Source organism: Rattus norvegicus, chromosome 5 (genome assembly GCF_036323735.1).
Source record: "Rattus norvegicus strain BN/NHsdMcwi chromosome 5, GRCr8, whole genome shotgun sequence".
Lineage (NCBI taxonomy): Eukaryota > Metazoa > Chordata > Mammalia > Rodentia > Muridae > Rattus > Rattus norvegicus.
The window spans coordinates 133662941-133935219 of NC_086023.1; the positions used below are offsets into that span (position 1 = coordinate 133662941).

The 272279-nt window shown below is 44.8% G+C and overlaps 7 protein-coding genes, 2 long non-coding RNA genes and 1 other non-coding gene across 32 annotated transcripts; 4 read left to right on the plus strand and 6 right to left on the minus strand.

Annotated features, from left to right (window-relative positions):
- Positions 1–1819: 1819 nt before the first annotated feature.
- Positions 1820–4543, minus strand: Foxd2 (forkhead box D2). Its single transcript, NM_001399203.1, has one exon. It carries the CDS (start codon positions 4336–4338, stop codon positions 2854–2856), a length of 1485 nt encoding a protein of 494 aa, NP_001386132.1. The 5' UTR covers positions 4339–4543; the 3' UTR covers positions 1820–2853.
- A 132-nt stretch (positions 4544–4675) lies between these two features.
- LOC108351105 (uncharacterized) lies at positions 4676–16009 on the plus strand. Of its 5 annotated transcripts, XR_005504939.2 has the most exons (4): positions 4728–5152; positions 5667–6160; positions 6763–6900; positions 7000–11470. It is a non-coding gene; the product is annotated as an uncharacterized LOC108351105 (long non-coding RNA). The 5 variants fall into 5 exon arrangements; XR_010051969.1 differs by having other exon boundaries at positions 5667–6900; XR_005504937.2 differs by lacking the exon at positions 5667–6160 and having other exon boundaries at positions 4748–5152.
- A 2734-nt stretch (positions 16010–18743) lies between these two features.
- On the minus strand, positions 18744–20326 carry Foxe3 (forkhead box E3). The gene has a single exon (NM_134339.2). It carries the CDS (start codon positions 20284–20286, stop codon positions 19426–19428), a length of 861 nt encoding a protein of 286 aa, NP_599166.1. The 5' UTR covers positions 20287–20326; the 3' UTR covers positions 18744–19425.
- Positions 20327–54132: 33806 nt separating this feature from the next.
- Cmpk1 (cytidine/uridine monophosphate kinase 1) lies at positions 54133–81683 on the minus strand. Of its 2 annotated transcripts, NM_001025655.1 has the most exons (6): positions 81393–81656; positions 60654–60800; positions 57926–58078; positions 56641–56717; positions 56207–56303; positions 54133–55242 (listed from the first exon to the last, which is right to left on the minus strand). In NM_001025655.1, the coding sequence occupies exons 1-6, from the start codon at positions 81558–81560 to the stop codon at positions 55201–55203; spliced, it is 684 nt and encodes a 227-aa protein (NP_001020826.1). In that variant the 5' UTR covers positions 81561–81656; the 3' UTR covers positions 54133–55200. The 2 variants fall into 2 exon arrangements, with proteins under 2 accessions (NP_001020826.1, XP_063143469.1); XM_063287399.1 differs by having other exon boundaries at positions 54133–56303; positions 81393–81683.
- A 12974-nt stretch (positions 81684–94657) lies between these two features.
- Positions 94658–147553, plus strand: Stil (STIL, centriolar assembly protein). Of its 5 annotated transcripts, none has more exons than NM_001399206.1 (17): positions 94691–94918; positions 97477–97561; positions 99561–99668; positions 114782–114894; positions 115167–115354; positions 117290–117537; positions 118086–118169; positions 118876–118962; positions 121270–121420; positions 123239–123354; positions 128084–128198; positions 130738–131676; positions 135233–135401; positions 138077–138305; positions 142697–142883; positions 143418–143668; positions 145580–147553. In NM_001399206.1, exons 2-17 carry the CDS (start codon positions 97551–97553, stop codon positions 146373–146375), a joined length of 3792 nt encoding a protein of 1263 aa, NP_001386135.1. In that variant the 5' UTR covers positions 94691–94918; positions 97477–97550; the 3' UTR covers positions 146376–147553. The 5 variants fall into 5 exon arrangements, with proteins under 5 accessions (XP_063143801.1, NP_001386135.1, XP_038967108.1 ...); XM_039111180.2 differs by lacking the exon at positions 94691–94918 and adding an exon at positions 94942–95137 and having other exon boundaries at positions 145580–147551; XM_039111182.2 differs by lacking the exons at positions 94691–94918; positions 97477–97561 and adding exons at positions 98848–99322; positions 112503–112561 and having other exon boundaries at positions 145580–147551.
- Positions 147554–160152: 12599 nt separating this feature from the next.
- On the plus strand, positions 160153–174797 carry Tal1 (TAL bHLH transcription factor 1, erythroid differentiation factor). Of its 9 annotated transcripts, XM_039109984.2 has the most exons (6): positions 160748–161454; positions 163373–163521; positions 165556–165588; positions 166717–167163; positions 168273–168367; positions 171535–174797. In XM_039109984.2, the coding sequence occupies exons 4-6, from the start codon at positions 166718–166720 to the stop codon at positions 171981–171983; spliced, it is 990 nt and encodes a 329-aa protein (XP_038965912.1). In that variant the 5' UTR covers positions 160748–161454; positions 163373–163521; positions 165556–165588; position 166717; the 3' UTR covers positions 171984–174797. The 9 variants fall into 9 exon arrangements, with proteins under 9 accessions (XP_006238680.1, XP_006238677.1, XP_038965912.1 ...); XM_006238615.5 differs by lacking the exons at positions 160748–161454; positions 165556–165588 and adding an exon at positions 160155–160733; XM_008763967.3 differs by lacking the exon at positions 165556–165588 and having other exon boundaries at positions 160750–161454.
- A 3848-nt stretch (positions 174798–178645) lies between these two features.
- Pdzk1ip1 (PDZK1 interacting protein 1) lies at positions 178646–196954 on the plus strand. Of its 3 annotated transcripts, none has more exons than XM_039110842.2 (5): positions 178646–178804; positions 192374–192534; positions 194203–194311; positions 195950–196045; positions 196561–196954. In XM_039110842.2, the coding sequence occupies exons 1-5, from the start codon at positions 178758–178760 to the stop codon at positions 196631–196633; spliced, it is 486 nt and encodes a 161-aa protein (XP_038966770.2). In that variant the 5' UTR covers positions 178646–178757; the 3' UTR covers positions 196634–196954. The 3 variants fall into 3 exon arrangements, with proteins under 3 accessions (XP_038966770.2, NP_569085.1, XP_038966772.1); NM_130401.1 differs by lacking the exon at positions 178646–178804 and adding an exon at positions 192132–192141; XM_039110844.1 differs by lacking the exons at positions 178646–178804; positions 192374–192534 and adding an exon at positions 193197–193291.
- Positions 185979–193217, minus strand: LOC120102952 (uncharacterized). Of its 2 annotated transcripts, none has more exons than XR_010051970.1 (4): positions 192951–193217; positions 191550–192523; positions 189093–189198; positions 185979–186373 (listed from the first exon to the last, which is right to left on the minus strand). It is a non-coding gene; the product is annotated as an uncharacterized LOC120102952 (long non-coding RNA). The 2 variants fall into 2 exon arrangements; XR_010051971.1 differs by lacking the exon at positions 192951–193217 and having other exon boundaries at positions 191550–191668; positions 192350–192487.
- A 12154-nt stretch (positions 196955–209108) lies between the features above and the next one.
- On the minus strand, positions 209109–209189 carry Trnap-agg66 (transfer RNA proline (anticodon AGG) 66). Its single transcript has one exon. It is a non-coding gene; the product is annotated as a tRNA-Pro (tRNA).
- A 16309-nt stretch (positions 209190–225498) lies between these two features.
- Positions 225499–260314, minus strand: Cyp4x1 (cytochrome P450, family 4, subfamily x, polypeptide 1). 3 transcript variants are annotated; one of them, NM_145675.2, is made up of 12 exons: positions 256417–256702; positions 244030–244171; positions 243140–243184; positions 241150–241277; positions 239467–239594; positions 239235–239389; positions 238075–238175; positions 237409–237599; positions 230765–230898; positions 229591–229655; positions 228020–228102; positions 225499–226836 (listed from the first exon to the last, which is right to left on the minus strand). In NM_145675.2, the coding sequence occupies exons 1-12, from the start codon at positions 256591–256593 to the stop codon at positions 226662–226664; spliced, it is 1524 nt and encodes a 507-aa protein (NP_663708.1). In that variant the 5' UTR covers positions 256594–256702; the 3' UTR covers positions 225499–226661. The 3 variants fall into 3 exon arrangements, 2 of the variants coding, with proteins under 2 accessions (NP_663708.1, XP_063143232.1); XM_063287162.1 differs by lacking the exons at positions 225499–226836; positions 230765–230898 and having other exon boundaries at positions 228019–228102; positions 256417–260314; XR_005504366.2 differs by lacking the exons at positions 225499–226836; positions 228020–228102; positions 229591–229655; positions 230765–230898; positions 237409–237599 and adding an exon at positions 238559–238805 and having other exon boundaries at positions 238074–238175; positions 256417–260314.
- Positions 260315–272279: the final 11965 nt, after the last annotated feature.

The following is a 272279-nucleotide window of genomic DNA, read 5'->3' on the forward strand; positions in this document are numbered from 1 at the left end:
TCTTCGAGACAGGGAAAATTTCAACTTTTATTCAAAACTCCAAGCTAATATGTAGAATCTAATATTCCAAACTAATGTCTATAGTTAATATTCATGGCAGAAAGGTCTTTTTTTGACCCAGACCAAACAGATTCCCCAGCATGTGTACGAACACACAAACATGTCCACTGACTTGTGCCAGTCACATACACCCCTCCTCAACTAAAAACAAACAAAACCATACTCATCAAAATCTTTTTAAGTCAGTGAAGCAGCAGGTCAGAGACCATGATTCCAGTACTGGCCAATATTCCTCACTCTAGACTTCTGAACCTGATCTAACTTCTGATCTATTTGACAAGATGGTGGGGAGGCAGCCCACTGCATTCTTATCTCCCTGACTTCCCGGTCTTTCAGAGAAGAGAGAGGGAGACTCTTGGCGTCCTGACAGGAGAACTAGTTCACCATTCACACCTGAGTGAGCCTTGTCTCCCTGGAGACCTTGAGTGAGGAGGAACTCTGACTCTTCAGTCCTTTCCCAGCTCCAGTATTTTCCCCTCTGGCTCCTGCCGCACACCTCTTCCTTAAGCCTTCCTTCTCTGCCAGCTAAGGGATACTAATGAGTTTTGGTCATTTCTTTTGTCCACACCCCCCAAGTTCTTTGCATCTGCGTCTCTGACACATAACTTTCTCCATTATTTGTTTTCAGCCTTTGCCCCGACTGTCAGTTTTCTGCGAAGGCTGAAAGCATTGTTTCGTCCTGCACGTCCACATGCCTCTCCTACAACCTCAGTGGAATATACAGAACAAGGAATAACCATCTTCGCTTCAGCCAAAGTATTACCCTCACCCCCCACCCCTGCCCCATGTTTGCAGATCTGGCTGTTGGGAATCCCAAGCACAAGGCTGAGAGCACAGGGGTCCAGGGTAGTCTTAATCCGACCAGAAGGTGTGTCCTTAGGCAGGAGTTTCTGGCTACGAGCATGGCCCCAGGAAGCCAGCCCTTTGCCCTAGCAGAGGGAACCCCCACTCACTGTTTAGTTGATCATATCCTCTAACCCACTCAAGCTGGGTGAGGGTGAGATTTCTAATTCAGTTTGGAGAGTCCCTAAATAAAGCCTTGCACTGTCAGACATGTGTGGGAGTGGGGGTTCTAAAGGCCCTCCAGGGACAAAAAGAAATGCCCTCTTATTAAAGATGGACAGTGACCGACAGTCATAGCACATATGCATGGACAGACACACATAGAAACAAAAGTTCAAACATGCTTGGAATACACTTCTTACACACACACACACACACACACACACACACACACACACACACACAGCGAACAAACAAAAAACCCAGAGTGGCCAAGACAAATACAAAACCGAACTACCAAAATCTCCATTGAAAGGCCCCTGCACACACAGAAACAGAGAGTCAGATAAAATATGATTCAAGAGACACGGACTTGTACTCAGTAGGCACAGTGCTCCCTCCAGTACTTAGCACTAAAAACTGCCCAGACTACACTAAAATCTATACTAGAAGAAGGTGAGACTTCTAGGGTGTAGTTGAAACAGAATCCCTCTGTCCAGCCCCAGGCTTTTGCCTTTCCTTGTACTAGAATGAAAATGAAAGTGGTCACAGGCTTCCAGAGACCTGGCCCAGTTTGAAGCAAAAGGCCACCCGGCAGTGTATAGAGCCTCCCTCCACCATCTGACTTGCTCAAAGCTTCCTTCACCTATCTAGCTCTTTCTCCCTCTCCCTCTGCTGGGGAGCTTGAAGTCTTCCTGGAGAGCCCCCGACAAGGACAAGGGAGTTCAGGCAAGCAGATTGAGCTGGTCACTGCCGCTAAGTTCACATACATTTATTCAATAGACACCAATGAAGAGGAAGAGGGAGACAGTTTTTTTTTCTTCCACACAGACCATCAGACGATTTCACAGAGTCTCCGCTAAGTGGAGAAGTCTAAATCAATGCACACCAGTGGACAGAGAATGCGGGGGAAGGGGTCAGCCCGCTGTACAGATATTTACACATAACTATAGGACCCGCTGCCAGAGCTCTGTGCCCTTGCCCACCCAATTCCCACCTCTCCAGACCCTCTTCTCCCACCCAATCTCATTGCCTTTAACTACAATAAATATCACAGGGCCTGGGACAGAGAAGAAGGCCCAGAGGACCGCTAGCCCTGGATTGCTGGGCCTATGGACCACGGGAAAAGCCAAAGAGGGCTCCTTAAAAAACAGCCAAACACCAAAGAGAAAACATTTTCCTCGGGGGAATTGGCTTTGCGATTTCTTCAAAGATTGTGGAGACCCCCCGTTTCACTTCTCTTAGCTTCCCGACTGTATAAACCCTGCCTTAGGCTTGGAGGGAACCAGCTTCCTTTAAGAATAGCAAAAGGAACCAAAAAATATGAAATTTTCTCTTAAGCACAAAGCAGATAACAGATGTCTTTAAATTATAATATTGGATAAGCGAGTCTCAAAGTTGAGGAAGGAATGGGGCGGTGGATTTTTCAAGCCATAGGTGATTCTGGCGAGATCCAACAACCGACAGGCGTATCTCTGCCAAAGCCTTCTTCTCCGACTGTGAGAGGCGCAGAGGCAAGAAACAGAGAAGGTTCCTGCTCTCCTTTTTGCTGCTCAAACAGAAAAGGAATCTCCACTTTAAACCTATTGCGTAGGCGAGGGGAGCCCGGAGCCCGCTTCGTCCCAACTGCCGGTGACATTCTGAGCTTGCAGCTGAAGTGCCTGATCACGCGTGACGGCCTAGGTCTGGAGACTCTTCATAAATAGACTCCCTGAATTCCGCTGGGACCGGCCGAGCTCCCCAGAGAGGTTAAGGAGTGAGGGCCTAACTGACCCCGAGCCCCCAGTGCGGTCAAAAGTGGCAGCCACTGAGGCCGGCGACTTTGCTGGCAAACGAGGGCCCTGATGATAGGAGTGAGTCCCCTGGGTGTGAGAGGCGGATATGGCCAGCCACCGGAGTCAGAGCCGGGGCAGTCAGCATAGCCAAGACTTGGGCTTGACCCCCAGGACCTGCGGCTGCCGCGAAAGGAGATCCTGGAGAACCGTCGCCGCTGCCCGGTGGTGCGGCCCCGCCACCACCATGGCCCATGATGTGGTCTATAGAGAAGGAGGGCCTCTGGCCTGCCCCTGCGCCCCCGCCACCCGCACCACCGCCGGCGTCCGTCTTGAGGCCCTGACGCAGGAGCGCAGAGGACAGGGTGGCCGCTGTGCCAGCTGCGGGAGGACTCAGGGACGCGGGGTAGAAAGCCTTGGCGCAACCCAGCTCTGCGCCTAGAAAAGCAGGGAGCCCTGCGGGGCTCGGGCCAGATCCCGGGGCAGGCGCAGGGGCGGGCGCCGAGGTCGCGCTGGCGAATACCGACGCCGTCGGAGGTCCCGGTGGAGGCGCAGCGGCGCGGCCCGGGGGAACTGACAGCTGGCAAGGCGCGGTGGCAGCAAAGGCGAAGGCGTGCGGGTGTGGATGCGGGTGAGGGGCCGGGCCCGGTGGAGGTGCGCCGTAGGCCGGGAGCGCCAGCCCGTAGCCGTAGCCGTAGGCGCCGTAAGCGGCGAAGCCCGAGAGGAAGGCGCCAGGGTCCCCGGCCGCGGCAGCCCCGCCACGCAGTAGCAGCTCCGGGTGAGGATGCGGGTGTGGATGCGGCGGCGGCAGAGGCTGCCGCTTGAAGCGCTTGCGGCGCCGCAGGAAGCTGCCGTTGTCGAACATATCGGCCGACTCCGGGTCGAGCGTCCAGTAGTTGCCCTTGCCCGGGTTGCCCGGCTCGCGGGGGATCTTAACGAAGCAGTCGTTGAGGGAGAGGTTGTGGCGGATGCTGTTCTGCCAGGCGGGGAACTTCTCCCGGTAGTAGGGGAAGCGGCCGCTGATGAACTCGCAGATCTCGCTCAGCGTCAGGCGCTTCTTGGGGCTCTGCAGGATGGCCATGGTGATGAGCGCAATGTACGAATAAGGTGGTTTTACCAGAGGGCTCCGTGTCGCCGCGCCCCCCGACGGCGGCCCGGGTCCCGGCCCCGGCCCCGGCCCCGTTGCGCCTCGGGCTGCCTGCACGCCCGGCCCGGGGCTTCCCGCTGCGGCCGCCGCCCCCCGGGGCCCTAGAGCGCGGGGCTCGCAGTCCGAGCAGCCTCCCGACTCTTCCTCGTCCTCAGCCACGTCCGCCTCGGCTTCCTCCGGGGGAAGCTCGTGGCCGTGCGGGAGCACGTCCCGAGGGGCGCGGGGCCCGGAGCGGGCTGTGAGCTCCCCCCCACCGCTGCCGCCGCCCACCACGTCTATATCTGCGTCGGGCTCGGACAGCGCGGCCGGGGAGCTCTCGGAGGACATGATCTCGCAACAGCAGCTGCCCAGGGTCATGGTGCCGCCGCCGCCTCCGCCGCTCTCCGGCTCCGCTCGGCCCGCGGCTCCGGCTCCACCGTGCTGCCTCTCCGACCAGTGTTTTGCGCGCGGGCGGGGAGGGGGCGGAGGACAGGGAGGGGATGTCCCCTAGCTCCTCAGCGCCCCCTGGTGTTGAGACTCCTGGACTTTCACTGTGCAGGGCGCACCCAACCAGTGCTGCCCCGGGACTAGAAAACCGGGCACCGGAGGAGAGCAGTGAAGCTGCCCGTTACTCGGTCGAATCTGGGCTTCTGGGCCCCTAGAGACATAATTGGGGCTTCGGGTGATTAGTCCCTCCCGCCTGGTGGCAGCCTAAGGCGGAAGAACTGTGGGCCCGGGGCGGAGCTCCCCGGGAAGGGTGGGGCGGGGAAGGAAGGGGGCGGGCAGAGGTCCTCTGCTCCCGGGCCCGGCGGGAACAAACTGCCGCGGTGGCGGGAGCTAAGCTCGCTTGGCTGGAGGCGGGTCATCCTTCTTCTCGCAGCTCCCGCAACCCGGTGGCTCCCTGGACCCACCACCTTCAGTGCGCTCAGTTGCTGGGACTCAAGGCTTATGCCAGTGCAGCTGCAGCTGGTGGTGGCAGTGGCTAGAAACCTTCTCTCCTCCTCTCCCCAAGGCGGCGCCCGGGCCACCCGGGCCGAAGCGCGGATGGATCGCGAGTGAACCGAGCCGCCCAGACCGACGCCACGGACAAGAACCTACTGGAGGCCAAGCGGGTTCCGGCCGGCTAGAGGAGAGTGTGATCCGGAGGAACAAACTGGAACAAACTTGGCTCCCGCAGATGCTACTCAGAGAGGTGAGAAACGTCTGCGGTGGTTCTCTCCTTTCCCTCCAAGGCTCCAGCCCTGCCACTGTCCCCGGGAACACGTCTGCTCCTACTCCCCTTAGTGATTTGTCTCCGCAGATGCCGCATTCTCCGTGCGCCTACAGGTCCTTAGCTTAGGTTTGCAGGGTCGATTTTTATTTATTTATTTATTTATTTATTTATTTATTTATTTATTTATTTATTTATTTATTTTTGTCTCAGCATCTCAATCTCTGTAATTGTCTCTTGACACCCCCCCCAGTGCATTTCCTGCGGAAATTGCGTTTTCCTGGATGTTTGTTCCTAAATCTAACAACCCTGCTCTTAATTTCTGGATTTAGAGAACTTACAACAGAACTCCCCTGAAGAAACTTAACCTCAGTCCTGGACCAGTGTTGCCTTTTTATCTGGGGACCTTCTCCACAGAAAGTTGGTCCAATATGCTATTTCTACTAACCGGATTCCTGCCCATCTTCTTAGTCCTTCTTCCCTTCTTTCCCTCTAGGACCCAGAAACAAGTCGCTCCATTTCATACTGAACCCATTTCAGCCTCTTGAGTCTGGAAGGGACAGGCTAAGGAACTGGACAGACGGCTGACTGTTGCCTCAACAGCGCCGCACAGTGGCCAAGGCTCCAGCATAGGAGGTCTCAGTACCTGCTGTGTCCCATAGTCCCAAACCTCTGTCACCCTTTGTTAGGTAACTTCCTTTCAGAGCCCTACTTTCCTGGTAGGCGCGATTAAGAGCAGGGCCAGAGGACTTAAACTGCTGGGATCCAAACTTTGGTTTCACCAGTTACCAGCTGTCTCACCTGGCTAATTTTAACCTTTTTGCCTGTCTCTTCCTCTAAAATAAAATTTAAAACACCTACCTCAAGGCTGACATGATTGTAAGCCCTTCCATAAGTAAGTAACTTCAGCATTCAGAATGCTGCGGCAAGAGGTTTGCTTCAAGTTCCAGGCCAGTCTGAGCTACAGATGAAACTCTGACTCAGAATTAAGTAAGTAAATAAAATAAGATGAATTTACCTTGTGACCAATTAAAGGCAGCCATTAATAGGCCACTGATTAGGTAGACTCTAGGTGCCCTATTCTCGGGGAGAGAAGGTGGCTCCCACCTGGTAGCACCACAGTAACATCTCTAGACAGTGTGCTGGAATGTGTGCATGCTTGTACACTCACACACAAACACCCAGAGGATGAGGGAAGAGAGGGAGGGAGGGAGGGAGGGAGGGAGAGAGAGAGAGAGAGAGAGAGAGAGAGAGAGAGAGAGAGAGAGAGCTCTGAGTAAGGTTATGAGAAGGAAATTTGCTTAATGTAAGCAAAATATGTATAAGGGTGGGTGAACCCCTTTATCTAACAGCAGCCTTCACGATGAAGGCAGGGATTTACCAAACCCCCTCTGGGACCTCTGACCAAGGGGACCCACTTAGTGTGCTGGGTCTGCATAAACCAAGTATCCCTGGGAAAGAGAATAGGTCCAGCACTCAAAACAGGGACAGTAAATTGGATAGTCTAGTGGCCCTGGAGGTGGAATGTTCTGGCCACCACAGCCATACTTCAAGTTTGCTTTGCTTAATGGAGTAACCCTCTCTCCCACAAGATTCCACTCAGATACTCCACACCACCAACCACATCCTTACCCCTACCCAGCTCTCTGCTAGTGTCCCGGGAAGTAAAGAGGAGAACAGCATTGGCATCTTCAGATCTGTTTCACCTTCACTTCAAAACCGGCAAACCTGTGAGTAATCTCCTGCTTTCCCGGTGCCCTCCTGATATTGCAGGCTCCAGCTCCGTGTTCAGCCTCTGGGGAGGACTGACTAAAGCGTTTGTCTCTCAGATCTCCTTTAAGGCTCCACGAAAAACAGGGCCAGCCCTTGCTGCCCTTCGCTGCATCCTACAGCCCATTCGCTGAGACTGAAGCTCCGCTGGAAAAAGCAGTCAAGAAGCCCCGGCTTCTATTCTTTGGGGCCATTAGTGAGGCATGTCCTTCAGGGATCATCCAAACTTAACACCAACAAGAATGGAAAGAAAGGGCCAGGGCAGGATATCGCTTGCCAGGTTTTTGAGGTGTTCTACGTTATACCCCACCCGTCCCAGAACTCTTCTCTTTACCCAAATAACTGCTCTCCGGGACCCTCCCCTCGCCTAGGGGGAGCTGGTCTTTGCTTAAGGCCCAGCAGCCTCCGTCTGTCTCACTGCTTAGCCACCCAGCTTGAGCAGCCTGGAACAATTGAGAAGATGCTCCAAGGAGACGGTGTGTCTATGCAGGGTCTTACATCCCAAAATGTTTTTATAACTGGCCAGGAGTTGTGTCTATTGTGAAGTATGTGTGGTTCCTACTTGCTTCCAAGCCATCTACCTCTCCAGCTTCTCTTAAGAAAGAGCCCCACAGAGAAGCCATTTTTATGGATCTGGGAAAGAAAAGCTCTCCCGGGATCATATGGCTATGTTTAAGTCAGCGGCAAAACTGCTAAGGTACTGAGCTGCTGACGCAGAAGTTTGTCCCTTGACTCAGAAGAACATAGCCTGAAGTCTTAGAATCTGGAGCTCAAAGAGCAGCCTGGCAGGCCCCAGGCACTTCTAGGCCGTGGAAAGAGGGAGGAGCTAAGCAGAGCATACCGTGTTCATGCACTTTTACAAATTCGTTTACCAACAGGCTAACCTTGGAGAAAGCTGCAGAGCCAATGCCAGCCCCCTCCCCTGCTCCAAGAGGCCACAGCCCCGTTTTGAGATTAAAAACAAAAAAACAACAAACAACAACAACAACAACAACAAACAAAACAAAACAAAACAAAACAAAACCACGGCTGCAGCTGCTACAACTCCCATCTCTAAACCTGCTTTGGAATCTAAGCTTCCCTTGGCTGGATTTGAAGGTAGAGACTTGATTTTGTGCCCACAAAGGTGGGCGTAAGGTGACTGGGATTCCAGTGTGTGCACCATCATTTCAGCAGCCCAAGCCCAGCAGCCTCTGCTCTATCCCACAGCTAGGATGACACCCTTTTCCTCTGGTTTCATCAATGTTGGCCAAGGACCTCTCTATTCTCAAAGTAGTGGGAGTCTTGCTTAAGCACCTACAACCTACTTGGCGGCGGCGGCGGCGGCGGCGGCAGCGGCGGTTAGGACCAGAATAAGCTATGGATCCCGTTCGTGGGAAGAGGGTTGCAAGCTCAAGAGAGGATAAAAGCATCACCACCCCCAAACCGCGGAGCGGAAGCGCCTGCTTAACATACCCGAAAGGCCAGGCTTCGCAAGCGCATGCAGGAGAGCTGAAGTTCGGCAGAGTAAGTGAGGACAATTCCAGCGCTGAAGCGAGCGCTCCAATTCTACACTTTCCCTTGTGGATTCTATGGACCCTAGGTCCAAGGGTCTGTTTGTCTGTCTGAGTGTGTATTTTTTCCTTCGCTTAACTTGCTCAGTGTGATCAAGAATGCCCCAGAGCGGCAGTCTTTTTACGCATTTCCCCTACCGACCTCACTTGGTGTTCACTGGGTCCGGGTGACCTGAGACTTCCCTGGAATGCTGTCTGTTCAAACTTAAAGTTTTCCTCTAGAACCTGCGGGAGCAGAGACCTGGTCTGGGACTGGCCGACTGACCCCAGAGGGAACGGCTGTGTGTTAGTGTGCAGATCTAGGGCGGAGCGATAAGAGTCTGGGAGACAGAGGAGTGTGGAAAGCTACGAAGCTGCCATAGAACCTGGTGGGCACGGGCCACGACCTCCTTCGTACCGATCTCACACTGATTCTAGAAGAGCTTCGCTCTGAGAATAGACCGCTCTTCTAAGTGTCCTAAATTGGGGTAGGGTTAAGGGGACTGTGCCTAGCCTTAGGGACTCAGTTACCCTATGCATCGTCACATTTCACTTTTCCCAATGATTGGTGAAGTTGTAGGTCCTCGGATGGGCAGAGAAATGCTGCAGAATTCTCAGGCTCGTGGGGTACATGCGGAGACTCTTAAACCTAGAGGAAGCTGAATAAGGAACCAGCCAGAGCCGGGGCCAAGCTGCTCAGTTGCTGTGAGTGGATTCCTGGAGAACAGCGACCTCTGGAGGACCGTCGCATCCACGAAAAGCCAGGAACAACACACTTGGCTGAGTCCAAATCGCCATCTTTCCACCCCACTCCTACACACTTCTTTGGCACTCATCCAGAAACTTAGGACTCCACTCTTCGCTCATCTTGGCTGCCTTTCCCTCTGAAGCCTCCTCGGAGAAGCCTTCCCAAAGTCAAGTCCGTCCTCCCTCTCTGCAATGAGCTTCTCAAAACCTAACATCTGGACCCTCAACTCGTGCTCTGCTCACTACTGAGAAATCCACCTGCTTTCTGCCCCACCCATTTTCAAAGAGACCGTTAATTCACTCCACACCCGCCCTTTGTGAGCCATGCTAGGTGTGTGTGTGTGTGTGTGTGTGTGTGTGTGTGTGTGTGTGTGTGTGTGTGTTGTTGTTGTTGTTGTTTGGTTTCCCTTTCTTTCTCTCTCCCCCTCTCTCCCTCCCTCTTACCCTTCCTCTTTCCCTCCTGTCTTGGTAAAGGAACACTGAGGTCTAAAACTGGACAATGAATTTTTCTTTTTTTTTGAATAGATAATATGTTTATTACTGTGAGGTAACGTGTACTTATTAGAATGCTAAAAAATAATTCCATATGCTCCCAAAGTGATGTGTTTTTTCAGAGGTGAAGAGAGCATCTAACTTTATTTCTCTGTGGGTGAAAAAAACCCCATAACCAGACTTTTTTAAAGCAGTGATCTCTCTGGAGTCTATGGACCTGCGTCCACAGCGCATTTAGAGGCAGGTTCTTTGAACGTTTCCCTGTGGGCCTGTGAGTTGTGTTAATTTCAGCATCCTCAGCAATTTTTGATAGGTCCTGCTCCAGCGGTCTGTCACAGACTGCATTGTGTTTTGAGTTTCCCTGTGGACTGTGGGTTTTTCAAAACTCATTTCTCACGTGGGGAAGTGGAAACACAGAGGTGAATGCATTTCCTGAGAGTCGCACAGCAGATAGGCAGTAGAAGTGGGGACTGGAGGTTTAATACCACACTTCCCAGGGCAGTGTTCTCTTTGTCTCTCCTGAAGGAGAAGCATGTAATGTGTGGAAGGGGTCATTCTGGTGGGGGCTCAGAGAGGGGGTTGGGGCGAAGAAAATAGGAAATGAAGAGGGAACTGGGGAGGGGCTCACTGCTCCAGGATGGTACCATAAAGAAAGCAGACAAGGAGGCTGTGCTGTGTCTCAGACAGAAGTAACTGTGGTGGGTGTGAGCTCCCATTACTGAAGTAGAGACTAGACGACCCCTGAACTAGTGTCTTAGTGACCTAAGGTAAAGCAGGAAGGGCTCGCTCAGGTCATCACCTTATCCTCCTCCTGTAACTCTCAGAAGACGATCTCGAAGGTCTCCACTGTCTTGCTTGTAAAATCAGAAATTTGGGCTTTGGACTAGGACCAAAGAAATTTCTAGCTAATCATCTCAGGGGCTCCTGAGAAGTTTGAAAAACTCTGTACAGAGTCAAGTTGTCTCTGGGAAATAAAAAGAAGTGGCTATCCAAAGATCCAGTACGTAGGAGTGTGGTCTCCTACCAAGAGATGAGTGGAATTTACTTCTATTTCCTGCTTAAGTGCCTGCACGTGGCTGTGAGGTATGTTCAAGTTCTCCTTGTGGCACTGACTGTAAGGGCTAGAAACAATATAAATGCCCAGCAGTGAGAAGATGGGGGAGAGTAAGTAATAGTAACAGGCCCTAGAACAGAAGAGCATGTAGTGTGAAACAGAATAAAGACGTCCACGCAGTAGTCTAAAAGGTGCTCCAGGGTACACTGTTAAGTGAAAAGGATTGTGGAGCAGTAATAACATTTGTGTCTCCAACTGTCGTAGGTTTTGTTCATTTGTTTGTTTCTTTTTTTTTTTTTCCGGAGCTGGGGACCGAACCCAGGGCCTTGCGCTTGCTAGGCAAGCGCTCTACCACTGAGCTAAATCCCCAACCCCTGTTTGTTTCATTTTTAAGACAGGGTCTTGCTATGTGGCCTTAACTGTCTTACAGCTTGCTATGTAGATCAGGCTAGCCTCACAAAGATCCACCTGCTTCTGCATTTGGTGTGCTGAGATTAAAGGTGTATGCCACCAACCCTAACTGTGGTGTTTTTTTCCTTTGAGGATAATATATGTGCATTGGTTTGTGTATACAACCGAAATACCTGTCAAGCACTCCCCAGCTGAGCGTCTTCCTAGCCCCAAGGAGGACTTTCCATGAAATGCCTTTTAAAGACAAATGGATATATTACACATCCAGCAACAAAATAAAACAGTTTAAAGGGATAATTGGATCATGCTAATCAATGAGGCGTGTGTGCAGAACATGAGAATGATAAAGCCATGAGTGAGTGTTGGGTATTTCCCATGGGACTCCAACCTGAAAATATAGTTGGTCAGCTGTGTGTCTTGATAGCTAGGTCTAGTGGGTGACAGTGACTGTCCAGTGACATCAGGCAGGGACACAGGCAGGTCTAACTCGACTGGGAATCTGTGCTTCCCTTCTTTAGCTCTTTCTTCTCTTGGTCTCAACAGCATTGAAAGTTGTCTCTCTTTTTTTCCATCCAATTTTCTAGGCTACAGATTCCAGTGGATGGCTTCATAGGAACCAGAGCAACTGTTCTCCCTCTCTCTCTCTCCCTCTCCCTCTCCCTCTCCCTCTCCCTGTCTCTCTGTCTCCCCCTTCCCTCGCTCCTTCCCTCCCTCCCCCTTTCCCCCATTCCCAAGCCTCAACCCAGAGCCAAGATCCTCCTCTATAGCCAAGCTCCTCCAGGAAGTCTTAGTCATCCTGAGTCTCTCCCAGCTCAGAAACGATGACTGCCTGTGGTGAGGGCTGTGTTTTCCTCAAGTAAGGCCCGGGCCTTTTTCCTCAAGTCTCCTCGACCCTTGAGGAGGAGAGGTAGCCCAAGCTAAAGCCTTAACATGTCCACCTCAGGCTGCCTCATGAGGAAGGCAGTAGAGCAGAAAAGACAGGAGTCATGTTTTTTAGGAGTTGGTTCTCTCTTTCTACCACAGGGTCCCAGGGATGCAGCTCAGGTCATCACACTTGGTGGCACGTGCTTTTAGCCAGTGAGCCCTATCATCAGCCCCCCTTTTGTTTGACATAGGTCAGAAAGCACTCACCCGCCAGTTACAGAGGTCATCATACCATAACATAAAGAACTAGGCATGTTCTTCCTGTTGTCACGGGAGGCTCGGCTAAGGCCAAGACGAGTGAGCGACCAGGTTTCCTCGCAGCTCCCTCACGGCGTAAAACAACTGACACACTGTATGGCTGTCGGCCAGAGTCTGTAAGTTGAGACAGAATTTGATTTGTCTCTGAGCTCTCATTGCCCGATCTAAGAGGTTAGGGGAATTAAGAATGGCTATGAAACTATAGAAGGGGAAAGGCTCTGGGCTGGGCGTGTGGCCTGTGAAGTCTCATGTTTTCTGCCTCAGCCTCATATCTCTTTTTAGATTCCCTCTTACAGTGTAAGGTGTTTCTCTGCGCCTAGAACTACACCTCCCGATCCCATTCCTAGTTCCCTTGCAGTGGAACAGCTACCAAGCACTGCCAAGAAGAAGTGGAGAGGAGATTGGAGATCTGGGAGGGATTCTCAGAGAATGTGGGAACTATAGCCAGTTTCCTATTCCACACCAAACAAGTGGGTTTCTGACTGGAACAAGGACTTGGTCCCCACCAGGCTGCCATGTCATTCAAGGGAACCCTGGCTTCAGTCCAGGGAGTTCCTTCATTTGCTTCAAATAAGTACATACAACATGGCCAACAGGTGGCACTGTTGTCCCCACAGACTTGATGAGGAAGAGGAAAGAGACCAGCAGAGGAGGCAGTCTAGATAGAGGGGGAGGAAATTGAAAATGAGTCAAGAAAAGAGAAATATAAAACCTATCACTTGGCTTGAAATGACACCTGGGACCAGGTTGCAGGGTTGGGACTTAGGGTGAACCAAGGAATGCTACTTGTAGCTGGGACCTTCCATCTAAACTTTCATCTACTCAGTTCTTCCTCAGGCAGGAGATTGGCTTCCCTCCCTCCTCCCTACCTCCCTTCTTCCCTCTCTCACTGAGACGGGATGGGATTTCTCTGTATAGTTTTGGCTGGCCTAGGACTCACTATGTAAACCAAGCTAGCCTTGAACTCGGGGATCTACTGCCTTTGCTGGGATTAAAGGCATGAGCCACCACACCCAATGTTATTGGGCTTTCATAACCTCATAAAGTAGATTGAGTTGGGATACCTTCTCTAGAAAATAGTTTTTAAAGATGTATTTATTTATGTATATGAGTTCTGTGTCTTTCTGTACGTCCCATGTCAGAAGATGACAGCAATCCCATAACAGATGGTTGTGAGCTACCATGTGGTTGCTGGGAATTGAACTCAGGACCTCTGGAAGAGCAGTCTGTGCTCTTAACCACTGAGTCATCTCTACAGCCCTGAAAATGGCTTTCTTAATGGTTTGACAGCATTTACAGGTAAACCAGCCTCAGGGTCCTCTGTGGGAGCAGTTGAGGAACTGACTCGGAAGGGTTTTTTTCTTCTGTGCTCATAGATGTGCTCAGAGCCTAGCACCCCCTAATTCAGTCACTCTAGACCTTGGTCAATGGTTGGTTCTTTCTGTAGCTTTGTACATCTGCTCTCCTCCTCCTTCGAGAAGCACTGTTTTCTGCAATATCCCTTTGAGTGGTTTCCCTGACTCACCTCAGGTCTCCTCTAATACCATTCACGTAGTTTGAGACTACAGAGATTCTTCTGAGCATAAGTTTGGTTACACTCACAGATTTAAAAGTCCATATTTTTAAATGTATGGTTTTCAATTTGTATATTTATAAGTAGTCTGTGATATTAACTCTCTTTTAGCCTAAGAGTTATTTATTTAAATGTGCTTTCTATTGCATTGTAAGTCATAGGGTTCTCTTCCCTTAAAAGTTAAAGTATTAACCCATATATCTTGCAAAGTCTTCCCTGTCCCTATTATCATCTCCCAAAGAGGTTCTTCACATGATCTTATATAAACCAGGCACACTAGATAAAGGCTGTCCATTTTGTTCATTATTCTTTCTTAGGTAAATCCCAGTTACATAATGTTGACTTCTTTCTTGACCTGGATCTATAGGCCCTCAAACTAACTTAGCACCATCCTAAGTCCAAAGCCCCCCTTCCCCACATCCTAAGTCCTCCTACATCAGGAAGCAGATCTACCTGAATACCTTTCCTCCAAGCTCTTTCTCAAATGAACAACATGGGTCAGTGTGTAAAGGGCTTGCCATACAAACCAGATAATCTGTTTGATCCCCAAAACCTATGAGGGAAGGAAAAATTGGCTTCCAAAAAAAGTCTTCATTTGATGTCCACATGCATGCCAAGGCTTATGAACACATCATGATACACACATGAGAGCACACATATCACACAATAATAATAAAGAATCTCTGGCTAGAAAGCTGGCACAGCAGTTAGGAGCATTGACTGCTTTTCCAAGGTCTTCAGGTCAATTCCCAACAACCACATGGTGGCTCACAACCATCTGTAATGGGATCCAATGCCCTCTCTTAGTGTGTCTGAAGACAGTGACAGAGTACTCAAATGTGTGAAATAAATAAATTTTTTAAAAAAATAATTCTCAATAGTTCATCTTCTTAGCCAAACACTTACCCGCATGCTGTGATACTGTCCCGGCTTCCCAGGAGGTAGCATATACTAAACTGAGAATGCTCCTCCCATTCTCTCTTTCCCTACACCCTCCCCCAGTGAAAGTCTACAGAAACACAGCTTTGACTCAACTCTTTCACTGTCAAAGTGCATATTTATCTTCTCATGTTAAAATAATCATCTTAATTTCAGATGTGTAGTTTCCAAAACAATTTACCTCTACTGGAGCAAGGAAATAAACAAAGAAAAAGGAAGATATAGAATCCAGGAAGCAGAAGACGTAACGCAGGACAGAGATGAAGGGATGGTGAAAGAAATTCCAGAGTGACATCTGTACAGCAGACATGGAGAACCACCAGACCAGACTAGAGCCAGAGGACAGAGAAAGCTGCGAGAGTTGCCCCCAGGAGAGCAGACATGGAGCAAAAACAGTGCTGAATTTTCTTAGACAGTCGGTCTTATGAAAAATTGTCCTGTTGGAAAGGGAGGGAAATTTTAGCAGTACATAGAGGCTGAACAAATGAAAACAAAAAGACGTAGTTAGGTAAAGGAAAAAAATTAAAAATTGAACACACAAAAGTCAAGAGCATTGTACACTTGTGATTTATCAGATAACAAACTGCGTACAGTAAACAAAGTAGCAATGTAAACGTTATTATAAAAGTGAATTTAACCTAAAGTTAGTGATTTTTGATAATCAGGTGTCATATCAGAAAGCTAATCATTAGAGCTGAGGGTGCATTTTTTAGTGATAGAGCGCTTGATTGACATGTTCAAGGCATGGGTTTGATCCCCAGGCATTGCAAAAACAAAAGGAAAGAAAGAGGAAGAAAAACACCTCACTCGTTACTGTTTCAAGAAAGAATATAAACATGGGAATGTATTCCAAAATAAGCAAATGAGAACTGTGTTTGCAGAACCGCACAGGAGTTGGGGCTTGCAGGGCTAGATGCAGAACTTTGAGAAACAGTGCAAGGCCTCAGTCACGAGCTTTGGATTGCTGTCTGGCTAGTGTGTGTACTTATTCCAATTGAACAAAAATTTCAAGACCTTAAGATGTAGCTCAGAGGTACGGTACTTGACTGGGATGTACAAGGCTGTGGTTTCAATCCCTAGTACCAATAAAATGAACATTAAAATGTGCCTTCAGAATAAAATTACTTCTGATTTTCTTTTTCTTTTTTTAATATATATATATTTATTTATATATATATTTAGGGCTGGAGAAATGGTTCAGCAGTTGAGAGTGCTGACTGCTCTTCCAGAGGTCCTGAGTTCAATTCCCAGCAACCACATGGTGGCTCACAACCATGTATAATGGGATCTGATGCCCTCTTCTGGTGTGTTTGAAGACAGTGACAGTGTACTCACATACATTAAATAAATAAATAAATAAATAAATAAATAAATAAATAATTTTTAAAAATGTACATGTATGAGTGCTTTGCCTGCGTGCATGTATGTAAGCAGGCCACATGCATTTTTTGTGCTAAAAAGGTTAGAATAGGGCATCAGATCCTTGGAACTAGAGTATCAATGATTGTGCACCACATGGGTGCTGGAAGTGGAATCCAGGTCCTGTTCAAGAGCATGAAGTGTACTTGATTGGTGAGCTATCACTCTAGCTCCAATTTCTGATATTTTTCTTTTAATTTCCCTGTATGAGTGTTTTGCCTGCATGCATGTCTGTGCACCGTGTACATGCCTGGTGCCCAAGGAAGCCAGAAGAGGGCATCAGATGCCCTTTGAACTGGGGTTACAGACAGTTGTGTGCCACCACCACGTTGGTGCTTAGAATTGAACCTGAGTTCTCTGGAAGAGCAGACAGTGCTCTTAGTCACTAAGCCATCATCTCTCCAGGCCCATTTACATCGTTGAGACAGGGTTTCCCAGTGAAAATGGAGCTCCAGTCTCAGCTAGGCTGACTGACCAGTGAAGCCCCAGGATCTACCTGTCAGCTTCGTAGTGCTGGGGTGACACACAAAAGCTAACAAACGATGCTAGTGATTCCAGCTCAGGTCACATGCTTGCACAGCGAGCCCCTTGGCTGACGAGCCATCTCTCCAGCCCATCCCCAGGGCGTTTTAACAGGAGAGCCAGGTTACCTTCTGGTTTTTCAACATCTGCCAAAATGTCAAAAGATTTAGGGCACTATTTGACCTATTGCTTTTCAGACTCTAAAGTCTCTGGAGACATACACAACTTTTCTTGTTTGTATCTCTATTGGGCACAGAATGTGCTTGATGCCATTGAATAAAGGCCCTGTCTCAAACAAACAAACAAACAAAAAGTAGAAAAAGGAAAAAGAAACTGAAAATAAGTTTGGGTTCCCAGTCTTACACTGCTCTGGCTAGCTTTTCCCAGAGTGTCCTCTAATCCTGACTGAGATGTCTGGCTCTGACGAGAATGGAATTGAGAGCTGAAGATCCGCTTTGGTCTTCAGGGTGGCAAGTGGGTTCTTCCCTTCCCTGGGAATGTCCTAAATTGAGAAGACATTTGTGTACAGATGCTTGGAGGCAGGAAGCTGGGCAGCCGAACCATTTGAAGCAGAAGAAAATTTGCATTTTGGTCTTTGTGGCTCCCTTCCCAGAGAACAGAGGCGGGATTTCCTGCTGCCTGCTGGGTCCAGGTGGGCCAGTTTTCTCAAATGGGAAGCAGAAAAACTGCCTCCGTCTCCACCTCGTTCTCTTTCTTATGCCCCCACAAGTCACCTTGAGAACGGCAAAGAACAACGGACAAGAAAGTATTGGCAATTTATTCATTATTCACTGAAGCAGACACTGTATTAGGCATTGAGCAATTCGGTTGTTCAGCCAGCCAGTCCACAGATGCTAAGGGCTGCTACGCACCAGGCAAAGTGAAGCTGACCCTGTTCAAAGCAGCTAATAGGAGAAGGCATTTGTTATATCACCATCCTACCTCCAAAGAGGACTTTCTGCCTTCTCAGATTCCCCCACCTTTCTTCTCTGAGAAGCTCCTTGTCCACCCTCACCTTCCATTGCCTCCCTGATGATTCAAACACTGATATCTAGGAGAGGAACATCGGGCACATCCATGAGACCGTCAATCACTTGGGCTTCCAACATGACTGTTACCCTCTCCCCTGCTCTTCCCTACCCCGAGTTAAGATCAACTAGATTGGGAGCCCTGGAGCTGGAGCAGGAATCTTGGGAAAGCTCAGCTTTTGGGTTAGCACCAAAGACTGGGATAAGGTCACAGACCAAGTCTGGGGGCAGCGACGTTGGTGCCCTGTCCTTGGTGCTGGGCACATCAAGAATCAATTCAGTCAATGCGGCTGGCCCTCTCATAATCCAGCAGGGGACACAAAATGAAGCTCAGACTGGGAAAGTGGCCTATGACTTAGCCTCACCCCTTAGAGCAGAGAGTTTTATCTTTTAGGCTGAGCCCCCAGTTGGAGCCCATTGTTTCTTCTCCATCCTGGTATGCCCTTATCGTTCGAGGATTCTGTCTGATGATTCGGTAAGTCCGGCAGTGGGGGCTGAAATCCTGCATTTCCAGCAAGAATCCAAGTGATAAGGCTCTGTGGACCTCATTTTGAGGAACGGACATTTCTCTTTGCTGAGACATGATGATTGGATCAATGCTAATTAATGCCAATTATACTGTGGTACCGGAAATGGTCTCAAAGGTCAGGCAACCTGCCTTCTAAGTGCACTCAACCCACCCCATTTCATCTCTGCATCTATGAGATGCAGGTGGCAGATTTTGACCAGGCCGACTATGTGCACAGCTATGTGGAATCACTCCTTGATGCTACTTCAGCAGAATTTGCCTAATGACTCAGAAGGAGATTCATCCCACATGGAATCCCGTGAGGCAAACGTCACCCACCATCCTTCCCAGCAACTCCCCAAGTTCCCAGCCAACACAACAAACCCAGAGAAAGGTTTCTTCGTTTTTCTTTTTAATTAAACTAGCTTTGATTGAAAAATAACAATAACCAGATAAGTTCTGTGCTTTCCATGGGATGGGACAGCCACAGACGCCCGTTAATTTCCCCTTCAGTCAGAAGATCCTGGTACTGTGTAACCTAGTCTGAAGAACTGTCCTCAGAACCAGGAGCAGAGCCTCAAATGAGTCTGTGGAGGGGCGGGGCTCGGAAAGAAAACAAGTGCAGACAGGTAAAGCTGGGGCAGGAGACAAATTTGTCATAATTATCAGAAAATGGAGAAAGAGGTGTAAGAAGTAGTGAACCCAGAAGTCTGACCTCTGACATACTGGCAAACATCAGAGATGGAGGAGGTGCCCTGGGTGGAAAGCTTCCACTGACTGGAACTCACCGGGACACATTTGGGGCTGAAGTCCCCATTTTGATCGTCCAGTTCCAGAGCACGGGACATGGCAGTGCGAGACTGCATAGGTGGGTACACAAGTAGAGGGAGGAATGAAGGCCTCAAATTAGAGAGGGCGCTTCAGACTAGTGGTGAGACGGTCAGAGTCTCTCCAGGCATGGAGAAGGGTAGGGAAGGTTTAGCCTCCTGTAAGGCTCAGGGACCCAGCGGATCACACCACGCTGCGGGCGGGCAGCACCACAGACAAGCTCCGCCAGGGTCTCCCTCAGAAGAGAGGCTCACAGGTAGCGCTCCAGCCCGGGCGGGAAGCCCGGCTGTCTCAGGTAGGCTTCTCCGGCGCCGAGTGGCCCCAGCGCGCCAGCCGATCCTGCCAAGGCCAGGAGAGGCTCCGCCGGCAACGGCGCGGGCAGCCCCAGGCGCTCGGGCGCGGGCGAGTAGAGCGGCGGCGAGGCTGCGGCGGCGCAGGGCGGGAAGGAGGCGTCGGGCGCGGCGCAGCAAGGCGGCTCGGGCGCCAAGGGTCCTGGCGGCTCGGTTTGCAAGCCCAGCAGGCTGTCCAGGCGGAAGAGGCGCGCGGGCGGTGCGGGCGCAGGTGCAGGTGCGGGCGGGAAGGGCGCGTAGGGAAAGGGCGGTGGCGGCGGCGCGGGCAGCTCGGTGCGCTTAAAGCGCTTGCGGCGCCGCAGGAAGCTGCCGTTGTCGAACATGTCGGCGGCCGCGGGATCGAGCGTCCAGTAGTTGCCCTTGCCCGGATTGCCCGGCTCGCGCGGCACCTTGACGAAGCAGTCGTTGAGGGTGAGGTTGTGGCGGATGCTGTTCTGCCACTTGCGCGGGCTGTCGCGGTAGAAGGCGAAGCGCTCGGTGATGAAGCGGTAGATGGCTGCCAGCGTGAGACGACGGCCCGGAGCGTGCGCCAGGGCCATAGCGATAAGAGCGATGTACGAGTAAGGCGGCTTCCCACGCTGTAGCGGCCGCCGACGTCGCCTCCCAGGGCCCGGCGCGGCCGGGGGCTCGGAGTCCCCACCGCCCACCACCTCCTCTGGTTCGCGCCCGGGCTCGTCTCCGGCCAGCGATGGAGGCTGCGGCCCCGACGGCGAGACCGAGGGCAGGGTCGGAAAGCCGGAGAAAGCGACGTGCGCATCCATGTGCTAGGATCTAGGGATGCGGAGCCCCTGCCCGCGCCCCGGAGAGCAGGGGTCGCAGGTTCGCCTTATATGGACACACACACCCCCACCTCCCAAGGAGAGGGCTCAGACCTGCCCTCTAATTTGTTTTCCCAGCCCCCTTCCTGAGCTGGCAGCCCACCTCTGTTTCTCCCCCTCACTTGGTCTGGTCCCTCTGGGTCAATTTTTTTCAGACCCTCCCTCATCCCTGAGTTAGTCTCGGGCCCCATCCCCATCCCGTGGTATTTTGTTGCTCAGCTCCCATTACTCCCGCCTCTTTGGGTCAACCCCAATCACAAATCCACCCATTCAGCACAGTCTACTGCCCTCTCCCCATTTTGTGCCTTCTAGAGGTCAGATCCCCTTTAACCTCCCCTACCTTCTAGTCCCTTTCCAACAGTCTTTGCTAGCCCTCAGCGTCCTATGTAGCTGCTCAGGGAAGCATTAAGCTCCTTTGGACAGTAGAGAATCATAGACCAGGTGATACAGGATAGCGCAGAACCAGGCTGCCTTTGTTGCAGGGAAAGATTTTTGGAAGCCCTAACTCCTTTCCCTGCTGCACACCCTTCGTCCTTATCCATCCCTGACTCCAAGCCTTGTGAACTTGTTTTGAACGTATATGATGGCAAAACGTACTCCAATTGCTTTAAAAAGAAGAGCCCCCAAAAAGGTGCATACCCCCAAACGCTTCTACTGAAGGAAGGGCTAAACAAGCTGCTTTCTGATGTAGACACTGTTTCTGGGTGGAGAGATGGGAGAGTTTTGGTTAAAATGTCATCCTCTGCCACCACACAGAGGGAGCCAAGGGGTGAGAAGCCTTGTCTTGAAGCTGGCAGAGTGGCAAGATGAAGGGAGGCAGAGGCAGAGGCAGAGGCAGAGGCAGAGGCAGAGGCAGAGGCAGAGGCAGAGGCAGAGGGAGAACACAGAGCACAGAGACAAGAGAAGGAAGGGCTTACTATGCCAAGTTCCAGAGGCACTTACTGCCAAGGTCTTGTGAGTACAGTCAGCCCTTGAGAAAATGCGCCCCCCCCCCCCCGTTAGACTCCATCTCTGATGAAGTATACCGTATCCCCCTGCAAATGTCCAAAGCTAGATTCGTGTGGCCTGTAGTCTTGGATGCAGAATTCAAACTCAAACACGGAGCTTGTACTGGCTGGTCTTGTGTGTCAACTTGACACAAGCTGAAGTTATCACAGAGAAAGGAGCCTCAGTTGAGGAAATGCCTCATGAGACCCAGCTGTAAGGTATTTTCTCAATTGGTGAACAAGGGGGAGGACCCAGCCCATTGTGGGCAGTGCTGTCCCTGGGCTGGTGGTCTTGGGTTCTATAAGAGAGCAAGCTGAGCAAGCCAGGGGAAGCAAGTCAGTAAGTAACATCCCTCCATAGCCTCTGCACCAGCTCCTGCTTCCTGCCCTGTGTGAGTTCCAGCTTTGACTTCCTTTGGTGATGAACAGCAATGTGGAAGTGTAAGCTGAATAAACCCTTTCCTCCCCAACTTGTTTCTTGGTCATGATGTTTTGTGCAGGAATAGAAACCCCGACAAAGACGGAACTCAAGGATTCCCCTCTTGTACTCTCAACTGACAATACACCACAGTTTAGCATTTTGGTAAATACTTTCTGGTATTTCACTGGCATTTAAGTTCCACTGGGAGGTATTATTATCCCTGTTTCTTGACTGGAGAAACCGGTGCTCCGAGAGGCTAAATAGTATACCTCCTTGCCTCACACAAGGTACACTAATAGTGGCACAGTGAAACCCTGTGGTCAGAGCGCTGCCCATCACCACTCTTGTAATGCCTTTCCTTGTAATGGAAGCTTTAGTCCAGCATGGTGGCACGAATGTGTGACTGAGGCCGCTTAAGGGCTAGGCTAGGCTATGTAGTGGTACTCCCTATCAAAAGGCTTGATGATGTGCAGTCTAAGTCCTTGGCATGCAAGTGTGAAGTCCTGAGTTCATAACTTCAGAACCCACATGAAACTGAACTTGGTGGTGCTTCAGTAGTCCTAGTACCTGTATGACAAGACAGGAGGCAGAGACCAAGAACCCTCAGAAGCTTGTGAGGAGCTAGCCTACTGTAGGCAGTTTGAACAAGAGAACCTGTGTCAAACTAGGTAGGTGAGGACTGACCCATGCAATTTTCCTCAGACCTCACACGTGGGCACTCCCAATGCATGTATGCCCCTACGAATCACACACACACAAAACATGCACACAAAAGAGAGAGGACTTCAGAAATGAATACAGTAGAATTCCTCTAGTCTGCCCCACTTTAGCTGCCCAAGTCATTTCCCAGTCTCTCTCCTGAACTCCTGGTCAACAGATCCAGGCGCCCATTGGACATCACCTCATAATGTCTCCACGCACCTCAGTCCCTCATTCTAAATGACTCCCTCCCCAGTCCCAGCCTGCTCTTCTATCAGCATTCCCAATCTCAGTAAGTAGACACCCCTTCTTGGAATAAGTCCCTATACCCAGGCCACTGCCACATCCTGTCAAGACCCCACAGATCCCAAACCCATTTCTCCTTCAATTCTGGACCCAGTTCAGCTGCCTCATTCACCAAGAGCTTCTGAGCCAGGCCTTTTGCCAGTGCTCAGGACCAGATAGAAATGAGATGGTCTAGCGGAAAAATGGACAGTTACACACGGAGTAAGGGAGGGAGGAGACTGAGGAAGCAGACTGGAAGGTGATGGCCCTTGCAGGTCTAGAGACAATGCCCCAAACAGAACAAGGAAGGCTGTGTTAGAACAGACCCTGCTGCTCGACCCACTCCCCATTCATCCTGTGTCAGCACAGACTACCTGGAGCACAGGACAGTGAAATCCCACCACACAGCTCACCACAGACGAGGACAAGACAAGCCACTGTGGCAGCAGAGCCACATGAGCAAGGCCACCTGTTGTTCAAGCCTGTTTCCTCACCTGCCATGTGGATGCAATGACATCTCCATATTAAGGAGGGAGGGTCTGGCCCACTGTGGATCTTGATAAGAAGCTCCCCCCATCCGGGTGTTAACCAGGGGAGCAGAAGACAGCCAACCATGCTATCTTTCCAGCCAGGTACAGTGTTATCCTGCAGGTGGACTCACATGCAGAACCAGTATTGACGGAACCTTAGCCTCTCTCACCTTCCCCTAGGGATGAAACTCCTATCGTAGCTCACGTAATACCTCCAAGGAGGAAATTGAAGGTATCTAAAAAAACAATACAACACCCTGTAGTCAACCATAGGGTGTAATAACAGCCAATGTCCTAGGCCATGTGTATAGTCTGGGACATAATATATGCTCAATAAATGATCCTGAATGTGTGGCTGGCTATGCTAATTCTGAGAAGGGTGGGGGAGCCAAAGGGGTGAGAACCCAGACTTTGCCAGTTCTTTGTGCCTACCTACCCCCTCCCTCCATTGGGCCTGCTTCCCAGAGTGGAGCAAGCTGGTGTCAGGGGGCGGCCCAAAGGGCTAATCCGTGTTTTCAGCGTGGCTGGGCCCTCTTTTCACAGGCCCTGGGCCGGACGTGATGCGGCTGAGCATCCGGGCATAAGACGGCCAGTGAAGGTGGCCCCTTTCTCATGGGCCTGGATTCCAGGCGGCCCAGCGTCTGAGTGGAGCCCCTGGGGCGGGAGGAACACAGTAGCTAGGCAGGGCAGTCCTTTGTCTGACCACACTGGGTGGATATTCAGGCTGGCAGGAGGGATTAATGGCCAGGGATTGGCCCTGGGGCCGGCCTTCCCACTGCCCTTTGGAGGCCAAAGGCCCAGGTCAGGGCACTCAACGTTGATGGCTCTCCAGATAGGAGTGGAAATTCCCACCCTTGTCCAAAGCTATTTGCACTAGGCTCCAAGACCCTCTGCCCCAGCCCTGGCTTGAGAAGCACCATTAGCTCAGACAGACTTGGAGGCAAGGAATGGAAGGGCAGCTAGAACTTACCAAGTACTCTGCGTGTGTGTGTGTGTGTATGTGTGTGTGTGTGTGTGTGTGTGTGTGTGTGTGTGTGTGTGTGTGCGTGCACTCGTGCGCTGTGACTGAGAGTCAATTCAGGTCCTTGGCTAAGATTCTCACTCCATAATTACCTACACAGAGCTCTGGAAATAGCTACATTAACCCAAAGAGGTCCTAAGAGGCCAGTGTGAGCTGCTCCCAGACCCTTCCACCCCCAAGGCTTTCCAAAGATCTCCTGTTTGAGATCTAATATTTATTTCAAAGCTCTCTCTCAAAGCCTGGAGACATCCCTAGCTCATGGGGGTGGGGCAGTAAATCCAAGGCAATCTCAAACCATCTCTGGCTATTCATGTGCCTGAGGGCTCCATATGAGAGCTATGCAGGATATGTCTCATTCCTCAGGCATCGGGAGGCAGCTGGGGGCCATCTGGAACCACACTGAGGGATGCCCTATCTGACCAGGCTCCTCCTACACAGACAGGACTGAGAGCAGTAAGCCAGGTGTCGCCTCAGGGCCTGTCCGGGAGCACACAGGGAGAGGTGAGGAGGAGATGTTCTTTATGGTTCTTCCTTCCTCAGGCTGTCACTCCAGATATATCCAAAGGATGTGTGCCCTGGCTACCTGGATGCTGGGTCCCAGTGACAGTCTTTCATCTGCTTTCACTAGGCTAAGAAGGGGGCAGGCAGATGTTCTCTGTACTTGGTAGCAAGTTTATGAGTCTGGCAGAGTAAGGGCAGCAGGAACACAAAAGAAGAACCTCACCCAGCCTGGCTGAGTCAGGCTTCCTGGAAGGGGTGAAGCTCTAGGTGACCAGGTGAGGAAGAATGGAAGGTGGACCAGGAGATCACTGTAACACCCCATAACAGCTCTGTCACAGTGCTTATGTACTGTGTCTGTCTCCTTACTGGGCATTGTATGCACGGAGGGTACGTCGTCCCACACCTCATAGGAGGGCCCTGGCAACTAGCCAGGTGCCTTGAAGGAGTAGCTGATCCGTAGATGTCTGTTGGGTGGTGAGACCAGGCTGAGTACTAAGGTCTGGAAGCAAGAGTATCTGACCCATCCTGGAAAGTGGAAAGACTTGCTGCTTTCCGGAGCATCACGAGAGTCGCCAGCATACTCTAGGACTGCGTGTCTATCTCCACTTACGGTTATTCCCCATGATGGCTGATATCCAGGCTCATGAGACTAAGGCAAAGGAGACAGGCAGGTCAGGCTGTAGCTGTTTTTTGTTTTTGTTTTTGTTTTTGTTTTCTGTTTGTTTTTTTTTTGTCATGTTAAGAGGACTTTTGAAAAGGTCCCAGCAAGATAGTGACCAGAACTTACTTGGTTCCCTTAGACTGTGGAGGGAAGAGCGTGGAAGGAAGGCCTGCCCTGTGGTGAGGTGTGTACCTAGAGAGAAGCAGTGGGGAACCGAAGACACTTTGTTGCCATTAGCCGACTAGAGGGAGAGCCTGGGCTCACCCACACCTGGGCACACAGTCCAGAAGCCATTGCATCCTCCACTCCTTACCTCTCCCTGACACCCTTTTCTACTGGCGGAGGTCCGTCACTTCTCAGACATCCTTCTGTCCCCATGCTCATTTCAGCATTTCCTCTAACTGCCTCTGAGCAGCCTCTCTGGTCTCCCTGCCTTCCCTCTTTCCTGAAAGAGAGCCATACCTCAGCTGTGGTTGCAGAAACACTAGCAATCCCTGCCTCTCTCAGAGTCTCATCAGGCCAGGGTTCCCCTGGCAGGCACCACGGGATAGGCCTGTGCACCATGCCAGCTACACCTGTCCCACCTCCTTTCCCTGCTTCCTCACAAGACACACAGAGCCACAGAGCCAAATGGAGTCAAGTCCCTCTCTACTCTGAGCTTTTGCTAGACAACATCACAAGTGGCAGCTAAGATACAAGCCCGGCCCTGCCTATTGTTCCCGAGAGCCCATAATATCGTACGTTCTTTTTTTTTTTTTTTTTTTTTGGTTCTTACGTTCTTTAACACAGCAAGTTCCATTTTCTTTCTCTGAAAAACTCATGGTGTCAGGTCACCAACAAATAGGCACACAAGAAACCTCAGGGGCTTCTTGCCCAAGGGCAGAGGGGAAAGGAATCACCTTTCTTTCCCTCTGCCCTCCAGCCAAGAGAGGCCCTTCTTCCCTAACCTGCTAGCGCCTTCCTTTTTGTCCCATGAGAGCTACTATCAGAAGATAACCATTTTGTCTTCTAGAAACCGTTTCTCAGGTCCTTTCTCCTTTCCCAGACAACAGGCCTGACATCTCTGGCTTGGTGGTATTCAAAGAGATCTCTGCACTTGTTCTCAAGGTAGAAGAATGTGGGTCTGAAGTAGGACTGGGTCGTTTAGGCTCCAAGCTGTGCTGCACAGCTCCTCAGGAAGCACTTGATGAGCCCCTTACTGAATAAATAAGAAATGACCACCCATGTCCAGACAGTCATTCAGGACTGTCAGCATTCTGACATCTCCCTCGCCTCTGCAACCTCACAGTCTCAGTGGGTTCAGGCCTCCCTGGTTTCTCAGGCTTTCCCTAAATTTCTGGGGGAGTCTACCAGGCTGGCTGAACCAGGAGAAAGATAAACTGGAGCCCAGATTCCCCACCCACCTACCCACTCATCTACTCTGTGTTCCATTCAAGTCACCCACCACTGCGGCCAATGTCATCTGTAGGCTCCTAGCACCTGGTGGTTCCTGAAATGATCTAGGCCAGTGATTACCAACCTCCAGGCCCCTTAGCTTGAGGCATCTGGAAGCCACGTGCTCCCCAGGATGGCCTGTAAGCTGGATAGACAGTGTGCCCCACACACCAGTACGACTGTTTCCTAAATGCATGTAGATGCTGCTGTGATGGATAAATATAACCACATTTAAAAGCTTTGCAGTTGTTTTTATTTTTGTCATAATTTTAAACCCATCGGTAGACGTTGAAAGCACAACTACTTTCATATGGGGAGGCAAGGAGGTTGCTTTTCAGTTCCCATTCTTAAACTCCCACTGGACTGCAATGTGCCTTCTTTATAATTTCTGGACAGTGATGTCCAAAATGGGGAAAGACTTGGCTGAAATCTCAGAGCAAGTTAATGCAAAATCAAAAATAAAGCCTAGGCATCTGACACCCAAAACCTTCTTCCTGCATGCACTCGGCAGTCTTTATGCAGCATCTGACTAGTGTAGGCTTTGCTAGGCATCAAAGCCAAAGGTAAGGCCAAAGGTCCTTCCTTCAGGGGCTGATAGTGGATGGGGGGGGTGTCTATGAATGGAGAGAAAGGCTGACCGGAGACTTCATCCTAATTACTAAAAGAAGCCGTTGAAGGACCTGCGTGGGAAATGTAAGGGTCCTGTTGTACAACAAGCCCTCAGTTGCCATGTGGGGCACCGTCTGGAAGTGCTTATCACTTAGAATGATTTGGCAGCATCCACGGAAAACACAAAGCAATGAAAGCTGTAAGGGAATATAGCTCCAACTTAATAAGGGGTCAGAGGTAAGATCGGTAGCATTCGAGCTCTGTCTCAACTTTCCCTTGGTGCTCTTTGCTGCCAATCAAGAGTGGAGTTCGTCTTCTGGCTGACACAAGACAACAGCACCCAGATCTGCAGCTCTTACATTCCAAAACAGAGTTAACACTTCCATGACTATTTTTTCAGGAGAGGAAAGTTCCCATTTACTACCCCCAAATATTTCAACTCCCATTGGCAGATACGGATCACGCTCCCCTTCTTCAACAAATCACAATGAGGAGGAATGAATGACTTGTTAACTTAGAACCTTCATACATCTGGGACTGGGGATTGGTCATTTACAAATAAATCAGGTTTCTGTGTAGAAGAGTAAATAGTAACAAGTGAAAATACACACACACACACACACACACACACACACACATCAGGAAAGAGGAAGAGAAACCCTCAGCGATCTCTACTACTGAGGGAGAAGAGAGGAAGCCAAAGGGGCCACACTGGAGTTGACTCAACAGGGAGGTGACCATTGTGCACTCATATCTGCCATTCATGATTGTACTTGCTGCTCTGGTTCACCGACTTGGCCCTCAGCTCCTGGGGCAGGGCCAAGGACAACTATTTGTGAGCCTGTAATGGACCATGTAAGAGGAAAAGACAGTACATGTCCTCAATAAAAAGCACCAGCTTCCGTTTGAGAAGAATTCCAAATAGGGACCAGTGATAATAGCCCTGAGAGGCTGGCTGAACAATCAGACAGGAACAATCACCCTGACCACCATGAGCCCCAGTTCTTCTTTAGAGAGTTAGGAGAGGATGTTTGTTTTCTTTAGCCACATTGACCTCTCCCCAAAGAATCAAGTCTTTATCATCTTGAAGAGTGGGAAGGAAGGGATTAGGACAGGGAGAACTGGCTGACTGGGGCTGTAGAAAGCTAAGAGCCAGTGTGTGAGCCAGCCCCAACTAGCCTTTGAGAGTGTGTACATCTCATCCAGGCTCTGCTTTTGGTAACGTCATGTTGGTAGTTTGAAATGAACCACATGGGAGTATTTACACCACGAACATTGGCAGATGCTACAAATCAGGATCCCCCTGACAAAGACCTTGGCAGTTAAATATTCCCCAGTTCACACATTGGCAATAGACCAACCACTAAAATAATCAACATCAGCCCATAAGGTCACTTTTCCCCATGCAGCTCAGTGGGACTCTAGGAGGGGAAAGGCTAAAGAAGAGTATTTGGGGACATGGAGGAGTAGACAACTGTTTTCTCTTTGGCTCTGCAGGCTCACACTCACAGTTAGAGCATTTGCCCTAGCTAGGATTACTAGGTCAGAACTATAAGTAATGTCTTGAATCCTTTCAGCGGTTCCATTAGCCAGGTCTGCCACTCTTATACTATGTACTTTTATACTAAAGGAGACGCATGACTCCACTGGTTATGAAATGCCCCCCATACTATCTTGGCATGTGCTTAGTAATACAAGTACAAGGATAGTTATTACTGCTGTTTATCATAACGTCAAACCCAGCAATCTATAGTCAGGATGGATCTATCCCCTAGAATGTTAGGTAAACATTAGGAAAAATCAAACAAAAATGTTTTTGTCCTGCATAGTAGCACATTCCTTTAATAACAGCATTCATGAGGCAGAAGCTGGCAGATCTCTATGAGTTTGGGGCCAGCCTGGTCTATAGAGCAAGTTTTGGGCTACATAGTGAGACTGTAACTCAAAAACAAACAAGCAAAACAAAACAACTATTTTTATTAGTTCTACCCCAATGTTGTATACTTTAAAAAAATCCTTCAAGAATAATTCTTGCTGCCTAAATATTCCTGGATGGGTAGCCTTTCATTGGCCAGTAGTCTATTTATTAGGGCTTATACTCTTAGAGAAAACTGTCTTTCCCTCTCCCAGTAGCTAGCGGTTGCCAAAGTGTCATACCCTAGGGTGGGGTAGTATGTTAAACGCCCCTCTCCATGCTGGAGATTTAGTCTGTCTTAGGCTTGCACAGGTCTTATGCATGATGGCACAGCAAATATGAATTCGCATGTACAGTTTTCCTGATGTGTCCTGAAGACTCTGTTTCCCTGTAGTAATCAGTTGCCTCTGGCTCTTAGGCTCTTTCCATCCTCTCAATGATCCCCGAGCCTGGAGGAGGCAGAGGTGGTACAGATGTTTCCTTTAGTGATGAGCATCCTGCAGTCTCTTGGTCTCTGCACAGTGGCTAGTTGTAGATCATCATGTTAATTTTAAGGAACATTTAAGGATGTGATGAAATGTGTCATGATAGAATGGTATGTATTACAAGTGAGCTATACAAATTATGCACATGGTTGAAAAAAGAATGGGGCTATGGTCAGGAGGCTAGATATGTAGCTCAATAATACAGTGCTTGCCCAGAAATCATGAGGTCCTAGGATTAATGTCCAGCATTTGAAAAAAGAATCTGCTCTCAAACAATGGACATAATTCATCAAACTGTGCTCTTGTAATATACAACTTCACTGTGAATATGTGAATAGAGCTACAAAAAGTTTCAAAAATTACATGCACTGTAGCAGATAGAAAGAAAATAGAGTGGTTATTTCACAGTCTACTGGGTGTGGTGGCACATTCCTGCTGTCCCAGTTACTCCAGTGACTGGGGCAGGGGAATCCCCTAAGCCTATGAGTTATGAGCAGCATGAGCATCACAGTGAGATCTTGTGTGCCAAAATCAAAAGACAGAGAAGAGAGGGAGGATGAGGAGAAGGAGGAGAAAAAGAGGAAGGAGGAAGAGAAAGAAGAAGAGGAAAAAGGAGGGGGAAGACAAAAGGAGGAAGAGGAGGAGATCCTGTGTGCCAAAATGAAAAGGAGAAAGGGAGGAAGAGAAGAAGAGGAAGAAGGAGGAGGAAGAGAAGGAGAAGCAATTGACTGAGGGTACTTAGCTCTGTGCTGCCCTATCAACCTGGAGTCACATTTAGTGTATACCCATTCAAAAATGGCTTAATTCAGGCATGGATAGCTGGCCAGCAGTTAGGAGCACATACTGCTCTTGGAGAGGACCTTACTTCAGACCCAGGACCCTACTCAGACAAGTCACAGCTACCTGAAACTCCAGCTCCAAGAGCTCTGACACCCTCTTCTGTCCTTGCGAGTACCTGCATTCTGATATGTATATAGCCGTACACAGACATGCAGGTACACATGATTTTTTAAAGAATCTTATTTAAGTGGTTTGTTTCCATTTTTAAAACATAAACATTAAACATACATGAATTAATTAACTAGAAAAATGTTCATTTCAAAAACTTTCTCCAGGGCTGGAGAGATGGCTCAGCAGTTAAGAGCACTGGCTGCTCTTCCAGAGGTCCTGAGTTCAATTCCCAGAAACCACATGGTGGCTCACAACCATCTATAGTGGGATCCGATGCCCTCTTTTGGTGTGTCTGAAGACAGCTACAATGTGCTCATATGCATAAAATAAATATATAATCCTTTGAAAAACTACTATGTCCAATTTACAGATGAGAATGGAGGTTCGTGGAGCTGTAAGGAGAAGCCCAGAACTCCTTCAGCTGAAAATGGTTCTGACTCCGGGCCTATCCAGGGTAAACCACTAAGTGCATTTAGAGCTTTCACTTGGCAAATTACTGCTTGCCTGGAGAGTTCCCATTTGACCAACAAAGAAAGAGAGAATGTTCAAGTTTTGAACCCATATCTTCTGGCCCCCTGGGGACCCAGAGCCCCGGCTCCTGGCTTGCCATTCAAGCATCTCTTCTACCACCACCCAACAAGTACTGTCCCCACAGTAGCCCCATAAGGCGGGGATGGCCTACACTGCTCCACAGGGACGAGACAAGGCAATGTTTGCTCCAAGGCCTAGAGTCAATTGTACGTCTCCCAGAAGACTGGAAGCGCAGGAAGCATACAGAAGCTTGGATGGGGAAGAGGGCTCTGTCAGAGGCTGGAGGCAGCATCTGGAACAGCTATGCCTCTGAAGGAGGCATGCAGTCATTAGCAGGGCTTTGACATGTTTTGGAGCCAATAATTGCATGTTGACTCCACATCCCGCTGTGAGCGGCCACTGCTCAGGATGTAATGAGTATCTTTCCTGTAGGGGCGGGGCATGTTCACGCCCCTCCCTGCCCTCCTGCTGGCCTGCACTGCTCTTACGCTGGCTGCTTGTCTGGTTGGCATTAGTCATGCCTGCTTTCCTATTTTTAGACTTATCCCATAGTCCTAGAACCAGCTGTTCCATGCCGCTGTGGGTGAGGACTCTCTGAATGGGCCAAGGACCGGCCTGGTAGGAGAAAGGAGCATCCAGTGCAGTGCTCTGCTGTGGCAAAACTCATTTTCTTTTCTCTTTCCAAGACTCCACCAAAGGATTTTTCTGTCTCTTCCCATCCCCCCTCCAAGGAGCTAGGAAGAAAGAAAAGGAGGAATTAAAAAGATAAGAAAAGAGAAAGCTCTGATAGAATACAGATGAACTTGTAGCTCCCACCTTATTTGGGGGGGAGGGGTGGCTTGCTTTTTTTTTTTTTTTTTTTTTTTTTTTTGCTTTTGGTTTTTTGTTTGTTTTGTTTCGTTATTGAGATGAGGTTTCAAAACCTGTGCAGCCTTGGCTGTCCTGGAACTCACTGTGTAGACCAGGCTGGCCTCAAACTCAGAGATCTGCCCTCCTTTGCCTCCTGAGAGCTGGGATTAAAGGCATGCACCACCACACCTGGCCAGTTTTATCTGTCTTGCTCATTCTTCCCATTCCGCCTTCCTCGGGAAGCTTTCCTGACAGGGATAAGTCTCCTGACCTCTCCACAGTGCCCTCTCCAGCAGTTCCCTCGGTCACAGCTGTTGTCACATGAGGTATGGAGTGCCTGCTCAGCTCCCTCTCCTACATCCTGAGAATGGAGGGTGTGACTTCCTCCTCTAGCAAGATGCCTGGTGTCCAACATTGGACCAGGGACAGAAAAATATGAGATAAATGCAGATTAAATGGTCAGCTGAAGGAAGAAAGTGATGGATGCTTTAATAGAGTATGAGGGATTAAAAGGGACAGGGCAGGACCTTGTTATCCATATACAAGGAACCTGAGACATACAGACCAGGGAAGGTATTGTAGGGATGACAGTTCACAAGGGACAAAACACCAGCTCAAAGGAATGATGTTGAAAAGTAAGATAGGGACAGATATGGGCCAGGATGGAAATGGCCTTAAGGGTGCACGGGACGGAGCGCTCTCCTGAGTCCTCTTCACGCCTCTTTCACTCTCACAAACCGCCTTGTTTTAGCGGGGTGTGGGGGCTGGCCATGCGGGCCTCCCTGTTCCCATCCCATTTCTGCAGCGAGAGGAGATGAAAAAGCTTTGCTTCAGAGAAAGGATCTGAGAGGTTCCTAGAGGAACCCACACTCTCTATCAAGTAGGCACCAAAGACGGTGGCAGCTTCCAGCCAGCTGAGAAGCAATTCTCCAAAACACATGGGGACAGCACGGACACAACCCTAGAGTAAGACCCGTGGGGACTGTGAAGCCGCTAGGGTTCCTCACATTCTTGGTGCATTCTGTACTCATCAGCTACTTCTAGCCACACTGCATGTCGTAAGTCTGTGAGGTGAGTGTCAGTCTTACCATTTTACAGATGGGAAAACCTCAAGTTTAGAGGATAAGTAAAAGTCCCAGAGAATTATGATCTCCAACAGAACACTTAGTCCCATCTTCTTTGGATGTAAGTTAAGAAGCTACAGCTACGAGAGGGTGCGGGCATGCCTGGAGTCACAGAGTCGCTCAGCAGGATGGTCCAGGATTGGAAAGAGAATTCAGTGATATCTGATTAGAGGTGTGCAATAAATGTCTTCAGAGATCTACCCTGATCTTGATAGTGTTGCTTCTCTTGAACCCACCAACACATCTGTCCTACAACTGTGGGAATAGCTGTGTGTGTGTGTGTCTGTGTGTGTGTGTGTGTGTGTGTGTGTGTGTACATGATGGTATATAAATAGTCCAGACTGTAAGTCAATGAGAAACTTCCCAGAGCCAAGAGACAGGGAACCAGAATCAGAGTCTTGTGTCTGCCACTCCCGACCCTAACTAAGTCATTCTAGCCCCAAGTCTCATGGTCATCAGAAACCTGGAGACTTTGAAGCCAATGGTGTTGGGCCACAACAAGAATCAGTCTAATTTTCTGTCAAACAGTGTCCTCAGATGACCCTGATAATCTCTGCAGACTTGTAGTTTTACACTTAGGGTGGTTAGATGCGCTCCTCCTACTGTTCCCATACTGTTTCGGGTGAAGGGAGGCAGGATAGTGAAAGATTTCAGAAGAGAAAGGCACCACTAACAAGCTAGTTCACACATTACTGGCAGTTGCCAGCCCCATCAACTGCTTCATTTGCTCCTCCCAACAGCAGGATACACTGGCTCTCCAGGCTTCCTCCTCCAGAAAAAGGAGTAAGTGCTCTGGACGCAAGGTAGCTACCTTGGGGGTGCAGGTCCTGGAGGTGGCAGAGAGGGCAGCATACCCATTTTGTAGATGCACCTTTGGCACTGAGTCCTGCTGCTCCCTAAAAGGCCGAAGGGCAACCTGAGCTTCTCCAACACAGTTCTTCTCAAAGCCTCAGAGTCTTTAGCCCTAAGCACCCTCAGCTCCAAGCCTCTCACATAGAGCTTTCCAGAGCAACTTACAGGATGTCCCTGACCACAGTCAGACCCCTCTCACCGCACCTCTTACCCTCTTACCACGGTTCAGTGTTGGTTGCAAATGCAGTTATCTTATCTTGTGGGTCACTGTCCTGTGATCTCTAAATCCCTGCTAAGGACCCCATTGTTCTATAGCCAAGGTTTCCTTGCAACCTGTTCCCAAGAACCCCTATCATTGGTGTCCCCTACAGAGGCAGGCCAGATGAGTCCTGAAGTTCAGAGGAGACACCATTCTGAGCTGAAGGATGGGAAAAGAAGTAAGGGGTATATGAATTGTCCCTACCTGTGTCATTCTTGAGCTCTGTGCATTCCAGTGTGTGTGTGCATGCGTGTGTGTGTGTGTGTGTGTGTGTGTGTGTGTGAAATCTGTCTGTCTGTGATGCTCAAGATTGAACCCAGGAGTGTGTGTGCTCCTAAGGAAATACTCCATCACTGAACTATATCCCCAGCCCAACTATCCATTCTTTAAAAAAATAAACACTTTATTTTTTTTTTTTATTTTTGATTATGTGTATACACGTGTGTGGTTCTATGCACATTGGTGAGGTATGCACAGAGGCTAAGGGAGGGCATTAGATCTTCTCCAACTGTAGCTACAGGTGGTTGCGAGCCACTCCACCTGGGTCCTGGGAGTCAAACTCAGATCCTCTGTGAGAGCAGGATGAGCTCCTAACCACTGAGCCATCTCTGCAGCCTCCCAACTATCAAATCCCAACACGGTGATCAGATACAATAAGTACCTTAATGCTTTTGGACTGCAATCATGTGGTGTCATTCTGTGTCAGTCTCCAGTGACTTCCTAGACTGGGACAAGGCAAATCCTCCAGTGCCCCTCGTAGCTCTCCTTGCTCCCCCTGCACTGGCCTCCTGGGCTGCTCTAGGAAGACAGTAAGGCTCATGCCCTTTTCCACTTCCTCCCTCTGAAGTAGATCCTCCCACCAACTGGAATACTTTCCCTCATATATCCATGTGGGCCCTGCCTTGACCCTTAGTGACCACCCCAAACAAACTTAGGCTGCCCTTTGTGACCCTTCACTACTCTATTTCTGTTTGTAGTGCCCTTCTGAGACCCATCTGATATGGTCAACATTTAAACTATCTCCAAGAAGCCCTTGTGTTTGAATACTTGGTCCCCAGATGGTGGCTATGCTTAAGGAGGTTGTGAGGCCTCTCTGTCGTGGTCTGCGTGGATTCCCTCTCTGCTTCCTGGGCCACTGAGACGCAGGGAAACCATGTTGTAAGCTTCTTATGCCACACATCTCCACTACGCCTGTCATGAGGAACTGTATGCCCTGGACCAGGAGCCAAGTTAAACCTCTCCTCTTAAGTGGCTTCTTGTCAGGGATTTGACCACAGAACAAGAACAGGAACTAATATAACAGCATTACCATAAGACTCCCTTTGTTATCTCTGCCTCCTGTCTGGGTGCCCCCACTGGGAGGTAAGCTAAGCTCTAGGGGACAGGAACTTTTAAGACCCTCCCCCCATTTTCATGAGTCCTAACCCCACCTCTCTGTTGTATTCCAAACATCTAGCCCAGTACAGAGCAAGTGCCCAGGAGTAACATTTGCAACTAACTCGGCTCATGATGGCATTTATGTATGGGGGCCCATCTGTTCTTCCTGCCTTTTAGCTCAGATGTTACAAGAGGCCTCAGAGTTGGGTGTCTGTCCTGATGCCAAGGTTTCTTGGGGCCTTTGATTCACCTTCGTTTGGGCACACCAGTCGTAAAGGGGAGGAGCAAGTCTGGGGGAGGGGGGAACCCTGCCTGCAGTTTGGAACAATGTTTGGCTGGGGTCAGGAACTCTGTGGGAAGAGACCTGGGTTCCAAGGAGCCAAGGACAAAACAGGCCAAGAACTCTTTGCCTTAATTTGTTGCCTCTAAATTCCTCCCAGAAATGAGGCGTGTCAGTCTTCAAACTCTGGGTTTTATGAGGTAATTATAGCGATTACTATAAATCTCCTGTGTGTCGTTTTCAAAGGGGCAATTTAGCGGAGGGACCAGGCACCATTTTCGTTCCTCATTAAGTGATTAGGTTTGTTTGGCAAGTCCCGACACCAATGGCTGGAGGCAAAATCCGCTGGACTTGGTGAGGGCAATTCTGAGCCTGCTCACAGCTCAGCATCCAGCCCTTACTGCCCCAGCCTCTCAGCCCGAAGGAACTGGGAAGTCCTTTCATTGAGCAAAGGAGGAGGAAACTAACTGCCCACATTACACTCCAGTAGAGCCAGACTGCCTCTCAGAGCTCTTCAGAGCCAAAGTAAACCTTGCCTCCTTTTAACTGTTTCTCGTTTACATTTGACCCTCAACAAAAAGTTGGACTAACACAGTGAGGTAAAATGAAAGAGCTGCAGTCCTTGTCCCTCAGCTACTACACAGGGCCTAGACATGGCTTCTGGACTTCATGGTAAGAAAACAGGAATAATGTCCCAGAAGATCAAACCAATGTGGATTTGGTTTTCTGGAAAAGTTTAGAACAGGAGGCAAACAGGATTAGAGGAGGCTTCCTGGAAGGCATGAGACTTCAAGCAGACCTTACAAGTCCACTTCAAATTGTCAGCCTTTCCCATCAGGCACTCTTTGGGTTTGTCCCATTTCAGCTGCTACTGTCATTGGTGAACCGTTAAATGAGTTAACCCCACAAAACTCTGCCTCCCTCCTGTGTGAAGAACACAACAGCTGCCTGTGGCTTCATAGAGGTGGAGGCTCACAGTAAGAGTTCATCCTGAGGAGGAAATGATGAGTAACTTGTAAATCTATTGTCTTTTTTTAAAAACCCTGTTGTTCAATGCCAAGCAACCTGAGCTTCCAGGGACTAAGCCACTACCCAAAGACTATACATGGACTGACCCTGGACTCTGACCTCATAGGTAGCAATGAATATCCTAGTAAGAGCACCAGTGTAAGGGGAAGCCCTTGGTCCTGCTAAGACTGAACCCCCAGTGAACGTGACTGTTGGGGGGAGGGGGGCAATAGGGGGAGGGTGGGGAGGGGAATACCCATATAGAAGGGGAGGGGGAGGGGCTAGTGGGATGTTGGCCCGGAAACCGGGAAAGGGAGTAACAATCGAAATGTAAATAAGAAATACTCAAGTTAATAAAAGAAAGAAAGAAAGAAAGAAAGAAAGGAAGAAAGGAAGAAAGAAAGAAAGAAAGAAAGAAAGGAAGAAATACTCAAGTTAATAAAGATTAAAAAAACAAACAAACAAACAAACAAAAAATCCTATTGTTGATCGAGATGAGGGAGAGGAAGCTGACCTACTCTATGGTTCCTGAGATTATGCTGGAATCCCTGGTGGGGGGGAAAGCATCCAGAAAATACTTTGTGAGAGACCCAACTGCATCTACATACCAAGTTCCCATCCCTTAGGGGTTCAAGCAGGACTGGGGGAGTCGGGGTGGGGGGTTGAGGAAGAGGAGTAGTTGAGCTGTCCATCACAGCTCAGAGATGAGGAAGACCTGTGCACCTGTGTTTGAGGCTGGATAGGATTCTAAAACATTAGCTTAGAGTGAGGAGCACCAGAGTTTGCGGATACCAAAACTTCTGTTGTGGGCTAGTACAAGAAAACTACATAATGGACGTCTCCATAAAAACAGTGTTGACACACGCCTTTAATCCCAGCACTTGGGAAGCAGAGGCAGGCAGATATACAAGTTTGAGGTCAGCCTGGTCTACAGAGTGAATTCCAGGATAGCCAGGGCTACACAAAGAAACCCTGTCTGAGAAAGAAAGAGAGAAAGAGAGAGAGAGAGAGAGAGAGAGAGAGAGAGAGAGAGAGAGAGAGAGAGAGAGAGAAGGGAGGGAGGGAGGGAGGGAGGGAGGGAGGGAGGGAGGGAGGGAGGGAGGGGAGGAAGCTAGCTAAGCATTAACATGTGAGCAAGTAGAGGGCCAGGCAGCAGACAGTATTCCTCTGTGGTTCCTACTTCAAGCTCCAGCTTGAGTTTCCGCCCTGGCATCCCTCATAATGGACTGTCACCAGAACTGTAGACCAAATAAATCTTTTCTCTCTCCAAGTTGATTTTGGGCAGAATGTCTTAGGACAGCAACAGAAAAGAAGCTAGAACAGACAGCTACAAACTCACAGTGACCAAGGCAGCGGATGAGGGAGCATTGGTAGACAAATCATTGTAAGAGATTTCAGGGCCACAGCAGCAGAAGGAACACAAGACTCCAGCAGGAACGCTGGGGTGCACATGCCTGCTGGGGACGCAGAGACAGACAGAGGCAAGACAGGGTTGTTTACCTCCCCTCCGCTGAGCCAGAATGCCACCTGAGTCTGCCCTGGGAAGATCTGCATGGGCTCTCCAGAGGGAGAGGCTGTGGGCTCCTGAGGAACACGAATGTCCATAGGAGACCGTCCATGGGTGAGGAGAGTAGAAGGAAGTTATCTAGTGGCGGACAGGAAGTGCGGTATCAGCTCATACACTTTACACTTGAGTGTGAACTAGCAAAAGTTATTGGAGGAAACCCAGAGTAAGACAAACACCTCCAATGACCTCAGGAAACAATACAAGAAGCAGAGAAGAGCTAAAAATGGATTTTAAAAATTCTGTTAATATCCTCACAGAGGTTCAGTAAGAAACTGGACCCATCAAATAAGAACTATATGGCATGAAAGAAAAAAAAGAAGAAATAGCCAAGAATACTCAAAAATAGACACATTTTAAAATTTAATACAATGTTTTAAAGGCTAAGTAACCTTCCCATGAAACTTACTTTTAAACAGACTGAAGTAAAAGTGGGAGAAAAATAGCTGTATATGGTAATCAGAGATTGTCATACCCTGCCTGGTGTAATAGTTTTCTATTGTTGCACAACAAATTTACCAGCTAGAAGCTCGAACAGCACTGTTTCGTTCCTCACAGCTCTGCCTGTCAGCATTTGGGCAAGATCAGCTGGATTCTGCTCACTGGAACCCAGAGGCAGGCTCTTATCTGGAAGCTCTGGGGAAGAGTCCACCACCAGGGTCATGCAACTACTAGCAGAACTCAATTCCTTGGAGGTATGACCCTGCCACCCCTGAGTCCTCCCCGTCAACAGCAGGCCACTTTCTCCCTCCTTGGCACAAGGCCCTCTCCATCCTCAAAGCAAGCAACTGCAGATCAAGTGCTTCCCATGCCTGGGCCTCCTTGGATTTCTTCTCTCCTGCCAGCCAGAGACCTTTTTTTTTTTAAACGGACTCTTACAGACTCTTACAGCTTGATTGACCACAGTCTGATAATTGACCTTTTGCCATAAAGCAGAATCACATGTTCAAAGGGGACGGGGCTGCATGAGGGTAAGAGCTCCCTGGGCAGAGTTCTGACTGCCACCCTAAGATAACCCCCTCCTTCGAGAACTACGAGGTAAAGGAGATTTAACAGCTGCAGCTGAGGAACGGACCAGACGACATGGGATGTGGAGATACTCAGTCAAACCCAATGTTGTCTCCTGAGCCATTTAAGTCAAAGCTGAGAACTTTGCCCAGTTGACAATAGAGATGACAGATGCAAACCATGAGGAAGGTTCTGCCTCCTCTGCTGTGTTGAAGATGGAAGGGCAGGTGGGAAAGGCCCGAGGGTAGCCTCCAGCGCCACAGACACCTGATGAACAGCAGTCCGCAAGGAAATGAGGTCCTCTGCCTTTCTGTCATAAAGAAGAAGCTTGGAGGTGAATTTTTCCAGAGCCTCCAGGAAGAGCCTGAACCAGATGACATCTTGATTTTAGGCTTTGGACACTGTGAAGGGGACCCAGCTGACTCTTCCCAGACTTCTGGCCTGCAGAACGCCAGACAATAAGCAGGTGTTTTAAGTCAATTGTGGTGGCTTATTGTGAAGTCATAGAAACCAAACCCCCCAGGGATTTAGCCTTTGGCCTGTGAGTCTCAAGTTTGTCCTCTGCCTATGTCAATAAAAACCATCCTGGACTGGTGGTTAAGCTCTCAGACCACAGACAGGCAGACCTAGGTCTATGAGGATTGACCAAACAAATACGAGGTTCAATCTTCAACTCTTCTTTCTTCCCACTTCTCCAGAAAGTTCCTCACAGCCACCCTCTGCCCTGGGTCTGCTGCTGCCTGCCCTGTGGTGCACTGATCCCATGAGCACAGCAGGCATCTTTGGAAGGGCATCAGTCTTTTGTTTCTGGAGTTGTGTAGGGCTCTGTCATAATGGACTGTGGGAATGTCTCTTAGAGAAGTCTGAGCTACTTAGTGGGGAGGAAGAAGTACTCCTGCCCAAGAATCTGAAAAGCAGAGGTGTCATGGCTTCTTGCCTTCCTGACCCCACCTTGTGTGGGAGTTTTTAAAACTCTTTTGTATGTGTCTATGATATGCGTGAGTGCTGATGTATGTGCCTCGGTGCACGTGTGGAGGTCAAGCAGCCTCACATGTCCTTACCTTCTGCGTTGGTTTGAATATGCTTGGCCCAGGGAGTGTCACTATTTGGAGGTGTGGCCTTGTTGGAGTTGGTGTGGCCTTGTCAGAGAAAGTGTGTATCACTGTGAGTGTTGGCTTTAAGACCCTCGTCCTAGCACCAGTGGAGGGGGAAGCCCTGGGTCCTGCTAAGACTGAACCCCCAGTGAACTAGATTGTTGGGGGGAGGGCGGCAATGGGGGGAAGATGGGGAGGGGAACACCCATTAAGAAGGGGAGGGGGAGGGGTTAGGGGGATGTTTGCCCGGAAACCGGGAAAGGGAATAACACTCGAAATGTAAATAAGAAGTACTCAAGTTAATAAAAAAAAAATAGGGGCTGGGGATTTAGCTCAGTGGTAGAGCGCTTACCTAGGAAGCGCAAGGCCCTGGGTTCGGTCCCCAGCTCCGAAAAAAAAAAAAAAAGAACCAAAAAAAAATAAAATAAAATAAATAAATAAATAAATAAAAGACCCTTGTCCTAGCTATCTGCAAGTCAGGCTTCTCCTGTTTGCCTTTGGAACAAGATGTAGAACTCTCAGATCGTCCTGCACCATGCCTGCCTGGAAACTGTCATGCTCCCACCTTGATGATAATGGACTGAATCTCTGAACTTGTCAGGCAGCCCCAAATAAATGTTGTCATTTATAAGAGTTGCCTTGGTCATAGAGTCTTTTTACAGCAATGGAAACTCTAAGACACCTCTGTTTTGTTTCACACAGGCTGTCTTTGTCGTTCATTGCTGTATATGCTGTGGGCCTTGTGCTTTGGGGGGGTTCTCCTGTCTTGATCTCCTTTCTCCCCACGGAGAGCTGGAATCGCGGGTGTGCGTGCTGTCTCGCTAGGCTTCTGTGTGGATTCTGAAGACTCGGATCCTCGGTCTTGCACAGTGAGTGGTTTACTTACTGAGCCATTCCCCCAGCCTCTACCGTGTGTTTAGAAACTGACATTTGTAACCCCGAATCACAGAAAGCCAGGAGGAGAATGTTGAAGGCCAGAGACCTCTTCAGCTTGATCAGTTGGGGTGTAGCCTGTATTTTAGCTTGGCATGAGTTTGTTTACTTCATTTCGTTAATGTGTATTAGTGATTCTGGCAGCTCTGCCCTGGAGGAGTCTGGGATAGCTGTTCCCAGAGAAGGGTTAGGTAGGAGTCATGTGCTTATCAGGACCTGGTAAATGCATTCATGTAAGGTGCATTGTTCTGCTAGAGGAGACCTTGCTTCCGTGGCCTGTTACAGGAAGAAGATAAAAATACAGGGGACACTGGGAAAAAGTCAGGGTTGGGCGTACAGAGGTCTGTGCAAAAAAAAAAAAAAAAAAAAAAAAAAAGAAGAGGAAGGTACAGGCTTGTGTATGCACAGAAACCGATCAGTTTCTCGGAAAGCGGAAGGTAGACAGACGCAGAATGGACCCTGGGCGCCCCCTCGTGACTACGTTGATAATTACAGCTACCGCAACCTAGACAGCCAGTGCCCAGCTAGCTGACAAAGTGCTTTGCGTATTTCCTATTGTGAGGACCATTCCCTTATCCAGGAAGAGCACCCATGTGATTGGGGCGGGGAAGATTTGTGTAAGTGCATTTGTGTTTGGTGTTGTGTCTGTGTGCTTTTGTCTGGTGTCTTGAGGGTGTTTTCAAATACGTGAATGTATGTATGTACCATTTACATATGTACCTTGAGAGTCTATGTATAGGGGTGGTGTGTGAGCTGGGTGTGCAAATACACCCTAACTGCTAGTATGCAAACATGGATGTGTGCGTGCTGGTGCCAAACCCTGCGTGTGTATGTTGTATCCGTGGGTCTGATTGCTCGTGGGCTTATGTCTGAGTGCATGTGTTAATGTAACTTCTTGGGGCTTGGCTTTCTTTTCTGTTACACATTGAAACGGTTAAGCTCCATAATCTTATTGTTTGTTTAAAGTTTGGTCTTGGATGCAGGCCTGTTCTAGAATAACTAGCAGATGCAAAAAGCATCCATTATGTATTTTTGCAATTAGCCAAAAACCCAGAAACTTTTCTTAAATAACAGACACAATTCTGTGGGTTGCTTATTGCTGGGGACCCACCTCCTAGCCAGCTTGCCCTGGGCCCAGCCCCAACCTAGGCCAAGCCAGAGAGGGTTTTCAAAATGTCCCAAGTGAGATGGAAAAACCCATTAAGGGTTTCAGAATAGAACTCAGGGGAGCTTACAGGGAGGAGGAAGAGAGGGGAGGAGGTGGTGGGAGGGGGGCAGAGCGGGGAGGAGGTGGTGGGAGGAGGAGAAGGAGATAAACAGGAGGACAGGCTCAGAAATCCAAAGGGCTTTGTAGAATGGGCTCATATAGCTTAATGGTCACGCAGCTCTCGAGACTGGGCTCTGTCACTTAATCACAGGACACCATCTGTGCTCCTTAACCTCTCACTGAAGACTTTCTGCCGCACCTCCCCACTTACCTTGTGTGCTCCCTTTTCACACAGGGACCTTCCCTCTTGCTATCAGAAGGCTTTGCCATATCCTTCACTTCTCTCTTTTTTTGGGGGGGTGCTGTTTCTCCATGGAAGCATACAGTTCCTCTTCTCCATTACAGAGTTACCTCCCAAACACTAGTGGCAGTGCTCCCAGAAGCCTTTGCTGGGCAGTTGCCCCTGGGAAGCAGAAAGAGAAGCCAAGGGAACGTTTTAGCATTAGGGTTCTTATGAGAAGGCACAAATTCATGTGGTACCCTGACCCTTTCCCTCCACTTCTTTGGCAAGAGAACTCCTGCATCCTGGGTCTCAAGAAAGCCTGAGAATATATCTGGGGTTCTGGGGTGGACCTCAGACTCCACTCCAACTCAAACACGATGGCCACTGAACCACAGAGCCTCCAGGCTGGAAGATGGTTTGCTTGTGTCCAGGGTAGAGGAGCAAGTCCTTAAGAAGGACCTGAAGAAGCTCAACTGACTGTTGGGAAATCTTACCTTACGTCTTCCTTACACAGCTCATCTGCCCTCAAGCCATGCTCAACATATCCACTCCACCTCTCTTCAGAGTTTGGGGGTCCTCTGTGCTCTCCCAGCCTTTGGGGATCCTAGAAACTGCTGAGTAAGATAAAGAGAGCAACCCGCCATCCCTTTGGCAACTCCTCTAGCGAGAGACCATCGGGGGCCTTTCCCCCAGTCCTGGAGCTTCTACAATGCAGACGAGACAACGGTTTCGTTTGTGAGCTTTTATTAACTGCCTGCTGACGGCCAAGCCACTCATTAAGGACCTGATATGCACCCGGCACTGTGCGTGGACTTGGTCCCTTGCCCACGAAGCTGCATGACTGTAGGTTTCTAGCATTTATCCCAATCGCCTTTAATATAAAGGTTCTCAGAGTACCAGTGTCACCTAAATGTTTGTAAAAGATGGTAATGCTAATGTGCTAGTAATTCCAGTGCAGGAAGGTGGAGACCAGTGGAGCTTTGGGCTCACGGGTAGCCAGTCTAGCCTTGGTGAGTAATAGGCCAATGGGATCCTTCTCAAAAAGCAAGGTAGACAGCACCTGAGGAAGGATGCCTGTCCTTTGTCCTTCACACATGTGAATCTGCATCGCACTCATATATACACTCACACACACAGACACAGACACATACACAAGAACAGACAGACAGACAGAGCCACTGAGAGAAATATTTTTGACCATACACTAGATTGACGGTTCAGAAACCCACAGGGTGGGCCGCATTCTGGGTCTGACCATCCCTCACAAAGATTCCATTTGAGAACCACTGGTTGGATTCATCCAAGTAGCCTTAAAATTAAATTAGATTTTCTGGAGGTGGAGCCCAAGGCATTGGCTTTTGTTTTAAACGTGGTTTAAAATACATAAATTCAATAAATGTTCATGAAGTCCTGTTGCACAGTAACAGCGGTTCTGGAGCATCATGGGAAGACTGCTTCGCCTTTGCAAGTCCTTGACTGGAAGGTGGTAGACAAAGCACGCTGGTGCTGGAGGAAAAACCAGGAAAGCAGGGTTCTCAGCCTAGCTCTGCTTCCAACAGTCTGGAGAACCTCGAGGACACTTCTCTTTTCCATTACCCAAAGCTTAGCAGGAATCTGTACTGACCCCCGCCCATCAGTAAGAGAATATGGAAAAAATATAACAAGTCTTTTAAAGCATCTTTCCACACTCAATAACTGATCAAGATCTAGCATTTTAGACTGACTAAACGGCTCGGCTGGTAAATGAACTTGGTATCAACCTGACAACCCAAATTCAGTCCTGAGGAGGCCCCACACAACAGAAAGAGGACAGCCATTCCCACAAGCTGTTCTCTGACTGCCAGTGTAGTTGTAGTGCTCACCCCCACCCAATAACGTAATTAATTAATTAATTAATAATTACAAATTAAAAAAATCACAATGCTGAGTGCTGGGGAGATGGCTTGGTTCTGAAAAGCACTCCTTGCTCTTTCAGTGGACCTGAGTTCAGTTCCTAGCACCTACTTCAAGTGGCTCACAATCCTGTAAGTCCAGCCCCATGGGCTCTAACCCCTTCTCTGCCTTCCTTGGACCCCTGCACACATGTAGCATACATGCAAACACATACCCATAAATTTTTTTAAAAAAATTAAAAGAAGTGCCACCTGAGCATGGTGGTGCATGCCTTGTTAATCCCAATACTCAGGATATGGAGGCAGGAGGATCACTGTGAGTTTGAAGCTATCGTGTTTGTGGTAACATATGAGCTCCAGACCAGACAGAACTTCATAGCAAAATACTGTCTCAAAACAAAACAACAAAAAGCAAAACAAAACATCACAAAGGACTAGAGAGAGAGCTCAGTAGGTGAAGGTACTTGCCACTATGTCTGATGACCTGAGTCGGTCAGCAGGACCCACATAGTGAGCTGACTCCATGTTGTGCTCTGACTTCCACACACGTAGCATGGCATGAGCATGCCTCCCTCCATATATTTAGTGCGATCAAAAACAACAGAAACACCACAATGGCCGGCTGCGGAGGGAGATCAGGCTGCCTAGTTTCAATAAATATAGTCATTGTTAAAGCCCTGAGGGTATACTATAATTTTATAAGGTTTCAAGCAGACATTCACACTAAGTGGTTTCAAATCAAAAACATAAACCAGAAACTTGCCTTTTTATAGCAGAGATTTTCCAAGTCCTAACACAATAATGGTGAAATAGAGGGATGATGGGTCAAACCAAAGCTAGGGCCAGTGAGAAGGCGGGTCAAGCACTTGCCAGGAAAACCTGATGACCAGAGTTCAATCATTGGAACCCACATAAAGGTGGCAGGAGAGAACTGACTCCACAAAGCTATCTTTTGACCTCCACAATAATAATAATAATAATAATAATAATAATAATAATAATAACAATAATAATAATTTTAAAAAATTAAGATCGATGAGATGTCTGCCAGAATGGAGTTTCCTGGTCATAGTCCCCTTTTCTTTTAACCACTGAGAGTCACATTTTAAGTCTTCCTGAATTGTATGCTAAAAGCAGAATGGAGCTGATGATGTACAAAGTCTGCCTCCCTTCCTATCCCTATATGTTCAACCACTCCCAACCTTCAGGGTCTTCTTTCCAACAAGTGTTTATGGAGGGCTTACTCTGCACTTGGGCCCTGGGAAACAGGGACCTCTAAACTGATGTGGGTTTGTGAAGTTGTTGTTATTGTTACTACTATTACTATTATTGTTGTTGTTGTTGTTGTTGTTATTATCATCATCATTATTGTTATTATCATTATCATTATCATTATTATTTTGAAGACAAGGTCTCACCATGTTGGCTGGCATGGAATGCACTGTGTAGACCAGACTGTCCTACAACTCACAGAAACTCACCTGCCTCTGCCTCCCAAGGGCTGGAACTAAGGCACGCGCCACCATGACTGGCCATAAAACTGATGGTTTTGACTGTTATATAAACACATTGAACTTTCAAAGAATAAAAAGAACGAAATAAAAAATAAAGGACTAATAATTTTACTCTCCTGGCTCTTAAATCTAGCCAGAAGTTAAACACACACACACACACACGATCACATCTCACAATAACACAAGATCTTTCTTTTCAACGAAATGGCTCAGCAGGCAAAGGCAGCTGCTTCCAAGAATGACCTGAGTTGTTTAATCCCCAGGACGTACCTGAAGGAAGGATACACAGAACTTCTGCAAGTTATCTGATGCCCTATGCTATGGCAGTGTGTGTGTGTGTGTGTGTGTGTGTGTGTGTGTGTGTGCGTGTGTGTGTGTGTGTGTCTGTGTACACAGCACAACACATAAAAATGTAATAGCTTTTTTTTTTTGAGAGACAAGGTTTCACTATGTAGCCTTGGCTAGCCTCAAACTCATAGAGATCTGTCTACCTCTGCCCCTTTCCCTTAAGTGCTGGTATCAAAGTCATGCAGTGTAATATTTTTCAAACTTTTTATTCATTCTTTGTGAGTTTCACATCATGCACTCCAGTCCCACTCATCTCCCCATTCCCTTGTATCAACCCTCTGCCCTCGCCACCTCACCCCAGAAATAAAAGCCTGCAAGCAAAACAAATGAACAAAACGAAGCATAGGAAATGTGTCATCATCGAAGGTGCATGTCGCAGTGTGTCCCACAGTGTACCTTCCGTCCACACATCTTCACTTGTGAATGTTCATTGCAATGAGTCATTGGTCTGGTTCGAGGTCTCTGACTTCTATGACACAATTAATACTGGACCCTCAGCAGACTCCACCCAGTTATCCTGTTGTTGCCCTGTATCATGGAGGTCCTGCAGTTTGAGATCAGCAGCAGGACCAGCCATTTCCCATGCTCCAACAGTTCACAGATGCTGTAGATTTCAGAGTGGGACAACTCCAAGCCCTGGATCTGGGCCTGGGTGTAGCAGAGCTGGTCAGCCCACTTGCTCTCCCTTATCCACACCACCAGGGTGAGCACTCCAGCACTGCTCTGGCTAGGCCACCCAATGCCACCATTGGCAATAGGGAGGGCCAGCTCTCCTGCTCTCCTGCTCTGGGGCCAGCTCACCCACACCTCCAGAGTCAGCTCCACTGGGCTGTCCAGTAGAGGTGCAGAGAGTGGGGACACTCTCCCAAGTGCTTCAACAAGTGAGGGACTGGACCAGCTTTCTTGTGCTCATGCCTCTGGGCTGGCTCACTTGCATCGCCCCCACCATGGCTAGCTCTACTGTGCTGAGGTGCAAAGCCTGCTCTCTCACCAGGGGCAGGGACTTCATGACCTCTGGGCCAGCTATCCTGACTACTGCAGGTGGCCGGGGAGGAAAGGTTGCATCACCACTGCGCCCACACCACCCCCTGGCAGACAAGTGGCAAGGCCAGCTCTCCAGCACCCACACCCACGGGGCTGGTTCACCTGTGTCCCCTTCACCAGGGACCACCTTCCTGAGTCCTGCAGCCAGTGAGGGGCAGGACTGCTCACCTGCTCTCATAACCCTGAAGTCAGCTCTCTCAACTGCCCCAGGTGAGGGGTGAGGGGGCAAAGGGTGCACCTGTGCCACCACACAGCAGACAAGTGGCAGAGTCAGCTCTCCCCCACTCATGTCCTTGGGGCAGCTCAACCACACCACTAGGGCCAGCCCCACTGTGCAGCCCAGGCAAGGTGCAGGGCCTGCTGTCCTGAGTGGTGCCACAGATGAGAGGTGGGCCCAGCTGCTGCATGGCCACCAATCCAGATGTGGCCCTCAGTGGCAACACAGGCAGGTTACTCAGCAGTCTATTCCTCTCCTCTCTCATGTCTGCAGTTCCATCTCCGTCAAAACGCTTAGACTTTCTCCACCATACACTTGCACATTGTAGTGGCTCCTGCTGCAGGCGGGCCACGCTGACCTCTGCCCACACAACATGGAGTTGTGGCAAGAATATCTGCAGTGTAATATTAAAGAAAGGGAGGGAGAGAGGGAGGGAGGGAGGGAGGGAGGGAGGGAGGGAGGGAGGGAGGGAGGGAGGAGGCAGGCAAGCAAGGAGCCAGGCATGGTAGCACAGGTCTATAATCCCAGCACTCAGAAAGTAGATGGCAGCATCAAGATCAGAATTTTAAGGCCATCCTTAATGCTACAAAGGAGTTTGAGGCTGGCATAGGCTACATAAGACCCTGATTGTCAGTCAGTCAGTCAGTCAATCAGTCAATCTATGGGAAAGGTGGAAGAATAGCAGAGGTATGTGTGGACACAATGGTTATAAGTAGGCAGCAGGTAGTAAGATTGGAAGCAGACTAGATGTCTTAGTTAGGGTTTTATTGCTGTGAAGAGACACCATGATCATAGTAACTCTTATACAGAAAAAAATTATATTGGGGCTGGCTTACAGTTTCAGAGGTTTAGTCGATTATCATCATAGTGGAAAACATGGTGGCACGCAGGCAGACATGGTGCTGGAAAACGAGCTGAGAGTTCCACATCTTGATGAGCAAGTAGCAAGGAGACAGTGTGTCACACTGAGCATAGCTTGAACATATAAGACCTTAAAGACTCCCGCCCCCCCACAGTAACAGGCTTTCTCTAACAAGGTCACACCTCCTGATAGTGCCATTCACAGTGGGCCAAGCATTTAAATACATGAATCTATGGGGGAGGGGGATTCCTATTCAAACCACCACACTGGATGAGGCTCAAGGTGAATGCATCAAGTCTATCAGTTCCAAACCCCAACTACTGCTTATAAAGCTCGTTAGGCAATTGGCTTAGACTCTTTGGGCCTCACTTAAATCATCATGCAAAAGGAAAACAATTCCAAAGTGCCTCAGAATTGCTAGGAAAACAAAATGAGACCACAGAAGTAAAAGCCAGCCAGCATTAAAGGCATATATTGCTGACTGTGGTAGCTCACACTTGTAAATCCAGCACTCAAGAGGGTGAGACAGGAAGGAGGACTGCAGCACAGGGCGTGCAGGTCAATGCAGTTAGTTCCAGGCCAGCCTGGGCTACAGAGTGAGAGCTTAGTTAAAAAACAAAAACACCAAAAACAAAAACAAAAAACTAAAGGAAAATGGCTAGTGGCTCATTGGATAAAGTGCTTCACATGAGCATGGGTTCAGAGTCCCCAACCCTATGGAAAGCCAGGCATAGTGACTGCCTATGATTCAGCACTCCGGAGACCAAAACAGATGAGACCCCTGGGCAAGCTCTGAGTTCAGTAAATAGACTGAAAAATCAGATCAACTTCCAACGTTTACATGCATGTACACACACACATGTACAAGCATCCTCATACACATGAACCCCTCTCACATGGACATGTATAAAATATCCATACATATGGAGAAAAAAGGCATTTCACTCCAAGTGTGGTTAAGAAACCTCTAGACCTTAGTTTGGTAAACTTGTAACGACTGCATACATTTGACAGTTCTATCTTTGTCCCAACAGCCATTTTGAATGACCAATTTTTATAAGATTTTGGTGTTATCATCCTCTGGAACCAAGCCTCAGGATTGACACCCCTGAAAATTGGCTTGTGAGCTAAAGCTAAGAGGGTACACCCTGAGTGAATGTCATTAGCCTGAGATAATAAATCGAATCCTATGTGTATATAGCTATTACTTTACCAATTATTTATATATATGTGGTCACATAAGGCAGTGACTTTCCTCTAACTACTTTGAATCAAACTTGGAAATACCCATAAAACGACTCAAAACGCAAAGAGGAATGAAGATAGATGGTGTTAAGATGAGGTATATTCCTCATCCCATTTTTGTTTGGGATAGAACAAGAATGGTGTTTGATGAGTGACAGCAGAACAAGCCAGCCCCAGCAAGGACCATAATGTACATAGAGTGGAACGAAATCTCTCTTGCCCCATGCCATTCCACTCCCCCAGATTTTGTATTTTTCCATTAGCACACAGCAGTTAAGTCTCAAGCCCAAGCCCAGTATTTACCTTCCTTTCTGAAACAGCGCTTATCCACCCTAAGGCTCTAAACAGTGGACAAGGGAAATACTCTGCTCAGCCATCTTGGATACAGCATGCAACACACCCCGGCTAGGTGAGATCGGGAGTTTGGAGGAAGCTGGTTTTATTGTTCAGATTGTCCTCCTGGGCGCATATGATCTTTTCCTCTTGCCTCAGCATCCTTAGTAGTCAGGATGATAGGCACCCGTCAAGGCACCAAGCAGAGATTGCTCTTTTAACTTGGTCAGTTTATTATTTTAGTTCTTGTGGTGCTGGAAACTGAACCAGGGCGTAGAACAAATGCTCTACCATGGAGCTGTGTCCTGAGGTCAACCACTCGGTCACTCTAAAGTGGAAATACTCTCTCCCAATCTAAAAGCTAGCCAGTTAAATCTTATTTTTCCCCTTCTAAATAATGAAAAGAATCTGTTCATTTAACCCACCATCCCAAATAAGGACAAGGCAACGACAGTCTATGTACTGGTAGTGAGAAAACAGCCCACCATCTTGGGGACACTTTGATGCTGTCCTACCAGATCAGACACACAGCATGCCAACTTCTGACAGCTTGTAAAAACTGCCTATAAACAACTCAGGGTGCGCGGGGCACAGAACTTTATGCTTTCTGTAATTCTGTGCTTTTTAAGTACTGATTGCTGAACCCAGCCAATAGCTTTGCCCTCCGGCCCGGGATGTCTTGAGAATCAGGCAGTTGGCAGGCGGCCAATTCTGCTGCATGCTTAGAGACAAAAGGGTTTAGAGCGCCCAACACTACTTACTGAATTAAGGCATTTTCTTGGAAATTCATCTTAAACTAAGATGTCAGGTGTGATGGTGCATACCTTTTATCCCAGCATTTACTTGGGAGGCCGAGGAAGGCAGGTCTCTTGAAACTGAGGCCAGCTAAGGCTACAATGGAGAGACACTGTCTAAAAAAATACCGTAAGAATAAATATTTCCAAAGCTCACAAACAAGTTTTTGTTTGTTTGTTTAAGTTAACTCTTTGCTGGGCATTGACAGTGCATGCCTTTAATCCCAGCACTCAGGAGGCAGAGCTAGGCAGATCTGAGTTCAAGGCCAGCCTGGTCTACAGATTGAATTCCAGGACAAACAAGATGATTCCTATCTATATATCTCTGCATATGCAGGGTGGTGTGTGTGTGTGTGTGTGTGTATGTGTGTGTGTTAATGTGTATCTATTCACACATGGAAGCCAAAGAGGGCACCAGATCCCTCAAGAGCTGGAATTGGTCATATAGACAGGCACTGTGCTGGGATTCAAACTATTATTCATGAAGTGCTCTTAATTAGTACTGTTCATGAACACACTACAGGCTAGAATGTGGTAATATATTTGGTAACCTAATCAAGAAAGGCCTCTTTGAAGACAGACTCAATAGAGGGTTTTGCTCTAATGGGCCAGCAGGCAGGGATCCGTAAAAGCTGGAGCCCAGCAGCCTGGAGCTAGTATGGTTAACCTTAGCTTAAAATTCAGTTTGAGTTTCCCTATCTCCCGACAAGAGACAAGCTGGTGAAACACAGGCTTGGAAAGTACCCAGATCATTACATCATCATCAACAATTACATCTACACCTAACACACCAGCTCCAAGAATGAGAAAGGAAAGGGACAGGTGGTTAGGACCATTGTTTTCCTCTCTCTCTGGCACATAAGCTCCCCTTTTACTGAAAAATTATTAGAATTAGGGGATATTCGATTTGGATGGAGACACAAAGGTGTTAGCGATCACTGAAGTAGGGATAACTGAACCAGTCTGGGGTACACACCAAGGATCGCAGCATGGGACAGGAGGGTGAACCAGTCTGGGGCACACACCTAGGATCACAGCACCAAACAGGAGGGTGAGCTTGAACTACACAGTTAAAACCTGTCTCACAGGACAGGAAAAATAAATGAAATTAACTAACAGAAGATATCTGAATTTCCCTATGAGTGACTCAGAGAGAAAACCAGAAGGCAAAGAATGTGCTGGTGGCACAATTGCGTGTGTCAGTGGGTACCCTTTGAAGATGAATGCCCCAGTCTCCAAGGAAAGAATGCTAACTTCCCATGGCCTAATCTTTCAATCAATTGCCATTGTCTCCAGGTACCTCTTGACTGCAAAGTCTAAAATGGCAAGGACATGGCCAGTCCACAAAAAGCCCACATTTGAAGACATTCCCTGCTGTTAATTTCCTTCCAAGAGACAAGCAAAGAATGCTTCCTACAGGTGGTGAAACAGGTTACATGTGCTCTGCCCAGACCAACTCTTGAAGAAATGAGATATTACACAGTTTAAGTCTAGACAGCCAAACACATGGCAGGGCAGAAGTTCTCCTCTGTCTGCACTCTGTTTTTGCTGAGCACTCGTGTGTTAAATATACTCTTTCATGTCTAATACACTTAAAGAGAACAGAAATCAGAACCAGCAAGGACAGCAAAGGCATCGATCGGCACAGCCTTTATTGGAATTATTTACTCAATAATCGTATACACCCAAGACTAGACATGGATATAGCAAGATATAGCAAGGCTCAAGAGTAAAGTCCTTCAAGAATTGCAAAAGCTTCTTAATACTGCATCTTTGATAAATAGAACGACTAAACTAGCTAAGTCAGAAGCATCTCATCAACTCCAAAACTCAATACTGCTAACACATTATCCTTCTTAAAAGGCAGAGTCACTTGTAGGTTAGAAGTTACTGCGGATTGTTTGTCTGCAAATGCCAGAGAGGTGTTTGAGGACACCTAGTCCCCTAAAAACCTGAAGGGTGTTTTTGCAGTCATCAGCAAGAATATCTACATTTCCAGCTGGTGTATTTCTTCACTTTGCATGAACAGGAAGTCTGTAACCTCACTTCATTTCATAGCTGTGTTGATTAACCACAAACAAAACCTCTGCTCCACTGAATTGAAATACCAGACAAAGATTCACTATAATCTTCCAAGAACCAAGACAGACTGAATATAAGTGTGTGCTCAGTACACTACAGTAGAAGGGATACTTTGTTTTTTAATGACAAGTAGTGTTTTGAAAGACACATAGAAATGTATTATTTTTAAAAGTCCATTAACTTGTTACTACTCTCAATAAATTTAAATATAAAATTTAATTATATAAAGTCTGTGTTCTATTTAACACTATGTACTAAACAGTGTAAGTGCTGAAATGAGGAACATTTAAAGAAATCTACTAAGAACCTTAGACACAGGCTGAACAGACAGCTCACTCAAGGGTGAGAAGCATTTGCAGCTCTTGCAGAGGACCTGGGTTGTTCCAAGCACCCACAAGGCAACTCACAATTTTCTGTAACTCTAGAAGCAGGAGCTCTGACACCTTCTGACTCTTGTGGGCACTAGGCATGCACATGGTATGCAAACATACATGCAGACAAGACATTCATAAACATTGTTTAATAAAGAACCTTAGTTACCACTCAGTTTTAGGGATAGGAAAAAAAGACCAAAGAAAAAAAGAAAACAAATTTTTAATTTTTTAGAGAAAGAAAATCACTTGGACTTTCAAACTTTATTGAAAAAGCAAGCAGGAAGGGAATCAAACATTTATAAGATATATTTATTATCTTTCTGACCAAAGTGCAATGATTTTTTAAAATCTTTTAAAACAAGTAACCATGAAAAACATATTCCAGAAAATAAAATACAAATGGGATTTTAACCACTAGATTGCTTTATCTAATTTATTCCAACTCTGTATTTAGTCTAAGAAACAAAACAAACAAAAAAAAACTTGAACAAATTATTATTAAAACAAGAACAAATTAGCATAAACTAGTGAATGCGTGTCAAGAGTCTACTTCTAGGAACTATGCTAACATTGGCTGAATGATGACTAGCTCTGTGTCCCAGAGCACAGGAACACAAGTCACTCCTTGTGACCCTTGCCCCACAGATGATGTCAGAAGACAGCTGACAATCCTGCCAGGCTCTGAAGCTCCTGTCCCGACTCAAACCTTGGAACAAAGACTTTGCACAAGCTGTAGTAAATCAATCTCTACGTTTTAACTTTCGACAGGAAATGGTCAGTCATCTGATAAATAGAACATTGCTAGGAATCCATTTTCTGAGTTTGTTTACTAAACACCTTGAGCAAGAACCAGCTACACATAAAGTTCCTTTAAATTTGGTCCACAAATTCACTTAGCAGGTTGGAAATTTTAAATGTGCAGTAAGAGGAAGTGGAAATCCCAAATCCCAACACACTGCAATTACAAAAGGGATACACATGCATACTAAAAAGAAATTGTCTCCCAGAAGGCACAGACATAAAAGGGATTAAGGGGATAGTCTTTTAACACAGACAAGAATTAGCTGATACCCTTCTTCATTTTGTGAGCACCATAATACCTAAAATGATTTAAACCTGAATTCACTGTGCACTGTGACCACAAATTAAAAAACACATAATTTGTCTTACTATATATTTCTAGACATTAATTGAGATGTAATCTTAAAACTGCCTTAAAAGGGGGCTGTGATAGCAGCTATCAAAGCAATATTCAAGCATGATTTCAAAGATGTCCCAGGGTTAGTTAGCCTTCTTTGTCAAAAATCTTCATAACGTCACCAAAAACCTGTCGGGGAGAAAGACAATTTTAAAAGCAGATATTGTTAAAACACAGTGTAGCATGTTTGAGGTCCTGGGTTCAAGTCCCAACTCCAAAATTAAAAATAAACGAAATACAGATAAAAGATTGTACAGCTAAGTTCCTGTTCAAAAACATCAATTTTGTACTGATTTTAAACATCATAATTTCTTCCATTCCTTTCACTCTATCAGTAAGTTAAACAAAGCACATAAAACTGTGAGCTTCTGCCTTCCATTTTATTAAAATGCTTTTGGACTAAATGTGCTTCTTGATGGGCTGCTAGCAGTCTGCTAAAATACAAACTCCAACAACAGAGTCATCCTGATTCTAAATGGCCAAGCGCTCTCTATCATGTACCAAACGACTCCCTGCTACAGGCAGAAAACAAGAAATCTGCGGGTGACAGATTTGCTCAGTGAGTCCTCCTCAGAGCCTTGCTTTGGCCAGTGATTTCAAGAGAAACAAGACTGAGGATTGGGGAAAGGGAGAGTAGATGAACTCAGAAAGCAGTAGGAGCATCTGCAGGCAGGGACTGACAGACACTGAGCTCTGAGCAAGACAGAGAGAGAGAGAGAGCTGCATCCTGGGAAACCTGTACCTCAGGAGTTCTGTGTTCTGTAAGAGAGACCAGCTGGGGCCCTTGGCTATGACGTGCCAGTTGTGCTACAGATTTTAACAATGAACAAGATCCAAATCATTGTACTGAAAATACCAATCTTTCCCTGTTTGAGAAAAGAGGTTTGGAATTAATAAACTACCCACTTCTTGTGAAAAACAGGTCTGATGTTATAAAACCCATTTCAGTCTTACTAAAAAAAAAAAGCACATTTCACAGTTAGCCTCAAACGTCTTGAAAAGCTAAGTCCTATCGTTTAGAGTATCTTTTCTTTATACCTACCCCAGTGGTCACGTTTTTTATTTGCTGCAAGGACAAGGCAGATACACTTACTTCATCAACAGACTTAGAAGCGTCTATTTTCTTGACTTTGCCCATTTCTTCATATAGGTCAATAATTGGTTTTGTTGATTCAAGATAAGTCTGAATTCTGCAAAAGAAACAATTATGGGGCTGGGGATTTAGCTCAGTGGTAGAGCGCTTGCCTAGGACGCGCAAGGCCCTGGGTTCGGTCCCCAGCTCTGAAAAAAAAGAACCAAAAAAAAAAAAAAAAAAAAAAAAAAACAATTATTTCACAGTTGTAGATTAACTGTCCTCCCTCTTGCACACTATAGAAAGGTTGACAAGAGAGTCTGATGCTTTCTCTTTTTACCCAAGACACTGTGCCTATGTGAGAATGACATGTTCTTTTTCTCAACAAAATAGAACAGAACAGAACAACCCGTTCGCACGTGCAGACCAGGAATGAGGTGGTAAGGCTGAGGTACCTCTTTTCCAAGCTCTCTCTGTTGTCATCACTCCTACCACTACTTTTTCCCCTTTCAAGACATCGGTCAATACAGATCTAAAGAGACAGAAGTAAAAAGTTATGCTTAAAAAAAAGCAGAAAAGAAAATATTTTGAAGAGACTGAAACAGAAAAAAACCACAAAACATTCTGCATTAAACTGAACGTGTCTAAGTCATTAATCAACATGCAAAATCTTTTTAAATTTAAACATGTGGTACAATTTATATAAACTAGGTTAAATAAGTACAGATCATAGTAAGAATTCATTCATGACTCAGTTTTTCCTGCTGTGTTTTTTTCAAACGGCAATAAAAAGAAGATCTGTGTGGGTATGGCTTCGTCTCTGACATATTATTAACTCATTAGGGATGAATTATGTGCCTCAAACTTTGTACCATTTTTGCTTACTTTACAATAATTCCATAAATATCCAAATATTTGAGTCAACATATTTGAATAAAGCATCTCTTGTTAATCGTGAATACACATTCCTTAGTTATAAAGCTGTGGTAACATTCTAAAGTTAACTTTGAAGAATAAGTGAAAACATATTTTTAAGAGTTGGGAGGAGAGAGCTCCATTTTAAAACAACTCAAAAGCCGTGGCAAGCCTTTAGGAGAGGCACATTTATAATTCAACCTAAGAACAGCCTACTTCCTTAAGGCACTACTTCAGATTCAGGCTGCTGGCGTCAATTGAATACAATTTATAGCATGGTGGTTGTCCAACACAGTCAGGCTTTTTAATTAATGATTCTGAGAAATTTGTTTACTTATTCAAAGGTATGTCTGGGTTTGCTATTAAAATTGTTGGGGGTAGGAATGGAGAATTTATTCTTGCTATTTTCCAAATCATTTTATTCTTGGACAACAAATTCCTCACAATAGTAGTCTTCTCCACTTATCCAGATCTGTACCTTCTAGTAAACAACATACCATTCCAAGCAGCACACACTTAAGCAGCACTCCAGCTTCATAACCTAACATTACTATATATGATGTTTATCAAAACAAACAAAAAACCAACTTGACTTTTCCTCTATATAGAAAATAAAGCAAGCCTTAGGGTCACAAAGCTACCAATACTGATAGCCCTCAACATTCTATTAACAAGGTAATGCTGTTCTGCCCACCCAATCTAGTCACTCACTGGATATATATGCTGCTGCCAACAGAATATATAAATGAAAAAATCCTTATTTTTCTCTAACAGCTGACCACCTATAGCTGGAAGCCCATGAGGACAGATGAGTATGTGCATTACCTCATTATTACAGTCAAAAAACAGAACAAAAGATACATCTGCTTTCCCATCCATGGTCTTGTTCCAACCCTGAAGGTTGTCTTGATTTCTTGGAAAGCCATCAATCAAGAATTTATTCTTCTGAGCATTGGCAGCCATTGTTTGGTCCATTTCCTAAAAGCAGAAAGACTTAGGCTCAATACTGCATCACCAAAGGGCAATTTCTTTCCCTTTATTTTTCTCTCTATGTAGTCCTAGCAGTCCTGGAACTCACTCTGTACACCATGCTTCTGCGTATCAAAGGCACACACCACCACGCCCAGCTAAAAGACAATTTCTTAGGCAGAAGAGCAGGCAGGTGGCTATTTGCTACTTTCCCCTAAGCCACAGGCATGGACGGTACACAGGGAAACAGCCTAGGCAGAAATGACCAACTTCTTGACATGGCTGCTTCCTGGAGAGACTGTAGATATGTGTTCCCCTATTCTTCTTGTTCCCCCACTTCTGCAGTTTCCATATCTTATGAAACATATCCTGTAGTGTGCATACTGAATATCCTCTGAAGATTCATGTGTTTGTTAAAAGCTTGGTCTCTGGGTGGGCCTACCTTCAAGAGAGTGGCCTCATTGCTCACTGAAATACACTTCTAAAGACGACTAGGGATCAACATGTCTAAACAGAAGCAGTGTCAGTGCCTCCCCCCCCTGTCTTCTGTGCCTTAGCTTAAGTGCAAGGCCATGTGCACCACTTATCTCAGAAGAGCATATTGCCTAATGGCATTGTAGTCATTTTAGTTTTTATAGATAGGCTTTATGGTGTTAACTCTGTAATGTTTCTGTTCTGTCCTTGTCCTTATAGCAAGTGTCACTTTATGATGGAGATAGGCAGTTTTTTTTTTTGTTTGTTTGTTTTTTGTTTTTTCCGGAGCTGGGGACAGAACCCAGGGCCTTGCACTTGCTAGGCAAGCGCTCTACCACTGAGCCAAATCCCCAACCCGAGATAGGCAGTTTTGTTCAAACACCATAAGAGTGCACTTGCACAAAATCCTGGCCCTTTTATCTTTTTGCTTCCTGGCCAAGAGGTAGTCTTCTTTACTGTGAGTATCACTGCCACCTAGCATCCCTACCAGTGGGCCACAACCATGTCTACTGAAATAAGATGATAGGACAGTGACAGCTCATCAGCACAGCGCATACGCCTTCTCATACAAGCTAACCTCAGAGCTTTGCTGTAACATCTGTGCCGCTCACATCTCTCCCTCTCTAATCACTGTGCTATTGGAGGAAGCAGTTCTGGTTTTTTGTTTTTCAGACAGGGACTCACTATGTAACATGGTCTGGTTTCCAACTTGAAGAACTAGGGCTATGTGTGTGCACGACTGCTCACTGCTGAAAACACGCTCCTTCTATCGGGGCTCAAATTTACCATAATTCAAACCTAATAGCTGCAAGCTGGGGAAGCACTCTATTACTGTGCAACATCCCAGTCTTTTTACTTTTTGTTTGTTTATTTATTTATTGAGCAGGATCCCACTGAATTCTCCAGGTTAGCCTTGAACTCAGCCATAGCTCAGGTCAGTCTTGACTAAGATTCCTCTGACCTTAGCTTCCCAAGCCTGTATTACCAGACCTGCCAACTTGTTAGCACTATTAGGACTCAATACCAAAATAAAAAACTAGGAGACAGAGATAGACAAATCTCTAAGTCTGAGACTGGCCTGGTCTACACAGAGAGCTACAGGACAGCCAGAGCTATATAAAGCTTGTCTCAAAAGCAAAATAAGATAAAATTATAAAAATCTCAAGTTAATCATACCTAAATGGCACTGGCTACCTCCGAACACAGACAGCACAAGTGCGACACATTCAGAAATATTGCGAAAACATATCTCATCATCTTTTTCCAAAGCTAGAACTTATACAGAATATGGGAGTAATATGAACAGTAGATGTAATCTTTAATCTGTCTAAATCCTTGGCAGACTGTGTAAGAGTCATTCTACAACCCACGTGTCTCCAGTTACACCCAAGATTCAATATTGAGATCCATTTACTGCTTCCTTTTCCTAACAATGCAATTCTGTTTCACTAGTTTTGTTATGTCAAAATACCTGTTACTGATTAGTCCTAGGGACCTGCAGGAAAGCACTACCTACCAAGGTAGGGTGTGTGTGAGTGAGTGAGTGTGTGTGTGTGTGTGTGTGTGTGTGTGTGTTAGTGTGTGTATTTTCAATCTCACATTGAAAATAGCAATGCATTCATGAGGAAAATAAAGAGACTTTAAAACAGAAACAATGAGAACAACCGTGAATGGGAATCACAGCAGGAGAGAACACATTCAAGAGAAGGGAGGACAGAGCAGTGGAAGGGAGAATAACCACAACGGGAGAGAACTGTTGCATGCTGGAAAGGATGGGTCCTGGAATCCTAAGAGGCAGATGCAGGAAGATCCCTGACTAGGTAACTTCCAGGCCAGCCTGGGATACATGAGGCTGTTTCAGAAACAAAACAACATATACCTATGTGTACGTTATGCTGGGCTATAGCTGGCCTTAGACCAAGGCAGAGCATCCTGGCTACTGTCAATTTCTTCACAGTGAAAGCACTTTCCTACACTGCCATTTTCAAAGACCACACTACCTTCCATAATCAAGAAATTTAATAGTCTGGTTTCTCATTATTCAAATGAAGTTGAATTTAGCTTCTTATGTCCCTGGTAGTTTGAACAAGTTGGTATTTATGCTTCTTACCCTCTTTAATAAACTGATGGTTATCTCAACTGGTACAATCTTTCCTTCTTTAATGTACTTTTCAATAAGTTCACCATACTGTGAATCTGGATTCTTCCTTTCATCACGAAGAAGCTCTCCTGCAGAAAGGTGTGTGTAGCCATATTTCTGGAACAAAAAACATATAGAAATATCAGCATTCATTCAATCCAGTGACAGGGATATACATAACTTTATGTTAATTTCTATTATAATTTTCTACAATAAAGTAGTTTTGCTTATGGGGTAAATAAATACTAAAAGAAAATTTAAGAGATTTTATAAATTCCAGTTTGCTTATTAGTAAACAGACTTATCCTTTTATAACTACGTTTGCACAATGAAAGTACCTCAACATTCATCCAACTAGTCAAAACACTGACATCTCACTGTACTTTTTCACAAACACAATCCAAGTTTAAATGTAAGAATGAAAATATCTACCAAAAATCCGAAACTCAAAACAAAAAAGTCAGTATGTCTAAACTGACCTATATATCATTTGGGTTTGTGCAAGCGCACTCTTACGGTGTTTGAACAAAACTGCCTATCTCCATCATAAAGTGGCACTTGCTATAAGGACAAGGACAGAACAGAAACATTACAGAGTTAACACCATAAACCTATCCATAAAAACTAAAATGACTACAATGCCATTGGCTGATCCGCTCTTTTGAGATAAGTGGTGCACATGGCCTTGCACTTAAGCTAAGGCACAGAAGACAGGGAGGGAGGCACTGACACTGCTTCAGTGCAATAAGGAGACCACAGTCTCAAGGAAAGCCTGAATTATGAAAAGCTTCCCCATATGAATTTACATGTCTACTTCTACTAATGAAAAGAACGACACAACCCACTCTCAAATATTAGGATATTCATATTTAATACACATTCATACAACATACATCACTCAATTCTTAAGAGTCCTTCAATGCATTTTTATCTTGTGTATATACTTTATAACTTGAAGGTTAAGGTGTGAGGTAGACCACACCATTACCCAACTCTTAAAACTGTTTCCTGGGGGGCTAGAGCGATGGCTCAGCGGTTAAGAGCACTGACTGCTCTTCCAGAGGTCCTGAGTTCAAATCCCAGCAACCACATGGTGGCTCACAACCATCTGTAATGGGATCTGATGCCCTCTTCTGATGTGTCTGAAGACAGCTACAGTGTACTCATACACATAAAATAAATAAATCTTAAAAAAACAAAAAACAGGGGTTGGGGATTTAGCTCAGCGGTAGAGCACTTGCCTAGCGAGCGCAAGGCCCTGGGTTCGGTCCCCAGCTCAAAAAAAAAAAAAAAAAAAAAAAAAAAAAAAAAGAAGAAGAAAAAAACAAAAAACAAGTGTTTCTCACCCAGTGTGGTAGTATGTATCGAGGGGCTGGGGCAGGAGAACTCTGAATTTTAAGGCCATTAAAAACAAACAAACCAACCAACCAACCCCAGGTACTTCAATTGAGTTTTTTTTTTTTTTTTTTTTTTTTTGGTTCTTTTTTTCGGAGCTGGGGACCGAACCCAGGGCCTTGCGCTTCCTAGGTAAGCGCTCTACCACTGAGCTAAATCCCCAGCCCCTCAATTGAGTTTTTTAGAAAGCTCCAAATGATCAAAACTATCCTGAGCTTTCTGCTGCATCTTCATCCTCATTCTATCTCCTGAAAGGACTGGTTATATTTGTTCTTGCTCATGAAATAGTAACGTAGCAATAATGCTATCAGCAGAGGAAATAAACTCTGAAAAGGATATTTGGTGCCTGAACTTAGATATAAATTTGGATGAAAATAAAGAAACCGGGTTGGGGACTTATAGCTCAGTGGTAGAGTGCTTGCCTAGCAAGCGCAAGGCCCTGGGTTCGGTCCCCAGCTCCGAAAAAAAAGAAAAGAAAAAAGAAAATAAAATAAAGAAACCATAGCATAGCATCATCATGTTTCTGTCTCATCCCTATAAGTGCTTATAGTAAGAGAATTTATCAGAAATGTTAAAATTGCCATCTGTTTAAAGAACTCCTGCTATTTATTTACAGAAAATAGAAATGTAAAATTGTTCAATCACTTCCACACTGGTTGCTAAATTGCCTGCTTCATCACTGAGCATAGGCAGATGTCTGAAAGTTGAGTACTAAAGGGCTTTATGAAAAATGAGTGTGACCTACTCTCCCACTTACTATGTACACTTTTCAAAAGCATTTGCCACCAGTGTCCACAAATGATGGCAGCTTCCTGTCACACCTTTTCTGCTGGCTCTTGCTTGGAAGCTCTGCTTGCTGCATGCTCGTCTCTGGCCAAGTACTTACAGCATATAGTTAATACTGGACAATGCAGAGACAAACAGCTCTACTGACAGCACATGCGATAGAGAGTGCTCTGTGGTCCTGCAATGTGAACCATACAGTCAGAAACCTGGCAGGTAATTTACATTACGGTACTCACCATTTCCTGACATCAGAGGACTCAAACTAGCAAGATTATGAATTAGAAAATGGGATTAGATCACTTTCGGAAAAAAAAGAAAACTAGTTATAAATTGGACCTATAGACATATAATATACACATAAACGGTACTGTAAAAGCAACTTTTTAGAGTTTATTTTTGAATTTTATGTATATATATACATATATGTATACATATATATATGTATATATGTGTGTGTGTGTGTATGAATGACAGTGTAGATCTGTGTTTGTGAGTATTGTGCCTGCAAAGGTCACAAGAGTGTTGGTTCTTCTGTAGCTGAAGTTATAGGTGGCTACGAGACTGACAACATGAGTGCTGGGAGCCAACTTCTAGGAAAGCTTAAGCACTGCAGCCACCACCAATGTAAGACAACTTTACAGTCTGTCTGAAAAGCAAGTGGCATTGCCGACAACATCAAAGGAGTACATCTCAGCATAGCCATGTCAACACCCTGGGTCTATGTCCCACTTTCTCGTTGACATTCCATTTTTACAGTCTCTTAACCTGGTTCATTTTTCTACTACATTCTTCATAAGGATTTTACTGAAGCCATGCTCTAAGAGAATTTCAACAGCAAAAAAGTAACCATCATTTGCAAACTAGTTACCATGGAACTGGGCTGTTATTAAGTGATCAGTGATGGCAAATCTGAAGAAAGCAAAAATAGATATTTCTGGCCTTAGCCAATTTTTTCTCACATTATTTTTTAGCAAGTAAAGCCTAGTGATTCTCATATTCATAAGCACAGCAGCTTATAAGTCCTATAAACTACAAGGACAATAGCAATTATTAGGTATTATTCAACTAAGATAGTTTTCTAGTGACTAATATCCAAGCCCAATGTAGTGAGGGTATCTATCTAAGCTTTAAGATTTCATCTTTGTTCTTCTAGAGGTTGAAAAGAGCTGAAGAGATGTCTTGGTTGTTAAAAGCACTTGCTTCTCTCGTAAAGGACCTGGATTCAATCCCTGGCCCAACATGGAGACTCGCAACTGTCTGACTCCAGCTCTAGGAGATCGGATCCCTCTTCTGGCTCCACAGGCACTGCATGAATGCGGTCCACAGACATAACATGCAGGTAAAACATCCATATACACAACTTTTTAAAAAAATATTTACTTACTTACTTACTTATTTATTTATTTATTTATTTATTTATTTATTTATTATGTAAGTACACTGCAACTGTCCTCAGACACACCAGAAGAGGGCATCAGATCTCATCACAGATGGTTGTGAGCCACCATGTGGTTGTTGGGAATTGAACTCAGGACCTCTGAAAGAGCAGTCAGTGCTCTTAACCACTGAGCCATCTCTCCAGCCCACACAACTGGGTTTTTTAATCAATTAAATTTTATTTTTAAAAAGCAAAAAAGCCAGGTATTACATTAGGGTATAATAGCTAAGTTGGCAGAGTGTTTTCTACCATGTGTGAAGTCCATACATCTAACATACAACACGCCATTAAAAAGGCATACTAAAGCATGTGGTGGTGTACACCTTTGATCCCAGCACTGGGGAGGCAGAGACAAGTGGATCTCTGTGAGTTTGAGACCAGCCTGGTCTACAGAGTAAGTTCCAGGGCAGCTAGGATGGCACAGAGAACTCTGTCTTAGGGGTGAAAAAGGTATAGTGATACAGGCTTCTAATCTCAGTGCTTAGAGGTGAAGGCAGGAGGATCAGAAGTTCAAGGTCATTCTCAGCTTCTAACAAGTTTGAGGTCAGCCTAAGATATATGGAACTCTGTCTCAAAAAACAAAACAAAACAAAACAAAACAAACACAAGGTCAGCTCATGACATGGCTCAGTGGGTAAAGATATTTGTCACCAATCTTGAAGACCTGAGTTTGATCACAGGATCCACAAAGTGGAAGAAGAGAACCAACTACCACAAGCTGTGCTCTGACCTCCACGTGTGGATCACTGCACAAGCAGGAGTATGTGCAGATACACACGTAAGAAAAAATACATAATTGGGTATAGTGGCACTTATAGTCTCAGCACTCAGGAGGCAGTGGCAGGAGAACCACTCCATGTTTGAGGCTGGCAAGGGCACACAGCAAGACCCTGTCTCAAAAAGAATGACGACAGCCAGGTGCACGCCTTTAATCGAGACAGAGGCAAAAACAAGGATCTCCCAGTTTGAACCAGACTGGTCTACAGAGTGAATTCCAGGATAGCCAGGGATACACAGAGAAACCCTGTCTGCGGGGGAAAAAAAAAGGGGGGGGGGGAGAAAGGGAGGAAAGAGTTTTGAAAAAGAAGTCAGAGAGAAGGAAGAAGAAGAGAAGAAACCAAAGAAAATGAGTTGTAAAGCAACACTTATGAACCAAGCATGACGGTTCAATTTGGAGGATGACAAGTTACCATGGTCTCAGTAAGAACAAAGCAGTACTCTTTAGCACAAGCAGGCAGATGTCAATTTAATCTACTCCAACCACTGAGGCTTAGTCACTGTTTTACTGCTTCGAAGAGACACCATGACTAAGGCAATTCTTATAGAGAAAGCATTTAATTGGGGGTTGTTTTCAAGTTTCAGACGGTCGGTACATAATCAAGACAGGAAGCAGAGAGGCATGGCACTGGAACAGTAGCTGAGGGCTTTATGTCCTGAACCACAGTGAAACCTCAAACTCCTCTCCGCCCCAGTGATACACCTCCTCCAGCAAGACCATACCTCCCAATCCTTCTCTCACAGTCTACCAAGGAACAAGACATTCAAATATATGAGATTATGGATGACACAGTCATTTAAACTTCCACATTTTAAAAACATTCACTTTTTAAGCAACTGCCTTTTCTTCCTTTCAAAATTTAGATAATGCTGGGATCTGGGACATTCCTCAGTGGTACAATACTTCACCTGGCAGGTGAAAGGCTGTGGGCTCAACCCTTAATACTAAAACTACACACAAAACTTTAAAAATTAGATATGGTCCTATATAAAAAAAATCAAAATTAAAAAAAAATTAGGAGAGTTGGTATAGACCTGTAATCTCAGAACCCAGGAACCAGAAGCAGGAGGGATCAGGAGTTTGAAACAAACCTTGGCTAAGTAAAACCCTCTCTAAAAGGGAAAAGAAGAAGAAAAAGCAGAGTTCAAGACACAAATGTTATACCAATACAAGGACTGTGAAAGCAGGAGTATTCAAATGCCTAGTGCCTCCTCTTTCTATTACTGTAGAGTTTAGAAAGTGACATTAGACTGCTGTGTGAAATGAAGAGGCCTCTCCTTAATCTCACAGAAAGAAGACAGCAGGAATATATGCTACACATACAGCTTTAAAGCAGTTGAGCAAATAAAATTACTCAGCATCTAAAAACAAAACCAACACTTCTTGCTGGATATGGTAGCACTTCCCTTTACTTGAAAGGCAGAAGTGTGCTAACTAACCTCTGTGAGTTCAAGGCCAATATGGGCTACAAAGGGAGAGAGACCCTGTCTCAAAAAACTCCTTCATTATTCCTGTGTATATGTATGTGGGCGCTTGTGGAGGTCAGAGGACAACTTGTGAGAGTTGGTTCTCTTCTCTTCTACCATGTACATTCTAAGGCTCCAACTCTGGCTAGTCTTGCTAGCAAGCACTTTACCTACTAAGCCCTCTCTGGCCCTCAAAGTCCTTATTATTTGGGGGTCTGGAGAGATGGCTCAGTGAGTAAGTGCTTGCCTACAAGCAAGAGGACCTGAGTTTGGATCCAAGTACTTAAATAAAAGTGGGGCATAACCATACACAATCTACAATCCTAGCATGGGGACCAGAAAGCAGTCACAGTCTAGCCAAAATGGCAAGCCCCAGGTTCAATAAGAAATCACCTGGAAAACAGGCTTGCACAGGGCATGGTGGCACACATCTTTAATTCAGCACTTGGGGGGCAAACGCAAGAGGATTCTCTGAATTCCAGACAGCTTGGGCTACACATTGAGACCCTGCCCAAAACCGAAACCAAAGCTAAGTCTACCAAAGTCTGCAAAAAGCTTTAAATACTGAGGTTCCAAAAAACTGGCAATACAAATATTTCTGTGCATAACAACAAAAACAAACAAAAACCCAAAAAACATGAGCCACAATAAGAATTTATTTCTCTTGTTTGTTCATATTTTCTGCTTACTCTTTTTTAAATCAACCAGCAGTGACTAGTCAGGAAATACTCATTTGGGAGGGGGGCAGTAAGTAGGTCTAAAGCATTTGCTGCACAACCGGATTCAATCCCCAAAGCCCATGGTGCAAGGAGACAACTGATCCCAAAGGTTATCCTTTGATCGCCACAATCAGTCTATGATACATACGTGGATACTTGTCTTTCTACCCAACACACACACACACACACACACACACACACACACACACACACACACACACACACATAAAGACAGGTGACAGGTGAGATGGTCCAAAGAGTAAAGGTGTTTGCTGCTAAGCCTCAGGACCTAAGTTCAATCCCTAGAACCTATTTAGTGGAAGAAGAAAATCAACTCCAGCAAGTGGTCCTCTGATTTCTGCACACAAGTATATACAAACACATGTAAATTTTAAAATGTAATAAAAATAGTGATAAAACAAATTTAGGAATAAACTTAAAATACACTATGTAAGAATTATATGAAGAAACGAAAAGAGAGGGGGCATAAAGCTGGGAAAAAGATATACCCAGGGAATACCTCAGGAAGCTGAAAGGAGGGGGTTGGGGATTTAGCTCAGCGGTAGAGCATTTGCCTAGCGAGCGCAAGGCCCTGGGTTCGGTCCCCAGCTCCGGAAAAAAAAGAAAAGAAAAAAAAAAATTTTTTTTGGGACTGGGGATTTAGCTCAGTGGTAGAGCGCTTGCCTAGGAAGCGCAAGGCCCTGGGTTCGGTCCCCAGCTCCGAAAAAAAAAAAAAAAAAGAACAAAAGGAAGCTGAAAGGAAGGAGTCAGATACATTGTATACATGTATGAAATTTTCAAAGAATAGGTTGGGGATTTAGCTCAGTGGTAGAGGGCTTCCCTAGCAAATGCAAGGCCCTGGGTTAGGTCCCCAGCTCCGAAAAAAAAAAAGAAAAAGGAAATTTTCAAAGAATAATAAAAAAGTATTGAAACCTATGAAAGATTCCTACTGAAACATTTGTGTTTTTATATATTAGTCTAAAAATGTACCTCCTACTGGGTGGAGGCAAAGGGGATGGATCAATGTGAGTTCCAGGCCAGTGAGAGCTACATTTAGACCGATAGATAGATAGATAGATAGATAGATAGATAGATAGATAGATAGATAGATAGATAGATAGATAGATAGACAGACAGACATTGAAAATGACTGGAATTTGTCTGTTTATTTTGTAGTGTTGGGGATCAAACCCAAAGCTTCTGAAAATGGTAGGCAAGGGGCTCTGCCACTGAACTACCCACACACCAAACATGTTTGTTTGCTTAAAAAACAAACAAAAAAAAAACTTGATGAATTTATTGACAAGTTTCTAAGAAATAAGCATAAATAGTCAAAACTGGAAATAATATTTACAAGTACAAATGAGGACTTGCCTAACTATATACGAAGCATTTTAAAACAGGCACTAACAAAGCAGTTCTGAAACAGAATATATAAACAGTCCAAATGGGAATTCAATGATAGTAACATTAAAACTCAGTGAAGACGGACTGGAGAGATGGCTCAGAGGTTAAAAGCACTGACTGCTCTTCCAGATGCCCTGAGTTCAATCCCAGCAACCACAGGGCGGCTCACAACCATCTGTAATGGGATCTGATATCCTCTTCTGTAGTATGTCTGAAGACAGTGGCAGTGTACTCACATATATTAAATAAATAAACCTTTAAAAATAAATGTCTCAGTGAAGAAGCAGGTGCAGTGACATGCCCTGAAACCCTAGCACTTGGGACGTGAGAAGAGCCAAGAGGATCAGACTCAGCTTCCTAGTGAGTTTGAGGTCACTCTGGGCTATATGAGACCTAGATACAAAACAAAACAAAACAAAACAAAACAAAACAAAACCCTTACGAATCAGTGAAGAAAATGAGTGATATGTGTACACCATTTCAATGAGTATCAATTCATAGAAAAGTCAGATCCTTATCTCATCACTGGCAAATGTCCAGTTACTTAAAGCTCTAAAACAAAAAGCAAGAAGTACTAAAGAAAAAGAATTCTGAGATATAGACAGATGTTGCTAAGCAAAGTCAAATAACTTGGGTTTATATTTGATCATATAAAAACTTCTGAACAGGGGTTGGGGATTTAGCTCAGTGGTAGAGCGCAAGGCCCTGGGTTCCGTCCCCAGCTCCGAAAAAAAAGAACCAAAACAAAAAACAAAAAAAAAAACTTCTGAACAGAGAAAGGCTTCAGAATTATAAAGGAGTTACCAGGGAAATTGAGGCAGAAAGACCTGAAGTTTAAGGCCAGCTTGGGCTACATAGCAAGACTATGTCTCAAAAAGGCAAAGTGAGTTTGGTGTGTCAGCTCATAACTATAATCCTAGACCCAAGGAGGCTGAGGCAGGAGGAGTATCTTTAGTTTGAGACTAGCCTGTGTTACCTAGTAGTTCAAGGTAAGACTGGGCTAAAATGTGAGGCCTGTCTCAAAATATAAGGAAAAAAATCCAAAAATCCAAAAGAACCAAAACCAACAACAAAGGCTAGGCAACAGCTTAGAAGAAACTATTTTTACAGCCAGGCAGTGATGGTGCACACCTTTAATCTCAGCACTTGGAAGGCAGAAGCAGGTAGAGATCTTAGTTTAAGGTCAGCCTGGTCTATAGAGTGAGTTCCAGGATAGCCAGGGCTACACAGGAAGTTGGGGAGAGGGGGGGAGGGGACGGGAGTTGTCAGTAAATCTAAGTTTCAGTTTGCACATCTTTTGACTCAATTCAATTTCTAGGCTGGTGAGATGGCTCAAGAGTCACTTGCTACCAAGCCTGGTGACCTGTATTCATCCCTAGCCACAGCAAGCTAGAAGGAAAGAAGAGGATGTCTGATACTGGAGTTAAAGAAAGTCCTGAGCCACCATGTGGGTACCTAGGATCTAAGCCTAGGTCCTCTCCCAGAGCAGACAGTACAAATTGTCCTTTGACTTCTATATACCCATATGCAATAAATAAATGGTTTTGAAGATTAACAATTTCAACAGGACCATAAACTCACTTCACTATTGTCCAATGGTAGCGCTTATAACCACCTTGTATCTCCCCAAATCTGATTCCAAGAGAAAGGGAAACTGAACCTGTACCATCAACACTTGCTTCAAATGTGAAAGGGGATCATTTAGAAAATGACAGCTTAAGGGCTGGAGATGGCTCAGCAGTTAAACACTGTCTGCTCCGGAAGAGGACCTAGGCTTAGATCCTAGGTACCCACAGGGTGGCTCAGGACTTTCTTTAACTCCAGTATCAGGGAATCTGACATCCTCTTCGGATGTCCACAGGCACAAGGCATGCACATGGCACACATGTATATATGTAACAAAAACACTTACAAACTTATAATAAAAAAAACTTAAAAGAAAATAACAGCTTTAGAGGAAAGTCTCCATGAACTTCCCCCAAACCGAAAAATCAACTCAAATGTTTAGATAAAATTTTCTCTGAAAAGTGATCCATCCCATAAACAAAGGAGAAACCAAAGTACAATATAGCAACACACCACATGGGCATGGAGTCAAGAGTTATAGACGAGACAGAAAACAGTCCAGTTTCACATCCTAGAAACAGATGCAAATTTAGAATTCATGAGATTACCCAAAGGTTTAAAAGGAAACATATTCAATGAGGCCTGGCTCCAGACATTAGAGTTCAAAATTATAAACAAAACATTTGAAAAATACCATGTGTATAGATATAGTGGACAACATACACACACCATCTCAAGCTCCAAAATGACCTATCAGAACTGTTCTGCTAAGCAACCTTTCTCAACAACAAAATAATCAAATACTGCTTATAGAAAAGAATCACCTTCATTTTTAGTTCAATAACCTATCTTACCAGAAAATATAAGTAAAATCATTTGCTTTTGAGAATTTGTGCATATTATATTTTGGTTTAAAATTTACCTTCATAAATATATTTACTCATTTTAAAAGTCAATCTAGGAATATATATTTTGTTTTGATGGAGCCTCACTTTATAGCCCTGGCTATCCTGGAACTCTCTATGTAGATCAGGGTGGACTGAACTCACAGAGATTCACCTGCCTTTGCTTCCAGAATGCTGGGATTAAAGATGTGTACCACCATGCTCAGCCCAAGAATATATGTTTTTGATTAAATAGCAATCAATCCTAATCTAGCCTAAGATCTAATGTTGAATATGGATAACTATGTCTACTTTTAAACTGCAGAGCAAACAAGTTCTTGATTGAAGTGTTCATCAAGGGAAATGCCATAAAAAGGGACAAACTCATAGAAAATATTTTCTATAAATTTCTTTTCCTACCACAGCTACACACTGAAAATGGGCACCTTCTCCCATCAAACTAATCTGATTTAACTAACTAGAACCTATGCTACCTCTTCTTTTCTTTCTATATATTATCCCTTCTCTATCTGTCCTCAACTCCAATATAGTTATCAGTTATTGTCTTCTTTGTAGTCCTGAACTAACTTACCAAGTTTTTAATTCTCTGCATCACAAGCATGAAAAAGTACACCATGAGTAAATATTCAAGATATATTATTACCTGGTCATTAAAACTTCCTCTCCAAGGACATTACAAAAATAAAAATAAAAGGGCCCACAGGATGAGATTATGTTTTACAATTTAAAACTTTAGGTGCAAGGCTGGAGAGATGGCTCAGTGATGAAGAACATTGGCTGCTCTTCTGGAGGACCCACCACCCACATGACAGCTCCCAATTGTCCACAACTCCAGTTCCAGGGTAAACTGAAATGTGCTGACTTCCTACCTAATACAGAGAAAACTTGGTCCAGGTCTCCTGAGCCCCACTGAGAATTAGTCCTTAACGGGCCTTAGTAATTAGACCTTGACACACCTTGGTGACGAATGCAGACATGTAGTTTTAGCCTTCAAGTTTCTGAAAGGTCTGAGTGGGAGAGTTGATGGAAGGAGGGAAGGATATTTACTGAAAGAGAAATCCCAGGAGGAAACCTTCCATATACGAAATTAGAGTTTATGAAGATTGTATCCTTCCTGTGCTTGGATGACGCCTTTGGAATAAGTGCTAATGATGGCTTTAGCACCTAGCAATGAGTTCCCTAGTCACAAAAAAAGGAATTGGGGCGAATTAACTTCAGAGTAGTTCAGGGACTGTTCTAGAATTCCATTATACAACTTACCTTTCCAAGGAATTGCATCCTTATCATTAGCGTTGTACTCACACCTGTAGTGCACAGGTAAGTCCAGCATATACTCTGTATTAGTACAGTTAAGCAATAACTGTCTGAAAGAAGGTGATCACCTCCTAGCAACCAGGCTGAGCATATGTACTACTCAAGTTTGGCTAGGTTATGGAATAGCGATCCCCCAAACCCAATGGCATAATATAACAAGTTTTATTTCTTACTTATGCTGCCTACTTATTAAGGATACATGGCCTGCTATGACCTTTGACTCACAGAATCTGCTGGTGCACATTTAAAAGGGGACTCAAAGTCAACAGGGATGTGTAACACAGGGATGTACTTGAAAACTTCATCCCCACACAAAGAACCAGGTGTATCTGACCATCTTGATCCTGCCAGATTCTGGCCATTTGCTTGTTTCATTTGCTTCAGAAACACTGCCATTTCTACTTGCGTTGCCCAATAGTCACTAAATGAATAACAAAGATAATCTTCGACCATCTGAAAACCTAAATTAACCATTAAGTCAATCACACGATCCAAACTTATAAAGTGCATCTATGCTCTCAGTAGACACCAAGAAAATGGAAATTCATGTTATGATCCACCTAAACAGTATGTAACGATATAGGTAACTATACTGTGTGTTTAAACACAAGTGCTTTCCAATAGCAAACACCAATGACTAATACATTCTGGAAGCTCCAAACAGGAAGTGGGCAGGAAGCAGTCTTTCACATACCCAAAAATGAGTATATCTGCTTCTGAGTATGTGGCATACTCCAATGATGAATGGGACCAACTTACAGGTCTTTTAGAAAAGACTGACAGAAACCAGGCACAGAGACTATGTTTCACAGGACCTTTGTGAGGAAGTAAGTTACAACTAGTCCTTTTGCCTTTATCCAACTGATATTTTGTTAACTTTCTTCATCAAGCAGAACAAAACTGTCAGCAGCGTCTCTCCAGCTACACCTGTTCTCTATTAACTTCTAAATGCTCTTATCACATGTTTAGTCTGTAAAAACATTCTTGATTTGACAGGTTAAAGCAGCTGAAATGTTACAGCAAATACACTCTCATGCAGCAACTGAATTAAGTTATTAGCTTAAAAGTAACAAGACCTAGAACATGGCATAAAAACAAGAGAGCAAGCCTCTGCACGCGCTCACTTTTGTTCTCTCTCTCTCTCTCTCTCTCTCTCTCTCTCTCTCTCTCTCTCTTTCTCTCTCTCTCTCTCTCACACACACACACACACACACACACACACACACACACGGTGGGATAGGAATGCCCATGCAAAGCCTCCCTAGCATGATTTTTCCTTTGTAAAAACAATTATTTTTATTTCAGCTGCCTGTAAGTACACCAAGTATGTGCCTGGTACCCATCAGAGGGCATCCAATGCTTTGAAACTGGGGTTACATACAGATGGCTGTGAGTCACCTTGTGGGTGCTGGGAACTGATCCCAGGTCCCCTGTAAGAGCAGCCAGCACTCTTAATGCTAAGCCACCTCTCCAGACCCTGAAGTCATTTTTAGAAATGCTCTGATTTCGATTCAAAACCAACTGTTATAAGACTGTACTTGTGTGTGACTTTGAGGTCTTTCACAAACACAGTTTTAATAGCATTTGAACTGGAACACATCTAGATTAACCAAATATGGTCTGTGGAACTTCAATCCAAAGGGAATAAATCAAGATTTCAAGGAGAATAAGGATGTGGAAATAACTGATATTGAAGAAGAACAATTTAGGGTGGACTGAGGAAGAGACTAATTTTAATGTTTTGTTTTGTTTTCTTAACTGTTAGATCCAGACACGATCCGGCAGGCCTTTGGTCCCAGCACTCTAGGTAGAGGCAAGTAGATCTCTGAGCTCAAAGCCAGTCTAGTCTACAAAACTAATTCCAGGACAACCAGGGCTATAAAAAGAAATCCCATCTTGGAAAAAAAATTACTATTAGCTCCCTTAACCCAGAGGAGCTGGTGGTTATTTTGGTATCCTGGTCTGAGATTCACAAAGGCCATGAACTCTGATATTGTGAATTTCACATTGCTAGGCCCACATATGACAAAAAGCAATTTAAAGGAGGGTTTACTTGGGCTCACAGTTTAAGGGAATAGTCAATAATGGGAGAAGGGCAGGACAGTAAGAGGATTCCCAGATGTTATAAAAATCCAGGAAACTAGAACAGCTCTCCTCAGCTCACCATCCAATCTGATGAGAGTTTTTATAACAAAAGGTGGAGGGGTTGGAGATTTAGCTCAGTGGTAGAGCGCTTGCCTAGCAAGCACAAGGCCCTGGGTTCGGTCCCCAGCTCCAAAAAAAAAAAAGGTGGAAAAATAGAAAAATTGTTCTCCTAGAAAACTTAAGGTTCTCTGGTCTTTGAATTCTAAGTACCACCAGCTTCTTTGATTCTCCTGTTTACATACGGCCTCTCATGGCCTCTCAGCATTTACAAGTGTGAGAGAGTTCTCCAAATACAAACCCTTTTACATGTTTTAATTACATCTCTTAATAGCTGTGTTCCTCTGGAAAACTCAATTTTTTCCCAAGTAATCGTAAGTAATTATCAATTAAAATAAAATGCAGATACTATGAGGCACCAATCCACTTTTATGAATCCAATAAACAAAATATCCATACACAAAGTTACATTTACAAGAAAGCTCACTGAAGCACAATTAACAGCAAAAATACCCATAGAAACTGTTCTGAATAGCCATCAAGTGAAATGGTACAACAAATGCTATGACAATATCCAGAATATTCTGCAGCTACAAATAAAAATCTATCAAGTACATAGAAAGCCCTAAAAGACTAAATGAACATGATTGATTTAGTTCTGGGGGAAAGTGAATAACCTATTAGATGTAAAAGTTTTAAATATTTCCAGTCAATGGCTTGGCTCATTTGTTGCTCTTATGTAGAGAAGTGCAGTTTGGTTCCAGTACCCACATGGTAGCTCACAACTGTATATAACTCTAGTTCCAGGAGAGCTGACACATTCTTCTGGCCTCAGAGGCAGCAGGCATTTATGCAGTATATGCAGGCAAACACTCATCACACACATAAAATTAAAACAGGAAGTCTGTTTTGTTTTTGTTTTGCTTTTTTTAGATACAGATAGGAAAGCAGTAAATAATGGTAACCTCTAGATGGAAAGAAACTGATCTTGTCTCTGACATGTACTTTTGCAATGTAAAATAGAAAAATATAGTAGAAGTTCTTCTCACCTCTCCTAAAATATGAACAAAAAAAAAAAAACCTTATGTTAACTCAGAAGACAGAAGCAAGCTGACCTCTGAGTTTGAGGCCAGACTGATCTACAAAGCCAGTTCCAGGACAGCCAGGACTGTTACCAGAGAATCCGTCTCCAAAATCAAAACCAAAACCAAAACCAAAAAGGAAACAAAACAAAAAGCAAAAGCAAACAAAAAACCACTACCACTAAAACAAAACAAAAAAACCTTACCTTACAACAAGCACTCTTTTTTTTATCTTTTTTTTCAGATTGTTAATTTCTTTTTTTTTAAATTTATTTAATACTTAATAATAATTCTTTGGTTTCCGGGCAAACATCCCCCTCCCCCCTCCCCTTCCTTATGGGAGTTCCCCTCCCAACCCTCCCCCCCATTGCCGCCCTCCCCCCAACAGTCTAGTTCACTGGGGGTTCAGTCTTAGCAGGACCCAGGGCTTCCCCTTCCACTGGTGCTCTTACTAGGATATTCATTGCTACCTATGAGGTCAGAGTCCAGGGTCAGTCCTTGTATAGTCTTTAGGTAGTGGCTTAGTCCCTGGAAGCTCTGGTTGCTTGGCATTGTTGTACATATGGGGTCTCGAGCCCCTTCAAACTCTTCCAGTTCTTTCTCTGATTCCTTCAACGGGGGTCCTATTCTCAGTTCAGTGGTTTGCTGCTGGCATTCGCCTCTGTATTTGCTGTATTCTGGCACAACAAGCACTCTTAAATAGTGTTTCTCCAAGAGTCAAATTTTGTTGCCTTTTTAAACATGCCTGGGTTTTTGCCTGCATGCATGTATGTGTGCCATGTGAAAGCCTGGTGCCTGTGAAAGTCAAAAGCCTGGAACTGAAGTTACAGACGGAGTGAGCACCATGTGGGTGCTACCAATCTAACTAGTGCTCTTAAGAACAAAGCCATCTCTCTAGCTCCCAAAGGCAAGTGTTTTGTAAGCCATTTCTTTTATAGACTCTTTATAGCTTTTAATTTTTTTAAAAAAACCATCCTTTAAATCCTATCCTACTGAGAAAAAAAAGTCCAACTCTTAAAAGACTAGAATAAAACTAAAGGTCTACCAGATTTTTCTTTAGCTCCTTATGAATGTGTGTGATGAGTTCTGGATTTTGAAATGAAAAGCTTTTAAAATTCTGCTAAGCGTAGTTTCCATTCATTCACTCGGAGTAAACAAAAACATCTCAAAGACAGGTCTTATTCATGTTAGTCCAGAAAGCTACTTGGGTGCCCCCTAGAGACCAAATTTTTAAAATGTATACAGCTTCATGATATATTAATGTCTTCTGCTATCACTTTTAATCACCAAGTACCTATTGTGTGCTAGGTACAATACTCAACAACAGAGACAAAAAGATAAATAAAAATCAAGTTCTGACTTCTACATGCCTAAATTCAATCTCATCCAAAACTTTTCTAACCATAGTATGCGTCATCCATTCAAGAAGGCTCTTAAGGAAGTTATGACACAGATGATAAACATAAGCTTTACTCACTACTTATGTAAACAAAATGTTCATAGTATGTGAGAAAGAAATTAAATATTCTTTCCAACCAACCCATACAAAATTGGGGATGCTATTTTCAAAAGTAACTTTAGGTCACAGTACTCTAGTTTATTTTTGACCAAAACAAATATAAAGCTTAATTTTTTTTTGATTTATTTATTATATATAAGTACACTGTAGCTGTCTTCAGATACACCAGAAGAGGGCATCGGATCTCTTTACAGATGGTTGTGAGCCACCATGTGGTTCCTGGGAATTGAACTCAGGACCTCTGGAAGAGCAGTCGGTGCTCTTAACCGCTGAGCCATCTCTCCAGCCCCATAAAGCTTAATTTTTAAAAATGAACAAGTGAGGCCTGATGACCTGACTTCCATCCCTGAGCTCACATAAAGGTAAAAGGAGGGAGCCAACTCCACAAAGCTGTCCTCTACACATGTACCATAGTATGTGCACATACACTTAAATACACACAACATATTAAGTAAGAAATTTAAATGATACAACATCCCTCTGAATCTTAGGAAAACATCATTATATAATAATTTCACTGAATAACTTAGTTGAAATAAAAGTATTAGAGACTTAGAAAATAGTATAAAAGAACAAAGATTTGGAAATAATTAGAAAATAAAATTAAACTGAAAGGACAACTATAAATAAATGAGTGAAGTCAATTCCCAAAGCTCTCTTAAAACTTCTTGCTCCAGTAGGAGACACAGTAAAAGGCTCTCTCTCCATCTGACCTGCCCTCCCCTCCCCATGGAGCAATTACCAAAGTAGAGTGTGACTCCAGAAAACTTCCAGGTTCCCTACAACACTCTCCAACTAACTCCAATTCTCCAGAACCTGAGGGTCAGGTACCCTCCAGTTCTGTATCCCGGAAACCAAGGTGCACTTCTGACAGCACATGGTAGCATACACTTCCAGTCCTAGCACTTGGGAGACTGAGGCAGGAAAAGAGAGTTTGAGGCCAGTCTGAGTGAGGGTAAGGAGACCATACCTCAAAACAAACAACACAACACAACTTCTGGCAGCCTGAAGATCTCTCCAAAGAAACAATTCTGTAACCAACCACATCTCAGGTACCCTGTAAACTAAATTTGCTTAGATGACAGTTGGCAAATTTAACATTGAGTTATATAACATTTTCCCTACAGGAAAAAATTAATTTTAAAACTTGCCATCTTTGGGGATTATGCTCACAGCTGCCTGCCTGCATAATGAAATATTGAGCCAAAATGCACTCACAAAGGGTTTGGGAAATGTCTGACTTACCTGACTCCAGACATCCCAGTGTTTATTTAAGCAGCTGAAGAACAGTCATTGTTAAATTATACATCTGAAACAGGAGAGTATCCGACGGATGCTTATGGCAACTGGAGTCAACAGCAAACAGTTCAAAACAATCTATTCTAGATGGCCTGGTGAGACAGGCCTAGAATCACAACTTTTTATGACATTGTGCCAAAAGAACCACAAGTTTAAGGCCTGCCTTAGTTATAAAGTAAATGCTGGGACAACTTATTAAGAATTTTAAAGTAAAAAGAACAAAGGGAGATGCTCTGTCACAGACTGCATGCCTTTCATGTTTGAGACCCTGGGCTTCACTGTCAGTGCAACCAGAAAAATGAACAAAAACAGAACCAACAACCCACGGCTTAAGTTCATATAACTGCTAAAGTCTTAAATAGTAAGTAAAAGAATAGATCTCAAAAAAAAACCCAAATCATCATGGATTCTGATAATTAACAAGTATTATCAACTACTACTTCACAAAGTAGAAATACTAGTCACTGACCACAGAGATTTTTAATCCAGTGGAGTAACAGGTATTATTAGATTGAGTACAGACATTTAAGGAGATAAATTCAGAAAGTATTTGGGTGCACTCAAATATGAATGCACCTTTAGGGGCTATAGAGTTTGGCTCAGAGGTTAAGAGCACTCACTGACTACTCTTCCAGAGGTCCTGAGTTCAATTCACCACAACCACATGGTGGCTCACAACCATCTGTAATGGGATCAGATGCCCTCTTCTGGTATGTAAAGAGTAGGACAGTGTACTCTTTTTATTTTTAAGTTTGTTTATGTGTTTGTTTATTTGTTTGTTTGTTTATTTATTTATTTATTTAATGCATATGCGTATACTGTCCCTGTCTTCAGACAGGCCAGAAGAAGGCATCAGATCCCATTACAGATGGTTGTGAAATTTATTTATTTATTTATTTAATGCATATGCGTATACTGTCCCTGTCTTCAGACAGGCCAGAAGAAGGCATCAGATCCCATTACAGATGGTTGTGAGCCACCCTGTGGTTGCTGGGAATTGAACTCAGGACGGCTGGAAGAGCAGTCAGTGCTCTTAACCACTGAGCCATCTCTCCAGCCCGACAGTGTACTCTCTTAAAAATAAAAAGTACTGCATCTCTAAAATAAAAATGACCAGTTTCAGATAGTAATCTTATAGTGATCTTATACCAGCCTGCTGTTCTTTACAATACATTAAATAAACCTGCTGTCTTTCCAAAAACAAATTAAATGACCGATAAAATAAAACCAGGAAGCTTAAACATTTGCATCTATGTGCCAGGTGTGAGACCTCATTTAACAGTCACAAATACAAAACAGACATTTCTATTTTCTTCCTTCTTACAAAGGAACTTAAACTAAAAGAAACTTCTCTGGGGCTAGAAAAAAACAATACCAGAGTCAGGTCTTGAAGCGCTTACCTGTTTTTATTCTAAATCCCTACTCCCTCCTTTACCATGCAATCTATATTTTAATCATTTTACTTATAAAATAAACCTGAAACCATCCACTTGGCATTTGGCTTTTTTTTTAAAGATTTATTTCATATATTGAGTACACTGTAGTTGTCTTCAGATACACCAGAAGAGGACATTGGATCCCATTACAGACAGTTGTGAGCCATCATGTGGTTACTGGGAATTGAACTCAGAACCTCAGGAAGAGCAGTCAGCACTCTTAACCACTGAGCCATCTCTCCAGCCTGGCATTTGGCTTTTTAAAAGGTAAAACAAACAGAAGTAAAAATAAGGAGAAAAATTATACGTTCTTTGTGATTAACTGGTTTTCAAAAGTCATCTGTCATTCTAAATACAACTGTAAAACATATAACTTTAAGAACACATTATTCTATATATTGTGGGTGTTCTTTAGAGAATAGAATATAGGACAGGAGTTGAATGTATGAATGTATGAAAACATCCAAAGCAAATATAGGCCACAGCCTATAGGAAAAGAAATTATTTATCAAGTTCTGGGTCAAAACTTTTTACCAAGCACTCAATTCAATGGTGAAAGTTGGATGTTTTACCCCAACTCTGATTGCCTTTTCTTTCTGATTGTCTTGTTTCCTTTAAAACACTGCCCAAGACAGTCCGTTAAGCCTTCCTCACCACATCCTAACAGCTCAGAGGGTAGAAAATCGGGGTGTGTACCCATACCTGCTTGAATTAGAAGTCTGCCTCTCTCCTTGTACATGCCATCCCTGACCTCAAATACTAAAAGAATGGAACTGGTAAACTTATGTCAAAACTTTCATTGTATACAGATATTTGTGTGGGCAAACATTCTAGCCACAGCTCGAGAGTGAACATCAGAGGACAACTCGGGGGGGGGGGGGGGGGGATTGGTTCTCTCTATGTGGGTCTCAGGGATGGAACTTAGCGGCAGGCGCCCTAACCCGTTCAGCCATCTCTCCAGCCCTAAAGTAAACATTCATTTTAAATAAGAGTATTTTATAGTTGGGTGGTGCTTTACTTTCTCGGAGAGCAGAGTTTCTTATATGATTAGACAACTGAGGTTCAGTGAGAGTGAGTGACTCACTCGTCCAAGGAAAAGGCGTTGAGTTGGCAGCTGGGCCAAAGGTTAGTGCCTGGGCTCTCACGGCTCCGGTACTTTAACTACCACAAGATCCGGGTCAGGTTCCACGAGGCGGATTAGCCGAGCACTGACAGCCAGGGATGTAGCGAGAAGAAAAGACCCCGATCCCAGAGGAGAAGCAAGGGCGCGCGGAAACAAAGCGGACACAGCGGCGCGCACTCGCAGACTCGACGCCCCTCGGCCTGGGCGCGCGGTGGCCGTCGGGACTCGTAGTCCGCTCCCCACGGCGGGGGGCGCGGCCGCCAGCGCGGCTGCTCCCTCTGGCCCCGGCCCGCTCAACCCGGGAGCTCTCCGCCGCCCTCCCACACGTCCTCACCTCAACAATGCGCGCGCACTGGGTCCCCTTGCCCGCACCGGGCCCGCCCAAAACGAACACGACCAACGGCTTCATGAGTTGGAGAGGGAAGAACCGCAGTCCGCGGGTTAGCGGCGGGAAGCTCGGGACCAGGACGTGCAGCAGCCAGCGACGACAGCTGCTCAGCATACAACGCGCCTCTGACAGCGGCCGGCGCGGTGGCGCGGGCGGGGCGGCAGGGAGGGGGCGGGCTGAGCGGGCGCCGGGCCCCGCCGCCAGCTGCGGGCCGCAGCGACAGGAAGGGGCGGGGCCTCTGTGCGCGCCGACAGCTTCCGCTCGCGATTCCGGTTCTTCCTAGCGTTGCTAGAGACCCAAGGCTTTTCGTTATCAGAGTCTGGGTTGATGCTTAGCCAAACCAGTGGTTCAGTCTCCCGGATTTCCCTCACCCAAGAGAAGTGGCCGAACTGAAAAGGCAAACACAGAAATCAATAGGAACAACGGCATTGTAGGGAAAGAAACCAAGGGAAAACTAGAACAGTTTGGTTGAGGTTTGCAGAGAAGGCCTCTAAAGAAATGACCTTGGAACCAAGACTTGAGGACTGAAGAGCGCAGAGTCTGGGATGCAGTGACCCACCGAGACAGGAGGGCATGCTGGAAAGTTAGGGCTGGATAAGGGGAATGAAAAGTCATAAATGGAGAGTTGAGGTGGTTATGGAAAAAACACTTAGGTTATATTCTAACCGCTGGGAAAGCCTTTAAGGGTAGCTCTGTTAACCCTGACTCGGGCCATTAGGGAAAAATCTGAACAGAGGAGAAAAAAAGTGAACTGAGCCTGGATGAACACAAACCTTTGAAAGTTGGAGACGACAATTTTCATGGAGTTTTTATAGTAACAGAACAAAGTTATGCATCAGGGCAAATTTTTTCAGGTAAGTTGGTGGAAATGGTTTCTAGCAAAGCTGGTAGTGCTGTTGGCCCCAGATGCTAAATGATGATGAAAGGGATGAGACACAAACTGGTCCAAAGGTAATAAGTTATCTCAATTGACTGTTCACAATCAGTTACAAATTGAACTCCTGTTCTCTACTTCCCTCCCTTCTCACTACTGCACTTGACAAGAGATAGGGTAAAACAAAGCCCACCTACCCCAAAACTCTCCTAAGGTGCTTTATAAATTGGGCCTGCAAGCTCACTCTGAGGTCTCTACAATATATAATGGGAGACCGAAGCATGCTGGACTTCTACAGAATAAAACACTCTTTGCGTTTGCATACTATTTGAGTCCCAGGTGTCATTCTTTGGTGAATCATGGACCCTTACAGGAGATGTTTCTTAGCCTTTGGGTTTGGAAGCTAGGGTTCTGTTTGTATATTACAAATGGACTTACCTAAGACTGTTAGGTTACATAGAAGTGAGCAAGCAGTCGTTGTTTGGGGCTAAGATAAATAATTTGGCTCTGGACCTGTAATATTCCAGCTTTCCAAATAAACCTTAAGTCAAAGGCTGAAGCAGGAAGATGATGGGTTTGAAGCCTGACTCTATTCCCAGCATTTGGGAGGCAGAGGCAGATGGATCTCTGAATTTGAGGGCACCCTCATCTGGTTTACCAGTCGGAGCTACATAGACCCCCATCTCCAAAACAATAACAAAACCCAAACAATTTGATACACAATTATAATTGCAGCAGCTTGTAGGTGGAGGTAAGAAAAGAAGTACTTCACAGCCAGCTTCAACTTCACATTGTTTCAAGTTAGCCTGGGCCACATGAGATCCTGCTTTTTAAAAATCCAAAGCAAAATTGGCCCAAGAATATTTAGCAATGAGAAGCAAGGAGCTTCCAAGTCTGTGTTTTTGCTCATGGAAAAGCAAAGCATGAGAGACTTGAAAGAAGCAAAAGCAATCCTGACTCCTTGTATTGTAGGAAGGAAGTACCTTGTCTGGGGCAGTGCCCCATTTTTGTACTGATATTAGGGCAGGGAGGATGGAGCATGTACCACAAGTACACAGGCCTTTCTTGAAGTCTTACTGCTACTAATTAGTCGTTCTGGCCTTAGAGAACTACTACAAATCCTTACACTTTAAACTCAGAAAAAAGTAAAATGAAAATGTGTCAAAGATCATCAAGGCTCAGTGGATAATTGGACAGTGACGGTAGATGCCTTTAATACCAGCACTCCAGAGGCAGAAATAGTCAGATCTCTGGTCTACAGAGCAGTTCCAGGATACCAGGATACCCAGGACTACACAGAGAAACTCTTGAAAGGCCAAAAGAAAAAAGAAAAAGAAAAAAAGAAAAACACAACAACAACCAGTTCTTAGCTTACAAGTTATAGTTTGCTGACCACCTGTGACCCAGAACAACTGATGGTAACCCAGTAACCCAAGCTCAAAAGGTTCCAAGCCCCCAGCTAGGACAGTAGCATAGGAGAATAAGGAGAACCAGTCATACTAGGAAGAGGTGGTAGGAATATGAATAGGCCATACTGAGCTAGGCATGGTGAGCCATGCTTGTAATCCCAGCACTCAGGGTAGACGTAGCAGCTATATATGACTCCTACAGGCTTGCAAGATGGCCTTGCAGATAAAAGTACTTAACTGTGCAGGCCTGACGACCTGAATTCATTCCTTGTAGAGCCCACGGCAGAAGGAGAAAAAGTTTCAAAGAATGGTTATAGCCCCGCTGGCCTAGAACTTGCTATGTAGATTAGGCTGGCTGATCTCTAGCTCACAGAGATCTGCCTGGCTCTGGCTCTGGCTCTGGATTGCCTATTTATAAAGAAACTATTTAGGACCAGTTAGTGCTTCCGCAAGTTAAGCTACTTGCTTTCAAACCTGGAGACCTCAGTTCAATCTCTGGAGCCCACATAGTAGAAACACATACAATTAAGAAAAGTTTCAAAGAATATTTAAAATAGAAATTAAAAAGGTCATATCAAAGTAAATGTGCATACTCCCCTGGTAACCACTATATCTTCTCTGGCCAATAGAGCTATAAGATCTTAAGGGTGTGAGGTCTGTGGGAAGAGTCTATGCTCTTGGCTAACTTTAAGGAAGTTTATGTTTGAGGCAAACACAAAAAGACACTCTGTTGCTTCCACTGTAGAGCACCAGAACAAAGAATTCCACCCAAGGGTCTAGGTCCAAAACTTTCTGGAATACTTACATGTCTGTGTCCCCCTGGATAACTGACCACAATAAATTGAGTGCTTGTTTTCCATCCTGTCCATCGCCTGCCAAGTATGCTAAGCGACAAAAGGAAATAATTTTATGTTGAAAGATATAAAAGAGAAACCCAGATGCCAGTCTCTGACAGGGGTTTTATGAGGAGTCATTTCTAGGAAGGATCAGGATGTGCAAAGAAACACTTCCTGTCTAGTTGGCTCTTGGAGCATATTATTACCCATTGCTATTTACCAAAGGTTAATGGGTTAAACTACAAGAAACAGTTTCCTTAGCACATACAGTTTGGGTTGTAGGTCATCTTTATTCCATATAATATCAGCTAACTTTTTCCAAAAAATTCCCCTTCACATAACTGGTAATTTTACGTTGGCTTTGGGCTGGTTGCTCCGTAGAACTATGAGTTTCACCAAGAATTGCTTGAATTTCTTCCTGTCTCCTGACGGCTCGTTCTGATAGTAAACATTCTAAGAGGTGGAGAAAGAAAACTAACCATGTCTAAAACGTGGACTCAGAAACGATCACAGTGACACTTCTACCATATTCCAGTCAACCAGGCACAGAACCCTCAAAGAGAGGGTACATAGGTACTACTCACTGATAAAATACTATCAGAGAGTCTCAAGCTATGTTTTTTTCTTACTCTGTGCATGTGTGTGAGCCAGAGGTTGACATCATAGTGTGTGTGTGTGTGTGTGTGTGTGTGTGTGTGTGTGTGTGTGTGCACCACAAGGTGACGTCAGGGATCTTCCCCAATCACTCTTATTTACATGTTTATCAATTTTTTAGGTCCTGAATTTCTTGAAACTCTATATAGATCAGGCTGGCCTCGAACTCACAGAGATTTGCTTTCTTCTGCTGGAATCAGTGTGTGCTACTCTACCTAGTGTTACAGTCAGTTTTGAGTAAGAGTCTCACCAAACCTTAAGCTCCACTGGCTGGCCATTCAGCCCCGGAGAGTCTCCCCCAGTGCTGGTACCTGGCTCTTTTTCCCCCCTTTAAAAAAGAATGGATGTTAGCAGTTGGACTCAAGTCCTTGTGCTTATGTAGTAAGCACTTTAATGCCTGGGCCATCTCCCTCATCACGAGTCAAGTTTATTAAAGCTGCTACAGGTTCCAGAACTCCCGTGTGGTACTCTAGCTTCAGTAAGCTGTGCTAGAGGCCGCAGCGCTTAAACAGATTCCGTCCGTTAAACAAGCCAAAGAGGCTAGGATTTATGAGACACCAGGACACACCGGTGCTTAACATTTAAGCCTGCTGCTGAGCAAAAGGTCAACCTCAGCACCTTAGTCCTAATTCGTCCCCAAGGAATCCATATTCTCTTAGTTACAGATCCATCTTGTCTTGGTATCTTGGAGTAAGTAATGAGGTTCACCTAAATGCAAGCAATTAGATGTGCAGTAATGCTACGTAAAAGATAGAGACTCGGTGAATGTCACTTCCTAAAGGGCCATTCCCTATCTAAACTCATAGAATAATCCACAAGCTGACATGATACACTTCATGCATTCATAGGCATATTCATTATTCTGAATGCCCATTATGTGCCGGCTACTTTGCTTATGTTAATTATTTTGGGGTGACATTAGAACATCGAATACTAAAACAATTGGGATTCTTTAGCTATTTCTTTGACTGGATTCCTCTGTACCAGATGTCCTTTTACTCCCAGGTCACAGGGAGACCCAAAAATGCACAGAGATGGTGGTGTTTTGGCAGTGTTCAGGGTGTCCTGGCCCACGGAGGCCCCTTGAGTTGGAATGAGAGGTGGTTGTGATCAACCCTGTTTGCATAGGTCCTTTGGAATAGCAGGAAACACTCTAAGAGCTGAGCCATCTCCCCAGCCCATTTTGGGAGCCCATACTCAGTGCAGAAGCAGTGTACTCAGAGAATATCTGTTACTAGTATACTCTCTCAGGGCTTAAGAAATTGTGGCTTTTCACCATCTTTCCATCCTTCTTGTAAGAGTTGTCCTTCAGAGGCAAATGATTGTTCCCATTCTTTTCCTTCCTCTTGGCTGCATGTGTTCTGTTAATTTTCCGTGATTCAGCTCAAATTTTACCACCTTTAGGAAGCTTTCTCTGCATTTCCCCAGACTAGGTTAGCTGTACCTTTTTTGTGTCCCCACTCCCCCATCAAATCCCATGTTATTTCCGTCTTTCTGTTCTGCATGGGGTACCTTCAACCTAGACTCGAAAGCTGCTTGCAAGACTGTTTACACAGAAAAAAGCATGTTATTGAGACATGGGTCATTCATTACATGATCACAAATGTAGGCTGCATACTTTGTAAACAGGTTTTCATAACCATCAAGTTCACTGAAAGCTAGTATTTCCTGGAGGTGTTGCCGGGTGGATTTCGGTTGTAGGTATAACTGGTCTCTCAGGTTTCTTGCTTATCATGTTCTAAAAGAAGAAACTGGGATACCAAAAATTAATAAAGGAAAGCGGGCCTGTCACAGCTGTGGGCAGAACTGGAGCTAAAAAAGCTGCTAATTTCTCTCCATCATTCCCATGGCACCCTTGCAATTTATAGAAACCATTACACAAAAGCCAGGGAGTAGTCAGAGTTAGACATGAGACAGCTTCATCTGTATTTTCCTGGGGAGGACAACTCATTGCCGATGCCCCCAGTTGCCTCCATCCACAGCAGGCTGCCTCCATCCTCAGATGGAAGATATGTTATATTGCAAAGGAGAACTAATTTATCCATTGCATAATCGTAACAGAGAACTCAAAATTCAGGAGGTGGTGAGTTGCAAAGTCAAAGCCCTAGCAGATTTAGTGTCTGGTGAGGGTCTACAATCTGTTTCACAGTTCCTGCTCTTTATAATTCTGGGTACTGCTGAAAGGTTTTAATATTTTAACAGTTTTTACAATGTCATGTGACTAGAGAGATAGATGGCTTGGGGTTAAGAGCACTTGCTGCTATTGCAGAAGACCCAGGTTCAATTCCCAGTGCCCAAATGATGGCTCACAAGCATCTGTAACTTCAGTTCCAGTTCCTGCTTCTTCTGGCAGATGCACATGTGGTATGTAGACAAAATACTCATATATATAAGCATTTTAAAAACATATTTTTAAAAAAGAATTTTATACATGGGGACTACATTTACATAATTTTTATCCCTTCTGCACACTTCAGTTCCTCCCATGTCCTCCTCATTCTCAAAGGCATGCTCCTTTCTTATTATTACCTATATATATGTGTGTGTGTGTGTGTGTGTGTATATATATACACACACACACACACACACACACATGTATATGTAAATGCAGCCACTTGAGTTCACTTAGTATTGCTTGTATATGTGTGTTTAGGGCTTACTCCTCAGGACTGGAAAATCTAGGCTTGTCCCTAAAGAAGACTAATGCACCCCACCTCAGCAACCATTAATTGCCTGTAGCTGTCTCAATTTGTGTTCTATTTCTGTGAAGAGACGCCGTAACACAGCAACTTTAATAAAGGACAGCATTTATAATGGGGCTGACTTACAGTCTCAGAGGTTTAATAGTCCATTATCAAATTGGTGAGGATCATAGGCAGAAATGGTTTTGGAGAAGTAGCTGAGAGTTCTACATCTAGATCCTTAGGCAACAGGAAGAGACTGGCTTGGGCTTCCAAAACCTCAAAAACCACCCCTAGTAACATACTTCCTCTAACAAGGCCTCATGTAATCCCTGATCTTTCCCATGTAGTGCCACTCTCTGATGACAAAGCATTCAAATGGCCATTTCCATTCAAACCACCATGCTCTTCATCTAGGGATGAGGCCCTGTGAGACCTTTTTATCACACATATATCAACTGGTGTTATCATTGTGCTAGCTCTTGCTTAGAAGACCTGGTTTTTGAGATTGCATTGGTGTTGAGCCTTGTGTAGAGTTGTGTTATAGGCGTTTCAGTGTTGGGCACCCCATAGTTGGTTTTCTCTGTATGTTGACAAGTTAAGGATTCTTGTAAAGGCCTCTGCAGAGAGAAAAGCTTCTTTGATGAGAGTAACACTTATATGTGGGTATAAGAAAAAGTATTTAGATGTAGTTATAAAATATATTGGTTCAGAAAGGGAGAAACTCCTATTCCTGAGAGGTTTTATCAGAGATTCTTGGAACAGCATGTGTCTAGCTATAATCTCAGTACTTGAGAGGTGGAGGCAGGAGGATGAAGAGATCAGGCCAAGCCAAAAGGACTCTGCCTATAAAATATTTTAAAAGAGCAATATAGAAGTTGCTTTTTTTTTTATTACAGTGTGTGTATATGAGAGCTCGTGTCACAGGTATATCACAGGACAACTTATAGGAGTCATCTCTCTCCTCCCAACATCTGGGATCAACTTAAGTCCTTTGGCTTGGTAGCAGGTGTTGGCCCACAGAGTCATCTCTAAAGCACAAGTATTTTTTTCCCCTAAAAGTAGGAGTAAAACTTATCTCAGAAGTCATAACCAAAAGGTGAAAGTTAGGTGTTTGGAAATTTTAGAACAGTGGGTAAGAGAACACAAAAGAAGAAAAACAATGGATTCTAACTTCCTAGTTCCTGATAGCAATTGCCCTTTAATTCTCACAGATACCATCAGATATAACACTGAAGACTTGCCTGGTCTAATCATGAAGACCATGTTACAGATATGCATGTTTAAGGCTGACCACTTGGAACCAATACCTGTCCTAGTTTGCTTCTCTATTGCTGTGATAAATGCCAGAACCAAAAGCAACTTGGGGAGGAAAGGATTAAATGTGGTGGCACAAGCCTTCCTTGCAAGAAAGCAGAGGCAAGTGCATATCTATAAGTTTCATGCCAGCCAGGAAAACATAGTTAGACCCTGATAGACAGACAGACACACAAACAGACAGAGGACTTCAGGGCTTACAGAATACATCCTTTTTTTTTTTAAGATTTATTCATTTATTAGATATAAGTACACTGTAGCTGTCTTCAGACACACCAGAAGAGGGCATTGGATCTCTTTACAGATGGTTGTGAGCCACCATGTGGTTGCTGGGAATTGAAGACCTCTGGAAGAGCAGTCAGTGCTCTTAACCACTCAGCCATCTCTCCAGCCCTACAGGATACATCCTTACATCCATGATCAAGTGAAGTTGGAGGAAGGACTCTAAACAAATCTAGAGCAGAGTGGATGAGGAATGCTTCTTATGAACACTGCTTATTGACTTGCTCAGCTACCTTCCAACCCAGCTCACCTGCCTAGGGATGGTGCTACCCACAGTGGCCTGGGCCCTCCTATATCAATAGGAATTAATAAAATCCCACAGAGACATGGCCTCTGGCCAAACTGATCTGGAAAATTAATGAGTTTCCCTCTCTGCAGGTGACTAGTTTTATGTTAACAGGTGAAGCTAACTATGACAGGATAAAAAGAGAATAAGGAGGGAAAAAAATCCAAGCCAAAGAGCCGGATGTAGATCTCTCCTGAGAGACACAGCCAGAATACAGCAAATACAGAGGCGAATGCCAGCAGCAAACCACTGAACTGAGAATAGGACCCCTGTTGAAGGAATCAGAGAAAGAACTGGAAGAGCTCGAAGGGGCTCGAGACCCCTTATGAACAACAATGCCAAGCAACTAGAGCTTCCAGGGACTAAGCCACTACCTAAAGACTATACATGGACTGACCCTGGACTCTGACCTCATAGGTAGCAATGAATATCCTAGTAAGAGCACCAGTGGAAGGGGAAGCCCTGGGTCCTGCTAAGACTGAACCCCCAGTGAACTAGATTGTTGGGGGGAGGGCAGCAATGGGGGGAGGATGGGGAGGGGGAGGGATTAGGGGGATGTTTGCCTGGAAACAGGGAAAGGGAATAACACTCAAAATGTAAATAAGAAATTCTCAAGTTAATAAAAAAAAAAATCCAAGCCAGGCATGGTGGCACATGCTTTTAATCCCAGCCCCAAGAAGGATCTCTTTGTGTCAGCCTGATCTACACAGTGTTTCACAACAGCTAGGGCAACATAGACCCTGTCTCAAAATAAAAAATAAAAAAGGAAGAAAGAAAAAAGAAAAAGAAAAGAAAAAAGGAGGAGGAGGAGAAGGAAAAGAAGAAGAAGAAAGAAAACTCCATTCTCCAAAACTAATTGACGTTAGTGTCTTTTTCCACTTGGGCCAGTATAACAGAATACCACAGACTGGGTAGACTTTAAATAACAAAATTTCCTGTAGGTATGAAATGATGAGACCTAATATAAAGGTACTGGCCAATTTAGTATCAGGTGAGGGCCAGCTTCCATGTTCACATGACATCAAGGGTGGAAAGGAAGAAGAAAGTGCTCTGGGGACCTCGTCCATGAGCAGGACTCCTACGCAGGAGCACTGTTGTTCATGATCCGCTCATCCAGTCACCCACTTTCTACCGTCCCACTGGAAGGTAAGATTTCGAGCCTTCATGTCAGCACTTAGGATGAAGAGGCAGGCAGATACCTGTGACTTTCAGATCAGCAGGGCTACATAGTGAGATCCTGCTCAAAAAACTGTTTCCAACTTGAACACACAGTCACTGGGACACGGCTACTCTACAGCAATTAGGATATAGAATTGTGGATGAATTTTTCCCTCTATAATTGGCTTTATTTATATTATATATTTATATAACACATATATGTATAATATATAATACTAAATATATATTTATATAATTATATAATTTAGTATACTTGCACATTTTGTAATTGTAATACATTATATACTGTACCACTAAACTATACACATGACCCCAAATAATATTTCTTTTTAAAAAAATATGATACAGTTAAAATGGTTCTCTGTGAAACAAATTAGAGCAAGACTGCTAGCAGTCTTTCTCTGTAAAGGTCAGAAGCCATAGAAACTCCAGTGTCTTGATATACAATATATATATATATATATATATATATATATATATATATATATGTATGTATAAACAAGAATCAAAGAACAGCACAGTATGAAGTCAGTCTATTTAACCTAGCAGGCAATCTACCAATAATTCATATTGGGTTTGGATAATTGCCTCTTATTACCTAGCCTGTAAAACAATACCTTCCTTGTTTTATGCTTGCCACACCATTTAAACTTCCCCTGCCATTTAACACAAAGCTCAGTGTGTAACAGGTCCCAGGTAGCATTTGCAGCTCTTATTTCATTATACTTTAGCCTTCTCTGACTTCACAAATCAGTTCTTTAATCTCTTCAAATATGGGATCATGTTGCTCCTTTATTAGTGATGTTAACTATAGAATACCTAGCATAGCAATAGTTGACAGCCTTTTAACAAACACACACACTCATTCATGGCAGTGTTCAATATGTAGATGAGGAAAATTAACTTCAGAGGGACTAGAGGACACACTTGGGGCTTGTTCCACTACAGTATTACTCAAAGAAAATATTTAAAGATACATGAAAATACAAGCTTTCTTTAAAATGAGCCGTCTTTCTAATTTTAAAATAAAGCCATTAAAGTTTTCATTTTTCAGAAGCCTTTTATTGAGCCTCATGTTGCAACACTAGGGGGCAGCACAGAAGAGTACTTCCCACCTGATTTAAAACATGAGATAATAGCTTGGTTATATAGCTATTCACTGTGTGGATGTCGCATGCAAATGAAGAATTGTATTTGCACGAGTCACAGCAGTATTTCTAGTTCCACCAATCACAGGCCTTGTTTTGCATCAATATAAGCTTTCTGCTGAGCCATAGGGGAAATGCCTACCCATATGACCTAGATAAGCCAAGTCCTCTGGTATTCTCTAAGGCTCATCTTAAATGGTATCCCCCCAGAAATAGTGCAAGTTCTCTGTGCAGTCATGCTGGAGAAAAGCTCTCTGTGGAGTGTTGTGCAGTGGCAGTAAAGAATCTATAGGTGGGCCAGTTAGGCAGGACGGAATATGCCTGTAACCCTAGTTACTCAGGAGGATGGGGTGAGACTGCAAGTTCCTGGCCAGCCTAAGGACTTTTCCAAGACCTTGACTCAGAAGACAAAAAAGGGTTTGGGGCTGGAGAGATGGCTCAGCGGTTAAGAGCACTGACTGCTCCTTCAAAGGTCCTGAGTTCAATACCAGTAACCACATGGTGGCTCACAACCATCTGTAATGGGATCCGATGCCCTCTTCTGGTGTGTCTAAGGACAGCTACAGTGTACACACATACTTTAAAAAAAGAAGGAGTTGGGGGCGCTGAGGATGTAGCTCAGTAACAGAGCACTTACTTAGCATGCCAATCCCAATACTGAGAAACTAAGTAAAAATGAACAGCCGGCTGTCTTCAGGGCAGTCTTGTTTGCCATTTGGTAGAAAGTATTTCTGCACTGGAGCGGGGATGTAACTTAGCTGGCAGGATGCTTATACAACATGCACAATGGCTGTGGGTTCAAGCCCCAGGATGGCAAAAACCAGGTGTGGGGGCCCATGCCTATAATCCCAACTCTTGAAGGACAGAGGTAGGAAGATCTGGGTCATCCTTACCTACGTAGTTCAAGATCAACCTAGACTATATGAGACCCTGTCTCAAAACAAACATTTATGCATAACATTACATATACATTCTGCTTAGAAGTCCAGTGTCAGAAAAACGTTTTAACTCACAATTTGCTGACATTTGAGTTCTCATGCTGTTTTAGTTGTTCAAACGTTAATATACACTTCAGGTTTTCCTTTGTTTGCTCTTGCTTTTCCTTTTTTGTTTTGTTTTAAGACAGGGATCTCCAAGGCAGCCTTGGCTCTGTAGACCAAGCTGGCATTGAACTCAGAGATCCTCTACCTCTCCACTGGTGGGATTAACAGTGTGCACCACCACCAGTACTGGGTTTCATAACCTTTTATTTAAAGATTTATTAATAGGTGTGTGTGGCGCAAGGGGATGGGTGTGCCCAAGGAGGCCAGAAGACAACTGTGATCTATTCAATCAGGATGCTGGCAACCAAGATCATAGGAAAGATCAGCAAGTGCTCTTAACCACTGAGCTATCTCTACAGCCCCAGATCTTACCTGTTAAAGTATTTACTTATTGTGTAAATACTCCCAGAACAGTCTCGGATATACAGAAATAAATGAAGACACAGCACCTCCCACTCACTTCCCCTTATTTTTAACATCTTATATAAGTATGTAATTTGTTTCTCTTAACCCAACATTGATACATTACTAACTAGGCTTTAATGCATTTAGATTTTTACCTGCCTTTTTAAAAATACACAAAGTTTAATGTAACAGGAACTAATCGTAAGAACACGTTTGCTACCTTCCCTTAACATTATAGATGTGCTTCCTTTTTAATTTTTAAAAGTCTTTTTTTTTTATTACAACGAATACCTAATCATCTCAAAGATATCCAACACGGACCTCTGGCTACACAAGCACACAAATCACACACTACAACTATTCCCAATAATAGTACCGGAAATAAGTATAAATGGTCACTGTTTTCTGTTTAACGAGAAAAAAATGTTCCCAAGATTGATAAGATCCTACTTAAGAAACAAAAACAAAACTAATCTCCTCTAGCTCTGATCACTCAAGGGCTTGAAAACTTTTTACCCCCGAGACAGGGTCTCATATAGACCAAGTTGCTCTGTGATTTTCTACGTAGCTGAGAAGACCTAGAACGGCAGACCTCTCTGCCTCCACCCACCTCTTCAAAGTTGGGACTAAGGCGGTGCACAACCACACCCGACTCTAGTCTTTTTGAGAAAAGGTTTCTAAACAATTCCAGCTTGTCTCCAACTCGCGGCGAGCCTCCTGTCTCAGCACCTGCCTAGGGAGTGCGCACGAATTACAAGGGAGAACCACCAAAGTCGGCTGAAACGATCCCAGCAGTCAGACGACTATCAGTAGGTGAAGCACTTCCGGCTAGTTAGCCGGGTTGGGTTTTTTTGTTTTTTTGTTTTTCCCACTGCGCATGCGTTTTGCTAACTCCAGCCAAACCGGAACTTAACGGTTGACGAAATGAAGGTTTAAATCCTCAGAGTAGTGACACACCGAGCTGCGGCGGCGCCCTCGGTTCTCTAAAAAACCTTGGGATTGGGCGAGCGCTAATCCCAGGCCGGGCTCCGATTGGTTGTCACAGCAGTATGCAGCTGAGTCGTTGTGTGACACTCTTAGTACCGCCCCTGCAGCGGGACTGGCCGGGCTTCCGGCCAATCAGCAGGCGCGGCGCGCCCTTCGTTTTCCTCCTGCCGGCGCTTACCGCCTCGGTTCCCGCGACCCCAACGTCCCAGAGGCGGGGCCGCAGTTATCTGAGACGCTACTTGGAGCCTTCTGCGTGCCCAACAAACGGGCCCAACAACCAAAACCCTAGCTTGGCGGCGGCCGTGACAATAGCGCGGGTGGATCTTCGTGCTCCTGGTTCCCCGAGGCGCCCTCCGGGCCCGGGAAGCACAGTGAGTAACAAGCGGCCTGTAAAGTCCAGTTAGCCGGTGGGACCACAGGGCAGCCAGGGGAGAAAGAAGGCGGACCTCAGAACATTGCTTGTTGTTTGTGGAAGAATGGGGAAGACGTTTACATCGTGACGTGCCTCAGATTGATTTCACTGTAGGAATTTCTTGGAGACTGAAACCTTGATCCTCGTTCCTGCATTCTTTCTATCTGGCCCAAGCTGTGTAAGGAATCTATAAGTGTTCGTAGTCGGTGATCTACAGGAAGTAGACCTATGTCAAAAGTGAGGCGTGAACGTACTGTGTCTGAACAAAGACAGTAATGTCACCGTGAGAGATTGCACTTTCGAGCTGGATACTGGACGATAGGATTTAGTAGGAAATCCAAAGGAAAAGGAGGACAGCCTGTGCAGTCCTACCAGTGACTGCAGATAGTTGAGTTAGGGCTGCAGGATGAGTGACCAGGGGTTATGTTTGCAGTGAAGGGTTTTTATTTGTATATGAAGAAAAGCCATTGCCTTTCTAAGCAGGGGGGAACAACTTGTTCATAGTCACATTTGTGTCCAGCAGGGCTGAGGAGGTCAGCTAAAGTGGAAGGGCGGAAAGAACTTAATATGTGTAAGAGGGAGAAGAGGTGACTTGCTGGTCCCTGTTTGCTTCACAATGAAGACATTACCTGAGGAGAGTTTTTTTGTTAGGTATATGTTTGTATAGCTTTGACCCCCATTAGTTTTATGTAATATTGTCAAGATAAACTAGTTATCAAATCTCAATTTGTGGTTTTCAAGTGAGAAAGACTTAATGCATTAAAGGAGAGACAGGGTATTTAAAAATACTCCTGGGGTTGGGGATTTAGCTCAGTGGTAGAGCGCTTGCCTAGCAAGTGCAAGGCCCTGGGTTTGGTCCCCAGCTCCGAAAAAAAGAAAAAAGAAAAAAAAAATACTCCTGTTGGTGAGGAAAACTTTGCATACTTTGTGGAGGTAGAGTTATCAGTGTGATTACTGATACCATGACGACCAAGTGCTAAAGAGCCCGAATTTCAAGAAGTCCCATGTCTCTGGGAGAATTTTTAGTTGATCCTCAAAGGTTATATCCAGTAGAACTTCATTCTCCCAAATAGTTCTAGTCTTGGACTATATAGAAAAGGTCCCTTCTAAATGACTTACTCCTTTGTTAGTAATCCTTTATCTTGAGTCAGATGATTCATTTTTAGAGTTTAAACTGTATTGTGTGTTTATGTGTGCGCATGTGCACATGCATGCTACAGTGCACGTGTAGAGGTCTGAGGATAACTTTCAGGAGTTGGTTCTCCTTCCCCGAGTAGGTCCTAGGAATCAAACTCAGGTCGTTAGTTTTGGCAGCAAGCATTTTTATCCTCTGAGCCATCTTACTGGTCCTGGATTTTTATCTATTGTTTTTATTGCTGTTGTGCTCTGTGAGTGATGTGTATATGAGAGCAGAAGTCTGTTCCACTGTGTGCATGTGGAGGTCAAAGGACAACTTTCCAGATTCTGTTCTTTGTTTCCACCTTGCATTCAGGGAATCGAATCACTAGCCCTGCAACAGCAAGTACTAAACCTCATCTACCTCAGATAATAACTTGTTGCTAAAATCGAAACAATGCACAGAAGGTAAAATATTAAGACCTAAAAAGTTCAATAAATGCTGGCTGGGCTTGGTAGTGCACACCTGTATCCCAGCACTTAGGGGGCAAGCCTCATGATCCCCAGAAAGCCCAAACAGGAAAATTTATGATACAATTTTATAAACAACTATAATAAACATATTTGTCAACAAGCTCACTCTTGTGACAATAGATGGGAAGGTCTCTGTCCCTACAAACTGACTTATGAAATAATCTGTGGTTTTGGTTTGGATCCACAGTCACACTTACTGGGTGTTCTCACTACTGTTTTGTACACCTTTAGTTTCCAGTCCATAGCGCTAATTTCCAATTGCATAGGCTCATTCAGTACTAATGAAGCAAAGTACAGGCTGTATAGTCCTTGTCTACAGGTCAGCATTCACTCTTTCGTTTTCGTTTGTTTTTAAGACAGGGTCTCTCTACATAACCCTGGCTGAAATCACTGTGTTGATCAGGTTGGCCTCAAACTCAGAGATTCATCGCCTGCCTCTGCTTCTGGAGTGCTGGGATTAAAGTTCTGTGCCACAAAACCTTGTATTTACAAAATAAAAGGTGGAAGGAAAAAGATTTGTGGGAAGCATGTGTGCTTCCTTTAATGAATAGGTATACTTGTTGCTAAATTAAATATTAAGGTTACTTTATAGGTAGAATGACCCTGGAGTATAAAAGCAATCAAAATCTATTAACATCTCTTTTATTTTTCTCTGTATTGGACATTGAACATAGTAGGGCCTTACACAGAGTAGGCAAGGATGCTATATCCTGAGATTCACATGCATTTAATCTTATTAATCTGTAGTTAGTTTTCATATAAGCAACTTAATTTTGCTAATTATTTTGTTACTATATGGTTAAGAATGGTCTTCATTTGCTATACAATGTCTTTCTATGTTTAACAATATTTCTTTATTTCTGTAAGGTACTGAGGATTACAGAGTGAATAAATCACTCACCAAATATAGAGCCTGTAGTTCCTCCAGCCTGCAGTTCCAGATGAATACCAGGTACAGAAATTTTATTTTTTTGAGTGTATATATTTAGATATTTGATTATGTGTATGAATGTTTTGCCTATATGTATTAGTAACATATATATATAATATAATATAAAATAAATGTATATTATATTATATATATATATATATATATATATATTTATATATTTCTGGTGCCCAAGAAGGCCAGAAGAAAGTGTCTGATCCCTTGGAATTGGAGCTATAGTTGGTTGTGAGTTGCCTGTGAGTTCCAGGAGATAAATCTGGGTCCTCTGCTAGAGCAGCAAGTACGCTTAATCACGGAGCTATCTCTCTTTCCAGGCCCTGTTTTCGTTTTTTGAGTCAAAAGCTATGGAGTCCTGACTGGCTTCACACTCACTCCCTCATTTCTTCTGCCTCACCCTCCCAGTGGCTAGGATAATAGGCACGGGCCATTGTGCCTGGCTGTTTTTTTAGTTATTGGAGGTGGAGTTCTTGCCATGTTGCTGAGGCCGATCTTAAAACTTTCATTTAAATACTCCTTCCTCAGCCTCTGCAGCTTGGGACTGATCCCGTGCCTAGCTTCAAAATATTTTCATGCCGTGTTTTTTGACAGCTATGCACATTAGCTTGAGAAGGAATACTGGGAGAGAAGAAAGGACACCGTCTTGAGAACAAGCAATCTCCTGCTCCCTCTGTCCAGTTCATCCGCTATGCCCTCACTGTATGAGGAGCATGGTGATCACTTTCTAATTGATTACCGGGAAGGCATATTAGACGAAAAGCGTGGGCATGTGTAGGCACTTAGTAAGTACCTGCCCCCTTTCCTCTCACACTTCATGATATAGGTGTTTGTGCTGATAGGAAATTACCTGAGCCGAGGCTGCAAATTACAAGATTGCGCAGTGCCACCCTCGAGGAATGGAACGGTTTTGGAGTTCCTTCTAGGCACTGAGTCCTTGGTGGTAATCATCTCACATTGGCCTCCCCAAGATTCTCCATGTTTCCTGAAGTAGGGGAGGAGCTGGCCACCTGTCCCTGCTTTTCTTAGCGTCTGATCCTGTGGAGGCCCTGTGCACCTGGCTTTGCTAAGTTAGGCCTTTGGACCATCATTTGCCCCTAGAGAAGGACAACTGATGCTGGCATATGGGTTGTTTTCCTTCTAAACTACAGTTATGCCCATGGGGAGCATTTATATTCTCTGTCTTGTGCCAGATGTTTTAATGAAGACAATAGGAAACATGGCCCAGGGAGGCTATCATATTTCTTATACTTTAATCTTGACCCATCTGTTGGATCATACTGCTGTAGGTTTTTCTTTTTTTAATTTGTTTGTTTTGAGACAGGGTCTCTTTGCATAGCCCTGGCTGTCCTGAAACTCACTATGTAGACAAGATCGGCTTCAGACTCAGACCTGCTTCCTTTTACCTCCCAAGTGCTGGGATTAAAGATGTGTGCCACCATGCCTGGCCCCATGACTATTGTGCTAAGGAAATAAACCCAAAGTATTATTGTTAATTAATCTTTTTTTTTTTTTTTAAGATTTACTTATCTATTATATATACACTGTAGCTGTCTTCAGACACACCAGAAGAGGGCATCAGATCCCATTACAGATGGTTGTGAGCCACCATGTGGTTGTTGGGAATTGAACTCAGGACCTCTGGAAGAGCAGTCAGTGCTCTTAACCACTGAGCCGTCTCCAGCTCATTGATAATCTTTAAAGGAACTATGGACTGTGGAAAATGAGGGGGAAAAAAGACAGCATTGAACACTTAACAGTGAATTAGAGGTAATTTAAAAACATTTACATGTGTATTCAATACTCACCATAACTTCAGGAAAGCATTGGTGGTCTTTTTTTTTTTTTTGTCATAACCCCTTAACTTTTTTTTTTTTTTTGCTGGCCTGGAATTCCTAGTCTTGGCCTCCTAGGACTTGGAATACTTGGCAAAGAGAATTAACTTTCTTATAAAATGTATACTTTTTTGCTTTTCTTTGTACTTTAATTGTTTGTTTGTTTCTTAAAGGTTTCCTTCAAGCAAGATGGTACCTTTCCACTTTCCTCCATCAAAATTGGCACTTTGGAACCCAATGCCAATTGGAGAGTGTATCTACCTACATCTCAGCTACTACAGGTATGTTTCTCTCTCCACATCAAACCAGCCAAAGGTTATGTCCGGTGTTTTCTCCTATTGCTCCTATTGTGCTTGTGTGGCAGGAACCATTTCCCCAGATTTTTTTTTTTTAATTATTAGTTTTGTTTTGTTTTTTTTTTTTTTTTTTATTAACTTGAGTATTCCTTATTTACATTTCGAATGTTATTCCCTTTTCCGGGCAAACATCCCCCAATCCCTCCCCTTCCCCTTCGTTATGGGTGTTCCCCTCCCCACCCTCCCCCCATTACCGCCCTCCCCCCAACAGTCTAGTTCACTGGGGGGTTCAGTCTTAGCAGGACCCAGGGCTTCCCCTTCCACTGGTGTTCTTACTAGGATATTCATTGCTACCTATGTGGTCAGAGTCCAGGGTCAGTCCATGTATAGTCTTTAGGTAGTGGCTTAGTCCCTGGAAGCTCTGGTTGCTTGGCATTGTTGTTCATATGGGGTCTCGAGCCCCTTCAAGCTCTTCCAGTTCTTTCTCTGATTCCTTCAACGGGGGTCCTATTCTCAGTTCAGTGGTTTGCTGCTGGCATTCACCTCTGTATTTGCTGTATTCTGGCTGTGTCTCTCAGGAGAGATCTACATCCGGCTCCTGTCGGTCTGCACTTCTTTGCTTCATCCATCTTATCTAATTGGGTGGCTGTATATGTATATTTCCCCATATTTTAACATTTGAAGGTTGAACTGGCAAGATGGCTGAACAGATAAAGACATGCCCTCAAAGTCTGAAACTTGTTGACTGTGAACTATAAAGTAGGCAATTCTACATTTTATCTAAATACAAACTATAGTTATATAAAAATGACCTTCTGACTATATTCATAAGGTATTTGTAAACATCAGTGAACTTAAATGTTTACAAGCAATCTCAAGTATTTCAGGAAAACTATGCTCAACCTGTTCATTTTTTTTTTAAACTTTCTCACTTAAAGTTTGTATCAGGTAAAAATTCCATCTGTTTATTAGATCTTCCTTATGCTTTTGAGAAATAATCTTAATTTCACAGGTAAATATTTCACATATCTATGGTTCTAAGTAGGGTAGAAATATCTCCTGTACTTCAGCATGGTATCTGTGTGGAACCTTGAGAAGACAGAACAGAGATGGAATCCATCAAGTTAGAAGGCGAACAAGACTGCAGTTCTGTGTAGGGTCTTTTCAAAGAAGTTTATAGACTTAAAGTAATGATAATCAATTGCTGTTGTCTCAGGACTTACTTGCTAAAAGGAGTATTCTGCAGAGGATAGATATACTGCAGAGAGCCAAGTCAGTCTGTAAGGTACTTACCTGTAACCAGATATTGGCCATAGTGACTTTAAGGTACTCTTAACTGGAGTCAGACTGTCTGAGCCCTCAACTCTAGAGCCTACCAATTCTTACTTAAACAGCTTCAATAAAGTAGTCAAAAACCAGTTCCCTTACTTATAAAATAAACGGAAAACTGCCATGAGAGGGCTAGTTATGTACGTACATACATACATACATACATACATACGTGTGTGTGTGTGTGTGTGTGTGTGTGTGTGTGTGTGTGTGTGTGTGTAGCCCCTAGAGTGTTTCATGTACTTCTACATGCTAAGCAAACACTCTGCTACAGGGGCAACATGATCCTTTGCTGGTACTTTGAAAATTTTCCAGGTAAGATCTTACTACATAGCTCTGGGTAGCCTGAAATTCACTATGCAGACCAGACTAGCCTTAATCTCACAGACATCTGCCCATCTCTGGGTGCGTTGTTTTTTGTTTTGTTTTGTTTTTTTTGTTGTTGTTGTTTTTTTGTTGTTGTTGTTGTTTGTTTGTTTTTTAATTTTTTATTATATATTTCTTTACTTATATTTCAAATGTTATTCCCCTTCCCAGTTTCCTATCCATAAGCCCCTATTCCCTCTCCTCCCCCTCCCTCATAGGGCAATATCACCCTTATTGCCCTCCCCCATATTCCCCTGCACTGGAGGTTCAACCTTGGCAAGACCAAGGGATTCCCCTTCCACTGGTGCCCCAACAAGGTTATTCTCTGCTACATATGCAGTTGGAGCCCTGGGTCAGTCCATGTATAGTCTTTCAGTAGTGGTTTAGTCCCTGGAAGCTCTGGTTAGTTGGCACTGTTGTTTTTATGGGTTTGCAAGCTACTTCAACTCTTTCAATCCTTCTTCTAATTACCCCCAAGGAGGTCCTATTCTGACTTGGGTGGTTTGCTGCCAGCATTGACCTCTGTATTGGACATACTCTGGATGTGTCTCTCCGGAGAGATCTATATCCGGTCCATTTTAGCATGCATTTTTTAGCTTCATCAATCTTATCTAGTTTTGGTGGCTGCATATATATATATGGACCACATGTGGGGCAGGCTCTGAATGGCTGTTCCTTGAGTCTCTGCTCTAAACTTTGCTTCCATATCCCCTCCTATGAATATTCCCCCCCCACCCCTTTTTTTTTCTTTATTAACGTGAGTATTTCTTATTTTCTTATTTTTTTTTTTTTTTATTAACTTGAGTATTTCTTATATACATTTCGAGTGTTATTCCCTTTCCCGGTTTCCGGGCAAACATCCCCCTACCCCCTCCCCTTCCTTATGGGTGTTCCCCTCCCAACCCTCCCCCCATTGCCGCCCTCCCCCCATAGACTAGTTCACTGGGGGTTCAGTCTTAGCAGGACCCAGGGCTTCCCCTTCCACTGGTGCTCTTACTAGGATATTCATTGCTACCTATGGGGTCAGAGTCCAGGGTCAGTCCATGTATAGTCTTTAAGTAGTGGCTTAGTCCCTGGAAGCTCTGGTTGCTTGGCATTGTTGTACTTTTGGGGTCTCGAGCCCCTTCAAGCTCTTCCAGTTCTTTCTCTGATTCCTTCAATAGGGGACCTATTCTCAGTTCAGTGGTTTGCTGCTGGCATTCACCTCTGTATTTGCTGTATTCTGGCTGTGTCTCTCAGGAGCGATCTACATCCGGCTCCTGTCGGTCTGCACTTCTTTGCTTCATCCATCTTGTCTAATTGGGTGGCTGTATATGTATGGGCCACATCTGGGGCAGGCTCTGAATGGGTGTTCCTTCAGTCTCTGTTTTAATCTTTGCCTCTCCCTTCCCTGCCAAGGGTATTCTTTTTCCTCATTTAAAGAAGGAGTGAAGCATTCACCTTTTGATCATCCATCTTGAGTTTCGTTTGTTCTAGGGATCTAGGGTAATTCAAGCATTTGGGCTAATAGCCACTTATCAATGAGTGCATACCATGTATGTCTTTCTGTGATTGGGTTAGCTCACTCAGGATGATATTTTCCAGTTCCAACCATTTGCCTATGAATTTCATAAACTCGTTGTTTTTGATAGCTGAGTAATATTCCATTGTGTAGATGTACCACATTTTCTGTATCCATTCCTCTGTTGAAGGGCATCTGGGTTCTTTCCATTTTCTGGCTATTATAAATAAGGCTGCGATGAACATAGTGGAGCACGTGTCTCTTTTATATGTTGAGGCATCTTTTGGGTATATGCCCAAGAGAGGTATAGCTGGATCATCAGGCAGTTCAATGTCCAATTTTCTGAGGAACCTCCAGACTGATTTCCAGAATGGTTTTACCAGTTTGCAATCCCACCAACAATGGAGGAGTGTTCCTCTTTCTCCACATCCTCGCCAGCATTTGCTGTCACCTGAGTTTTTGATCTTAGCCAATCGCACTAGTGTGAAGTGAAATCTCAGGGTTGTTTTGATTTGCATTTCCCTTATGACTAAAGATGTTGAACATTTCTTTAGGTGTTTCTCAGCCATTCGGCATTCCTCAGCTGTGAATTCTTTGTTTAGCTCTGAACCCCATTTTTTAATAGGGTTATTTGTTTCCCTGCGGTCTAACTTCTTGAGTTCTTTGTATATTTTGGATATAAGGCCTCTATCTGTTGTAGGATTGGTAAAGATCTTTTCCCAATCTGTTGGTTGCCGTTTTGTCCTAACCACAGTGTCCTTTGCCTTACAGAAGCTTTGCAGTTTTATGAGATCCCATTTGTCGATTCTTGATCTTAGAGCATAAGCCATTGGTGTTTTGTTCAGGAAATTTTTTCCAGTGCCCAGGTGTTCCAGATGCTTCCCTAGTTTTTCTTCTATTAGTTTGAGTGTGTCTGGTTTGATGTGGAGGTCCTTGATCCACTTGGACTTAAGCTTTGTACAGGGTGATAAGCATGGATCGATCTGCATTCTTCTACATGTTGCCCTCCAGTTGAACCAGCACCATTTGCTGAAAATGCTATCTTTTTTCCATTGGATGGTTTTGGCTCCTTTGTCAAAAATCAAGTGACCATAGGTGTGTGGGTTCATTTCTGGGTCTTCAATTCTATTCCATTGGTCTATCTGTCTGTCTCTGTACCAATACCATGCAGTTTTTATCACTATTGCTCTGTAATACTGCTTGAGTTCAGGGATAGTGATTCCCCCTGAAGTCCTTTTATTGTGGAGGATAGCTTTAGCTATCCTGCGTTTTTTGTTATTCCAGATGAATTTGCAAATTGTTCTGTCTAACTCTTTGAAGAATTGGATTGGTATTTTGATGGGGATTGCATTGAATCTGTAGATTGCTTTTGGTAAAATGGCCATTTTTACTATATTAATCCTGCCAATCCATGAGCATGGAAGATCTTTCCATCTTCTGAGGTCTTCATTTCTTTCCTCAGTGTCTTGAAGTTCTTATTGTACAGATCTTTTACTTGCTTGGTTAAAGTCACACCGAGGTACTTTATATTATTTGGGTCTATTATGAAGGGTGTCGTTTCCCTAATTTCTTTCTCGGCTTGTTTCTCTTTTGTATAGAGGAAGGCAACTGATTCATTTGAGTTAATTTTATACCCAGCCACTTTGCTGAAATTGTTTATCAGCTTTAGTAGTTCTCTGGTGGAACTTTTGGGATCACTTAAATATACTATCATGTCATCTGCAAATAGTGATATTTTGACCTCTTCTTTTCTGATCTGTATCCCTTTGATCTCCTTTTGTTGTCTGATTGCTCTGGCTAGAAGTTCAAGAACTATATTGAATAAATAGGGAGAGAGTGGGCAGCCTTGTCTAGTCCCTGATTTTAGTGGGATTGCTTCAAGTTTCTCTCCATTTAGTTTAATGTTAGCAACTGGTTTGCTGTATATGGCTTTTACTATGTTTAGGTATGGGCCTTGAATTCCTATTCTTTCCAGGACTTTTATCATGAAGGGGTGTTGAATTTTGTCAAATTCTTTCTCAGCATCTAATGAAATGATCATGTGGTTCTGTTCTTTCAGTTTGTTTATATAATGGATCACGTTGATGGTTTTCCGTATATTAAACCATCCCTGCATGCCTGGGATGAAGCCTACTTGATCATGGTGGATGATTGTTTTGATGTGCTCTTGAATTCGGTTTGCCAGAATTTTATTGAGTATTTTTGCGTCGATATTCAGAAGGGAAATTGGTCTGAAGTTCTCTTTCTTTGTTGTGTCTTTGTGTGGTTTAGGTATAAGAGTAATTGTGGCTTCGTAGAAGGAATTCGGTAGGGCTCCATCTGTTTCAATTTTGTGGAATAGTTTGGATAATATTGGTATGAGGTCTTCTATGAAGGTTTGATAGAATTCTGCACTAAACCCGTCTGGACCTGGGCTCTTTTTGGTTGGGAGTCCTTTAATGACTGCTTCTATTTCCTTAGGAGTTATGGGGTTGTTTAACTGGTTTATCTGTTCCTGATTTAACTTCGATACCTGGTATCTGTCTAGGAAATTGTCCATTTCCTGAAGATTTTCAAATTTTGTTGAATATAGGTTTTTATAGTAAGATCTGATGATTTTTTGAATTTCCTCCGAATCTGTAGTTATGTCTCCCTTTTCATTTCTGATTTTGTTAATTTGGACACACTCTCTGTGTCCTCTCGTTAGTCTGGCTAAGGGTTTATCTATCTTGTTGATTTTCTCAAAGAACCAACTTTTGGTTCTGTTGATTCTTTCTATGGTCCTTTTTGTTTCTACTTGGTTGATTTCAGCTCTGAGTTTGATTATTTCCTGCCTTCTACTCCTCCTGGGTGTATTTGCTTCTTTTTGTTCTAGAGCTTTTAGGTGTGCTGTCAAGCTGCTGACATATGCTCTTTCCTGTTTCTTTCTGCAGGCACTCAGCGCTATGAGTTTTCCTCTTAGCACAGCTTTCATTGTGTCCCATAAGTTTGAGTATGTTGTATCTTCATTTTCATTAAATTCTAAAAAGTTTTTAATTTCTTTCTTTATTTCTTCCTTGACCAGGTTATCATTGAGTAGAGCATTGTTCAATTTCCACGTATATGTGGGCATTCTTCCCTTATTGTTATTGAAGACCAGTTTTAGGCCGTGGTGGTCCGATAGCACGCATGGGATTATTTCTATCTTTCTGTACCTGTTGAGGCCCGTTTTTTGACCAATTATATGGTCAATTTTGGAGAAAGTACCATGAGGAGCTGAGAAGAAGGTATATCCTTTTGCTTTAGGATAGAATGTTCTATAAATATCCGTTAAGTCCATTTGGCTCATGACTTCTCTTAGTCTGTCGACATCACTGTTTAATTTCTGTTTCCATGATCTGTCCATTGATGAGAGTGGGGTGTTGAAATCTCCCACTATTATTGTGTGAGGTGCAATGTGTGTTTTGAGCTTTAGTAAGGTTTCTTTTACGTATGTAGGTGCCCTTGTATTTGGGGCATAGATATTTCGGATTGAGAGTTCATCTTGGTGGATTTTTCCTTTGATGAATATGAAGTGTCCTTCCTTATCTTTTTTGATGACTTTTAGTTGGAAATTGATTTTATTTGATATTAGAATGGCTACTCCAGCTTGCTTCTTCTGACCATTTGCTTGGAAAGTTGTTTTCCAGCCTTTCACTCTGAGGTAGTGTCTGTCTTTGTCTCTCAGGTGTGTTTCCTGTAGGCAGCAGAATGCAGGGTCCTCGTTGCGTATCCAGTTTGTTAATCTATGTCTTTTTATTGGGGAGTTGAGGCCATTGATATTGAGAGATATTAAGGAATAGTGATTATTGTTTCCCTTTATATTCATATTTGGATGTGAGGTTATGTTTGTGTGCTTTCATTCTCTTTGTTTTGTTGCCAAGACGATTAGTTTCTTGCTTCTTCTAGGGTATAGCTTGCCTCCTTATGTTGGGCTTTACCATTTATTATCCTTTGTAGTGCTGGATTTGTAGAAGGATATTGTGTAAATTTGGTTTTCTCATGGAATATCTTGGTTTCTCCATCAATGTTAATTGAGAGTTTTGCTGGATACAGTAACCTGGGCTGGCATTTGTGTTCTCTTAGGGTCTGTATGACATCAGTCCAGGATCTTCTGGCCTTCATAGTTTCTGGCGAGAAGTCTGGTGTGATTCTGATAGGTCTGCCTTTATATGTTACTTGACCTTTTTCCCTTACTGCTTTTAATAGTCTTTCTTTATTTTGTGCGTTTGGTGTTTTGACAAATTATGTGACGGGAGGTGTTTCTTTTCTGGTCCAATCTATTTGGAATTCTGTAGGCTTCTTGTATGTCTATGGGTATCTCTTTTTTTAGGTTAGGGAAGTTTTCTTCTATGATTTTGTTGAAGATATTTACTGGTCCTTTGAGCTGGGAGTCTTCACTCTCTTCTATACCTATTATCCTTAGGTTTGATCTTCTCATTGAGTCCTGGATTTCCTGTATGTTTTGGACCAGTAGCTTTTTCTGCTTTACATTATCTTTGACAGTTGAGTCAATGATTTCTATGGAATCTTCTGCTCCTGAGATTCTCTCTTCCATCTCTTGTATTCTGTTGGTGAAGCTTGTATCTACAGCTCCTTGTCTCTTCTTTTGGTTTTCTATATCCAGGGTTGTTTCCATGTGTTCTTTCTTGATTGCTTCTATTTCCATTTTTAATTCCTTCAACTGTTTGATTGTGTTTTCCTGGAATTCTTTCAGGGATTTTTGCGATTCCTCTCTGTAGGCTTCTACTTGTTTATTAATGTTTTCCTGTGTTTCCCTAAGTGTGTTCATGTCTTTCTTGAAGTCCTCCAGCATCATGATCAAATATGATTTTGAAACTAGATCTTGCTTTTCTGGTGTGTTTGGATATTCCATGTTTGTTTTGGTGGGAGAATTGGGCTCCGATGATGGCATGTAGTCTTGGTTTCTGTTGCTTGGGTTCCTGCGCTTGCCTCTCGCCATCAGATTATCTCTAGTGTTACTTTGTTCTGCTATTTCTGACAGTGGCTAGACTGTCCTATAAGCCTGTGTGTCAGGAGTGCTGTAGACCTGTTTTCCTCTCTTTCAGTCAGTTATGGGGACAGAGTGATCTGCTTTCGGGCGTGTAGTTTTTCCTCTCTACAGGTCTTCAGCTGTTCCTGTGGGCCTGTGTCTTGAGTTCACCAGGCAGCTTTCTTGCAGCAGAAAATTTGGTCTTACCTGTGGTCCCGAGGCTCAAGTTCGCTCGTGGGGTGCTGCCCAGGGGCTCTCTGCAGCGGCAGCAACCAGGAAGACCTGTGCCGCCCCTTCCGGGAGCTTCAGTGCACCAGGGTTCCAGATGGTCTTTGGCTTTTTCCTCTGGCGTCCGAGATGTGTGTGCAGGGAGCAGTCTCTTCTGGTTTCCCAGGCTTGTTTGCCTCTCTGAAGGTTTAGCTCTCCCTCCCACGGGATTTGGGTGGAGAGAACTGTTTATCCGGTCTGTTTCTTTCAGGTTCTGGCGGTGTCTCAGGCAGGTGTCCTGCCGCTCCTGGGCCCTCCCCCACGGGAGCCCAGAGGCCTTATACAGTTTCCTCTTGGGCCAGGGATGTGGGCAGGGGTGAGCAGTGTTGGTGGTCTCTTCCGCTCTGCAGCCTCAGGAGTGCCCACCTGACCAGGCGGTTGGGTCTCTCTCTCACCGGGTCTGGGAGCCGAGAGCTGCTGCGGGCCGGGATCCGCGGGTGTGGGACTTCCGGTAAACACAAACGTGCCCGGTCCTAGAGAAATTCTGCTTCCGTGTGTCCCAAGCTCACCAGGCAGCTTTCTTGCAGCAGAAAATTTGGTCTTACCTGTGGTCCCGAGGCTCAGGTTCGCTCGTGGGGTGCTGCCCAGGGGCTCTCTGCAGCGGCAGCAACCAGCTCTTATTTACATTTCGATTGTTATTCCCTTTCCCAGTTTCTGGGCCAACATTGCCCTAACCCATCCCCCTCCCCTATGGCTGGTTCATTCGAATTTTGATCATGGGTGTTTCCCTCCCCACCCTCCCCCATTACTGCCCTCCCCCCAACAATCACGTTCACTGTGGGGTTCAGTCTTAGCAGGACCATGGGCTTCCCCTTCCACTGGTGTTCTTACTAGGCTATTCATTGATACCTATGAGGTTGGAGCCCAGGGTCAGTCCATGTATAGTCTTTAGGTAGTGGCTTAGTTCCTGGAAGCTCTGGTTTCTTGGCATTGTTGTTCATATGGGGTCTCGAGCCCCTTCAAGCTCTTCCAGACCTTTCTCTGATTCCTTCAACGGGGGTCCCTTTCTCAGTTCAGTGGCTTGCTCCTGGCATTCGTCTATGTATTTGCTGTATTCTGGCTGTTTCTCTCAGGAGACATCTACATCCGGTTCCTGTCGGCCTACACTTCTTTGCTTCATCCATCTTGTCTAATTGGGTGGCTGTATATGTATCAGTCACATGGGGGTCAGGCTCTGAATGGGTGTTCCTTCTGCCTCTGTTTTAATCTTTGCCTCCATATTCCCTGCCAAGGGTATTCTTGTTCCCCTTTTAAAGAAGGAGTGAAGCATTCACATTTTGATCATCCGTCTTGAGTTTCGTTTGTTCTAGGCATCTAGGGTAATTCAAGCATTTGGGCTAATAGCCACTTATCAATGAGTGCATACCATGTGTGTTTTTCTGTGATTGGGTTAGCTTACTCAGGATGATATTTTCCAGTTCCAACCATTTGCCTACGAATTTCATAAACTCGTTGTTTTTGATAGCTGAGTAATATTCCATTGTGTAGATGTACCACATTTTCTGTATCCGTTCCCCTGTTGAAGGGCATCTGGGTTCTTTCCAGCTTCTGGCTATTATAAATAAGGCTGTTATGAACATAGCGGAGCACGTGTCTTTTTTATATGTTGGGACATCTTTTGGGTATATGCCCAAGAGAGGTATAGCTGGATCCTCAGGCCGTTCAGTCTCCAATTTTCTGAGGAACCTCCAGACTGATTTCCAGAATGGTTGTACCAGTCTGCAATCTCACCAACAATGGAGGAGTGTTCCTCTTTCTCCACATCCTCGCCAGCATTTGCTGTCACCTGAGTTTTTGATCTTAGCCATTCTCACTGGTGTGAGGTGAAATCTCAGGGTTGTTTTGATTTGCATTTCCCTTATGACTAAAGGTGTTGAACATTTCTTTAGGTGTCTCTCAGCCATTCGGCATTCCTCAGCTGGGAATTCTTTTTTTTTTTTTTTTCTTTTTTTCTTTTTTTCTTTTTCCGGAGCTGGGGACCGAACCCAGGGCCTTGCGCTCTACCACTGAGCTAAATCCCCAACCCCTCAGCTGTGAATACTTTGTTTAGCTCTGAACCCCATTTTTTAATAGGGTTATTTGTCTCCCTCCGGTCTAACTTCTTGAGTTCTTTGTATATTTTGGATATAAGGCCTCTATCTGTTGTAGGATTAGTAAAGATCTTTTCCCAATCTGTTGGTTGCCGTTTTGTCCTAACCACAGTGTCCCTTGCCTTACAGAAGCTTTGCAGTTTTATGAGATCCCATTTGTCGATTCTTGATCTTAGAGCATAAGCCATTGGTGTTTTGTTCAGGAAATTTTTTCCAGTGCCCATGTGTTCGAGATGCTGCCCTAGTTTTTCTTCTATTAGTTTGAGTGTATCTGGTTTGATGTGGAGGTCCTTGATCCACTTGGACTTAAGCCTTGTACAGGATGATAAGCATGGATCGATCTGCATTCTTCTACATATTGACCTCCAGTTGAACCAGCACCATTTCCTGAAAATGCTATCTTTTTTCCATTTGATGCTTTTGGCTCCTTTGTCAAAAATCAAGTGCCCATAGGTGTGTGGGTTCATTTCTGGGTCTTCAATTCTGTTCCATTGGTCTATCTGTCTGTCTCTGTACCAATACCATGCAGTTTTTATCACTATTGCTCTGTAATACTGCTTGAGTTCAGGGATAGTGATTCTCCCAGAAGTCCTTTTATTGTTGAGGATAGTTTTAGCTATCCTGGGTTTTTTGTTATTCCAGATGAATTTGCAAATTGTTCTGTCTAACTCTTTGAAGAATTGGATTGGTATTTTGATGGGAATTGCATTGAATCTGTAGACCCCTTTTGGTAAAATGGACAATTTTACTATATTAATCCTGCCAATCCATGAGCATGGGAGATCTTTCCATCTTCTGAGGTCTTCTTCAATTTCTTTCTTCAGAGGCTTGAAGTTCTTATTGTACAAATCTTTTACTTGCTTGGTTAAAGTCACACCGAGGTACTTTATATTATTTGGGTCTATTATGAAGGGTGTCCTTTCCCTAATTTCTTTCTTGGCTTGTTTCTCTTTTGTGTAGAGGAAGGCTACTGATTTATTTGAGTTAATTTTATACCCAGCCACTTTGCTGAAGTTGTTTATCAGGTTTAGTAGTTCTCTGGTGGAACTTTTGGGATCACTTAAATATACTATCATATCATCTGCAAATAGTGATATTTTGACTTCTTTTCCAATATGTATCCCCTTGATCTCCTTTTGTTGTCTGATTGCTCTGGCTAGAACTTCAAGAACTATATTGAATAAGTAGGGAGAGAGTGGGCAGCCTTGTCTAGTCCCTGATTTTAGTGGGATTGCTTCAAGTTTCTCTCCATTTAGTTTAATGTTAGCAACTGGTTTGTTGTATATGGCTTTTACTATGTTTAGGTCTGGGCCTTGAATTCCTATTCTTTCCAGGACTTTAATCATGAAGGGGTGTTGAATTTTGTCAAATGCTTTCTCAGTATCTAATGAAATGATCATGTGGTTTTGTTCTTTCAGTTTGTTTATATAATGGATCACGTTGATGGTTTTCCGTATATTAAACCATCCCTGCATGCCTGGGATGAAGCCTACTTGATCATGGTGGATGATTGTTTTGATGTGCTCTTGGATTCAGTTTGCCAGAATTTTATTGAATATTTTTGTGTTCATATTCATAAGGGAAATTGGTCTGAAGTTCTCTTTCTTTGTTGGGTCTTTGTGTGGTTTAGGTATAAGAGTAATTGTGCCTTCATAGAAGGAATTCGGTAGCGCTACAACTGTTTCAATTTTGTGGAATAGTTTTTGGATAGTATTGGTATGAGGTCTTCTAAGAAGGTCTGATAGAATTCTGCACTAAACCCGTCTGAACCTGGACTCTTTTTGGTTGGGAGACCTTTAATGACTGCTTCTATTTCCTTAGGAGTTATAGGGTTGTTTAAAAAATGGTTTATCTGTTCCTGATCTAACTTCGGTACCTGGTATCTGTCTAGGAAATTGTCCATTTCCTGCAGATTTTCAAGTTTTGTTGAATATAGGGTTTTATAGTAGGATCTGATGGTTTTTTTAATTTCCTCTGAATCTGTAGTTATGTCTCCCTTTTCATTTCTGATTTTGTTAATTTGGACGCACTCTCTGTGTCCTCTCGTTAGTCTGGCTAAGGGTTTATCTATCTTGTTGATTTTCTCAAAGAACCAACTTTTGGTTCTGTTGATTCTTTCTATGGTCCTTTTTGTTTCTACTTGGTTGATTTCAGCTCTGAGTTTGATTATTTCCTGCCTTCTACTCCTCCTGGGTGTATTTGCTTCTTTTTGTTCTAGAGCTTTTAGGTGTGCTGTCAAGCTGCTGATATATGCTCTTTCCTGTTTCTTTCTGCAGGCACTCAGAGCTATGAGTTTTCCTCTTAGCACAGCTTTCACTGTGTCCCATACGTTTGGGTATGTTGTACCTTTATTTTCATTAAATTCTAAGAAGTCTTTAATTTCTTTATTTCTTCCTTGACCAGGTTATCATTGAGTAGAACATTGTTCAACTTCCATGTATATGTGGGCATTCTTCCCTTATTGTTACTGAAGCCAGCTTTAGCCCATGGTGGTCTGATAGGACACATGGGATTATTTCTATCTTTCTGTATCTGTTGAGGCCTGTTTTATGACCAATTATATGGTCAGTTTTGGAGAAAATACCACGATGTGCTGAGAAGAATGTATATCCTTTTGCTTTGGGATAGAATATTCTATAAATATCTGTTAAGTCCATTTGGTTCATGACTTCTCTTAGTCTGTCTATGTCTCTGTTTAATTTCTGTTTTTATGATCTGTCCATTGATGAGAGTGGGGTGTTGAAATCTCCTACTATTATTGTGTGAGGTGCAATGTGTGCTTTGAGCTTTCGTAAGGTTTCTTTTACGTATGTAGGTGCCCTTGTGTTTGGAGCATAGATATTTAGGATTGAGAGTTCATCTTGGTAGATTTTTCCTCTGATGAATAGGAAGTGTCCTTCCTTATCTTTTTTGATGACTTTCAGTTGAAAATTGACTTTATTCGATATTAGAATGGCTACTCCAGCTTGCTTCTTCCAACCATTTGCTTGGAAAGGTGTTTTCCAGCCTTTCACTCTGAGGTAGTGTCTGTCTTTGTCTCTGAGGTGTGTTTCCTGTAGGCAGCAGAATGCAAGGTCCTCATTGCGTATCCAGTTTGTTAATCTATGTCTTTTTATTGGGGAATTGAGTTCATTGATATTAAGAGATATGAGGGAATAGTGATTATGGCTTCCTGTTATATTCATATTTGGATGTGAGGTTATGTTTGTGTGCTTTTCTTCTCTTTGTTTTGTTGCCAAGACGATTAGTTTCGTGCTTTTTCTAGGGTATAGCTTGCCTCCTTATGTTGGGATTTACCATTTATTATCCTTTGTAGTGCTGGATTTGTAGAAGGATATTGTGTAAATTTGGTTTTGTCTTGGAATATCTTGGTTTCTCCAACTATGTTAATTGAGAGTTTTGTAGGATACAGTAACCTGGGATGGCATTTTTGTTCTCTTAGGGTCTGTATGATATCTGTCTAGGATCTTCTGACTTTCATAGTCTCTGGCGAGAAGTCTGGTGTGATTCTGATAGGTATGCCTTTATATGTTACTTTACCCTTACTGCTTTTAATATTCTTTCTTTATTTTGTGCATTTGGTGTTTTGACTATTATGTGATGGTTGGAGTCTCTTTTCTGGTCCAATCTATTTGGAGTTCTGTAGGCTTCTTGTATGCCTATGGGCATCTCTTTCTTTAGGTTAGGTAAGTTTTCTTCTATGATTTTGTTGAAGATATTTACTGGTACTTTGAGCTGGGAGACTTCACTTTCTTCTATACCTATTATCCTTAAGTTTGATTTTCTCATTGAGTCCTGGATTTCCTGTATGTTTTGGACCAGTAGCTTTTTCCATTTTACATCATCTTTGACAGTTGTGTCGATGATTTCTATGGAATCTTCTGCTCCTGAGATTCTCTCTTCCATCTCTTATATTCTGTTGGTGATGCTCGTATCTATGGCTCCTTGTCTCTTCCTTTGGTTTTCTATATCCAGGGCTGTTTCCCTGTGTTCTTTCTTCATTGCTTCTATTTCCATTTTTAATTCCTTCAACTGTTTGATTGTGTTTTCCTGGAATTCTTTCAGGGATTTTTGTGATTCCTCTCTATAGGCTTCTACTTGTTTATTTATGTTTTCCTGCGTTCCTCTAAAGGAGTTCATGCCGTCATGACTAGCTTTTTTGTTTAAAATATATTTATATATGTTTTGTATTCAAGAGTGCTTGTATCAGACATAATATTATGGAAAGAAATGAATGTAACTATTTTTGTTAAAATTATTTACAGAAACATATCAGCCTTTCTGTTGATCAGTCTGTATTCTGGCCCAGGTTAGGCAAGAACCTGGGGGACCATTTGTACCTTTTTTGTCAGCTCGTGGCCAGTCTGGTTTCCAGGTGACCTTGTCTACCTTTTGCATTGTATAGGATTTCTTGCCTAGGGATCTCCAATGATAGTCTTTGTACATTTTGTAAATTTTAGTCAGTCCTTTATGGAAGGTTTTTGTTTAATGTGGACATTTCCTAGTGTGGACATCAGGTCTACCACATTCATAAAAGAATTTTCTTATTTTTCAGAAAGCCAAAGCTTACGGTAACTGAAAAGGCCATCCGCCTGGCTTACCGTCATGCTAAGCAGAGCAAAAAAAATGTGCCGTGCTTCCTACTTGGCTCTCTCACAGTGGATGAAGGTAATATAATGGCTGTTACAGAATATACACTTGTTTCAGCCAGCTATTGCATGCTCTTTTGCTAATTTCTTTGCTGTACATCATCATGAGTGTAAACGTAAATAAAAGTACCCATTACAGAATTCATGGTGCAGTCACCAGGTAGACTATATAAGCTATCGTTTTCTTAATGTAAGATTTTAGTATGATAAAAATATTTTGCTGGAATGTAGTTCTGCTTGCTTATGTTTTTAATTAGCATGCTATATAATAGAAATATTTTTGTCCTGCAGACGAAGAAGGGGTGACCTTGACCATAGATCGCTTTGATCCTGGTAGAGAAACCCGTGAATGCTTAGAAAGAACTCCTACTGCTGCTCTTCCTGGAGATTTTTTGATCCCCTGCAAAGTTCATACTCAAGGACTTTGTTCAAGAGATACGAAAGTTCATAATGCAGATGACTTCAGTTCAGCTTTAAAGGTGAAATTTATTGATAACGTTCTTTTTTATAATAGTTTTTAGTTTTTGAAATTCTGACAATTGCATCATTTCCTCCTGTCCTCCCTCCAGCCCCTCTCATGTATATCATCCCCACTTGTTCTCACACTTATAGCCAATCCAAAGCTGTTGTAGGGATACGCACACACATAAGTTCAGCCTACTCCGTGTAATGTCACCTTAGCACCTACTGCTTCATATTGGGTAACCAATTAATGTACAGTTCCCTAGGGAAGACTGTCTGACACTCTCAACCTTTCCCAGTTGCCCATAGCTCTTTGTGTAAGGTTGAGACCTCATAAAATTTCTCCCTGCCATGTTAGCATGTCTGTGGGTGTTGTCACCTTTTGGGACTTATTTAGGCAGCCACATTAATAAGACTTCATTTATGCAGCCTCTCTGACATTTCTGTAGAAACAGTCTCACATGAAATGTCCTATTTTCTGGCTCTTAACAACTTTTCTGTTCAGCAGTGATTCCCAAGCCTCAGGCGCAGGAGTTATGTTTTAGGTGTTCCAGTTGGGACTTAATCTGTCTGCATTTTGATCAGTTGTGGTTTTCTATAATGATCTCCTTCTGTTACAAAGAGAAGTTTCTTTGATAAGGTGTAAGAGTACATGCAACTGTGTATAGAGGATAAATATTTAGAAAGTACTTAGTTTAGAAATTATGCAGTTCAGTAAACTTGCAGTTGAAGGTTTTCCAAAACCCATGTCTTTTCTAGCCCTGGGCATTTGGCCAGGTTTGTAGTACCAGGCATGAGTTCCCTCTTGAGTGAGCCTGAAGTCCTTCCAGTTAGAGAGCTGTTCGGTACACCAAGATGTGTGCGCTGCTACTGCGCCCTTAGGGTTACTGTGCCATGCTTGTCCTTGTGGTTCCTAGGTGGCATACCTGGGTAGGACTGTTTGCTTGCCTTCCTTGGAAGTTTGCATGGCACCTTGTGGTGCTGTGAAAACTAGTCCTTAGGTAGGATGCTTTGGGTCAGATCCAACTCGGGTCCTCAGAGTCCTGAGTCTGAAGTGTAGATGACATTTTTAATTATATATGAGAATCATAGTGTGTGTGGCTTATAGTATTTTGATAAATCATACAGATTTGAGAATTATTTGTAATGATGTGTGATTGAGTCATTGTGGACTCAAAAATCAAAGATACTGTGGTTTCTTGAGGCTAGAGATGGGTAGTATTCCAGAAGATGAAGCAGTGGGACCAAGGCAGGAAAGAAAGTTGAGGCAGTGCTTAGGGTTGCTAATGGTCTATAGACTTTCCCGAAGGGCAATTAGACTGCAGTATTAATTTAGTCAAATTGTAGAGAGCTTTATTGGATGAAGACATTTCTGAAAAGAAGCAGTTCTGTCAGATCTGATGAAGCTGCTCACTGAAGTCAGAGAATGATTGACTAGGTCGGATGTATATTAGATGGGGTGTGTGTGTGTGTGTGTGTGTGTGTGTGTGTGTGTGTGTGTGTGTACACAAATGTACACGCAGTGGTAACTATCAGAATAAAAAGGGCGCAAGAGATATGGCTAAATATGGAAGAAGAGCTACCCCAATTTGGATAATGAGAAAGGAACCACAAAGGAGTGAGATTCCCTACAGCTGAGCCATAATTGCGTTCCAGACCCCACCACCCCGATGTGGTGAAACTTATTGGGATGATAATTGCCCAGCATGAGTTTAAAGAGCTACTAGGACCTTTAAGTTGGAAATTTATGATGAAGCTGAGGACTCGCTTTGATTAAATTATTCATATAATCTTTGATCATGTGGAAGAAATGAGAATTGAAATGTTGTGAATTAGAATTAATTTTGTTAATGTAAAATATCACAGAGGTATATGTAGCAATGTTAAATGAACTTTAAAGATATGAATGCATTTCAGAGTTGTAAAATATTTCTACACTACTGATCCCTCAGGCTTTACAGCACCATGTGTGCAGCAAAGACCTCTTGGACTGTGGGAAGCTGCTTTCCTTACGAGCCCAAATCACCCCCAGGGAGAGTTTGGGCGGTGTGGATCTTAATTTGCAGTGGACAGCAGTGACTCTAGCAAATCCTTTCAAGTGTATACCTGTGAAGCCCATCCCCATTATTCCTACAGCACTGGCAAGAAACTTAAGTAGTAGTCTGAATATTTCTCAAGTTCAGGGAACCTGTAAGCACGGGTAAGTAACAGATCCATTAGTCTAAGCCTATAAATATTGATTGATTTAATATATTTTTCAATAATACTAATTACTGTAGTCAGTTTACCTGTATAGAGATCCATGTCCTTTTAGGGAAATGGGTTTTGTGTTTTGTTTTTGTACTTTTTGGCGGTGGTCGGAAGAATGTTGTGTGTAGCAGATTAGTTACCCTTCCCATAATGCAGTCTCTTCCACTGAAACGTCACATTTGCCTATCAAGTTACCTGGGCACGTGCGCTTCTAGTAATAGGACATTCACTTTGTCAGTAGCATAATTGGTTCTGACGTTGTCCTCTCTAGTACTAACACTATTTACAAGTAATCCGTAAGTAAAGTTGAGTATGTAACCCTAAATGACTATTTTAATAGGTTAAGACATTGTACATGCTGTCTTTGGGGCCTCTTTTTCATCCACTAACTAAAATAGAGTTTTACTTGCATAAAATTGAGTTTCAAGACTCAGTTTGCATTTTGGGGGTTGAAAGCACGTACTTAAAATTATTCTTACTTAAGTTTCTTCTGTTTAGATATATTACTATGGATGAAACACGCAAATTGTTACTTTTGTTGGAATCAGATCCCAAGGTTTATTCTCTACCATTAGTGGGAATGTAAGTATTATCCTGCTTAAGAAAACCTTCAGCTTGTTTTTTGAGGCTGAATTTCTCAAGGTAGCCCTTGCTGTCCTGGACCTGGCACTGTAGACCAGGTTGGCCCCAAACTCAGATCTGCCTGCCTCTGCCTCCTAAGTGCTGGGACTAAAGGCATGTGCCACCACCTGGCAATCGTGGGCATTTTCTTGTAAGGTGTCTCTATATTTTGGGAGAGATATATATGCTTTTTAACCTTTAAATATTCCTAGTTTTAGGCCACAAACTTTTGTCTCCTCGGATTTTGTTCCTTTCCATTCCATGCTGATTTATTCTGATATCTGTTTTTCCCTCCATAAACCATTTTCCTCTCCCACATCCAAATGAAAGAGAATAAATACCATGTACATCTCTTTATTTGTGGATGCGATATATTTATGTTGCTATAGATATCGATGTAGTCTGCCTCTGAATTGGCAATGTGATTTTTTATTTGTCAAGTTTTTAATGTACTGCTATTGAGCATCAAGGACCAGTCTTGGGAAGGATGTGATCCAAAGTGTGTTCATTTTTAAATGACTGTAGTGGTTTTCCTTTTTATTTTGAGGTAAGGTCTCCCTGTGTAGCCGCTGCTACCCTAGAATTTGCCTCAACCTCCAGCAGTTGGGACTATAGGCGCATGCCACCATACTTGACTGATGATGTATTTTCTGTCCGTTTCCTTTAGCTGGCTGTCTGGAATTATACATATCTATAGCCCTCAGGTATGGGCTTGCTGCTTGAGATACATGTTCAGTTCTTCTATTCAGGAAAGGCAAGTGATATTTTATTCTATAGCATTTGTGTTTGATTGCTTCTGGTTATAGTGTATTGGCTTCGGTTAAAATTCTTACACTGATTTAATCTTTTTTTTTTTTTTTTGGAGCTGGGGACTGAACCCAGGGCCTTGCGCTTCCTAGATTTAATCTTTTATAATACATAATAGGTGTGCACTTTTAAGGAAAATAAACCTCATATTAAATGAGACTAAGTAGTAAGAAGGTAAGCTTTTTTTTTTCCTGGAGCTGGGGACTGAACCCAGGGCCTTGCGCTTGCTAGGCAAGCGCTCTACCACTGAGCTAAATCCCCAACCCCAAGTAAAAGGTAAGCTTTTAACTATCATGAGTAGGCATAGGATGTATTAACTTCAGAGGCACTGAGTGAAAGACCACAGAGTAAGGATGCCGGTATGACTGTACAGAAAGACAGAGGCAGGATGTTAGCTCAAGATAGATGAATGGGAAGTCTTTGCTTATTCTTCTGTTTTTTGAGACAGGGTCTTAATTTGTAGCCAGGAGAGATTTGAACTCACTGTGTGGCCCAGATTGACTTTGAACTCAAGGGAATCTCACTGTCCTAGCCTCTTTAAGTATTAGAACCTTTGCTGATCTGATAAAGGAAGCACGCTCTTTTCCAGGATTTATGACATTTCCATTTCTGGGTGTTGATTTTGCTATTGTCTCTGTATGATGCTTCTTTCTCATATTAATTTATAAAGTCATACATTTCCCTCCTCTCTCTCTCTCCCTATTTCTCTCTGCACATATAAATACTTGGAACGAAACTTTCTCCCTTGGATTGTCATTTCCTTTAATTTTTAGTTAATGGTCTTTTTTCCAGACTATTTTCTTTTTCCTGATGGTGCTGGGTCTCCAAGCCAAAGCTTCGTACAGCTCTGACCTATACCCCAAGCTTTTTTCCCCTCACAATGTACACAATATACATTATGTTTTGCTTGCATGTATGTCTGCGTGAGGATGTTTGATCTTTGAGCCAGACCTATAGACAGTCATGAGCTGACATGTGGATGCTGGGAATTGAACTTGAGTCCTTTGGAAAAGCAGCCTGCTGAGCTGTTTCTCTAGCCCCAACCCCAAAGTTATTTTGTTTGTTTTGCTTTTTGTTTTTCGTTTTTTTAGTCAAATACACCACTTTTCTTTCTTGCTTAGGCATTTCACATTCTAGGAGTATAAATAAAAGAATCTCTGTATTTTTTTCAAATCCTTTTATAGTTATACTTTTATAGTTTATTCGACTTTCCAAGTGAATTTTATTTATTTGTACTAAAACAAGCCAGATATAATGAGGTTGCCTTACCTGTGGTCCTAGCATTGGGAGGCTGAGGCAGAAGGACCAATTTGAGGCTAGCCTGGGCTGCATAACAAGTTCCAAGCCAGCCTGCATTATCTAAGTCCTTGTTTCAGAAACAAAAGGAGAAAAGGGATGTTGAATGTTTCTTTATTTTTATCATTTAGTTTATGTGTATGGGTGTTTTGTTTACGTATATGTCTGCATCACATGCATTCCTGGTGTTCATGGAGAAGAGGACATTAGTGCCATGGGACTGGAGTTAGAGGTGGTTGGGAACTAACCTGTGGGTGCTGGGTATTGAACTCAGTCCTCTAGACGAAGACTGAGGGCTCTTAACCACCGAGCCATCCCTTCAGGGTGCTAAATGTTAATTGTTGATTCTTTTCTATGATCTAGTACACTTGTTTCATTACCAATTATTCATCTTGTTTTAAATTTCTGTAGATAGTAGATATTCAGTAAAGGCTCAGGCGGGTGGGTTTTGAACTCCGGATCTCAAGTGATCCTCTTTACACTTGCAAGTAGCTAGAGATGCATACCATTGTGTGTGCATTCTTGAGATTCTCTCTCTCTCTCTGAAGTGGAGGGTGGGTAGGTAAGTTTTCATTTTCCATTTAATATGTTCCTCTTTTCTTTGATGTTTTGCAAAAAAGTGTTTCTATATTGTATTCTACTACGTTTTTTTATTGTGGGCTGAAGAGCTGTCTCAGTGGTTAAGAGCACTGACTATACTTGCAGATGACTCCGGTCTGATCCCCAGTCCTGGCTCTCTGCCTCCAAGGGCATCAGGCCTGCACATCGTGCAAGTACACAGTGCAGATTAGCATTTATATACATAAAACAAGTAAGTTATTTTTTTAATTGTTAACATTAAAGGTAAGCATGCATACTTTAAATAATCTACTGACTAGGTTGGGAAACTTACCAAGGAGATCTTTCAGTACAATGCTATTATCACAAAAATTTAATTCAATACTATTTTTTTGTTCAGGGTTTTTTCAGAATCTGGAAATTTCATCATAGTTCTTTATTCATTGACACATAAGGAACCTGAGTTTTATGAGTGCCTGCCTTGTGACAGTAGGACACCCGAGCTGCAGTTTCAGTTACTGACCAACAAGGAGACTTTTCATCTTTTCAAGGTAAGTGCTCATGCTACCTGCGTGAGTTATTTTTCTCATCACTCAGACCAAAATATCTGATAGAAACCAGGAAGGAGAGGTTTATCACAGCTCAGGGACTCCAGTCCACGCAGGTTTGACTGGCTGCATGTGCTAAAGCAGAACATCATGGTAGCAGGGCTGTGTAGTAGGAGAGAGCCACTCACTTCATGGCAACCTGGAAGCAGCGCTGCTGGAGTATAGACACCCCACTGTCTCTCCCTCATTCATCAGGGCTTCAGCAAACGGGGTGACACCGAGTGTGCTCTGGGTGCACATCGTCAGTCAGTCAGTCCTCTCTGGAAACTTGCTATTCACCAATAGCAAGCAGAGGTGCCCCACCCACTGAGGTGAATCAACTTCTTGTTCTTGTAGCCGTTGTTTTTCAATAGCTTATACATTTTCCAGTCGCTCATACACTTACACATTGCACTATTTGGTACTGTTGAGGATTTGTTGTTGTTTTTGTTTTTCAAGACAGGGTCACTCAGTGTAAACAGTCCAGACTACTGTCCTGGACTCACTCTATAGACCAGGCTGGCCTCAAACTCACAGAGATCTACCTGCTTCTGCCTTCCGAGTGCTAGGATTAAAGGCGTGCACCATCATGCCCAGCTGAGGATTCATTTTTGATGTTAGTGGTTTCCTTGTTACCACTTATGTTTTAAAATATGTGGGTGTAATTAATAATATATAAACTATGTTGTGGGAGCCAGTGACATGGCTCAGTGGTTAAGAGCATTGACTGCTTTCCACAGGACCTGGGTTCAGTTTCCCAGCAACCACATGGTGGCTCACAACCACCTGTAGTTCCAGTCCTAGGAGATCCAATAAAGTATATAAAGATGCATCTAGAAGCCAAGCCTACTGTCTTGGGCTTTTAATCCCAGTACTCAGTAGGCAAAAAGTAGGTGGATCTCTTAGTTCAGAGGCTAGCCTGTGTTCTAGAAGAGCCAAGCATTCATTTTAAGACCTTGTCTCTAAAAATAAAATGGTATAAAATAAAATAAATGATGCATCTAGGTGGTCAGTACAGAGAAGTAGGTCTTTGAAACTGTCATATAAAAACTAAATTTAAAGGCTAATCCAGGTGCAGTGGTGCATGCCTTTAATCCCAGCACTTTAATCTTCTTGGGAGCTAGAGACAAGACTGATCTCTATGAGTTCGAGACCAGCCTGGTCTACATAATGAGTTCCGGGGTAGTTAGGGTTATGTAGAGGAGCCCTCTATCAAAAAAGCAAAACAAATAATAATAATTAAAACATAAAGGACACCCTCTCCTTTTTGCCCACACTAGATTCAAACTCTTTGGCTCAAATAATCCTCCTGTCTCAGACTCCTTTAGTACCTAGGGTTACATGTGTCTACCGTTGTTTCTGGCCCTAACTACTTTTTTTGTTAAATTACTATTTATCTTAGGTCTCAAAATAAGCAATAACATCTAAAGGATTTTATTATAAGAATTATTTTATTATAACAATATTGAATAACTTCAAATTAATCATGTGGTTCCACTCAACTCACCTTGTTTTCTTCGAATTACGGATTGTGTCATTTCATGAATACATTTTTATATTTGTATATCATTGTATTCACTGAATGCCTGGGTACTGAACGAGTTTCACAATACAGGGTTAAGTTCTTATTTTCACTTATAAAGCAGTAAGCCAGGCATTCTGCAGAAGCAGGTTACAGAAATCAGGAGTGCTCCTGTCAGTGATCGAGAGCTACTGCTCGGATAAATAGGATTCTTGGCTGTTTTAAGTCAAATCTCAAAAGTATGACCTACTTCGTTTCAGAATGTTGAACCTTCTAGCAAAAATCTAATGCATTTTGAACTCAGTGCTGAGAGTCAAGATGCTGAAGCGGAGGCCAAGCTTTTTAGCAAGATTTCCAAGGATCTTTCAGTTAAGAGGTAAATATTTACTACCATGTGTTTCCTTTGCTAGTTATTTTCATTGAGTAATTAAAATAATTTTTGGGGCAGTAAGGTATCTTTTTTTTTTCCTTTTTTTCGGAGCTGGGGACCAAACCCAGACAGTAAGGTATCTTAATTAACCTGCCAGCCAGTCTATCCACTTGAGTTTGAGCTCTGGAAGCCAAGTGTAGGTGGAAGGAAGGGGAGAAGCAGCTCCAGAGTTGCGCGAGGCATGCATTCCCCCACCCAAAATAAGGAAGCATAATTTTCGGTTTAAGAGTTCCAGTTCTTTCGGGAAAACTTACTTGATAGACTCAGTTCAAAGTTGTCTTTGAATGCTAGGGTTGTTTTTGTTTTGTCTTATCTTTTACTTACTTGTTTGTTTGAAGAAATCTTAGTTTGCCCTTTGACTCTTCAGGTAGAAACTTTTTATTTTAGATCATCCTGGCAGGTGCCTTGGCTGTCTCTGGTGTTTTATTCATTTGTTTAGCAGGAGTATAAAGTAATGGGATGTGTTCCGATGTTCTCACACATACACTTTGTGCTTTGTGCATATTTACACTCCTCTACTTGTGTCTTCCCTCCCCTCCTCCTCTTAAGTAGTTCCCACTCGGTTCTCTCTCTCTCTCTCTCTCTCTCTCTCTCTCTCTCTCTCTCACACACACACACACACACACACACACACACACACACACACACACACACAGAGCTAAATCTATATCCAATATCAGGGAAAGCAATGACATTAATCATTTTGAATGTGGTTTATTTCAGTTAAACTACCTTTGAGCCATCCATTTTCCCGAGATTGTCATTACACCACTGTCATGGCTGAGGAAACTCATTTTCTTTATTCTGTCTTTGGTCTATGGGCATTTAGGGTGGTTCCTATCGTCACTGTGCTGTTAACAGTGCTACAGTAAGTTTTGGTTAATATTGTTATTACTTTTTGCAGTGCCAGGGATCAAACCTGGGGCCTCTCAGATGCTAGGCAAGTAGTGTACTATTGAGCCATTTTTTTAAACTTTTTATTTTAATTTAGAAGATTCATTTATCATATGAGTGTTTTGCCTGCATGTATTTATGTGTACCATGTGCACATAGTGCCTTTAGAGGTCAGAAGAGGGCCTCGGATCTCCTGAGGCTGGAGCTGTAATGGTTGTGAGCTGCCCTGTGAGGGCTAGGATCCTGTGAGTATTAGAGCTCTGCACATAACGTCAGCGCCATCTCTCCAGCCCCTTGGCCCTTTAAAACACAACCTGGACCTTCCTTTCCGTGCTCTTTAGTGTTAAATATTTAGAATATTACAAGAGAAATAAGCAGATATAAAGAAATTTTTATTTATTATTGGAATGCTTTGGTTTTACTGAGAAAATGGCTGGTATCAGATATATCTGCCTTCAAGTCTTTATTCGAGGTCAGAAATTAAAAATGTTTGAATCTCAAGATTAGAATATTGGCAGGCTATGATCATTCTGAGTTTTGTTTTTGTTTTTGTTTTGTTTCGCCTTTTTTAGCTTGTAGAAACCATCTGTATTCCTTATCTCAAAGCTGCTTACACTATTTTCAAAGCCAATAGCCTATCATCTTCAAGTCTCCCACTGCCTCTCCTTTTCCTTCTCATCCTCTCTTCCACTGAAGCTTTCATCCTCACATGCTCTCTCACCCTACCCTTTCTGACTGTGCTGGGTCAGCAGGCATGGGTGTTTGTGCCTTTAATCCCAGCACTGGAGAAGCAGAGGCAAGCAGATCTTTAGGTTCCCACCTAGCCTGGTGTACAGAGGGAGTTTCAGGACAGCCAGGGTCATGCAGAGAAATGCTGTCGTGGGTGGAGGTAGAGAGGATTGTTTTAAGTTTACTTGAGGAACCCATATAGTCACTCAGTCTGGAGTCTTAGGTCCACAGCTTGCACATTTAGGTACTGAGAGACTCTAGAGTTAGAGACGTGTCTGAAGCTCTTCTTCCCATCTTTATGGGCATAAAGTTATTCTCAAACAGATTAGGTCACCAGAATCGAGTGCTTCTAGTCTATGGCGGTAATAACTTTCTAAATCGTAGGCTTTACTTACCATTTTATTTAATATTTATGAAAGAACAGGCCAAGTTAAGGGAGCAGAATATTAAGAGATAGGTGTGTGCCTTAGTGTAGGGGCTTGCCTAACATTTGCAAAGCTCTGGGTTTGATCCCAGCACTATCAAAACAACAACAGAGTTGTTGAAAACTTTTAAACTTTTTTGTTTTCAACTCTGAATGAAGTGTTAATGAGGATCTGCCACTTTAGGATTTAGTAAATTTTGCCTAAAAAATTGATAACAATTTTAAGTTTTTCCTTTTTGGTTTGGGTGTTTTAAAAAAGGTGAGTTTATCATTTGACTTCAGCCCATTTTTGGCTCTGTAGTGTGTTGCACACATGTGTGAGAGATGAAGAAATGTAGCAGTATTCAACAAAATAACTCAAATGCACAGTATGTACTGTCTTCCCCTGTATTTGACTGTCTACCTTAAGCCTCTATCCTACTTGTTCTTTAATTCTGTTGAGATCACAGTCAATTCACCATCTTTCTATCCCCTTTCCTCTGAGATTTTATGTAGAAGGGATTAATTGTCTATCATTACTGGTAATAAAAGGCAGCATGACTCTCATCTGTCTGTGCTGCTGTCTGCTGAGATGTATCCATTTGTATCTAATATTTGACTTTGAGGGGTTGACACAAGTTTTTTGAGCCTGTTGGGGCACTGCCTTTCTGTGTCATGAGAGGCCTGCACTGAGCACATGGGATATCCTTGTGTAGTCTTCCTGTCCTTGTATGTCTCAGGAGAGCTTGATGGGACTGATACAGACCCTGCCTATCTACTCAAAACACATTGTGAGGATGCTGTCATTGCTTTATTGCACTGCCTTGCACAGAAGGACCCTTATCATTATTTTCCCTTCTAGGAAGAGGTCAGCTTATGTACAGCAGCACATAGGGTGTGTTTTCAGGAGCACGTTCTAAGCTCTCAGCTTCCTCATTGCTTACCTTTCCCCTATAGCATCCCGATGAGATTTTGTCCATTTACTAGGATGAAACAAACAACAAAAAACCTTTACGCACATATTTCAAATCTTTAGTCTCCCCCCACACACCCAAAACATTTTTTTTTCATTTTTTTTTCTTTTTTTCCGGAGCTGGGGACTGAACCCAGGGCCTTGCGGTTGCTAGTCAAGCGCTCTACCACTGAGCTAAATCCCCAACCCCCTTTTTTTTTTTTTTCATTTTTAATCTTAAACCTCAGTTTTAGCTTTTGGAACTCAATACCAGCATTAACATTTTTCTTTCCTCCTTCTCAGTGCTAGGGATTGAACCCAGGGCTTTGCATGTACTAATCAACCCACTACCACTGAACTATAACCCCAACTTTGTTAAAGAGTCCTGTTTTCAGGTGGAGCATGCTCTCTGGGATACAGTGACTACAGCTGACTAAATGTGAGGTAATTTTAAAAAGAACTTAGGAGCCAGTGAGATTACTCAGTGGCTGAAGCACTTGTTGCTGAGTCTGGTGTGTGAGTCTGATCTCCAGGACCCACTTAGTGTAAAAGAAAACCAGCGTCTGAAAGTTGTTCTCTGACTTCACACGCATAACACAAAATAGGTTGTTTGTTTTGAGACAGGGTTTCTTTGTATAACCCTGGCTGTCCTGGAACTTACTCTTTGGACCAAGCTGTCTTTGTACTCAGAGCTCCACTTGCCTCTGCAGCCCGACTGCTGGGATTGAAGGCATATGCCACTGCTGTATGGCAAAATAGGGTTTGTCTTTTTTTTAAAGGTAATAATACTGTTTTTCTTTTCCTTTGAGACAGAGCCTTACTTTGTAACCTTTGTTGGACTGAAAGTCTTTGTAGAGCACAGAGATCTGCCTGCTGTGCGGGAATTAAAGAGGCGCACCATCACACATAGCCATGTTTTTTAAAGCTGTGACGAAAACTAAACAAAAAGTATATAAAAATCCACCTCTGTGATTTTCGGTTTTCCCGTTGGATGTTAAATATGATGCGTTGAGTGTTGTTGGGAGTGTGTCATGGCTCACTGCTGTAAGGGTGTCTGAAGGAAACGTCATCCTGGCTCACTGTTCAGAGAGGTTTCAGACTTGGTGGGGAGGCCTAGTGAAAGAAGCCACTCCCCCCAGTGGCAGTGGACTTGAGTGGAGGCAGTTTCTTCACATGGTGGGGACCGGGACGTAAAGCAGGATGGAAGCAGAAGCAAGTATTACACTAAAATCCATTCTGACTGACCTAGCTCCCACTCCCAGGCCCTACCTGCCTCCTGAACGGTCCATGACCTTCCAGCAGGGTTATAAGCCGGGGTCCTAAGCCTATGGAGTACATTAAAGATTCAAACCATTGCAGGGTGCGTGTCGGTCACGCTATACTATATTTCCAGTAAGCACTAAGCTTGCTCTCTACTTTGTTCAGTGTGGTCAATCAGAAGGTGTTCAATGACTATCGAGGTACTGTAGCAGTTAAGTAGGGTTAAACTTCCCAGGATCAGGTAAATGGGGTTAGCTAAGCCCGAGTAGATCACCTTTCCTGCTAAATTAACACTGACCTAATCATTTAGTACCTGTGGCTGTCAGGTACTAAATTAAATATTTCTATATTTACTAAATGACATCACACTTCAAAACAGAAAAAAAAACAGCCCTGGTTTGTTGAAGGTGTCTCTTGTCTTCTTTTCTACTCTTTAGAGCCTCCCAAAAAGTATCTCCTGGGAAAATACCAATAAATAAGCGTGACACTGACCTTGAAGATGAAGACTTTTCTCCAAGACCGATTCCCAGTCCTCACCCAGTGAGTCAAAAGGTAATGCCGTGACAGCTGAGCTCACGTCCAGCTAGGAAGCTCCAAGTCTACAGCAGCACACTTAAGTACCACCTCATCCCTATATGAGGGTTGTTCTGACCATTATAAGATTATATCTTTATGTAGGAATATATTATACATCTTGCAGGTGCATACAATTAAAGTAATTATATATATGTTCGTATATAGGTAATAGTGTGTACCTAAGTGTAAGGAAACTGAGGTTTCAGCTGGCCGGCTGTCCATGCTCACATAACTAGTAAGCAGTAAAGCTTCGATTCCAAGTCTGGGGCTTTCACTTAGGAATTTGGTGCTCAGTCAACCATGAAGACCCAGCATTCTGTGTCACAGTGCCTGACAGTATTGTTACTGTTCTCAGAGAAAACGTCCTACTTGCATTTAGAGGTTAGATGCCAATAACCCTTGATTGTCACACTGCTTTTTAATTGCTACCAATTAGTGAACTATTTTAGAAATGTTTACCTTAATTGAACTTAATTGAAAGGAAAGGAAAATTAATATAGTTGGCAGCTCTCCCTTAAGAAGTTCACACCCACACTTTTGGGCATCTTAAATTTCCTCTCTTTCTCTTAATCCTCAAGCTTAAAATCTGTATTAAAATCTCCAACACTGCTTCCAAAAATTATAGTATAACAGATTTAATGATTCCTCCCATCTCTTATTTAATATTAGAAGAAGAAATACTTGAGTGACTTTAACAGAGAAATATTCTGAGGTATTTTTTTTTTTTCTGGTTTGGTTTGGTTTGGTTTTCCAAAGTTTCTCTGTATGTTAGTCCTGGCTTTCCTGGAATTTGGTTTGTAGACCAAGCAGGTGATCCTCCTTCCTTTGCCTTGAAAGTGCTGGGATTAAAGGTGCACCACCACCTCCTGGCTGGAGTGTTACTCCTTAAGGAATATTAACATAGCAGAGTGAGGGTAAGAAACTATAGTATAATACTCCTTTTTTGTTCTTGTTGTTCTGTAATCTAGATAATATTTATCAGTGTCATAATAAAAGGGGTTCCATTTTAAATAGTCAAAGAGCCAGGGGATGGTGGCGCATACCTTTAAAATCTCAACACTTGGGAGGCAGAGGCAGAGGCAGAGGCAGAGGCGGCAGAAGCAGAGGCGGCAGAGGCAGAGGCGGCAGAGAGGCAAAGGAGGCAGAGAGGCAGAGAGGGGCAGAGAGAGGGGCAGAGAGAGGCAGAGAGAGGGGCAGAGAGAGGCAGAGAGAGGGGCAGAGAGAGGCAGAGAGAGGGGCAGAGAGACGCAGAGAGAGGGGCAGAGAGACGCAGAGAGAGGGGCAGAGAGAGGCAGAGAGAGGGGCAGAGAGAGGCAGAGAGAGGGGCAGAGAGAGGCAGAGAGAGGGGCAGAGAGGGGCAGAGAGAGGCAGAGAGAGGGGCAGAGAGAGAGGCAGAGAGAGGCAGAGAGAGGGGCAGAGAGGGGCAGAGAGAGGCAGAGAGAGGGGCAGAGAGAGGGGCAGAGAGGCAGAGAGGGGCAGAGAGAGGGGCAGAGAGAGGCAGAGAGAGGGGCAGAGAGGCAGAGAGAGGGGCAGAGAGAGGCAGAGAGAGGGGCAGAGAGAGGCAGAGAGAGGGGCAGAGAGAGGCAGAGAGAGGGGCAGAGAGGGGCAGAGAGAGAGAGAGAGGCAGAGAGAGAGAGGCAGAGGCTGGTAGATCTTTGAGTTTGAGGCCAGGCTGATAGTGAGTTCCAAGACAGCCAGAACTACATAGAGAGATCTGATCTCAAAAAAAACTAAATAAGTAGGGGGAATGTTTATATGTATATGTTAGGTTTAGATTTTTTTAAGCCAATTTTAATAAGGTTCTTAAACACTTCAACTTCCCTTCTAGCCTACCTACCAGAGGTTAAGAAAGGTTAGTAGGAAATGGGGATGTGAACCTGTTTTGAAGTAGTTTTGGGGAGCAATTCCAATCTTCCTTGTCAAGATATCAGCATTTCAGTTGGGTCAGCAAACACCAAACACAGAAATCAGTAACATTGGCTAGATCCAGAATAAACCACGAGACTGCTGAATTGGCCAGAGTCTGAGGAAGCAGCCAGAAGCAGCTGGAATAACACGAGAAGGGGAAGTTCTCTGGTGCATTCTCTCTACCAAGTCATGACAAGTGAAGGTTAGCAAAGACCAGCAAAGTGTTGTAAGGCAAACCAGTGCGAGAGTGTGCACTCTCTGTAGGGTTATGTTTATATTCTTTCTCAACGTCACATGCCCTCTCAAGTGTCCACTCCAGCGAAACATTACACACCCCGTCACAAAACAGCTTCCAGGACCACTGGTCTGTTTGCAGCAAAACATCCTCTCATAAGACAGCTTCCAAAAAAATTTTTAAAAAATCACATGACAGAACTGAATCTCCAAAAATCCCCCAAATTTTCACTTTATATGAAACAACGCTGTATATTGTATTCCTGACTGCCATGTACCAAGGATAATGATTGATGGTTTAAGTGGTGAACAAATATCAACATGTAACTGAATATTATTTGGCAAATAATTTCCTTTTTGCTTCTCTTTATAGATTTCTAAGATCCAGCCATCTGTTCCTGAACTTTCGCTTGTATTAGACAACAACTTCACAGAATCAAGTAACCCGTCTAAGCCAGTGGAAGTGATGGCTGTGGAGAATCCTTTGTTGATTAAGCCCTCACAGCCTGAGCTTTGTGATGACAAACACAGCTCAGAAGCTAACACTGGGGAACCTTTCCTGAGGGGACTGCCAAATCAGTTAAGCCAGGACACTGCTTTAAGACAGTGCAGAGGGAAGCAGTCATCTACCTGTATGAAAGAGAGCCTCCCTTTCAGGAGCACTAATGCTAAGCCTTCTCTCAATGCGCCATCTCCTGATGTAGCTGAGAAACTTCAAGCAGTGTCTGCAGGGAGCATGTCAAAGGAAGACTACCCCGTGAGACCTTCCTTACTGGACTCTAGGCAGCCCTCTCTTGCTCCACAAGCCCACCCACACAATCTTGTTTTTTCACCCCATAATTCAACAAGACCAATGGAGCTTCAAGTACCCACTCCTTCATTACCATCCTACTATTCCACGAATGTCTGCAGCTGTTGTCAGCATCATGGCCATATTCAGTATAGTACAATAAATTCTTGGCAGGGAAATACAGTAGGGTCTGTTCAAGACCTCCGATCTGAAGCCCTTCCAAAACATGCATTCTTTCACTCAAGTGGATGTCCATCTCTGTGTCCTAATGCCATCTACTCATCAAGTAGTCCTGTTACCATGAAGCCTCAAGGAGGTGTGGACACCTATTCTCCCCACAGCAATGGAGAACCGTCCCCTGTGGCAGGACCTTCACATGTGGACTCGTGTGTGCCACATCCCTGTGCCGTGTGCATGCACACACCCACTACAGCCCCAGACAATGGCATGATGGGACTGTCTCCTGATGCGTATCGCTTTGTCACAGAACAGGACCGGCAGCTGAGACTACTTCAGGCACAGGTCTGTGTGGGGCTTTATTGGTGCTCTTAAATTCTTAGTGTATTTCCTTAATTATTGGCAACTCTACAGTGGTTATGCTTTATAAAATGGTAGAGTACTGAACTAGAAAAACCTTAGAGCTGAATTCTAGTCCCTCCTGTTTTATAGATAAAGTGAAGGTTAGAGGATAGTTTAGCCTTGTTCCATAATTTCTGGTTAGTAAGGCAAGGACCAGAGAGCAAGCCTTTTATCTCTGTATCCTAACCTACAACATAGTCGTGTTTTCTTCCAGTTTTCTCTAAACTTTTATATACAGCTAAATACAAAGGCTTGCATGTCTCTAGTTTTTCAGCCTTTGTGTTTACTCATCTGAGCCAATGAGTCTTTAGGATGTTCCTTGCTACTATATTTGATACCAGTTACTAATAAGAGGCCAGTTAAGAACCTCTATGTATCTGCTTTTTTTGTTTATTTTGGGTTTTTTTGAGACATGGTCTCATGAGTCCTAGGCCTTGAACCTGTGATCCAAAAGCCTAGGTCTTTACTGTTCAATACTCCTTCCCCTACCTACCACATACTGGGATTATAGATGTGTACCACTGTATCTAAGTGTCCATCTTGTATTTATCATCACCACCACCACCATCATCATCATTATCATTATCAACGATGATCATTGACTGAGAAGGATAAGAAATATTTTGTAGATAACAATTTCAGAGTAATACTTAGTCAGAATGGATTAAGGCTTTATATAAATGTCTAAATATGAATGAAAAGAACAGGCATGGAAGAAACATGGAACTACTGATAATAGTTTCCGCTAGAAAATGGAGTTGAGATGTCTGAAGAGGATAATGAGATAGGGAATAAGTATACTTTGGTGTTATTGATGCATAGTTCAGATATCACACAGTTTAACTATTAACAATGTATAGACCATTGGTTCTTTGTTAAGAGTCAGGGTTTTTTGTTTTTTAAGATTTATTTATATGAATCCACTGTAGCTGTCTCCAGAAGAGGGCATCGGATCCCATTACAGATGATTGTGAGTCACCATGTGGTTGCTGGGAATTGAACTCAGGACCTCTGGAAGAGCAGTCTATGCTCTTAACCATCTCTCCAGCCCCTTCTGTGTATGTTTTAAGTGTTTTTGAGACAGTCTGTGTGTGGGACTTGGGTGTAGGCTAGGCTGACTGGTCAGAGAGCCTGAGGATCTGCCTGTCTCCACCTGCATGGTGCTCCCATTGCAGTTACACATCACACCTGCCTTTTACTTGGTGCTGGAGATCAAAGTTGGGTCCTCATGTTTGCAGGGCAAGCTATTTCCCCAGCCCCAGGTATCTTTCAGACATGTCCATTTTGAGTACATAAAGAACTTTATTGTATTGGGTCATTTTCTAAGAGTACACATGGATTTTCTAATTGTCATGTCTGTTTTGTCAACAACTTGAACTGTTTCTATTACAGTCAGTGTACCAGTGACTACTATACTTACAGATTATTTCCAGTGTTTGCCGCCGCCGCCGCTGCTGCTGCCGCTGCTGCTGCTGCTGCTGCTGCTGCTGCTGCTGCTGCTGCTGCTGCTGCTGCTGCTGCTGCTGTTTTTGAGACAGGGTTTCTCTGATACCCAGGCTGTCCTAGAATTCTCTGTAGACCAGTCTGACCTCGAACTTAGTTATCTGCCTGCCTCTGCCCTCTGCCCTCTGCCTCCTGAGTGCTGGGATTAAAGTTGTAAGCTACTACTGCCCGGCTCAGTACATTTATTTTTATGTTATTTATTCATTTATTTATCTATTATTTGCATCTTTCAGTTGTGAGCCTTTAGGCTTAAACAGCTGAGCCATTTTTCCAGCTTATTTATTTACATCTCTCATTTACATTTTAGTTGCATATGTGCTAATAACTCCAGAGACACTCAGGCTTGGGCTGTGCCTATAGCACTTGACTCGTATTAAGAAGGTATTGCTCCTATTCTAGTATTCACAGTCTTTTGCTTATTTGTTTGTTTGTTTGTCTAATACTTAATGAAGTGGGCAGATGAACTGACAGATTCCTTAGATTCTAATTCATTTTCCAGCCTTGGAAAAGCAACCTGATTGATAATTATATTAATCCACTAAAATTAACTAGTTAATCATCATACCATTTATAGGGAAATAAAAATATTTAAAAAAAAATCAACAACAAAGCAAAGGGGGCTATTCCTCACTTCGGTATGTATTCAAGAAAAGTTAAAACCCTGTACATCAGCTGTTGTGGTGGTGCAGCAGGAGATGGAGGGAGTGGGAGTCAATCTGGGAGGGCAGCCTGAGCAACAAAGCAAGGTTTAGATCACCCGGACTACAGCAAGACCCTAGCTTAAAACAACAAAATGAAATCAAAACAACAACCCCTTGTATATGAATGTCCATAGCAATATTCATAGTAGGTCACACTATAAACAATATGGGTGTCCGTCAGCTTGATTGATGGATAACCTCAGTGAACATACTCATACAGTGGAGTATTCAGCAGTCTAAAGCATTGATAAATGCTGAGATTAATCTTGAAAGCTTTATGTAAAGAGAAAGAAGCCAGGCACAAGCTTAGCTCTGTGTGTATGAAATGTCCAAAGTCAGCAAACGCAGAGAGCTAGAAGGTGTGTTAGTGGGTCCAAAGGTCAGGAGAGAGGAGTGGTAAGGAATGACAGTGAATGGATATAGAGGCTTTTGGGGTTTGAAAATGTTCTGGAATAAATGATTATTGTTTCACATTTTGTGAATATACTGTGAGCTTCAGAATTGATTAATTCTAAGAAATGTAAATTACATCTCCACTTGAGGAGGAGGAGGAGGGAAGGTTCATGGAATTGTAAAGCTCACACATAAGATCTGGGACGTAAGGCAGAGAGATGGCTCAGTGGTTGAGAGCACTGGTCCTCTTCCAGACACGTGGGTTTAATTCCCAGTATCCACATGGCGGCTCACAGCTGCTTGTAACTCAAGCCCCAGGGGATCCAATGCTCTCTTCTGGTCTTCATGGACACCAGGCTTGTAAGTGATGCAGACAAAACACCCATCCACCTAAAATAAACAATTTGTGGTACAAGTGTCTTGCAGACGAGAAAGAGCCAGTCAGTGTTAGCTATTGTTTGTTACTATTTTGTTTCAGTGTGGCCAAACATGAGCAATTTTGACTAAAGTTTATAAAAGGAATTTTGTGTAAAATCCTCAGTTTTTGGTACATGAAGCTCAAGGTATGCCTCCTTTTCCATTCTTAATTGATTTGTAAATGAAGTAGGAATAAAATATACTGGTTTGAGGTTTTTGAATAAAAATTCAACTTATGAATACTAATCTAACCACCTGTAAGTTTCACTTTAAAATTTATACTTAGTCAAAGTGGTGGGCCTTAGTAGCTAATGGTAATGGCTCTCTGCGCTAAGTCTCATGGTATGATTTAGTTGTATTGTGAGAAGTTATAAAGTCAGCTCCGTAGTGACTAGAGTGTTTGTGCTTTGTTACTAAACTCTGCGGCCAGTTTCATTGATTGCTGTGTTGATTGCCTGGCCAATGCATGTTTTTAATTGATACAGATTCAGCGCTTATTAGAAGCACAGTCTCTAGATCCTGGCTCCCATAAGTCAGTAGCCACTGCGGAAGACTCTGTGAAAGCTGCAAGACAGATGGAGCTGGTTTCCGTGGAAGCACAGTCTTCACCTGGCTTGCACATGAGAAAAAGTGTAAGCATTGCTGTGAGCACAGGTAACTTCTTTATTAATTGTAAGAAATTAGTGTTTTGTGCTTCTCACATTTGCCTTTTGAAAGAAGGGAATGGAGGAAGAGATAAGGAGATGGCTTAGCGTGGTGCCTGCTCCCCAAGCGTGAGGATCTGAGTTCAGATCTGTAGCACCCGGGTAAAAAGCCAGGTGCAGTAGTTAATGTCATCTATAGTCCTAGCACTGGGGAGGCTTAAGGATCCCTGGGGCTCTCTGGCTAGCGAGTCCTGCCCAGCCTATGAGCGCTAGGTTCAGTTCTCAAAATACTGGGTAGAGAGTGGTGGGAAGACTCAGCATTGACCTTGATATCCATATCCTCTTGTATGTGTGCTCACACTTACACACGTTCATACGGAACTCACACCAAAGAAAGAGAAAAAAGTGTAGGGTTTTTATGTCTTATAAAATTCTGTGTTTACTATATTGTAGTTTCTTCTTTGTTTTGGTTTGGTTGGTTTAGTGGGGAGGGTTTTAAGACTGGGCATCTCTGTGTAGCCTTGACTGTCCTGGAACTCACTCTAGACCAGGCTGACCTCAAACTTAGATCCACCTGCTTCTACCTCCCAAGTGCGAGGATTAAAGATGTGTGCCCCCACTGCCCAGCTACTGTAGTTTCTCATCACTGTATCTATCACTAGACCACTTCGTAGGACTTAGAAATGGCTTACCCACTTCTGTGGGTAATTTAAAGTGACAAGTGAAATCATTCACATGTTGTGGGGTTTGGTTTGGTTTAGTTGACTTGAGTTTTTTGAAACAGGGTTTCTCTATGTAATCCTGGCTGTCCTGGAACTTGCTGTATAAACCAGGCTGTCACAGAACTCACAGAGACCCTCTTTTCTCTGCTTCCCAAGTGCTGGAATTAAAGGCCTGTGATACCGTGGCCCGTTCCAAAACAAGTTATTAACAGTCATTTTAACTAAGACACTTTTAGAGCATATTTATTTTACATGTACTTAACTTTCTCTAAAGGTATCAAGTAAGCAGGACCTATTGCAGCTTTTCACATTTTTTCTAAAAAATATGAATGCAGATTTAAACCTGGATGTTAATTGTGACTTATTTTCATAAAGCCACTCAAAGTGAAAATGTTTTCATGATGGTCCATGTCTATAGTTAAGTGCTCTGGAGGGTCTTGAGTTTGTGTACAGATTGGGCTCTATACCTTGGCTCAAAAACAAAATGAAAGGAAAAAAGAGGCCATTTTGACTTAATTTTTTTTTTTTTTGCTTCTTCAAACCACTGCATTAGCAGTGTTTTCCAGATTGGAAAATGTACATAGGTCATGGCATAAGAGATTACTGGAGGTAGAGTACAGGTGATTCTTACTTTTGTAAATCTGTTTTTCTTTTTAGATTGACTTTTTGGGTATGAGTATATGAATGTATGTTCATCAGCCATATGTCTGATGCTAGCAGAGGTTAGATGAGGTCGTTAGATCCTGTAGAAGGTTGGTTATAAATCTCCATGTGAGTGCTGAAAACCAAACTCAGGTCTTCTGTAAGAACAAGTGCTCTTAACCAGTGAGCCTTCTTTCCAGACCCAATTGTTTATTCTTATGTGTAATGGAAAAGGTATGACTAGCATATCAAACCTGAGACTTCACAGAAATGGTGAAGCTAAGTAAAAATGAACTGAATTTATGTAACAGAAAGTAGAAACATGGTATGTAGATAGGCTCTAAAAGCATTTGCAAATGGCTCATTGCATTAGAGAAGCACTGAGCTGTTTTTTAAGTGTGTATGTGTTTTATGTACATGCGTACACATAATGTGTGCAGGTGTGCTCAACCTTGTAGGTGTGAGTAGATGCCAGAACTTGATATCAGTCTATCTTCTCATTTGCTGTTCTGCTCTGCTCTGTCCTGTCCGTCTGTCTGTCTGTTTTGGTTTTTCAAGACAGGATTTCTCTGTGTAGTGTTGCCTGTCCTGGAACTCACTTTATTGACCAGGCTAGCCTCGAACTCAGAGATCCTCATGCCTCTGCCTCCTGAGTGCTGGGATTAAAGGTATATACCACCACCACCCAGTTGCTTTCATTAAACCTGGAACTCGCTGTTTCAGCTAGGCTGCTGGCCAGCTGGTGATTTTTACATGGTGCTTCGGGTCCTCATGCAAGCAGCTGACACTGAGATGTTTCCTTATCCCCCAAGCACTTGATTTGTAAATACCTGCCTCACAGTATGTGTGCCTTGCGCCCCTCTAACACCGTTATTTAGAACAAAACCAGAGAGCCTATGAATTTACAAGGTTTTTTTTCTCATGTATATTTTTTCTCCTGAAGTACTTTCATTTTATTTTGAGACAGACTCTTATTAATGTAGCCCAGATTGGCCTTAACTCCCTACATATCCCAGGCTATCCTCCCGTTCAGAATCCTCCTACCTCAGCTTGTCGAGTGTTGGAGTTCCAGCCCTGCCACTGGACCTTAATCTGAGAAGCAGAGCCTCCTTGAGCAGGCAGGACACGGATGTCCCCTTTCCCTTTGCTACTGGTTTCTTGTCTTCCTGCCTTTTACCTACTTCTCTTTGCGGCATTTTTAAAGATAATTTGAAACAGTGGGATTTTGTTAAGGTAATGTAGATGTTCTCTACAAGCTTTTAAGTTCATCCTTTCTCTGGTTGAATATTTGTTCTAGTGTCTGACTGATTTAACCCCTTAGGTGCTAGCTTGTTTTGGAACGCAGCAGGTGATGATCAAGAGCATGACGCACAGCTGAAGCAAGATGATACCAAGATTTCCAGTGAAGACATGAATTTTTCTGTAGATATTAATAATGAAGCGACAAGTCCTCCAGGCAGCGCATCTTCCTTAAAAGCAGTTGACATTCCTAGTTTTGAAGAAAGCAACCCTGCTGTGGAAGAATTTAATCAACCACTTCCTGAATCCAAGTAAGAACCTTCCATTCACTGTTTCAGGTTATTTAAAAACAAACAACAACAACAACAACAACCCCATTTTCTGCCTTTGCAGTGCTATGGGTTGAATATATTTTATATTCAGGGATTGGTTTTGTTTTGTTGGGTGGCTGTGGTGCCTGTTTATTTGAGACCAAGTCTTTCTAGGTATCCCTGGCTGTCCTAGAACTCACTATGTATAGAGTAGCCCTGAATTCACAAGGGATTTGACTGCTTCTACCTCATAAGTGCTAGAACTAAAGGCATTTGCCTCTTTGCCCTGCTTGGATTGAGATGTATATATATATATAGATAGATAGATAGATAGATAGATAGATAGATAGATAGATAGATATAGATATAGATATAGATATCTATATATAGATATAGATATAGATAGATATACACACACACATGTATGTATATTAGAGAGTAATTAAATCTGGCAATCAAAATTATGACCTCATACCCTTTTGTGGTGAAAATTTAAGTTCTGCTCTGCAATTCTGAAATATGCCATGGACTATTCTTTATTACCGTCACCAATATGTTAATTTTCTTCCTTTTTGAGCTATTGATAAGCTTAGTACATTTTCACTGACATCTTTACATAGCAAGTGTCAGCATAACAGAAAATCTCAAAGAAAACTTTCTTCAACTATTCCCATATGTCAGCTACTGAGTTTCTAATCTGTGTACTCAGACCTCACCTTAGAGATTCTAATAATACAGGGTTCCAAAGGACACTACAATTATATTTGAAAAGGACAACAAATAAAATGTCATTTTATATGTTTGTTTCAAAACAATAGGCAGTGAACTGACAAAACAGAAACAAAGCCCGGCAGTGGTGGCACAAGCCTTTAATCCCAGCAGCACTCAGGAGGCAGAGGCAGGCAAGTGGATCTTTGAGTTCAAGACCAGCCTGGTCTACAGAGTGAGTTCCAGGACAGCAGGGCTACACAGAGAAAGCCAAAGCTCACGGCAAGTGAGATGCAGCAGGACACAAAACCTGAGCTCAGGAGTGGGCTGTGGCCTGACTTTGTTCACCCTCTCCCGCAGCTGATTACATTTGGGGTGCTCACATGATTAGATGGCGCTGCTCACATTTAGGGCCGCTGCTCCTCTCTGAAAATGCCCTCACACACACCCGCAGTGTGCTTTAGGAGATGGACTGCCAGGGGTCCATCAGGCCAGTTGGCAGGCAAGACTTGGTCATCACAGTATTTAATCATGATGGCCATTAATTAAAAATGGAATAAGCCAAGTTTGGTAACTGGCCTGGACTCTTCCTTAGAATAGAAACAGTGTGGCCCAGAATGTCCTACAAAGTACATGTAGGCCAGGCCATGCTTGTAGTTGTGGCAGGTGTGAGTTACCAGGCCTGCCTTTTGAATGACAGTGGGGTTTGGTAGTTGTTTTTCGAGACAGGGTTTCTCTGCATAGTCCTGGCTGTCCTGGAGCTGACTGTGTAGACCTGGCCTTGAACTCCCAGAGATCCACTTGCCCCTGCCTCCCAAGTACTGGAGTTAAAGGTGTGCACCATCACTAACTGGCTGAATGACACTATTTTTTGGAGAGGTAAACAAACCTTGATGGCAGCATTAGAGTCCTACACTACGGTGAAGAACTACTGAATGGGGTGGAAGATAAGGAGCAATGTGATGTGTTTGGAGCACAGTGGGAGGGACAGGAGTAGAAGAAGAAAACTCAGTTACTAGATGCCTAGAACAAATGAAACTCAAGACGGATGATCAAAATGTGAATGCTTCACGCCTTCTTTAAAAGGGGAACAAGAATACCCTTGGCAGGGAAGAGAGAGGCAAAGATTAAAACAGAGACTGAAGGAACACCCATTCAGAGCCTGCCCCACATGTGGCCCATGCATATACAGCCATCCAATTAGACAAGATGGATGAAGCAAAGAAGTGCAGGCCGACAGGAGCCGGATGTAGATCGCTCCTGAGAGACACAGCCAGAATACAGCAAACACAGAGGCGAATGCCAGCAGCAAACCACTGAACTGAGAATAGGACCCCCGTTGAAGGAATCAGAGAAAGAACTGGAAGAGCTTGAAGGGGCTCGAGACCCCATATGTACAACAATGCCAAGCAACCAGAGCTTCCAGGGACTAAGCCACTACCTAAAGACTATACATGGACTGACCCTGGACTCTGACCTCATAGGTAGCAATGAATATCCTAGTAAGAGCACCAGTGGAAGGGGAAGCCCTTGGTCCTGCCAAGACTGAACCCCCAGTGAACGTGATTGTTGAGGGGAGGGCGGTAATGGGTGGAGGGTGGGGAGGGGAACACCCATATGGAAGGGGAGGGGGAAGAGGGATGTTTGCCCGGAAACCGGGAAAGGGAATAACACTCGAAATGTATATAAGAAATACTCAAGTTAATAAAAAAAAAAAAAAAAGAAAAAAAGAAAAAGAAAACTCAGTTACAGACTTCCCACTGTGTATCTCTGTGCTAGCAAGGCCTCAAAACTTTCTGTAAGTGACCCCTTGAACCTGAGAAATTTTAACATGACCCTGTATAAATGAATATAAAGTAGGTATGTGAAACATTTAATAATACAGAGACAAAAGATACTTATAATAATGGGATGGGTCTGATTGTTGAGTTTTACGTGAAGAATTAAATCTTGGCTAAATAGTTGAAACTATAAGAGATGGCACCTTCAACTTTTTTTTTTCTTTGAGACAGGATTTCTTTGTGTAGCCCTGGCTGTCTTACAATTCAATTTGTAGACCAGACTGGCCTCGAACTCAGATCCACTGGGATTAGAGGCACGCACCCATTATGTTTCTATAAGAACAGAAAAATGTATTTATTTTACAAATATTAATATATATTAATTATTGTCAATTAATTGATATTTTATAAACATATAATAAACGCTGTCGTTCATAACATGCAGAAATCTTTGATCTGAGCCACAGCATCGGTAGCTTTCAGTGAGTATCAGGGTACTGGTGAGCACGTGCAGTGCAAAGTGTGTGCTATGTTCAGAACAATGGTTGCAGTGACGTCATGTGCAATATGAATAACACTGCCAGAAACAACTCTTGATTTTATCTTGGGAAGATTATTAGAACTCTAGATTCTCCAACCTCTGCCTCCCGAGGGGTGAGACTACACTCACTGTGGTTGAAGAGACAGTTGTTTTTAAGAATGCTTCCTGCTTTCTAGAGGATCTGAGTTTGGTTCCCAGCACCCATATCAGGTGGCTCACAACTGCCTGTAAGTCGAGGCCCAGGAAGACTCGATGCCTTTGGCCTCCACAGGTACCCACACACACATGCACCTCCCAACACACACATGTACATGTAATGTAAAAATGAAATAAATCTGGAGGTTAGAGAGATGGCACAGGGGTTAAGAGCACTAACTATTCTGGTAGAGAACCCTGGTTCTTTTCCGAGCTTAGACATGTAACAAACACCTGCAACTTCAGTTGTGGGAGCCTGACTGAGCCCTTGCATGTACATGGTACACATAAACTTACACAGGCACACAGACACATAAATAACTAAAAGAGTCATGTGCCACCATACCTTGCCACTTTCTCTTTTTCCTGTAAGCCACAGATTCGTGTTCTAACAAGAAACAGCGTTTCTTTAGTTTTGAACATAATAAAAGCTCTAAATAAAGTTGAAAAAGAGGGGGCTGGAGAGATGGCTCAGCGGTTAAGAGCACCCGACTGCTCTTTCAGAGGTCATGAGTTCAATTCCCAGCAACCACATGGTGGCTCACAACCATCTGTAAAGAGATCCGATGCCCTCTTCTGGTGTATCTGAAGACAGCTACAGTGTACTTATATATATAATAAATAAATAAATCTTTAAAGTTGAAAAAGAAACCAAAAACATAAAGAAGAAATACCAACTAACTAATATGCTTATTATTATTATATATAATATATATATAACTATGTATATAGTTATATATATAACTAATTGTGGCTTATGAACCTTGAATTGACAAGGATCTTTTCTATTTTAGAACTTCAAATGAGCAAATTATATATTTAAAATGTTTAGATATCCTAAAAGTTTTTTCTGCGTCAGATGTAGACAGTATCAGTAGCTTGTTTGTAGCCTTCAGTGAACGTAGTCTTCAATGGGACAATAGATGACTTAAAACAGTACTGTGGTCTGGAGAGTTGAAGATCGAAGCAAAGTGCTGCTTGGGTTTGACCCCTTTCTTCCATAAGTACTGCACTTCGAGTGTGTGTCTGTGTCTGTGTGTGTATGTCTGTCTGTCTGTCTCTGTGACTCTGTGTGTGTGTGTGTCTGTGTCTGTGATTCTGTGACTCTGTGTGTGTGTCTAAATATCCGTTAAAAGTATTTTGCTGTCTCTGAACCTTTCAAACAGCTCTTCAGAGCAGAGAAAAGAGCCTGATGTTCCTGTGTTCTTCCCAAATGCTTTGCTGGCTGAAAGTGTGAGCATGTGCTTACAGACTGCGCCAGCAGAGGGAGCCAGTAACAGCACTGAATCACCACAGGGAACAAAAGTTGAGCCCTTTGGGCCATCAGATAACAAAATTTACCAGGACTTGTTGGTAAGTAGACCATTTTGTCTTTTGTGATGTGGTTATTTAACATAGGAAATACTAGTTAAGTTTTCCCTAAATTTAAATGGAATGAAACCTTGAAATAGAATCATCTTTGACCACTAACAATTACAATAGGTAATTGTTTAGATTTTCATAAATTTTGATGATGTAAATTATAAACTTTCTAGTCATCATATACTTAGCAAGAACAAACAGTTGCTCTTGAAATTTAGTCTCTAAAAAAAGAGAAAAAACCCTGTATAATTACAAGTATACTAGATACTTTATGGAATCTGACAAGATAATATTTAGCCTTCCTTGTGGAATTTTCCTAAAATCTTAAGGTCGTGTGTTTGAAGGCGGGAAGTTTACAAAGCTTGCTCTCTATTCGAGGACTCCCAATCAGGTGGCTCACAACCACTTACATTCCACCTACAAAGGCACACACACGCACATAAATAAATAATGAGCAAGTCTTTTTTTAAAAAAAAATCTCCAAAATGTTAGTGATTTGTAGGTGCATTCTTTTTCTTTCCACAGGGTCAGGTGAACCACCTCCTGAGTAACTCCTCCCAGGAAACGGATCAACCACCTACCAGAGCAGTAGTTATCAACCATGAGTGCACCAAGACCCAAAATGCTCACCATGCAAGGAAAAAAAGACACACTTCAGGACTGGTGGACACAGATTGTGTACTCAGTGCAACTATTAAACAGCTAAGGAGCCTAGGAGTGAAAATTGATTCTCCCACTAAAGTGAAGAAAAGTGCCCAGAAGGTGGATCATGCCAGGTAACTAGGCTTTGTTTCAGGAGATGCATAAGTGTCGGGCGTGTTGCAATGTTCCCGGAAAGTGTGTGTGCTCGCATCTCAGGCCTGCTGGTGCGTGTGGGGTGCAAATATGACCATCTTTCCATTGCTAGTCTTCCAGTGGGAGGAGCTTACAGAGAAAAGCTGCCCGAGGGCGGTGCTTCTGTTGATTTGTCCTTTTATTGGTATCTTTCCAAGTTTCTAACAAAATATTAGGAAAGAGAAATGAGTTTTATTGGCAGTGTCTGAGCATTTCCCTAGAGGTGGTGGAGTCACACCAGTTCCTGGTGGCAGTGTACAGCCAACGGTTAGACCCTTCTGCTTAGATTCCTCTTACCAAAGACAAGCTCAGCATATATACACCTCTAAAAAGAGGATAAAACCTGGCAAGGATATTATTAAGCTAGCTAGTAAGTTTTCTGAAAATTGTTTTTTGTTATTAGAAAACTAACAAAACTTCCTAGTTTAAAAAAACAAGCAACATGAGACAATGTAAGAAAATGCAAAGCTCTCCTTCCCTCAAACACTTCAGTCTGTCACATTCATGGTATAGAAATGTTATTTGGGTGGTGCTGGGAACTGAATGAAGAGAAGCCAATGCTCTTGACCACTGAGCCATCTTCCCAGGCTCTTTCTCATGCCTTTCCTAGCTGTATTATATTCTGTTGTAGCCATGCTGTATATAATGTGTTGAACCCCCATGCTCTCTGAACTTTTATGTACTATTTAAATCAGTGCTAAGTATATGCCATTCTGCAAGTACTTGTTCAAATTAAAGTTATAGTAGGCCAAATATTTATACTCATTTTAATCTCTATCAATAGTACAGGAGAACGAGGCTAACACTTTTGAATATTTTCTCTTTTTAAAAATATATTTATTTGTTTGTTCCTGTGTGTGCGTGTGTGTGTGTGTGTGTGTGTGTGTATGAGTGTGAGTGTGTGAGTGTGCATGTGCCTCAGCAAATGAGCCATCTCAGAAGCCCTGACATTTTTTTATTTCTGTACTGAGAGACTCAGACATCTGTGACCACACAGTGATTTCTTCAGTTCCAAGGGATCCAGGGCTCTCTTCTAATGCTCAGGTACCAGGCACATATAGGGTGCACATAAGTGCACACAAGCAAAACATTCATATACATAAAATAAATGTTTAAGAAAAAAGCATGAGAACAAACTCAGTATACCTGTTTGAACTCACAATTTCCCCGTGCTTTCTGTGCAGAACTGAATTTTTTGTGTAGACCAGAATCACAGTTCTCTTGCCTCAGCTTTTTATTACAGGCATGATCAAGACGACTCCCATTAGGGAGTAAATAGTGGATAGTGTAATGTTTTGGGTTTTGGGTTTTTTATGGGTTTGTTTTGTTTTTGTTTTTTGCTTTCTGTTCTATTGTACTTTGTGTTTGGAGGGGGGTTGTTTTTTTTTTCTTTCTTTTTTTTTTTTTTTTTTTTTTTTTGTTTGGTTGGTTTTTTTGGGTTTCTTTGTTGCTTTGGGAAGGGGAGTGGTTTGGCTTTATTGTGCTTCTTAACAGGTTTTGCGTACCTAGGTCTTCCACTGGTTAACCTGCCCTGGGGTGGGGTAGTAGGCCTGCAGCACCACACCTATCTTGGTAATGTGTTCCTTCACAATAGCCATCCTGTGTCCATGCTGTAGTGTGAAACATGGAAACTGGCTGGCCAGTCAGTAATCTGCATTCAGACCGTGAATATGGGCTACCTCCCGGTTATCATGTCTACTCTGAATGTGTGTCTGCACCATGAGGGCTTACGTCTGGGTAGTCGGTTTAAAAGCCTCCGTAAGCTTAAAGTGAAAACTTTTGTTATTTTGCAGAATGGAACTCTTGCTATTTAGAGTAAGGTAAAAGCTGCCTCACTTTCCCATGTCTTTCAGTGTTTTGGCATGCATCAGCCCAGAAGCAGTGATCTCTGGATTGAACTACATGTCGTTTGGTAACATTGGCATGAGCAGCTTAAGTCCCACTGGTGTGGATTTGAGCATGGAAGCAAATGCCATAGCTCTGAGGTACTTGAGTGAAAACCAGCTGTCACAACTGTCCCTTGCTCGATCAAACCAGAATCACTGTGACTCGTCTCTCGGCCTTCTACATATTAATTCAGACAAAAGCTCAGTGGGGCTTAGCTTAGTTTCACCAAGCAACATGTCATTTGCAACCAAAAAATACATGAAGAGATACGGACTCTTACAAAGCAGTGACAATAGCGAGGATGAGGATGAAGAGGAGCCTCCCGGCCATTCGGACAGTGAGAGCAACCGTGTGTTGAACAGAAACCCAGCGTGCAAACCAGCACAGTGTGGTCCTGAGAGAGCGCCTTCTCGGAATGCCTGTGAGACAGCTCAGTGCTCTAACGGTGGCTCTGGGGACACGCACACAGATGTGCCAGTATTGAGAAACATCACAAACCAAGCTCAGCAGCCGAGAGCAGCAGAGCACCTGACTCAAGACTCTGCTGTCTCATTGAGGAATCTTAAGCCACACCCAGCAGTAAACCTCCGAACTGGAAAAGCAGAATTTACTCGTCATCCCGAGAAGGAAAATGAAAGAGACATTGCCGTTTTTCCTGAACTCTCGCAGTCTCCTGAGACTTTAAAGCAAATGAATAGCATGAATTCTGTGGGCACCTTCTTAGATGTAAAGCGTCTTAGACAGTTACCAAAGTTATTCTAACTCTTCATTTCTCTTTTGTGGTGTGTGTGAGGACTAGCCCTGTACTGATAGCACTTAAGGAGGCCAGACCTTTGGGATATGTTTGTTTTTCAAGACAGGGTTTCTCTGTGTAACCCTGGCTGTCCTGAAACTCACTCCATAGACCAGGATGGCCTCAAACTCACAGAGATCCACCTGCCTCTGCTTTCCAGGTGCTAGGTAGGATTAAGGTTAAAGGCTTGCATCATCATTGCCTGGCCACGACCTTTGTATGACCTTTGGGATTTCTAATACCTCTGAGAGTCTTTTCCCTGTTAGTAGCTAATTAACATTGGTTTGAGGGGGTTTGACCCAGTTGTGAGATGGCTGATTAGAGGGAAAGCTGGGTTCATTCAGCATCATTGAACCTAAAACAGAGGCAAAACAACTCAGAAGATCAGGTGCTGCAGCCAATCAGGTTCAGATGTATTTCCCTAAACCCCAGGGCCTTGCGTGTGCTAATGGGCTCTATTACTGAGCCTGACCACTGAGCTACATTCTCAACTGTAGGTTTTTTTAAGAAGGTCTCAGGTCAATCTCGCAGCCTAGGCTGGCTTCAGACTTAGAATTCTGCCCTCCTCATCTAGCTCAGATATGCACTTTACCCTGTGTTGCCCCAAAACAATTTTTTTACATAATCATAGTTTGTTTCCAGACTGAGAAATTACACTAGACACCATACTGAATAAACTTTCCCTCGCCGTGGGTTGTTATTTGGTGGGATAAGGCTGTGCTGAAGTTGAACCCAGGGACCTCACATGAAGTGCTACGTCCATCCATGAGGTGTTATGTGCAGTCATTGAATCGCATGTTTTGTGTATAGATACGTGAAATTATATTACATGGCTTCCACTTACCTAAGACACGCCCTCCCTCCATCCCTACCCTGACAGCCCATGGTCTTTTTACCAATTTTTATTTAGCATTCTACCTTTTGAAATGTACTTTCTTACTCCAAATAATATCCTGAGATCTATCCAAGTGTTGAGTGTGTCAGTAATTAATTCTTTTCTTATTCTTTACTACCACTCCCTCCAAGTTGTTTCAAATTGTTGTTTCCAAAGAAAAAAGGAAAAAAAAGTCCTCATTCACGTGAAAGATGTAGGTGTCTGCTGAATGTGGTTGCCCTGTATTAAAGCTTGTCTCAACTGAAAGAAACCTACTTCTGTTCTCTGAATGGTTTTGTTGATGCAGGATTCATGTAGTTAATCCTAGCTGTCCTAGACTTGCTCTGTGACCAGGCTGACCTCAAACTCACAGAGATCCTCCTGCCTCTGCCTCGAAAATGCTGGGATTAAAAGTGCATTGTCACCACAGTCCAGCTCTCTGGATGTTTCTTTAACTCAGCTGTGACTTCCTGCAATGATATAAGGATTGCTAATAGAGAACAATATATTGTTGGTTATCAAGGCTAGGGAGCACATTGCTAGCACAGCTTTCCCATTTTCCTTCGGTTTCAAGTCAAACAGATGACAGTGGTGTTTCCCTCTATTTCTACTTGGGATTTCCAGTAAGCAGATGTCTCAGTGCCACTTAGACATATGTGCTTTTTAAATTGAGCCCTCCCGGTGTCACCCAAAAAAGTGAATGTGGGTGCCATTTGTACTGCACTATCAAAAACAGAATATTAACCAGGTATGGTGGGTGACATACGCCTTTAATCCCAGCAGGCAAAGGCAGGCTGATCTCTAGATTTTAAGCCAGCCTGATCTACAAAGCAAGTCCCAAAACAGTGAGAGCTATAAGAGAGACTTTGTCTTTAAGAAACGGGGGGAGAGAAGAGGGATTAATAGTTTGATCAAGACACCTTCAGCAACTATCTTACTCTTGCTATGAATCCTCTAATCTTTAAGCTAAACAGGAAGCTGTTTGTCTGGACAATACAAACTACCTGAGTTAGGAAGAATTTAATTTCATCACCTGTCATCACATCTGATTGAATGCTTCTGATAAGATGTTTAAGACAGGGGTTGGGGATTTAGCTCAGTGGTAGAGCGCTTGCCTAGAAGCACAAGGCCCTGGGTTCGGTCCTCAGCTCTGGAAAAAAAAAAAAAACAAAAACAAAAACAAAAAAAAAAAAAACCCAAAAAAAAAAAAAAAAGATGTTTAAGACATTTTCAAAACTGAGTTCAGACCAGACCACAGATTAATTCAACAAAACATCCTTTTTCTATTTAGTGCTTTCTAAGAAGGACCACCAATAAGGCCTAGTCTAGAAAGTTCTGTAGGAACTGTGGGAACTTAGGTGTCTTTGGCAGAAGTGTTAGTACAGGGGAAGTGGGACTAACAGACTTTGGGGATATTCAACCATCTAGTTGCATTTCTCACAATTTGTCTCCTAGTCCCTTACTCCTCATAAGATCTTGGGTGCTATTTCAATTGGAATAGGAAAATGGTGGAATTTATATTTCCAGGCTCTGGGAAATAAGCCTACTAGCCTGGGTTCTGGCCATTGTTGCACTGTTTCTCCTGTTTCAAATGTCTCTCTCAGCATCTAAAGTGCCCTGCTTGTTGACTTTGTTGTAGCTGCTTGTCTTCTCCATTACCCTACCCAGTGCTCAGTCCTATGTAAGTAGGTAGACCTGGTAAGTAAGCCTCGAAAAAGCTGCAAAGATTTAAAGAAAAAGGTTTTGTCATCAGAGTATATGTGGAAAAGCTACTGTGGCCACTTCTGTCCTTTTAGGACCTGCTGTGTGCTGGGACCTCTGCATCAATACTTAGCACACACTAATTCTTTGAAGCTTCCTGGCCTACCCCCACTCACCCATGTAAATTACTTTCAACAGTAAATTACTTCTAGGTGCCTTGAAGCCATTGAAAAAGACAGCCTTCCTGAGGCCAGAGAAATCCAGGAAGAACTAGCTTCCTACTGGACATGGGTCTGGAGCTGGATTCAGATACTACTGACTAACAATGCACTGTTCAAGCTGCCCCACTTCTCTTTCCTGCTGGAAGGATTTCTTACCCTTAGCCAAGAGCAGGAACCACCCTTTACTGAGTGTCCCATAGGTGGCACTGCCAGCTTTGGTCAAGGGTTCCACTAATAACTTAGCAGTGTAGAGCTAGCACTGAGTGCTGTAAAGGCCTAGATTAGCAGTCTGCCCTGCCCCTGCTCCGCTGGTGATACTCACAGGGGCGGGACTTTTACTAACCTCCCAGACTGAGGGGCTTTTATGTCTGAGCAATAAATCTCCAGATGATGCTGTGTACCTGCAGACCTTCTGCTTTCAAAGTGTTTTCTCAAGTATCACCCCCACCCCCCATAGTCTTAAAAGCCTTATCAAAACCTGTACAGCAGGCAAATGTAATTCTCTACAGAAGGTAGAACTCGCCAACTGGAACTGAGCCAAAGTCAGAAGCCTCATGCCCATCCCAGTAACAACTAACCCAGTAGCAACTGCCCCTTCTGCCCTTCTGCTACACAAGGACCCTTTTTATCCCCCGGTATTCAACAGGTCTGTTGATCCTGCTGGGTACTGACCAAGATGTTGAACTTAGTGTTGACCAAGGCAGCCATGCTCTGTCAGAGCTCCATGAAGGAGTGATGCGCTACTGTCAGTGTAGTCAAGTGAGCACAGTAGGGCTTGTCATCAGCCACTGGGCTCCTGTTGTACCAGTACCCCAAACTCAGTACTAGATAGGTAGCTTAGAGGTTTTAGCTCCTCGATTTTGGAGCCAATGGAGTAATCCTGGCATGAAATGTTGGTACAGAAATAAAACGGGAACCAGGTGGGATAGAGCATGCACTGAATCCCAGCACCTGGGAGGCAGAGGCAGGTGCATGGGTCTGTGAGTTTGAGGCTAACAACTTACTAGACAGACCCTGTCTAACCTAGTCTACACAGAGAGTTCCAGGAGAGCCAGAACGACTTACTAGACAGACCCTGTCTCAAAACAACAACAACAAATAAAAACAAAAAGAGAGAGGGGGGAAGACATGAGCAGAGCTGTGAAAGTCCATAGGGAGGAAAGACTTTCTGTACGATCACTGGTGTCCAGCCTCACCCTGAAAGATCCCAAAGGACTTCCAGGTAGATAAGGAAAGGGTTCCCTCTTTTTTTTTTTTAAATAGTGTTTTGTATACTTCACACACACAAAGGTACTTCCCCCAACAAAAACAACCAGGGAGGAGGGATGCTGACTGAAAGGGTTTCCGCCTCTGGCTTACACATTACCCTCTAAGTGAAAGAAAGCCCACTAACAGGTGGGAGTGTGGAAGCCTAGGAGATACCCCCTGTATCTCCAACACCTTCCCTAACCGTACCATCTGGGTCATGGGGGAACATCCTCCCAGGAAATCCTGCTTTCCCACTTCCTGGCCAGAGGCTGAACTCCAGGAAAAGGATGGATTTGGAGAGAGCTGTGTCCTGCTTCTTCATGGGAGGTCTGGGGCCAGCACAAGGGTGCTCCTTACATGGGAAGGTGATATCAGGCATCCAAGAAAATCAAAGTTGTGGGATCCTAAAAAGCCACTCGGCCTCCACCTAAGGACCCAGCCAGAGGAGAGAAGGGACGTTGTCTGGTTCATCATGCAGGTATACGACTGACTGGAGCGGCCTCCAGAGCATGCCATCTGTCTCAGGGTTTTAGCAAGCTAGCAATCAAGTAGTCAAACCCGTGTCCTCAGCTGAAGCCTGACATCCTGGAGACGGAATAAAGGCAACACGAACACGCACGCATGCGTGCACGTACACACACGCACGCACGCACGCACGCACGCATGCACGCGCACACACAGTTCCAGACATTGCTCATATCACTGACTTCCAAACTTCGCATTTTGGAGAACCCTTCAAAACCCTTGCATCATCCCCTCCATCTTGCCGACTCGGACGCCTCACGCGGCAGTGCTGTTTTTCCTTGGTTCCAACTCCATAGCCCTTTCTCTGATCCTCCTGTCCTCTTAAACCACCCGTGGCAATGAGCACTCTCTGCTATGTGACTCCCTGGTCCAGTGAAGAGCCATCTGTAAAACGTGTCCTTTTCTGCTTTCTTTCTCAGGGCAGAGGGCTGAGGCATGCCTGAACTTAGGCTCCCTTAAAGCTCATGGCTTGCTTACCTTGGTAAAGGGGCTACAGTCTTAGCTGAGGGTGGGAGTGTGCCACAGTTGAGTCACTGTAGAGGAGTGATTCCAGATTTCCCACCCCTGATTGAGGGATTGTGCTGCTTGCCCTGCCCCCACCAGCACAAGACTGATTTAAGCCAGCTTGGTGACTCTGCATGGAAACCTGCATTTCCCCACTGCACCAGATGAGGGCACCACTCAGTAAGTGTGGCGGCAACCAGGGATCCATTTCTCTTTCCTGGCCAGACGGAATGCCCTTTCAAAGTCCTCTGTGACTGGTTTTAGAGCCAAGACTACCAGGCAGTTCCACTTCCTCTAAGTGAAGCCCAGGTTCCAGCTGAATGTTGGCTCTCCATTTCTCTGTGCATCTGCATCAGTCTCCCCCTGATTTCTTAATATATGGTCTGTGGATTAAGACAAGCCAGGGACATGATGCTATCTTTGGAAGGTCTTTGTGACCATCTCATGCTGGGGATGAGCAAGGGACACAGGGATTTCTGTTCTGCAGAGAGTCACAGGGCAGCCACATTTCTGCTGCCCATATTCTGTCCTAGAGAAATTGCTTTGTACTTACCAGCCCCTCCCTGCTCCCACCACCAATTCCCTCAAGGCCTGAGGAAACAAGATAATGTTGGGATAGCCTAGAAGAAGTAAAATGCCCACTCATACATCACAATTTCCCTGAAGCCTGTAGTGAGCAGAAACCATAATGATCCCCTGAGATCAGATGGGCTCAGTCCTCTCCTACTCCTAACAGTCAGCACAAGGGCCCACACAACTGCTCAAAATGAACCAGCAACCAGAAGCCGTGCCTGCTGTGCAGATGAGGAAACAGTTTCCAGACAGGGTCAGAGCTTTGCCTTCCTCTACCACTGGTGTCAAGATTGGGAGAAAACTGGAATTTGTTTTGTTTTGTTTCTTTTTTCATGTACACTGGGTCTATAACCCAGGCCGGCCTCAAATTTGCATTTAGCTGAGGACAACCTTGCGCTTCTGATCCTCCTGCCCTCACCTCCCTGGGGTTAGCATCAGAAAATGTTCTATCATTCTTTATGGGTTGCTGGACATCAAACCCAAGGGTTCAGCATGCCAACTACTTTACCAACTGAGTTATTTCCCAGCCCCTACCAGAGACTTCTTACTTTCCTACACAGCCTACCACCACAGAAAAGGAAGCCTTCATTTCTGATATTCAGGCCACCAGGATAGTGTCTGGCACATGCCAGGCCTGTAGTAAATGGAATACGTGAATGACCAGATCTGGGTTTGTCTTCTTCATCCAGGGCCACCATCTCCACAAACGCACTTTGTACAATTTGAGCCATAGTCTGAGTTTCTCATCATCCTCAAATGTGCCTTCCCCTTCCCACTGCTGGGTCTTCCCACTTGCTCCTGATCTTCCCTTCTCTGTCCATTACACTCCGAAGCAAAGAGCACCAGTATAAAGCCCTGTCTGATATACAGGATTCATGCATATCGGGATTCCTTTCCTGGATTCCCAATGCTTTTTAGCAGCCCTCTCTAACATATAAGGCTACACAGTAACTCTTGGCTTCTGCTTCTGTTTCCTTCTGCTTCTGTCTCTACAGCTAAATACAGGGTCTGAACAGAGCAAGGCGTACACACACACACACACACACACACACACACACACACACACTCCACTTCTGTTCTTCAAATGACCTAGACATGGTGTTTTCCCCACAAGTATAGTATAAGCTGGTCTTTTCACAACCCTGTGAGTCATGGTGTTTTTAGAGAGGAAGAAACTGAGGCACAGAGCAGTTAAAGAGAGTCTCTTCTAGCTCAGGGTGCCCTGGTGATCAGTTATTTACCTTTAACTATTAAGGGGTCACGTTCTGGGGTGTGGGTTCAGGGCCAGGTACCCAGGGCTACAGAGAGAGAGATGTCTTCTGCCACAGCTTTTCCTGGTGACCCAAAGCTGCCTGGCAGAGTCCAGTCTGCCTAACACACCTATGAGTCTCCTTAAAGATACTTTAAAAAACATATCCTCCCTTCTACACATTTTTTCATTTCCTGTTCTTCTCCACCCCATTCAGCTGACAACTGTCCCCATCTGTGGGGAGTGTGAAGAGGGGATACGGATGCTTTTCCACAGGTGCCTCTCACAAAGAGTTCTGGCTGAGCGGGAGCAGAGGCTACGGAGGAAGGAAGCAGAAATGACAGGTTAAAGACAGATGCAGGGCTGGAGAGATGGCTCAGCGGTTAAGAGCACCCGACTGCTCTTCCAGAGGTTATGAGTTCAATTCCCAGCAACCACATGGTGGCTCACAACCATCTGTAAAGAGTTCCAATGCCCTCTTCTGGTGTATCTGAAGACAGCTACAGTGTACTTATATATAATAAATAAATAAATCTTAAAAAAAAAAAGACAGATGCAGGGACAAGGTCTTTATACAGGAAGGAGGAGCAGATTCAGAGTTTGCCCGAGCCGGAGGACAGAGACTGGAGAAATGAAAGGCAGAGTGAGCCAGATAAGAGATGAAAGGGAAAGACCCCGGGGTTCCTCCACTGCATCCTGGTGCAGATAGGAAGACGGAAGGTCATAGGAAGAAGTGGTCCTCCTTCCTACGGATGTGTCCCCCGCAGCAAATACCATTGGGTCAGGTCCTCTCTCCTCCAGCACTTTCCTCTTGTCCTTGCGCACTAGGACTGAGCAACACAAGTGACCCCCAGTGGAAGGCTCCTGGACAAGTCAACCAGGATGAGGGAGAGAGGAGACTGTGTAGACAAAACAGGTTGACAGGGAAGTTTTTCTGGACCAGGAAAGCTTGAAGAAGGACATGAAGAATGTAAACAACTGTACTGAAGCACGATTTATGTGCAGTCAGTTGCACCACCTCAGTACCCAGTTAGCCGAGGCCTGACACACACATACACGTTTATAGTCATTACCATAACCAATGCATAGAATATGTCTTTGATAGACTGTTCCTTTGTATCCACTCCCCTATTGCTTCTTATCCTTCTGAACTCTGCCGTTGTAGATTCATTTTTGCTTTTTCTAGAGTTTCATGTAAATATTCTACTACAGACACTGATCGCTTTCACTCTGCACGCATTGGAGGTTTTCTATGCTTTTACATATATCTGGTTATTTTTATTGCTCAGCAGTATTCAGTTGCATGTCTGAACCAATATATGTCCCATCTGTTGATATGCATTTGAGTTATTTCTAGTTTTTTGTTTTTGTTTTTTTTTTTTTTTTTGTTTTTTTTTTTTTAGTCAGACCTTCACTATCCAGCTCTGGCTGTCCTGGAACTCACAACATAGGCCAGGCTAGTGTCGAACTCACAGAGTTTCACCTGTTTCTGCCTCTCAGATGCTGGGATTAAGGTGTGCAGCATTATACCCTAATTATTTATTTTTGATTATTTGTTTATGTGCATATGTTCCTGTGGGTATGTTTTTATGTCTCTCAGTAGTATGTATGTATTAACCATATGATTAAAGGGGCTACCTATGCACATATTATTCTCCAAGAAGGCTGAATGATGTTTGCATTCCCTTCACTGTACAAGAATGCCAGTTGACCTTCATTCCTATCAACACTTGGTATTGTCGGTTTTCACATTTTAGCCATTTGACAGACTTGTCATGGTAGCTCATTGTCACTTGAATTTCTGTTTCTCTGGCCTAACTTTCTTTTCATGCAAGTTTTGTTTTTTAAATTCATAAGGAATTTAAACTCAGACATAGTACAATGATACTCACTGTTCAGCTGAAGATTTAAAATAGTTTTTACATAGGAAGAAATGTCATGGGCTGGAGAGATGGCTCAGCAGTTAAGAGCACCGACTGCTCTTCTCAAGGTCCTGAGTTCAGTTCCCAGCAACCACATGGTGGCTCACAACCATCTGTAATGGGGTTGGGTGTGTCTGAAGACAGCTTCAGTGTGCTTATATACATTAATAAATAAATCTTTAAAAAAATATTAAACCGCATATCAGATCTTTGGTATTCCTCATCCCATTTAAAAAAAAGAAATGTCATATAGCCAACAGGAGTGGAGGGAACAACAGGCCATGTTGTTCTAGATTACATAGCAGTTAAGTGACCAAGAGTGAGCCTGCTTTCTCACCTCCAAAGTAGCATCACCCAGGCAACATGACAAGGTCATTGTCTACAATCGGGAGAGGTGGAGTCAAGGGAAGAAGAGGTACACAATAGATAGATGCTCAGTGCATACATGTACAGGGCCTGGAGGCATATCTACTGTCTTCATGTGTGTCATGAACCCGGCCACTGTCCTGGTGACCACCAGAAACTGTTTGCTACAGAGTTGGTGGTCGTGCATGTATTGTCTTTGAATGGCTTGAGCAAGTAAATCATTGATGGCTGAATGCTCTCTCCGGAGGACAGACAAGCTTGGGAACACAAATTGGGAGTACAGCTTTGGCCTTCTGTACACTTCTAGAAGATGCATAGGTTGGGCAAGGAAGCTAGAAGGTTAGAAATACTGGAGAGTCCACTGCCTTCTACAGCTACTCATTCATTTTGCTTTGGGTTTTTTCCTTTCCTTTCCTTTCCTTTCCTTTCCTTTCCTTTCCTTTTCCCTTCCCCTCCCCTCCCTTTCCTTCCTTCCTTCCTTCCTTCCTTCCTTCCTTCCTTCCTTCTTTTCTTTCTTTCTCTTAAAAAATGGGGGAGGATTGCTCTGGTTCTTAAGCTGTGTGCTGCAGACATCACCCTGGAGGCTGGTGAAACACTCCTGGCCTCACTTCCAGAGGAACGTAGTGTCCTCTTCCAGAACCGACTTTTCTAAGGAGCGCATGAAGACACCAACCGCCCCTCTGACAGCCACACATTAGAGCAAAGCCCTTTCCATGCCTGCAAATACTGATGACTGATGGGATAAGAAAGTGGAAATGATTTTATACGTGGGATTCTGGGCTCTGTCTTGCAAACTGGAGTAGCAGGGGCTCTTCCCTAGTAAGGAACAGAAGCAAAACTGGAGTACAGTTATATGGAAGTGAATTGGAACAGGCCATGGCATCTCCTTAAACGGGCGTGTTTATCATCAGTAATTTTTATAAAACCCACTCTCAGGTATGGGCAGTTATCACCTCCTCTTTACAGAGGAGGAAAATGGAAGGGGCTGTCTTGCCCAGACTCATGCAGCCCACCAGTGAGGAAGCAGGAATGAGGGCTCGGGCACGTAGCCAATGACTTTTGCTCTGTTGCATGGAGGCATCAGCTTGTCCCGGCTGGGAATTCTGCCTCCACCACTTACCAGTTGGGCATTCGCAGCAAGTTGCTTAGATGTCTGAGCTATCTACTAAATGGAAGTCCCGACCTCCCCTACCTCTTTGAGCTGTTGTAAAATGAACAGAATGGATATTATGAAGTCTTTAGGACTGGCACGATACGAACTTGTTGGAGATAAACCCATCTGCCCATCGGAGTGCTGGCAGAACAAACTCCTCCGGGGTTAGAAGCTAAGAGACAGTGCAAGCACCTGAAAACATTGCAAATCCTGGACTCTGGAGGGCGGACAATGTAGGCCCTGGCAGTAAGGGAGTCCTCCCTGCTCCTGCCTACCCGGGACCAGACTCCAGACTCACTCCCTGGTTCCTCACCTCCCCACCCCCGCACCACCCCCACCGAGGCGCTCCGAATTTCCTGCCCGACCGAGGCCGGGCTCAGGGCGGGTGGAGGAGGGCTGGCATTTCCTGGCCGCCGCGTCACTGGCTCAGCAGCGCTCGGACAAAGCGCTGACCGACAGGCACCAGATGCTATTTCAGGCGGCGCCCGGCTTAGCGCGCAGTTTCCGTTTTTCCACGGTCGGAAACAGGGAGCCCGGAGCCTGCAGACGTCACAAACACTCAGTCTCAGGCGGGGGTCCAGGGTCCAGGAGAGGCAAGGCCCATGTGTTAGAAACAGGGTAGGGGCAGATGCCGCCCCCGCACCTACTGACCCTACTCCTTAATCGTCCCCGGAAACACCGGACAGGCCATTTCACAACCAGGAAAATGATCTAGCCATCATTGGTCAAGACAAATGCATAACCTCTCCAAGCCTATAAACCTCTAGACATCCTCACCCCATTCCCTCTCCTGGAGTAACCAATCTGCCCCAGACATCCAGAAATCCAAGATGGCCTGGATTCTTCGATTTACCTTACTGTCTGTCATAGTTCTTCAAACTCAATCTTATGTACCACGCACTAAACATCTACCCCAGAACACTCAACCTTCACCTTCCTGCTCCCCACACCAACCACAGCCCCATTTCGACCCAGGGGTTTTCTAAAAAAGCAAATCTGATCTCACATAGGACACCAAGCCCTTATGTAAACAAAGTGGTAAAAACAAAACCTTCAATTCCTCCACCAATACTGTACCCGTTTTCTGTTTCTTATATGAATTAACTTTCCCCTTTCTGCTTCAGCCCTTGGTCCAAGAGGTCTGGCTTTCCGGGGAAGCACACCCAGCTAGTTCACAAGTCTAGTGACTTGTCCCTGAAGCACAGGGGAGTGGGTTCACTTTCATAACCGCATGCCTTTCACTCTTTCTAAACCCAGCAAAGCCAAGGGCGATGTGGGTGGGGATGGGGAGTCTTTTTCTCAGGTCATGGGTGGCCCTTTCAGGAGGAGATTCAGTGGAAGTTACCTGTACATACAGCACAGCTGGACTGTCATCAAAGGACACAGGAACAGACAGGTGTGCTGAACTACACTCCATTTCTGCTATTGGTCCTGAAATCTAGGAGGAACAGAATTCAAACAGGAAGCCTTCTCTGGAATCAACCCTTGACTGGGTCTCAGCCTGTGACTGAGTCCAGAGCTACTGGAAGATCAGTGCAGTTTGGGGTGCTTAGTGGGGCTGTGGATTGGAGATTGGACCACAGAGCTTAGCTTTACTCTAGCTATAAGGTTAGCCAAGTTGCATCTCTCTGCCCCTTAATTCCCTTTAATGTCCTTAATGTCCCTTCATTTCTGTATGGCAAATGGACAAATGCCTACGATATATTATTAGCTCCCTACCACTCACTTTTAAAATATTATTTCATGTATATAAAACTTTGTAATTTTAAAATATTTATTATTATTCATTTAGGCTTTTGAGGAAGGGTTTCTCTGTGTGGTCTTGGCTGGTCTGAAACTCCACATGTAGATTAGGCTGGCCTCGAACTCGCAGAGATCTGCCTGCCCTCCTCATCGAGAGCTGTGATGAAAGGCATGTGTGCCTTTTTTGAGAATTTCGTAAAATGTATTTTGATCATATTCATCTCCCATTGCTGCCCATCCCCTCCTATCCCAGTGTCTTCTTCTAAAAAAAAACAAACAACAAAACAAACAAACAAACAAAAAACAACAAAACAAAACCAAAAGAAAGTGACACCGAGGGGCTAGAGAGGTGACTCCATGCTTAAGAGCATTGGCTGCTCTTCTAGAGGACCTGGGCTTGCTTTCCATTGCCCATCTGTTGGCTCTCAAACTCCTGTTCCAGGGGCGGTAATGTGTCTGCCTTCTTCCAGTCTCTGGAGAAGTATTTAACTGTCAATAGCTCTTCAGTTAGTGTCGGAAACTCATGAGCCCCCTCACCTCTTCTTGCTAGAATCTTGACTGGCTCGATCCTGAGCAGGCAGCCACAGATGTGAGTTATCAGTGCCGTGGGCCTGTTTGACCAGAAGATAGAGTTTCACCCTGGTCCGCCTTAACTGGCTCACACTATCTTGTCCCTTCGTTTCTTCTCTTCTGCTTCAAAGCAGTGTCTCACTATGTAACGTGGCTGGTGGCTGATCTGGAGCTCTATATTGTAAACCAGACTGTTCTTGAACTCACGGATAGCTAGCTACCTCCCTCTGCCTCCCATGGTCTCAGTCATGTAGCCCAAAATGACCAAGAAGTCTGACATTTTTGCCCTTATCTTCTGGGTGGTAGGGTTTCAGCAGTCAGTCTCCACCATCGTAAAAGAAAAACCCAGATACTCTTCATTCAGCCCACCGGGTTCCTACAATGAGCTGTACCTATGGACTTCAAAGCAGGCATCTGTCCCTCACATTGAAATTTAACACTGAGTTCGTTTAACACAGCCTTGCCACCCACTCCCCCAACTCAGTTTTCTCACCTGTAAATTGGGAATAACAAAAGCACCAATGGGGAGAAGTTGGATGAAGGGGGAGGAGTATCACTAATGCACACTTTATTCAATTGTATGGTAATTAAAAAAATAAAAGCACCAGGAAACTGGGTGTGGTGGTGCATGCCTTTAATCCCAGCACTCCAGAGGCAGAGACAGGTGGATGCCTGAGTTCAAAGACAGCCTGGTCTACAGAAGGAGTTCCAGGACAGCCAAGGCCACACAGACAAACTCCATCTCGGGCAGGGGTGGGGAGAGAGAAAGGAAAGAGCCAATGTGCTAATTTATACACTTGGTTATTTTTATTTTTGCAGTGCTGATAATTGAATCCTTGGCCTGGCACAGGATAGGCAAGCCCTCAAACTCCAATGTATCTCTAGTCCTTAGGGATGTTTAATGAAAACCGAACTGTAGAGTGAGGGGAGAAACAATGCTTCAGCACCAAGATTAAAGAGTGTGTTAAGGAACATGGTGGGGGGGGGCCCTCGGGGTGGGGGTAGGGGCTGTTTCATAGGTTCTGCTTTCATCCTGAAACCGAGCTGAAGAGACATTTTCATCTATTGACATCTGTTCTGTCCCTCCTTAGAGCTTCTTATCTTTGAGCAATTCCAGTTTTAGAGCAGTCAGGGGCCAACACTGTTGAGGGTCAGCGAGGAGCTGGGTGGGATATGGGAATAAGAGGAACAGACACTGGTTTTGGAGAAGACAGGAGAAAGAATGAAGAAGGGGAGGTTGGAAATGGTTCGGGAGACACGGTGGTCTTAAGAGGCTAGACAACGGCCAAAGCCGCTGAAGGAGCATCTGGAAGGCGGAGATCCGAGTAGAGTTGTTTGTAGGGAGCCGGAATCCCGAGAGGCCAGGGGTGGGGAATGGGCTGGACCCGCTGGGTCCCAGCGAACGCGCTCAACCTACTCCTCTGCGAATTTCTGGGCCAGCCCAGCGCTGCAACCAGTCCCCGCTCCCTCCGGAGAAATTGCCAAATTAAAATGAATCATTTGGCCCATAATGGCCGAGGCGCTTATCGCGGACGGGCGGGCCCGCAGCGGCGCCTTATCTCCGCGGCGCACACGGCCGGAGCTAACGAGGCCGCGGGCGGGAGCGGGATTAGAGCGCGCGGCGATGCGCAGGCGGGGGCTGCCCAACATGGCCACGCGCGCCCCCAGGGCGTAAAACGTGAGCATCCCGGCCTTCTTCCCAGGGACAGGCGACAGCCGTCTCCCGTGGAATTGCCCGTCCGTTTCCTCCGTCCTTCCCCAAGCGCGCCACAGCCTCGGCTCCCTCTCCTCGGTTTCTTCCCGGGGGGCACTTTCCACGACGCCCCTCCGCTGCCCCTCCCGCCGGGGAGACTCTCTTCCTTCCTTCCCCTTTTCCCTTTGCGCAATAGACAGAAAATCGCAAGGCGCTGGCGGCTTCCATTGCTTCTGGGCGGTGTGTGCGGGCGGCCGGGTTGAGAGTGCTTGCGTGAGCGGCAGGCTGCGGTGGATACTCCCCGCGCGGGTTTTTAGCGATAGGTCGTGTGCGGGCGTGTGAAACCCTGCGCTGTTTGGGTGTGGAGATTCCGAGCCCTCTGCGTTTTATTCGTTGTATGTAAATTGCCCCGTTTCTTTTCTCTACGAGGTCGGTCTGGTGTGTCGCGGTGTGTGGCCTTGGACAAAGTGTTAGGCTGGCTTCGTAATGTCCGGCGGGTGCGACCCCCACCCAGTGAGGTTGTGTGTCTGTGAGCCTTTGCGTGTGACTGATGTTACAGTGTCATGTTGGACAGTATGCCGGTCTGCCTACGCCGGCTTGTGGGACAGAGCTGGCGTGTGTTCATCTGCTTCCCTCCTCTGGGGCTGGACCATGTGTGGTCCTGTCCACCAAGAGTCCTGTGCCTGTGTGCCTGTGTCCTTTAGAGGTGCGTTTGCAAATCGCTGGGGGCGGGAGTGGGGGGAGGGCGAGCGAGAGATCGCGGCGCTGGTGGGGGCGTCCACATGGGGGCGGGGAGCGGGATTTCACATTTTATTCCAAATTATGATGTATTCGGGAGCCAGTGTTGGCTCGGATGGATGGACAGAGCCGAGTAGGCGGCAGCTCTGTCCAGAGGCCGTCTGTGCCTTGCTGTTGCGGGGTCCCCTGATGTGTGCGTGGGGGCTTCTTCTAATCTGGAAGATGAACCGCGCTCGCTGAGGCCAGCGTCTTCCCGCCCGCAGCGCCGGGCCTGGATTCGCGCTGCGATCAGGTTTCGCCTATTTCTGGTCAGTTTCGCGGGTGCGTCCGCGGCGGTTGGGAAAGAGGCCGGGAAGGACAATGGGCACACTTTCCAGGTCTGGTGCCAAGGGTGGGGGTCCTCCGGATCATCCTGGGAGACATTTTTTTCAGTCCCTCCCCCATCCCGGTCGGGTCCAAACCCCCTACCGGGGTTAGCTGCCCTAGGAGTCGGCTGACGTTGGAAGGGCCCGTCAGGGCCACCTTAGCAGGACAAGAAAGGATCGCGTTTTTCTCTTTACTGCGATTGTTAATACCTTCGTCATCAACACCATTAACACCCGCTTTTAATTAAAACAGTCGAACAAAAAGCTCACCAGCCCGTCCTTTAGCGTCTTTGGAGGAAGAACAAAGCAGTCCTGTCTTAACGCCCCTCCCTAGCTGTTTTTCTTTTCTTTTTTTCCTTCCCTAACCTGCCAGGTTTGGGGTAGGGAAAGAAAATGAAGAGGTAGTGGGAATAGAGATTCACTTCATAAAACAAACATTAACCTCAGGTAACACCGGGGACGAGTGGACTCTCCGTGTCTCCCCCTCCCCTCCTTCTCTGGGTTAGAAAGGAGAAAGAAAACCTCCCGCACTGAATTGAAACCCAGGGAGGTGGCAGTTCTGAGCTTCCGCCAAAGCCGCAGCAGAGAGAAGGAAGCCTTCGCAATTAACCCAAGACTTCGATGTGCCATTGGATGGTGGACATCTCAGGCAAAACAATTTAAAAAAAAAAAAAGGAGGCGAAAAAATAAAAGCAAACGAAATCCAGCTACCACTCTCTTGGAAGCGGCGTCGGGTCTGCTTTGACCCATCTTCCCCCTTGCTTTGTTCATCTCTGCAAAACACCTTCTGCTAGTCAGAACCCCGAAAAATCGAAACTCTTTTTGCAAAGGTGGTGGAGGAAAAGGTGTAGAGATGCCCTCTTTTATATCTCTTCCTCCATTAGAAAGAAAACAAGGGACCCAACTAAAACAGATATAGCCCTCTCCCTTTCATCCCTGCAGGGAACTAGGACCTTTGGAACCGGATTCTGCCTTCGTTCTGGGCAGGAACTTGATAGATGGGGTCACGAAGAGAATAGGATGAGGGTTCCCTGGTTCTGATCCAGCAACCAAGGCCTGAAGACTCTTTTTTTTTTTTTCTTTTCTTTTCTCCCCATCCCGTCCTCTCCATCCGTATCAAATAGGGAATTACACTTTCGTGCTTTGTCGGCAATCGGAGCAACCCGCATAGAAATGTCCATGCTTGGAAAACAAATTCGGCCATACTGAATTAGACAGATCCGTTAGAGGGTTCGAACGTGTTCTGGGCAGCCTGCCGGGAGAGGCTGTTGTTGTTGGACTAAGTAGTTATTCCTGATTGGTCAGGTGTAGGGTTCATTTTTTTTTTTTTTTAAATCGGGATGTGTTTGGGGGAGGGGGGCTCCAAACACCTGCAAGTTGGAGGCGGAAGGCCGTTTGCTATTCTTTGGGATGGCGGGGCACACGAGGTAATTCCCAGCCATTGACCCCCCATTTTCTCTCTCGCCCTCCCTCTTTCTCTCCACCCCCATCTTTCCTGGAAACTCGCTTTGGGCGCGGCAGACCGCGTAGGACCTCACGGCAAGCTAAGTAACTGCTGGTCTCTCAGCGAGAGCCTGGAAAACACAGCTCCGGGGTCCTACCTCGACCCCTCTCCAGCGGAGGAGTGGAGGTCCTAACCAGCCGGGTCGGTCTCTCTAAATATGCCCCAGGTTAGTTGCGGCCTGGAGTCCTGGGGCGGGGTGGGGTGAGTTTGGGAGGGGGCAGTGTCTGTGGAAATAACACTATTCTGGGTTGTGGACTGGGGTCGGGGAGGCTCAGAACTGAGAAGATTGTCAGGGGTGGGGGTGGGGGAACCAACTTAGGCCAAGAACCCGCTATCTGACTGCCACTAAACTGCCTCAGGCCTCCAGCAGGGCCCTTTCCTTTTTCCGGCCTTGGATAAAACCAGCTGGTTGGATTATGTCCTCCAGGCCGCTCCCATGGTCCCGGTTCCGAGCACATTTCACAAGGCCGGTAACTTTATTGTGGCTATATCCGGGTGGCGTGGGGGCTGCGCTTGGAGCTCCAGACAGGAAAAATGGCCAAGACCATCCCGCTCAGGCCTAAGGCCTTAGCTGTGCTGGACCGCATCTCCACTGCTGTGGTGGCAAAGATAGTGCGTTGCTTACTGGCGGATTAGGTTTTGGTGCAGGCTTTGTGTTTCTCCACCGTGTCTTGCGCATATGAGTGTGGAGGGATGGGAGGCCAGCCAAGTCTAAGGCCGACGCTATTTCTTTTAAAAATGAGTAGATTTAAAAAAAAATCTCCGAGCTATGATTTGGGGTATTAGGAGTTGCTGGAGATGATGCCGCCCAGAAAGGAGCTTTCTGATCCCGTTGTTCAGGTGAATATTGTCACCTGCTGGCATTGGGGCAACTGGAAGGTGAAGATGAGGTTGAGGCTGCAACCTGGGTCTCTGCAGCACAAAGAGCTGTGATGGTCGAGTGCTCCAGTCTAGCCCGAGCCCCCTCCCCTTTCCATTCTCCCTTAATAAAAACAATTGCATAAATGCCGTTAGTGTTAACCCCTGGGCTGCTGGGGTGGTCCTGGCCTTAGGAGGTTTACCTGAGGTCCAGGAGTTGAGCATGGAGAATTCTACTAGAAGCCTTGAATATCTATAGCATCTGGAGGGTCAACTCATCTGGAATGTGTGTCCCCTTTCGCCATGGGGAACCTGCTTCTGTCATTGCAGCAGAATTAATCAGGGAGTCAGAGGGAATCTGGGGCTCAGTGCAGTGTATGTTTGTCACTTAGAAGCTGGAACTAAAGCACTGGTCATTGAAAACACACAGATGGTGGTGGCCTCGAGGTAGGGGGACAGCATCTCTGCCATGTGTATTTCACCAGGAGATGGTTTATTTCTGGTGCACTTTGCCTGCAGGAAGGGAAGCCAGGATAGCTACTATATTTCTTGTTCATTTCCGGTGGTTGTGGTATTCTCTGTATATAGATCTTTTTGTCTCCAGTCTAGTGAGTTCAATTCCAGTGAAGCATCACAGACTCATATCGACTTTGTAGCTTGTGTGTAACAAGTGTTGGCGGGTTTGTTGTTTCCTGACTGGGTTAACCCAGAACAGCCAGTGTAGCCTGAATTGCAGACCTGGGTCCCCATTTTGTGTCTGGCTATAGAACTGAGTTTTGTAGAAGGCTGAAGACGGTCCAGTTTCCTGGAGGATGGAATCAGTTCCCTGGATAACTCTAGTTCAGAGCAATGCAGTGGCTAAACAGGTGCTCTATGTCGGTGATTGCCTCTTGTCTGGAACCGACTTGGACTTTCTTGTATTTATTTTCTGTTTTAAAACACCCCAGTTCTGGCCAGTGAGCTGACTTGTCGGGTTGCTGACTTGATGGGTTAGGCTGTTGCTGTCAACCCTGACAGCTTGAGTTTGATCTCCAGAACCCAGGTGAAAGGAAATCACTACTTCCTGAAAATTGTCCTCTAAGTTTTAGTGGCTGTGGCATGTGCACTCTCATATACAAATAAATGGTAAACGTAATAAAAATTAAAATGAAACAAAATAACCCAGTTATCTAATCCTGGAGGCAGAAATCTGAGTTTGAACAATTTATAAAGCCTGTTAAGGTGGTGATATATGTTTGTACATATATGTTCACATAAATATGCAAATGTATACATCGAGGAGATAGGATAGTGTGGAGCCTAGGCTAACCTCAAACTCAGAATTTCTCAACCCTCTTCTCAGGGCTGCAGTTATAAGCACGAGCCATCACAGATGGTGAGTTCATTATATTTTTATTTTAAAAAGTAAAGCAACTCACAAGTACAATCCAACCATCGAGTCTTACAAGTGTGTCAAGTGCCATCTGAATGAAGCCAGGTGGTGCAAGAACTCTCAAACTCGTGGGAAATGGGGTGGCCATACTCATCTTGGGAGTATGGTTGGAGCCTAGGAAGTCTCTGGGCTCCGGGGTCTATGTGAGACAGTGGGATCTGAGTTCTATGTGTGGAGAACACCACGGTGTATGGGTGAGGGGAAACTTCATTGGAATAATTCAAGGAAGGTCCTACTTTATATTTTCTCCATCGGGAGGGGATCCCAGATTCTAGTGACTTCAGGAGTACTTTCCAGTGTCGTTAGTCAGGTTTCCCTTCCAGACCTTAGCTTACTTTTGGGTCCAGCTGAGTAGAATGTGGTGGAGGGTGAAAGGCAGTAGGGCCAGAATCCAGAATCAACTTCATTCCTTGGCTCATAGTAAGTAGCTACCCTACCATATCACTTGCCGAAAGGTGGATTTGCTTAGTGTGGACACCCTTCCTCCTGGTCAGGAGAATATTGGCGGAAAGTGGCTGGTTCCTCTGGAATATTTCTGACCTCTAAACAGAGCACAGTTCTTGCAGCCTCCACACCCTACTTCACCACCATAATGTTTCTGGGTGTATGTTTGCGGCGCATGTGTGTAGCGGTAGATCGGGAGAGGTTCCTACAGCAGATCCCCCGCCAAAAACCAAAAAGGGGGGCGGGAAGAACACGCTTGCTCGGGGGATTTGTTCCCTCCCCTTCCCCTGTGGCCTAAGAAGGAGGGACTGGGTGATCTTTCTTTCTCTTCTCTATGCATTTCCTTCCTCCTTTTTCCCTTCGATTTTTGTTTCGCTGTCTGTATTCCTTTTCTTCAATGTTTCTGCCATCTTTCTCTAGCTCGATTCCTACCCTTGGACACTGTGCCTCCCGGGCTTGCCCCACCCTTTCCCCCCCAATCTAGAGACACCCGCACATTGCTCCAGCCCTAAGGCCCGCAGGCCCTTCACGCCAGCAGGATTGGGGTGTGCGTCCACGTGGCGCTGAGTTTGTCCGCTTTTCAGGTTTCAGTGCGTGATCTCTTCTCTGTCCCCTACCCTGTTACAGGATGACGGAGCGGCCGCCGAGCGAGGCGGCACGCAGTGACCCTCAACTAGAGGGGCAGGAGGCGGCCGAGGCCCGCATGGCCCCCCCGCACCTAGTCCTGCTCAACGGCGTCACCAAGGAAACGAACCGCGCAGCCCCGGCTGAGACCCCAGTCATCGAGCTAGGCGCGCGCAGCAGCGCGGGGGGCGGCCCCGCCGGTGGGGGCGGTGCCGCGAGGGACTTAAAGGGCCGCGACGCTGTAGCAACTGAAGCTCGCCATCGGGTGCCCACCACCGAGCTGTGCAGACCTCCCGGACCCGCCCCAGCGCCCGCGCCCGCCTCGGCTCCTGCAGAGCTGCCCGGAGACGGCCGCATGGTGCAGCTGAGCCCGCCCGCGCTGGCAGCCCCCGCCGGCCCCGGCCGAGCGCTGCTCTATAGCCTTAGCCAGCCGCTCGCCTCACTAGGCAGGTGAGCATCCCGGTCCCCTGCTGCGTTCTGGGTGCAGGCAACGGTCTAGAGGAGGGGCGATGGCTTAAGACTCCAGGACCAAAGAGCCTAGAGACCAGAGTTCCCTCACCCCCTCCCGCTAGTGGGGAAGCCCCCCCACCCCCACCCCCGTGAGACAGACTGTCTGGAAGAGCCAGTGGTACTTAGAGGTCGGCAGTTTTGTCGAAACCGGGGTTGGTCGCCTGCACTTTCGAGGGTATAGGCCTATGGGTAGGTGTAAAAAGCCGCGGAGATTGCTGACTACCGTTAGGTAGGAGGGGTTCTTTGAATATGAGTTCTGGGCCAGTGTCTGAATGCCCCTCTGCAGCAGAGGTGAGGTTTGCCGCAAAGGGTGAATTCCTCTGGAAGCTGCAGTGGCGGGGGAGACAGGCTGGAAAGAAGGATCTACAAGCGGCTGCTGAGGGCAGCTCTTCTCAACCTCTGCTAGGATGCGGTGAGCAACACTGCTATCCGCTCCTAGCCTTTCTGCCCCATACCTGCGTTGTTGGGACCAGGCGGGTATAATTGGTGGGAGAAGTCGGTCTCCTTGCTGGGCGCCTGTGGTGAGGGAAGCTGAGAGGATGGCAGAGTGTAGGACCAGGCGGTAGGAAAGAATTATAGGACAATGCAGGACGGTAGAGCAGCAGGGGAGCGCTGTCAAGGGTTGGTGAGTGGGGGGCGGGGTGGGTTTCGATCTGTGATCAGAGAGTGATGGTGGGTGAGGTCTGTGGAAGGGGAGACTGTGAAACTCTTTGTGGTGTGGGTATTGCCTGCTGTTCACTGCCATCCCCGTGTTCACCTAGGTATTTGTCCCTGAGAAAAGGTCTACCAGGATTGAATGGTTGGGGGGAGTGTTTGTGGTATGTGTGAGTACACTTGAGCACAGAATATGCCGCCCCCCCACATTTATGTTTTGTTCCATATGTTCACCCTCTTCCTTTCTGTGAATGCTGTATACTCAATTCAATCTGCATTCTAAGTGTGCAGGAGCAGGGGCGCCTTAGAGAGGGGACTGGAGACACGCAGGGAGAATCCATCCAAAGAGTCTTTTTGTCTTCTCCCTCATTGTGATCTACCTTCTCTTGTCACAGTGGGTTCTTCGGGGAACCGGATGCCTTCCCCATGTTCACCAACAACAACCGGGTGAAGAGGAGGCCCTCCCCATATGAGATGGAGATAACGGATGGTGAGTCCGCACCCACCCCTCGCCTGCCTCATTAGAGCCATCTGCAGTGGAGAGCAGTGAGGGGATCTCACAGGGTTGAAAATGCCAGCCTGAAACCCAAAACTGCCAGGACCGTTCACCCTGGAGCTAAATTAGGACTGGCCCTTAAGCCACACCTGTAGTCAGCCACATGAATTCCTACTCTAGGCTTGATCCAGGAAGGGTAGAAACACTTCATGTGCCCAACACCAATGCCTGACCCACAGAAAGTCGCTGAACTGCATCTTGAATTCACTTTGGAATTTCTGACTACTACGCTTGTGCTCATTAAGAGTTTTTTTTTCTAGGTCACTCTATTATGAGATCCCTCCATCCGTCTTCCACAGTCTGGGCTGAGACGAAGAGTGGCTTATAGTGTCATGGAATATATATATATATATAGTGCAGTGGCCCAGTATAGGTCTGCCCAGTAGATCTGTGATGTTTTTCCCAGTCTGGAGTTTACCCTTTCAAAACTTCAGGGAACTGCAGGGATGGCAAGGGATGAAACATGGAGTGTGGATGTGGGGAGATATATATATATATATATATCTCCAGGGGACTCAGCACTTTGGGGAACTCTCTGAATATTCTTTGCCTTGGATGACTGGAAATTTAGAGCCCCACCTACTCCCAAAGTTGACTTGATGGTATCTGGGCAGAAGGGTGGTCTCTGGAGGCCCAGGGACTCTGACTGAAGGTGGGGATTCTCACCATCTGTCTGGGGTCCCAGTAGGAAGTGTGTTGAGACTTGTAGAGAGCCAGGACCAAGCCTGGGAGCCTGTAGAGGGTGCATGTATGGAACTTGAACTTCTAGAGAAGATTCTAGAGAGGAAGGGGCTGGTTCTGACAGTACAGAAGAGACACAAGGAACCACAGCAACCCAGAATACAGACGTACAGAACCAAGAGGAAGGGCGAAGGGTGCTTCTGGATGAGAGAGGGTTCTCCAGCTACTGGTAGGTTCTGTAGTAGGTGCTTCTCACTCCTTTCTCTGCCTGTCAGAAAGCTGTCAGGGAACAGTAAAGTGTCCACCCAACACTGAGGTCTCCTCCACACAGGAGTTGGGTATCTCATCACAGCTCGACTCCCAGCACCAACACATTGCTAACAGCCATCAGCCACACCAAGGGTGTGAAGTAAGGTGGTGACAGCTATCATTGCTGCCATTTGTGGGACGCTTATTCATGTATCAGATGACTCTTTTGTGTCTTGGTCTTTTTATAATTCTCAACACAAACCCATGAGGTTAATTTTGCTTATATTTCTCAGATGAAGAGATTGAATCTCAGAGAGGTTAGACAGCCCACTCAAAGCCACAGAACCAAGTCCTAGGCTGTAATTATAGGTCTTATACTTTGGAATAAGTTCTGAATTCCTCCCTATCCTCTAGAGTCAGTCAGTCAGTCTGTCTGTTTGTCTTTCTCTCATTACAAAGATTCGAATGTCCCCTGTCCACTTAGGAGCTCTGATTAGCTCACAAGCATTAGCCATGATGCAAAGGACTGTTCCTCCTATGTTACTGTCGAGTGACTCCCTCTTTAGTCTAGGGGTCTGGGGATACCAACTTGCTTTCTGTGCAGCGGCCCAGTATAGGTTTGTGATGTTTTTCCCAGTCTGGAGTTTACCCTTTCACAACTTCAGAGGACTGCAGGGATGGCAAGGGATGAAATGGAGTGTGGGCATAGGCACACACAAATGAGAAAAAGGGACCATCAAGAATCATATGTTCACTTGGTCACGTAAGTCCCAGACTGAGCCATAAACTAATCAGTGGACTCAGACGGCCTCTTAGCCGGCCTGTTCCTTCTCTCTCTCCTTACCCACTTTCCAAGTTTCCATTCTGAGCCCTGGACCCAGAGGTTACTAGAGGAGGGTAAACAGGATCCTCAGGCTGGGCTATTTCTTCTGTACACTAACTTCCCTCATGAGGCCTGGGGCTTTGTGGTGTCAGGGAAACGTTAACCTTAGCCCAGGGCTCGGGAACACTGGCGGAAGCGCTTGTATCTCTTGTGGCTCTGAGAATCCCAGTCATGCTTGGGTACTTGGCTCAGAGCTCTGCACAGGTTCAGTGCTGCACAGAAGTGCATTTGTGTCTCCCGCTGCTGCCTGGCAGTCTCGGTATCAGTGTGACCCTGAGTATCTGGTCTAGAGGCAGTCCTTAGAATCCTTTGCTGGGGCCAGGCATGGCTGTGCATGGCTGTCTTTCTATTTTCTTTCCTGGGGTTGGGGGCCTAGAGGTCTTTCCTTTCCCTTCTGTTCTCTACCCTCCTCTCCATTCTCCCACCTGCATTCGTGAAAGGCCACTTAAGAAACATGTACTGCTTCTGTTACCCCTAGAACCAGATTTCCGCCCTTCTTACCGTAGAGACCTATGAGATATGGACACTGTCTCCTCTCCTCTTATGCCCATCACTCCACTCAGGCTGCTTCCCTTCCTGTGTCTGGATGTCCTCACTTCAGCCTGAAGTGTTGTTTTTAAAATAAATGCTGCTGCTGAGAAAAGTCTTTGCCAGCTACCTTAGCTAACTAAGCTTGGTAGTTTTGTCACATCATGTACTTGTCAGCTTGCCTTTGGTTGTTTTTCATTGGTTTGTTCCCTGTTCATCATCTCTCATCTCCATTAAAATGTAAACTCCATGAGGGGAAAGACCCTCCCTGAGCCAGGCACACCTTTAATCCCAGCACTCAAGAGGAAGTGGCAGGCAGATCTTGAGATCAGAGTTCGAGGCCAGCCTGTTCTATAGAGAGAGAATTCTCGGACAGTCAGGGCTACACAGAGAAACCCTGTCTTGAAAACACACACACAGACACACACACACACACACACACACACACACACACACACACACACACACACACACAGAGAGAGAGAGAGAGAGAGAGAGAGAGAGAGAGAGAGAGAGGAAAAACAAGACATGTTAAATGCTGCACAGCTCATAGGAGGGCCCAGCATGCTCAGACACATGTCATTTATGGAAGGTGATGGAGAGGAAGTGGGTAGAGCTGTGTGAGGTTGGTAACATAGGGCTGGAGAGATATAGATTTCACAGATGATGTGTCAACTGGACTTATGAGATGAGTACTCCTTGCTTTTCGAGCCTTTTGGAGATCTTTACTTGCCTCTAACCCATGTCCTTCTACCCTCAGGTCCCCACACCAAGGTAGTGCGGCGAATCTTCACCAACAGCCGGGAGCGATGGAGGCAGCAGAATGTGAATGGGGCATTTGCTGAACTCCGAAAGCTGATCCCCACCCATCCACCAGACAAGAAGCTAAGCAAGAATGAGATCCTCCGCCTCGCCATGAAGTACATCAATTTCCTGGCCAAGTTGCTCAACGACCAGGAGGAGGAAGGCACCCAGCGTGCCAAGCCTGGCAAGGACCCCATGGTGGGAGCTGGTGGGGGTGGGGCAGGGGGTGGCATACCCCCTGAAGACCTTCTACAGGATGTGCTTTCCCCCAACTCCAGCTGTGGCAGCTCCCTGGATGGGGCAGCCAGCCCGGACAGTTATACAGAGGAGCCAACACCCAAGCACACTCCCCGCAGCCTCCATCCTGCCCTACTGCCTGCTGCTGATGGGGCTGGCCCTCGGTGATGTGTCTAGGGCTGCCCAGGGCCAGCAGGCAGAGGGGCCTTTAGGCCCCTTGGTTGCTGGGCTTCAGGGCAGGTGGGTGAGAAGCAGGGCGATGGACTTAATGAACTTCCCTTATGGTCTGAACTTTGGGAAGTCCCAACTGACCCTGGGCTGGCATTTCTGTTTCCTGCCTGGAAACAGAAGAAGAAAACAGAGTGAAGTAGTAGGTACTTTTTCTGAAGATGGCACGGTCTTCTCCCTTTCCCAAGCCCCAAGATTTCCCCAATGATGAGGCTCAAGGGTCACTATTTTTTGGTCTCAAGTTTGTGAGCCATTTTTTGGACAAGATCTGGGGTTGTCACCTGTTACCCAAGGCATCCACTTGGCTTCTGCCTTGCCTTTATCCCATCCCGAGCTGGCTGGGGTGGCTTTTGTGGCAGCTTCTGTTCAAATACATAGGTACCCAAGAGCTGACCATTTCTTGAGCCTCATCTTCACCCAGTTCTCAGTTGGTCCAACCAGCTTGCCAGCTGCTGTGGATAGTCAAGGTGCCTTCTTCAGGGCCTGGTTGGAAATGATGGCCAGTAACCAGACAAGCTGCTCTCGACTAGCTGGGGCAGAAAACCCAATCACCCTTTATGCTCGGGAATCAGAGCTCTGATTTTCTACCCAGTGAGACTTGCCTTCCTCTACGGTGACTGTGAGGACCAAGTCAGCAGCCTTGAGCATGCTCTGTTGGGCTGTGTGCTGGCACTGAAAGGGAAAGTGACATTAGGGTGAGCCAAGCAAGAGTGTTTGGGCCACTGGGTTTCAACTCCTGCACATCACTGGGCAGGAGAGCAAATGATCGTGTGCTGGTGTGTTGCATGTTGGTGCTGGGGCTATGCAGCCCATCCACTTCCCCAGGAAGCTTAAAGGGAGCTTCCCGTTGCAAGATGTCTGTTGGCTGACGGTCTGGACTTCCAAATGGAGTACAAACTGTCCTGTAAATACTCTATTTGGGATTCTGCCTGACCAGTTGTTGGTGGCAACTCTTGGCCATGATACAACCCGAGATGCAGCCTGATGCTAAGGCAAGGCGTTCAGTCAGAGCAAGGAAGGCCCTGGCTGAGACCTGAGCATGCATATTTGCTCAGCTTAAACTTTAAGTACTCTCCCCTCACACAACTGCAGTCCCCACGTGTGTGCATAGTAAGTTGGTTTAACACGAAGTGAGTGTCCCCTCTAAAAACTGTACATGAAATTTTTGTAAAGCAAATCCTTCTTCTCCATCTTTTAAAGACATAACTCCTGCAGGTCATTTTGTAAAGTGGAGAATCCTTTTGTAGTATGGACAACTACCCCACTGTTTGTCCCCTGTGTCAATTCAGGTGGTGGGACCAATTTTTCCTGAAGCTAGACCTCTAATGAAGTTCAAGCTCATGGAACAAAGTGCACAGAAGCCCTGTGTATCTGTCGTCGTATTGGTGTCACTCAGCTCTCACTGCAGGCTTTGCCTTCGAGCTAGAGAGAAAATATCCAAAGGCCCCATTGTGTAATGTATGAGCCCATCTCTTCTCTGTTGGAGTTTCAGCGCCATGGCTTGTTGGCCCCATGGTAAGGCCTGAGCATAGACTTAGGTGGACAGAGATGGATCCTTCTACCTTCTCCTTCCTATTAAGCACTGAGGACCCTCAGGAGTAGGGACAATTTGGTCAGCTACTAAGGCTCTGTGATTCTTTGTCTCATATCGCATTCTGCCAACACCCATACTGCCATGAACATTAAGGTTGGTTCCTTCCCATCGCTTGGGAGTTAGTTCAAGGAGTCCGAGCCATGGAACTGCTGTCCTGGCCTCTAAGGCTATTTGCGTCTTAGTGGAATGATGACTTGGGAATGAAAAATGTGGATCTGTAGGTGGATATGGTTCTGTGTTCTATACCCAGTACAGACACAAAAGAAGCTTTGTTACCCTTAGTACTGACCATGCTGTGAAGTTCCAGCCAGAGTTCAGGACCTGGGCAGTTGATGTTTGTATCATTTATATTATAAAATATTTTCCATTGAGTTATCTAGATGCCCATTTCTCAAGATTAATATCAATTTCTTCCTGATTCCAAGGCAAGAGACGGGAGTAAGAAAGGGAGAGAGATTGCTACAGTCTCTAATGGGGCTGGGCAGGTAAGATCTAAGGAAGACCCCGAATTCCGTTCTCATACTCCACATCCCATCTTTTTTCCTTTACTTCCTCCCTGCCCTTGAGAAATAGCAGCATCCCAAGAACAATATCTGTACAAAGGGGGGAAAATGTAAGCATGAGAAAACATTGACAAACAAAACCAGTGAGGAATATAAGTACAGAGAGATTCCCGTCCTTCAAGAATAATCCATGTTTATTTGTGGTGGCAAGTGACAAGATGGTACAACCTTTATCCTTTTCCAGAAACAAAAATAAAGAGCACAGCAACTGTAGTGAGCCAACAGCTATTTTGGCCTTTTGGGTGGGTCTAGCAGTACTTGGGATCCCAGTGGTACATGACCCTCTGCCTAAGGCTTGCCTCAGCCTGTGTACGTAGCACGCCGTGTCTGTGGGCAAGCCCAGCACTTTCCGTCAGTGTCGTACTGTATGTGATGAACTGTGTTGGTCTCTGTGTGTTTCTGCAGAAGAGGAGTAACTACTCCGGGTACCTTGATATTTGTACAGCCTAGAGACCAACACTGCGGGCGTGTGACTCTTTATTGGGAAAAAAAAAGACAAAAACAAAACAAAAAAAAATACCAGTGTGGTGACAATAGTGTGTGTATATATATATAAGGTTATATGGGAAGATTTCTAAATAAAAGTTTTACAAAGGGGCCTGGACTTTGTACTTGGACTTCGCCCCCCTAGAGCCTGCGAATGGGAACATTAAGGGAAAAGGCTGGCAGGGGTTGGCTCTACTGCTCTTAGGAAGTAAGATCTAGCTTCTAATCTCAGAAAGAGCCCGTAGGGAGGAAGGAGGCTACCCTTGGGATGGGGGTGTTCCCTTTTCCCCTTCTGCAGGGCTCCCCAGGTCTTCAGTATCCAGGCCTTGTGTTTACAGACCTAGACAGTCTGGCCCTCTCTATGTTGGGTCAGCTTTCTCCTTCTTATGTCAGTTTCCCAGGTTGGGGCTGTAGCTCCCAGTGAGAGCTTAGGACAGACAAATGAAGCTGTTAGCCACCATTGGTGTCTATGAATTTCCTGATGACTCAGTGGGGCCTGCATCTTTTACACTTGACCCCTTCCTTCCTTCCTTCCTTCCTTCCTTCCTTCCTTCCTTCCTTCCTTCCTCCCTCCCTCCCTCCCTCCCTCCCTCCCTTCCTTCCTTCCTTCCTTCCTTTATTCTTTTTTTTTCGGAGCTGAGGACCGAACCCAGTGCCTTGCGCTTGCTAGGCAAGCGCTCTACCACTGAGCTAAATCCCCAACCCCTTCTCTTTCTTTTTTTAACGATTAAAAGAATACTTTATGTATAAAGGTGTTTTATGTGTATAGGTGCAGTGCCCACACAGGCCAGAAGAGGGAGTCAGATTCCCTGGACCTGAAGTTGCAAACAGTTTGAGTTGCCCTGTAGGTGCTGGAGTTTCATGAATGGAATTTGAGACAGAGACTGTGGGTCTTGGGGAGGTCATTATCCATGGATGTTTGGTCTCTTGGGAGTCTGTGGGCTGGGCACTCTTCTGTTTTCGCATTTGACAAGCATTTGCTGAGCACCTGCTCTGGGCAGATGCTGTTCTGTTGACGAGGGTTCAGCATTGAATGAAACAAACACGGATGCTCTCCACTACAGTTAACGTTTCAGCAGGGCGATGTTGAATGTGCACACACACACAACTAGAGTTACACAGCTAGAAAGCAATTAGTATTAACCCACAGTGAGTTTCATTCAGGCTAGCCTGGGCTACATGAAATAGTCTCAAAAACTAAAGGCAAGGAGAGTGGTAAGGGACAAAAATGGACAGAGCAACAGGGATAGCTCAGGGAAGGCCCTAGGTGCCATCTTTTACATTCAGGGTCAGATGATTCCTAGTATCAGAGACAGTACTGTCTTAGGGACAGGATGGGGTCTTTCTCTTTCTGTCTACCTGTTGTGTAGGCTAAGAAGCACTGCAAAGGACTTTTTCTTTTTCTCTGAACCTCGCGCGGTACTCAACCCCAAATCTAGAGGCATGGACTAGCTCAGATTCAATAACTGGGAATTCAGTAGTCTCGGTCTTAATCCCCATCCGGTCTGTCTCTATTCTCAGCAGCATTTTGTCCTCTTGGCTTCTATCCATCTCCTACAGGGAGAGGGTAGGGTTCAGCCTGAGTGTCAGTATCTGACCCAGCTACTGGGAAGCTCCTCAGATATGCGCCTCCCTGGCCCAGGGCAAGGATGGTAAGATTTGGCTGTGGGGAGCAGAGAAACATGGGTTTTAGGATTAAAGACCTGAGAGACTTCCATGATAGGAGAGGAAGAGGGCAGGGAAGGAAGAATAGTGTTTGGGGTGGAGGAAGTGGCCAGCCATGTTCAGTATAACTGAGGGGTCGTGTGGAAAGGCTGGGTTAATTGGGTTCAGCAACGTTGAGGCAGCTCGAGGCTGGAAAGAGCTGAAAGGGATTGGGGTGGCAACCTGAGGGCTTAGGGATGCGGCTCCCCATCTTACAAGAATTTTCTTCAAGAGAAATGCAGTTTTCCACCTGATGGTGACAGACAGAGCCCAAGAACTCTGGCCACCGAGAGGACAAACCGGCCCCTGGAGGTCATCGATGGGGACAGAGACCCAGAGAGAAAAACGTTTTTCCAAGCCTGTATCTCATAGTGATGTGTAGGCGGGCCCATTCTTCCTGTCTGAGACAATGTTGTCCCTCAAGCCCAGAATCCCCAACTCCAGAAGCAAACAAAAGTGCCCTGAGACTTTGCTTGAGGTATTTTGCTGATCTCAGTCCATTGTGTGTGTGTTTCTGAGACAGGGTCTCATGTAGCTTAGGCTGGCCTCGAACCACTGAGTAGCTGAGGATGACCTTTCTGCCTCTATCTCTGGATTACAGGTGTGCACTACAATAGCAGGTTTAGTCAGTGACAGGGTAAGTCCAGGCCTTTGGACATGTCAGGCAAGGACTCTACAACCGGACCACACCCCCACCCCACCCCTCACTCTTTTGTGCCTACTGTACTACCTTTCTTCCTTTCTCTTTCTGTTGACTACTTTATTGTTTTATGACCTCCCGGATGTTGAGTTTTGGGTTTTCACAGAACAGCCTGTCTTCCTCTCTGCCCACTCTCATCTGGTTGAGTTGTCCCTGAAGTCCAGGATGCTTTCCTGAGTCCATGAGACTGGGTGCCTCCTTTGCATCCCTATGGGACCCCCTGTATGCTGGTCCCTCTCACCCTAACATCTCCTTATTTATTTGCTTCTGCACTGAAACACGAATCCCTCAGAGCTGGAACCAAGTCTGATAAAGACTTCTGCATAGCACCTTAGGGTACAGACATCCAGATCCTTTTCCTACTGGCCGTGAACAACCCTTCTATTCCCACAGGCTCTTTTCCCCTCTGGGCCTCATGTCTGACAGCAGCAAGAACCTGAAAGGCTGGTAAGGATAAAGACCGGGGGTGGGGCCTGTGAATTCAGTCAGCACTCTGGTTTCGTCATGCCGGTCCCTACCTGCTTCCTTTTTTTAGAAAACAAGTATATGTTCCTCAGAAGCCAACACTGTGTCATGACCTGCCTGCCACACACACAACCCCCTGCTCGTGTGAACCAGGTCACCTAGCCATAGAGCCTAATTAGCGTGAATCTGCGTACAGGAGGGTATATCTGGATCACCCAGGGGAAGACACAAAGCCCTGAGCTGGAAGGGGCTTGAGCAAGGTGAACTAGATGGAAATTCAGGGCTACACCCAATGTTAGCGCTCCAGACCCTTAGGGAGGTCAGGAGAGAGCAAAGATAGCCATAGACAGAGTTTGTAGAGAAGATGGCTCCCCTTTCCTTGTGGGCAAGATGGCTACAGATTTAGGACCAGGACCGGAAATGATCTGTGTGGAGGTAGTGAGAGCTGGCTGGTTGGAGGATAGGCTTCATAGAGACCGTGAGGACGCTGAGTAAGGACAGTTGGTATGGTACAATTGGTGTAAGGGGAGTCACCAGGGCTTGGATGGAAGTGAGTGGGGGGAAAAAGCAGCCAGGTTCTGGAAGAGCTTAGTCTGGGTCAGAATCACTGGGGGGCGCGGGGGCGGAGTTTAAGGGCTAGCATTGCTACGGGGTGTACTAGCTTGTGACTCTGGGTGAGTCGTTATCATTCTGAGGTTTGGTTTCTTTATCTGTTAAATGGAGATGTTAACACTCATCTTCAAGGACTGTCATGGGACTTCAAAATAATATACGCAAAGTATCTGTGTTTCATAAAAATGACTCTATAGAAAGATCTATAAGAAAGCATTGTTTTCCCAAGAAACAGGACTGGGATGGGACTGTCCTGACAGGAGAGGGCATGTGTGCGAAGGAATACTAATCACCCCTCAGCAGCAGAACTTTGGTGGGCCTGTCTCATGTCAGGTAAGGCTGTGTAGCCAGCAAGGACCACCCGTTTCAGAGACAAACGAGCAGAGTGGAAGGTGGCGTAGGAAAGAACCCTGGAGGCAAGTGTTATGGGAGGAGCTTGGTGGTGTGGACAGCCTGGGTCTGACAGTAAGGTCAGAGGAGTCTGTGCTGAACTGAAAGGTTCTGGCGGGGAAGGTTGGAAGGAGGTTTCACTCCCTGTCCTGAGCATTACCTATTCTTCCGCAGCAGCGGTGGAGCAGGCTGGTCCAGGAATGCTGCCTTCCTCCTGGGCCCCATACTCAGGCCCAGGCTACCTGGGGTAAGGCAATGCTCCCACTTCACTTGGGCTTCCAGCTCTTAAGCTCTCCCCACTGGCTTGCTCTGAGGCCTGCCCCTCCCCAGCTCCTGGGCCTTTCTCTCCACACAATAACAGGATGTGATCTTCGAAGAGAGGAAGTGGGGGAGGACTGCTGTGCTGATAGCAGGGAAGGAGGGGGGTGCTTCTGACTCTCCCCTCTCTAGCCCTTCTTTGCTCTGTAGGCCAGCCCCTGCAGTTTCTTTCCCCCAGGCACCACCCCAAGTTTCTATCTGAGACAAGTAACGATGAAGGGTCTTCAGGCCCATGGAGGACTGTTGCCTATGGAGAGACATGCCTGGGCCACACCTTCTGCAGGACCTACCTTCTGTGGAGACTTGCTGGCCTAGCTTTAGATGCTGGGCTGTTTCCTGGCTGGAGCTGCTGGAGTCTAAGGAGAGGCAGGTGTCTCATTCAGCAGGCTCCATCTGTCCAGTGTCTTCCCAAGTCCACATGAGCATGATTCAGTGCAGTGGGTGATAGAATCAATCAAAAAGTCCTTGTCAAATTCTGGTTTGGCTTGGCTTTGTATAGGGCCAGGCTGCAAAAATGGACAGTGAAGTCTTTAGAAAGACAAGGAGCATGGAGTAGAGCTAGGCTGAGCTGGGAGCTAGCACTAGGCCATTAAGTTACTGCCTCTTTAGGCCAAGGCTGTCCTTAGAACTTCCAAAGCAGGGGTTGGGGATTTAGCTCAGTGGTAGAGCGCTTGCCTAGCAAGTGCAAGGCCCTGGGTTTGGTCCCCAGCTCCGAAAAAAAGAAAAGAAAAGAAAAAAAGAACTTCCAAAGCAGATGGAAAGGTTTTAAATCTTTCCTGTCCAGTAAGACAGCCATTAAACACATACAGTGTTTGAAGGATGACTAACACACCAGGTAACTGACCTTGTCATTTTGTTTAATTTGAATTAACTTAAATGCAAAGGGCCACGTGTAGCCATTGGTTACTGACCAGTAAAGGTTTAGATCTTCCTCCATTGGATCACTGATGACTTGCCAGCTCTTTTGCTGAACCAGGCCATGCTGAGTACACAGGTCAGTAGAAGCCATGCATTAAGGATTGTCTTAGACACCCCCCAGATGACTGTGTCTCACTTAGTGGTCATGGAAGGTTTCCCAGAGAATGCTAGCTCTAGAGGGACGGGTGGGAGTTTATCAGGGGTACAGAGAGGAAGTTGGGCAGCAGGTGTGATTGCAGGGGCATCACTGGAAAGAATGGGATGTGCTTTGGAGATTGTAGTCTTTGCTGAGAGGGTCAGTGTACACGGTTGGAAGTGTTGGGCCAGAGAAGCCTTGGAGTCTAGTCAGCAGAAATTGGAAGTTCCTTGAGAGCAATGGGAGCCGTAGTGAGGATTGTAAGCAGGTAGGGGGCAGGTCAGAATATGTTTTAGGGACTTTGTAGGTAGCCATAGTGGAGAATAGCTGCTGGCAGGGACATAAATAAGGATTCAGAGAGTCCCAGTATCCATAGCACATGGTGACGACCTGCTGGACTCAGGGAGCCCCAGCATCCATAGCACAGGGAATGGACGGCTGGACTCAGGGAGCCCCAGCATCCATAGCACAGGGGATGATGACCTCTGGACTTAGGGAGCCCCAGCATCCATAGCACAGGGGATGATGACCTCTGGACTTAGGGAGCCCCAGCATCCATAGCACAGGGGATGATGACCTCTGGACTCAGGTAGCCCCAGCATCCATAGCACAGGGGATGGTGACCTCTGGACTCAGGGAGCCCCAGCATCCATAGCACAGGTGATGGTGACCTCTGGACTCAGGGAGCCCCAGCATCCATAGCATAGGGGATGGACGGCTGGACTCAGGCCGACATGAGCTTTCTGTTATTGTTGAGATCTTGGGTGTGATTGTGAGAAGGCTGTGGTCTTAAGACTCTGGAACTTAAAACTAGAACCAACCTCCAAGCAGCTATATTTATTATTATTACTACTACTACTACTACTACTACTACTACTACTACTACTACTACTACTATGTTTTAACTCTTATGAAAGTATAATACAGTAACATCATCCTTCCCTTTCTTTTCTCCCTCAACTCCTTTTATTCCCCCTTTATTCTTTTTCAAATTCACGGCCTCTTTTTTTCTTTATTATACATATATTATCAAATACACACACACACACACACACACACACACACACACACACGTCTAAATACACAGATACAACTCGCTCAGTCTATATAATGTTATTTGTATGCCTATCTTCAGGGCTGACCAGCTGGTACTGGCAATCAGTTGGTGTGCTAGTTCCTGGGGAAGACTTGCTTCTTGCTCTCAGCATTCCTTGGGTGCAGGAATTATGCTGTGGATGTGGTGTCCATTCTTGGCTCTTACGATCTTTCTGCCCCTCTTCTGCAGTGATCCCTGAACCTTGGGTGCAGGAATTATGTTGTGGATGCATCTGTTGCAGCTGGGCTCTACTCTACATTTCAATTGGTTGTGATTTTCTGTGGTGGTCTCCATCCATCGCAAAGCAGAGTTTCCTAGATGAGGGGTGAGGACTACACTTACCTGTGGGTATAAGGACAAATACCTAGAATGTGGTTATTCTGGTTCAGTAAAGTGGCTATAGTAGGCTCTCCTCGAAGATTTGTGATTTCACTAGCCCTGAGTAGTTGACTGTGTTTCCAGTTCCTGACATGTACTTCTTGTTAAGCAGGCCTTAATTGCAATAAGGGAACTGTTGGCTCCTGCCAAGGTCTGAGTGTCACTATTATACCCTTAGACTTATCCAGTGATGCTGGTAGTTGTGGTTTGTGGCTGGGTAGGACCAAGCAGCTCTTTATTTATTCCAGAGTACTTTCCCCACACCTTTATTCAAAGGCCATTCTGTAGACAAGCCTGTCCCCCATGGGACAGAGACACCAAGGTGTTAATGGGTCTGTGTGGGCTGACTGAGAAGAATGGGTTTTGGCAGAGTGGACATGGGGCCCCAGGTCCCAAGGTTGGGGAGCTCAGAAAGAGGACGAGTTCCTAGGGGTGCATATCCTCCCAAGAACCCAGGGCAGGGAATGTCCTTCCAGTTTACAGAGGTCAAATGGTTCTGAGAGAAGCTACTGGGAGCCAGTCTCTCGTCCCACCACAAATCAACCATGGTGCTATGATTTCCACAGAGAGTCCCCTGCGGGGAAGCAGAGGGTGGCCAGTATAATTGGAGCTGTGTGTACATGTTATTTCCTGAGTTCCCTGGTTTGGGAGAGTCCGTGTGTCTTCATTCTTTATTATGTTTCCATTATGCAGATGGGAGCCTGACAATATCATCACCCTACCCCTGCCCACCCCCTTGCCACCCTGTGACAGTCTTCTAAGACCCTTGCCCTTCTGAGAGCTACCAGAGCTATGGGATCAGGCTAGAAAACCTTTTCCCACCCAATGTTTGTGACAACCTGGCCAGCTGAGCCCGGGCAGCTCAGGGTCCTCAGCCCTTCCCAGCTCATGGCTCACCAGCTGCAGCCTGGGACCTTCGGTGCTCCTGGGTCCCAGGCTCTGGGGGGATCTCAAGGGGCTGGGCCTTCTGCCCTCGGGCTGTTCCCACACAGGCTAAGGGAGGTTTGTTTCTCAGTGCTCCGCCCCTCTCTCTAGCAATCCCCTGGGCGCCACGTATTCAATGGGCTATCAGGCTTCTCCATCACTCTCACCCCCCAGTCTGTTACCCCTGAATAGGTGGGATCCAGATAGCTACAGACACTCTCATCCCCAAGCCCCCAACCAATCTCTCTGAGGACTGTCTGAGACCTCACAGCTCTGACATGCTACCTGCCTTACCACGCTGAGAACTGTGAGACTTGCATAGCAGCCAGTCCTATTGTCTACCAATGCCCTGAAGCTTCGGTCTCAGCTGGGCACCTAAACTCCGCCACCATGCCTGCCTGATCTGTGCTGCTGCGCTTGGGCCCTGTCGGTCTAGACAGAGTTAACAGTTACAGTCTCCAGTGTTTAGCTCCTGGAGGCATGTGTCTCCTTTCAGGGACTGTATGCTTCTCCTGTCTTTTGGCTTCAGCTGCTGCAGTGACAATGCAAACAGGCCCTGTGCAAGCAGACAGGCCGGCAGGACCAGGCTGTGGTTGCCTGTCTTGCTTATTTGGGTGGGTGGGTGAGTGGGTAGATGGGTGGGTGGTGTTCGGGCTGCTTGCAGGCCCTTCAGGGTCCACATCTGCCGGGTTGGGGCTGTGCCAAAGGCGCTGGTCTGTCCAGTTGCCTGGCTGCATTGCGCTGAGCTGCAGGAAGCTTTGAGCTTGCTGGCAGGCTCCCATGATGCTAATGAGGGCAGTCCCAGGCCAGGGGGAGGGGAGCCTTTGTCCTGCTCTTGTCTTTGCTGGAGAGTCCTCAGAGAGAGACAAGGGGTCCTCTACAGACCCAAGTACACATGATTAGCCTGCCATCACTCATATTGATGGCCCTCAGAGCTCTGGAGCATGGACAGAGATGGGGGAGGGGGGAGAAACAAGCCGGTCCTGGGCAGTCCCTGTGCTTTGCAGTCAGTGTACCTATAGAAACGCCTCATGAGTAACACAGAGAACACTGTTCCACTCAGTCCCTTGGCTTTTCTTTCCTTCCCCAGGCTGCATCTTTGCAATACCAAAGACAGCCTTTGAAGACTCCTTCCCCCAGCCATAGTCCTGGTATCTGATGATTTGCCCCCATGCTTCTTTCTGAATTCCGTCTTTTAAGCCATGTCCTGGGTGACTGGCATTAGCTCCTGTCTATGTCCTGCCTCCCCTCTCTCCTGACAGTGAATCTCTGCAGCTCAGGGCAGAGACCGAGTATTACTGATCTTCAGTGACCCCACCCTGCACAGAGTAGGGTCCTTTTAGGTGCTTACCAAACATCTGAAAACTCTCATTAGTCTCCAGGGAGGGTGATCAATAATAGATCAGTGCTTTAAGGATGTGTGACTGAGGCAAAGGGGTGAATGGTTGGATCATCTTCAAAACAGCTCTCTAAAACCTGGGTCCATAGACTCCCAAACCTGGGTCCATAGACTGCCAAGACCTGGGAGGAGAGCGTTCAAACAGAACACAGACAGGAATGGGAAAATATTACACACACACACACACACACACACACACACACACACACACACACACATATTTTTGAGAATGGGTTTCATTGTGTAACCTTGGCTGTCCTGGAACTCACTATGTAGACCAGGCTGGCCTGCACCACACAGAGATCTGCCTACCTCTGCCTCCTGAGTGCTGGGATTAAAGGTATGTACCACCACCTAGCCTATCATGAGACTTTTGTCACCAATAGATCACCCTGAGATGTTATGATCCTTCCCATCTTGAAACTATGCAATTATCATTATATAATCATCACCATTATTATTAATGTATTATTATTATTATTATTATTTTGAGATACAGAGAGAATCTTTCTATGTAGCCTAGGCTAGGCTCAAATTTGTAACTCTCCTGCATTGGCTTTCTAAGTGCTGGGATCATGGGTGTATGCTACTATGTCCAGTTGCCATAACATAACATTTCAATATAGCTTAAGAGTTGTATTTCTGTTTAATTGGTTTTTATTATAATTCTGTTTTTATTTTATATATTTAGGGCATTCATTTAAAAAGACTGCCCAGGAGGAATATATATATATATATATATACATATATATATGTATATATATATATATATATATATATATATATATACACACACACACACACACATCTATATATATCTCCTGTATGAATTGGTAGGTTGGGTTTTTCCCTAGTTCCATCTCTAGAGGGAAGGGTCTGATGACTGTGCTCAGTACCTGTGGCTCCTTCCTTAATTTGGCTATGACTGGAGGGGCTCCAGGTAGGTTCGCAGCTCCGATGCCACCCTTAAGCTGCAGCTTTTAAAAAGTGGTTCAGGGGTTGGGGATTTAGCTCAGAGGTAGAGCGCTCGCCTAGCGAGCGCAAGGCCCTGGGTTCGGTCCCCAGCTCCGAAAAAAAGAAAAAAGAAAAAAAAAGTGGTTCATATTACTCAGTGATTCATATTATCGCCCACATGCCAGGACCAGGGGTAGAATAGTGAACAAGGCATTTTCCTGATAGAAAAATGGAGAATAGTAGGTAAGTTAATTCCAAGGGAATAATGCCAACAAGCAAAAGAAGACTAGAAAAGGAAATGGGTGGGGTTTACAGGACTGAATTTGCAGAGTTTCTATCTATATTAGAGAGCTTTGGCTATTCGATGACCTTAGGGTCAAGACACAAGGGAGACAAGAAGAAAGCTATAGAGACATCTGGGGAAGAATATCACAGGGAGAGCCCAGGGGGTGCAAAGGTCCTGAGGTCTGAGTGGGCCAGCAGTGGACAGAAGCGGCAGGTGTGGCTAGAGGAAGGGGAAACAGGAGACAGGTTAGAGAACCATTGTGAAGAGCAGCCATACCATCCTGAAGACCAGGGCCTTTGTGTTTTGACTACATTACTAATAGGGTTTAATTAAAATTTCTGTCTGCCGTGCTGAGACCAGACTGAATGGAACGCCAGCAGAACCAAGGGACCAGGCAGTAGGAAGCCATAAGCTTGCAACAGGGACTTAGAGCATGCACAGAGAGGGAAGGGTCGGTCTGGGTTACGGTTGGGTTAGAAAGAGCCAGGAAGATTGACTGGTGGCTTGAAGTGGAGTATTTCAGAGAGAAGCCAAAGGTGATCCCCGAGGTTTGTCAACTGCAGGGAGGGTGGGGCGGGGCACGAATATAGGATCCAGAGGGAGGGGCCAGAGACAAAGATACATGCTTTTCATAGGCATGCTCCCAGGGACCTACTTCATCCAAACAGGTCACACCTCTTTCTGCCTTCCCCTAAAATGTGACTGTGTGTTTGCTGAGGAATCAACCAATTCATTGATTAGCTGCACCCTCAGGATCAAACCAGCTCTCCAAAGCTCACCAGCTGGTATCACGAGAGCCTGTGGGGAGATGCTTCAGAGTCAAACCTCAGCGGCATTAGAGTTTCTCTGCTTGTTTCCTGGCGGACTCAGCCACGCATCCACCCCCAAAGAGCAGAATTGCTTTACTCATTAATTGAATGGCACCACGGGAGGCTCGTAACACTTGCTATCTCTTCTTAATCTTCCAGACTAGATGGTGCACACAACCCACATACCAGCTTTAAGACATCTAGCGAGATAAGATTAATTTTAATTTCAGTATCGTATGTGTGTATGTCTGTATGGATGTGTGCATGTGGGTGGAGGTACCTGCAGAGGCCAAAACGGGTGTCAGATCTCCTGGAGCTAGAGTGACAGGCGTTTGTGAGCCACCTAACATGGGTGCTAGGAACTAAACTCAGGGCTTTCCAATAGTACACACTTCTAACCACGGAGCAATCTTTCCAGCTGCCGCCTCCTCTTTGGGGACATGAGGTCTCACTCTGTAGCTCAGAACAACATAGAATTCACCATGTGGCCTGAACTTGCAGTGATCCTCCTGTCTCAGTCTTTGCCCCACTGGCCGGATGTGGCTTCACCGCTGTGGGTCATCAGCTCTGTCCCGTTCCTTCTTGTCCACTCAGTCCCCTAGTGGGCAGAAAGTGTGTGGTGAGTAAGTAAATGATTTCACTGGAATCGGGCAGAGAGAGCAACAAGTTGGTGCTGGGGAGAGGGGTAGAGGCCTGGGCCGTACAGAGCGCTGCCTGGAATTAGTTCTCTCTCTCCTAATTGACTGTGTGGCCTTCACGTAGAAACGTGCAGGGTCATAGAGAAACGAGGAGCAGGAGGGGCCTCCCTCAGGGTGAGCCTGTGGACAGGCCCGGCTTGGTTCATTGCTGGCCTGGAGCCCTGATGGGCAGCAGAGCTGTGCAGAAGCCACTGTGCGGAAGAGACTTGGCAGGAGGTCCCAGCCTTGCCCCCTCCATACCTTCTTGGCTGGGTGAGGAGGCAGCAGGAGGACCTGATTGATCTTCTCTTCTAGGGGGCTCTTACCATAAATCTCCCTGGCCCACTGGGGTCTCCTAGGATTTGGGAGCAACAGGCAGTGCATTCCCTGGCTCTGTGGGCTCCAGGCTAGTACCTTTGCCTCTTTCAGTTCCTCACTCTGAGTCCACATGTGAGGCCAAATGCTTGTCTGCCCTGATCATAGCTCCACTTTAAGTACCAGAAGGCCTCTGTCCAGGGAGGCACCAGACTTTCTCCAAGTCTGACCCTGAGATCACATGGCACAGCTTTGAGCAGACCTGCCCCAGGCTCCTAGAGAGTCAGGACTCCTTAACCCTATTGTACCATGGACTCCTTGTGTGACGCCTACAGCTTCGTTTCTTTTACAAATTGTTATTGTTATTGTGTGGTATGTGTGTGAGCATATCACTGTGCACACGTGGAGGTCAAAGGTCAACTCTGTGGAGTCGGTTCTCTCCTCCTATCTTTATGCGGTGTGATGGTTTGTATATGCTGGGCCCAGGGAGTGACCCTGTGTGTCACTGTGGGTATGGGCTTCAAGACCTTCATCCTAGCTGCCTGGAGGCCAGTATTCTGCTAGCAGCTTTCAGATGAAGGTGTAGAACTCTCAGCTCCTCCTGCACCATGCCTGCCTGGATGCTGCCCTGCTCCCACTTGATGATAATGGACTGAACCTCTGAACCTGTAAGCTAGCCCCAATTAAATGTTGTCCTTATAAGAGTTGCCTTGGTCATGGTGTCTGTTCACAGCAGTAAAACCCTAACTAGGACATGTGGGTTCCGGGGATGGAGGTCAAGTCATCAGGGCTTGCAAAGCAAGTGTACCACCCAAGGAGACATCTTGCTGGCCCCCCTGTGGACTCTTTGTCATCGAAATGTTTTTAGAAACATACAGTGAAATGTACACAGTGCTGGACAGCAAGCCAATTGTATAAACACATGGTTATTAAACTACTAAAGGTATGTTTGTGATCAGGTAATTTAAGTGTGTCTTCATACTGTACCTGGATGGATCTGTGGAAGCCTCATGACCACTGTGGTTACTTTATGATTGCATGGATAATATGTCCAAAAACCCACAGCAGTTGTGGGGTGAAAGGAAAGCATCAGAGGGCCATGCTTTACAATTTTTACTCATAATGGAAGGAACTTGCACATTTCACTTACAGGTTAGTAAGAAACAGATGCACTATGAGTGAATGAAATTCTATGAGTGGAGAGGGGCCTCCACATCCCCCCAAACATCCCTCTGCAAGTACCCTTAAGAGTGACCTGATCTTTTGCCTTCCCTGGAATTCCTACTGGGATAGTTCTGCTGCCTTTCTGGAACATACTTTCCTAGGGTTGGACAGCTCCAAGGACTCTCACTAGGGATGCGTCAGTGCTTGCCCCAAGTGAGGGAACAACAAAGGGGCCACCCAGAGCTAATCACTTTATCTGTCCACTCACACTCAGACCGTCTACTCTTTGCCAGGCTAGGCATTGTATATTCTGAGATTTAATTTTATAAAGCGCACGCACACGTGTGTGTGTGCATGTGTGCGTGTCTGTCCTTGGAGGTGATCAGTATTAAATTTACATGGCAATTTGTGAGAATAGTTGTGTATAGAGTAGAGAAGGCTTGGGGTGGAGGGGGTGAAGGGAAGTCAAAGAAATCTTCTTGGAGAAAGGGGCCTTTAAAGCAAGACTGGGAAGATCCCTTTTGTAGGAGAGACTTGAAGAGAACACCCCAGGCAGAGGGCTATAATGGAGTAGGGATCATGCCCTGAAATTGGGGACCTTGGGCTGAAGAGGAGGGCTGATTGTTCTGCCACTCAGGCACCTGGGGGAGGAGTTTAAACATTATTTTAGGGACCAGCAGTAGCCCAAGGACAGCCTCCAGGAAATTGTAGGCTTGCAGCAAAGTTTAACAGGATGTTACAAGAATATGCACATGAGGAGGGCTTTTACCGTAGTCTGAACACCCACCTGGAGGATCGGGGATGTATGCAGCTCAGTGGTTAGGGTGCTTGCTTAGTGTGTGTAATAGGCCCCATAGATTTGAGTCTTAGTACCACAGTGGGGAAACAACAACATGAAAGAAATTAAACACCCTTCTTGAATATGTCACCCAGGTTTTTCACAGCCTGAGCTCTCTGGCTGCATGGCCTCCCCCATCATAACTTTCTGTGCAGCTGACAACCTGGCTTGGCTAACTTCCCCTCAGCATTGCTAGCAGGAAGCCTTCCTTAATGATTCAGTCATCTTCGTTACATTGGAGCTCTGGGTACAACATACATCATGCTTGCATCACCACTGACTGGTTATATGTCAGTGTTTATTTTTACCTCCCTGTAACCCACCTGTGAAACAAGGTGGGAGTTGAGCTGCTGGAGAGAAGGAAGCTCTTGAGTCTTCAGAGTGGGGCCTGCATCCCAGCCTGGGATTGGAGCCACACAGTGCCACCTCCTGGCAGTAGATAGAATAGCAGGCAAGATATTGTGGGGATGGATGGATGAATGTATGGGGGTGGGGAGGACGGGACGGGCGAGGAATCTTGAGTGAGGATAAGTACACCAGTTCTAGTCTGGAGGAAGGTTCGACTAGGGGACAGATGATTCTAGATGGGAGCTGGGGAGACCGACTGTGGATAGAACAGCTGCCTGAGATGAGGAACCAGGGTACAGCCTCGAGGTCTGGTGAGACCCATCCAAACTTTGGGATCCAGCCAGCCAACAGGGGACACCTTTGTTTATAAGGTTAGGGAGACAAGCCTCTCCTGTGTTAAAACTTCCATGGATCAGGGGCCCAGTCTTAAAGCCAAGTGTCCACCCATCCCTCCTCCCTGCTTTCCAGAACAACTTGTTTTTGCTTTAAAGCCTGGGACTTTGACCTGGGAGCTGTTTTCTCCCCCTGATCACCTTGTGTCCTTCCTGCTCATCCTCCTCCCTTACTGTGTTCAGAGTATAGTTCTGGAAGTCTCTGCTTTCCTTTGGAGTTTTAGGGAAGTTGGGGATGCTTGGGGAAAAAGACTGTGGTGGCAGAGGCTGGGGAATTCCCTGAGGGAATGAACTAGTGAGTGGGTACCACCAGAGGAGCCCCTCTCTGTACACTTCTCTCTTAGACTCCACATTTGGCTACTGGAGTATCCCAATAGTGTGGGGTTCACTTTCCTGCCTCATCCTACCTCCTTTTTTTAAATACCTCTATGTTGGGCCTGTATTTGAAACACACACAGACACACAGACACACAGACACAGACACAGACACACACACAGATACACACACACAGACACACACATAAGACACACACAGACACAGACACACACACAGATACACACAGATACACACACAGACACACACATAAGACACACACAGACACATACACAGACACACACACAGATACACACATACAGACACACACGTAGACACCACACACACACACACACACACACACACACACACACACACACACACACACACTGCATCCTGAGGAACCTGTGTGTCCTACCTTAAGGCATTGCCACCCACCCCGTTGCCTAAGTCAGAAATTTAACCCGAGAGAGTTTCCTAGTAGGCAGAAGCTAGTCACTTGTCCTGAAACCACACCCTGATTTTTCTACCTCCCAAGCACTGATCAAAGCCTTCTCTAATGCAGCCCAGTCAGTGGCTGTGTGTCTCCCAAGTCTCCCTCTCCCACCTCTGGGGACCTTTTCTTTTTCTCAAATGGAGAAAATGTTTTCCTGAACTGGACAAGGAAGGCATGGTGGATATTTGCTAATTCTGCTTCATTCCTTTCATTCCAGCCAGTGTTTTCCTGGCTGTTCATTAACACCCACCAAGCCTGCTCCCCAGTGCTCCTGAAGATCCTCAGCCCACGGTAAGAACAGGTTAGCCATGTAGAGTTAGGCATGAAGAGTTTCCCTGCAGTCCCCTGGGGAATGGTCACAGGCTCACCGCACATGTATGAATGTAGGTATGCAGACATGTACACAGAGGAAGCAGCCTCTCGCCTGCCTTGTTTTTGTTTTTCCTTTGGACAGGAACTAGGCCCTGGTGGCAAATGGGACTCGTGACAAACTATGCAGTGGAAGCCCTCACAAGTGTAGTCCCAGCACCATCCTCAGTACCTTGGCTGGTGTTTAATGTCACAGCCACCCATTCTTAGCTACCTTATTTCCTAAACCTGGTCAAGCCAGGTTGATATGGGCTTCTTTGGAACATGAACTTAGTCTTGTTGGACCTGGATCACAGGTTCCATGTTCTGTACTCAGGGACAGATGGGCATGATGACTGTGCCCTGGGGCTTTCTAAAGGCATCTGAGTACCTGCCTGGAGCCAAGACAGCTTGAGATCTCTTACCTGAGTATGCACTGGAAAGGGCTGAGTGCAATGTCCTTTGAGGAATTCATGCAAGCAACAGGGACTGCCAAAAAATCCTTTCCCCTCCTTTTCTTAGGAAAGGGGTCTAGTCTGCCCTCACATCTCAACTCCTATATTCTGGGGTAGTTGGGGCAAGGAGGCCCACCATGGCCTTAAGCCCTAGACTTCAGGAAGGACTCGGCCCATTCTTAGTGTTTGGAAGATCAGGCAGATGCTGTGTGTCTTGCTGAGTGGGAGGTGTGCTTCTGCAAGGTCTGTCCCTGTGGTGTCAATTTGTGGGGGACAGATGAGCTTCTCCTGGCTACTCCTGTCTGTAGACTGGGCCTGGGCATTTGAAAGACTCAGGGGATGAGCAGAACAAAGGAAGAATGCCAAGACACATGCATGAAGTAAGCATGCACACATGTACACAGAGGAAGCAGGCTCGGGGCTCTTACCTGCTTTGGATGCTCCAGGGAACCTCTGGTTGGAATGAAAGGAACGAGGTGGAATTAGCAAATACCCAGCATGCCTTCCTTGTCAGTTTAAAGCAGGGTGCAGGAAACCAAGGCCACATCTCCATTTGAGAAAGTGAAAAGGTCATCAGAGGTGGGAGATGTAAGGGAGGTGGATCTGAAGGCAGATGTTGAGACTTCTGACCAAGTCAAATCTTGTCTGAAGCCTGTCAGGTTATCAGGGACTATGGGGACCAAGGGGGGCGTTGAACTGGGCTATGTGGAAGGTATAGGGAACCACTAGACTGGTCAGGGCTGGAGACTGTGAAGTGAGTCTGTGTCTCAGGTGAGGGTCTGGCTTGGTGGGTCAGAAGCAGGTGAGAAGAGGGCAGAATATAGGGAAAGCGGGCAGCTGAGCCTTCCCTGAGTCTTTTGCCCACAGCCAAGCGCTAGTCTCAATCCTACTGTCAGTCTTCCAAGAAACCCCACCCACTGGGCCCATTCCAGGCAGGGCTGAAAATGTGTCACACCTTTCCCTGGGAGCCCAGCCCCACTGCCAGGAAAGGTGAGCTCAGAAGAAGACCTCTGAGGCAGCGTGAGTGTTGGAGGAGGCTGGGACTTCCCCCTTATTTCCCCAGGTCTGGGGCCCAACTCCTTAACTGGTTTCTAAGAGGGTCCCTTAAATGCCAGTTTGTCAGACTGGGCATCAGCCAGGCCTGGCAGCTCATTTCCATGGGAGGAAGGGCAGTTTCTCTTCACCAGTCTGCCAGTCCTTCCCCGCCCTCCCTCCAGTTCTGCCTCACCTAACCGGAGCCTCTCCTGTACAGCCAGACTGTTCTCCAGCTGATCTCATACAAACACTCCAGACCTCCAGCAGCCCCAGGAGTCAAAACACCAGCGGCTCTACAGCTGCCTGCAGCCATGTTGGCCCTCAGTCTGCTCGCGCTGGGTCTGCTCGCCGAAGTGGCACCTGCCAGCTGTCAACAAGGTAGCACAGGAACAAGGGTACCTGGGCTGCAGGGAAGGGAGGGCAGGGGCATGGGCTGCAGGGAGGAGAGGGCTGGTTGGAAAACAGTGGCTGAGGTAGGATGGGATGGTGGCCTGCGATACTGTGTTTTGGAGGGGGAACAACACACTGGGCCACAATCCTCTTAGGTTCTGTGGTTGATTTGTTTTCCTTTGGTGAGAGGTGGGAGAGCAGGGAGCATGTTGGCTCTGGGGCTTAGAGGAGGAACAGCAGTTGAGATCCAAACCTCTGGGTCCTGAGGGCAAGGGCTAGAGACAGAGGCTGGGAATGGTCGCGGTGTACCCTCAAATGCTTGCTTGGGGGTCAGGTTGGGGGGTGGGGTAAGATTTAAGGCATGAGCTACTGGACCACCGGATGATCTAAGTCCTCTTTCTCACTTTCTCCAGAGTAGTCCCACCGTGGGTGTAGTCTTCACCAAGCTCTGTCTTGCTGTGTGACCATGGGGGAAATTCCTGACCCACTCCGAGTCTTAGGTTTTTTTGTCTTTGTTTTTCTAATCCATTCTCAGTAAATCTTCTATCCTCTCAGAGCTGGGAAGGGACATATTCATAACATTGACCCTTGCAGAGCATCGTGTGCATCTTCTACTAGGGGTTGCTAACATGGGGCTGCCATGGCTACGGCCCAGAGTTCCGTGATCCTTTCTTTCACTAACACCCATCACGTCACCCGTAGAGACAGCGCTAAGGATAATCAAGCCATTCCTGTGGCAGATGAGGTGAACTCCAAGAAGGACTTTGGGGTGGGTCTTTTGAGGCCCAGCCTCTCATAATATAGGGTGGCTCCCGTCATACATGTTTGAAGGCAGGATTCCCCCCAACTCTCCTGTTGTTCTCTCTTTCCTTCTGAGAGAACACGATACCTTTCAGCTCAGGGTATCTTGCCCTTGGAGAGAGAGATCTTAGGTCTAATGGGGGAAAATGGTTTTCTTGGGGCTGTCAGTGGCCCGAGGAGAACTCCTGGGATGTTTTAAGGGTTGGAGTTGACATCACGGATGAAAAAGTAGAAGGTGTACATGGCTAGACCTTAAGCTGGTTGCTGACCTTTGTGCCTTCCCACCCTGTTGGGGAGGATAAAGGGGCTCCAATCTAGAACCCAACATCTTAACTCTCTTACCTCTCCACACCCCAGCTGAGCAGCCAGTGCTGGGCAGCTCTGGCCAGATCTCACCCTTCCTAATCCTCCCAGAGAAGCTTTATGTTCTAGAACTGGATCTTCCAGATGCCAGCCTTGGCCTAGCAGCTCTGAGCCAGCAGGGAGGGAGGAGCAGCCACTCCCAGCTGACATGGAGGCCTAGGCCACTCCCAGCTGACTGACAGGGAGGCCTAGGCCAGCTATTGGAGCTGCCCTTTGGTCCCTGTTTTCTTGTACTTCCTAGGGGGCCCTGCATGTGACTGTTGGGGTTGTGTGCAAGGAGGAGGCTCTGAGAGCCTGAACCTCAGAGAAAACTCTGAGGCACGTTCCTTTTTTGGCTGCTCCTCAAATTTCAGTAGGCTCTGAGGCCCCATCCTTCCCTCATACTCAGAAGAATGGACAGGCCTTATGTCTATTCTGGTCACTCAGATGTCTCCCTGGGCTCTACAGAGTGCCCAGAATGCTCTGTGCCTACAGATCCTCTTCCTCTTCCAGGTCTAGGGAACCTTCAGCCCTGGATGCAAGGCCTCATTGCTGTCGCTGTGTTCTTGGTCCTTGTTGCAATCGCCTTCGCCGTCAACCACTTCTGGTGCCAGGAAGAGCAGTACGTGTGAAGGCCCTGGGCTGGGCAGCCCCTAGTGGTCAAGGTGGCCCTCAAACCTTCACTTTTACTCTAGTAGGGGTGACCTCAGGAGTTCTCATCAAAGTCTTGTTGCTGTGAGGAAGGGAAACCAGGGCTCAGGGTCCCAGGAAGAGCTGGTGACAGTCAGCTTGGAGCCTTTCTGGTTCCCAGGCCTTTACTGTATTGGCCTCACAGCTCTCTCATCTCCTTCTGCACCCTGCCTCCAGCAGGAATGTGGGAGAAAAGTCTTCTCTCCTAGGTGTCTCAATTTTTGTTTTTTATTTCTATCCATGGAGTTGGGATGGGGGCCTGGCCTTCCTTTTGAAACAGAAGGCCCCATCCTTTTGGAGGGTCAGCTACATATGGTGCAGAGGGCTTCATAGGCTCACAGACACAGCGTAGTCCAAGTCAAGTGCTGATGAAGGAAAGAGTACAGGACACTGACTGAGGTAGTTTGGGGGCTGGGAGGGGTTAACTAGTATGACTTCATTGATTTTATAGTCACCCCAAAACCTGACATACAGGAAGTCAGTCAGAAAATAGGGTGGTGCAGGAAACTACACCTGAGTTCCAAGTTTGGGACCTGACACCAAGGTCAGCAGCCAGTCATGAATGCACCAAGATCAAGAGCCCCACTGGGTAAAGCTACATTGGCCTTAGGGGATCTTTTCCCAGATGTCATTAAGGTAGCCTGGCGTCCAGGGGTCTAGCATCCCTGTACAGCATTCAGAGTATGTACAAGAAGCTCAGGGGTAGAGAAGGACAGACAGTTCCAGTGTGAGGCTGGTGAGGTCAGTAGGACCTGCGTCAGGCAGTACCAATGACCTAGGCTGGAGGCCTTACTTCAGTGCAGCTGAATTCAGTGGATGAGATGCTTTTAACAGCGTTAAGTCCTATATGCTCCATGTGAGCCTGTGGTACGTGAAGTCAGCAAGCTTAGAGACACATGAAGAGGCTGAGTATGAGGCTTGATGAGGGGACAGAGGCTGTTTGGAAAAGGGACAGGTCTCGGAGCTGCTTGGGAGGGAGCCTGGGAGTCGATGGAGGGAGGCAGAAGGGAGCCCTGAGGAAAGACAGGGACAACTCTAGAAGACTCCCTAAGGCAGAGGACACCAAGAACAAGCTGAAATGACTTGGGTGGGACATGTCGGGTGTGACAAGCTTGTGGGATGTCTGAGGACAGCTGAGCAGGTATAAGGGACCCACACAAAAGCAGTTTTGGGGATGGGAAGGCATTTCTGCCAGAAACGTACTGTTAGCTCTGTTTTTGCCTTTGGTGACCACCAGCCATGTGTAACTTGGGATGTACTCTGAGTCCTGCTGGGTCTGTGATGGGGCCTAGGGTGTGTGTGTGGCATGAGTGGAAAGAGACCTGAGACTTAGGACAAGCATCTACAAATGCCTGTGTTCCCCATTTTCCTTTTGGGTCAGGTAGGAGGGTTGTGAGGCCTGAGGAGGAGGCTAAAGCTGGTGTCTACCAGGCCTAGAGGCAAAGGTGCTTTCTGAGCTGGGAGTGGTGCTCTCTGCTTGCACCTTGAGAACCAGGTCCTAGAACAGTGCTCCTGGATGGGATGGAGTAGACAGTCATTGGTGAGCCCTGCTGATAAGCTTCTTCTCCAGGGAACCTGGGAGCACGATGATGATCACTGGAAACAAGGCCGATGGGGTTCTGGTGGGCATGGATGGCAGATACTCTTCAATGGCATCTGGTTTTAGGTGAGAGGCTACTGGGGGAGCTGGGGAAGGTGGGGATCCAAGGGGAAGGGCTGATGTAGAAAAGGACTATCGAAGGGAAGAGGACTCTGTGATGACTATGATGCTCCACCGGAAGACAGAAGGCTCCATCGGGGAGGTAGTGTGTGTCATGGGGGAGAGGGGGATAGATGCTGAAAGAGGGAGTCAGTGAAAGGGATCTCTGAAAAGAGTTCTCAATGGGAAGGCTCAGTGGGAGGCTCAGTGGGAAACTGAGTAAGGAGGAACAGGGGATTTGGGTGAGGTTGTTTCTAAGGAACATCCAGTCCAGGCACAGAGGTCCAGATATATTTAGGGGAGGCCTCTCCTCTCCCCGCCCGGCTCAGATGCTAATTCTGGAGGGAATGCTGATGCAGGATGGTGAAGGCAGGATGGGGGTGGGAGGGTGGGGTTGGGGTGGTGCTGGTGGTGGTGCGGGAGGGAGGGGGAGAATGCAAATGGGAAGCCGATGACCCAGGAAGCCTTACCTCCTTTTTCAGGTCCAGTGAGCACAAGAATGCCTTCGAGAATGTTCTGGAGGAAGAGGGCAGGGTCCGCAGCACACCCATGTGACCAGCTCCTCTATGGCCCTAGTCCCCAGGCTACAGGGAATGTGGAGTTGATGCCTACCATCTCACCCAGCCACTGTTCTACAGGAATCTATTGAAACAAGCTGACCTCTCACCTCTCTTGAATCACAGCCATCTCAGGCTAGGACTCAGACCAAGCTGAGCACAGCTTATGCTGTGGCCCGGGGGTTCCCTGGGGTCTTCCAGCCAGTTCTGAGGAGCTTTGTAAAGAGACGCCTGGCTCAGCTCCTCCCCTCCCTGCTCCTCCTGCAACTATGGAAGTGGCTCTTATTTCTGTGAAATAAAGACTTTTTATACTTCTGGGGTGGAGACTCTGACCCAGCTTCCAGGGTTTAAGCAGGGCCTCATGCACCCATGTCTTTTCAATTATAATAACTACCTTTAGGATCCATTGCCATGGTGAACTTACAGATTACCCAGAAGCTCTGGACCCATAAGGGAGCTAGGGACTTAGGAACACAGTTGGAGAGGCTGTGTCAAGGTGGGAATAAGAGAGAGCTTGTCTTCTCTGGTGTCTGGGTATGTATGGGGAACTCCTTATGGGTGTGGACATTCCTGGGAGAATTGAATTCATCCCTGCCTGTTGGTGGCCCTCGATTGTCAAACTAAACCCTTTCTTGGCCTAAGCAGGCAAAGATCTTCCCAGGAGAGGAAGACCCTGATGAGAGCTGAGCATCTTGACATCCCTAGCCCTGGTCCATTTCAAAACGTCTTCCGTGTGTGGGGGGTAGGATGCGGTCAGAGACCTGTGTGGGCTTAGGAGCTTTTACACAGCCCTTGTGCAAGGCTGGGCCCTTCTGCAAGAACACCCCTCCCACAGCTCTTCACAGACCTTCCAGATTTTTCCTATACAACAATCCACCCACTCTGCTCAGCTCTCTCCCCTTCCCAGGGCTCCAGAGTGATGGGCTATCACATGGGATCTGGTGGGAAAGAAAGCTGGGACTGAGACCGAGGAAGCCCAAATTTGTGTTCTCAGTCTTCTGTCAGCCTACTGTGTGACCTTGGGAGAGCTACTGTCACTCCAAGCTCCATGATCCTGTGTAGAGAATTTGGTTAGTCTCTGGCAGGGCTGAATAGAACCCAGTCCTCACTAGTATCTGACTCTCAGCCCTGAGTGAGATGAGAATCAGGGAACCTGGTCTGGCAGAGGAGAGAAGACTCAAGCACCTGCCCAATCAGGCTCCTCCACCATGTCTGTGTGTCTCACTGAATGGCATCTGTCCTTCTGTAGTACAAACCCCAAACAGACTCATTTCCAGATCCAGGGGCCTGTGTGGAGAGGGTGGCCAGAGCCTCCTTGTTTCAAGATGTTTTCTCTGCCACTTGTCTCACCATTTCACAGCGCACTTGCTTTAGGGTCACGGGGATTACTTTGTGGTCTAAGGCTTGCCTGAATGCCTCAAGGAGTACCCACAGATCATCTCCCCGGGGTTTAAGCGCCAGCCTGCAGCAGAAGTAGAGCTATGAACAGAAAATGACTAGTGCTTCTGTTCCAGGTTTCCCCGTCTTGCTGTGTGATCTAGGGCAAGTCTTCCCCTCTCTGGTCTTTAGCTTTACGAACACTGATCTTTGTCCCTGCGGGTTTTTGTTTGTTTGTTTGTTTGTTTTCTGTAACTCATGCCATCTCACCCATGTCTGCCAGTTTGAGGTGTGAGTACTATTTTTTTTCCTTTCCCCCTATCCTTTTGAAATTATTCCTTGATTAAAGCAGAAAGCAAAACCAGGGACCAGCCAGCTCGGTTCTTTTCCTCACTGAAGGAGAAACAGAAGGTAGTAGAGGCTAGGTCTGGACTAAGGCACAAATATTCCCTTTCTTTGGGGCAGCCAGACCTGATCTCCTTGTGGGTGGCCACATTCCTTCCCACCCCTGCTCTCCAGTTGTTCCAGGGAAGTATAGGTAGGTTCAAATCCTCCCCCATCCCCGCCCAAGTTTGCCAGGGCCAGGACAGAACCACCTGTGAGGAGTTGCCGGGAGAGGTCTGCTTCTTCTGAAGCTAATCCTGTCCCAAGCAACTGTGGAGATGCCCTGTCAGGCTCTTAGAGCCTCCGGTGCCTGCCTCTGCAGGGGCTAGACTGATACTGACCTACAGTTCTCCTCCCCCACTCACGTTCCCATCCTGACCAGCGGCTGGGAGTAAGGAGCGCCCGCCCCAGAACCGCCAAGACCCTCGTCCTTATCACCAGTTCCCACCTGCCGGACTGGTCGGATCAGGAGGACAGGAGGCTGGGCCGGGGCCAGGCCGCTGCTTAATGACCCTCGCGGGGCCTAATCTCAGACTGTCAGCCGCACGGTGGCTCGGGCCGGCTCCTGGAGGAGACTGATAACGCACCAGCTGGGCCCCCCACCATCTACTGGGCCGCATCAAGGGTCCCTAGGGGCGGCCTCTGGGGGCCTGGGGCGGAGCTGAAGGTGAGCGCCCCACCTCCGCTGGGGAGAGGACCCGTAACTCTCGAGTGACCAGGGGCGGGGCCGCACGGATTCACACCCCTGCTCACGCCCCATTCTTCGGTTTCAAAGAAGGACCTCTAGGCCGTCCAGTTTCTCTTTGTCTCTTTCTTAGCCTCTTAGGACATTTTGGTTTCTGTCCTCTGTATCCAGCCCAGTCTCCCCTCTGCTCCCGCTCCACCCAAGCTTTTTCCGGCCGCTGTCTTCTTCTCTTGCGTCTTCTGCTTCTAGCCGATTTTTACCCAATTCTCCTTACCTCCAAGCTTTCTTAAGGTCTGTGCTTGGCTTACAGGTCTTACACACCGGCTGGAAGCTTTCACTTCCTTGTGTCACCTCATCTCTGGCTGGTTCCTACCACTGGCTCTGTGCCAGTGCACACGGGTCTGGAACAAGCGAATTCCCCTGCTGTTTGGGACAGTCTAGCTCATTTTCTGATTCCTGGAATAGCACTTGTAACCTTTTTCCTATTCGGTCCCAAACGTGTGGATTTCACAGGGTGACAAAGGTCACACTCAAATCAGGCTGGAAGGGAAACATCCACCCAGACTGCACAAAGTGGAGAGAGTTTGAAGCACTTCGGACTTCAGTTAGTCTTTAAGGGGAACTTGCTGACTGCGGTTGGTTTTGATAAAAGCTGTGGAGTTCTGTCTCCGCATGTGGGATGGAGTGGCAGGTGAAAGAGATGAGTTTCGGGATTACCTCCTTCATACTCAGGGTAATGCACAAGAAGCAGCTTATGCTTCAAGGGCTGTTACCTCGGGCAATTTGTAGGCAGAGCTTCCTTCCCCAGGCCGGGGGAAACGGTTGTGAGGTCAAGTCACATGCTTCACAGTCCTCCTAGACCAGCCTCAAATCAAGCAAGGGCTGGAGGCATCAGCACTTGCCTTGGGGCCCAGGCACCTGTTTCTTGGCAGACCTGGCTACGGGTCTAAGCTCCACAATTTGCCCACTTTCTCAGCTTTCAGCTGCTGTCCGAGAACACGGGAGCCAACCTTGGCTCCAAGCTGCTCTGTCTATGGGATCCCTACACTTTCAGATCACCCAGTCCCTGTCCGACGAAACTGGTGCTATAATAGCCTCTTTGTTTGCATACCGGGAGGAAACCGGGGCGGTGGATGTGTTAACATTGCTCCCAAGATTTTCCAGGAAGTAAGACACCTGGGAAGGTGTCTCTTCCTCTCAGTTCTTCCCACACCAGTCTCCAGGCAGCTCCAGCTTGGTGCTTTCTCTGCATAGATCCTACCTGCTTCAATGTGCCAGTGGGACAATCTACCTCTCTGTGTCCGGCTCTAGCTCCAGCTCTAGGAGCCTTACAGCACTGAAGCAGGAAGAGCGCCATCTTCCTAACACTAGTAGTGTGACAAGGGTGGACAGCGTCAAGGGCAGCTGGAAGAAGGTGAAACGGTGCAAAGGAAGGGGACTGAACTTCAGAAGCCTGTCCACCTGCATGTCTGTAGTTTTCCACCCACCGGATGTGGATGTTTATGTGCGTGCAGACCCGTCCCCGACGGGATTGAAGGTCGGTGATGGCCATCTGATACTGTTTTGGAATCGGCAGCTCTGCTGCCATCTGGTGGCCTTCTTTATACTCTGTGGGAAAGGCTAACCAGTGGGGATTTTTGTTTTGCTGTTTTCATTTATTAAAAGAAAAAGAGGAGGAGGAGGAGGAGGAGGAGGAGGAGGAGGAGGAGGAGGAGGAGGAGGAGGAGGAGGAGGAGGAGGAGGAGGAGGAGGAGGAGGAGGAGGAGGAGGAGGAGGAGGAGGAGGAAATTTACGATGTCTTTCTGAAACCCAGGCTTGCACTTGGTGTGGTCCTCAGTCTCCCAAGTGCTGGGATTACAGGTGCAACCTGCTTGGCTTCAGTGGAGCTTTTGAGTTTCTCAGTCCATGACAAAACTCAGACCATATCTGCCAGAGTCTTAGGCACCTCTCAGTTGTGCCTATGTTTACTGCAACCCCTGCTATTACCTGTGGATGGCATCCTCTGTTTGCTGAGGGCAGGAGATGAGGAAGGGAAAGAGGGAGGGGGAGGGAAAGGAGAGGAGAGGAAGAGGGAGAGGGAGAGGGAGAGAGAGAGAAAGAGAGAGAGAAAGAGAGAGAGAGAGACAGAGAGAGAGACAGAGAGAGAGACAGAGAGAGACAGAGAGAGAGAGAGAATGGATTACATATGGCTTCAGTTCCAGGCAAGCTGAAACATGCTGGAACCAGGACAGGGCACAGAGAGGTCCCTGGTTCCTGCACTAACCAGCCCCGCACCCTTCAGCCTGTGCCATTTAGATGGAGAGGCCTCTTTATCCAGTTTTCACAGGCATCATGAATGCCAGGGGAAGGTGGGAGGATGATAGCTGTCAGGAGCCAGTGGAGTGTGTGAGCAATGAAGCTGCATTTACAACCATAGGAAATTTAGTAGCTGGCAGAGGGACACAGACAGGGCCGGTACTAGAGAGGAATGGGAATGCAGTTTTGGTTTGAGTCAGAGGTCCTGCTTTAGGTTGTGTGCTCCCTGGGTTGTTAAGAGCTCAGGCTAGGGGCTGGGGATTTGGCTCAGTGGTAGAGCGCTTACCTAGGAAGTGCAAGGCCCTGGGTTCGGTCCCCAGCTCAGAGGCTAAGAGCAACACCTAAGTGCTGTTGCTCTTCCAGAGAATGACAGTTCGGTTCCCCACACCCACATCAGGCAGCTCACAACCATTTGTAACTCCAGCTCCAGGGACACCGAGAGAGCCCAGACCTGTAGCAGTATTTGAAGAGCCCCCAGAATTGAAATGGGGCAGTAAATGTTGTCTGTCTAACAGATGGTGTGAATAGTAAAGGAAACATTGTCATGAGGTATCCACCAGAGAAGATTGCCTGGATATGTGTTTAAGCCAAAAAATCTTTATTAGCTGACTGGCATTTACACTAGGATCTCAGCATAGCCCAAGCCGTCCTTAGTGTGAACTTTTAAGCCTGGATCTGGATTGACATACTTTAGTTCACAAGAACAGTTAGCCAGAAGCAGAACTAAAGAAGCCAAAATGCAAGGTTCGTGATGTCCAGGTCTCTGCTACTGCAGAGGGCCCTGTCTGTGTCTGTGATCTTGTGGCCAGGTCTGTGTTGATTGATGCCTTGGGCTGTGTTACCATAGCAAAGGCCAGACTGATGTCAGTGGCCTGTGCTGCCATCTTTGGGCCATGGCGATGCCCAGACCCTTGATGCTGTCAAGGGCCATATCTGGGTTTACAATCTTACTATGGCTGGGTCTGTGTTGATTGCCGAAGGTCAAGGCTGGATGATGTCTCTGATCTACGCTGTGGCCTGAAGCCATGATGATGTCTGTGACCCCACCTGCAACTGAGGGTCTTATCTAGGTCAGTGGCCCCACTGCAACTGGGATCCCTGTTTGTGGAACCATGTGGAAGCCCATGATTCATGGCTTTACTGTGGATAGTAAAGACCAATAAGCTAGCTACTGTGACATCAATGACTGCAGATACACAGTTGAGAAAGCTCCCCTCCAAAACAAAAACAACAAACAAACAAACAAATATCTCAAAACCAGCTTAAACAAGAAGCCATTGAAGAGAATACTTAAAAAAAAACTGTGATAGGATCTGAAGTGTAGCCCTCCACAATAAATGACTTCCAGCAATGGCGCACGAGGTGTGTGTGTGTGGGGGGACTCATAGTTTGACCACATTCCAGTGAGAATCTAGATAATACAAGTTGTATTTTTTTTTTCTGGAGGAGGTCATAAGGGCTGGTGGGGGTGGACAGGGAAGAACCCTATCGAATGTGATAGAGGTGTATGATGTGAAATACCCAAAGAATTCATAAAAATATTATGTTGAAAAACAGCAAAACAAAGAAATGCCCAAATAAAGCATTTTGACACAAAACATTTGCAAAGGTGTCACTGAGTTAATTTTATGTTGGCTGTCTGCTGGGCATGGGGCCCCCTTAAGAGTGGTTTGTATACTCAATGTATACTCAATCTTTTCTTTTCAAGCAGTTGCCAATTGGAGATAGATACTGGGTTAGGGATGGGGTATCTATTTCTCCTCTCAGCAATGGAACCCTATCTGGCTTGCACCTGTGCATCCCCTGCGTCCTGCCAGAGTCTCTATGAGGTCACATGTGCATCAGTCTTGCTGTGTTTGTAAGACACTGTTTCCTTGGTGCCACCCACCCACTCTAGCTCTTACACTGGCTGTTACCGTGGCTCTTACCCACTGGAGGCTCTTTCGCTGCCTCCTCTTCTGCATAGCTCCCTGAGCCCTGAGGAGAGGGATTTGATGAAGATCCCATTTAGCACTGAGTGTTTCAAGCTCTCTCACTTTCTGTATATTGTCCAGTTGTGGGTGTCTGTGTTAGCTCCCACGTGCTGCAGGAGGAAGCTTTTCTGGTGATTGCAGAGTAGCACCTGATTTATGGGTGTATCTGAATGTCATTAAGAGGCATTATATCACCACATCTCCGTAGCAGTACTAGTGTTTTGGTTTCCTCTAGACCCATGACCTATCTCAGATTCTTGGCCACTCAAGCAGTGCCAGGCATGGGATCCATCTTATGGAGTGGCCCTTAAACCCTATCAGATAGTGGTTAGCCACTCCCACAACTTTTGATGGCCTGCGCCTTTGATCCCAACTTTCAGGAGGCAGGGGCAGGGAGAGCTTTGAGTTCGAGCCTGATCCACATAGTAAGATAGGAAGTTACATGTCAGCCAGGGTTACATAGTGAGACCATGTCAAGAAAGGAAGGAAGGAAGGAGGGAAGGAAGGAAGGAAGGAAGAAAGGAAGGAAGGAAGGAAGGAAGACTGCATATGAAACCTAGAATAGCACCTAGAACATGGTGCACAGCACGTTAATTATTTTAAAATTAATCCCATCATTACATAGTGAAATGAATTATACGCAAGACCTAGTCAGATTTTTTTCACAGCCTAGTCGATATATGACATTATGTAAGGAGCACTACCTGTCTAGGGTCACATGTAGAGATGGACAAGAGGCAGGATGGAGGGTCTCACCACTCCCAACCACAGCTGGTGAGAATGTACCATGTGAGACCTAGCTGCTTTCCAGAATCAGCCCTCCAGGACATTCTAGAGCTGGTTCTGTAAAACCATTCTACATCACTGAGGCCAGCACAGGCATGTAGTGGACTCCATCAATAAATAACCAGATCTATGGATTACTCCAACAGTGGACTGGGTCATACAGGGTGAGGATGGTGAGGCTGGGGCTGGCACTATGGAAAAGGATCACAGAGCAACTGGGAAAGAAAAGGAGAGAGGTGGGAAGGGCTAGAGAAGCTATGGCAGATGACTAGGGCTAGACAACTAGAGCAAGAGGATGAGAAGGGACTATCCTCAAATCCGAACCTAGTGATGGGGATGGTGCATTTGACAGTGCACTTGAGAGCCACCGTGGGTGTGTAGGGCACTTTCTGACTGTCAGCTGGATAGCCACAGGATGGCTCACTTTTAGAGGAAAAAAATTTCGCAACCAGCTAGGGACATTGGACCTTGGTGTTTTGACTTTAAATTCATTCTTTACTCTGTCCCAGAGATGGGCTCCTTGTAGGGTGTGCAGGTGAAGTGGAAGCTTGAAGAAGAAGAAAGATGCTTACTGCTGCAGGGCGTGTGGTCCCTTCGGGGTGACCACACATCTGGGAGGATGGTTGGAAACCCTTCAAGAAGGCAAGAAGGCTCTAACACTCGCTTGCTGTTTACGCCTTACCTCCATTCCCTTCATTCCTTCTACCCACAGCAATCCTTGAGACCGCTCTCACCAAGGACGTTTTAGTCCTACCCTTGTGCTACAAGCTACAGTGGTCTCGGGGTCTCCTGTGTTAACAGAAATATGACAGCAGCCATTTTCTTCTAAGGACCTAACCCGATTGATTACTTGCCTTGGCTACTCAGCCCCAGTTCAGGTTATCTCTACACACGAGGGTGGGGTGCTGTTGTTTGGTTAAGATAACCAATCCAGAACCCCAGGAGACAGAGATCATGTCTGTAACATCCAAATGGCCAACACAGTTCTGTTAGTTCATCAAATGATTGACATGGGAACCTTTTCTATTTCGTTTGTTTACAGCAAGTATCAACTTCAAATGAGCACCTCCAGCCTCATCCCCTCATATATGATGCCACAGGCACCTTAGGTCCCCAGAGGAATTCTTGATCTTCCCTAGCAGAGACCCTCGTTCTGTTAAGTTGCACCCAATCATCCAGGCCTGAGACAGGGGCCGCTCCAGCCCTGCCTCAACGCCATCATGTCTTACTTTCTGACACTCTCCCTTCCACCCCACAGCTTCCCTGATCTACCAGATGATTTGCTTGGCTGTTGGCAGCAACCACCTCTTTCTTCTGCATCCTCAGGCCTCTGTCATGCTGTAGTCAGAGACACCTTTCTTTTTCTTTTCTTTTTCTTTTTCTTTTTTAAGTGGATTTTTTTCAACTTACATTTCGAATGTTATTTCCTTTCTCAGTTTCCTGGACATAAGTCCCCTATCCCATCCTCCTCCTCTTCTTCTATAAGGGTGTTCTCCTCCCCATTTACACCCCCTTATTGCCCCCCTACAGTCCCTTACACTGGGGGTCCATGCTTGGTGGGACCAAGGGCTTCTCCTTCCATTGGTGCCCAACAAGGCAGTCCTCTGCTATCTCTGCAGTTAGAGCTATGGGTCAGTCATGTATAGTCTTTGGGTAGTGGTTTAGTCCCTGGGAGCTCTGGTTGGTTGGCATTGTTGTTCTTATGGGGTTGCAAGCCCCTTCAAGCTCTTTCAGTCCTTTCTCTAATTCCTCCAATGGGGGTTCTGTTCTCAGTTCAGTGGTTTGCTGCTAGCATTCGCCTCTGTATTTGACATGTTCTGGCTGTGTCTCTCAGTAGACATCTATATCCGCAGAGAGACCTTTCAAAATGCAGGTTCAACCAGGATCCAGCACTTTCAAGTGTTCAGGTTGACCCTTGAACACTTCAAGACATAAGTAGCCCGTTCTCTCTTCTGGGCTTGGGTTTCAAGTCAACCTTTCCTGGGCACATCTCATCTGCCAATTTGACATTAAGGTGATGTTGGTCAAGTTACTGACTAAGGTACTAAGTACCAAAGTATGCAAATTAGAACTAAATAATATCCATTCTATGAGGTTATGGCAATCAATAAGCAAGTTTTCCTGTCTTCAGAAAGCCCACAGTCATTGCATACTGAATGCTAACAACTGCCCCTCCAGTTTTTGCTCAGCTGTCTTGTCTGCAATGCCTATAGTGACCACTAGATGGCCACACTGTGATTCAGCCTTCTTCCTTGGCAGCGGCTGCTCTCCCACTCAACACTGAGATCTCCACCTCTCCTCCCCTATCATGTTCTTTCATGCCTCAGTGCCTGTGCTGGCCATACTTAGGATTTCTGGTGTCCCTTCCGTGGGACTCACCACCTTCAGGATGACTGTCTGCTATCTTTTTGCATGCTACACTCTTCAGATGGACCAAACTCTGGTCTGTGAACTCCTGGAGGGCCAAGCATCCACAGAGAGGCAGGTACAGTGCCTGCATAGTGAAAGTGTTTCACGTTCATTGAACGAATACCTGTGTGTTAGCCCCACCTGTGTGTCTAGCCTCAGATAGACATTTAAACTGGCTATATCAGTTTGAACATGTCTTTCTGCATTTTCAGTTATCTCTAAATGGATATTAAATGAGGATGTTCCTCACATTTGCTGTGACAGTCTGGTGGCAAGCTACAGTGTATATAGTGTGTATAGTTTGTAGACCCAGGGTCACCATGTACAGATATAGCACCTGCCTGATAACACTGTCCATGCCTACCCCAGCTGTGTTACAGGGCTCATTTGGTAGTATCAGAGTTTGTTTACATCTTCCTAAGGACCCTTTTAAAATGGAGGGTTGGGAGAGCCTAGGAGTAGTCTGGAGCCTATCTGGATCAGCTAAGCCTGCAGACTCCTGTGCCTGGAAAGCACAGCCAAATTCACCCTTCCCTGGAAGGTGCTGTGCTCTTTCCGTCTCTCCACGTCCTCAGTGGAGCTGAGGGCTGGTTTCTGGTTCCTCCCCATAGATCTCTCTGCTCTGACACTGTCTCTGTCACTATGATCCATCCATAATTATACAGCAGTGCCTCAGAGAGCATTCTGGGTGTTATTAGCACCAATTCTTAGAAAGAGAGCCACTCCATCAGAGAATCTGAGCCCTTCTGAGGCTTTTCCCAAGTGTATGCTTTCTTGCTCTTTCTTAAGGGTTGAATTCATTGACATTTAATTGTTAAGCAGTGGAAACAGTCGATGTACAGGGTTCCAGTTTGCTTTGAGGGCAAATTTATAGTAGAGGCACTCTCTTTGCCAAGTACCTGTTTTGGTAGTGCTCCCTGACCTAGCACTGCTTGAAACACCTTCGACAGCAAGGAGGGAACAGCTTACATAGCTCTCACAGAACTAATGGTGAACCAAAAGTTCTACTTTCCTGGGGCTTAAAGAAAGTCCAGGGCCTGGGAAGAGTGCCCATTGATGGACTCACAGGAAGGTGCGAGGAAAGCCCTGACTAGGACTTGTACAATGCTGAATAAAAGTGTTGAAATAACACATCTTTCCTTGTCCCTGATGTAAGGAGAAAGTCCTCAGTCTTGCAGGACAGAGGTTGATATTTCCTATGGATTTTTTTTTTTATTAACTTGAGTATTTCTTATATACATTTCGAGTGTTATTCCCTTTCCCGGTTTCCAGGCAAACATCCCCCTCCCCCCTACCCTTCCTTATGGGTGTTCCCCTCCCCCATTGCCGCCCTCCCCCCAACAGTCTAGTTCACTGGGGGTTCAGTCTTAGCAGGACCAAGGGCTTCCCCTTCCACTGGTGCTCTTACTAGGATATTCATTGCTACCTATGAGGTCAGAGTCCAGGGTCAGTCCATGTATAGTCTTTAGGTAGTGGCTTAGTCCCTGGAAGCTCTGGTTGCTTGGTATTGTTGTACATATGGGGTCTCGAGCCCCTTCAAGCTCTTCCAGTTCTTTCTCTGATTCCTTCAACGGGGGTCCTATTCTCAGTTCAGTGGTTTGCTGCTGGCATTCGCCTCTGTATTTGCTGTATTCTGGCTGTGTCTCTCAGGAGCGATCTACATCCGGCTGCTGTCTGCCTGCACTTCTTTGCTTCATCCATCTTGTCTAATTGGGTGGCTGTATATGTATGGGCCACATGTGGGGCAGGCTCTGAATGGGTGTTCCTTCAGTCTCTGTTTTAATCTTTGCCTCCATATTCCCCGCCAAGGGTATTCTTGTTCCCCTTTTAAAGAAGGAGTGAAGCATTCACATTTTGATCATCCGTCTTGAGTTTCATTTGTTCTAGGCATCTAGGGTAATTCAAGCATTTGGGCTAATAGCCACTTATCAATGAGTGCATACCATGCGTGTCTTTCTGTGATTGTGTTAGCTCACTCAGGATGATATTTTCCAGTTCCAACCATTTGCATACGAATTTCATAAACTCGTTGTTTTTGATAGTTGAGTAATATTCCATTGTGTAGATGTACCACATTTTCTGTATCCATTCCTCTGTTGAAGGGCATCTGGGTTCTTTCCAGCTTCTGGCTATTATAAATAAGGCTGCGATGAACATAGTGGAGCACGTGTCTTTTTTATATGTTGGGGCATCTTGTGGGTATATGCCCAAGAGAGGTATAGCTGGATCCTCAGACATTTCAATGTCCAATTTTCTGAGGAACCTCCAGACTGATTTCCAGAATGGTTGTATCAGTTTGCAACCCCACCAACAATGGAGGAGTGTTCCTCTTTCTCCACATCCTCTCCAGCATCTGCTGTCACCTGAGTTTTTGATCTTAGCCATTCTCACTGGTGTGAGGTGAAATCTCAGGGTTGTTTTGATTTGCATTTCCCTTATGACTAAAGATGTTGAACATTTCTTTAGGTGTTTCTCAACTATTCGGCATTCCTCAGCTGTGAATTATTTGTTTAGCTCTGAACCCCATTTTTTTGCCTCTTTTTTCTTTTTTTTTTGGTTCTTTTTTTCAGAGCTGGGGATCGAACCCAGGGCCTTGCGCTTCCTAGGCAAGCGCTCTACCACTGAGCTAAATCCCCAACCCTGAACCCCATTTTTTAATAGGGTTATTTGTCTCCCTGTGGTCTAACTTCTTGAGTTCTTTGTATATTTTGGATATAAGGCCTCTATCTGTTGGAGGATTGGTAAAGATCTTTTCCCAATCTGTTGGTTGCCATTTTGTCCTAACCACAGTGTCCTTTGCCTTACAGAAGCTTTGCAGTTTTATGAGATCCCATTTGTCGATTCTTGATCTTAGAGCATAAGCCATTGGTGTTTTGTTCAGGAAATTTTTCTAGTGCCCATGTGTTCCAGATGCTTCCCTAGTTTTTCTTCTATTAGTTTGAGTGTATCTGGTTTGATGTGGAGGTCCTTGATCCACTTGGACTTAAGCTTTGTACAGGGTGATAAGCATGGATCGATCTGCATTCTTCTACATGTTGACCTCCAGTTGAACCAGCACCATTTGCTGAAAATGCTGTCTTTTTTCCATTTGATGGTTTTGGCTCCTTTGTCAAAAATCAAGTGACCATAGGTGTGTGGGTTCATTTCTGGGTCTTCAATTCTGTCCCATTGGTCTATCTGTCTGTCTCTGTACCAATACCATGCAGTTTTTATCACTATTGCTCTGTAATACTGCTTGAGTTCAGGGATAGTGATTCCCCCGGAAGTCCTTTTATTGTTGAGGATAGTTTTAGCTATCCTGGGTTTTTTGTTATTCCAGATGAATTTGCAAATTGTTCTGTCTAACTCTTTGAAGAATTGGATTGGTATTTTGATGGGGATTGCATTGAATCTGTAGATTGCTTTTGGTAGAATGGCCACTTTTACTATATTAATCCTGCCAATCCATGAGCATAGGAGGTCTTTCCATCTTCTGAGGTCTTCTTCAATTCCTTTCTTCAGAGTCTTGAAGTTCTTATTGTACAAATCTTTTACTTGCTTGGTTAAAGTCACACCGAGGTACTTTATGTTATTTGGGTCTATTATGAAGGGTGTCGTTTCCCTAATTTCTTTCTCGGCTTGTTTCTCTTTTGTGTAGAGGAAGGCTACTGATTTATTTGAGTTAATTTTGTACCCAGCTACTTTGCTGAAGTTGTTTATCAGCTTTAGTAGTTCTCTGGTGGAACTTTTGGGATCACTTAAATATACTATCATATCATCTGCAAATAGTGATATTTTGACTTCTTCTTTTCCGATCTGTATCCCCTTGACCTCCTTTTGTTGTCTGATTGCTCTGGCTAGAACTTCAAGAACTATATTGAATAAGTAGTGAGAAAGTGGGAAGACTTGTCTAGTCCCTGATTTTAGTGGGATTGCTTCAAGTTTCTCTCCATTTAGTTTAATGTTAGCAACTGGTTTGGTGTACATGGCTTTTAGTATGTTTAGGTATGGGCCTTGAATTCCTATTCTTTCCAAGACTTTTATCATGAAGGGGTGTTGAATTTTGTCAAATGCTTTCTCAGCATCTAATGAAATGATCATGTGGTTCTGTTCTTTCAGTTTGTTTATATAATGGATCACGTTGATGGTTTTCCGTATATTAAACCATCCCTGCATGCCTGGGATGAAGCCTACTTGATCATGGTGGATGATTGTTTTGATGTGCTCTTGGATTCGGTTTGCCAGAATTTTATTGAGTATTTTTGCGTCGATATTCATAAGGGAAATTGGTCTGAAGTTCTCTTTCTTTGTTGGGTCTTTGTGTGGTTTAGGTATAAGAGTAATTGTGGCTTCATAGAAGGAATTCGGTAGTGATCCATCTGTTTCAATTTTGTGGAATAGTTTGGATAATATTGGTATGAGGTCTTCTATGAAGGTTTGATAGAATTCTGCACTAAACCCGTCTGGACCTGGGCTCTTTTTGGTTGGGAGACATTTAATGACTGCTCCTATTTCCTTAGGAGTAATGGGGTTGTTTAATTGGTTTATCTGTTCCTGATTTAACTTCCGTACCTGGTATCTGTCTAGGAAATTGTTCATTTCCTGCAGATTTTCAAGTTTTGTTGAATATAGGCTTTTATAGTAAGATCTGATGATTTTTTTGCATTTCCTCTGAATCTGTAGTTATGTCTCCCTTTTCGTTTCTGATTTTGTTAATTTGGACACAATCTCTGTGTCCTCTCGTTAGTCTGGCTAAGGGTTTATCTATCTTGTTGATTTTGTCAAAGAACCAACTTTTGGTTCTGTTGATTCTTTCTATGGTCCTTTTTGTTTCTACTTGGTTGATTTCAGCTCTCAGTTTGATTATTTCCTGCCTTCTACTCCACCTGGGTGTATTTGCTTCTTTTTGTTCTAGAGCTTTTAGGTGTCCTGTCAAGCTGGTGACATATGCTCTCTCCTGTTTCTTTCTGCAGGCACTCAGCGCTATGAGTTTTCCTCTTAGCACAGCTTTCATTGTGTCCCATAAGTTTGGGTATGTTGTACCTTCATTTTCATTAAATTCTAAAAAGTTTTTAATTTCTTTCTTTATTTCTTCCTTGACCAGGTTATCATTGAGTAGAGCATTGTTCAATTTCCACGTATATGTGGGCATTCTTCCCTTATTGTTATTGAAGACCAGTTTTAGGCCGTGGTGGTCCGATAGCACGCATGGGATTATTTCTATCTTTCTGTACCTGTTGAGGCCCGTTTTTTTGACCAATTATATGGTCAATTTTGGAGAAAGTATCATAAGGAGCTGAGAAGAAGGTATATCCTTTTGCTTTAGGATAGAATGTTCTATAAATATCTGTTAAGTCCATTTGGCTCATGACTTCTCTTAGTCTGTCTACATCTCTGTTTAATTTCTGTTTCCATGATCTGTCCATTGATGAGAGTGGGGTGTTGAAATCTCCTACTATTATGTGTGAGGTGCAATGTGTGTTTTGAGCTTTAGTAAGGTTTCTTTTACGTATGTAGGTGCCCTTGTATTTGGGGCATAGATATTTAGGATTGAGAGTTCATCTTGGTGGATTTTGCCTTTGATGAATATGAAGTGTCCTTCCTTACCTTTTTTGATGACTTTTAGTTGAAAATTCATTTTATTTGATATTAGAATGGCTACTCCAGCTTGCTTCTTCCAACCATTTGCTTGGAAAGGTGTTTTCCAGCCTTTTACTCTGAGGTAGTGTCTGTCTTTGTCTCTGAGGTGTGTTTCCTGTAGGCAGCAGAATGCAGCGTCCTCGTTGCGTATCCAGTTTGTTAATCTATGTCTTTTTATTGGGGGGTTGAGGCCATTGATGTTGAGAGATATTAAGGAATAGTGATTATTGCTTCCTGTTATATTCATATTTGGATGTGAGGTTATGTTTGTGTGCTTTTCTTCTCTTTGTTTTGTTGCCAAGACGATTAGTTTCTTGCTTCTTCTAGGGTATAGCTTGCCTCCTTATGTTGGGCTTTACCATATATTATCCTTTGTAGTGCTGGATTTGTAGAAAGATATTGTGTAAATTTAGTTTTGTCATGGAATATCTTGGTTTCTCCATCTATGTTAATTGAGAGTTTTGAAGCATACAGTAACCTGGGCTGGCATTTGTGTTCTCTTAGGGTCTGTATGACATCAGTCCAGGATCTTCTGGCCTTCATAGTTTCTGGCGAAAAGTCTGGTGTGATTCTGATAGGTCTGCCTTTATATGTTACTTGACCATTTTCCCTTACTGCTTTTAATATTCTTTCTTTATTTTGTGCGTTTGGTGTTTTGAGTATTATGTGATGGGAGGTGTTTCTTTTCTGGTCCAATCTATTTGGAGTTCTGTAGGCTTCTTGTATGCCTATGGGTATCTCTTTTTTTAGGTTAGGGAAGTTTTCTTCTATGATTTTGTTGAAGATATTTACTGGTCCTTTGAGCTGGGAGTCTTCACTCTCTTCTATACCTATTATCCTTAGGTTTGATCTTCTCATTGAGTCCTGGATTTCCTGTATGTTTTGGACCAGTAGCTTTTTCCGCTTTACATTATCTTTGACAGTTGAGTCAATGATTTCTATGGAATCTTCTGCTCCTGAGATTCTCTCTTCCATCTCTTGTATTCTGTTGGTGAAGCTTGTATCTACAACTCCTTGTCTCTTCTTTTGGTTTTCTATATCCAGGGTTGTTTCCATGTGTTCTTTCTTGATTGCTTGTATTTCCATTTTTAATTCCTTCAACTGTTTGATTGTGTTTTCCTGGAATCCTTTCAGGGATTTTTGCGATTCCTCTCTGTAGGCTTCTACTAGTTTATTACTGTTTTCCTGTGTTTCTCTAAGGGAGTTCTTCACGTCTTTCTTGAAGTCCTCCAGCATCATGATCAAATATGATTTTGAAACTAAATCTTGCTTTTCTGGTGTGTTTGGATATTCCATGTTTGTTTTGGTGGGAGAATTGGGCTCCGATGATGCCATGTAGTCTTGGTTTCTGTTGCTTGGGTTCCTGCGCTTGCCTCTCGCCATCAGATTATCTCTAGTGTTACTTTGTTCTGCTATTTCTGACAGTGGCTAGACTGTCCTATAAGCCTGTGTGTCAGGAGTGCTGTAGACCTGTTTTCCTGTTTTCTTTCAGCCAGTTATGGGGACAGAGTGTTCTGCTTTCGGGCATGTAGTTTTTCCTCTCTACAGGTCTTCAGCTGTTCCTGTGGGCCTGTGTCTTGAGTTCACCAGGAGGTCACTTGCAGCAGAAAAGTTGGTCTTACCTGTGGTCCCGAGGGTCAAGTTTGCTCGTGGGGTGTTGCTTATGAGCTCTCCGTGGCGGCAGCAACCAGGAAGATCTGCGCCGCCCTTTCCGGGAGCTTCAGTGCACCAGGGTTCGAGATGGCATTTGGTGTTTTCCTCTGGCGTCCGAGATGTGTGCAGAGTGCAGTCTCTTCTGGTTTCCCAGGCGTGTCTGCCTCTCTGAAGTTTTAGCTCTCCCTCCCACGGGATTTGGGTGCAGAGAACTGTTTATCCGGTAGATCCCTTCAGGTCTGGCGGTGTCTCAGAAGCAGTGGTCCTGCTGCTCTTGGGCCCTCCTCCACGGGAACCCAGAGGCCTTATACAGTTTCCTCTTGGGCCAGGGATGTGGGTAGGGGTGGGCAGTGTTGGTGGTCTTTTCCGCTCTGCAGCCTCAGGAGTGCCCACCTGAGCAGGCAGTGAGGTCTCTCTCCCACGGGATTTGAGAGCAGAGAGCTGCTGCGGGCCGGGATCCGCGGGTTTGGGACTCCCGGTAAACACAGGAAGTGCCCGGTCCCAGAGGAATTCTGCCTCTGTGTGTCCAGAGTTCACCAGGCAGGTCTCTTGCAGCAGAAAAGTTGGTCTTACCTGTGGTCCCGAGGCTCAATTTCGCTCGCGGGGTGCTACCCACTCCTATGGATTTTTAAAAGGTACGGGCTTTTGTTTTAATGAGGTATTTCCTTTGAATCCCAGTTTACAGAGTGTTTTTTTTTTTTTTATTATTAACTTGAGTATTTCTTATATACATTTCGAGTGTTATTCCCTTTCCCGGTTTCCGGGCAAACATCCCCCTCCCCCCTCCCCTTCCTTATGGGTGTTCCCCTCCCAACCCTCCCCCCATTGCCGCCCTCCCCCCATAGACTAGTTCACTGGGGGTTCAGTCTTAGCAGGACCCAGGGCTTCCCCTTCCACTGGTGCTCTTACTAGGATATTCATTGCTACCTATGGGGTCAGAGTCCAGGGTCAGTCCATGTATAGTCTTTAGGTAGTGGCTTACTCCCTGGAAGCTCTGGTTGCTTGGCATTGTTATACTTTTGGGGTCTCGAGCCCCTTCAAGCTCTTTCAGTTCTTTCTGTGATTCCTTCAATAGGGGACCTATTCTCAGTTCAGTGGTTTGCTGCTGGCATTCGCCTCTGTATTTGCTGTATTCTGGCTGTGTCTCTCAGGAGCGATCTACATCCGGCTCCTGTTGGTCTGCACTTCTTTGCTTCATCCATCTTGTCTAATTGGGTGGCTGTATATGTATGGGCCACATGTGGGGCAGGCTCTGAATGGGTGTTCCTTCAGTCTCTGTTTTAATCTTTGCCTCTCCCTTCCCTGCCAAGGGTATTCTTTTTCCTCATTTAAAGAAGGAGTGAAGCATTCACATTTTGATCATCCGTCTTGAGTTTCGTTTGTTCTAGGGATCTAGGGTAATTCAAGCATTTGGGCTAATAGCCACTTATCAATGAGTGCATACCATGTATGTCTTTCTGTGATTGGGTTAGCTCACTCAGGATGATATTTTCCAGTTCCAACCATTTGCCTACGAATTTCATAAACTCGTTGTTTTTGATAGCTGAGTAATATTCCATTGTGTAGATGTACCACATTTTCTGTATCCATTCCTCTGTTGAAGGGCATCTGGGTTCTTTCCATTTTCTGGCTATTATAAATAAGGCTGCGATGAACATAGTGGAGCACGTGTCTCTTTTATATGTTGAGGCATCTTTTGGGTATATGCCCAAGAGAGGTATAGCTGGATCCTCAGGCAGTTCAATGTCCAATTTTCTGAGGAACCTCCAGACTGATTTCCAGAATGGTTTTACCAGTCTGCAATCCCACCAACAATGGAGGAGTGTTCCTCTTTCTCCACATCCTCGCCAGCATCTGCTGTCACCTGAGTTTTTGATCTTAGCCAATCGCACTGGTGTGAGGTGAAATCTCAGGGTTGTTTTGATTTGCATTTCCCTTATGACTAAAGATGTTGAACATTTCTTTAGGTGTTTCTCAGCCATTCGGCATTCCTCAGCTGTGAATTCTTTGTTTAGCTCTGAACCCCATTTTTTAATAGGGTTATTTGTTTCCCTGCGGTCTAACTTCTTGAGTTCTTTGTATATTTTGGAAATAAGGCCTCTATCTGTTGTAGGATTGGTAAAGATCTTTTCCCAATCTGTTGGTTGCCGTTTTGTCCTAACCACAGTGTCCTTTGCCTTACAGAAGCTTTGCAGTTTTATGAGATCCCATTTGTCGATTCTTGATCTTAGAGCATAAGCCATTGGTGTTTTGTTCAGGAAATTTTTTCCAGTGCCCATGTGTTCCAGATGCTTCCCTAGTTTTTCTTCTATTAGTTTGAGTGTGTCTGGTTTGATGTGGAGGTCCTTGATCCACTTGGACTTAAGCTTTGTACAGGGTGATAAGCATGGATCGATCTGCATTCTTCTACATGTTGCCCTCCAGTTGAACCAGCACCATTTGCTGAAAATACTATCTTTTTTCCATTGGATGGTTTTGGCTCCTTTGTCAAAAATCAAGTGACCATAGGTGTGTGGGTTCATTTCTGGGTCTTCAATTCTATTCCATTGGTCTATCTGTCTGTCTCTGTACCAATACCATGCAGTTTTTATCACTATTGCTCTGTAATACTGCTTGAGTTCAGGGATAGTGATTCCCCCTGAAGTCCTTTTATTGTTGAGGATAGCTTTAGCTATCCTGGGTTTTTTGTTATTCCAGATGAATTTGCAAATTGTTCTGTCTAACTCTTTGAAGAATTGGATTGGTATTTTGATGGGGATTGCATTGAATCTGTAGATTGCTTTTGGTAAAATGGCCATTTTTACTATATTAATCCTGCCAATCCATGAGCATGGGAGATCTTTCCATCTTCTGAGGTCTTCTTCAATTTCTTTCCTCAGTGTCTTGAAGTTCTTATTGTACAGATCTTTTACTTGCTTGGTTAAAGTCACACCGAGGTACTTTATATTATTTGGGTCTATTATGAAGGGTGTCGTTTCCCTAATTTCTTTCTCGGCTTGTTTCTCTTTTGTATAGAGGAAGGCAACTGATTTATTTGAGTTAATTTTATACCCAGCCACTTTGCTGAAGTTGTTTATCAGCTTTAGTAGTTCTCTGGTGGAACTTTTGGGATCACTTAAATATACTATCATGTCATCTGCAAATAGTGATATTTTGACCTCTTCTTTTCCGATCTGTATCCCTTTGATCTCCTTTTGTTGTCTGATTGCTCTGGCTAGAACTTCAAGAACTATATTGAATAAGTAGGGAGAGAGTGGGCAGCCTTGTCTAGTCCCTGATTTTAGTGGGATTGCTTCAAGTTTCTCTCCATTTAGTTTAATGTTAGCAACTGGTTTGCTGTATATGGCTTTTACTATGTTTAGGTATGGGCCTTGAAATCCTATTCTTTCCAGGACTTTTATCATGAAGGGGTGTTGAATTTTGTCAAATGCTTTCTCAGCATCTAATGAAATGATCATGTGGTTCTGTTCTTTCAGTTTGTTTATATAATGGATCACGTTGATGGTTTTCCGTATATTAAACCATCCCTGCATGCCTGGGATGAAGCCTACTTGATCATGGTGGATGATTGTTTTGATGTGCTCTTGAATTCGGTTTGCCAGAATTTTATTGAGTATTTTTGCGTCGATATTCATAAGGGAAATTGGTCTGAAGTGTTCTTTCTTTGTTGTGTCTTTGTGTGGTTTAGGTATAAGAGTAATTGTGGCTTTGTAGAAGGAATTCGGTAGGGCTCCATCTGTTTCAATTTTGTGGAATAGTTTGGATAATATTGGTATGAGGTCTTCTATGAAGGTTTGATAGAATTCTGCACTAAACCCGTCTGGACCTCGGCTCTTTTTGGTTGGGAGTCCTTTAATGACTGCTTCTATTTCCTTAGGAGTTATGGGGTTGTTTAACTGGTTTATCTGTTCCTGATTTAACTTCGATACCTGGTATCTGTCTAGGAAATTGTCCATTTCCTGAAGATTTTCAAATTTTGTTGAATATAGGTTTTTATAGTAAGATCTGATGATTTTTTGAATTTCCTCCGAATCTGTAGTTATGTCTCCCTTTTCATTTCTGATTTTGTTAATTTGGACACACTCTCTGTGTCCTCTCGTTAGTCTGGCTAAGGGTTTATCTATCTTGTTGATTTTCTCAAAGAACCAACTTTTGGTTCTGTTGATTCTTTCTATGGTCCTTTTTGTTTCTACTTGGTTGATTTCAGCTCTGAGTTTGATTATTTCCTGCCTTCTACTCCTCCTGGGTGTATTTGCTTCTTTTTGTTCTAGAGCTTTTAGGTGTGCTGTCAAGCTCCTGACATATGCTCTTTCCTGTTTCTTTCTGCAGGCACTCAGCGCTATGAGTTTTCCTCTTAGCACAGCTTTCATTGTGTCCCATAAGTTTGAGTATGTTGTATCTTCATTTTCATTAAATTCTAAAAAGTTTTTAATTTCTTTCTTTATTTCTTCCTTGACCAGGTTATCATTGAGTAGAGCATTGTTCAATTTCCACGTATATGTGGGCATTCTTCCCTTATTGTTATTGAAGACCAGTTTTAGGCCGTGGTGGTCCGATAGCACGCATGGGATTATTTCTATCTTTCTGTACCTGTTGAGGCCCGTTTTTTGACCAATTATATGGTCAATTTTGGAGAAAGTACCATGAGGAGCTGAGAAGAAGGTATATCCTTTTGCTTTAGGATAGAATGTTCTATAAATATCTGTTAAGTCCATTTGGCTCATGACTTCTCTTAGTCTGTCGACATCACTGTTTGATTTCTGTTTCCATGATCTGTCCATTGATGAGAGTGGGGTGTTGAAATCTCCCACTATTATTGTGTGAGGTGCAATGTGTGTTTTGAGCTTTAGTAAGGTTTCTTTTACGTATGTAGGTGCCCTTGTATTTGGGGCATAGATATTTAGGATTGAGAGTTCATCTTGGTGGATTTTGCCTTTGATGAATATGAAGTGTCCTTCCTTATCTTTTTTGATGACTTTTAATTGAAAATTGATTTTATTTGATATTAGAATGGCTACTCCAGCTTGCTTCTTCTGACCATTTGCTTGGAAAGTTGTTTTCCAGCCTTTCACTCTGAGGTAGTGTCTGTCTTTGTCTCTGAGGTGTGTTTCCTGTAGGCAGCAGAATGCAGCGTCCTCGTTGCGTATCCAGTTTGTTAATCTATGTCTTTTTATTGGGGAGTTGAGGCCATTGATATTGAGAGATGTTAAGGTATAGTGATTATTGCTTCCCGTTATATTCATATTTGGATGTGAGGTTATGTTTGTGTGCTTTCATTCTCTTTGTTTTGTTGCCAAGACGATTAGTTTCTTGCTTCTTCTAGGGTATAGCTTGCCTCGTTATGTTGGGCTTTACCATTTATTATCCTTTGTAGTGCTGGATTTGTTGAAAGATATTGTGTAAATTTGGTTTTGTCATGGAATATCTTGGTTTCTCCATCAATGTTAATTGAGAGTTTTGCTGGATACAGTAACCTGGGCTGGCATTTGTGTTCTCTTAGGGTCTGTATAACATCAGTCCAGGATCTTCTGGCCTTCATAGTTTCTGGCGAGAAGTCTGGTGTGATTCTGATAGGTCTGCCTTTATATGTTACTTGACCTTTTTCCCTTACTGCTTTTAATATTCTTTCTTTATTTTGTGCGTTTGGTGTTTTGACAATTATGTGACGGGAGGTGTTTCTTTTCTGGTCCAATCTATTTGGAGTTCTGTAGGCTTCTTGTATGTCTATGGGTATCTCTTTTTTTAGGTTAGGGAAGTTTTCTTCTATGATTTTGTTGAAGATATTTACTGGTCCTTTGAGCTGGGAGTCTTCACTCTCTTCTATACCTATTATCCTTAGGTTTGATCTTCTCATTGAGTCCTGGATTTCCTGTATGTTTTGGACCAGTAGCTTTTTCTGCTTTACATTATCTTTGACAGTTGAGTCAATGATTTCTATGGAATCTTCTGCTCCTGAGATTCTCTCTTCCATCTCTTGTATTCTGTTGGTGAAGCTTGTATCTACAGCTCCTTGTCTCTTCTTTTGGTTTTCTATATCCAGGGTTGTTTCCATGTGTTCTTTCTTGATTGCTTCTATTTCCATTTTTAATTCCTTCAACTGTTTGATTGTGTTTTCCTGGAATTCTTTCAGGGATTTTTGCGATTCCTCTCTGTAGGCTTCTACTTGTTTATTAATGTTTTCCTGTGTTTCCCTAAGTGTGTTCATGTCTTTCTTGAAGTCCTCCAGCATCATGATCAAATATGATTTTGAAACTAGATCTTGCTTTTCTGGTGTGTTTGGATATTCCATGTTTGTTTTGGTGGGAGAATTGGGCTCCGATGATGCCATGTAGTCTTGGTTTCTGTTGCTTGGGTTCCTGTGCTTGCCTCTCGCCATCAGATTATCTCTAGTGTTACTTTCTTCTGCTATTTCTGACAGTGGCTAGACTGTCCTATAAGCCTGTGTGTCAGGAGTGCTGTAGACCTGTTTTCCTGTTTTCTTTCAGTCAGTTATGGGGACAGAGTGTTCTGCTTTCGGGCGTGTAGTTTTTCCTCTCTACAGGTCTTCAGCTGTTCCTGTGGGCCTGTGTCTTGAGTTTACCAGGCAGCTTTCTTGCAGCAGAAAATTTGGTCTTACCTGTGGTCCCGAGGCTCAGGTTCGCTCGTGGGGTGCTGCCCATGGGCTCTCTGCAGCGGCAGCAACCAGGAAGACCTGTGCCGCCCCTTCTGGGAGCTTCAGTGCACCAGGGTTCCAGATGGTCTTTGGCCTTCTCCTCTGGCGTCCGAGATGTGTGTGCAGGGAGCAGTCTCTTCTGGTTTCCCAGGCCCATCTGCCTCTCTGAAGGTTTAGCTCTCCCTCCCACGGGATTTGGGTGCAGAGAACTGTTTATTTGGTCTGTTTCCTTCAGGGTCCGGCGGTGTCTCTGGCAGGGGTCCTGCCGCTCCTGGGCCCTCCCCCACGGGAGCCCAGAGGCCTTATACAGTTTCCTCTTGGGCCAGGGATGTGGGCAGGGGTGAGCAGTGTTGGTGGTCTCTTCCGCTCTGCAGCCTCAGGAGCGCCCACCTGACCAGGTGGTTGGGTCTCTCTCTCACCGGGTCTGGGAGCAGAGAGCTGCTGCGGGCTGGGATCCGCGGGTGTGGGACTTCCGGTAAACACAGAACGTGCCCGGTCCTAGAGAAATTCTGCTTCCGTGTGTCCCAAGCTCACCAGGCAGCTTTCTTGCAGCAGAAAATTTGGTCTTACCTGTGGTCCCGAGGCTCAGGTTCGCTCGTGGGGTGCTGCCCAGGGGCTCTCTGCAGCGGCAGCCGAGTGTTGTTTTTAAAATAGAAAAAATGTTGCATTTTACTAAAAGCTTTTTCTGCATCAGTTGGGATGGTCGCGTGAGTTCATCTCTTTATTCTGTTAATGTGAATTCCACTGACCAGTTGCATTTTAAAAAATGTTGAAACATTCTTGCATTTTAGAAATTAATCCCCCTTGTGGTGGCATGCAGTATCTTTTCTACTATAAATTATTAATTGCAAGTATTGGGTCTTCCAGAGTTAGTGTTGCCCTTGTGGGAAGGTTTTGTTCATTATTAGCATCTGTTTGTGCTCTTTTGGGGACTGTGGTCTCTGTCTCTGTCTCTGTCTCTGTCTCTGTCTGTCTCTCTGTCTCTGCCCCCACACCCCCTTTTTCTTCTGTACAGCTCTGGCTGGTCTGGAACTTGTGTAGATCAGGCTCTCTTCAAACTCAAGGATCTGCCTGCTGCTGCCTCCTGAGGGATGGGACTAAAGGCATGAGCTATCACTCCAGACTTGCGAATTGTTCAGGGTATTTGACAATCTTTGGTTGGTCCTCATTCATTCATTTTACACTGCCAGGTGGTAGTGTACAGGGTACATATGGAATCAACTTGTGGTTAGAGTTAATGATGCTGTGTAATTAGGTTTGGTTAGATAGAGATCTGGATTCCACGAACACAGCTTACAAGTATGAAGAAAGAAAAAGGATGCTCGCTAAGTGTCATAGCATCACCAGTTTTGGCATCGGAAACGCATATCAGAGCACTGTTCCAGCAGAGGCCTTTGAGTTGGTGGACAGTGTACTAACTCATAGAACAATGGGTGAGAAACAGGAGAAGAAGGAAGGAAGCATAGTTAACATTCTTATGAGACATTTTGTCTTTTTGTTTTCAGTGCTGAGGACTGAACCCAGGGGCTTGTGCTAGTTAGGCAACCACTCTACCCACTGACCCACGGGGCCAACTCTCTTGATAGGAAATACTTTAGAAAAGATTGATGGAGACACCTTACTGTTCCACTTATAAGGGGGGATATCCACACTATATTTTATAATAATGGCAAAAGGATTCTGAAAACCAACCATAAATTATATAGAAATCACATGTAATTGACTACATTTTTAAAATTCTACCAGGAGGTAAAAGCTACGTGTTTGTGTTTTGAGATTATTTTGAGACAGATGTGCCTAAGGGTGAAAGATTTCTCTCTACCCCAAAGTAATGGGTCCATTATTAATTATGGCTATTTTCCATTAAAGTTGAGAAGCACTTTCAGTGAGGTCTAGGCATGGGCTCCTGGATTGGCCAATGCCATTAAATCATAGAGAAACTGTGTTTCTGTGCTTTTGGACACATGATTCCAAGAAAAGCCATGGTTTCTTTAGATTTGTTAAAAGATGCATGGTTTAAAGAAGATAAGGAGTAAAAGATGACATGATCTGCAGGGTGGTGGGACATACTAATCCACGTGGCAAAACCAGGACCAATGCTTAAGAAACTGGGTATCAGTTTTTGCTTGTGTGTTATCTCCAGATTGGGGGATGGGGGAATGGAGAACAATGTGTAACAGTCATAGTATTTTGTTCAGGCCTCTGTGGATCCTTTAAGATGTCTGTTCTCTTATGCCAGTCCTGGTTTGGGAGTGTGGTTTGGGTATGCAAGTTATCTCACTCTTTGCTGGAGTTCATTTTAACACCAAAGTTTTGACAAATAGTTGGACATTTAAATAGTTTTGAAGCAGAGTAGAGATATCGATTATCTGGAGAGATATAAAGGAAAACATGGTTCATGTATCGAATGGCCTACTATAACAGTAAGGCCTCAGTGAGACAATTTGATTGTCTTTCACACCGAAGCCTGAAGGAGGCAGACGGCTTAGAGCTAGAGGGGTGCTTTGTTCTACGCATTGTCTGCCTGTCTTGTTCTGTCATCTTCAACAAACAACTTTCAGGTAGTAATATAAGTTAGTGGCTCTAGGTTCTGTCACCAGATCGGTCTTCAAATAAGGAGATAAACATGAAGTGGAGGGCACAACCTTTCCTTTCGATGGTGTGAGTCTGAGATAGACTACACCACTTCTGTTCACAGTTCTGCTCATTATTTAAAAGTATGATATGTCTCACTGAAAGGTCAGGCTGGGCAGATGGATTAGTTGGTAAAATGCTTGCTGCTGAGTTTGGGTCTGTAACATTCATGTAATAAGCTAGGCACTGTGGCTTGTGCACAGGGCAAACCTTAGGGCTTTCTTAGTAGTCTAGCTGAATGGGTAAGCTCTGGGTTCAGTGAGAGACCCTTTCTTGAAAAATAAGGTGGAGAGGGATTGAAAAAGATTCTCAGTGTTGGTCATTGGCCTACACATACACGTGCACTTGCATGTGCACACATATGCAGAGAAGGAAAGGGAACACACACACACATACACACACACACACAGAGAGAGAGAGAGAGAGAGAGAGAGAGAGAGAGAGAGAGAAAGACAAAGGCAGAGAGATAGAGAGACAGAGCCAGAGAAACTGAGAGACAAAGACAGATACAGACAGCCACACAGAGAGAATATACCGTAGCTGGCAACTATGTGCCCAGCTAAGAATTCTATTTCATGTAGGAGTGGACAAAGGTTGTGGGAGGGATGCTGAGTCATCTCTGCTATAAACAGAGTGTGATGTAAATGTGGATTGTGATGGATCCTTTAAGACAGAAACAGTATCTGGGGCAGTGCTGATCACATGCTATCACAGCTTGTAGAACTTAGTAATCAAAACCACCCAACTTTCCACCAGGCTACAGGTTAGCCTGTAAAAGCAGCCTCTGGGATCTTCATTGCTGTAAGTTAGGGAGTGACTCCGGCACTCATGGCCATAGTTGGTGTAATAAGTGAAGCTTTTCTTGGCTAAGTACCAATTACACAGTGAAGCAAGGCGATCGTTCCCCAGGTGTGCATAGCAGTGGGAGACTTGGTATTATTACATTTGACGCTACATTTCTTTATCTCTACATATACTATTGGTAAGATATGGCTTTTACTAATCCTGAGATGGTATAATTTCTGTTTGAAGAAGGGAATTTTTGGCTCCACACGTCATCCCTCCTTGCACTAGGCTGCCATGTTTATTAGCATCTTTGGCTAATAAACATAATTCCCCATAATTAAAATTTCCAAAAAAAAAAAAGAAGAAAAAAGGACTGATGGACACCCGGTAAGAGGAGGTTGGTTCTCTGAAGTCTTCCTGTAATTGGACAGGATGACCATGGTCAGTTTCTCAAATCCTAAATTCTGCCTCCTCATTTACACTTCTAGGCAACCCACGAGTTCTCTTTACTCTCCTAAATGCCATCACAGTCACTTCCACATTCATTTCCCCTGCAGTCCACAGCCACCCTCCGTGGCAAGCACCATCTACTTTTTTTTCCTGTTAATTCAGAGGAGAACATGAACATAATCCCCAACTACAAGTCAAGTTTTCTACATTTGGGGAAGTCTCAGGGGTCAGCAATGGCTGAGCCTTGTCCTGGGAAAGACACCTTCACGATCTTGGTCTCCTTTCTGCCAGCTAAGTATGCAGCATCTACTCTTCTCTGTGACCTAGCATTCTGATCGTGTACATTTCTTCTAGTTTCTCCTTTTGCCCCCTTCTATCTTGTCAATAATTTGTTCATTATCCATGCAACAGATGCAACGCACGCACACGCACACCTTTCCCTGTAGTCCAGGCTTGTCTTGAACTTATGAGTCTTTTGCCTAAGCCTCTCAAGTGCTGTGGTTATAGGAATGCATCACTATGCCCAGAAAAACTTTCCCAAAGTGCAGTTTACTCTAGTTTTATCTCTGGCTGAAAGCCCATTAAAAGGCTCCCTCTATATTTAAAAACCAATCTAATTTCTGATTAGGTTCCAAGGGGTGATGAACTTAGTTCCCATTTAGGCTTCATAAGAGTAGTTAGCACCAGAAATGTAAGTACAATATTTTTGTAATAGTCTAAATTTATACTTCCTTATTCAACATTTAAAACCAAGAAACCATAAAGAAAAGTAAAATCTTGCTATGCAAGCCTGAGGACTTGAGTTCAATCACCAGAACCCATGTGGAAACAGTGAGGCATAGGTGGCACGTGCTTGCAATCCCAGAGCTAGGGAGGTAGAGACAGGCAGGTCATGGGGCTCAGTAGCTTTGGACATGTGTGCCTTGGGACAGTAAGAGATCTTGTCTAAAAAAGCATGGTGGATGAAACCTGGAAAATGATACCTGAAGCTTATCTCTGGCCTCTATACGCATGTGCACACAAGTGAATACACACCTGGATACACATGTATACCTGAATACACACACACACACACACACACACACACACACACAGACAGAGACAGACAGAGAGAGACAGAGAGAGACAGAGAGATGAACAGAGAAAGGTCAATGGATATATTTAAAAATTATAACTGATTTAATTTTCCAATAGCAGAAAAACATTTAAAAAATCATGCAACACTCATATATCACAACCTTGTTATAAAGATTAAGGTGAATTTTTTATTAAGTGAGGAAAAGCAAGAACAATATAAATACGATCATGTGTCTAAGAACACGCACAAACATTATTTATGAAATATGCAGGACAGAGGAAGAATGCATACCAGTTCTGTTTTAAGGAATACAGTAGACTCTGTCAGGGTAGTGGCCCGGGGAAGGTGGGATTTTATGTACACTCATAGTACTGGAAACATTTTTCATTCAGCACAAATCCTGTTACTTGTATAATTCCAAAGATAATTAAAACAAAAAATGCACAGGCGTCACCCATGATAGGTGTTAGCTTAGATTTTTCAGAGTCTATTTAATAAAAGTTCTTAATTCTTCAATCTCCCTTATATCCTACTGACCAAAGGTGGGGGAGGGGAAGATGGTTAATAGGACAAGGGGGTGTGGACCTGTTTGGAAATAATTCTTTGAGGTGATTCCAATCTTCATTGTCGGCAGCCCCGTCCACTAGCAAAACACCAGACGTGAATCAGCAGCGATTTGATCCAGTAGAACCTGGAGTGAGTCCACTGACGTGGCAAGAAGCAGCTGAAACACCACCACAAGCTCTTGGGCGAGTTTCTCTCTACAGAGTCACAACAGGCGAAGATCAGTGAAGAAAGCACGGCGAACCAATGCCAGTGCTGTCCACAGTCTGCTGAGTTAAACTCTGTCCATCACGTACCCTCTCAAGCATCCCATCCAGCAAAACGTCACATGCATTTTCACCAGACAGCCTTCAGAAAAGCACCAGGTGCCTGCTTCAGCAAAACAACCTCTCATAAGACAGCTTCCAGGAAAGCATCACTTGGCATAACCGAGTCTCCGGTGAAACCAGAAATTCCCACTTCAGATAAGCTTAGAAAATAATTTGACAATCTCTCCATGTTATACACAGCCAGGATCACATGTGTTACTGGAAAATGTCTTTGGGTAATACGCAGCTGTAGAAATGCCCCAACCCACAGTCCTCCAACTCTCCCATCAGTCTTAGAGTCTTCACCATCTGCCTGGACCATCGGCTGTAAACTTAACTTAACACACAGAAATCTAGTCACTCCCCCTGGTCCCTAACATTCAGGGAGTTTCTTCAGGTGCAAATAGATCCCATGCTTGGGTCTGAGCACAGTGTGGCTGGAGAAGGCAGGAGGCCTGGTGAGGTCTGCAGCTACTCGGAAGCGGAGCAGAGTCAAGGCAATGGCCACCTTTAACTCCAGCATGGCAAACTGCTGCCCGATGCAGTTCCTGTGGAGATGGAGGGGGGGAGAGAGGGGTAAGTCTCTAGCATAATAAGCCTGGAGTCCACAGCTGCTTAGCAGTTTCCTCTGATTGAAGCATTCTCTGCAGGAAGGAGGGAAGGGACTCACGAAACTCCAGAGGTGAACAGATTTCATGTAAGGACAAGCTGTGACTCGGGAGGTTCATGAGGGACCTTCCCAGAGTTATAGAAGCAGTAAAGAGTGGCTGGGAAGGAGACTGACCTGCTGTGCTAACTAGAGTCCCCTCAGACTTGTCCAAATGCCTGCAAGTTGTGCAGAGAGCTCCAGGGTGGCAGCTTTTGAGAACAGTTGCTTGTGCTGGCTTGGGCTTTTGGGTGGTGCAATTTGTGGTGGTTTGAAAGAGAATGCCCCCAATAGGCTCTTAGGTTTGAATATTTGGTCTACAGTTGATGGAACAGTATGGGAAGGATTGGGAGGTGTGTCTTGTTGAAGGATGTGTGTCTCTGGGAGGTGGGCCTTGATGTTCCAAAAGCCTAATCATTCCCAGTTTGCTAGCTCTTCTTTCTCTCTCTCTCTCTCTCTCTCTCTCTCTCTCTCTCTCTCTCTCTCTCCCCTCTCCCTCCCTCTCCCTCCCTCTCCCTCCCTCCCTCCTCTTCCTCCCTCCTCCTCCCTCTCCCTCTCTGACTCTGCATGCCCCCACTAAACTCTTCTACAACTTGTCTTGGCCATGGTGTTTCACTAAATTAGACTCTCACACATTCTTTACTTTGGTCTGTGGGGGTAATCTTTCTGGGGTGAGTAGATGTGTTTGTGTTATTTCTTCCTAGGAAAAAAGGTCTCTTATACCATGCCACAGTAAAGCAGAGTTTTCACACCAAATATCATTGAAACTATTGGGATCTATGTTTATGACATTCCCTGCAAGAATGTAGACCTGGAGGTTCTGATGTGATGTCCTCCCTGGAGAAATTGGCAGTTGGAGTCACCCACAACATATTTCTCTTGTAAGGGGAGGTGACATTGAGCCCATGAGCAATATTTACACTGCAGGATTGCTTCCTGAGGCTTGACTCACACGGGCTGTGACAGAAAGGGGCATTGTTCTTTGTGAAGAGATGGGTTCTGGGGAGGAACTTATGGATTGGAAGGCCTGATATGTGTAAATAGGCTTTTTATGCAAAATTTCCACAGCTTTAAGTTCACCTTACCTTGGACCACTGGAGAATGGTAGGAAGGCGCAGGGGTGTCTCTGTTCAGAATTCTCCTTAGTGAATCTCAAAGGGTCAAAGACCTGAAATGAGAGGACAACCCCATCTTGCCAACAGCACACTTTTCAGGTGCTACTTACTGCTGAACAACGATGCACACCACAGAAGCAATTTAAAACACTCTACTGGCCACATGCCAAAAAGACTTTACGTTCTGTTTTCATTCTTTTGTGTTTTCTCCCAGAGAGGGTTTCTCTGTGTGGCCCTGGCTGTCCTGGAACTTGCTCTTGTTAGATCAGGCTGGCTTCAAACTCACAGAGACATACCTACCTCTGCCTCCCAAATGCTGGGACTAAAGGTGTGCACCTGGCTTTTTTTTGCACAACATTAATTTTAATAATAGATTTTATTGAACAAAAGTCTATCATGTATTCCGCATAAATATTTAGGGAAATATCTCACTTTTGAGAGATGTACACATTTCTCCGTTTCAAAAATATTTCAGTTTGAGAGAAGACACTGTTGCTTTCAAACTCTACGTTGCAATTCCAATTAGCCAAGTTACACAGTGGTCACATAAATAATGACTCTAGAGTCCTGGAGGGCTTATCTGGCTCTTGCTTGACTTGTCTGCTAGCCGGTCTAAGAGTCTAAGAGGTCACACACTCAGAAGCCAACTCAGATGAGACATAAAGGTCCAGCTTCCTATTCCACAGAGTAGATCTAAAGCCCCAATGGTCTACCTAGAAGAAAACACCAGTACTCGTGTTTTGAATTTGAAGAATATTAAATCGAGTCAGGCTTGCTACACATCTCCTTGCCTGTCCTTGTCCTCCTTTCTCTTCTGAGACTGTTGTGGGACCCAGGCAGCTGACCTATGTGGTTTCCAACTGGATTTTAATAATATAAGGCATTGGTGGGGATCTGTCGAGTGGTTATAGAGAGTTTGGGGTGTCAAATGTTCATTTGCTCCTTCCTGCTGACCATCTTAGGTTGGCATTATCTACTGCATGGACTTATCTGATGTTTCCTCCTCAGCTCCTAACTCTTTTGCCCCAGGTTCTGTAACCCTCCCTTCTGGAGATAAAGATAAATGATTCTGAAAGCTATCCATTCTCATTTGCTTTCCCTAAACTCTGCCCATATCTTCACAAATAGTTTCTTTACGAAGTGCTGGTGCTGAGTAACTTGAATATGACATCAGTACCACCAGGTTCTCGATTGCTTCATATGATAAGAGAGAGGCTAAGCTGCTCAATTTACTCTCTTGACCAGCCAAAGTCCTGCTGTGTCAACCCCCCTGCAGGTGTTTGGAAGAGCTTGTCAGGTGAGGGAGTGAGACAGAGACAGTGACAGTTGGGAGCAGATTGTGGGACTAATGTCTTTCAGATCGCAATAAAGATAAAGGACATGAGGTGAGGATGAGATCGTTAGTGGGCGAGTTTTACACACTTCTGACTTTTATGTTTGTTTGCTTAGTGTTGTTTACTTTCACAGTACATGATTAGCTGTGGACACATGACTCACTCAAGCATCACTCTCTGAAACATGTCCCCTGAAGACATTCTTACCTTTGGGTCTTTCCAGACAGCAGGATTGTGGTGGAGACCCCAAATACTAAGGACCACAGTCATTCCTGAAGCAGAAGGGAAACAGAGCAAAGGCTGCTGTAGTATGTTCTCTGCCAAGACTTTTCTTCCAGGAAAAATGTGCTAGCTCCCGCTGAACTGTGCACCAATTCTCCACCAGGGAAGGACAAGGGGGAAGGAAGATGGGCTTGGGTTTAAACCTCAGTTTTCAAAGCAGTTATTTATTTAATTCATGATTTTATCCTAGGAAGCTGTCAGTGTCCCTCCAAAGCACCAAACTGTGCTTATGTTTTCTGCTTTGTTTGGAAATTACTTAAGTGTTTGTTAACAGTTAGCACTTCATAGAGACAGTTCTGTTATTCCACCTGTGGCTAATTTCTCTTGGCACTGGTTATTCATAAAAGGTGGAGATGGGGCAAACATTGATATGGTTGGTAGTTTAAAAAAAAAGACAAAGGAGAGGGAATTTGAGTATCATTTTCTTATCCACAATAATTCTGGTTTTGTCAACAAGATCACAGAGGTTGAAGGGTTGACCTCCGTTCTCCTACTGACTTATTGATACTAAAGCACAGTGAAAGAGTATCCCATGAGATCCCACTGCACCCATGTGCCCTGCCTAGACATGTGCACTTCAAGTATAGGGTCTTTATGAGTTCTAGCTTTGCTTTGTATCTATTAACCTTCTGTGAATATATGGAATCAATCCCCAGTGGTTTTTTGGAGACATTAAAATACTGTAGAAATACTTGTAAACTATGGAATATTGACCACACATCTGTTAAGATCACATTACAAGGGGAAAATGAGACTTATTATTCCCTCCTAAGGTTGATATGGTGATAAAGACTCCCCTCACATTAACATAATGATGCTCATGTTCTGTGGCTCTCACAAATATTATCGTAGAGACAGTGTTCCATAATGGACGAAACCCTTGCCTGGGGTTCTCAAAGTGAGGCTGGAACCTAACAGCTCTCCAATTGGCTATGTGGCTTAAGAAGGTCACTGAAGCTCACATATGATTGAGGAATTATCCTCTGAGCTTTCAGTAGCTGCCTAATTCTAACCTAGAGATTCCCCAAAGCTCCAAATCCTACAAATCATCATCACTGTGACCTTCATGATCTCATGCTTAGGAGAAGAACGTGAAGACCTGCAGGCAGCGAGTGTCCATCTGGGAGGGTAAGGGGTTTGCTGAGTTCCCTGGAGATGGATGGGATGGGAGGAATCAAGCGGAGTGTCTCCTTGATGCACATTGTAGTGTAAGGTATCTCATCCAGCTGTTCCCTGTGAGGACAAAGGAGGGAGGAAGTGACTTAGGCCTCAAATCCACTTTGTAGTGGTTGGTCTCTATTTGAGTTATTTTCCTGGTAAGCATTACTATTGGGGTAAAGCGATTTTTCTCTAGGTTCATATAGCACAATGTTAAAGTGTAACCTTTTCTGTTTCCATGTCAACTGAAGTTCCAAAGGTGACAGACACACAGATGTGACATGCCAACAAGATTTCTGAAAAGCAGTGTTACAACCCTTAGCTCTTCAAGTAAAGCAAGAATGTACAAGGAATAGCTAAAAACTGAAGAAGAGACAAATGAAGTTTAAGAGAGAAAAATTATTTAAAGAGAATTGCTGAAATGTTGAAATACCTTGGAAAATGGAATGGGGTGGTACTCATCTTAAACAAAGGAGACTTACTTTGGGTCACTTAGAGGATCTGACATGTGCTCCTTGGAGTTTGGGAGTGCAGAATGAATGACAAGTGACTCAGAGCAAGTAGACTGGCAGAGGGGAGTAGCAGAAGCAAGGTAGGGATGCACAGGATGTCTGGTGGATGAGTGAACTGAACTGACCGGAGGAGGGAGAGCTGCAGACCAGTTGGAGAAAAGCACTGTGTCCAGAGCTTCCCTGCCCCACGAGTCATCACTAGAAAGTTCCAGGAAGAGAGCCTTCAATATGCTTGCAGATGTAACAGTTGAGAGAAAGGAGGAACACAAAGTATTTGCCAAACCTTTGGCATGACCATGGTATTTCCAGCTGTTTTCCCTTTTCTACTGGATTTGATCATTTCTGACAGGGTCAGTACCTCGTGATAGGGAGAAGCTGTTCAAGATGACAAGTCAACAACAAACTCTTCTCACTCTACTGGCTTCCTGAACCAAGGTGGGATGGACAGAGAGGCTCCAAGCGGATAAACATGTGCATGATGACTTGATATGCCCTGGGCTAAACTGGCATGAGAGTGAGTGGCTTGTGGTTTAAGTAGACGGGCTCTATGAGACTCCTTAAGATTTTGCCTTCGGGATGAAAAGAAGTCTTCCCACAGAGTAAGTCTGAAGCGAGAGCAGGAGAAGATGAAAAGGCTTGTTTGCATACTAACAAGTCAAATGAGATCAAGAAATGACTGCATGTGTTTGGTCATTTTGCCTAATCTCATTTCTAGTTCCTTTTCTGATGAATTACTTTAATATAAGGTGTTGACCTTGTAAAAATGAAAAAATTTAAGTTTTGTATTCTTTCCCCACCAAGGCCAGGAAATAAAAGAGCAATTGTGTTACTCTGGGACTTACATAATTAAGAAAAGGAATTTTTCTCATATCAACTCAAAGGAAGAGAAGAATTTTGGTTGTTGTTTTTGGTCTCACTATGTAATCCTCAATGGCCTGGAACTCTGAGTAGACCAGTCTGGCCTCAAACTTACATAAATCTTCCTGAGAAAAGAACTTTAAACCAACATAGAAGTCGCCTGACAAGGAGCCAAAGAGAGAAATTGTTTAAGATTTTCTGAATGCCGAGGAGAGAAAGGAGAGACGAAGAGAGAGAGGGTGAGAAGCCATGTGTGTGTTTCTGTCAGCTAGAGTGGAAGACCCTGGAGCTCAGGGAGCACACTTTTCAGCTGTGGCAAGAATGGGTTCCAAACACCGCTGTGTCCAAACTAACCAGGATTAACAGCAAGTCTCAGAAGGATCGAACTAGGCTTCCTGAGATCAGCTCGCTCCTGGAGTCAAACGGATGGAAATTACCTCACACAAAATGTCAGGAAATGTTCTCAATGATCATAAAGACGTGCTGACGCTGCTCGGTTGGAAAACACTGATGTGCCGTCACGTCCATTCAAAGATGACATGGTCACTCCCAGCCTGGATCCACAGAAGAGTTTTGTCAACCCTCCACTCACTGGGACACACACTGGGAGCTTCCGGGAGTGAGGGTCTCTCTGTGTAGCCCTGGCTGTCCTGGAAGTCACTCTGTAGACCAGGCAGGCCTCGAACCCACAAAGATGTATCTGACTCCATCTCCTGAGTCCTGGGATTCAAGATGTGCGCCACCACAACCTGGACGGCAGTTCACTTTCTTTTTTTCCAGAATGGAAAAGGCCACAATTCTTTGCTCTGCTCCAGGAGTAGAGGGTCTCCAGAGCACAGACAAAGAGAAGTTTCCAGAAGGAGAGAACAGCACCATAACTAAATCCAAAGAAGGATAATATCCACTCAGGGGTTCAGTGTGCTCATAATGACCCACCCTTGACCACCTCAGACCTTTTATTGGGCCTGAATAAAATGAAGACGTGACCAGTCCACGACGTGGTTCAGGGGAAGGTTCTTGTTGCAGGTATGAGGGAGAGAACAGCCAGAGGCCATAGGAAAGCAAAGGGCCATTTTGGGTTTATGTGAGTGTGTCTGTGTGGTGAGCCCTTTCCAAGGTGTCTGGGCCACCAACGGTGTGTGATAAAACACCATGGCCAAAGCAGCAAAGGCTGTACAGGTTTCAGTTTACATCACACTCCATCTCTGAGGGACATCGAGCAGGAACTCGAGGCAGGAGCCGATGCAGAGACCAGAGAGGAACGGTACTTCCTGGCCTGCCCTTTGTGGCTTGTCCAGCCTGTTTCCTTATACCATCCAGGACCACCTGCCCAGGGATGGCACTGCCTACAGTAATCGCCAGTCAAGAAAATGCCCTACAGACCTGCCTAGAGGCCAATCCTACGGAGGCATTCTTCTCAATAAAGATTCCCTCTTTCTAAAAAAAAAAAAAAAAAAAAAAAAAAAAGATTTTCTGAATGCCACATGTGAAGCTCATTAGTGAGAACAGTAGGTATGTTACAGAGTTTTTAAACAAATGTGTTCTGAGACTGGAGTTGGCTCATCAGTTAAGAGTGCTTGCTGCTCTTACAAAGGACTTGCGTCCAGTTTCCAGCACCCATGCCGGATGACTCACAACCAGTCCAGCTCCAGAGGATCTGACACCCTCTTCTGGATTCTATGGCACCTGAGCTCATGTGCATGAACCCCTACACAGCCACACACATTCACATAAGTATAGAAGAATAAATCTTTGAATATGTGTTTTTTTTGTAGTATATTCCCTTTCTTTTCTTAAAAGAGAGAATAGTTAATATCATCTAGACTTTTGTTCCCCCACCTGGCCAGGATTCAATGGCTGCTTTCAAATTTAGACCAATCAAGACTAAGAAAAGTCAATACTAAGTTTCTTCATCTTTCTTTTCTTTTTCTCTTTTATTGTTTGAGACAGGGTCTCACTATGTAACTCTGGCTGTCCTAGCACTCACTATGTAGGCCATAGTGGTCTCATACTCACAAAGATCTGCCTACCCTGCTGGGGTTAAAGGTATGTAGTACTGTACCCAGCCTTATTCATCTCTTAAGTAATTACAACAGAATAGATCAAGCATTGAATTCATGCTGGAAACAGACATACCAGTCTTCCAAGTTTAGTGAATAAATAAAAACAGACTAGTCAGTGAGATGATGGGACAGGAGACTCCGCAACTGGACTCCTTTCTCCCCAGCAACAATGATTTCACAGACAAAAGTTCCTTTGTGTGAGACAATGCTTGATCTACTGTGAAGCTGTAGTAATAAAAAAACAAATGGAATAGGTGGAAAGGCTGGAACTCTACATCTACACCTGTACCTGCACCTACATCTGCATCTTCACCTGCACCTGCACCTGCACCTGGATCTACACCTACACATGCACCTGCACCTGCACCTGGATCTACATCTGCACCTGCACCCGCACCTGCACCCGCACCTGCACCCGCACCTGCACCTACACATAAACTTATGGACAATGAATCTTCAGCAAAGGTTCCAAGAACACACAATGAGGAAGATAGTTCAGTGACTATGTTGAGGAAGCTAGACATACACATCAAGAATAAAATGAGATTCTTATCCTATATACAAAACTCAACTCAGAATTGAATAAAGACTTAAAAATACTATCTGATTGTAAAACTACTAGAGAAACCAATGGCTGAGAGATGCTTGTTGACATGGGTCATTGCAAAGATATTTTGAGTTTTTCTCTTGAACAAAAATCAACAAAAACAAAAAAGAGTATGAGTTTACAATAAGTGAAAAATTTCTTATTATGACAAAGAAAATAACAGAATGATGACTTACAAAACAGGGAAATCATTTGCAAACCACACATATAATAAGGAATTAATACTCAAAATATATGAAGGCCTCAATAACTCAAGAAAACATGTAAGCTGATTAAAATACATGGAAAGGACCTATATAGAAAATCTGTCAAAAACTGACTTACAAACACTTGACGGGCATGTGGAAAATTCATGTTAGAGAGAAGAGAGATAAATGTTCGTGAGGATTTGGAGGACATTCCATGCACACTGTCAGTGTTAATGTGGATCAGTGCAGCCAAATGGAAAGCAGTGTGGAAGTGTCTAAAATAATTACAAAAAGAAGTGACACGCGCTCCAGGAATTCCGTTCATCCATATACATTTAGAGGCAATGAAGTTACTGTGTCAACTGCAGCTTTCTTCACAACGGTCCAAATAAGAAACAGCCTGAGGGAAATTATCTGAGGAGTGACTAAAGAACATGTGTGCACACACAACACAATGCTGTGTGCCCATGAAAAGAAAGTCAACACCCTGATGGACCTGCGGCTGTAAAGGAGTCTTAGGAGGAGAGAGTAGGGTAGCTCAGTCAAGCTTGTGACTGACAAGAGGCACAGAATTTCAGTTAGATATGGAGGGGCTACGTTGTTGTAGTTGTTGTTAATAATTTGTTGTATATTTAAAAATTCTCGTGAATATAATTTAAATGTCCTCACCACAAAATTAACTGCAGAGTTAATGGAGATGCCTGTTGGCTTAGTTATTTCAAAAATGCATAAATAGGTCCAAACAGCATATTGTAAACTATAAATTTATACATACAAACAAACATGCACACTTTTTATCAGTAAAAAGCCATTACTTAACATCGTATTTTATTCTGTAGAGATGGCTTTGTGTGTGTGTGTGTGTGTGTGTGTGTGTGTGTGTGTGTGTGTGTGTGTGTGTGTGTGTGTGTGTAGTACACACGCCATGGCACACATGGGAAGTTTGGAGGCAACTTTGTGGAGTCAGTTCTCTCTCTCTGGATTCTGGGGATTGGATCCAGAACAGGATTCTATGGCCGAGCCATCTTGCTGGCCCTCTGCCCCTGCCTTTTTTTCTTAAATGTGTATGCTGGGGATTGAACTCAGGTCCTCATGCTTGTGCCCCAAGTGCTTTAGTGACTGAGCATCTTCCCAGATGAAGGAGATTCTGCTCTCCTCAGATGAAGCTTTGAACTTACAGTAGGAAATAACTCTTGGTTTCTTACTTTTAAAGTGAAATCTCGTCTACCTTTAGAACTTCAAGTTTTGTTTTCTGAGCCAATTTGTGCCTGTGAGATGCGGCTCAGTGGTCTTTAGTGTGTTTATCATCTGTATGCGCCTTTTGACTAGTGTGGTTGGAATGACTTACCAGGGACACAGTGTTTCTTTCAGACAGCATGTCTGAGGGGCATGCCCGTCATCTAAAGTTTATTGACAGCAAGATAAATTAAGTCTGGTGAAGCAGAGCTGAGACTTTCTCCTGATTTACTCTCCTAGACATGTCAGATGCTCAAGGGGCTGTCATCCTTGACCCGGGTAGGAATTTGTCTTCTAAATGTGGTGATCAGCAAATCTCTGCCATTGCCCTTACCACGAGTACTTTAATTTACAGTGTGACGGTCTCTCTCATGCCTTAGACTGCAGATCACCGAGGACAGGGTCTGTAACAAATCTTAGTCATCATTTTAGTGTCTCAGTTTTTAAAATGTCCTCAGTCTACCTTTTCTCTCTTCTGCCTCAAGACAGGGTTTCTCTGTGTAACAGCTCTGGCTGTCCTAGAATTTGCTTTGTAGACTAGGCTGACCTCGAACTCACAGGGATACCCCTGCCTCTGCTTCCCAAGTGCTGGGACTAAAGCACACACCACCTTGCCTGGCAGTCTACATTTTCTCAAACTCAATAACTAAGTGTACTCTTTAATATCGTGTTCAAAGGCCAACATCTTGCCCTCTCCTGAAGTGTGACACTAGTGACCTGGTGGGTGATGGGCTAGAGTATTGATAGCCATCTGAATGCTGAGCCTACTTCTTCAGCTTTCTCAGCACAGGAGTCCATGTGGAGTCTTGTCTTTGAAGACAAACGCAAGCCTCAGGGCAGTTCCTCACTTCAAATGTGCCCAAGCTTGGGTGAAAGAAACAAATGCAACATTGTGTAGAAAAAACAGTGATGGATGGTTTCTGGATAGTGAACTTCTTTTGCAGAAGATAGGGTTAAATCAGGGCTCTCTTCAGAAAGAAGAGACAAGTGGCCTGTTTCCTCTGCTTTGGCATACACATACCTTGGGACACCGTGGTTACTAAGGCACCAGGGTAAGAAATAAGCAAAGTCCCGAGAAGAGAGCTAGGGTGACATGACATACTCAGGGCTGTGGATCTTACCAGGTGATGGAAGACCCATCTCCCAGAATGCTCCTGATCTCTGTCCGGCATCTGTCTTGATGCTCAGGGTTCAGAGCCAGGCAGTAAAGGAGCCAGGAGATGCTAGCTGCAGAGGCGTCGTGTCCTGCCCACATGAAGGTGTTCACCTCAGACCGAAGGTCAGCATCTGAGAAGGCCTTTTCATCTCCAGCCTGTAACACCCAGCAAAGACTGCTGGATGAAACGTGCATCGCAGATATTTGGAGACACCATCAAAATGATAGCTTTACAGAATGATAGAGTTTCAAATACAGGCTTCAATTTTAGTTTACCAACTGCATACTATGAGTCCTACTTTGTTCAGAGCACAAAGGAGAGCCAATGTTACATAAGAAAAGCATGGACACCCTCAGCTTTTCCTTTTAAAGTGCTTGTCCTTTTAAAGAGTTGAGTCTCTAAACTCCAGGTATCGCATAACCTCCAAACAAAGGCAACCGGTAAGTTAGTATTCACTGACTCCTAGCAGCTCTCTGTTTTCCTACCAAGAGCCAATTGTTCATAGCAGTCTACTGCTAGGATTTAGCTGAGGAAATTTATTCTGTCCTCCTGTCCTGATTCCACAAGCTCACCCACCCTCCCACACAGTTAGCAGCTCTTTGAGCAGGCCTAGACTTTTGGTGCATTTACCTGGGCAGAAAGAACAATATCCAGAAAATTTTGAGATGTTTGAGTGTCATCCTGATTTACTTGATCCTTGAGGGTTTTCTTTCTGTCCTGGATAATCTTTTCTGCATAGAGTAATAGGTCTTCATTACCAAAGGGGACAGCTAAGTCAACCAAAGTCAAACACATTATAAAGCAACACGGCGCCCATACAAAGTGTCAATCTGTGTTCAGAGTCCAGAGCGCGTATATCTAAATACATTAAACTAACAGAAGAGACAAAAGATTTGTTCCTATCAGTCAACAAGCGAGATGATTGCAAAGTTTGGTGCCAGTGGCCAATCATTTTCCTCCTCAGTCTTAAATCTTGTTTTCATGGAAATTATCCAATGAGATCACCAAGCAGAGAAAACACCCAACGTACAAAACTAAAGGGGCTAAAAGAAAATAAGCCAACAGACAGACAGAGACGGAACATGTGACAGACAGACGGAATATGTACACTCACCTTCTACACAGTTAGTTTTCTGTCTTAATTGGGGTCAGCTTTCTATTTGAATTTACCGTTTCATATAAACAGTAAGTGAATTTAGATAGAAGTAAGTAGGACAGTATGCTTTGATTTTCAAAAACGTTTTCTGTACATCATGGGTTTAGCTTCTCATCCATGTTCACGGAAGCAAAATGTGGATTCCCAACACTCAGCAAAATTCCAGGCTGACCTCGAGCTCACAGGAACCACCTGCCTCAGCCTCCTAGTGCAGGGATAAAGGGCGTGTACCACTTCACCATATCCAGCCTTTGTGTGTCTTTTGAATGCATACCCACATCCACTCTTTCCTTCATGCCTAAGCTGGGCAAGCATTTTAGCTTGTGATTATTACTTAATTTACTGCACAAGAAAGTCACATGCCATGTACATTTTGCCATTTTAAATGCTCCCTTGCTAAATATGTATGAGTAATAATTGAATATAATAAAATTGCATAATACGGATAACGAGGGAGCAAACTTACCTTAAAGAACAGAAGCTGTAATTATTTGAGCAGTGACCACATTAAAGCTCCATTAAACACAAGAGTTCTTTTCTTGCTTACTGTGAGACTTATCCTTCTACACATAAGACAGGCATGGTGGTGCATGAATTTGGGCAACCCATACCCAAGACATGCCTGTGTTTTTACCTGTGCATTGATGTATCACTTTGCCTAACTCCTGGAAGCAGTGGCCCTTAGGACTGAGTTTGAAAATTATGTCATGATGATGCCAGAAATTGTACAAGCGAGAAGATATGATTTCACCAAGTTCAAATGTTGCCTTCACATAAGACTCATAGGTGCTGGAAGAAAAATGTGGAACCGTGGGTTAATGGTTGACTCAGATCACAGTGAACCTATTTACTGTCCCATCACTGACCCGTTTATCTGGCAGTTGGTCTCCTGGCCAAAAGCACATTTCATTATTATGTCCAGGGTCATCAAGTTAATGTGTTCAAAAACCTCGATGGTTGTTTCCTGCGTGGTCCACGTCTTCTCCCATTTATCCTGTCAGAGGAGGCCAAGATCAATATCCTCACCATCATCAAATGGCTTTTACTTGACTGCTTTTCCCCTTATTGTCTCAGGGACAAAACCCTGACCTGACAGGAACTGAAGGCCAGGAGTAAATCACCCATGTGTTTATTCTGGGCGTGAGGAAAGGAAGCACACGCTAGGCCAGTGAGAAAGAGCATGACTCGTGTTTCGAGTCTGGCAAATAGTCTGTCAGCAACTATCTCAGCTCTGCAACAAATGGTACAGAGTTCCACACACCATCTAAGACTGCAACACGTGGCATTTCCTGGGGCTGCTTCTACTTTGAATCCCCAACCTGCTAGATACCCCGTCACAGCTCTCACCTGTCTCGCCACACTTCAGATAAACTCAGAACACTTTTCAAAATCATCTTCGATTCAGCGATGGACAGCACCAACAGACATGCTAACATGGGAGGGGAGGGACACCTGAGACCCCAGTTTTAGGTGAGGAGCTACAGGCAAGTAATGACTGATGGGACAGGGCAAGTAAGTCTCTCCCAGGAACAAGCCCCCTAAACTGTTATTCAATACCAAGTGGTCAGCTCTGAAAACACATACATACAACAGTGATGGTCGTATTTGTATATTTATATATACAATAATTATTAAAGAATAGGCAATAATTATTGATGAAAAAGATCATGGATTTGAGAGGGAACAGGGGATGATAACACAGAAGGAGTTGATGGGAGGAGAAGAAAGAGAAGATGCTATAGTTATATTTAACTAAAAAATTGCAAATAAAAACAGTAAAAATATTTCTGATTCAGACATTGAGAACACAAAGAGGCCTGAAAAGGGAGTTGCTGTGGGGAGCTGGCTCTCCCCACAGAGAGAGGCTTACTCAGACAGCCTGAGATGTGTTGTCCGACTGCTAAACTACCCACAGTGCCCATCCTCCAGTTATAAATGTATTTATCATGACAAACACTTTTTGTATAAAAATGCATGTGAAGAAACTGTATTTATTAGTTGTCTACTTTTAACATTAAGAAAACTGAAACCTTTATGTCAATAGAGCTTTTGATAAAACTCATCTCTAAACCAGAAAGGCATGCAACAGGGATGCCTCTTGAAGGCAGTGCCCTGCCCCTTTGGAAGGTGCCACTCACCTATAGATCCCTCACCACCTATGATAGGCACCTACCCTTTGCTCAGTCCTTCATGCCCATCAGCCAAGTCCATTTTAGCCTTAAACCTTTGCTCACATCTCTCTGCCTAGATGTTTCTTGTTCTGCAGGTCAGCTTATATTTGTGATAAATCTGATATTTGAAGCCAGTTAGCTGCACATGGCTTCCTTACCTGTCTCCCACAGTGCCTGCTACCTGAGTCTTACCACCACAGAGTGTTAGACTCTAAGGCAGAGGACCAGCTCTTGTATTTTAATCACCTGAGGAATTCAGGAAAGCCTTATATAGACATCATTACTCAGTGGGTACTTGCATTCTGATTAGTTTCTAGAAATCAGCTTTGATTTTTTCTCAAGCCACTATATAAACGTCTAATCTAGTGTTTCACTTACCAGCATCATGTTCACAGAGTGGGCCATCATGTCCACACATGGTTTTAGGATGTCCTGATGGAACGCAGGAGTCAGGAGGCAGCGGTGTTGGAACCACCTGGGCCCATCTAAATTCAGGAGTCCTCTTCCTTGAGGAAGAAAATGCACACAATCTCATGCATCTTAGTAGGTGAGGAAAGATGCGGAACATAGACAGCCTGATGTCACTGACGCACGAGCAGGCAGGGAGTAGTAGTGGGCATTGAGAAGCTGACAGATGAGGACGGTTGGCTCTGATGCTCACAGCAGGGTGAACGCATTCAGTGCTGTGAGAAAGGCTTTGAGACCTGATGAACCTTAGTCTCACAGTGATGGGATGTGGTTTTCTGTGGTGTGTATTCAATGAAGGCACACACACAAGGCACTTAACCTTAGCTTAAGGCTTTAAGTTTGAATAGCATTCTTTATATCTTCTTATTAACATTTTTTTGTACGATGTATTTTGATCATGTATTTTTGTCTTCCCCAACCTTCTCCCAGATCCTACCTCTCTGTTTTTTGACTCCATGTTTTTTCTCCCTTTCTCTCAAAAAAGAAAAGATTGTAAAAAATGAAAAAGTGAGAATCAAAATGTTCAAACAAACAAGAGAAAGTGAATAAGATTAAACCAAACTGAAACAAAGAGCACAATGAACCAGGGCGTCTGTTTTGTGTTGGCCAACTACTCCTGGGAATGGACCCTGCCCCAAAATGTGGTTAATTCACACAGTGACACTCTGTTGGAGAACGCTCATTTTCCCTCTCCCAGCAGGTATTAATTACAAATAATTTTCAGGTTAGGGTGAGACTTTGTGGTCATTTCCCACTCTCAGTGCTGGGATTTTGTGAATGACATCCCTTTCTGAGTGCTTACAAAATGCCAGCTTTGTGACATCTGGTTTGGTGCTCTTAGAACGCCGGCCATTACAAAAAGTACTGGGAATCTGGCAGTCACCAATCAGCAGCCACAGCGCCGCCTCTCATGATCATTTCAGAGATGAGGAAAATGAGTCTTAGATTCAATTTCTTCCCTAAGATCATGCTCAAGTAGTCTATTGGCGTGAACAGCAGTGTGTGAATCTAAGGGCTCTGAGTCCAAAGCCTATACACTCTTTCATTTAATTCCTTCCTGGGCTAAAATAAACATCAACGACAGGAAGAAAGCAGCTTAATTTATCTGCTCCAAGGATAACGCCAAATGCCCGTCAGAGAAAAATTTACTGAGAGGCATATAAAAATAAGAGAACTTTGAAAAGAAAGGAAATATATAAGGAGGCATGAGAGAAGAGAATTAAATTCTCCCTTAGTGTAGCTAAGACTGAGGAATTCACACAAGTGTTGCATTGAAAATGGGACCCTGAGGAGAGAAACAGACAAGGGTGCTTTCTGTGATGTTTTGCTGGGTTGACCTTGACACTGGGTTGATGTTTAACTCTTTCCTAGATGACTCTCCTCACAGATCTTACTCTTTAGAAATGTTGTGTGTTTGTTCATTTGTCGTCCAGTGTCGGTTTTTGTTGTTGTTAAATTGAAATAGGACCTCTCACTAGCTTGGAATTTATGAATAGCTTATACCGGTTGTCTAGCCCAGAGACCTGCCTATTTCTGTCTTCTTCTTCTTCTTTTTTTTAAAAATGTAGGCAATGGGGATTAAATCAGTGTCTCTAGATTCCATTTTTAAATTTTAAAAATAATATTTTTAGGTGGGAATACAAAACACTGGTTTGAATCACGGCATTTTCATATTTACGTCATTACACTCAGTGCTCACTTGATTCCTTCTCCTTCTGCCTCTACCCCAACTCCCCCTCTGTCCCCTGCCTCCCTCTAAATTGTTCTCTTCTCCCATATGGTCCCCGACTCTGATTCAAGTCACATGTATCTGATGTCCCTCTCTTGATGCTTTTGAGCTCAGATTTGAGTCTCTTTGGTGTGCTGTGCTATGGAGTGAGAATGGGAGTCACATACATACCAAGAAAGGGAGTCATGAGCTGGTGCAGGTACTGGGTCTTTGGGTCTGCAGAATGAAGCATAGGAAACCAAAGGCAGCATTAGAAATAACACTCATGACTTGTTCAAGTTGGGGAAGGCTTTCTTCATTTGCCTGCACTCGGTGTGGACAGTCGACAGGAGGGAATCCCAGCTCACTTTCTAGAGCCTTGGAGGCTGGGAAAACCCAAGTCTTGGTTCACTCCCAGAGAGAACAAGTCCTAGGACAGAAGCTCATATTTTCCCTGGCTGCTATTCCCTCCAACTATGCTGGCTCACTGGGGGATGAACAAGTTTCCAGAATGGGTGTTGGGATATGTGTGCTTGTTGGAAAACATCAGACAGCGAGACACAAAGGCCTCTTGATGTTCTTGTGACTAATGTAAATAAATAGCGGAGCTCAAAATGTCGATTTTAGCTTGGTACTCTGGAATAATCCATAATAGAATCTTGTAAATGGAGGGAGTGTCCTCTCCTCTGCAAAGGAAGAGAACAGTTTGGACCATAACCAAGAGTCTGGGCTGGTAAGTGAGCGCTCCATCTTCCGCTCAGACCCACAGAGGTAGTCGGTTCCTAACATCCTCTGGACTTAAGCTCGAAACACTGTGTGAAATGGTGCTGTTGACTCTAAAGTTCCAAAGGAAGCCTCTGGCCATGCTCCTAGGGCAGCTGGGATTTATGGGGCCCTGAAGCCAAAACTAGACAAGGAACTGGGAAGTGCACGCGAGTCCTCTGGCCAGGGCAGATCTGCTCCTTGTCCACACTGCTCAGGCTGTCTTCCAGGCTTGGGCTCACCTTTGCTTCAGACTGGGCCTGTGGGTCACGTGCAACTCCTAGCAGGATCAGGACTCAGATTTCCATCTCATTCCTTACCTGTTCTGCTCAGAAAAATCTTTGCATAGTCTGGGTCATAGATGTAGAAAAATGCTTGGAAGGGTCCTACCCAGCAGGGGAAGGCGCAAGGGTACTCTTTGACAATCTCGTCAAGCTTCTCCATATTATCCTCCTGAAGAAACTATCGTAAAAAAAGGATGGGAGATTAGAGAGTCAGTGAGACACAGGGTGAGTTCAGGGCCCACACTGGGCTGCACAGCAGAGAAACCTGACTCCTTTATGCAGGGAGGGGAAAGTCTTTCTCTGAGACCTCTAAGCTTGAGGATTATGTCCTAAGCAAGGCTAGGGTATTTGTTTTTTCAGTATGAATACATGTTCCACCATCAGATCCAATCCCTGCTGTATGACACATCCTGTGAGCTTTTCCCAGAAGGGGGTGAGGTGATGAAATTCTCACTCTCTTCTCCCCTGCCGAGGACATCACAGGTCTAGGAGAGAGGTAGAGCTGCATGGCTGGACAGTTTGTTTTCTTATATTGGAAGCTACTAGAAGTTTTCTGTTGGTAAACTGAGCATGGCCACTGCCTAGTTCACTGTTCCTTTTCCCTTTTCTGTTCTCTAACTGCCAATTAGTGGATTAGTGATTCTTTCTCAAGACATTAACAACAAATACTTCTCTCTACAAACCTGCCAACTCCTTCTACAAAAACATCTAGTTCTTTCCTGCAATAGCAAACACTCGTTTATACAGGTTTCTGGAGTTTGAAACAAACATATAGACAAACTTCTCAGCTTCCAGATTTTCTTTTCTTTTCTTTTGTGGAGATAAGAGCTCATAATGTGGCCCAGGCTGGCCTTGAAATCACACCAAATCCTGCCTCAGGCACCCGAGTGCATGGTTATAGAAGTGAGCTATCATGCATTTGTAATGCAAAGTATAAATAATACTGCCAGAGTGGGAAACTTTGCTTCTCTCTCTTTTCTTTCTCATATAAATATCTCATAGATCTGTGTGATATGTGTACATGTGCATATACACATTTGAATGTGTGTGAGCACACCAGTGTATGAGGTATACATACATATGTTTGCATATGCATGAGGAGGCCTAAGGTTAATATGGGGACTCAATCATTCCTTTTTTATCTTCAGTTTTTAAAGATTTATTTGTATGCATACTAGTTTTGTCTGCCTGGTGCCTTCAGAATCCAGAGGAGGGTACTGCATCCCCTGAAACAAACTACAGATGATTGTGAGCCACCATTTGGGTGCTGGGAATTGAATCTGGGTTTTGAGGTCCTCTACAAGTGCTCTGAATTGTAGAGCTATCTCCCCACCCCCTTCATTCTTATTCTTGGGGAGTCTCTAAACAAAACCTACCTGGTATTTATATAGGTTCTGGGCATCTGAATTCTGGTCCTCTTGCTTTAAGGACTTTACCCTCTGAGCCATCTCTCTCACCCATATCTTTCAGGGACAAGCTTGCTAATGGCTTACATACTCCCTCAAAATTACTGAAAATAAGATTTCCTTATACCTACTTATGTTGTATACATGTATGGTTGGGATTCCTATCTACATTTGAGTACAGTCATGAGCATCTCCACCTTGGAGGAAACCTAAGGCTGTTGAAATTCTTCCTTGTGTGACTTCACACCACTTGCTGTACTATTATTCTTATCCTCAGAAGAGGTAGAAAATAACCTTCCAAATCTGTGTGTTATCAGTCAACTACTCTCATCCATGAACTGGTCTCTGGACCTAAACCTAGGTCTACTAAACGGTCAAGATCCTAAGACCTAGGTCCTGAAACGATGCTGATGTTCCCACCATCAAGCCATCATGATATTTTCTAACAGTGTAAATATTTATCAACTCACAAACAGAGAGCATTTATGGATGGCTGATAACATACCAGATAATGAAGATTCAGAAGCAACTTAAGGTAGGAATTGACTTTGCCTCATAGTTTCAGGGGATATAGTTCATCACCGCAAGGAAGGCATGGCATTATGTCTCACTGTTTGACACAAGAGTTTGTGGATTGTTCAGATCATGGAGTTCCAGGGAACAGAGACAACAGGACTAGGAGCAGGCTTGAGCTATATGCCTCAAAGGTCCTCCTCCAGTGACTTATGTCTATCCAGCCAACCTCCCCAAACTGCCACTATGTGGGTATTAGGTGTTTAGACACGCGAGCCTATGGAGACATTTCAGATCTAGACCACAATGTGAAGGTCTTGTTGACTCTGGAATGGTCATGATGGAACACCATAATTCACGAAGTAGCTGACTCATGTCAAGTCCTGTGTGAGCAGAACAACAAATGCTATTAGTACTCATGGAATGCAGCCCACCGGTTAGCACAATCATGATAGGTATGCTTCTGAGAGGCAAAGCCCTGAGGACTACAAGTTCAGAGAGGCACACTTTTAATAGTTAAGCTAAGGAGTTTTTAAGGTCAGGAACAAGGACAATGGCAACCGTGCCTCTCTTGCTAAAGCTGGGCTGTTAGTCAAGGTAATTATTGATTTTTTTTGTACCCATTTGCCCTCAGCTTCCTGATATGATTTAATAAAATAAATTGTTAATGAGTAGATGTGCACCCTGAGGATTTAAAGTAGAAACGACGGATTGTTTTTTCATAAAAGTTTAGATTAATGAGTTTTTTTTTAAAAATTGTAAGATTCTTTTTAAGATAAACAATAAAATGATTGTTCATTTCTTTGTAACCTCAAATTGCAGCCTTCCAGTAAGAAAAACTGGCTGAGAAAATTACCTTGCTTGCTTACATTTTGTTAATCTGTAACAAATCTTAGTAGTGAATGTATGTGGGTTCTTGGAAATAGCTTTTTTAAAAAAAACCTGTACTATGTAATGTTTTTCATATAAAGGTATTGGAGAAACACTTAAAAAAATCATCATTCGCTAAAAGAAAAATAGAATGTAGTCACATTGTAATTTCTATACAGATGGAAAGATTTTGCTGGAATATGTAAACTGTGAGAGAATAAAGAGTTATTGGAGTTTGCTTCATTGCTTCATCCATCTAGTGTGTGTGTGTGTGTGTGTGTGTGTGTGTGTGTGTGTGTGTGATACTTTCCCTTCTTTTCTCCTTTTTTTTATGGACCTTTTCTGGCCCCAAGGAGTTTTTTCATCAGTCCCTTGCTACCTCCTTTGTTGGCTCCCTCGGGAGCGTACTTGCCCCAGTCAACAACTCTCTGCCTCGCCTCAGTTTACCCTGGATGTCAAAGCTGGTCTTTGACAAATATGTTTTCAGTTTTTTTCACATATTAAACCAGTTTATCTCTTGAACAAGTCAATAACATGTTACATTGTATGTAATAAACTAAGGTTTCCAACCAAAAGACAAACATTACCAGGGTGCACAAAAAAATATCTATGTAGTGGCAAAAGACAAGTTTTAAAAGGCCCCACATGCCTGGGAAGATCTAGCATGTTCATATTACCAAAAAAAGCTAGTGTAGCTTCACTAATGTGAGATAAGGTAGACTTTAAGGCAAGGATTCTCACGTAATAAAAGGAATATTTTGCAATAACAAGATTAGTCTACTAAGAAGACAGAGTAACTAAACATTTGTGTGCACACTAGATAATAGCTTGAGAACTGACAAAGCAGAAACAGATGATAGTACAAAATCCAACGACATTCACAATCGAAGCAGCAAATCCAACCATAGTGCTAGGCAAATCTCCCCAGGTCAGTCTGCAAGGAGACAGAGATCAAGAGCGCTTAGAACATTCACAACAATTCAACTTGTGGAGCTAAGTTACTTTTTTGCTTTTTGTGAGAATCACCTCTTCAACACTTCATTAGCAGTAGTTGGTAGAACAGATCTGTGGGATAATTTTCAGGTTTTTTTTTCCAGCTTTCAACTGAGAACTTCTTAATTAAATTCTGGAAAGTGTGGAGTTGGAAACAAACTCTGAAGAGATACAGAGTAAACAGGAGTTGGAGGAGAAGGCTAGGAACAGTGAGTTAGGTGTAAGGAAGAAACAGGTTAGAAGGAGGGGTGGTGGGATCTCAGGTCTCTCTTTCTTCAAGCAGCATAGATGTCAGTTGTGCAAAGGGACTTAATGAGAAGAGCTTGCTCTCTACACAAACCAAGCCAGAGAAACTTTGAGGTTTGAAGAAACCAGGCACTGTAAAAGTTAAGAGTAAAACACTGAACTACAATAGGGACCTAGGTAAAGGCTGTCTAACACATCAGATATCCTAGCTCTGCACCTCCTTTCTCCCAGAATGCCAAGTCACCAGGCATCCTCTTACGTAGTAGAAAGGAAAATTCTTCTCTACATAACCGTAAAAAGATACCTAGATACTGATAGTTCTGCTCCTCTCACAGTGGTTTTTACATATTATTCTTTAGGAAAATTCTCTCTGAGTGCAGAAGACTTCCAAACCTCTTCAGTGTCTCATAAGATAAGAAAATACAGCCTCAAACCACATGACATTTGAGGACAGCCCCTATCATGCAAAACACAAAGCTAAATGACTGTGGTAGTCACCAACAAGATGGCCCCTAAGATCCTGCCTCTGTGCTGTCCTCTCTTACAGTGCACCGGGATATGTTGATGTGACTAATTACTCTCAGCGGAAGTGGTGGCAGATAAGTTCTAACTAGGTTAGAGCCAGTACGGGGAAGTAAGGCTGCCAAGACCTGTCAGGAACCATGTGCATGAACCTGGAGGAGCATTCCATCCATCCAGCCTTTTAGATGGTTGCAGCCTTTGCCATCTCCATACAACCTTGTTAGAGACCCAGAGTAAGCATTGCCCAGCAACTGGAAGCCACTACTGAATCCCCAGCCCTTATATAAACTGCATGAAATAAAAACTGTTGTTTCAAGCTGCTAAATTTGTGAAAAACTTGTTAGGCAGCAAAGGATAACAATATACGAAGAGAAAGGAAACAAAAGTATGCAGGGGTTAGAAAAAATTTATTAGAAGCTCCGATACATCAGGGGAGATATGACATAGAATACGAATGTGCTCTGTGCTCTTACACCCTGACTCTGGACTTGATTTGATGAATGGCTCTGGTCAATCAATGTGAGTGGAGCAAATATGGCTGAGAGTTTTACAAACTGCTCAATTGCTATCCTGGGAGCTTGACACGAGGTAAGCAGGGTCATGCTATCCAGCTATCAAGATAAAACAGCAGGCAGAAGAGACCAAGGCATTTAGAATAACAGTCAACCTTTATCTAACCTGATGTGAACTGTGGCACATTAGTCAGTCTAACCAAAGTCACCTAGAAAAATTCTGATCTCACTCAGTTCAAATCGCCAATCCAAAGAATACTGAGCTTAAGAAATGGCTTTTGGGGAGGCTGCCTCCCATGGCCAGGCAGGAGCCCAGGTGGCAATAGGGACACCAACCCATCTACAAAACTTTTGATCCAAAACTTATCCTGTCTACAAGAAATGCAGGGATTGGAGATGGAACAGAGTGTGAGGGAATGACCAAACCAATAACCAGCCCAACTAGAGACCCGTCCCATGGGCGAGCACCAATCTAACACTATTGATGATACTCTGCTTTTCTTGCAGACAGGAGTTTAACATGACTGTCTTCTGAGAGGCTCCATCCACCAACTGATTCACACAGATGCAGATACCCACAGTCAAACATTGGATGGAGCTTGGGGAGGACTCTTATGGAAGAATAGGAGGAAGCATTGCAGCCCCCAAAGGGGATAGGAACTGCATAGGAAGACCAACAGAATCAACTAACTTGGATCTCAGAGTCTGAACCACCAATCAAAGAACATACCTAGGCTGGACCTAGGCCTCCCTGAACATATATATCAGATGTGCAGCTTGGTTTTCATATGGGACCTGGAGTGGGGGTTATCCTAAATGCTGTTGCCTGTATGTCAAGTATGTTCTTCTTGTTGGGCTGCCTTGTCTGGCCCCAGTGGAAGAGGAGGCACCTAGCCTCACAGAGACTTCAAGAGCCAGGGGGTGGGGGGGCAATGCCCAGTGGGGTCCCATCCACTTAGAGGAGAAGGGGAAAGGGGATAGGGGAAGGATTGTGAGAGGGAGTGACCAGGAGAGAGGCAGTGAACTGGATGTAAAGTGAATAAGTAAAAAGCAAATAAAAATATAATAATAATAACAGTAACAATAATAATTAATAATAATAGAAGAAATGGTTATTGTTGCTGGGTGGTAGTGGTGCATAGCTTTACCTCAGCACTTGGGAGACAGAGGCAGGTGGATCTCTGATTCAAGGCCAGCCTGGTTTACAGATTGAGCTCTGTGAGCCAGGGCTATACAGAGAAACCTTGTGTGTGTGCAGTGGGGGAGGGGGGAAATGGCTATTGTCAAAGTGTGGTATGTTTATGTAATATAAGGTGATCAGTGGAAGAACAAATGGAGGAGAAGACAGAACTTATGGAAACTAAAATTGTGACAGTCAGATTAATAACAGATTGTTCAGATTACTCAGTAGTTAAAAGCATTTACTGTTAATGCAGAGGACCTGGATTTGGTTCCCAGAACCCACACGGCAGTTCACAACCATCCATAACAAGCTCCAGAGTCTGATGTTCTCTTTTGATCTCTGTGGGTACCAGGCAAATACATGGTGTATATACACACATTCAGGCAAAACACTCATACAAAATGAAATAAATAAATCTAAAAAAATTCAATGATCCATCTTCTGAATATGCCCAAAATAAATAATTACTATTTCATTAAGACATCTGACTTGTATATTCACTGCAGCATGTATTTCTAATTTATAATGGTTGACTTAGGAGTCAGCCTAAGTGTATACTGTTGGATCAATGAAGGGAGAAAATGTGGTCACTAAGAGTGGTGGCTCATGACAGTGATCCCGGCACTTAGGAGGCAGAGGCAGAAGTGTTGGGAGTGATACCCTTAAAACCCTCCATTATTGATGTTAATAGTATAGTTAGAGTTAAATATGACTGGGTTCAAGGAAAATCCCCAGCCAGCTGCAGAAGACTAATGAAAATCTGGTGGTCAGGATGGCTAATGATATGACAAAGTTGTGACCTTGCTGAGAAATACATCTGACGTCAGGATGCCCAACGATATGACCTGTAACCTTTCTGAGAAACCAACTTCCTGCTGACTAATGATATGACGAACCTGTAACCTTTCTGAAAAACCAACATCCTGTTGACATCAGCTGACCACAAGAGCTGTGTCCTTGGCCTGTGTAAATGTTTCTCACTCCCCCGCCTCTCTGTTACCCCTGTTATGGTATAAATTCAGCTTTGGGAAAAATAAAATTGTTGCCTTGATCAGACTCTTGTCTTGGCGTCCTTCTTCATGTCTCTTGTCCCCCATTCTCTTCCAGGTACCCTCTGCACCCTCGTTGACTGTCCTGCAGGATAGGCCAAAACAACTGGACAGGGCAACTGGAGCCCAACGTGTGGCTGTTTGGGGGGTCTTCTGGGGAGAATGTCATCCCCCATGAACAGACAGGCCTGTCTCCCTTCTTCCTCCGAGTCTTTGCTCCCCCTTTGGAGCCCTTTGCTCCCCCTCATCCCCTGGCTACAGTGGACCACCCAACCTTGGTTCAGCCACTTGGTATGTTTCTCCCAGATGACGCAGATCTCAGTGGTGAGTGATGGGACAAGCATTCTACAGTCACCTTTTGTGACAGAACTCAAAGTGGTCATTCAAGACATGAGGAATAGGGTTAAGAAAAAAAGATTTAAGAGATTCTTAGACTTTGTAGGAAATATTTGTCCATAGTTCCCCCAGGAGGGACCAATTGATACAAAAAGATAGTGCAGAGTCAGTGGTTGTTTTAAAGACGATTATAAGACTTTTGGCCCTGAAAAAATTCTAGTCATTGCCTTCAGTTACTGGTCTCTTATTAATGATATCCTTAAGACTATCCCCACAGCAGCCAGTTCCTGCCCCTGTGGTCAAAATGCACTGGGTTAGGGGGAAGGGGAGCCCCTCAAGTAGTTCCAGAAAGAGTCTACAGCAGACTGAGAGGAACTTTGTTTTGCCAGTCAGAATTCGGAACAGGCTTTGGCTGTGTTTACCCTGGGATGATATTGGGAGAAAGTCCACTCCAACTGGAGGCTGTGGCCAAGGTCAGGATCAATGTTTTCTTTCCCAGGGACCTCTAACCCAGTGAGACAGCTTGGTGAAGGGCTGCTATTGAAGTCCTGGAATTGAGAGGCACGGAGAGGGCTGTAGTTCTATTGAAGATCAGTAGTACTCCTGTTAGCAACCTCTTTATTGGATATAAGATGCAGGAAGCCCAGCTCAACTGTGACGCCTGCTTCAGGAACGACAGTGGAAAGAGTCCTTATAGCTCCTGGCAAGCCAGTTATCTCTGACTATAGCTTACTCTCTGATACCCAAGGTTTCTTCAGATCACACCACCCTGTGCGAGCCTCCCTTCAACACTAGAGGCTCAAATGCTATTTTCTCCTGATCGCTTGGCTCAAGGTCACCAGGCATGTCTGACAGCCTGGAAAAAAAATTCCCCCCCCTAAATCTGGCTTTTCTTCCACGCTCACCAACGTGCTCCAGGGAGCGGATGAGCCATACAATTCTTTTGTCAGCCGTTTGGCATCTAGCACCCAGGTCCTAACCATCTCTCCACCCTTTTGTTATTAGTTCTTACTGGAAGCCTGGCGTCCTTCAGAGGCTGGGTCTCTTGAGAGGCAGAGCCACTGAGCTGACACTGAAGGGAGGTACTCCTTAAGGGAGAATCTAAGTCCAGAGAGACAGCCGGTAACAAGACTGCAGCTGCCCCTCTGCTCGCCTTTCTGTGTCACAGGCACAAAGCTTGTGCTCGTTTTTGCACTGGCCTTTTCATCCCAAGAAAGCTTCCTTATTTAGTGGTGTGACTGAATGCTATTCATCACCTGATCTGGTTGTTTCACCAAGCTCTCACCCAGCCACCCCCTAGCTTTCTTGCCTGGCCCCTTTCCCCTGTTCTTAAGAAATTTTTCACCTAATACACTGCGTTGTTTGACTTATAATACCTCCCATCCTACTAATATGCATGTCCCAGACTCCTGTTGTGAAGGTTCCAATTCTAAAACAAGGGGATGGTGCATCTCCCTACATATTAAATTTACCTCCACGGGTCGAAACCAGGATTGGCTACGTGGCTATACTTGGGGTCTTAGAATGTTTCAATCAGGTGCTGATACAGGGATTATATTTACCAGAAAGTTATTAAAAGAGCCTGTGCGGGTTGGGGATTTAGCTCAGTGGTAGAGCGCTTGCCTAGGAAGCGCAAGGCCCTGGGTTCGGTCCCCAGCTCCGGAAAAAAAAAAAAAAAAGAACCAAAAAAAAAAAAAAGAGCCTGTGCATTCCTATTCCCCGACTTCTGGGCACTCATCCCAAGAAGGAGCCCACGGAAGCGCTGAACACAGAGCAGGGTGCACGCGACTTCATCTACAGCTTGCACTCCACCGAGAGGAGCTGCTTGCTCAAAGAACTGCACCGCTTCGAGTCCATTGCCATCATACAAGAAAAACTGGGAGCTCTGCCACCCACTCCAGGACAGCTGAGATATGGATTCTTCCACAGTGCGATACCTTTTGTAGGGTTTGGCTTTTTGGATAATGCAATTATGATTGTTGCAGGAACCTAAATTGAGTTGTCTATTGGAATTATTTTAAGAATTTCAACAATGGCAGTCAATGTGTTACCTTTTCCTTCTATGTATCAACATATTATTTAACTTTCACTCATTGTTACTGTACCGTACTGACTTGGGGTTTGCTTATTTCTTACATGACATGCACGGGATACCTATGTATGCCTTTATTTTTTCTCCTGATGGTTATAATTCAGTGCTGAGGTTTCTCCAAATTATTTAAGATGTTTAATATCAGTTAAAATTGTAATTCCTTGCCTGGTGGCATCCCTTCTGTGATATTGCACGGTTAACATTTACAATCATATAAATTCATTCAATCTTTAAACATCCACATCTATCCACAATGGAGCAGTGTTTTAAGTATATCTGGCTATTTTAATTTTGACCCACACTGTCTTTAAGAGTCAAAAGTTAATCAAAAAGAACAATTGTCTGGCCCTTCTTTTACATTAACCATACATGCTAACAAGTATACTTATTTCTGATTGGCTTTTTACCTTTAATTTCCCAACGTTGGGCAATCACAGTGAATTCTGATTTGTGAGAGAAAGGCAGTGCTTGGATACTTCTTATGTCTTAGAATATGGTTAAAGAAAGCATGAAATAGGTCAGAGACAGCTTAGAAAAGAGAAAACGAAAAAGAGAAAAAGCTGAGAGCTGGTATCAAAATTGGTTCTCCACCTCCCCTTGGTTGTCCACCCTGCTTTCCTCCCTGTTGGGCCCCATAGTAGGCCTTCTTTTGCTTATATCTTTTGGCCCTTGGGCATTTAATCATTTAACTAGCTTTATTAAACAACAGATAGATAATATAGCAGCAAAACCTATTCAGGTATATTATCATAGCCTAGCTATGGAGGATGCCTTTGGTGAGGGCCAAGCTCACCTACACATCTCCCAGCCCAGGCAAGGACATTTTTGTCCTTCAGCCAAATGAGGCCAACATTCTTTTCGGCCTGCTGTCCTGATGCCTTTGCTGAAACATCAACAAACCCCTGCGTGCTGAGCTGGACAGTCAATGATGGGTAAGAGAGTGATATATTCACAAATAAAGGGCCTAAGACAGGAGGGCCGCCATTAGCTGCTGCCTTATCCCATGACGGACCCTGGTCATGAAATTCTCTTGGCCATGTGACAAATATCACTCCAACCTAAGACAGACACAGTTCCTGAGGGGCTCATTCCAGGACAGCGAGGCCATTGGTCACCTTTTCATTTGACTATAAGGAAGGTGGAGATGTTGGGAGCAAAGCCCTTAAAACCCTTCATTATTGATGTTAATATAGTTAGAGGTAAGTATGACTGGGTTCATAGAAAATCCCCAGCCAGTTGCAGAAGACTAATACAAATCTGGTGGTCAGGATGAATAATGATATGACGAACCTGCAACCTTTCTGAAAAACCAACATCCTGTTGACATCAGCTGACCACAAGAGCTGTGTCCTTGGCCTGCGCAAATGTTTCCCACTTCCCTCCTCTCTCTGTTACCCCTGTTATGGTATAAATTCAGCCTTGAGAAAAAATAAAATTGTCGCCTTGATCAGGCTCTTGTCTTGGCGTCCTTCTTCGCATCCCTTGTCCCCCATTCTCTTCCAGGTACCCTCTGCACCCTCATTGACTGTCCTGCAGGATGGGACAACTGACTCCGGGACACAGAAGGATCACTGTAAGTTTGAAGACAGTCTGGGCTATATAGTGAGTTCCAGGACAGCCTGGGCTATAGTGACTGACTGTCATATCAAACCTTACATCCAAACTCCCAAACAATCAAAATATATTGACAAGGAAAAGAGAGAGAAAAAAAGGAAGAGAGAGAGAGAGAGAGAGAGAGAGAGAGAGAGAGAGAGAGAGAGAGAGAGAGAAGTGTGGTTTATTCTGCATCTTCATGTACTTGAAGAGACCCTGAGTCAGCACATGGAAAATGGGAACGTACATGGCAGAGATATAGTCTAGGAAGCTGAGGAGCAACCCCCCCTCCCCCAATGCAAGCTTTCCAGCTCACCCATTCCTGGAGAGTTTGTGCAGACCCCTCACAGCTAGCAGTTCTTTCTGTCTCAGCCCCTCGGGGAATCCTAGGAGGAGGGACATCATCCCTCCCAACCCAGGAGTTTCATTTTCTCTTAGTGCTCAAGTCTGTACCTTACTTGGGCCCGTCAGGGAAAAAACTCTCTTTTTGTAGACCTAGAACTGAACACACACACACACACACACACACACACACACACACACACACACACACACACACACACATATACAGCTGTTACTCCCAGCGGGTTGATAGAATTTATCGGTCTGGGTAGGGAGTGGATTTGGAGACACGGAACAAGTGACCGATTTCCATGCACTCAGCAAACCTTCAATCAGTATCCACAATGCAATGGAGTGCGGCCACTCCCTCCTTTACAGGAAGTTTTAAAAAGACATTTTTTTTTTCTGGTCTGAATGAATCAAGGGGGCCAACTATTGCATTCGCTTTTGCATATTTTCTACAGTTTAAAGGATGAATTAGAACAAACTGAGTTTTAAACAATGCACGTAAAAGACATAACAAGGTGACTGGAGACTGAATAGGCCTAGAGTTCTTTTACGATGATGATATTCAGGCTTCCCAAATACCCCCCCCCCCCCGCCCGCCCAGCAACCCTTTCCTAGGGGATGCGAGAGTCCCTAGTACTGCAGAGGAGCTGAGAGCCACCCCACCCTCCCCCAATCCCGGGCTGGGAGTCCTACGGAAGCAGCGGCTGTGCTACGGGCTTCCTTTGCAGCATCCTGCGGCGCCCCTCCCTCCATCTACCTTCTGGTGTCCCAGGAGCCAGTGGGCGGTAGGACCCGGGAAGGGGCGTAGGTCGCGCAGCAGCCTCTGTCTTCTCAGGTAGAGCTTCACGGCCTGCATCAGCACCAGCGCCAGGCAGAACACCAAAGCCAGGTGTAAGGGCCGCGCCCAGCGATTCTCCAGCCAGGAGGCCTCCATCACTCTGAGCTCGTTATCCTGCGGGCAGTGGATGGGTGGGTGAAGGATATGGTGGTTGGTGGTGGGAAGCCGATAGCTTTCTCTAGCCTGGAGCTGATATGAATCGCCCAACCCCCTCCCCAGTAGCTGAGGGGGAGGAGGGGCAGCTCCTGCCTGGGAAGAAGATGATGATCCTTCGGGATTTCCAATCCGCGCTATCCATTCACGCTTGAATTCAGGCAGACTTCTTGTACCTTCCCGGGGTGTCTTATTTTAAGTCTGACAGTTTCCAATCTCGGAAGATCTGAATTTAGACTTTGAAATAATGCTCAGGCTGAGGTAATTATTTCTTTTGCTTGTCATGGGAAAAAAAGAAAGAAAGAAAGAAAGAAAAAAACCGCTGTGCGAAATGACCTGCTTTCCCATTCTGGAAATCTATGAGCAGCCACAGGAACTAGGTGTGGGAGCCGAGGAGGGTATGGCAATTATCAATGTGCAGTATGGCCTGCCAAACTGTGCGAATTTTTGCCCTTGTTCCTCATCCCGATTTCTAGTGTGCACCAAGGTCCACCATTGCCCCTTTCGAGCTATGTGAGAGCACCAAACCCGGAGATGGGAAGAGGCACACCGATACAGAGTATTTCTATTATTCAGATACAATCAGCCCATTTATTTATGCTAAGGCAGATGTATGGTAGCATTGGAGTTACAGCCCTGAGCAATAGATTGCATCTCAGTTACAAACTCCCTATTTTCCTCCTTGTCAACGTCCCCACTCCTGACGTCCGCACCCCCATCCCAACTTCTGAAGACAGACTTTATTTGGCAAGGAAGCTGCCACCACAGACTCCGGGGGGAAGTGGCTTCAATTGGACCTCATATTGTTATTTTATACTTTCTGTTGTGTTATATTAGGAAGAGTTTCAGAAGCATCCTCCTGCCTCTGCTTGTCTCCATCCCTGGCTTTCTCGAACCTTCTGTTGAACAGTTTCTGCTGGTAACTTTTAGTGCCTTCTCTTTTCAGGTTCCCCTTATGTGGGGCTCCCTGACCCAGTCATGAGAGATGTGTGTTGTCTCTCATAGGGAAGACATGATAAATGTGCTGGAGACTGTGAAGCTCCTTGCTCTATCCTCTGGGTCCTGACTGCACTCAGCCTCAGGTCTTGCCTGCTCTGGTCTCTGGTTCCCTTGGGCTGACTGATAAATAACAGGGTGAGGGTTTGAGATGCTCCTGTGACTACTGAGCAATGGTATAAGCCAGGACAGGAATGCTGAGGGGAGAATCGCCTCTCTCTCTCTCTCTCTCTCTCTCTCTCTCTGTCTGTCTGTCTCTTTCGCTGTCTGTCTCTCTCTGTCTCTCTCTCTGTCTCTGTCTCTGTCTGTCTGTCTGTCTCTCTCTGTCTCTTTCGCTGTCTGTCTCTCTGTGTCTGTCTGTCTGTCTGTCTGTCTGTCTGTCTCGGCAATGATTGCCTCAGTCTTTATTGATCTTGTATGTTTTCCTGTTTCAAACAATCCAGCTTTACACATTTTAGTTACAATGATCCTGAAGCTGATCAGGAAATGAATTTCTTCAACTTTCAAAGTAAATACAGAAATGTTCTTAAAATTGTCACTCTTTTACAACACTATTGGGAAAATACATTTTTGCTAACCTGGTCTAAATCTGAGACTTCTCATATTTTTGTAGAGTGAGAATAAGCAGATGTTCTGTGCAAATAATCTGTAAGTTATTTTAAGAAGTTTAATAATTATTGTTGTTCATGTGTGTTTGCATGCACGGAGGATGACTTACTAGGAACTGGTTCTCTCCAAGTCTCTTTGTTGTCTCTGGTGTTCTGTTTCAGATGAGTCTCTTGTGCTCACTCCACTACCATTTTGCCACAAAAGTGCTAAGATTAGATGTCTGTGGCCAAGGGTTGAGTAACAAGCCTTTCTATCTGCTGAGCCATCTTGCTGGCACTAAATTATTCTTTTTTATTAAAAATTATATCTTAGCAATTATTTGTGGATTTCATATCATCTACCCCAATCACACTCACTTTCAAGTCCTCCCCAGTTCCCTTTCCCACTTTGTTAATCTTCTCTGTATTGTTCCAATTTTAGTATATGTGCTGTGGAAGCGAGCACCCCCTCTCCCACTTTGTGACCTCCTCCATGCCCCCCTCCCCAAAAAGAGGAAAGGACAAAAATGATAGTACAACTTGTATTGCCTATATACTCACGGGAGCTTTGTCAAACATCCAGTGTCCAGCTGCGTAAAGATACTGAATCTTTGCCCACCCATGCCCTGCCAGAAGCCATCAACTGTGGAGTTATGTTTTAGTATCCATATCATTCTCCTTAAGAACTCTGTTTGATAGTTTCCTGTCCTGGCTGTTACTTCTTATGGCAAGGGGTGGGGTATGGTGAGGGTAAGGGTTGTCACTGAAGGCTCTTAGGTCTCTTTTACTCACCTGTGAGTCTGCAGTCATTGATTCTACTCCAAAAGCAGCTTCCTTATCCTTTACAGACAGCAGTAGCATGGATCATGGACTTGCACATGGTTTCTGGTGCTAGCACGGGCCATGGACATGCACATGGTCTCCAGCCTCAAGTGAGCACATGCCATGGGTCTTAGCATGGTCTCTGGTGGCAGTAAAGACAATGGACATCAACATGGTCCTCTGTTGTAGCATGGGCCACAGACACCATGATAGCCCCCAGCAGCAGCAGAGGCCAAGGATGTCAACATGACCTACTAGTGAAGGACACTAATATGATTACCAGCTGGAGCCTGGCCCATGACTTCACCATGGCTTCAGGCAGCAGCATAGACCATGGATATCTTTTGGTGGTAACACACAGCCTTCATTGCAACGAGTTGTTGGTCTGGATCAAGGCTTAAGGTTTCTGTTGCAGCATAAATATGAGACCACTGCCAGGACTCTTTATAGAGGCAATATCCTGTGTATTGTATGGATGCATCACCTGTCAACTAACACATTTGCCCTATAGGAAAGGGTAGACTAGAAAGTGGGACATCTGGTAGGCAGAAAGAATTCTGGGATAGAGCAAGGCATGGGAAGAGAATGTGAGGAGGGCAGACATATGGTACCTGAGTGAGGTAACCAGGCACATGGTAGAATATAGATTAGTATAAATGGGTTATCTTAAATTCCTAGCTAGTCAGGGAATGAACCTAGCTATAAGTCCTAGCCATTTATAAATATATTTTGAGACTGAATCATTATTCTGGGAGCTTGGGGCTGAGAGGAAAATACCTCTTCACAACTCTTCTTGATGTCCTGCTGTGCCCAGTGTCAGGGTGATGATCTCCCAGCTAGGCAGGCATCTGAGGGCAGGTTCTGAGCAAGTTACAGGCTGCTGCACATTTCCCCACCTTCAAAGTTGGCCTCCCCGGGGCTCACTTGGCAGTACCTTTGTGTTGTAGCGTGCAGAAGCACCACTGTGCACCCTCCCTCCGTCTCCCAGCAGGGCAGCAGCACAGGCTACAGCTACAGCAGCTCCAACCTGGCCCCAGTCAAGGGACTAGGACTGGTCCTATTCAGTGATGGCACTTGTTTCTGCAGGACCTCTCCTCCACATGCTTCAGCAGCTTGTAGAGATGGACCAGGATGGCAGCAGAGTTGGTCAACCTGCAGGGCTTCTCCTGGCTTTTTTCTTTATTTCTTTTTTTTTGAACAAAATAATATGTAAGATAAAATGAAAACCATCACGTCAAAGTAGGACATGCTAATAGAAAAATAAAGAGATCCCCCCCAAAAGACTCACGCTGAACATTCAGGAGCCCCATAAAAGTACTAAACTAGAGGCTATATTATATATGTAAAGGACTCAGTTTAGACCCATGTAGGCCCTGTGGCTGCTACTCCAGTCTCTGTGAGTTCATAGGGGCTGACTCATTTGTTTTAGGGCACTTTGTTCTCCTAGTGTCCTCCATTGCCTCTGTCTCTCCAGCTCCTCTGCCTCCTGTTCTTCTGGGTTGCCTGAGCTCTGGGAGGAGGGATTGGCTGGAGACATCTTATTTAGAGCTATGCATGTGTGTGCATGTCCACATTTGTTTTCCCCTTTAGACTATTAAATTCACTTTGATTATACTACAACAGTCTGAGGGTTGAATGTCCTCAAACTACAGTGCACACTCTTACTGCCATCCCGGTATCATCTTCATAGATCAAGACAAGTGCATGATTCCCCCAGAACAACCTTACAAGTGTTTGCTGGAGGTCCTAGCCCTTTGGGAACAGACACAAAAGGAGAGGTACTGAATAAGACAACGGTGCAGCTATAACTTTGTATGGAATGAGAAAGGGAGGGCAACTTTGACTTTTTCAGCAGAAGACAAGGTTCAGGCCAGCTTGACGACCCATTTGCCTTATCACCCAGACCTTGCTGTGTCTGGGGATTGTCTTCATTTGATGCTATAACCTTGGGCAGACTCTCCAGAGGAGATAATTGGAGTAAGAACGTCATCCTTTGATAAGATCTTCACATATTCTATTTTTTTTAACCTCGACTACAATGGAAGTTTGTCTATGCTTTTGACATGTGTCTGTGCCATTATTAACTTACAGGCCTACTGTGTAGTGTATACTTTGTGACTTTTTCTTTTTCTTTTTTTATTGGATTTAACTTTTTTTTATAGTTTTCTTACTGGATTTTTTATTTACATTTCAAATGTTATCCCTTTTTCCACACCCAAGCACCCACCCCTTCCTGTCTCCCCATCCTGACATTCCCCTATAATGGGGCGGGAGGAGGTCCAGCCTTGGCAGAACTAAAGGCTTCTCCTTTCATTGGTGCCAAACAAGGCCATCCTCTGTTACATATGCAGGTCGAGTCATGGGTATTTCCATGTGTACTCTTTGGATGGTAGTTTAGTCCCTGGGAGATCTGGTTGGATGGTATTGTTGTTCTTATGGGGTTGCAAACCCCCTCAGCTCCTTCAATCCTTTCTCTAACTCCTCCAATAGAGACCTCATTCTCAGATCAATGGTTAGCTGCGAATGTTCGCCTCTGTATTTGTCATGCTATGGCAGAGCCTCTCAGGAGACATCTATATCAGGCTACTGTCAGCATGCACTTCTTGGCATCAGCAATATTGTCTAGGTTTGGTGGCTGTATGTATATGGGCTGGATGCCCAGGTGGGTCAGGCTCTGAATGCCATTCCTTTAGTCTCTGCTCCATTTCCCCTCCCATGAGTATTTTTGTTCCCCCTTTTAAGAAGGACTAAAGCATCTGCACTTTGGTCATCCTTCTTCTTGAGCTTCATGTGGTCTGTGGATTGTATCTTGGGTAATTCAAGCTTTGGAGCTAATATCCACTTATCAGTGAGTGCATACCATGTGTGGATTTTTTTTTTTTTGTGATTGGGTTACATCACTCAGGATGATATTTTCTAGTTCCATCCATTTGCCTATGATTTTTATGAAGTCATTGTTTTTAATAGCTGAGTAGTACTCCATTGTGTAGATGTATCACATTTTCTGTATCCATCCCTCTGTTGAAGGACATCTGAGTTCTTTCTAGCTGCTAGCTGTCATAAATAAGGCTGCTATGAACACAGTGGAGCATGTGTCCTTGTGAAGGGTTGCAGCATCTTTTGGGCATATACCCAGGAGTGGTATAGCTGGGTCCTCAGGTACTGTAATGTCCAATTTTCTGAGGAAAATCCAGACTAACTTCAGAGAGGTTGTACCAGTTTGCAATCCCACCAACAATGGAGGGATGTTCCTCTTTCAACACACCCTCACCAGCATCTGCTGTCACCTGAGTTTTTGATCTTAGCCATTCTGACTGGTGTGAGGTAAAATTTCAGGGTTGTTTTGATTTGCATTTTCCTGATGACTAAGGATGTTGAACATTTCTTTACATGCTTCTCAGCCATTCGATATTTCTAAGCTGAGAATTCTTTATTTAGCTCTGTACCTCATTTTTTAATAGGGTTATTTGGCTCTCTGCAGTGTAACTTCTAGAGTATATATTGAATATTAGCCTTCTATCAGATGTAGGATTGGTAAAGATCTTTTCTCAATCTGTTTGCTGCCATTTTGTCCTAATGACAGTGTCCTTTGCCTTACAGAAGCTTTGAAATTTTATGAGGTCCCATTTGTCTGTTCTTGATCTTGGATCATAAGACACTGGTGTTCTGTTCAGGAAAATTTCCCTGGTGCCCATGTGTTTGAGGCTTTTCCCCACTTTTTCTTCTATTAGCTTGAGTGTATCTGGTTTGATGTGGAGGTCCTTGATCCACTTGGACTTGAGCTTTGTACAGGATAAGAATGGATCAATTTGCATTCTTTTACATGCTGACCTCCAGTTGAACCAGCACCATTTGTTGAAAATGCTATCTTATTTCACTAGGTGGTTTTAGCTCCTTTGTCAAAGATCAAGTGACCATAGTTGTGTGGGTTCGTTTCTGGGTCTTCAATTCTATTCCATTCATCTACCTGCCTGTCTCTGTACCAATACCATGCAGTTTTTATCACTACTGCTCTGTAATACTGCTTGAGGTCAAGGATGGTGATGGCCCCAGAATTTCTTTTATTGTTGAGTATAGTTTTCGCAATGCTGGGTTTTATATTATTCCAAATGGTTTTGAAAATTGCTCTTTCTAAGTCTATGAAGAATTGAGTTGGAATTTTGTTGGGAATTGCATTGAATCTGGAGATTGCTTTTGGCAAGATGACCATTTATACAATATTAATCCTGCCACTCCATGAGCATGGGAGATCTTTCCATCTTCTGAGATCTTCTTTAATTTCGTTCTTCAGAGACTTGAAGTTCTTGTCATATAGCTCTTTCACGTGCTTGGTTAGAGGTCACTCCGAGGTATTTCATATTATTTGGGATTATTGTAAAGGGTGACATTTCCCTAATTTTTTCTCAGCCTGTTTATTCTTTGAGTAGAGGAAGGCTACTGATTCGTTCGAGTTATTTTTTTTTTTTTTACAGAAGAGAACATAAAAGTTTAATAGAAAATTATCAATCCAGTCAGAGTTACTATGATGTGAAATGTGTGTGTGTGTGTGTGTGTGTGTGTGTGTGTGTGTGTCTGTGTCTGTGTGTAGATGTATGGATGCATATGTACACAGAAATGCAAGTTTCTTTAAAGAAATATTATCTTTGAAAAGTATTTTAAGGGTGTTATGTACTATGTATAAGTTTCTAAGGTGATTTTCTACTGGTTCTTTTTCTTTTTTTTTTCATCTTTATTAACTTGGGTATTTCTTATTTACATTTCGATTGTAATTCCCTTTCCCGGTTTCTGGACCAACATCCCCCTAACCCCTCCCGCTCCCCTTTTCTATGGGTGTTCCCCTTCCCATCCTCCCCCATTACCACCCTCCCCCTAACAATCACGTTCACTGGGGGTTCAGTCTTGGCAGGACCAAGGGCTTCCCCTTCCACTGGTGATCTTACTAGGCTATTCATTGCTACCTATGAGGTTGGAGCCCAGTGTCAGTCCATGTATAGTCTTTGGGTAGTGGCTTAGTCCCTGGAAGCTCTGGTTGGTTGGCATTGTTGTTCATTTGGGGTCTTGAGCCCCTTAAAGCTCTTTCAATCCTTTCTAAGATTCTTTCAACGGGGGTCCCGTTCTCAGTTCAGTGGATTGCTGCTGGCATTTGCCTATGTATTTGCAGTATTCTGGGTATGTCTTTCAGGAGAGATCTACATCCGGTTCCTGTCAGCCTGCATTTCTTTGCTTCATCCATCTTATCTGCTTTGGTGGCTGTATATGTATGGGCCACGTGTGGGGTAGGTTCTGAATGGGTGTTCCTTCTGCCTCTGTTCTAAACTTTGCTCCCTATTCCCTCCCGAGGGTATTCTTGTTCCCCTTTTAAAAACGGAGTGAAGCATTCACATTTTGGTCATCCTTCTTGAGTTTCATGGGTTCTGTGCATCTAGGGTAATTCGAGCATTTAGTGCATACCATGTGTGTCTTTCTGTGATTAGGTTAGCTCACTCAGGATGATATTTTCCAGTTCCATCCATTTGCCTATGAATTTCATAAAGTCATTCTTTTTGATAGCTGAGTAATATTCCATTGTGTAGACGTACAACATTTTCTGTATCCATTCCTCTGTTGAAGGGCATCTGGGTTCTTTCCAGCTTTTGGCTATTATAAATAAGGCTGCGATGAACATAGTGGAGCACGTGTCTTAGTTATATGTTGGGGCATCCTTTGGGTATATGCCCAAGAGAGGTATAGCTGGGTCCTCAGGTAGTTCAATGTCCAATTTTCTGAGGAACCTCCAGACTGATTTCCAGAATGGTTGTACCAGTCTGCAATCCCACCAACAATGGAGGAGTGTTCCTCTTTCTCCACATCCTCACCAGCATTTGCTGTCACCTGAGTTTTTGATCTTAGCCATTTTCACTGGTATGAGGTAAAATCTCAGGGTTGTTTTGATTTGCATTTCCCTTATGACTAAAGATGTTGAACATTTCTTTAGGTGTTTCTCAGCCATTTGGCATTCCTCAGCTGTGAATTCTTTGTTTAGCTCTGAACCCCATTTTTAATAGGGTTATTTGTCTCCCTGTGGTCTAACTTCTTGAGTTCTTTGTATATTTTGGATATGAGCCCTCTATCTGTTGTAGGATTGGTAAAGATCTTTTCCCCATCTGTAGATTGCCTTTTAGTCCTAACCACAGTGTCCTTTGCCTTACAGAAGCTTTGCGGTTTTATGAGATCTCATTTGTCGATTCTTGATGTTAGAGCATGAGTCATGGGTGTTTTGTTTAGGAAATTTTCTCCAGTGCCCATGTGTTTGAGATTCTTCCCCACTTTTTCTTCTATTAGTTTGAGTGTATCTGGTTTGATGTGGAGGTCCTTGATCCACATGGACTTGAGCTTTGTACAGGGTGAAAAGAACACACCGATCTGCATTCTTCTACATGCTGACCTCCAGTTGAACCAGCACCATTTGCTGAAATGCTATCTTTTTTCCATTGGATGGTTTTGGCTCCTTTGTCAAAAATAAAGTGACCATAGGTGTGTGGGTTCATTTCTGGGTCTTCAATTCTATTCCACTGGTCTATCTGTCTCTGTACCAATACCATGAAGTTTTTTTTTTTTTAATCACTATTGCTCTGTAATACTGCTTGAGTTCAGGGATAGGGATTCCCCTGGAAGTTTTTTTATTGTTGAGGGTAGGTTTAGCTATCCTGGGTTTTTTGTTATTCCAGATGAATTTGCAAATTGTTCTGTCTAACTCTTTGAAGAATTGGATTGGTATTTTGATGGGGATTGCATTGAATATATAGATCGCTTTCGGTAAAATGGCCATTTTTACTATATTAATCCTGTCCAATCCATGAGCATGGGAGATCTTTCCATCTTCTGACGTCTTCTTCAATTTCTTTCTTCAGAGGCTTGCAGTTCTTATCATGCAAATCTTTCACTTGCTTGGTTAAAGTCACACCGAGGTATTTTATACTACATGTGGGACTATTATTAAGGGTGTCGTTTCCCTAATTTCTTTCTCGGCTTGTTTCTCTTTTGTGTAGAGGAAGGTTACTGATTTATTTGAGTTAATTTTATACCCAGCCACTTTGCTGAAGGTGTTTATCAGGTTTAGTAGTTCTGTGGTGGAACTTTTGGGATCACTTAAATATACTATCATATCATCTGCAAATAGTGATATTTTGACTTCTTCTTTTCCAATCTCTATCCATTTGATCTCCTTTTGTTATCTGATTGCTCTGGCTAGAACATCAAGTACTATGTTGAATATGTAGGGAGAGAGTGGGCAGCTTTATCTAGTCCCTGATTTTAGTGGGATTGCTTCAAGTTTCTCTCCATTTAGTTTAATATAGCTACTGGTGTGCTGTATATGGCTTTTTACTATGTTTAGGTATGGGCCTTGAATTCCTATTCTTTCCAGGACTTGTGGAATATCTTGGTTTCTCCATCTATGTTAATTGAGAGTTTTGCTGGATACCTGGGCTGGCATTTGTGTTCTCTTAGGGTCTGTATGACATATGTTCAGGATCTTTTGGCTTTCATAGTCTCTGGTGAGAAGTCTGGTGTAATTCTGTAGGTCTGCCTTTATATGTTACTTGACCTTTTTCCTTTACTGCTTTTAATATTCTTTCTTTGTTTTGTGCATTTGGTGTTTTAACTATTATGTGATGGGAGGAGTTTCTTTTCTGGGCCAATCTATTTGTGGTTCTGTAGGCTTATGGGCATCTCTTTCTTAAGGTTAGGGAAGTTTTCTTCTATGGTTTTGTTGAAGATATTTACTGGTCCTTTGAGCTGGGAGTCTTCACTCTCTTCTAAACCTATTATCCTTAGGTTTGATCTTCTCATTGAGTCCTGGATTTCCTGTATGTTTTGGGCCAGTAGCTTTTTCTGTTTTACATTATCTTTGACCATTGTGTAGATGATTTCTATGGAATCTTCTGCTCCTGAGATTCTCTCTTATATCTCTTGTATTCTGTTGGTGATGCTTGTATCTATGGCTCCTTGTCTCTTCCTTTGGTTTTCTATATCCAGGGTTGACTCCTTTTGTGCTTTCTTTATTGCTTCTATTTCCATTTTTAATTTCTTCAACTGTTTGACTGTGTTTTCCTGGAATTCATTCAGGGATTTTTGTGATTCCTCTCTATAGGCTTCTACTTGTTTATTTATTTATGTTTTACTGCGTTTCTCTAAGGGAGTTCTTCATGTCTTTCTTGAAGTCCTCCAGCATCATGATCAAATATGATTTTAAATCTAGATCTTGCTTTTCTGGTGTGTTTGGATATTCATTGTTTGCTTTGGTGGGAGAATTGGGCTCCGATGATGCCATATAGTCTTGGTTTCTGCGCTTGCCTTTCGCCATCAGATTATCTCTAGTGTTACTTTGTTCTGCTATTTCTGACAGTGGCTAGACTGTCCTATAAGCCTGTGTGACAGGAGTGCTGTAGACCTATTTTCCTGTTTTCTTTCAGCCAGTTATGGGAACAGAGTGTTCTTCTTTGGGGCGTGTAGTCTTTCCTGTCTACACGTTGGCAACCAGGAGGGCCTGTGCCACCTTTTCCTGGGGCCCCTGTACACAGGGTCCCAGATGGCGTTAGGTGATTTCCTCTGGAGTCAGAAATGTGGGCAGAGTGTAGTCTGTTCTGGCTTCCCAGGCGTGTCTGCCCCTCTGAAGGTTTAGCACTGCCTCCCACGGGATTTGGGTGCAGGGAGCTGTTGACTGGGTCCCTTCAGGTCCAGGCGGTATCTCAAGATGTGGTTTTAAATCCAAAATCTTGCTTTTCTGTTGTGTTGGGATATCCAGTATTTGCTTTGGTAGGAGAACTGGGCTCTATTGATGGCAATTAGTCTTGGTTTCTGTTGCTTAGTTCTTATACTTGTCTCTGTTGTCAGCTGGTCTTGTTGTCTCTGACAGTTGCTTGACCATGCTGTAATCATGTGTGTCAGCACTCCTAGAAACTGACTTTCTCACAGCAGGATCAGGTTACAGAGAGCTGTGCCACAGGGTCAGCTCGGGGTGCAGTTGGAAACTGGAAGGATGCTGTACTAGTCTGCTCCTTTGTTAGTATGTACAGATGGCTCCAGGTGACTTCTTCTTGGACCAAGAATGTGATGAGAAGTGGTGGTCTCCCCTGTGCTCTCAGGATTGTCCAAAGTTTGAGAGTCCAGGTCTCTTACCTCGGCATCTGGGCACAGAGAGCTGTGGGGTCTGGTCAGCTCTGGCCACAGACAGAAACCAGAAGGATCCTGTACCAGACTTTTCCTGGGTTTCTGTGTCCTGAGGGCTCCAAGTAGGTCCCTCAGAGCAGAATTTGTGATCTTACCTCTAGTCTCAGGAGTGTCAGAGTTCCTGGATACTGTCTTTCTGCTCTGGGCACAGGGAGAGATCAGAAGGATCCTGTCCCTTACTCTATTCTTTCTATTTATAAGTCTTCCTGAGTGTGTCTCCATTCAGACACTTAGCAAAGAGCGTTGTACAGCAGAGATGGTGATGCAAGTGGATGGATGGATGATGATGCCCATCCCTGTCTCTCAGGAAGCTCCTTGTGATCATTGTTCACAATTCTGTATGTAGATGCCAGGTTCTGTGCTAGACCCTGTTGTAAAGACCCTGTTGGTTGCTAGGAGCTCCTGGGTGTACACAGTAAAGAACAGAGTTAAATCGATCCTGGTTAAGAAGGTAGTACTCACATTACTACATGTTTATAGGATTGTCCCTCCAAGTCATCACTTCTAGAAATTACCTTAAACTACAGAAAATAGATCTACTTTCATCCTGTACCTGATATCATCCCTCCACAAGAAAGGCAGGGCCTATATTTTTATGCCTTGCCTTATTCAAGACCTGTATATTGATAAATGACAAGTTCCCTGCCAAGAAATTGTGCACTTATCTCGGAGGAGGTAAACTGAGTAGTCCGCAGATCACGTGGTCATTATATAACAGCTTGTGTCTTCTTACCTTTAGGGAATTCCCAAAAAACCAGTGGGAGGGTGGGGATGGGAAATGCTGGACAGACTTGATGATCCATTGTCTGTGCAGGTAGTATTGGGCTGCTTTGAACAGCAGCAGCAGGAGTAGGCCAAGCCAAGACACCATTTGGAGGAGTCCAGAGATGCCAAACCCAGTTGTGATATGACTGAGCTCAAAGATACTCATAATAAAATGTCCTGTAGATCTCTGACTGTTGCTGATTTCCTTGAACACACACATTTAAGTATGACATAGTCTGTCCTACCTGCTGTGGGAGGGGAAACGAAGAGGCCAAACATTGGCTTCATGGTCCAGAGATGATTGATAACTAGAAAGATCTACTTCATCAGATTTGATCTCCGGGGTTGTCAGACCACAATTTCCTACAGTGTCATGGTTATGAGCAGGTACCTTGCAGCACATGTCTGTGCATCTGTGAGCTCTGTCTGTGGGTTTCTGGGCTCCAGAAAAGAAATGCTCAACTTCTAGTGATGAGACATCTCTCTTCATCCATGTTACCTTGGTCTTCATAGCTGGGATTTCTGCTAAGGTGTATATGCTGCCCAATCAGTACTCTTCAAAGTGACTGTGTCTCCATGTCCCTGTATCCTCTAAGCCACACAGTAGCCAGGTTCATTCCTTACTACCCCACAGTTCAAGACTCGATTTTCTTCCTCACAACAGGTTTTATTGTTTATTTATTTATTGGTTATATGTATAAGCAGAAGTGTTTATATGGGTGGGCAGGCTCATGTGAGTGTTGGCACCCATGGAGGTCAATGATGTTAGATCCTGTGGAGCTAGAATTATGGGAACTCTGTAATAGCAGTAAGACTCAATTACCAAGCCATTTTATTATCTCCTCAAATGGACATTCTTTTTTTTTCAAAATGGAAGATACAAATTTTATTTTTGTTTGTTTGCTTGCTTTTCTGAGACACAACAGAATGTCTTGTTCCTCACTGTCCAGTCTCGTCCATTTCATGTTATTTCCCTCCATGGAAGTCACACTGTCTTCTAATTCTAGGACACAAAAGACAGGCAGGCACTTCAGCACAGAGCCTTTCATTGGTCCTAGAATTCAGCTTTACCCAGAAGGGAACTAGAACAACAACACAACAGAAAGGCACACAGATTCTTCACATGTGGCTGTAGGTGTGTCACTTGGCATGATTAAGCAACATGGTTGAGCTGGACATGGTGGCACTCTCCTGTAACCCAAATTTTACAAAGGCCAAGACAGGTAAAACATGACTTAGAGGCTAGCCTGGGCAGATTAAAAAATCGTGCCTTAAAAAAGTAAATCGGCCTGTCATGGACCTCAGTGGTAGAGCATTGGACCAGCATGTGGGAGGCCTAGGGTTTGATCCTCAGTACCTCAAAATTAACCACCAACCAAACAATCAACCAATCACACATGTCCTCTTAGGGAAAATTATTTTGTTCATATTCTCTATTAAATATATTGAATTCCTAATAGTCACCACATACAGAGCCCAAGTCAATGGTCTGGATTATTTCCTCCTTGAAAAGTAGAAACAGCCACCAACCATGTGAAAGTATCAAATGGACATTCTTAAAAAACATTTCTGCGTGTTTTCAAGTCCTCACATTTCCCTTTGGACTCACCACACTCTCTGAGTGAAAATAAATCCTGTGTATGTCGTATTCCTCCCTGTCATGTCTGAGACCTTGTGTATAATACAGGGTTACAAGGGTGTCTCTGAAGATGATGGGACCTTCCTTAGGAGATATGGTTCAAGAAACATGAAGACCACCAAACCAACTGAAGCCAGTGATGTTTGCATTCTTGTCTCTTGAATTTGAGGAATAAAATTTATAGGCCACAGAGGATGAACTTTAGAGCTTTTGTAAAATATTTTTATTATTTTTTTAATTTTTCTAATGAGTTTAAAGGAGAGGAAGGGGGAGAGAGGAACAGTGAGAGAGAGAGAGAGAGAGAGAGAGAGAGAGAAAGAGACAGAGAGAGACAGAGAGAGACTAAGAGACACAGATAGAGGAGAGACAAAGAGAGAAATAGTGGCTTCCATATAGAATAAGGAGGGTTAACATTAATCTGTAATCTCAGGGATTTTGTTTTACATAGAATTTATGAAAAAAAACAATGAGGTGGGGAGGAAGCTGAGGCCAATCAAGTGTCTCAGTTCCTGTTTCATAATCACAAACAATCTCAAGCAGATAATAAAAGGAGATGATAAACAAAAAAGAGCAAAAGCTCTCTGACATTCCTAGCCTCTAGCAAGGGATTCACATTCTAATTTTACCAATGCCTAATAGGTGTAGTTGTTTGTTACCATGACTTGAAGGGTGAAAATTAATAAGTTGGTGTGTCCACCTGAATTTAGTCATTGAGAGACTGAGTTTTCATTGGACACACACACAGACAAATACACACACACACACACACAGGCACACATGCACACTCATGCGCACATGCAGAAGCACACACACGCACACACACACACATATGTTTATGTATGTAACATTTTCCCTGGCACTGGTGTCGACCACTTTCTGACATGATCCATGGCTTCTGGAGAAGGAGTTAGTCCACTCAGAAGGCTCAAGGTCCAGATCAGCCTCACTATACAAGGAGTTAGTAATTTACCCTCTCCTTGCCTCAGTGACTTTTTAACTGGGTGAGATATTTAAATGTACATTTAAAAAATCCATCACGAACTTAGTCACTAATTAATTCCAGAATTATTTCTTGAGTTCAAAGTTGCTAATTTTTGAGAAGGATGCATGTTAGGGCCATCCGGGAAGAATGAACTGTCCAGGCAGGATGAGTAAGGCAAAAACAGAATAAACAAGGTTTCAAAGGCTACTGGTTCTCCTACCAGCCAGTGCTCAAGATGGGTCCCAACAGTTTATGAAGATGATATCTAAGAAGAGAAGAGGTGGCAATAGTTTTGTCCCCAGAGTCCTTACCTTCACTTTAAAAGAAGAGAGATTGTTTTACTCCAGAGAATTTCCAACTTTCAGACTTCAGACAGGAAGACATAAAAGACATTTGAGAGAGAATTCTCCAGAAGGCAGTTCTTCCTTCACTCCTAACCTGAGCCTCCCTCCATCTCAGTGTTACCTCCAACATTCTCCTTCTTCACCCTCTACTGCAGCTGTGATAATGTTAATCATCATAGAGCCCCCATTTTCTTTCTTCTCTGAGTCCTGAGTTCTGGCAAAATCAAGAACAGAGGGGACATGCAGCTATCTCTTCTCTGCCGCTAACCTCTCCCCTTCCTCTG

What these genes read in the sequence shown, in the direction of transcription:
- Stil (NM_001399206.1), top strand. An exon ending in TCTCTACCATTAGTGGGAAT is followed by an intron (nt 118,170 to 118,875) that starts GTAAGTATTATC and finishes CGTTTCCTTTAG; the next exon opens with CTGGCTGTCTGGAATTATAC. An exon ending in AAGCATTGCTGTGAGCACAG is followed by an intron (nt 135,402 to 138,076) that starts GTAACTTCTTTA and finishes TTAACCCCTTAG; the next exon opens with GTGCTAGCTTGTTTTGGAAC.
- Foxd2 (NM_001399203.1), bottom strand. Translation starts at nt 4,338, where the DNA reads ATGACCCTGGGCAGCTGCTGTTGCGAGATCATGTCCTCCGAGAGCTCC.
- Cyp4x1 (NM_145675.2), bottom strand. Translation starts at nt 256,593, where the DNA reads ATGGAGGCCTCCTGGCTGGAGAATCGCTGGGCGCGGCCCTTACACCTG. An exon ending in ACCAACTGCCAGATAAACGG is followed by an intron (nt 239,390 to 239,466) that starts GTCAGTGATGGG and finishes TTTTTCTTCCAG; the next exon opens with CACCTATGAGTCTTATGTGA. An exon ending in CTGTCTGGAAAGACCCAAAG is followed by an intron (nt 228,103 to 229,590) that starts GTAAGAATGTCT and finishes CTCTCATTTCAG; the next exon opens with GTCTTTGACCCTTTGAGATT.
- Cmpk1 (XM_063287399.1), bottom strand. Translation starts at nt 81,560, where the DNA reads ATGCTGAGCAGCTGTCGTCGCTGGCTGCTGCACGTCCTGGTCCCGAGC. An exon ending in AGTGCGCGCGCATTGTTGAG is followed by an intron (nt 60,801 to 81,392) that starts GTGAGGACGTGT and finishes TTTTTGTTCCAG; the next exon opens with AAATATGGCTACACACACCT. An exon ending in TTTTTGACTGTAATAATGAG is followed by an intron (nt 56,718 to 57,925) that starts GTAATGCACATA and finishes CTGTCTCTTTAG; the next exon opens with ATCTGTATTGACCGATGTCT.
- Pdzk1ip1 (XM_039110842.2), top strand. Translation starts at nt 178,758, where the DNA reads ATGCTGCCTTCCTCCTGGGCCCCATACTCAGGCCCAGGCTACCTGGG. An exon ending in TCAGGCCCAGGCTACCTGGG is followed by an intron (nt 178,805 to 192,373) that starts GTAAGGCAATGC and finishes TCTCCTGTACAG; the next exon opens with CCAGACTGTTCTCCAGCTGA. An exon ending in TTCTGGTGCCAGGAAGAGCA is followed by an intron (nt 194,312 to 195,949) that starts GTACGTGTGAAG and finishes CTTCTTCTCCAG; the next exon opens with GGAACCTGGGAGCACGATGA.
- Foxe3 (NM_134339.2), bottom strand. Translation starts at nt 20,286, where the DNA reads ATGGATGCGCACGTCGCTTTCTCCGGCTTTCCGACCCTGCCCTCGGTC.
- Tal1 (XM_063287732.1), top strand. An exon ending in CCGCTCGCCTCACTAGGCAG is followed by an intron (nt 167,164 to 168,272) that starts GTGAGCATCCCG and finishes CTCTTGTCACAG; the next exon opens with TGGGTTCTTCGGGGAACCGG. An exon ending in TGAGATGGAGATAACGGATG is followed by an intron (nt 168,368 to 171,534) that starts GTGAGTCCGCAC and finishes TTCTACCCTCAG; the next exon opens with GTCCCCACACCAAGGTAGTG.